This window comes from Diceros bicornis, chromosome 30, assembly GCF_020826845.1.
Source record: "Diceros bicornis minor isolate mBicDic1 chromosome 30, mDicBic1.mat.cur, whole genome shotgun sequence".
In the NCBI taxonomy this organism is placed as follows: Eukaryota; Metazoa; Chordata; class Mammalia; order Perissodactyla; family Rhinocerotidae; genus Diceros; species Diceros bicornis.
Window position 1 is genome coordinate 7,691,414 of NC_080769.1, and position 288,358 is coordinate 7,979,771.

A 288,358-nucleotide genomic window follows, 5' to 3' on the forward strand; every position below is an offset into this window, starting at 1 on the left:
TCAACAGAAAGTGTTTCCTGACCAGACACTCTAGATGACGCCTGCCAACTTCTGATCCCACACTTAAGGAACTTAGAAGTTGTCATTCTTTATCTCACAAGAAGAAAATGAACAAACTTGAAATGAATGACTCTTCTTAGATCCATGAAAGCCTTGAGGTCATAGGGCAAACCAATGTCTCCAAAATTAGGAAAAAGATAAAAATAGATGGCATTTTGAAATGTAACACAGATATTCTGTTCTTAACAAGGCCTGTACTAAAGAAAAAGTCTATTTCACCAGAGCCCAATGCAAAGACAAAAACAAAAAAAAAAACACAATACCCCCGAAGTCTAGAACAACCCTCTTTAACAGAAGGTTCAAAATACACATAATGGGAATATCTGAAGGAAAAGACAGAAAGAAAGAGAAGAAACAAGTGAAGTAATAATCACAAAAAATCCTAAAATTAATGATAGTTGGCAAACCGCACATCTAGAAATCTCAGAGAACACTAAACATGATAAAGTGCAATAGTACACACCCCCACAATATCATATTCAAACAAGAGAAAAATCAAAGACAGAGAATATGTTGCGAAATGCCAGAGAAGAAACATCTTAGGTATGAAGAAACGAAGACTTGAATTAAACTGTACTTCCTTTCAAAAACCATGCAAACAAGAACAGAGTATAAAAAGTTTTGAAAATAAAAACAAGCACTCCCCTACACATCTGTCAAAAAAAATCTCCTTCAAAAAAAGGAGAAATAAGGATTTTCTGGGAAAAAATTGAGGAAATTTATCATCAGTGCACCTACATTGAACAAAATGTTCAAAAATTTAACAGGAAGAAAGTAAATGACAAAGGTAGAGGTTTAGAAAAAGAAAAATGAAGGTAAAATAGCTTTTATATTTCTTATAAATAGTATAACAAATGACACTTTGCTTACAATAATATTAGCAACAATGCATGTGGTAATGACAAGCTTATGGACAAGTGAAATAAATGACAAAAACATGACAAAGAAACAGGAAAGGGAAATTGGGAAATGTGTCTTAAGAGGAACTTGCACAACAGTGAAGTGGTAAAGTGTTATTTGGCAGAGGAGGTAGGTTAGCTGTAAATGTATACTGAAAACTCAAGGGCAACCATTAACAAAATGCTTTTCAAAAATGTGTAAGTGATATTGTAAGAGATGAGAAGAAATGCATACTAGCTTAATTCCAGGGATATACGGAATTTTTACTCCTATATACCTCTCTTGCCTTTTGCCATTTTTGTGGTATTATTGTTGTGCACATTATATCTATTACTGATATAACTTAAGAATATATGGTTACACTTATTTCTATACCATTTGTAGTCACTTCCTTAGCCCAACACAGCTTTGCTCTCACCCAGGAACTTTGTGGTTTTTGTTTTGTTTTGTTTTGTTTTGTTTTGTTTTGTTTTGGTGAGGAAGATCAGCCCTGAGCTAACATCTGTGCCCATCTTCCTCCACATTATATGGGATGCCGACACAGCATGGCCTGCCAAGTGATGCGTCAGAGCGCACCAGGGATCTGAACCCGGGCCGCCAGCAGCAGAGCATGCGCACTTAACCGCTACGCCCGGGGCTGGGCCTGGAACTTCATGCTTTTAATGAGAAACAAATTACACATATATTACATTTCTATATGGAATAAGCACAACAGCATATTAAATATATAGTATTTTATACAATTCCTTTGATAATAGCTAAGAGAAAAAGGAGAAAAAAGGTATTTATTCTGTCTTTCATATTTACATAATTACTTACGCTTGCATTTTTCTTTCTTATTGTTGATATCAATTTCCATCCTGGGTCACTTGCTTTCAACCTGAAGAACTCCTTCAGTAATCTCATAAAACAGCTGGCTGTTAATAAATTTTCTCAGTTTTTGCTAATCTGGATAAGTCTTTATTTCAGCTTTATATTTTGCAGGGTAATTTTGGTGAATATAGGATTCTTGGTTGACAGGTTTTATTCTTTGTGCACTTTGAATATGTTATCCCTCTGCTTTCTGACCTCTTTTCTCTGCTGAGATGTCACTTGCTAATTTAATGGTGTTTCCTGTTAGAGCTGGGTAATTTTTTAATTGCTGATTTTTTTCCCAGTGTATAGTTCGTACTTTCCTGTATCTTCACATCTCAGATTTTTGATGCAAAAAAGACATTTAAGGTAATATGTTTTAGCAACTCTGGGTTCTGGTTCCCTTCCTACTTTTACTTTTTACTGTTATTAGCTTAATTGCTTGTTCAGTGACTGGGTGGATTACTTTAGTTAAGTCTGTATCCTCCACACAGAGTGAAACCTCTGATATATCTCCTAGAATCCAGCATGGCTCTGGGTACATCTACTGTCATGAGACAGTGGTACTGGTAGGGCTCTCTTCCTCCATCATGGACGCACCCCATGGTTAAACTAGATTAATCGCTGGCTTATTGTTCTACTGTTTTCACCAATGTGCTAGGGGGCATAACTTCCTCTATCAAATACTCCAGTGAAGTTCTGGCTCCTTTGTAGAAATACTTTCTGAAGTCACTGTTTGATATTTGTTCTGACCCTTGGAAGCACACTCCCAACAGTGGAATTCTCTGGTTCTTTCCAGAAACTAGTCAGCCTACAGTCTAAGCAGTATCTTCATTGAATACACAAGTCTACTCGTTGCCTTTCACCTCATTCTGCACTTTTTTGAGAGTGTCATTTCACTTGAACTTTTCATGATCTTTTGCTGGCCAAGTTAATTCCTCTGGGAAGGAATTAACAGCTTCTCCCCTGTGTTCAGGAAACATCTCAGTTCCAGGACTCTGGAGCTGTGATAGGGACAATAGCAAGACTCACTCTGGGAGACAATACCAATTTAGGGGCTGAGTCATCAGTGCAGTGGAGAGACAGCAGCCAGAGGTCCTCTTGATTGTCTCATGTTACAGCCACCTCATGAGCAGGGGAAAGAGTGACCAGTGTCCTGTATTCTCAGCAAAGAATGAGCACAGCAGAACCTCTGTACCAGGAGAAGGGCCTGGGTGCAAGAAGAGTGTCCTCAGTTCTCATGTGAACCAATGAGAGACTTAAATTCAGCAATAGGGAGCTGCGGCAGGATGGGTAATGTTGAAGTCCTGCTCTTCCTAGGAAAAAGCCCCCATTCTGGAACTTTTGGAGAAAGAAACATGTATTCTGGTTCAGGGTGCAGCACTCCGGAGAGAAGTGTTCACCTGCTGAGCTGAGAGTGGGGAGAGAGTGAACATGGTTCAAATCCCACACACTCTTCCTTTTCTCACAGAATTTCCATTGATTTTCTTCAATAGATGCTCCTCATTTGCTCTTTGCCTTTAGGACAATTTCTAAAGGCTTTAAATGGTTGTTTTAAAATAATTCCCGGGGCTGGCCCCGTGGCTTAGCGGTTAAGTGCGCACGCTCCGGTACTGGTGGCCCGGGTTCGGATCCCGGGCGCGCACCGACCCACCGCTTCTCTGGCGATGCTGAGGCCGCGTCCCACATACAGCAACTAGAAGGATGTGCAGCTATGACATACAACTATCTACTGGGGCTTTGGGGAAGAAAAAAAGGAGGAGGATTGGCAATAGATGTTAGCGCAGAGCCGGTCTTCCTCAGCAAAAAGAGGAGGATTAGCACGGATGTTAGCTCAGGGCTGATCTTCCTCACAAAAAATAAATAAATAAATAAAATAATTCCCACCTGTTTAACTGGGGAATGGGTCAGTGGAGCTCCTCATATTATTATATGACCCTAGTGCATTTAATACACAGCCCATATCAGAAAACTCTCTCCAGACTGATATACAATGGCACTGCAGGCTGTAATATCACTTGTCATTTCATAGAGAAACAGAATTGACAATACTAATTTTTTATGGTTTTAAAAATGTTGGACACTTCAAAAAATAATGGTTTAAAAATAAGTGACAAACCAGCAACATTAAGCCCTCAAATATCAATAATTACCCTAAATGTAAATGGATTGAAATCTCCAATCAAAAGATACAGAGTGGCAGGATGGATTAAAAAGCAAGACCCAACAATATGCTGCCTCCAGGAAACATATCTCAGCACTAAAGACAAGCACAGGCTCAGAGTGAAAGGATGGAAGACAATACTCCAAGCTAATGGCAAACAAAAGAAAGCAGGTGTTGCCATACTCATATCAGACAAAGTAGACTTCAAGATAAAACAGGTTAAGAAAGACAAAGAAGGGAAATATATAATGATAAAAGGGACACTCCACCAAGAAGATATATCACTTATAAATATATATGCACCCAACATAGGAGCACCAATGTACATAAAGCAACTATTAACAAACTAAAAAGAGACATTAACAACAACACAATAGTAGGGGATCTTAATACCCCACTTACATCAATGGATAGATCATCCAGACAAAAAGTCAATAAAGAAATAGTAGACTTAAATGAAAAACTGGACGAGATGGACCTAGTAGACATATACAGAGCACTCCATCCAAAAACAGCTGACTACACATTCTTCTCAAGCACGTGAGGAACATTCTCAAGGATAGACCATATGTTGAGAAACAAAGCAAGCCTCAATAAATTTAAGAAGATTGAAATCATAACAAGCATCTTTTCAGACCATAAGGCTATGAAACTGGAAATGAACCATGAAAAAAAACTGGGAAACTGACAAAAATGTGGAGATTAAACAACATGCTACTGAACAACCAATGGATTATTGATGAAATTAAAGGAGAAATCAAAAACTATCAGGAAACAAATGAAAATGAAAATATGCCATACCAAACCATATGGGATGCAGCAAAAGCAGTCCTGAGAGGGAAACTCATAGCGATACAAGCCCACCTTAACAAACAAGAAAAACCCAAATAAGCAACCTTAAATTACACCTATAGAACTAGAAAAAGAACAAACAAAGCCCAAAGTCAGCAGAAGGAGAGAAATAATAAAAATCAGAGCAGAAATAAATGAAATTGAGACCAAAAAAACAGTAGAAAGGATAATGAAACAAAGAGTTGGTTCTTTGAGAAGATAAACAAAATTGACAAACCCTTAGCCAGGCTTACTAAGAAAAAAAGAGAAAAGGCTCAAGTAAATAAAATTAGAAATGAAAGAGAAGTTACAACGGATAAGATGGAAATACAGAGGATTATAAGAGAATACTATGAGAAATTATATGCCAACAAATTGGACAATATAGAAGAAATGGATAAATTCTTAGACTCATACAACTTCCCAAAACTGAACCAAGAAGAAATGGAGAATCTGAAGAGACCAATCAGAAGTAAAGAGATTGAAATAGTAATCAAAAACCTCCCCCAAAATAAAAGTCCAGGACCAGATGGCTTCTCTGGTGAATTTTACCAAACATTCAAAGAAGATTTAATACCCATCCTTCTCAAACTATTCCAAAAAATAGAGGAAGATGGAACACTTCCTAAATCATTCTATGAGGCCAACATCACCCTGATACCAAAGCCAGACAAAGACAATACATAGAAAGAAAATTACAGGCCAATATTGCTGATGAACATAGATGCAAAAATCCTCAACAAAATATTGGCAAACCGAATACAGCAATACATTAAAAAGATCATACACCATGATCAAGTGGGATTTATACCAGGGATGCAGGGATGATTCAACATCCGCAAATCAATCAACGTGATACATCACATCAACAAAACAAAGAATAAAAACCACATGGTCATCTCAATCGACGCAGAGAAGGCATTTGACAAGATACAACATCCATTTATGATAAAAACTCTCAACAAAATGGGAATAGAAGGAAAGTACCTCAACATAATAAAGGCTATTTATGACAAACCCACAGCCAACATCATACTCAACGGGGAACAACTGAAAGCCATTCCTTTGAGAACACGAACGAGGCAGGGCTGCCCACTCTCACCACCCCCATTCAACATAGTACTGGAAGTTTGGGCCAGAGCAATTAGGCAAGAAAAAGGATTAAAAGGAATCCAAATAGGTAACGAAGAAGTGAAACTCTCACTATTTGCAGATGACATGATTTTATATAGAGAAAACCCTAAAGAATCCATTGGAAAACTATTAGAAATAATCAACAACTACAGCAAAGTTGCAGGGTACAAAATCAATCTACAAAAATTAGTTGCATTTCTGTATGCTAATAATGAACTAACAGAAAAAGAGCTCAAAAAGATAATACCATTTACAGTTGCATCAAAAAGAATAAAATACCTAGGAATAAATCTTACCAAGGAGATGAATGACCTATACAATGAGAACTACAAGACAGGGCCAGCCCCGTGGCTTAGCGGTTAAGTGCGCGCGCTCCGCTGCTGGCGACCCGGGTTCGGATCCCGGGCGTGCACCGACGCACCGCTTCTCCGGCCATGCTGAGGCCGTGTCCCACATACAGCAATTAGAAGGATGTGCAGCTATGACATACAACTATCTACTGGGGCTTTGGCGGGGGGGAAAATAAATAAATAAAATCTTAAAAAAAAAAAAAAAAGAACTACAAGACATTATTGAAAGAAATCGATGACGACATAAAGAAATGGAAAGATATCCCATGCACGTGGATTGGAAGAATAAACATAGTTTAATTGTCTATATTACCTAAAGCAATCTACAGATTCAATGCAATCCCAATCAGAATCCCAATGACATTCTTCACAGAAATAGAAAAAAGAATACTAAAATTTATATGGGGCAACAAAAGACCCCGAATAGCTAAAGCAATCCTAAGAAAAAAGAACAAAGCAGGAGGCATCACAATCCCTGACTTCAAAACATTCTACAAAGGGATAGTAATCAAAACAGCATGGTACTGGTACAAAAACAGACACACAGATCAATGGAACAGAACTGAAAGCCCAGAAACAAAACCACACATATACGGACAGCTAATTTTCAACAAAGGTGCTAAGAACATACAATGGAGAAAGGAAAGTCTCTTCAATAAGCAGTGTTGGGAAAACTGGACAGCCACATGCAAAAGAATGAATCTGCTTTTGCCATTCACAAAAATTAACTCAAAATGGATCAAAGACCTGAAGGTGAGACCTGAAACTATAAAACTCATAAAAGAAAATATAGGCAACACACTATCTGACATTGGTCATAAAGGAATCTTTTCGGATGACATGCCTACCCAGACTAGGGAAACTAAAGAAAAAATAAACAAGTCGGACTTTATCAGATTAAAGAGCTTCTATAAGACAAATGAAATCAGAATCAAGACAAACAGACAATCCACCAGCTGGGAGAGAATATTTGCAAAACATACAACTGACAAGGGGTTGATCTCGATAATACATAAAGAACTCACACAACTGAACAACAAAAAAACAAACAACCCGATCAAAAAATGGGCAGAGGAAATGAACAGACACTTCTCCAAAAAAATATACAGATGGCCAATAGGCACATGAAAAGATGTTCAACATCACTGATCATCAGGGAAATGCAAATCAAAACAACACTAAGATATCACCTCATGCCCATTAGAATGGCTATAATCACCATGGACAAACAAAAACGTACAACCCAAAATTTCACAATGTTAAAAACTATTAAAACATCAATAAAAAAGAAAAATAAAAAAAATTGTTTAGATGATTAACACATACAGATATGACTTTCCACTAAAAATGCATTAGTCATTAAATTATAAACTATTGTTAAAAGAAAACCAGAGGCACCAGAGTCACTTTTGCTACTCCCACATCACCAAACCGGGGCTTAATACCTAACCTGACTATAGCTTCAACCTTCCCCAGGGATGTAGTCTTCAATGGTCATTCTGAGATTTTTCTGGTCAACATTAATGAGGAAACCTACCACATGGGCCCTCTCCATCTTGCAAAGGAAGAAAAGGTTATCCCACTAATAAGACCTTTTTCTCCCCAAAGTGAGGTAACCTTGCCTAAAGTAATCCCTTTTTCTGTTTATGACTTCCTTGTCCTGCCTTTAAAACCCTTCCCTTTCTATAGTCCTTTGGAGCTCCTCTCTACTTGCTAGATGGGATGCTGCTTAATTGATGAATTGCTCGATAAAGCTGATTAGATCTTTAAAATCTACTCAGCTGAATCTTTGTTATGTTACAGATTTGGTGGCAGCACAGGATCCAAAACAAATTTCTGACAGCATTTGGGGACAATGAGAAACACAGGCAAGGTACCAGTGAACCCCTTTTGGGTTCTCTATCTTTCTTATCATTTCTGAGGGCCATGGATGAGTTCTGTCTTGGTTCTGAGCTCCACTGTCTTGCCAAAACCTCCCAATCTATTTGGCTTTCCAGTCAGTTCGCCATTTGTCTGGAATCACTAGTTTCATGTTGGGAACTGCTGGTAGTTCAGACCACAATTCCCCATTTAAGTGGAAGCCCCAGTTCACGGTTCTGTCCCCAGATACCATACTGAGAACTGCTGGTGACAGCTGCAGTTTCCCATCTTTTTGGCATTAGTCCCTGGTCCCTATTTGTTGAGGTCTGCTGGTTCAATCTTTACCCCACTCCCAGGTTCCATGTTGGGAATTGCAGATGGTGTGCATAGGGCCTCTTCTTGGCCAGTCCACAGTAACATCTTTTGGTTACTGCTGGCATGTTGAAGTGCACACGCTTGTTTTTCTTGCTTTATGTAAAAAAAGGAGACTGCTAAACAGGATCTCAGAGACCAAAACCTTCAAAAATTGGTAGGCACGGGTGGGGCACTTAAAGAATATTAGAGATCTTGCCACCTGACTCAAAGGCTCCCATGTTAGGATACGTTGGTCATGTATCCGGTTTGATTGACACTAGGTCATCCGCCAATCTCAAGACAATTTCCTTGCAATGAGATACACTGTGAAACATCACACAATCTCCAATCGAGTGGTACAAACATTTCAGGTATTAGTTTGGCTCTGAGAGGCACAAAGTAATAGAATCCTTAAAAGTAACAGAATCCTTAAAGTCTAAATAGTAAAGTGTGCCACTTTCCTGCACATCTACTTATTACATATCTAAGAACTATGGTCATGGAAGCTATAAATATCTACAAAAATGGCAAAATCTTACCAAGATTTTTTTGTGTCCTGAGAGGTTGGCTCGGTAACTCTCAGACTGGGGGCTGCAAAACCCCAGGCTGGATAAAAGTGTGAGTTGCACCCCATTTGCAGCTAGAAAAGGCTGGACAAAAATGTGGGTGAAGCTCCATTTACAGCTAAGGAGCCTACCAAGCTGCTGCCAGCTTTCAGGGAAATAAAAACGGCTAAAATGAGGAACACTCCTATTAGATAAGATCATTTACGAAATGCGCTAAAAAACAAAGTCTTCAAAATTTCAAAAATACCTTCATTGAAAGTTTCATTCCAAAAAGTTATGATAAATTAAAGATATGACATACCTTAAATAAGACTACATAACAATAAACAATATTTCACCAAGTTACTGGCCTCACAGTCACCCCCATAAGTACCTTCAAAGGTGGGCCCCCATATAGGTCCTTCCCAAAGTTGACAGGACTCTGAGGGCTTTTCTGGCGAACTACTACATTATCCCCTTAAACAGCCAAGAGAATTAAAATTGCTGAAAACCTTGCCAAATTCTGATAGATACTAGAGCTATACCCACTACTTCCTTTTTTTTTTCTTAGGTGAGGAAGATTAGCCCTGAGCTAACATCTGTTACCAATCCACCTCTTTTTGCTGAGGAAGATTGGCCCTGGGCTAACATCCATGCCCATCTTCCTTTACTTGATATGTGGGACGCCTGCCACAGCATGGCTTGATAGGCGGTGCATAGGTCTGCACCGGGGATCCGAACCCATGAAACCCGGGCTGCCGAAGCAGAGCGCAAGAACTTAACCACTATGCCACCAGGCTGGCCCCATACACCCACTACTTTAAAACCAACTTGGATCCTGCAGATCAAATCCTGGGAGAACTGGCAAATGCTGGCTTTGGGTAAGAATTCTTACCAGAGCCAGCTCTCCTGCATCACTATCTGTAGTGCCCAGGCAAGAGAGGGAAATAAAAATTCATGTTGTCCCTGCTTTTCCAAATCCAGACCAGTTAGTTATTGATCCTTCCTCTCCCAGGATTAGCTACTGCCTTCTTGCTTGCCTTGTTTTATGTCCTAAAACCCTGCTTGACTTTCTGCCTGCCTGGGATATGCAAGTTCTTGTTTCTCTCCTTTGGCTACCTTTGGGAGTGACTCTAGATCTTCTAAAGAAAATATCCTTTGTACCCTCCTTGGGACACCCCTTGAGTCCAGTGGTTGTTCAATATCGCCAGAAGTATTCACTGCTTGTCCTGGATTGTCCTGGTAGAAACCTGACAAGATATTCCAAAGGATTTTATAACTTTACAACCAGAAACTTCGCCAAATTGCAAGCTGATATTCAGAGCCTGATAGAAAAAAATTTTGCCTCCTCCTCTAAGCTAAATGTACCTAGAGGGAAAGAAAACCATTCCAACATAGATGGATGGGTGTGTCAGTCCTTTAGCATCTAGGCTACAACCCAATTATATTTGGAGAATTGAGAGCAACTGTCCTGATCTCACAAATGCTTGCAAAACTACAAATGCAGCTCTCAAGGCAGTAAAAGTTCCTTTCGCCAATCCCAAAACCTCCCCTGTTCTTCTCAAAAGGCTTAAGAATTATTGGCCTTAGGATTTCAAAGTCCTTCTTGGAGAAACCTGCATTGCTTCCTTATGCCTCTGAGATGCAACTGTTAAAGTATGAACTTCAGGGAGGTAATAATTACCAGAAGAAAAAGGAAAGTCATTTGAAACTTTGGCAAATAAAAACCTTTCTAGTGTTTCTCCACAGATATCAGTGAAAAGGCTTTACCCATCTGAGCAGGTAATCTTAATTTATTCCATCTTCTAGAAAAACAACTTAGATCCAACTTCTTAATAACTAGTGAGTTTTACATTACTGTACCTGTCTTATGGCTAAAATTTTAAAATGAAAAGTGTAAGGTCTCTGCATGTGTCTGTGTGTTTTGTAGATATGTGGTATTTTTTCACCTGTGGATGGTATTACTAAAATTAATTTGTGAATAGTTCTATTTAATTACCTTAAACAAACAAGCACTGAGTATTTATAAAATTCTCAAAAATATAACAGAAACTAACCCAAATGCTTTTCAGCTTCACACAATATGGGAAAATATTTGTTACAAAAGCTGGTTTAAATTTGTTTATTTAACTAAAATAGACATGTCTTTAGAGTTATCAACATTGAATATAATGCAGACATACAACACTTATTCCATCTGGAGTCATTAATCAAATGAATCCATGTTATCTCTTACAAAATTTGTCAGCAAGAAAAACTAGTTTGGGATGATGGCTGACTTTTTCTAACGTGTAATGACGTTTTTGTGGGTAATCTAAACTTAGTTGTTATGAAAAAGCAAATTACACAGATATAAGTAAGATAAAATGTTCCAACTGTACTTTTTACATAGTCTCCCCAAATATTTTTGGTAATCTGTAACCTGAAAGTTTTCCTGAGTTAACTTAAATGACGAGTTCAGTTAAATTCACTGAATATCCAGATCATTTCCAAATAAGGAAAAATAGTGAAACAATGACTTAACATAAGTTTATCCATTTCTGCTTCCTTCTACAGAGGAATTAAAAATATTTGGATCCATTAGTAAAACATGTCTTCTGCAACACTGAAAATCTTCCTCTGAGGAAGCACCTTTCTAGAAATTATAAAAAGTATTTATGTCTGCCAATCCACAGAATGCTAATGTCAAAGACAGTTCATAATTGCTTGCTTCTTAGTTTTCACTAGAAATTAAAATTTTTAGAGGGTTAAAAATTCTAATATATGTAATTAAAATTGGTAAAATTAAAAAAGAAAAAGGAATTTTATGTGTGGTTGGGGCTGGGTAAGGTTGGAATAAATTTAATCAGGTAAATGAGTTTTAATATCAAAAGTAAGCTGGTGCAAAATTATTACTTGGTTTTCTCTCTGTTAAAAGGACTAAGTTTTCTTGAACTATTGGTGGGCTCTTGAAAAATCAGAGCTTATATAAAGATTGTTTCCTTACTTTTTAAGTAATCTGCCTAGAAAATAAAAACAAAGATCTTGTGTCTTCTCAAAATCATCACCTAACTTCCATGTGGTCTTCATCAGGTCTTTGATTACTTAAACCAAGTACTCTAGATATTAAAAGAGGTAAATTTTCCTCAAAACTATGAAAGTGTTTGTATCTCCCTTTAAAATCTTCTATTGCCAGTTTAGACAAAGAGATAAGCAAGTATTGTTTCATAACAATCTGTGATCCTAATGTGGAAAGTATCTAAAACTTTTTGATATTTTTGACAAACTTTTCAAAATCAAATCCTAAATGAAGTCTTTGACTTTCAACTGACTTTGGATTTTTCCAAGCGGCCCCAGAACATCTCAAAGGATTTCTTCTCTCTCCTTATAAAAAATATGTTAAACTAATATCTTGATATGTTAAATTACATGGGAAGCATTTTCAAATAAGAAGTAATAGTAAGTATCTTTGTGTTGTGTCCATATAGGTATACGTTCCAAGTGTTCCAGAAATTGTGTGAAATTCCTGGAAATCTGATATGTTCTGGTATAAATATTAGCAGTCATAATTTCAGTTATTATCTTAAAATGTTCTGTTTGAAAAATAACCAACTTTTATTGTAAATTCCATTTTAGTGAACTCTCACAAGATCTTTAATCATGGGCATTTTTAAGTCTGTCATTTACAGACAGTTGTTTTACTCTGATGCTTTTACAAAAGTGTTCCTCCAAATGTGCTTCATCTTCAAGGAGATCCAAGGAAAGGATTTCCTGACAAGTATAAATTTCTAATGACTTTAAGATCATAAAAATGAGCTGGTAAGAATAAAGACTGCTCTTAAATCTCCTTGGAAGAAATTATACCAGGTCCTCCTCACTACCCAGATGACAGCAAAACCTCAGGGACTTGAACCTTGGATACACACCTCACAGCCGAAGAAGACTCCACCTGGCTTCTGGTCCTGACAGATGCTGGAGACCTCCAAATCAAATTGACAAGCAAGAGAAGTAGCTGACATGGATGTAGACTGCTTTCTCCTAAGATACCAGATCAAGAATTCCTACTTTGGCTAAACCTAAAACCCTTACTTCTTTTCTTTCTTTCCTTTAGCCTGGCATTGGCCTGGAAAGATAATGCCATCATCCATATCACCCAGGCCATTGGTGCACACAGATGTCACGGCAGTCAGCCCCATGGGCCGTCCTCACCAAAGCCTTGAGCACTGCCCTGCCCCGGAACGTTCACTGATGGGGGGAGGAGGCCTTGGGACCTCAGACCCCAGGTCTCCCAGACACAGAGACATCACCTTGGGGACACAGTGAATCAGAGGAAGTTGTTGCAAGAGCACACTGGGACATGGCTTGGCTCATGTCTGCTGCTTCCCTTCAAGAAACAGTGGACAGAGGAGGGGGCATCACCTGTGCCTGCACACTTCAGGAGGGGTGTAAATCCTCACCATTTCCCCCCACTTCCCTTGGTGTGGTGCCCGTTGCATTCCAGGAGCCATGTGAAGGGAGGGGCCTTGTGACTGAGAAGGGTCTGCTTGAGATCGCCATTTCCCACAGGCCTCAGGGCTGGAACTCTGCAGGGTGAGACCTGTTCCAGAGAAAGTAACCACCAGCCTTGGTGGGTGTTCCCCAAACTCTCTCTGGAGGCGGGTTCTGAGGTGAGCGAGCTGTGGTTGGTCAGCACATGAGCCACTGAAACTGCAGGGTAGAATGTGCCAGCGATCTCAGGGAGAGGGATTCAGGTACAGCTGGGCACCTGAGGGACTCCCAGAGCTGGGATAGGCAGGACCTCTCTTTTAGACATTATTAGTCATATTGACAATATTGTGAAACTGTGCTTGTTGGTGCAGAGGTGATGTTTATGTGACAGTGGCGAGTACTGTGTTGCAGGGGCCTGTGCCTCATGACAGGGGTTCTGGGTTCTGCCACTGCCTCACTTCACAGTCACCTGGGGTTGCAAATGTCAAGAGAAATACAGGAAATCTCATTAAAAATGGAGTCAGGAAGCCCTGAAGGGGAAACTCTCACCCACTGCTACTCATCATACCTTGCAGACCCCAAACAAGAGTGTCCCTCCCATTCCCCAGCAGGAAGCAGCTTACTTTACAGACCTCAGCAAGAAGGAAGAAGAATTTCTCCTTGCCCAACAGCCCAGGCAATGAGAAACCCCCACATTCAACCAATGAGAAACCCCCACACTCGGCCACTGTCAACTTAGCAGGAATCAGTTTAAGGTTGTGACCCAAATAAACTCCCAAATTTATGCAGGAAAATCAAGGACACAGAATTCGTGACTTTCACAGACTTTCTCAATGTGCACAAATTACCCTCTGTGTGCCCCTACACTGTGAAAACTCAAACATGTGGGCCGGCCCCGCGGCTTAGCGGTTAAGTGCGCGCGCTCCGCTGCTGGCGACCCGAGTTTGGATCCTGGGCGCGCACCGACGCACCGCTTCTCCAGCCACGCTGAGGCCGCGTCCCACATACAGCAACTAGAAGGATGTGCAGCTATGACATGCAACTATCTACTGGGACTTTGGGGGGGGGGAATAATAATAATAATAAAAATTATTAAAAAAAAAAACGTATATCTAGAAACAGGCCCAAGTGAAGCACTGTTACAACCTCAGAAAGAGCATCACCTCCCTCCCCCCCACCTCCTCCAACCAAACATCACATGGTGCACCCCCAGCTTTCCGGGACTCTGCAGCTTCTCTCAGTATAAAGGCTCCTTTCAAGGTGGGGGAGAGCAGGGAGGACACCTGCAGGGTGAAGCTCCCCCAGAACAACTGGACGTTCAAGTGCTTCCACTGGAGGCTCAAGGGGGTCGTATCTTGGAGTCATCAGCCTCAGACCTCTCTCCTCCACTGGAGTTGCTTTCGACCACACTGATATTTTAAATAACATGAACCCAGTGTTTGAACAATCACACAAAATCACTCAAACCCAGTGTTTATGTGGAAAGGAGGGAAGAAGATTGTAAGGCACTTTGCGAGCTCAACAAGAAAACCCAGAAGTATCTAAAGCATGCTGGAAAAAAATAATGTTACTTAATTGTTATTTCCATGGCAAGAAACTTGAGCACTTCAGGTCTGCAAGTCTGACTCCTGGAAAGTTTGAACTTTTGAACTCCCCTGTAGGGGAAGAGGGAGAATCCCCCTCTGCCCTTTCCCTTTAGGTTCTTATGTCTGGCCAAATAATTAACAAGACAGCTTAGCAGGAGAAAATAATACCAAGTCTAATAACATGTATACACGGGAGAAACCAGGGACACTGAGTTTCTCAACAAAATGGCAGAGATTCTCATCTTAAATACTATCTTCAGCTAAAGACAAAGGAGGATATTGGCGATGTGTGGTGTTTTGGGATTTCAGAGGGGAAGAAGACAATTTACATGAAGAGGGAAATGTAAATGTTTGTCAGACAATGCTTTGCAGGGCCACCTATAGAGAAAGTGGCAGGAGAGACAGGAATTATAGTAATCAAGAGGTTGTAGATTTAAGTCTTCTTCCGTCCTGATAAGAGTTTTCACAGATAAGGTCATCCCCCGCCTTCCCAGCACACAGAGGGAAATACCTTTACAAATGTAAATATTTGGTAAACGGAACTTTGAAAAGAATGGGTTTAGCGAGGACCCTGCCAGTCTGTCGAAGCCCAGAGTTAAATTCCTTGAGGCAGTTTGGGGGAGGTCAAATGTCCATCAGAGAAAATAATCAAAGTAAAGAGATATATTTCGGGGTGGCCAAAGCTTGATCTCCCACACCCCCAACATTAAAGAACAGATCTCAGAATACTACTATCCACGATGGGACAAAAAAAGAGAAAGAATGGATTACACGCAAACAAATATTAGTATAATTCACTTTTCTCTAATTCACCTTGTAGGGGAGGAAGACAAATCCTCTAGCCTCTAGGTCCTTCTGACTGGGCTACGAATTAAATGGACATGAAACAGAAAAACAGGAGAAAACCAAACAAAGCTTTATAAGATGTATACGTGGGAGAGACCCAGGAAAACTGAGCAACTCACCAAAATGGCGGAGGCTGTTACCTTAAACACTATCCTCAGCTAAAGACAAAGGAGGGTGTTGGGGCAGCCGGGGAGTCAGTTATGAGAGATAAGCAGTCAACAAATGTTAAGGTTATTATGCAGATTTAAGTCTTTGCCTTCTGCATTGACAAGAGTTTCTAGAGATAAGGTCATCCCCCCTTCTTCCTGGTACAGGGAGGGAGACATCTTTACAAATGGAGATTTCCCTACAAATGTAAATGTCCCTTACAAAGAGTAACTTCTACCTGATTTTCAGAGCTTCTTCCCTGTCTGCAGTTTCTTAAAAGTAACCAGCCCTTGGGGGTCGGCCCCGTGGCTTAGCGGTGTGTGCGCTCCGCTGCTGGCAGCCCGGGTTCGGATCCCGGGCGCGCACCGACGACGCAGTGCTTGTCTGGCCAAGCTGAGGCCGCGTCCCACATACAGCAACTAGAAGGATGTGCAACTATGACATACAACTATCTACTGGGGCTTTGGGGGAAATAAATAAATAAATAAAATAAAATAAAATAAATTAAAAAAAAAGTAACCAGCCCAAAATAATCCTCATACAGACACATTTTAGGGTGGCCAATTCTGATCCTCCACAACCTCTTTCTTGCCTTTTTGGAAATATTTTACATTGCGTTTTGTATTGATTAAATCAGTTTTCATTCATTGAAAAACTGAGACTAAAATAAAGTGAATAAATCTCTTAAAGGTGACTAACTTGGGGACACTGCTGACAGGAGAGCTTGTGGAAAAATGCTCGCAAGAGGAAACTCCATCCAAAGGACTTCCCCTAGGCTGTCTGAGCTCAGGAAAGATCCTGGAGGGAGAGGCACAAGGATTTCTCACCACGTAGTTCCAGGCGGCTATAGGCTGCTTTTCACTCATGTAAAATATCCACACACACAAAATAAATCTTTTAGACACAGCCATCCGTTGACTGTGAAAAAATGGTAAACAATTAAAATATTGGATCTGTTTCAAATCGACAAAGAAGGACAAACAGTTGATAATGCTGTGAATCAGAGATGGGAACGTGGGCTTTGGGAATTCTGGGAGGGACTGGAAATTCAGGGCTCTGGTGCCAGCCCTAGGAAGACCTAGACTGGGGGGACAATGTCGTGGATTTGAGACCATGCTGCCCAAATATATGGAAAATTCAGAATAGGTTCCCCCTGGGGAGAAAGCAGGCACTGAAGACCCCACAGACCACAGCTCCTCCCACGCAGGAGCCCCGGAGACCGAGTCACGATTGTCCCTGATGTCCCCTCCGCGGTCACCGCAGCATCTGGGGACACGCGGGGCTGCGGGCGCAGAGCTGCCCAGAGAGGCTCCGCGGCGAAATCGCCGCGCGCAGTGACCACAGGACGCCCGGGGTCCCGGCTGCCGGCCCCGCCCCCACGCTGCGGCCGGAGGGGACTGAGGTCCGAGCGGCGCCCCCGCGGACTCGGGTCCGCAGACTCGGAGGCGACCGCGGGGAGGCCGGTCCCGCTACGGCCGGTTATGACCAGACCCTCCTCCCCTGACCCCCAACGCCCGGGCCAAACTCTCACCATTTCTAAGTTCCCGGGTTCTCTGGCCTCCTTCCTACGATTTGGTAGCGATCACAGCGCAACACCATCAGCGGCAGACCTCCCTGGGGGCTTTAATGGCGGAGGACGGGATCCCGAGCGCGGATGGAGCGAGCAGCTACTTCCCGGTGGTTCGCTCCTTTGTCCCACCCACCTGCCCCAGCGCCGCCTCTGATTGGACAGCTCACAAGACCTCGCCCCCTCCTTCTTGAGTGACAGCCCCGTCAAGCTGTGTATCGGAGCCTAATGCCCGCCAGACCTTGTCCTCCACAGGGAGATTTGCATTGAAAAGTAGTGCTGGGAGCGCCCTCCTGGAACTGTGGTCTTTTTATAAACACAATTAAAAGTCACCTCGTCATCTGCAGTGATTAGTCTCTCGACATTTTGATCTTTGTTGACAACTGGAGTCTGACACAGTTTTGCCTAATAGGTACACAGGCACAGATACCGGGGATGCATTAGGTGGGCATCCTTCCAGAACTTCAGTCAGGTTCAGAAAAAGAGCATTAAAACCAAGAACAAGCCTTCATTTCAGGAGAAAATGACTTCTGGGTATTCAGAATGGTTAACTTTAAAAAATGTTTCTGATATGAAAATATGTGTATCCCATGGAGAATATAAGCAGGAACTCTTTCTCAACAATGGGTAAATCACTCTCTGTGGTCATGATCCACCCCTTACTTGTGGTTACACTATTTAGTCCATCTATAATGAGACATCATAAAACTGGATTTCATCTAAATAATCATCTCCCTGATTGGTGAGTCTATGATACTAGAGAGTAACGTTCATTCTGACGGTGCTGGAATCACTCTGTGACAGGCATCCTCTCCATATAGTCTGCACAGATACCGTTTCTGACCATTTCTTCTCCCAATTCCCTGAGGAAGTGCTCACCTTTAATATCATCTCAGACAAACAGTCCCACCAAAGTCCACCCAAACTGCAGCAATAACTCCACCAAGCCCAGAGACAGAGAAGCATCCCTAGAGGCCATCTGACAGGTGGAAACTGAGGGGCAGAGACAAAGAGCCATAACTGATCTCAATGAAGAGAGAAAAGAACAGCCCAGTTTGCAACCAGTGCTCATCATACAAGGGGCAACACTGCTAGGCAGTAACATCATCGATCGGTCACCCATCCAATGAAGGAAGAAAAGGTCCATGGATATTCAGAATCAAGCACTGAGAAATGGAGAAGATATTTCCATTTATTTATCTGTTTTTCGTCTTCCCTTTAAGAACTATCTGGAAAATAAAAGTCTAGAAGTAGGTTTACTGGAAATCACTCTGATTTCATAAGTCAGGAATGCCTCGGTTTTTTTGTTTTATCTCCTAACTCCTCATCTGTACCTCAAATAAAGGACACACCATACTAAGAATGTGCTGTGGGAGATCAAGATTTGGCCACCCTGAAATCTCTCTCTTTACCTTGATTGTTTGACGGACATTTGACCTCCCCCATTAACTGCCTAAAGAATTTGACAGAGTAACTCCTTCCTGGAACAGATCTTCTATCTGATGGCTGTAATATAACGTAAAATAGATGTTACAATAGGAAAGGCACCAACAAGCCCATCTTATCGGAAGTTCAGTCTCTCTGGCCACATTCTCTGGATGGCCCTGCGAGGAGTTGCCAAACATTTACATTTATAAGGGAAATCTCCATTTGTAAAGGTATCTCCCTCTCCGTATTGGGAAGAGAGGGGGACGACCTCATTTCTAGAAACTTATCAATGTGGAAAGTGAGGCCTTAAATCTGCATAATAACCTCACTCTTGTTTACTGTGCTTTAGTGGTAATCTCCTGTAACTGACTCCCCCCACCCCCAACATCCTCCTTTGTCGTTGGCTGAACATGGTATTTAAGACGCGAATTTCTGCTATGGTGTTGAGAAACGCAGTGTCCCTGCTTTCTCCCATGTATACATGTTATTAAACTTGGTATTATTTTCTCCTGCTAAGCTGTCTTGTTAATTATTTGGCCAGCCATAAGAACCTTAAGGGAAGGAGCAGAGGGGGATTCTCCCTCTTGCCCCAACAGTGCATTCACCTGGGAAGATGCACATGTCTGGCTCCACTCTCAGACACTGTCAGAAACATGGTGCTGAGGAAACATTTCATCACTGCCCTTCCCCACCCTATTTTCATTTGCACCTGTGAAAATTTTACAGTTCCAGTAGTGGCCCCATCTGGGCAGAAACTGGGGATGTTCTTCCTGCACTGATAAACTGATAAATTGTTCTGCTTCTCACAGGTGACATTAGGGACAGTCTGGCTCTGTCTTGAGGTCACATCATGGTGCTCTCAAAGGTCCTTTAATCACTGTGGTCAGCAAAATAGACATGATACCTTAAGGTTGTGTTTGGTAAGAACATGTGATTCCTGTTAATCTGCATCATGGCAAACACAAGGGCCAAAATATACTTAGAGTTTTGGTGCATCCACCTGCACTGAGGGAAGCCCATAAGAACGTAAGGTTCCAGAAGCCGCTCTGTTGGAGGAGGTCACTGTGAGGACATGACTACTGGTTGACTCTCCAGCTGGACTCGGGCAACCAGAGGCTTCTTAACCACACCACTGTCCTTGGAATATACATTCCACCCACTGTTCCTGAACTAAGAGCCATTTCAAGGATGCAGCCTGGAGAGAATAATGTGCTGTTGAGACCATCTGGACCGTAGACTTTACTAGACCCTGTCAAAGCTTCTATATAAGTTTTAAGATTCTGGTGGGCAGGTGTGGAGATCTACTCATCTTGCCCCACCTAAGACAAGCCGCAGATGTTAGTTCCCTTGCTTATTAAAATTGCCACCTCCCAATGTGGAGTTATCTGCCTCATTCTTCAGTCTGTCCTTACCCTCCATGGAGGAGCCAGCTGCACCCAGAGAACTCTTGAGGTTCTGAACCAACATCCTCTTAGCTCTGAATGAAAATAAGAGAGCAATTGACCTTTCTTGTGCTGGGAAGCATAGAGTACCTTTAAATGGCACAACAGCAAGATACATGTTTGCACTTTAAAAATAATCTTCTTCATGGTCTGACTGAAGACCATGACTTGGTGCTTCAGGCAGTAGTGGGAAGAAGGATCAACTAAATTGTTCTATTTACTGGGAAGGCATGAAGTACCAAAAACTAATTATCACAGCATTTATGTAGTCAAGAGTTCAAAGTATGGGAAAGTAAGCACGCAAAGAGGAAATTAAAATAGTCATCACAGGACTTTATTAAAAGCATTACTTCTCTGTAGTTTTACAGGCCAATTGCAACCTTACATGTCAAGGAACGACTGGGTCACCTGCAGTGTAAAATGTTGTAGATTCCACTGAAAGAAGGTCTGCTTTCTAAGACTTTATAAAGATCACGATGAGAACGACAGTGAGAATAGCAACAGGAATGTGGACACTTAACATTAAAAGCACTTCAGGGGGGCTTACTAAGTGTCAGGCACTGCACTCAGCACCATAGCTGGATTGGCTCACGACTTTTCATCTTCACAGACTTCTAACAGGGAAGCACTAATACAATCCCATTTGATAAGAGAGGAAACTGAGACTTAGGGGAGCTAAGTGACTTGTCTGACTTTACACAGGTGCTCCAATTCACCACCATGACGCCTGACTCACACCAAGCTTTGCCACCGAGCACACTTCACCTCTTATTATGAAATTAGGACAAATGGCTCATTGACTAGGACAGACACCTTTGTGCAAATCAGAAACAACTTTATTCTTCCCCACTAACCTTATTAAAATCTCCGCTATGAATAGATGCTCTTGCCCTTGGTTGAAATCTGAAGATGGTGCCACAGTATTTTTAGTCACCTTTTGGTCTTAAAATCCCACAGTCACTCTCTGACACAATGACTGCAAGGCCACCCTAGTGCTCAGAGAAGACGTTTGGGAGCAGAGCATGATGAGGAACTGCCGTGTGAGAGGCAGCCCATGGAAAGGAGGAACCAACCGAAACAACAACCAAAGATGTTTCTTTTCACTCTAAGTGTTTATCATTGCTTTCATCTCTAACTTCACGTCAGAAAACACAATGATCAATAGGATGAATAAGATGAAAGAAGCAAATAATGTTATTGGAGATGACAGCATTGTTTATTTGAGAAGCTGAAGATAAAATAACTGGAAAATTACTAAAACTGATGGAGTCAGTTTGCTGAACATTGTGTAAATACATACCTTATACATAACAACATATATTATTAAAATTAAAATCACATGTCCTGCAAAATATATATGAAATTTGGAGGTTTGGGGTTAATGGCACATGTGGGATCTATGTGCAGAGAAGTCTGAGTGTTTCCTGATGAGGTGACAGAGGCATCAACTACATGGAAATATAATCAACTCTGGTGCGTGGAAGACTCCTGAAGTCAAAGATGCAGATCTCTCTACACACAGCCACATTTTTAAAGACATTTCCATCAGGATCATTGTTTCTGCCACAAAGTACTGTAATTCTAAAGTATATCTCTGAAAATAACTCCAAAGGGTATTCAGGAAATTATTGCAAATAAAGAATGAAGAAGAACAAGTATTCACCAGATGCACTAATTACAAAATTAATGAGTTGTGATAATTTAATGGTCTGTTGCCACCATAAGAACTGACCAGTTGCTTATCATAGGGATGATTTTGCCTCTCAGGGCACATTTGGCAATATCTGCGGGCATGTTGGGGTGTCACGACTGTCGGAGTTGGGTAGCACTGCTACAGACATCTAGGGATCTTATGATGCACAAAATAGTCACCTTAACAAAGAGTATTATCTTGTCGAAAGTGTCAGTAGCGTCAATGTTGAGAAACTGTGGACTAGTCAGATGAACCCTTGATGGTGTATAAACAGACAGAAGGATGTAACAAAATAGGTGATGAATTGTGGCAGTCTATAACTCTCCTGTCTCCTCCATCCAAATAAATTCTCTATAAAGAGTTACACAATAAAAAACATGAAACGAAAATACTGAGAGTAAACATCAGAATGTATTTCTGTATCCTTATAAAGTAGAGGGCATGACATCCCAAGAAAAATGTAAATAAAAGTTAAATAGATTTGATAAACTAAAAAATGTGAATATATCATTGATAATAATAAAAGATATAGAAACACCACCTGGGAAATTGTTTTCAATAATAATATAGAGAAAAAGATAATATCACTAACATTTTAGATAGCTCTTAGTAACATAAACAAATAATGAATATTCCAATAGACATGTTCAAAGGCCATGAACAAACCTTACAAAATTATAAATGATAAATGCCTAACAAAGTTATGAAAATAGATTAGCTCATTAGACCTAATATATAATGAAAACAGATGTACTTATTAACGGGCAAAATACCTATGTTGGTTTCCTAACACTTTTAGTGAGGCACATTCTGGGCAGAAAGGCCATGTGAGTGCTTCTTGATCTGTTCCCCAACAAAGATAGTAACCCAGAAGGAACACCTTATCCATGGAGGAATGGCAGAGGTAAGTTCTATCATCAAAGACATGAGATATATGGGGATACTTTTTAACCATCTTCCTCTTTAATTTGCTTGTTTGTTTATTAGAAAACTATGGAGAGTGAGTTTAGAATATCGCAAAGCTAAAGAGATTAGGATGTCAATTATAGCTGTTTTCCAAATATGGAATCATTACTGGGGCATGTGATAAAGGTTTTTTGCATCTGGCATGCAACTTCTTACACATTCTTACACAACAGAACACATACTCATCTCAACAACACATGGACCTTTCTCTAGGGTTGATCAAGTCCTCAGCATAAAAAAAAATCTCATTAAATTTAAAATGCCTGGAAATCTAAAATTTAAAATTAAAATACAAAGACCTCTTACTACAATGAAATGAAATTAGAAATCAGCATATTGTGATATTTGGGGAAACTCACAAATATGAAGAAATTAAACAAGACACTCCTAAATAACCAATGGGTCAAAGAAATCAATAGGGACAATACAACGCATTTTTAATGAATGAAAATGAGGATCCAATATACCAAAGTTTATGGGCTACATCAAAAACACTATACAGATAAAATATATACCCATAAATGCCTAAACTAACAAAGAAGAAAGATCTCAAATCAATAACTTAACATGTGATCTAACACATTGGAAAGGATGAGACACCAAACCAAAAGTAAGGAGACAAGGAAATAATAAAAATTAGAGCAGAGACAAAGAAAAGAGAGAATAGGAAACCCGTAAAGAAAATCGATGAAACCAAAAGTGGGTTCTATAAAAAGATCAACAAGATTTCCAATGGAGAAGTAATAGACAATTTAGCTGGATTGACCTGAAGAAAAACAACGCCAACCGAAATTCCTGGAATCAGAATGAAAGACAGGATATTACTATTGAGATTATAGAAATACACAGGATTATAAAGGAGGTCAATGAACAATTGCATGCAAAGAAATTAGATAACTTATGTGAAATGGAAAAATTTCTAGAAACACACAAACTACCAAAGATGACTATGGAGAAGCAGAAAATCTGAACAGAATTATAAGAAGCAAAGTGGTTGAATTAGTAAACAAAAATCTACCCATAAAGCAAAGCCCAGGCCCGGAGGGTTTCACAGCAGAATTCTCCAAAACATCCAATAAGGTTTGATAGTGGTTCTTCACCAAGTCTCCCCTCAAAACAGAATTAACATAATACTTCAAACTCATTTGTGAAGCCAGTGTTATACCAAAATCAGACAAAAATATCACCAAAAAAGCTGCAGACCTCTTTCCTTTGTGAATATGGATCCAAAAATTCCTCAACTAATACCAGTAGCTAATCCAGAAACATCTTAAAAGAATTATATACCACGACCAGGTGGGACTTATTCCAGGGATGCAGGGTTGGGTTAACCTCTCAAAATCCATTAATGTAGCACATCATATTAATAAAGAGCAAAAATGACCTGATCATCTCAATAGACTCAGAGGAAATACTTGACAAATTCCAACATCCTTTCATGATAGAAAAACTCAGCAAACCAGGATTTGAAGGAAATTTCCTGAACCTGATAAGGAGCAAGCGCAAGACACCCACAACTAATATTATACTTAATGGTGAAAGGCTGAATATTTTCTCCCAGAAATGAGGAGCAAAACAAGAATGTCCGCTCTTGCCACTTCTATTTGACAATGTACTGGAGATTTCAGCCAGAACAGTTTTGCAAGTAAAGGAAACAAAAAAGAATCTGGACTGGGTAAGAAGATGTAAAACTATCTTCACTTGCATCTGACTTATCTTGTAAACAGAAAACTCTAAGGAATCCGTTAAAAAAATCTATTAGAACTGATCATCGAGTACAGCAAGTTTGTTTGATACAAGATATGAATATAAAAATAAATTGTATTTTATCCACTGCAATGAACAATCTGATAATAAGTTTAACAAAAGTAATCTATTTATAACAGCATCAACAATAAATTAGGAATAAATATAACAAAAGAAGTAGAAACTACTCTGAAAACTGCAAAACATCATTTAAAAATTAATAAACATTTACAAGTGTGTGGGCCAGCCCCATGGCTTAGCGGTTAAATGCATGTGCTCTGCTGCTCGTGGCCCAGGTTTGGATCCCAGGCGCGCACTGACGCACTGCTTCTCCGGCCATGCTGAGGCCACGTCCCACATACAGCAACTAGAAGATGTGCAGCTATGACATACAACTATCTACTGGGGCTTTGGGGGAAAAAATAAATAAATAAATAAAATTACAAGTGTGAAATAACAAATGTCAGCAAGGATGTAAAGAAAAGGGAACCCTTGTGTACTGTCGGTAGGAATGTAAATTGGTGCAGCCACTATGGAAAACAGTATGGAGTTTCATCAAAAAATTAAAATAGACCTACCATATGATTTAGCAATTCCACTTCTGGGTATTTACCCAAAGAAGCAAAACGCTAACTCAAAAAGATATATGCATCCCCATGTTCATTGCGCCATTATTTACAATAGCCAAGATACAGAAACAACCTAAGTGTCCATCAATAAATAAATGGATAAAGAAATTGTGGCATACTTGTACAATGGAATATAATTCAGCCATAAAAAATGAATGAAATCTTGCCTTTTGTGACAACATGCATGGATCTTGACGGCATTATGTTAACTGAAATAAGTCAGACAGAGAAAGACAAATATTGTATGTTCTCTCTTATATGTGGAATTTTAAAAAAGACAAAAAAAACAAACAAATTAAAACACCAAGCTTAGGGATACAGAGAACAGACTTGTAGTTGCCAGAGGCAGAGGGTGGGGAGTGGGAGAAATGGGTGAAGGGGGTCAAAAGGTAAAAATAAAAAACAAAAATGAAAGGGAGTGGACTCAAAAAATGCACATTTATGATAATCATACAGTGACAGAAAAATTATTATATACTTTCATATATTTTAAATTTACAAACTAAGCACCATTGTTATTGGATGGTCATTAATGAATGTACATACATGCAGGGGGATGTCACTTACAGAGCTGCAAGAATTCTAAGGGTATATGGAGAAAAACCCTCTTCTACCCACATTTTTCCTGAAACTAATTTGTAGTAATAACCATTAAACTTTTCTATTGCCAAAAATTTGATTTGCATTTGTGAAAATTAAAAGGAATGGGGTGAGGTTGGGAGGGTATTTGGATATTTAGACATTGTCAATCTTTACTAAAGATGAGGAAAGACTTTGGAGTGACGCCATCATCTTCCCTGCTCTTTATTACTCCCTAATCAAGAGGCAAGAAAAAGAGTGAACTCTAAAAATAAATTAAGTAAATAAACAAATAAATAAATAAAAGGGAAAATAGCCTATGTTCCTGGATCCTGAGATTTAACACTGTTGAGATGGCAATACTTCCCAGAATGATGTCGATTTTCAACAAAATCACTATCAGAATATCAGCTGAGGGCCAGCCCTGTGGCTTAGCGGTTAAGTGCAGCGGCTCCGCTGCTGGGGGCCCAGGTTCAGATCCCGAGCGCGCACCGACGCACCACTTCTCCGGCCATGCTGAGGCCGCGTCCCACATACAGCAACAAGAAGGATGTGCAACTATGACATACAACTATCTACTGGGGCTTTGCGGGGGGGGGGAAGAATATCAGCTGACTTCTTTATAATGTGAAAGTTAATAAAATAAACCTTAACTAAATTGGAGTCGGGAAGGCCTGTAGGGGGAGCTCTCATGCCCTACCACACATCCTCCATTACACCAAACGGGAAGAGGTCATGGCTTTCATCGTGGATAGGAAGTAAAACTACATCACTACTGAAGGAAGATTTCTCCTCTCACCCTGCAACAGCCCAGCCAAAGAGAAATGCTGCCGCTCGGCCATTGAGGAGACATTGCTGCCCTGAGCTGTTACTTCCCCCAGTGGATATTCATTTAGAACAGCCCTTCCGTACTTCCTCTTTTTCTCTATAGAAGCAGCTTTTCTTTCTTTGCTGGATTTGCCTATGGTTTGCGATAGCATGCACATCCCAAATTGCAATTCTTTGGGCTATTCTTTATTTTTTAAAGGGCAGATATATTTTTTTTTTTTGAAGATTCATCCTGAAGCTAACATCTGTTGCTAATCTTTCTCTTTTTTCTCTTTTTGCCAAAAGCCTCAGTGCTTGGTTGTATATGTTAGTTGTAAGTTCTTCTAGTTCTTCTATGTGAGCCACCACCACAGCATGGCTACTGACAGACGTGGTGTGGTTGCGTTCTCAGGAACCGAATCTGAGCCACCAAAGTGGAGAACACCAAACTTTAACCACTAGGCCATCACGTTACCGCACCAGGTCCGTTGTTGCCCGCAGTCCAGAAAGCCAAACACGGAGATGACGAGATTGCAGCAGAGAAAGGGTTTAATCACAAGGCAGCCAAGTGTGGAAACGGGAGAATGAATCTCAAATCCGCTTCCCTGAAAATAGGAACTCAGGGATATTTATGGGTTGGGGCAAGGTGGTCTGAAATGATTGGAGGTGAGGAGAGAGAGGTAATTGATGATCTGGGAAAGCGTAGTCAGGCTTCATGCCTCTTCGTAGGACACATGTCCACAGAATGGCAGCATTAGCATGCCCTGAGGATGGAGTTCCAACCACTTACAGTCAAAAGGTCACTTATCGGACACTTGTCTGCTTATCAGACACATGTCTGCGTGGGCCCAGTTGATGGGTTGGTGGTCTCAATCTGGCCTGAAGTGGACAAGGGGTTCGGTTCCTGAAAAAAAATAGCTCAAACACCCATTACCATGGTGATCCCAGCTCCAGGGGGATGTTACCTATAGGAACCTAGTGGGAGTCACATAGCATATTACCTAAACAGCACAGTTAACAATGGGTAAGTTTATCATGCAGATTTAAGTCCTCATCTTCCTTTCTGATAAGTTTCTAGGTAAGGCCATCCCCCGCTTCTTCCTGGTACAAGAAGATACCTGTTTACAAACGGAGATTTTCTTTACAAATGTAAATGTCTCTTATAAAGGGTAACAGGAACTCAGAATGGGGTTTAGCAGGGACCTACCCAGATACCAGAGATGTCTATGGTGATGGCCTGTTCTGGGGGCAGGCCTCCCATTCCAAACTCCTTTGGTTAGTTAGTGGGAGTGGGGGCCAATTCTGATCCCCCATAGTTACTAGCTGCTTAATCATCAATGGCTAACTGTTTGCTGGTTTCAATCAGGATTGGCTATTGGCTACTCTTGAATAAACTCATTTTGAGATAAAAATAACAGGCAAATTGGCTTTTTAAGTTGATAACAAAAATTAGCAAGTTGTTTCATAAATTATATGGAACTGCAGGAGAACCAGAACAACCAATCCAATCTTCAAAAGTAAAACAAAGTAGTAGGATTAACATCTCCTGATTTCTAATCTGACTACTCAGCATGGTAATCAAGGTATCTGGTAATGACACAGGGCCAGACACACAGATCAATGGATTTCATTGAAACTCCAGATATAAACCCATTCATCTATGGTCAATTGATTTTCAAAAAAGGTGCCAAGAACAAGGAAAGAATATTTTTTATGAAAATTAGTGCTAGGACAACTGGATAGCATCATGCAGAGGAAGGAAGTTGGACCTGATACCAGCTCAAGACAAGGTTGACATGAGGGAAGCCATATTGTAGAAAAGAAAAACTCTATTGTAACTTTGAATGACCTCTGACAAACTAACGCAGCTGGATATGCACCCTCCAGGAGATCTAACTGCTCAGTAGATTTTACAACCCCTGCTTGTGCATGTACCTCTCAGCAGCGATAAGATGATAACTTTGTTTTTTTGAGTTCTTTAGGAATGTGATGACCTCTGAACAGAGAGTCTATGCTGATGGATCATCAGTGAAAACTGAAAGATCTGGTGCAGCACTCCCAGTCTATAACACCAGAAGGCCAACATTCCTAGCCCCCTCCCCAATAACCCAATGGCCTATATAACTGCTGTTAAGATTTTGTGCCCCTTGAAGATGGTTCTTTTGGACATGAGTCGGCCATCTTCCCTCCTGCTGGCAAGCTGCAATAAAAAAGTCCTTTTTCTCCTACCACTTTGCCTCTTGACTACTGGCATGTCTTGCAGCGAGCAGAAGGCCCCATGTTGGGTGGTAACAGACCCTTACATTACACCACATACAATAATTTACCAAAATAGATTGAAGACCTAAATATGAGGTCAAACTACAATACTCTTAGGAAAAACATAGGAGAAAATATGACCTTGGATTTGGCAAAGAATTATTAAATATGACACCAAAAGCAAAACCAGTAAAAAAAAAAAACAAAAAAACATAATTTGAACTTCATTGAAATTAATCACTTTTGTGCTTCCAAGGTCTCCATCAAGAAAGTGAAAACACCCATTGGAACCCTTGTACCCTTCTGGTGAGAATGTAAAATCATGTTGCCACTGTGGAAAGCAGTATGGCACTTTTTCAAAAATTACCGAGTGTCACCATATGATCCAGCAATTCCATTTCTGAGTATTTACCCAAAAGAATAAAAAATGTGGACTCAAACAGATATTTGTATACCTGTGTTCATAGGAGCATTATTCACAGGAGACAAAAAGTGGAAACAACCCAAGTATCCATCAACAGATGAATGGCTCAACAAAACATGGTACACACATAGAACAGAATATTATTATTCTTTCTCCTGTGTTATCTTTTAGGAATGCTGCAGTTTTGCATTTTACACTAAGATCATTGATCCATTCTGAGTTAATTTTTATGAAAAGTATAAAGTCTGTGCTAAGATTTTTTTTTTTTGGCATTATTTGTTGTAAAGAATATGTTTCCCCATTACAGTGCCTCTGCTCCTTTGTCAAAGATGAGTTCACTATATTTGTGTGGATCTATAGGAAACAATTGACTTTTTAATTTTAATTAATTTTTTATTGATGTTTTAATAGTTTTTAATATTGTGAAATTTTGGGTTGTACATTTTTGTTTGTCCATCACCGTATATATGACTCCCTTCACCCCTTGTGCCCACCACCCACCCCCCCTTGCCCATGGTAACCACAATACAGTTTTCTCTGTCTATGTGTTGGTTTATATTCCACATATGAGTAAGATCATACAGTATTTGTCTTTCCTCTCCTGGCTTACTTCACTTAACATAATACCCTCCAGGCCCATCCATGTTGTTGCAAATGGGACGATTTTGTCTTTTTTTATGGCTGAGTAGTATTCCATTGTATATATACACACCAATCTTCTTAATCCAATTGTCAGTCAAGGGACACTTAGGTTGCTTCCACTTCTTGGCTATGGTGAATAATGCTGCAATGAACATAACAGTGCATAAGCCTTTTTGGATTGTTGATTTCAGGTTCGTTCGATAGATTGCCAGTAGTGGGATGGCTGGATCACAGGGCATCTCTATTTTTAATTCTTTGAGGAATCTCCATATCTTTTTCCATAGAGGCTGCCCCAGTTTGCATTCCCACCAGCTGTGTATGATGGTTCCTGTTTGTCCACATCCTCTCCAACATTTGTTGTTTTTTGTCTTGGTGATTATAGCCATTCTAACGGGCGTGAGGTGATATCTTAGTGTTGTTTTGATTTGCATTTCCCTGATGATTAATGATGTTGAACATCTTTTCACGTGCCTATTGGCCATCTGTATATCTTCTTTGGAGAAGTGTCTGTTCATTTCCTCTGCCCATTTTTTGATTGGGTTTTTTTTGTTGTTCAGTTTCATGAGTTCTTTATATATTATGGAGATCAACCCCTTTTCAGATGTATGTTTTGCAAATATTCTCTCCCAGCTGGTGGGATTGTCTGTTCATCTCAATTCTAGTTTCATTTGTCTTGTAGAAGCTCTTTAATCCGATAAAGTCCCACTTGTTTATTTTTTCTTTAGTTTCCCTAGTCTGGGTAGGCATGTCATCCGAAAATATTCCCTTATGACCAATAGGAAACAATTGACTTTTGTCTATTAACCTTTTATCCTTCAACCTTCCTCTACTCTTGTATTAGTTCAAGGGGTTTTCATTGTTATTGGAAATTCTTTCAGATTTTCTCCATAGATAACCTTGTCACATGCCACAAAGACATTTTTATCTCGTTTCCCAATCTGTATATCTCTTATTTTTGTGTGTGTCTAATTGCATTAGCTAATTCCAGTACAGGGCTGACTAGGAGTGGTGCGAGGGGACACTGTTGCCTTCCTCCTGATCTTACCAGAAGCATCTAGTTTTTTCAGTGTAGTCCATTAATATTAAACAAGAGCCCAGCTGATGTAGAGGTAGGTGTGGGCTGAGAAGCAGCGTTCTCTAACCCAGTGATTTGGTCTCAATCCTTTACTGAGCCTGTGTCCCTGGACTTAACCTCCTGTGACATAAGAAAGATACTTGATCTTTGCCCTCAGTTCCTAGCAAAAATCTCTTGAAGCCCTTGCAATTACTGGAGTGTTAAGGTGATAGTGTCTTTTGTTTGAATGAGGCAATTCTTGGCCAGTTCCTAGATGACTTCAAGATGGATGGGGTTGGACACCAGAAACACCAAGCCTCGATTAGAGGCTTGGAACTTATAGACCCAGCTCCCAGCCTGTGTGTGGAGAGGAGAGGGGCTAGAGACTGGGTTAATCACCAATGGCCAATGATTGAATAAATTGTGCCCATGTAATGAAACCTCCCTTAGAACCCCAAAGACAATTTAGAGAGTTTCTAGGTTAGTGAACACATCCATGTGCTGCAAGGGTGGAGCATCCAGAGAGGATGTGCAATCTCTGCAGCCCCCTCCACCTCCACTCCCCTCATCCATATCACTGCCCTACATTGCCCTTTGCATCTCTAACTTCTGCCTGCTCCTGAGTTGTACCCTTATGTAAACGACTAATAGTAAACAAAGTGCTTTGCTAGGTTCTCAGAATTGTCTTTACATTACGAAACCTGACAGGGTATCAATGGAATGTACTTTTGGTAGAATGCCTTGGGCAACTTATGTCCACTGTGAGTTTAGGGACTCTTGGATGCATAACGGGAGGCTGCTAAAGCCTTTATGGCAAAAGGGTGAGTGAAGGGAGATGCTAATTGAGGGGCAGCTATTTCAAAGTTTTCTAGAGCCCTTTGTTTCCCAATTCAAAGTCAGTCAATTTCTAAGTGTTGTATGAAAAAGCAAGCAAGCAGATCCGATAAATATGGGATGTTTGTGGTTGCTGTGGCTGACAGCTGACAGAATGTGCCCGTGACATGGGTTCTACCACGGCTTCTGTGCCCCTCTCAGCTCACAGGCCCCTCCTGTTGCCTCAGGGAAATGTTCCAGAGGGGGACACGTGTGGATTTCTAAAGATGTTTCCAAGTAAGCAGGCACAGGGTAGGCTTGATGTGGGAAATGAACAGCTGGAAATGGTCTATGGATGGCAGTGAAAAGAAATGATGCTGATGCACATGACTGAGGATGTCCCGGGGCAGAACCCACTTGGGATACACTTTAATGATTTAGGACCATAGTATTTCTAAAGATCTGTCCACACAACCTGATTTATAATTTTATTTATTTATTTATTTTGCCCCAAAGCCCCAGTAGATAGTTGTATGTCTCAGTTGCACGTCCTTCTAGTTGCTGTATGTGGGACGTGGTCTCAGCATGGCCGGAGAAGTGGTGCGCTGGTGTGCACCCGGGATCCGAACCTGGGCCGCCAGTACTGGAGCGCGTGCACTTAACCACTAAGCCACGGGGCCGGCCCCTGGAATTTTTTACAAATTAACTTTAGCTCCACTACGTAGTTTCTGCCTTCTAGAAAATAATGATTATGTTTACCAAAGATAAAGTGATAAACTTAATAGAATCAAGTTTACCTCTTCACAACATTCAATACAGAAAATGACCCGCTTACTTGAATAGCAGTCAAATCAACAATCACATGCCAAAATATTGTAAGAAGTGCTTCTGAGCACCCTGTCACTGTTATACCTCACAGTCCTTTATGGTCTGTGGTCAATCTTGTTAGAATTCATTACACCTCTCTCTTTGATTACAGGTGCAATCCTGCAGGTCACTGGAAAAGGCACTGAAAAAACCATGATTTTTTAGTTTTGGGTTAAGTATAAATGAGAAGTTAGATTCATGACAAAAATTGCAAGTATAAAAGAATAAAAAATAAAGTTTCCCTGAGGAAAGAATACCTGAATTTGTATGTACATGACAAAATTTACACATAATATATGATGATAAAATGAAAATTGCAAAGTATATCTGAAAATCCATAATTAAAAGGAAATTTAATATATTCTGAGGAAATAAAACCAGTTGATAAAATATATCAATGAAACAACTACAGAAGTGTTCATTTCTCAAGGAAATGTACTAGTTTAAATGATATACAATCAAACATTATTGAAAACATATTGAGGGAATATGTTCAGATACAAGTAACAGGAAACTCACACAGTCTTCATAACATGAGAAAGGTGATTGTTCTCACGTGGAAGAACTGGGTGAAGGCAGCCACTGCACAATGCAGCAGAGAAACAAACTTCCAGTTCCTTCTTCTTATTGCACATTGTAGACATCATGGTGAATCAGGAAAACACATTCACTAGCACTATTAACAGCATAAGGTGTTTCCTATGCACATCAGACCTTATACAGCTGTCACCGAGAGAATACTCCCAACCACAAGTCTGACTTAGTTTCCTGGTGGACACAGGAGGCCTTACAGAAAAATCCTAACTCTAATGGATCTTTGATGTGAAACTTGTGAAAACATCAGTGGAAAATACACCTGTAAGAAAATGTAAATCAAACAGTGGGTGGTGCTTTTCAAGATACTGTTGACTAGAAAGGCAAAGAATCCAGAAAATGGGATGGAAGATGGTTTCGCTGAAGCTCCTACGTAACTGTCTCTCTCCTTGTATGGTGGCTCCAAAATCTGACTAATGCCTTGTTTGCTTCTGTCTTTCAAATCCCATGCAAGTGAGGCTATTGGTGAATTCCACCATGGAACCATAAAGGGGATGGATTTTTAAAGATCTAGTTCTTATTATTACCCTCACTGACATAACACAATACAGGGGTGATGTGTCCAGCTCTAGATTTTCTTGCCCTATCACAGGCCTCTACTTAATTCAAAGTCTATTCACCAAATACCAGTCAGAAGGAAGGACAAAGAACAAAAGCCCAAATATAAAAATAAGAATTCACAATAAAGTATACTCTTTGATAATCTTGCCATACATAACAATTTATTCCAACTGTTTAATAGTGTGGAAAATAAAAACAGGCTCCTATACCCACCACTCCAGAACAGGAGCTTTCTCTAATAAAGGTACAAAATGCACAATGGATTAGGCATATCCGGGAACTGCAATTCAAGGCTATTAAAAAAAACCCATGGACTACAAACCATCATTTTTCAATGGGCCCCTAACACAGAACAATTAAAATATTTTAAAAGAAGTAAAGAGAAAATATTATTAACTGATTTAAGAAAAAAGCACCACCTATTAATCTTTGTGTAGTACTAATGAAGGACTCACAGAATTATCTCACCTCAGTATTCATTTCTGAAAGTTATTAATAGAAATCCACAATTCAATGTTGGACTTTGGGAAAGAGGCTTGGTAAACACAATATGTTTACAACTTTTATAACAAATCTTTCATGTTGAAAGTTTTCTACAACATTATATGCACATTAATTTCCATCAAGCTTTCTCTTATGACTTATATTTTTATTTCTTTTTCGTGGGAGTTTCACATAGAAGGATGTAGGCCAATTGAAGTCCTTTCCACACTATTTACATTCAAGAGGTTTTGATCAAGTGAGTCCTTTCATGCCTTCACAGAGAACTGGATGAGAAAAGGCTTGCCCACATTCTTTACATTTACATAGTTTTTCCTCTAGTGTGCATTTGCACATATCCTTGAAAGTTTCCACAAGAATTAAAGACTTTCCCATTTTACTGACATTCACAGGATTTCTCTCCAGTGTGACTTCTTTCATGTCCTGGAAGTGAACTGAGAAAACTAAACGCTTTACTACATTTTTACATTCAGACGGTTTCTATCTAGTATGATTTCTTTCATGTTTTTGAAGAGAAGTGGAAGAAGTGAATGTTTTACTACATTTTTTACATTCATAAGCTTTCTCTCCAGTATGAATTCTTTCATGTACTTGAATATTACTGGAAAAACGGAAGGCCTTACCACATATTTTACATTCATAAGTTTTCTCTCCAGTATGAGTTCTTTCATGTTCTTGAAGAGCACTTGTACAACTGAATGCTTTACTGCATTTTTTACATTCATACAGTTTCTCTCCAGTGTGAATTCTTTCATGTACTCGAAGAGAACTGGAAGAGGTGAATGCTTTACTGCAGTTTTTACATTCATAGGGTTTCTCTCCAGTGTGAATTCTTTCATGTACTCGAAGAGAACTGGAAGAGGTGAATGCTTTACCGCATTTTTCACATTTATGAGGTTTCTCTCCAGTGTGAGTTATTTCATGTTTTCGAAGAGAACTATTATAACTGAAGGCTCTCCCACATTCCTTACATTCATAGGGTTTCTCTCCAGTGTGAATCCTTTCATGTACATGAAGAGAACCGGCTGAAGTGAATGCTTTACTGCATTTTTTACACTGATATGGTTTCTCTCCAGTATGAATTCTTTCGTGTACTTTAACGCTATAGGATAAACTTAAGGCTTTACCACATATTTTACATTCACGAGGTTTCTCTCCAGTATGAGTTCTTTCATGGTTTTGAAGAGAACTAGAAGAAGTGAACGCCTTACCGCATTTTTTACATTCATGAGGTTTCTCTCCTCTGTGAGTTATTTCATGTTTTCGAAGAGAACTAATACAACTGAAGGCTTTCCTGCATTCTTTACATTCATAGGGTTTCTCTCCAGTGTGAGTTCTTTCATGTATTTGAAGAGAAGTAGAAGAAGTGAATGCTTTACTGCATTTTTTACATTCATGAGGTTTCTCTCCAGTATGAATTCTTTCATGTAGTTTAAAACCATGGGATAACCGGAAGGCTTTACCACATATTTTACATTCATAGGGTTTCTCTCCAGTATGAGTTCTTTCATGTTTTTGAAGAGAACCAGAAGAAATGAATGCTTTACTGCATTTTTTACATTCATATGGTTTCTCTCCAGTATGAATTCTTTCATGTAGTTTAAAACCATGGGATAAACGGAAGGCTTTACCACATATTTTACATTTATAAGGTTTCTCTCCAGTATGAGTTCTTTCATGTATTTGAAGAAAACTGGGAAAAGTGAAGGCTTTCCCACATTCCTTACATTTATATGGCTTCTCTCCATAGTTTTCATAGTCATACGGTTTGTGTTCAGTGTGACATCTAATGTGCCTAATAAGGGATGAATGATGTACTTTTCCACATTCACTGCAGTCACGTGGTTTAGCTCCTGTAGTTTTCTTGTTGAGACTGAGATTTGAAATACAGCTGTTTTCTCCACACTGACTACCCTCTTCACTTTCACAGAGTCTCCCTACCATATGACTTCTGTAAAAAATGAGAAGCACATTTTTAATGATTTCTTCATTAATGACTTTATATTTGTTATATTGATTATGATTCATAGGAAAAGTTTAGGTTTTCTGCCTTGTCTGAATGCTCAGAAATTGAATATACTGAATGTCTACAAAAGGACTTCACCTTTGTTATTATCTAAACAGTGATATTCCTATATGTGATTTCTTAATACATTTCCAAGGGAACTATTTTGCAAAAACTGAACCTATACATCACATTTCAGAAGGTATATTTTGTGAAAATTTTCTAAGAATAGCTAAATTTGAAGTAAGGATTATTTGTTTGCTTGCTTCTTTTTAAAATTTCATAAAATATCAGAATTCTCATGTGAGACACTGTTTCCTACTGTGAGTGTGACTCACCTTTGTATTCTCTCTTGGTATTTGTAGTGACCTTCAATATTATGATCTTCCCATGCTTTTCCTGAAATGCAGACCCAGAGAGTTGATTTCAAAGCATTACAAATTATAGAAAAATTTTTATTTATTTATTTTTAATAATTTTATTTATTTATTTTTTCCCCCAAAGCCCCAGTAGATAGTTGTATGTCATAGCTGCACATCCTTCTAGTTGCTATATGTGGGATGCAGCCTCAGCATGGCCGGAGAAGTGGTGCGTCGGTGCATGCCCGGGATCCGAACCCGGGCCGCCAGCAGCGGAGCGTGCACACTTAACCGCTAAGCCACGGGGCTGGCCCTAGAAAAACTTTTAGATTCTAAGTCCATGATAAGCTATGACCATTTCTAGTTTATTAATCAATATCCCCTGTTTCCACATTTTACATCTTGGAACAATGCTGATGGGCAAGACACACTTGTTTCTCTAACTGATGGAGTGAATGTCCTCATTCTTACCTATTGAGGTCAGGTTCCTGAAGGTTTCCCACATCACATCTCTGTAGAGTTTCTTCTGTGAAGGATCCAGTAAAGACCACTCCTCTGGGGTGAAGTTCACAGCCACATCCTCAATGGCCACTGAGTCCTAAAACATCATAAATATGTGTAGAGTAGGATGCATAAGTGCAAAAGCAGTGGGGACCTATTCTTCATTTGTAGGAAAGTTACATGTGATTCTCATCTCCAAACACTAATTCTATGTCATGGTCATCAAAAACTCAGCTTTTCTGTACACATACTGTCATCAATTTAAAAGCACCATGAACACGTGGAAAATACACATTTTAATGTGATCACATAGCATTGTATTTTTCTCTATTCACGGGGTCCAGAGAATCTTGGGCAATGACAGAAATTTCAAACAAATGAAACCAATATTATCCTTTAAAGGCTGATGGTTCCTTGTGAGAAAAATTCTTTCATCTTCTTCCTTATTACCCACCAGTTACAGCACTTCACGAGGCAGAGGGTCAAATCTGCAAGAGATTTCAATGGACAAAAACATAGTGAAGAACTGGAAGCTCCTTTGTCTAGTCCAGTCACCAAACAGAGAGGCCAGGAGGCCTGTAGAAATCAAACTTTTAACAAAGCCCAGCTGGCCACATTGTCCTAAAGTACTCCAGGCCACTACAAGGAATCAGAGGCAGCTGGTGAATGTAAATGTACTTGTCAGGAAGCACTGTTTTTAACTTGTGTAGTATTTATTATAGACTCAGTTCTTCCCTTCTCTTTATATATGATTTGATGGGGCTAAAAACTTATTTGGAACTTAGAGCTCAGACAAAAGTAAGAAGGCATGACAACTTAGACCATAAAGTCCCTATATTCATGTGCCCCAAAGCTAGTTCCCACCAATTTTTACAACAGACGGTGAGATAATAATGTACCATAAGAGCTCGTCTAGCTCAAACCCTAACAGTGGACCCTAGGCCTTGCTGGCCTTGAGGGGCAGGTTAAGAGCTGCAGATTGCAGGGAGTTCACAATGGTTTGATGGTAAATTTGCCCATGATTACAAAATATGTGAAGGATTTAACATTGCTTCCCTCTGAAAGAACATAAAATCCTAATTCTCTATCTTCAAGAGTAAGTGTTTCCTGACCAGACACTCTAGATGATGCCCTGCCAACTTCTGATCCCACATTTAAGGAGCTTAGAAGCTGTCATTCTTGATCTCACAAGAAGAAAATGAACAAACTTGAACAACTCTTCTTAGATCCATGATATCCTTGAGGTCATATGGCAAGCTAGTGTCTCCATAATAAGGAAAGAGAAAAAAAAAGATGGCATTCTGAAATATGCCCCAGATATTCTGTACTTATCAAGGCCTGTGCCAAACAGAAAATCTATTTCACAAGAGTCTCATACAAAGACAAAAGGAACGAGACAGAGAACACAACATTCATGAAGCCTAGGGCAACCCTCTCTAACAGAAGGTTTTAAAAGATATATTGCGAATACCTAAAGGAAAAGAAAGACACAAAGAACCAGAACAAACAAGTGAAGTAATAATCATCAAAATAACCTTAAGTTAATGATAGCCAGCAAACTCTGTATCCAGGAAGCTCAGAGAACACTAAACATGATAAATTACAAAAGTGCACACCCAATGATATCATTCAAACTAGAGAAAAATCAAAGACAGAGAATGTATTGAGACATGCCAGATAAGAAACACACCTCAGGTATAAACAAACAAAGATTTGAATTAAATTGGACTTCTCTTCAAAAACCATGCAAGAAAGAACAGAGTGAAATATTTAAAGTTTTGAAAATAAAAAAATACTCTCTTAGAATTCTCTGTCAAGCAAAATTATCCTTAATAAACAAAGGAGAAATAAGGACTTTCTGAGACAAAAACTGATGAAATTTGTCACGAGTACATGTACTTTGAATGAAGTGTTCAAAAATTTATCAGAAAGAATGTAAACAATAAAGGTAGAGGATTAGAAAAAGAAAAAAGGAACGTAAGATATATTTTATATTTCTTATAACAAATGATACTTTGTTTAAAATAATATTAGCAACAATGTATTTGGTAATGAGAAGCTTATGGACAAGTGAAATAAATGACAGCTATGTGACAAGGGACAGGGAAGGCAAAATTGGAAATAGTGTGTTAAGAGCTACAATGCACAACATGAACTGGTATAGTGTTATTCGGCAAAGGAGGTGCGTTAGTTGTAAATGTATGCTGCAAACTCAAGGGCAGCCACACAAAAAAATGTTTCTTAAAAAATGTGTAACTGATATGCTAAAAGAGGGGGAAAAATAGAATCAGAGCAAATGCTCAATTTCAGCCAGAGAAAGTGGAAAAACGGTGGAAGACAAAAAGAAAAAAAACAAAAAGGGTAAAAATGGAAAACAGTAAAAGCTTTGGAAAACATTAATCCAACTGTATGAATAACCACTTGAATCATCAATGGTCTCGATAAAATTGAAAGACACAGTACCATCAGGTTTCCAAACATACAATTATACGTTATCTACAAGAACTATCTACAAAGAAACTCACTTTAACTATACAGACATTGATAGATGAAGGGTAAAGGGATGGAGAAAAGTAGACCATGCCAACACTATTCAAAAGAAAGCTGCCAGAGGAGGATTGGCATGGATGTTAGCTCAGGGCTGATCTTCCTCACACACACACAAAAAAAAAAAAAAAAAAAAAAAAGAAAGCTGCCATAAGTATATGAATTATAGACAATGCAGATTTTAAACCAAGGAAAATTCAGGGATAGAGAGGGGCATTAGATACTGACAAAGGGGTCTATTCTCCAAGATGGCACAGCAATCCTTGATGCGTATGTGAATAACAACAGAGGGGCAAAATACATGAAGCAAGAACTGATAGAATGCAAAGAGAAATAGATGAATATAGTAGTATAGCTGCAGAATTCAACACCCTTTATTATGAACTATGAATTCCAGCGGGCAGGAAATGAGCAAGGAAAGAGGTGAACTGAACAGCACTATGAAACAACTGGACTTCATTGTAATGTATGGAATACTTCATACTTCATACTTTACAACATTTGTTGCATACGAAATGAGTGTCTCTGTGAAACATCTGAGAGAATTCATAACAACAGAAATAACTCTTGGAATTAATAAGAGAGTATAGAACAGCTGAAGGATAAGTGAGCCAATTCCTTTCCATATAGACCCAAACAAACATAGTCAACAGATCTTTGAAAAAGAAGGCAAGGCAATTCAAATGAAAAGGAAAGCCTTTTAAACAAATAGTAGAGGAAATAATGGATACACACATACCGTCACACACACAAAAAAACGAAATGTAGACACCAGCCTTACATCTTTCACAAAAATTAACTCAACACACATCACAGATCTAAACGTAAAATGCCAAAGAAATAAACTCCTAGAAGATAACATAGGAGAAACTCTAGATGACCTTCGGTTTGGAGATGAATTTTTAGATACAAAACCAAAAAGCAAGGTCCACAAAAGAAACAAACAAAATTTTACTTAATTAAAATGAAAAACTCCTGCTCTGAGAAAGACAATGTCGAGAGAATAACAACACAATTCACAGAGTAAGAGAAACAGTCGTGATTGTGAAACAGTTATCGGATAAGTGAGTGGTATCTCGAATATCTAAACTCTTAAAACTCAACAGTCAGAAGATAAACAACCCAATTGAAAAATGGCCAAAAGATCTGAACAGACAGCTCATTGAAGAAGATATATAGATGGGAAATAATCAATATGAAAACATGTTCCACATCAAATGTCATTGGAAAACTGCAAATGAAACACTGAAGTATCACTAAAAACTTTAATCAAATAGATAAAACTCAAAACACTCAGAAGACCAAACATTGGTGAAGAGGTGAAACTACAAGGCAATCCTCATTCATTGCTGGTGGAAATGGAATTTGGTACACCTAAAATGGAAGACAGGAAATTTCCTTCAAAACAAAATACACTGTTATTACATAGAGTAAGATCCAAAATCACACTCCTTCGTATTTTTCAAATGAACTGAAACCTTATGTTCACACAAAACCTAGACATGAATGATTACAGGTGCTTTATTCATAACTGGCAAGAGTTAGAGTCTTAAACGAGATGTCCTTCAAGACTCGAATAGACAAAAACAATCAGTGGTGTATCCATACAGTGAAATACTGTTCAGGGATAAAAAGAAATGAGGTATGAAACCGTGAAAACACATGGAGGAACCTTAAAACTCCATCGCTAAGGGAAAGAAGCCCATGTGACAAAGCTATGTAGTGTCTGATTCCAAGAATATGACATTCTGAAAAAGAGAAAAGTATGTGCCAATAGAAAGATCTTTAGTTGTGAAGGATTTGGGGGTTGGGGGAGGGATGAATCAACAGGTGGAGCACAGAAGATTTTTAGGGAAGTGAAACTACACTATGTGATACACAAATGATGGGTCCATGTCACTACACCTTTGCCAAAACCCATACGTTATATAACACAGAGTCAATGCTAATGTACACTGAGCACTGTGATGCATCAATACGGGTTTGGAAATTATAACAATGTACAGCAGAAATACAAAATGTGAAAAAGAGTGCAAACTGTGTGGATGGAGAGAGAAGGGTTATGTGGGCACTCTCTGTAATTCTGATCAATTTTTCTGTGAATGAAAAACTGCTCTAAAGAAAACCGAAGTCTTTCAAAAACAAGATGAAGACAGACTCATTATAATTCACCCCTGATGACTGAAACAGGACATCTCTCATCCAACTGATTTCAATAAGCCAGTATGGTGCTCTAGGAGCCTGAGACCCATAAGGGAGGTGAAACTTCCACCGAATGCCTTGTTGGAGAGCAGGGCACTGTATACTCTGAGAGGTGCCATAGTTAATCTCAGTAGTGTCAGAACTCCAAGGTGGATAATGAGTGTCCTGGTGAGTCCTTGTATTGTAGACCTAGTAACGTACAGACAAGGAATGCCTTGATTTTGGTTTTGAGTATCTCTGATTAAAGGGAATCCCACAGTTCTTTAACCAGAAAAGGGCACCTTTTAGACAATTATCCAAGAGTTTGTGAACATGTGCAGATGAGACCATTTTTTTAACTGGTGGTACAATGACTGCCTGATATTTGGTTACATCTGGTGACACTTGGGTTTAGTTCTTCATCAGGGATGTTCCAATTAAGGGATGAAGAGCAGCAACTCTCCACTGAGCTCCATCATGTACAAATGTGTATTGTCATCCTTTAAGGTCTATGCACTCCCCAGTGCTGTGCATTCAGTTAATCCCAAGGAACTATGCAGGAAAACAATATGTCTGGGAGAGGGGTGACCTCCTCTATCACCCTAACATCTATCAATGAACTGAAGGAAGAAAGGCCATGCCCCTCGTGCAGGTCACATAAGCAAGAGGACCAATGTTAAGCTCCATCATATCACAAGTAGGTATCAGTACCCAGGCTGAGCTTCTGGGAGTCTGTTTTCATGGCCAAAGGAATAATAGGCACCTTGGTAGAGGGTCACATGCTCAGTGCTTAAGAGAGCCTGTTTTTTCAAGAGATCTCAGTATCTGGTGACAATAGCAACTCTAATGGCATATAGTGTGGGGACTAGAGCAGGTTCTTGCATGAGAAGCCTATGGACAAGTAAGGTCCTCCTCCTGAGAGCCTCAAATCACTGCCATCAGGGTTAGAGGCCTCCTCCATGACAATCAGTTGCTTTATAGAGTTTAAGGAATTTTGTCTTAAGTCGGGTTTTAACTAATCCTTTTCTGAGCTAAACTCAGACTGTGGGTGTTGTCCGCTATAACCCAGAGGGTGAGGATCTTTGTTGCAATAGACACAGGGGCAGCAGCAGAGTTAACCTGGGGGCCCTGGTGAGCCCTCTGTAATTTCAACACCTACTGGCTGTGCTTCCTGTTTCTCTTTCTCTCTGAGATAACTGCTCTTTAACCAGTGACCATCTAATGGGCTCAGCTCATGCACAGGGTATAATCATCCTCATAACCCCAGATTCTCCATAATGTTGAGGCAACCCCAGCCTCAGTCTCACCTTCACTCTAAACACAGTTTCCATGAAGACATAACCCAGGACCACATTAAGGAGCGCCCCATTCCCAGACTCCAGCTCCCAAAGGAACTAAAACTGCCAAGTAGGACTCCTCCGTTATAGAACCCAGGCATGGTGGGTCAACAATGCACACAGGGCAGCACAGCTCACAGGAGGAGCTGCCCAGCAAGCAGCAGCTCACAGTGCAGGAGCCTCCAGGCTTTCTCATCAGCCTGTCCAGATAAGAAGGCCTAGGGGAAAGAGAGGGGTGAGGCTTAAGTTTTCAGAAGCCAAACACCAAATATGTGGACCCTGGCCACTGATTACAACAGACAGTGTAAGAATAATAGGCATTCACACTAGCTTGTTTTTACATACAGAAACACTAACAGGATGATGAAGCAGTGATCAAAACTGGTCATTTGAGGGGGGCTGGAGTGAGAGCAGAGGAGTGGGGCAGGACGTGCAGGCAGGGAGTCTCCTTAAGGTTCTGTCCTCTCTTAGGAATTTCTTAATCTTCCCATGCATTACTTATTCCAAATAAGGAGAGAAATTTATCTACACATATTTCTCAATGGTTGATCATTATTTTTAATTAGCTTTTGTTTTTTAAAATTAATCCCATTTTAACATTTCTACATAGGAAACCACAGCGAGATTTAATCCTTGATACACTAATGAATATAAAACTGCAGACAATAAAAATTTAAATTCTGTTACAAAATCTTTTTGTAACAGAAAGGACAAGGGGCATTATAGTTTGTCCCTCCACTATATTTCACACTGGGGATATGTTCAGGAAGGAGTCACATATTACAAGACATTAGGGGTTGGCAATTAAGCCCTGCAATAAACTAGGAATTCCAAAGATTTACATAAGCTTTGACCTGCTTCCTCATATGAATGAAAACAGGAATTCAAGTGCTTTTCCCTCACATCCATTACAATAGGAATTCATTTGCCTTAAGAAGAGTATAGCCTTTTAAATGTCAAATTTCTCTAGGGACGTTAACATACAAAAACTGATCTACATTAGGAAAATGCAACTGAGAACTTAATACACCCATCTCACATCAGGGGTTCTCTTGTTTAAATGGAACAGAATATTCTATTTCATTCCACAATTTTCTTGCCTCATATCATATCACTCAATCAACACACATTTTAGAACCCACAGTGCTAATGGAAACTACAATCAAATCAAATCATTTGATAAAGCAATCCAGGGACAGAAACACAAATATTCCAATCAGCTCACAGAAGCAGCCTGCTTGCCTACAGTTCACAATGAGAGCCTACACTCAGAAAGTTGACCATACTTCCCAATTTAGGGTCTAAAAACTCTTGATTGAAATATAACTCCTAAAGTGGACTTGTGCCTGGGAAGCAGGGAGAGAACACCTGAGCAGCCACAGGAGTGAACTCTGGGGGCTCCACACGCCCTCCCCTCTCCTGTGAGCATGGAAGCACTGCCTCCCCCAGGCCTCCCTTCTCACAAGTGAGGACACTCTCAGCTGGATTCAGTTTCAGGTTCTGACCCAAATGAACTCCCAAGTTCATTAACCCTCTGTCCACAGGGCAGAACTCCTGGTCTTCACAGACTTTCTCAATGTGCACAAATGACACTCTCAGTGCACCTACAGTGTGGGTGTACTTACTGCCATTTTTTAACTTTTTTTCTCCGTGTTTTAGTAGTCCTTCTCTGTTCCTTCCTTCTTCTACACAGAATTGATGGTCTCCTTAGTTTGACCTCTGTCTGAAAGCTCTACTCTTTAACTCCCCTCCTCGCTCCTTTTATGTTTTTGATATCATATCTAACCTCTTTTTTGTGCATTTGTATCCATTACCCTCTTATCATGGAAACAGATAATTTTTCCTATTGGTGGTCTTCTCTTTTCCACTTAAATCAGTCCCTTTAACATTTCTTGTAGCACTGGTTTCTTAGTGACAAACTCCTTTAATTTTTGCTTGTCTGAGAAATTTTTGATCTCTCCTTCCATTTTGAATGATAACCTTGCTGGGTAGAGTATTCTTGGCTGTAAGTTTTTTCCTTTTAGCACTTTACATATATCATGCTATTCTCTTCCAGGCTGTAAGGTTTCTGCTGAGAAGTCAGCTGATAGCCTTACGGGGTTTCCTTTGTATGTAACTTGACTTTCTCTTGCAGCTTTTAGGATTCTCTCTTTATCTTTAATTCTGGACATTTTGATTATGATGTGTCTTGGTGTGGGCCTCTTGGGGTTTACCTTGTTTGGGGCTCTCTGTGATTCCTGTACCTGGATGTCTGTTTCCTTCCTTAGGTTAGGGAAGTTTTCAGCTATTATTTCTTGAAATAGATTCTCTGCCCCTTTGTCTCACTCTTCTCCTTCTGGGACACCTATAACGTGGATGTTAGTGTGCTTCATGTGTCCGAGAGGTCCCTTAGACTGTCCTCACTCTTTTTAATTCTTTTCTCTTTTACCTGTTCAGCTTGGGTAATTTCTTCTAGTCTTTCGTCCAGCTCACAGATCCATTCTTCTGTATCCTCTACTCTGCTTTTGAGTCCCTCTAGTGAATTTTTCATTTCCAGTATTGTATTCTTCATTTCTGATTGGTTCTTTTTTATATCTTCCATTTCTTTGTTGACATTCTCACTGAGTTCATCTATTCTTCTCCCCACAGGAGTGAGCATCCTTAACACTCTTTGTTTGAACTCTCTGTCGGGTAGGTTGCTCATTTCTGTTTCACTTAGTTCCTTTTCTGGGGTTTTATCCTGTTCCCTTACTTGGAATGTATTCCTTTGCCTCCTCATTTTGCCTCTTTCCCTGTGCTTGTGACTACGTATTAGGTAGGTCAGCTACGTCTCCTGCTCTTGGATAGGTGACCTTATGTAAGTGATAGCTTAGGAGGCCTGCCGTGTGCTTCCCTCAGTTCTCAATGTTCCAGGGGTGACCCCTATGTGGGCTATGTGTGTCCTGTTGTGGCCTGTTTGCTCTCCCTGTAGGCGCCCAGGGAGGCTGAGTTATGCTCCTAGCCAGCTGTTGTAATGCTCAGCTGCTTGTAGTTGTTGTGGGCCCTTCAGTCTCTTTATCAGGTGTGGGGAGCCCCAGCACAGTTGGCTGCAAGTTCTAATACCACATTTGTGTTGCAGTATTTCTTTTAAGTGAGTAGGCCCCCAGCGTGGCAGGTTGTTAGGTTCAGGGCCTTACAATTGCTATAAGCCTCTAGCCTATTAGGTCTCTTGTCAGTTCTCTGAGGATTGCAGCTGGGTGGGGCTGGCCTCAGGCACGGCAGCATCCAATTGTTTCAGGCTTGGAAGGTGGGGTAAACCCCCTATGTGGGTCTTTGAGAAGCACAAGTCTTCTGCAGCTGACAAGCCCTGCCGCCCACAGGTCCACGCACATAGTCAACACAGTCCTGCCCCGTGTGCGCGCCCCAACCTCCCCAAGCGGACCCAGTCTCTCCACGGCGGGAGCCCCACACACTCCACCACTGCCCCACACTCTCCACCCGCTCCTTGTGCATGCCCTGCCCCACTGAAGTAGGCTCAGTTGCCAGGCTGCAGAGAATCCTGTCACCAATCTATGCAGGCCCACAAGTTGGCTGAGGGCTTGTTGTTGGGTGGGGCCAGTCTGTAGGGTGGGCTGCCTGCCCTGGCTGAGCTAGATTAAATCGGTGCTCTAGTGGGTGGGGCAGACCTGGGCTAGCAGGCCTCAGGGAGAACTCCAATGGGGTCTGTATCAGCATGCCCACATCAGGCCACAACAATGGCCGCCGCCACCGTCCCAGTCCCTGGAGAGGTCTCACCTCTCACCGAGATGCATACAGGGCCTATTAGGTGAGTCTCTTTTCACCAAAGCACTGTGCACCTTTCTTTCTGGTGCTTTTAGGTTGCTTTCTGAAATGGGTGAGTTTGCGCGTGGGCCCTTTAAGAGCCGATTTTAATGTCTTTGTGAACCAGCTTTTCTGGGGGTACTCCCCAATGTTTTAGTAGTAGGCAAAGTCAGATATTATGCCACTCGTCTCGATTGTGCTGGGTCCACAAAAAGCCCACAGTGGGGGTGCTCCCCGGCTCAGGGCCCCACGCCTCCAGGGAGGGCTGCATACCTTTGGGCTGCTCCCCTGCGGCCGTGAGGCGCTGCGGCTTGTGAAGGCAGCGTTTTTCCTCTCCAGAAGGGAGTTTCTGCCTCTTTTACCTCAGTTAGGATTGTCCGTTGTTGCAGAAGTTCCTCTTATCCAGTTTTCAGTTCTGTCTCAGGGGTAATTTTTCCACGAGTAGTTGTAAATTGGCTGTGTCCGTGGGAGAAGGTGAGTTCAGAGTCTGCCTACAACGCCGTCTTGACTTCTCTCTCCCAGTGTGGGTGTAAAATTCAGTGTTTAAAACATCTAGGCCTAAAGAATCATGACCACAGCCTCAGAAAGGGCATCACCTCCCCACCCCATGAGCATGTGCACCCCCAGCTTTCCAGGGCTCTGCAGCTCCTCTCAGTATAGAGGCTCCTTCCATGGGGGGTGTGAGCAGTAGGACACCTGCAGGGGGAGGCTCCCCAGGAAGAACAACTGGGCCTTCATTCCTTCCCTTTGCAGGCCCAAGGGGGCCTTAGCTTAGACCCACTGCCCTCAGGACTCTGACCCCACTATAGATGCTTTGGTACCTCACTGTTATTTTAAATGACACAAACTCAGTGTTTGAATAATTCCTGCAAAGTCACTTAAACCCAGCCTTTCCATGGAAAATAGGGGAGAAAATTATAAGGTATTTTCAGTAGTTCAACTAGAAAACTCAAAATATCTATTTCTTTCAGGAAAAAAAGCCTGTTAATTATTACTGCTACTGAGCAAGGGCTCACCACCTGATGTGCACAGAAGCTGACAAGATGGCACATCAGTCTTTGAACGAAGAAACATTTGATTGATTGGCAAGCTGACAGAAGGACAGGCTCTCAACTCTGTCTCCCCCATCCAAAGCATGGGGTGAGGTTTAAGGGAGCAGGGAGGGCTGGCTGGTGTGCAGAGGCCCTGGCAGAATGAGTTTTGATTGGCAGGTCAAAACTCTCTCTTCTGAACATGCTCCTGGATGGCTCACCTCCCTTAAAAATAGCTTTAACATCCTGTTGTTCAGATGGGGTTACTTATGGGAAGTTACCAGGAAAAGCACAGTAAACAAGCGTAAACTTGTAATGCAGATTTCACTAACTGCCATCCTCATTTCCTCATTGATAAGAGTTTCTAGAGATTAGAGTCATCTTTGCCTTCCTGGCACAGGGATGGAGGCATCCTTACAAATGGACACTTCTCTTATAAATGTAAATTTCCCTTACAAAAGGGTAATGTCTACTAGGTTTTCAGAGCTTTTCCTGTCTGCTGCTTTTTAATAATCATAAGCTCAAAATAGCCCATATTTGGGGCTGGCAAATTCTGTTCCTGGTCCTGTGGTTACATTATTTCCATGGCAAGAAGTCACACCTGAACGCTTGTGGTCTGCAAGTCTAAGCCCTGGAATTTTATTTGAAAACATCCAGAAGTGAAGAACAGACACCAGAAGCCTACTACACACGTTCAGGGGAAGAAAGAGTGAAACAAGTATTCTTAATAAACAGAATGTGACACAGGAATATATTTTTTTCCTGAAATTCACCTCTTTGTTGCCTGTTTGGAAATATTTTATATTGTCTTCCAAGCTTCATTGATAAATATATTTGATACCAGCTCAACACAAAGTTGACATAAGGGAAGCCATACTGTATAAAAGAAACCCTGTTGTAACTTTGAATGACCTCTGATTAACTAACCCAGACAGGCTCCATAGATTTTATGGCCCTTCCCAGCTGCTATAAGTTGATAAGTTTGTTCTTTTTAGTTCCTTGGAAATATGATGACCCCCTAGGCAAAGAGTCTATGCTGATAGTCATCATTAATGACAACTGAAAGATCAGGGTATAGGGTGTTGCTCTGGTCTCTGATGCATATCCAGTAAAACAAAAAACTATCAAGAACTAAGACCAGATGTCTGCCCCCACCTGGAGGTCAGATGGATGTCCCCACCTGGAGAGTAGATGTCTGCTCTCACCCAGGGATCAGATGTACGCCTACACCTGCTGACCAGCTCCATATATAACTGGCCTGTAGTCTTTGTTCTGTAAGGCGGTTCTTTTGGACATGAGACTGCCATCTTCTGTCTTGCCAGCAAGCTGTAATAAAAAGTCCTTTCTCTCCTACCTCCTTGCCTCTCAACTATGGCATGTCTTGCGGTGAGCAGACGACCCCGTCCCCCACCCCCCACCTTGGGTGGTAACATATTTACCCTTAATGAAAACTGAGACTTAGATAAGTGAATATATCTTTTCTAGGTCACAAACCCAGGTAGGGACAGTGCCGACGGGCCAGATTACACAGGTAATTTTCCCAAGAGGAACCTCCACCCAAACGACTTCCCATAGGATGTCTGTGCCCAGAAACATCCTAGGAGGAGGGGCACAAGGATTTCCTGCAATGTAGTCTCACATGGTTATTCTCTGCTTTCCTCTCATGTAAAATATCCATAGGCAAATGAAATCTTTAAAAAAGCCATGCATGGCTCTGGGGAAAAATGACGAACAGTTAAAATATTGGGTCTGTGGGAAATGCACCGTGGAGGAGGAGGAGTTGATAATGATCCTGGGAATTGGAGAGGAGAAGTTGGTTTTGGGAATGCAGGTAGGAATCTGAAAGTTTAGAGACTTATTGTCAGTCCTAAGAAGAACTAGCCTGGGGGGAACAGGGTTGTGGATTGGAGACCCTGCTCCCCAAACGTTTGGAAGACTCAGGAAAAATCAGATGGCGCCAGGGAGAAAGGAGGCACTGAGGACCCCAGAGACCACAGCACCTCGCACGCATGAACTCAGGAGACAGAGTCACCATTGTCCCTGACAACCTTCCCCATGGCACCACACAGTGTGGGGATGCAGGTGCAGAGCTGCCCAGAGAGGCTCCAGGGATGAAGTCACTGTCCTCGATGACAGGATGCCCAGGGTCCAGGCTGCTGGCCCAGCCCCCTCGTTGCCAGCCAGATGGAACAAGGGTCCAAGCAGTGCCACCAGTGGACTGAGATCCACAGACTCTACAGTTGACCAAGGGGAGGTCGGGTCCTGACACAATAATTCTGACCAGCCCCTCCTCCCCATCTCCTCACCCTAGGGCAGCACACTTAACATTTCTAGTCTCCTGGGTCCCCCTGAGTCCTTCCTAGGACTCCCATAACCAGTGCAGATCACAGTGTGACAGAGGCTGTGGCAGAGCCACCAGGGACTGTTAATGGAAGCGACAATCCATCCTGAGCAAGCAGGAGCAAGAGGGGAGGTCCAGGGAGGTGCAGTGGATCACCCCATCCACCTGCCCCAGTGGCTCCCCTGATTGGACAGTCCAAAAGGCCCCGCCCACTTACGCCTGAGTGACAGAGTGTGGGGTGGTTCCATGGCTCAGCAAAACCAGCCTAGGCTGCTGGCTGGAACCTGAATCATCTGGCACATTTGCAGGCCAGGGGCTGCCTTTTTCCAGGCCTGGGGCTGCCTCTACTCTTTTCACGCAGGTCTTTGTGAACACGTGGGCACCTGGTGTGCACTGGGAAATCCTGATTGAGTTTCAAATGGAGAAAGTACAAACCCTGAGGATGGCCAGGCCAGACCACACTGAAACAAGAGGGTCTTATGTCCTCTAGGTGTCAAGGGCATGTCATAAGGCTGGGGGGCCAATCATGGAACTGTGACTTTTTTTTTTTTTTTTTTAAAGATTTTATTTATTTTATTTTTTCCCCCCAAAGCCCCAGTAGATAGTTGTATGTCATAGCTGCACATCCTTCTAGTTGCTGTATGTGGGACTCGGCCTCAGGATGGACGGAGAAGTGGTGCCTCGATGCGCACCCGGGATCCGAACCCGGGCCACCAGCATTGCAGCGCGCGCACTTAACCACCAAGCCACAGGGCCGGCCCGGAACTGTGACTCTTGTTTAGAAATGTAGGCACTTGAATGTGACCTCCCCATCTGTAATAAAGAGTCACGCTGCATTTTAATGTGATCTGTGCTAGTGATGAGCCTTCCACTCATCCCTTCCCCACCCTACTCATTTGGTACTGAAGACAAAGAATCCCAGAGTACTTGGCTCTGGTGGAAAGTTTGAATCCCATAGCCATAGCCTGGGTTCAAGGACTCTTCTCAGTCTAACCACAGGGTGTAACATGTGCTCATTAAAGTCTCAGGTGTACATGTTACACTGGAAGGAAATTTATTTTAGATCAGCTTTTGACTATGTCCCTAGAGACCTTTCAAATGTTAACCACTATAATATCCAGATCTAGGGTAACTGATTCCTATTTTCACTGATATAAGAAAAGCCATGAATCATTACGTAAACGTGGGATAGACCTGGAAAATCTTCCTCCTCCCCCTACCTTTACTGAGGTATAACTGACTAAAAAACTTGTCTATATATATAAGATTACAATGTGATCATTTGATATATGTATACAATTTGTATACTTGGAATTTGCTAAGACAGTGGATTAAGCATTCTCACCACACACAGACAGACAGACACACACACACGCAAACACACAGAAGTAAGTACCTAGGAGTGGAATTGATCGTCATATGGTAATTTTAGCTTTTATATTGGGGGAACTCCCAGACCTTTCCCCACAGTGACTACCCCATTTTATATTCTCACCACCCATGTATGAGAGTTCAAATTTCTAAATGTATCGTCAACAAAACTTGTTCTGGGGAGTGACGTCAGCATCATGGCGGAGTGAGCTTCCCCCATTGACCTTTCCCCCTCTAAGACACAACAAAAAGGACATTCACATTCCAACAGAAGCTATTCACACAACACACGGGATGTCTGAGGCACCCAGGCAGCCGTACACCCAAGAACTGAGGTGCTGGAACCCCCAGAGTACATGGAAGGAGGTAAGAGGAGCTCCCTTCCTTCCCCAAGGACTGCAACCCAGAGACTGAGACCACACGGCTCTCAGGGGAGGGGGAGGGGCAGCTCGCCACGTGAAAACCAGCACTCTCCAAGACCCCTCACAGCCCAAGGGAATCCCCCTATGGAGGGATCAGTACTGTTGCGAGGGTAGTTTCAACAAGCTAGCCCCTCAGGAGAGCAGAGAGTGACAGCGAGGCGAGAAACCTCTGAGATAGGGGAGGCGAAAATAAGCGCCCCTCCCCCACCCGGCCCACCTGACAGGCACTTCAGCACAGCAGCACTTCAGCTCAGCCCCGTCCCCAGAGGCAACTGCCCACAGGCAGCGGCCCCCAGGGACTCGGGCCTGACCAGTGGCAGGGCGAGCCTGCACCAGAGGCAGCAGCAGCTCAGGACCCACGACACCACAGCCACAGCTGGAGCAAGCCACGGCCTCAGCTTCTCCGGCTCCACGATGCCATGGCCCCAGCTCCTTCGGCTGGACCATGCCCCGCCCCCAGCTCCTTCAGCTTGACCGCCCCGCCCCGGATCTAGCTGCTTCAGCTTGGCCTGTGCTCAGACTTCAGCTGACTTGGCACCAGAAACTTAGGCCCCACTGTACTCCAGTTCCAGCTTCTTCCGCACAGCACACTCCAGTTCCAGCTTCTTTAGCCCAGTGGCGCTCCAGCTCCTGCTTCTTGGGCCCAGCAGCACTTCAGTTGCAACTACTTCAACCCACCCGCACCCGAGCCCCAGTTGCTTCGGCCTAGCTGCGTTCCAGTCTCAGCTGTTCCCATGCTCCAGCTCCAGCTGTTCCCATGCTTCCTCCGCAGCAGCCTCCACTCAGCCACGCCTCAGATCAGCCAGGGGCAGACAAGAGGGCTCAAGGATTCAGGTGGGCCAGGATACACAGCCGGTGACCCCCACCCAGTAGCAGCAAGAGGAAATTGCGACCATATATTTTCACTATGAGGAAAAGTAAGCCAACACCGACAGGCACCATGCAAAAATATATTAAATCTCCAGACCAAAAGGAAAATGACAAGCACCCAGAAGTCAACACAGAAAGCACAGAAATGTTTAACCTTAATGACAGAGAATTCAAATTAGCCATCATAAAAAAGCTTAATGAAATACAAGAAAACACGGACAGACAATTCAATGAAATCAGGAGTTTCTTCACAAAAGAGATTGAAACTGTGAAAAAAAAACCAAGAAGAAATCTTATAGATGAAAAACACAATAGGGGAGATAAAGACAAATCTGGAAGCCTTATGCATCAAGGCTGACAATACGGAGGAAAGAACTAGCAATATTGAAGACAGAAATGCTCCAGATGGAGGAGTAAAGAGAACTAAGACTAAAAAGAAATGAAGAAACTCTCCGAGAAATATCCAACTCAATTAGGAAATCCAACCTAAGGATTATAGGTATATCAGGGGAGAAGAGAGGGAAAAAGGAGCAGAGAACTTGTTCTAAGAAATAATAGCTGAACTTCCCAAACCTGGGGAAGGAGCTGGAAATACCAGTGAATGAAATAAATAGATCTCCTAAATATATCAACACGAAAAGACCCTCTCCAAGGCATATAGTAGTAAAGCTGGCAAAAGTCAACAACAAAGAAAAAATATTAAGGGCAGCTAGACAAAAAAAAAATAATAACATACAAACGATTTCCTATCAGGCTCTCAGCCGATTTCTCGAGAGAAACTTCACAGGCTAGGAGAGAGTGGAACAATATATTCAAGATATTGGAGGAAAAAACTTTCAGGCAAGAACACTCTATCCAGCAAAATATCCTTCAGATATGATGGAGAAATAATAACCATCCTAGATAAGCAAAAACTAAGGGAGCTCATTGCCACAAGACCCCCACCACAAGAAGTGCTCAAGAAGGCCCTCATCCCTGAGGAAAAAAAAGAAAGGGGATTCAAAGTTTTGAACAAGGAGGAAAATAGGACGACATAACCAGAAAAATTGCAGTCCTCTATCAAAATAGATTAGCAAACACTTAATTATAAAACCAAAGATCAAAGGAAGGTAAGCACCAAGCATAAATATAACCTCATCATGTTAAATGCGAACTCACAACACAAGAAGGAATAAGATGTGACAACAACAACTTAGAAGGGGAAGAGGACAGGGATCGAATCAACTTAGTCTAAGGGAATAAGAGGCCATCAAAAAATGGACTATCACATCCATGAGATTTTTTTATACAAACCTCATGGTAACCACTAACCAAATAATCAGAACACAATCACACATGATAAAGAAAGAGAAAACTAAGAGAACCCCCAAACAGAACTACCAAACTAAACTGGTAGTCCAAAACACACGGGACGAGAAACAAAAGAAATGCAAAAGGACTGGAAAAAGAGTGATAAAATAACAACAACAAGCCCCCCTATATCAATAATTACCCTAAATGTAAACAGACTGAACTCTTCAATCAAAAGACACAGAGTGGTGGGATGGATTAAAAAACAAGACCCAACAATATGCTGACTCCAGGAAACACGTCTCAGCTCTAAAGACAAACATAGGCTCAGAGTGAAAGGATGGAAGACAATGCTCCAAGCTAACGGCAAACAAAAGAAAGCAGGTGTTGCCATACTTATATCAGGCAAAGTTGACTTCAAGATAAAACAGGTAATGAGACACAAAGAGGTGCAATATATAATGATAAAAGGGACACTCCACCAAGAAGAAATATCACTTTTAAATATATATGCACCCAGCACAGGAGCACCAAGGTACATAAAGCAACTATTAACAAACCTAAAATGAGATATTAACAACAACACAATAATAGTAGGTGATCTTAACACCCCACTCTCATCAATGGACAAATCATCCAAACAGTAAATAAATAAGGAAATAATGGACCTAAACAAAAAACTAGATGAGATGGACTTACTAGACATATACAGAGCACTCCATCCAAACACAGCACATTACACATTCTTTTCAAGTGTGCATGGACAATTCTCAAGAATAGACCATATGTTGGGAAACAAGGCATGCTTATATAAATTTTAAAAGATCGAAATCATAACAAGCATCTTTTCAGACCGTAATGCCATGAAGTTAGAAATCAACTACAAGGAAAAAACCGGTCAAGTGACCAAGCTGTGGAGACTTCAACAACATGCTACCGAACAACCAATGGATCATCGATGAAATTAAAGCAGAAATCAAAGCATATCTGGAGGCAAATGAAAATGAAAATACACCGTACCAACTCATATGGGATGAAGCAAAAGCAGTCCCGACAGGGAAACTCATAGCAATACAGGCCCACCTTAACAAACAAGAAAAAGCCCAAATGAGCAACCCTAAACTACATCTAACAGAATATGAAAAAGAAGAACAAACAAAGCCTAAAGTCAGCAGCAGAAGGGAAATAATAAAAATCAGAGCACAAACAAATGAAATTGAAATTAAAAAAAACAGTAGAAAGGATCAATGAAACAAAGAGCTGGTTCTTTCAGAAGATAAACAGAATTGAAAAACTCTTAGCCAGACTCACCAGGAAAACAGGAGAAAAGGCTCAAATAAATAAAATTAGAAATGAAAAAGGAGAAGTTACAAGAGATACCACAGAAATACAAAAGATTATAAGAGAATACTATGAAAAACTATATGCCAACAAATTGGACAATCTAGAAGAAATGGCTAAATTCCTAGACTCATACAACTTCCCAAAACTGAATCAAGAAGAAATAGAGAATCTGAATAGACCAATCACAAGTAAAAAGATTGAAACAGTAATCAAAAACCTCCCAAAAAATGAAAGTCCAGGACCAGAGAAAGAAGACTTAATACCTATCCTTCTCAAACTATTCCAAAAAATAGAGGAAGATGGGACAATTCCCAACACATTCTACGAGGCCAACATCACCTGATACCAAAGCCAGGCAAAGACAATACTAAGAAGGAAAACTACAGGCTAATCTCCCTGATGAAGAGATGCAAAAATCCTCAACAAAATATGGGCAAACCCAATACAGCAATACATTAAAAAGATCATACACCGTGATCAAGTGGGATTTATACCAGGGACACAGGGATAGTTTAACATCCACAAATCAATCAACGTGATAAACCACATTAACAAAACAAAGAATAAAAACCATATGATTATCTCAATAGATGCAGAGAAGGCTTTTGACAAGATCCAATATCCATTTATGACAAAAACTCTCAACAAAATGGGTATAGAAGGAAAGTACCTTAACATAATAAAGGCCATATATGACAAACCCACAGCCAACATCATACTCAAGGGGGAAAAACCGAAAGCCATCCCTCTGAAAACAGGGACAAGACAAGGGTGCCCACTCTCGCCACTCTTATTCAACACAGTACTGGAGGTTCTGGCCAGGGCAATTAGGCAAGAAAAAGGAATAAAAGGAATCCAAATAGGCAACGAAGAAGTGAAACTCTCGCTGTTTGCAGATGACGTGATCTTATATATAGAAAACCCTAAAGAATCCATTGGAAAACTATTAGAAATAATCAACAACTACAGCAAAGTTGCAGGGTACAAAATCAACTTACAGAAATCAGTTGCATTTCTATATACCAACAACGAACTAACAGAAAGAGAACTCAAGAAGACAATCCCATTTACAATTTCAACAAAAAGAATAAAATATCTAGGAGTAAATTTAACCAAGGAAGTGAAAGACCTATACAATGAAAACTATAAAACATTATTGAGTGAAATCAATGACATAACGATATGGAAAAATATTCCATGCACTTGGACGGGAAGAAGAAACATAGTTAAAATGTCCATACTACCTAAAGCAATCTACAGATTCAATGCAATCCCAATCAGAATCCCAAGGACATTCTTCACAGAAATAGAACAAAACATACTACATTCATATGGGGCAACAGAAGACCTCGTATAGCTAAAGCAATCCTGAAAAAGAAGAACAAGGCTGGAAGAATCACAATCCCTGTCTTCAAAACATACTCCAAAGTGACAGTAATTAAAACAGCATGGTACTGGTACAAAAACAGACACACAGATCAATGGAACAGAATTGAAAGTCCAGAAATAAAACCTCATATCTATGGGCAGCTAATCTTTGACAAAGGAGCTAAGAACATACAGTGGAGAAAGGAAAGTCTCTTCAATAAATGGTGCTGGGAAAACTGGGCAGCCACTTGCAAAAGAATGAAAGTAGACCATCTTCTTTCACCATACCCAAAAATTAACTCAAAAAAGGTCAGTGACCTGAAGGTGAAACTATAAAACTGCTGGAGGAAAATATAGGTACTACACTACTTGTCATCAGCCATAAAGGGATCTTTTTGAATTCCATGTCTACTCAGACACGGCAAACAAAAGAAAAAATAAGTGGGACTTCATCAGATTAAAGAGCTTCTACAAGGCAAATGAAACCAGGATCAAAATGGATAACGAACCCACCAGCTGGGAAGAAATATTTGCAAACCATATATCTGACATGGGATTAATCTCCATAATATATAAAGAACTCACACAACTGAATAACAAAAGAACAAACAACCCAATCAAAAAATGGGCAGAGGAAATGAACAGACACTTCTCCAAGGAAGATATACAGATGGCCAACAGGCACATGAAAAGATGCTCAACATCACTAATCAGCAGGCAAATGAAAATCAAAACTACACTAAGATATCATCTTGCACCCATTAGAATGGCAACCAAGACGAAAAGCAACAAATGCTGGAGAGGATGTGGAGAAATGAGAACCCTAATCCACTGCTGGTGGGAATGCAAACTGGTGCAGCTTCTATGGAAAACGGTATCGAGATTCCTCAAAAAATTAAAAATAGAAATACCTTATGATCTAGCTATCCCACTACTGGGTATCTACCCAACGAACCTGAAATCAACAATCCAAAGAGGCTTATGCACCCCTATGTTCACTGCAGCATTATTCACTATAGCCAAGACATGGAAGCAACCCAAGTGTCCCTCGACTCATGACTGGATAAAGAAGATGTGGTATATATATACCATGGAATACTACTCAGCCATAAAAAAAAGACAAAATCGTCCCATTTGCAACAACAAAGATGGACCTGGAGGGTATTGTGTTAAGCGAAATAAGCCAGAAAGAGAAAGACAAACAGTGCATGATTTCACTCATATGTGGAAGATAAACCAACACACGGACAGACAGAACTGTTTGGTGGTTACCAGGGCCTAGGGGGGTGGGGGGTGGGCACAAGGGGTGGAAGGATGCATTTATATGGTGACTGACAAACAATAATGTACAACAAAAATTTCACAAAATTAAAAAAAAAAAAAAAAAAAGAACTTGTTCTTACCTCACTTCTTGACTCTGGCCATCCCAGTGGTTGTGAGGTGGTATCTCACTGGGGTTTTGATTTGCATTTCCTTGATGACTAACAATGTTCAGCATCTTTTCATATACTCTTGACCATTTCTCTATCTTTCTTGGAAAATAGTGTATTCAGATCCTTTGCCATATTTAAATTGAGTTATTTGATTTTTTTATAACTAAGTTTTGAGAGGTCATTAGATTTCTTTGATACAATTTCCTTATTACAGTTATGATTTGCAAAACTTTCTTTCATTTTGTAGGTTGTGTTTTCACTCTCTTGCCTTAAAATTTTTATTTTGTAGTAGTCTACACCTACTATAAAATTTACACTTTCACCACTTTGCAAGTGTATATAGTTCATTCCATTGTAGCAGAGGTCAGAATTTGCTTTCTTTTTCAAGCTGAAAAACACACCCTTGTAAGTATGTGCCCAATTTTTTTAATCCATTCATCTGTTGATGGGCACTTGGGTTACTTCTACCTTTTGGTTACTGAGAATAATGCTCATATAAACACAAGTGGACATATCTAAGTGCCTACTTTCTATTCTACTTCAATTTTGAAAAATAGCATTGCTAGTTCCGATGGTAACTCAGTTTGCAATTTTTTGAAAAATTGCTATGTTGTAATTCACATCATCAACATGATTTTATATTCCCAGTGATAGTGCCCAAGGGTTCCAAAGGGTGTTTTCACTCTCTTGATAGTGTCCTTTGAAGCACAAATGTCATTAATTTGACAAAGTCCAAATTCCCTTTTCTCCATTTTTGTTCTTGGTGCATTAGCTAACAGTCTTTGCCTAATTCAAGGTTAGGGAGTTTTCCCTATGTTTTATCTAAGTGTGTTAATAGTTTACTTTTATGTTTAGGTCTTTATCCTTTCTGGTAAATTATTGTATGTGGTGTCATGTAAGGATAAAACTTCTTTCTTTTGCATATGGCTATCCACTTGGCCTGGCACCAATTTATGAAATATAAATATTCTTGGCCCATACTTGGTACTTTTTTCAAATATCATTTGACCACAAAAGTATGGGTTTAGCTCTCAAATTTCAATCTATTCTGTAGATCTGTATGTCTATCCTTGTGTTAGTACCACACTCTCTTGATTACCATTGCATATGACAAAGTTTGAAATCAGGAAATGTTAGTTCTACCATTTTCTTTTTCTTTTTCCAGGTTGCTTTGGCTATTCTGGTTCCATCGCAATTCCACATAATTTTATGAAAGAGCCTCCCCATTTGTACAAAGGAAGAAGCTGGGATCATGACAGGTACGCGCTGAATCTCACATCATTTGGGGAACAGTGCCATTTCAACCATGTTGTCTTCTGATTCACAACACTGGGATGTTTTCCCATTTATTTATACATTTTTAATTTCTTTTGACCATATTTTGCAGTTTTCTGAGTATTCATTTTGTACTTTGCTAAATTTATTCCTATTTTATTCCTTTTGATTTTATCGTCAAAGCATTTCTTTATTTCATTATCTGATTGTTCATTGCAAGTGTATAGAAATAAAATGGATTTTTATATTTCAATCTTTCATCCTAACCATGTTGCTGATCTTAATTATCAATTCTAATAATTTAGTGGATTTCTTAGAGTTTTCTAAAACAAAATATCTCAGCTGGAAGTAGACATAGCTTTCCATCTTTCTAACCAATCTTTATGCATTTTATCTCCTTTCCTTGCATAATGGCTCTGGTTAAAATCTCCAGTATATTCTAGAATAGAAGTGGCGAAAGCAGACATATTTCTTTGGCTCCTCATCTTCAGGGGAAAGCATCCAGTCTTTTACAATTAAATGTAATACTAGCTGTGAGTTTTCCCTAGATGCTCATTATGACGTTAGGAACTTTCCTTGTATTCCTGGTAATCTGAGGGCTTTACTCATGAAAGGATACTGGATTTTTTCAATTATTTTCTCTGAGTCTACTGAAATGATCTGCCATTTCTGCTTTTACTCTATTGATATCCTTTATTACATAAAAGGATTTGAGAGGTTAATCCAACATTTCCTCCCTGGAATAAATCCCACTTGGTCAGGGTGTATATTCTTTTCTACATTGCTGGATTCAGTTTGCTGGCATTTGTTGTACTGGTCTCACAATACAAGTATGAAGTGTTCTCTCCATTTTAATTTTTTAAGGAGTTTGTGAAGAATCAGTATTAAATAATCTTTGAATGTTTTGAGAATTCTGTATTGAAGCCATCTGGGCCTAGACCTACTTTGTGGGTGGTTATCATTTTAACCCCCTTCACTTGTTCTAGTTCTATTCAGATTCTCCATTTATTCTTGATTTAGATTCAGAAGTGTGTGTCTTTTCAGGAATTTGTCCATTTCATCTTAGTTACACAATTTGTTGCCATACAATTTTTCATTGAATTCTTTTATAATCTTTTTTATTTCAGCAATGTCAGTAGTAATATCCTTCTTTCTTTCTGATTGTATTAATTTGAATCTTCCCCCATTTTTTCTAGATCAATCTAGCTAAAGATTTGTCAGTTTTGTTATTCTCTCCATGGAACCCACTTCTGGTTTCATTGATTTTCTCTGTGGTTTTTCTCTTCCTCATTTCATTAATTTCTGCTCTAATTTTTATTATTTGCTTTTTTCCTTGCTTTGGGTTTGCTACCTCATCTTTTTAAGTCTGCTAAGGTGAAAGGTTAGGTTGTTGATTTGAGATTTCTCTTTTTTGTTAGTATAGCCATTACTGGCTATAAACTTATTTCTTTGTATTATTTTAGATGCAGGCCATAAACTTTGACCCTTTAGTTATATGTTTTTCATTACCTCTAATGACTATTTTTTTAAGTATATTTTGCTGGAAATTTCTATCATCTATCCAATTTTCTTGCATGTGCTATTTATGGATATATCTTTCCAGAGCTTTCATTTTCAATCTGTTTATATCTTTGAATCTACAGCGTGCTTCCTGTACACAGTATATATTTAGATCATGGTTTACTTGTTTAATCTGAGGGGACAATCTCTTCCTCCTGTTTGGATAATGTAATCCATTCACATTTAGTTTTACTGACATAGTTGCAATTACATCTGCCATCTTACTTTTCATTTTCTACACTTATGTTCTTTTTACTTTCTCCTCTCCTCCTTTATGGCTTCTATTGCATTAACTGACTATTTTCTAATGTGGCATTTTAATTTTTAAGTGACTTCACTATATTTTTGAAGTTTCTTTTTTTTTAGGAGTTGCTCAACTATTTAACATATACACCTTAATACATAAGAATAAACTTCAGATTTATACTAGCCTAATTCCAGTGACACATGTAATTTTTACTCATATATAGCTCATTCCCTTTTGCCATTCTTGTGGTATTATTGTTATGCAGATTATATCTATTGATAGAACTCATTAATATAGTTTTACAGTTATTTCTTTATTATCTGTAGTCACTTCCTTAGCCCAACACAGCTTTGCTACCACCCAGGAACTTTGTGCTTTTAATGAGAAACAAATTACACATACATTACATTTCTATATGGAATAAGCACAACAGCACATTAAATACATAGTATTTTATACAATTCTTTTAATAACAGCTAAAAGAAGAATGGAGAAAACAGGTATTTATTCTGCCTTTCATATTTACCTAATTACTTATACCAACATTTTTGTTTCTTTATGTTGATATCAACTGCCATCCTGGCCACTGGCTTTCAAGCTGAAGAACTCCTTCAGTAATCTCATAAGGCAGTTGGCTACTAACATATTTTCTCAGTTTTTGCTACTCTAGGAAAGTCTTTATTTCATCTTTATATTTTACACGGTAGTTTGGTGAATATAGGATTCTTGACTGACAGTTTTTTTCTTTGTGCACTTCCGATGTTTTCCCTTTGCCTTCTGACCTCCATTTTCTCTGCTGAGACAAGACCTATTAACTTTACTGTGGATTGCTGTACCAGTAGGGTGTTGGTGTTTTTTTCAATTGCTGGTTTTCTCCCAGTTCATAGTTCTTACTTTCTTGTATCTTTACATGTCTAATATTTTTGACAAAACCCAGACATTTCAGGCAGTATGTTATAGCAACTCTGGTCACTGGTCCACTTTCTACTGGGACTTTTACTGTTATTAGCTTATTTATTTATTCAGTGACAGGATGGATTACTGTAGTTAAGTCCATGTCCTCCACACAGAGAGAACCTCTGATGTAGCTACTAGAATCAGACATGACTTTGGGTATGTCCACTGTCATTAGACAGTAATAATGACAGCGCTGTCTTTCTCTTTCATGGACACACCCCATGGTTAAACTAGATTAATTGCTGACTGAGTGCTCTACTATTTTCACCAATGTCCTGATGAGCATAACTTGCTCTATGATATACTCCACTGAAATTCTGGCTCCTTTACAGAAAAAATACTTTCTGAAGTCACTGTTTGATATTTGTTCTGATACTTGGAAGTGTCCTACCAGTAGTCAAATTCCCTGGTTCTTTCCAGAAAACTAGTCAGCCTACAGTCTAAGCTGTATCTTCATTAAATAAACAAATCTATTATTTGCCTTTCACCTCATTCTCTACTTTCTTGAGAGAGTCCTTTGACTTGAACTTTGCATGATCTTTTGCTGGCCAAGTTAATTCCTTTGAGAAGGATTAAGAGCTTTGTGTTTTATGGTTGGCTTTTCCCCTGTGTTCAGGCAAAATCTCTGTGCCAGGACTCCAGAGCTGTGATGGGGACAACAGGAAGCCTCTCTCTGGGTGACAATCCCATTTTAGGGGCTGAGTGATCAGTGCAGTGGAGAGACAGCAGCCAGAGGTCCTCTTGATTGTCTCCTGTTACAGCCACCCCATGAGCTGGGGAAAGAGTGATCAGTGCCCAGTATTCTCAGCAAAGCATGAGCACAGCAGAGCCTCTGTACCAGGATAAGGTGTTGGGTACAAGAAGGGTGTCCCCACTGTTCATGTGAACCAATGAAGGACTTAAATTCAGCAATAGGGATCTGAGGGCAGGATGGGTAATGTTGAAGTCCTGCTCATCCTAGGAAAAAGCCCCCATTCTGGAAGCTTAGGGAGACAGAATCGTGTCTTCTGGTTCAGGGTGCAGTACTCGGGAGAGGAGTGTTGACTTCTTGAGCTGAGAGTGGGGAGGGAGTGGACATGGTTCAAATACCACACACTCTCCTCTTTCTCACAGAATTTCTATTGATCTTGAATAGATGTTCCTCATTTTCTGCTTGCCTTTAGGACAATTTCCAGAGGCTTTAAATGATTGTTTTAAAATAATTTTCACCATGGGGGGTGGGCACAAGTGGTGAACGGGCATATTTATATGGTGACTGACAAATAATAATGTACAACTGAAATTCTGCAACAGTGAATAATGTACAACTGAAATGTTATAAACTATTATGACCACAATAAAAAAAATTAAAAGGTAAAAATGATAATAATAATAGTAATTTTTACCAGTTTCACTGGGGAGTGGGAGTGGATCTCCTCATATTATGATAAACCCCTAGTGTACTTAATCCACAGACTATATCAGAAAACCCTCTCCAGATTGATATACAATGGCACTAGAGGCTGTAATATCACTTGTCATTTTATAGAGAAACAGAATTGGGAAAATTAGTATTTTATGGTTTGCAAAAATATATCGGACACTTCAAAAAATTATTGTTTAGAGAATTAACACATACAGCTGTGGCTTCCCATCGACAATACGTTAGTCATTTGATTATGAACTTTTGTTAAAAAGAAAACCACAGGCCCCAAATGAAGTCACATTTGCTAGTCCCACATCAACAAACCAGGGCTTAATACCTAACCTGACTGCAGTTTCAACCTTCCCCAAGAATGTAGTTTTAACTGGTCATTCTGGGATTTTCTGGTCAGCACCAATGAGGTAATCTGCCACATACGCCCTCTCTATCCCCCAAGGAAGATGAGTAATCCAACTAATAAGACCTTTTTGTCCCCAAAGGGCAATAACCTTGTCTGAAATAATCCCCTTTTTTGTTTACGACTTCCTTTAAAATCATTTTCCTTTCTGTAGCCCTTTGGAGCTCCTCTCTACTTGCTAGACGGGAGGCTGCCCAATTCATGAATCACTCAATAAGGCCAATTAGGTCTTTAAAATTTACTCAGTTGAATTTTTGTTATTTCACAGGTTTGATGGCAGCAACAGGATCCAAAGGAAACTTTTACAGCATTTGCGACAACGATAAACACTGGAGTGGCACCCATAAACCCGTTTCGAGTTCTCTATTTTTCTTGCCACTTCTGAGGGCCACAGATAAGTTCCCTATCAGTTCTGAGCTCCACTGTTTGCCTAAAGACTGTAATCTAATTGGCTTTCCAGAAATTTCTCCATTTTTCTGAACTCACTAGTGCCACACTGGGAACTGCTGGCAGTTCAGGCCACAATTCCCTATTTCATTGGAAGCCTTAGCTCTTGGTTCTCTCCCTAGATTCCATGTTGGGAACTGCTGGCAGTTTAGTCTGCAATTCCCATTTGTTTGGAATTCTTCCCCAGATTCCATGTTGGGAACTGCCACTAGCAGCTGAAGTTTACCATCTGTTTGGCATCAGTCTGCAGTACCTATTTGTTGAGGTCTGTTGGTGCATTCCATTCCCTAGGATCCATGTTGGAAATTGATGTTGCACATTGGGCCTTTTTCTTGCCTAGTCTGCAGTAGCATTTTTTGGTTACTCCTGGTATGTACAGGTACACATTTGTTTTTCTTGTTTTATGTATATAAAAGCTATCATTAAAGAGAATCTCAGAGAACAAAAAGCTGCAAAAATTGGTAGGCATGTGTGGGGCAGTTAAAGGCTGTTAGAGCACTGGCCATGAAACTCAAAGGCTCTCATGTCAGGATAAGTTGGTCACAGATGGGTTAGACTGACACTAAGTCACTCATCAACCTCAAGAAAATTTCTGTACAATGAGGCACACTGTGAAACATCACACAATCTCCAACCCAGTGGCACATTCTTTTCAGTAATGGTTTGTCTCTGAAAGGCCCAAAGGCTTAGCTAAAAGAAACAGAATCCTTAAAATCTAAAGAGTTAAGTGTGCCACCTTTGGGCACAACCACTTATTATATACCTAAGAACTATGGTCCCGGAAGCTATAAATGTCTACAAAAATGGTGAAATCTTACTAAGATTTTTTGTGTCCTGAGAGCTTGGCTTGGTAACCATCAGGTTGGTGGCCCCAAAACAAGGCTGGATAGGAATGTGAATTGTTCCCCACTTGCAGCTAGATAAGGCTGGACAGAAAAGTGGGTGAAACTCCATTTGCAGCTAGTGGTCCCACCTAACTGCTGTCAAACTCAGGGAAAAAAGTGTTTATTAAAGGAATGTTCCAATTAGATAAGATCATTAAGAAACGCAGGGCCAGCCCCGGTGGCCTAGTGGTTAAGTTCCATGTGCTCCACATCAGCAGCCCAGGTTCAGTTTCTGGGCACGGACCTACACCACTCATCTGTCAGTGGCCATGCTGTGGCAGCAGCTCACATAAAAAAAAAGAGGAAGATTAGCAATAGATGTTAGCTAAGGACAATCATTCTCAGCAAAAAAAAAAGAAAAAAAAGAAAAAAATGCACTTAAAAGCTTCTGCAAGGCAAAGGAAATCAGAAAGAAAACGAAAAGACAACCCACTAACTGGGATAAAATATTTGCAAATCATATATCTGACAAGGGGTTAATTTCCAAAATATATAAAGAACTCATATAACTCAACAACAAAAAAACAAACAACCCAATCAAAAAATGGGCAGAGGATATGAACAGACATTTCTCCAAAGAAGATATACAGATGGCCAATCGACACATGAAAAGATGTTCAAAATCACTAATAATTAGGGAAATGCAAATGAAAACTACAATGAGACATCATCTTACACCTGTCAGAATGGATACAATTACCAAGACAAAAAACAAATGTTGGAGAGGATGTGGAGTAAAGGGAATCCTCACACACTGCTGGTGGGAATGCAAACTGGTACAGCCTCCATGGAAAACAGTATGGAGATTTCTCAAAAACTTAAAAATAGAAATTCCATACAATCCATCTATCCCACTACTGGGTATTTATCCAGATAACTTGAAATCAACAAGTCAAAGAGACTTTTATGCACCCCTGTGTTCATTGCAGCATATTCACAATAGCCAAGATGTGAAAGCAACCCAAATGCCCATCGAATGATGAATGGATAAAGATGTCGTGTGTGTGTATATATATATAATATACAAACACACACACATACATACACACACACACAGTGGAATACTACTCAGCCATAAAAAAGGACAAAGCTGTCCTATTTGCAACAGCATGGATGGACTTAGAGGTTATTATGTTAAGTGAAATAAGCCAGACAGACGAAGAAAAACACCATGTGATTTCACACTCATATGCGAAAGATGAACAAACACATGGACAAAGAGAACAGATTAGTGGTTACCAGAGGGGATGGGGGTTACAGGGTGGGCAAAAGGGGTAACGGGGCACATATATATGGTGAGAGACAAAAATTAGACTATTGGTGGTGAGCATGATTTAGTCTATACAGAAACTGATAAATAATAATGTACACCTGAAATTTCACAATGTTATAAACAATTACGACCTCAACAAAATAATAAAAAAAGAAATGCACTTAAAAACAAAAGCTTCAAAGTTTCAAAAATAGGTTATTGAATGTTTCATTGCAAATACTGATGAAAAATTAAAAGATATAAGACATACCTAAAACTAGACTACATGACGATAAACAAAAGTTCACCAAGTTAATGGTCTTACACACACCCCCATTTCTACCTTCAAAAGGAAGGCCCTCACATAGGCCCTTCCCAAAGTTGATAAGACTCTGAGGGATTTTCTGGTAAACTATTACATTATTCTCTTAAACAGCCAAGAAAAACTACAAGTAAAATTAGTGAAAATCTTTGCCAAATCCTGGTAAGCACCAGAGCTACAGCCTCTACTTTCAATCCCACTTGGAGCCTGGAGATGGAATCCTGGGAGAACTGGCCAATGCTGGCTTTGGGTAAGAATTCTTTTTTTTTTTTTTATAATTTTATTTTTTTTTTCCCCCAAAGCCCCAGTAGATAGTTGTATGTCATAGCTGCACATCCTTCTAGTTGCTGTATGTGGGACGCAGCCTCAGCATGGCCGGAGAAGCGGTGCCTCGGTGTGCGTCTGGGGTCCGAACTCAGGCCGCCAGCAGCGGAGCGCGTGCACTTAACCCCTAAGCCACGGGGCCGGCCCTGGGTAAGAATTCTTACCAGAGCCAGCTCTCCTGGGTCACTGTCTGTAGTATCAAGAGAGGGAAATAAAATTTCATGCTGTCCCTTACTTTCCAAATCCAAACCGATTGGTTACTGATCCCTTCTCTCCCAAAGGTAGCTATTTCCTTCTTGCTTCCCTTGTTTTATGTCCTAAAAACCTGGCTTGGCTTTCTGCCCGCCTGAGACACGCAAGTTGTTGGTTCTTTCTTTTGGCTATCTTTGGGAGTGACCCTAGACCTTGTGAAGATAACATCTTTTGCACTCTTCTCGGGGACACATCTTGAGTCCAAGAGATTGTTCAATATCGCCAGAAGTATTCACTGCTTGTCCCTGCTTGTCCTGGCTGGAACCTGACAAAAAATAAAGATTTAATAACTTTATAACCAGAAACTTGGCCAAATTGCAAGCTGATATTCAGTGCCTGACAGAAAAAAATTTTTTTTGCCTCCTCCTCTAAGCTAAATGTACCCAGATGGAGAAGAAAGCATTCCAATTTAGGTGGATGGGTGTCAGTCCTTTAGCGTCTAGGCTACAACCCAATTCTTGGAGGAATCGAGAGCAACTGTCCTGGTCTCACAAATCCTTGCAAAACTAGAAATGCAGCTCTCAAGGCAGCTAAAATTTTTTTTTACCAATCCCAAAACCTCCCCTGTTCATCTCCAAATGCTTATAAATGATTGGCTTTAGGAAATCAAAGTCCTTTTTGGAGAAACTTGCATTGGTTTCCTGTGCCTCTGTGCCTCTGAGATGCAAATGTTAAAGTATGAACTTCAGAAGGAAAATGAAAGGGGGAAAGGTCATTTGAAACTTGGGCAGACAAAAATCTTTTTAGTGTTTCTCCACAGATATTAGTGAAAGGCTGTAGCCATCTGAGCAGATAACCTTTACTTATGCCATCTACCAGAAACAACTTAGATCCAACTTCTTAATAACCAGTGAGTTTTACATTACCATACTATCTCATGGCTAAAATTTTAAAACAAAAACTACAAGATCTCTGCATTTGTCTGTATGTTTTGTAGATATGTGGTATTTTTCCACTGGTGGATGGTATTACTAAAATTAATTCGTAAATAGTTCTATTTAATTGGCTTAATAACTTTATAACCAGAAACTTGGCCAAATTGCAAGCTGACATTCAGTGCCTGACAGAAAAAACAAGTGCTTAGTAGTTCATCAATTCTCAAAAATATAATGGAAACTAACCCTAATGCTTTTCAGGTTCACATGACTTGGGAAAATATTTGGTACTAATATTAGATTAAGTTTGCAGATTTAATTAAAATCGACATGTCTTTAGAGTTATCAACATTTAACATAATGCAGACATACAACTCTTATTCCAGCTGGGTTTATTAATCAAATGAATTCATGTTACCTTTTACAATTTTTTTTTTTTTTTTTGGTGAGGAAGATCGTGCCTGAGCTAACATCTGCCAATCCTCCTCTTTTTTTTTGCTGAGGAAGACTGGCCCTGGGCTAACATCCATACCCGTCTTCCTCTATTTTATATGGGACACAGCATGGCTTGCCAAGTGGTGCGTCAGTGCACGCCCGGGATCCAAACCGGCGAACCCTGGGCTGCCGCAGCGGAGCACGCACACTTAACCGCTTGCACCACCAGGCTGGCCCCAACATTTTACAAAATTTTTCAGCAAGAAAAATGAGTTTTGGATGATGGCTGACTTTGTCTGATGTCTAATGAAGTTTCTGTGGGTAATCTCAACATAGTTGTTAAAAACCAAGTGAATTAAATATATATAAGTAAGATTAAAAGTTTACATTTTTTAAATAGTCTCCCCAAATCGTTTTGGTAACCTGGAACCTTACAGTTTTGCTGAGTTAAGTTAAATAAGTTAAATTCATTGAGTATCCAAATCATTTCCAAATAAGAAAAAATACTAAAACATTAATTACTGAACACAGGTTTATCCACTTTTGTCTTCTTTCTACAGAGGAATTAAAGATATTTGGATCTATTAGTAAACATGTCTTGTGCCATGCTGAAAAATTTACTATGAAGAAGCACATGTTTCTAGATACTATAAAACGTACTCATAAGTCTGCTAATCTACAAATGCTAATGTAAAATATACTTCATAATTGCTTGCTTCTTAGTTTTTACTAGAAATTAAAATTTTCTAAGGGCTAAATTTCTAATACATGTAATTAAATCTACTAAAAACAATAAGGAAAAGGAATTTTCACTGCGGCCAGGGCTAGCTAAGATTGGAATACATTTAATTGAGTAAACGAGTTTTATATAAAAGTAAGCTGCTGTAAAATTAGTATTTGGTTTTCTCTCTGTTAAAATGACAATGTTTTCTTTAACTGTTTGTCTGCTCTTGATAATCAGATAGTATAAAAGGTTTGCTTCCCTTCCTTTTTAAGTAATCTGCCGAGAAGAAAAAGAAAAGATCTTCTGTTTTATCACAATAATCACCTATGTTCCATGCTGTCTTTGTCAGGTCTCTGATTACTTATACACAGGACTCTCAATATTAAAAGAGCCAAATTTTGCTGACAAGTATGTAAACTTCTATATTTGCCTTTTACATCTTTTATTTTCACTTTGGTCAAGTAGATAATTAAATACTGTTTCATAATGATCTGTGATCCTATTTAGGCAAGTAACTAAAACCTTTTGCTATTTTTGACAAACTTCCCCAAAATCTAATTCTAAATGAAGTCTTTTTGACTTTGAACTAATTTTGAGTTTTTCCAGAAGGCCCCTGAAACATCTGAAAGAATGTGTTCTCTCTCCTTATAAAAACGGAGATGTTACACTAATTAGGCTCATTTCATATGTTAAATTACATGGGAAGCTTTGTCAAATAAAAGGTAATACTAAGCCTTTCTATGTTGTGTCTGTATAGGTATATGTCCTAAGTGTTCCAGAAATTGTGTGAAATTCCTAGAAATCTGATATTTCCTGGTATAATCTCATCAGTAAAAATTCCACTTATTATCTTAAAATGTTGTATGTTACAAAAATAACCAATTTTCCTTGTTAATTCCATTATAATGAACTCTCATCAGATATTGAACCACGGCCATTTTTAAGTCTTTGTCACTTAGAGAAAGTTATTGTTTTACTCTGATGCTTTTACAAATGTTCCTGCAAAACTGCTTCAACATCAAGGACATTCAAAGAAAGGACTTTTCGACAAATATAACTTTCTGATAACTTTAAGATTGAAAAAATGAATTGGTAAGGATCAAGACTGCTCTCAAATCTCCTTGGAAGACACTATATCAGGTCCTGATATACCCAGATGACAGCCAAACTTCAGGGGCTTGAACCTTGGATAGACCCCTCACAGCTGAAGAAGGCGCCACCTGACATCTGGTCCTGACAGATGTTGGAGACCTCCAATCAAACTGACAAGCAAGAGAAGTAGCTGACATGGATGTAGACTGCTTCCTCCTAAGATGCCAGATCAAGACTTAATACTTTAGCTAAATATAAAACTCTCACTTCTTTTCTTTCTTTCCTTTAATCTGCTATGGGCCTGGAAAGATAACACCATCATTTGTATGTCCCAGGCCATTGCCAAGAAAGGTAACCTCTGGAATTCAGACAAACTTTTTATTTCAGGCTAGGAGAAAATCTAACTGACCCCTGGCTTGAATGGGCAAATGCAACAGTCCATGTGAATGAATCCATTAACAACGCCACCTTAGTGAGAGTGGTTTGTGCCCTCACAGGACTTAACTTTGCCTGTAGTGGTTATCATCCTCCTCAGACCTATGAATGCCTGGATGGATAGTACATAACTGCACAATGACTCTTATCTTATCTATCTGAGCCCCTAACGTTTCACAAGTGAACTAAGACATCACACTAGTTGACTCCCTCAAATTTACATTGTTTTGTTAGAACGGACCTACCAGGAGAAATTCAGGACTCAGGATTCACGTCCTTTGACAGGACCATACTTCCCTGGTTAGGGGAGTAAATGTAAATGGTTAGGAGTAAATGTAAATGAGAATATAATCAGAAAACCTCTCCTTAGCCCTTGAAGATATTGCAAATTCCATTGCTAAAACAATAGTTGCCCAACAAAGATCATCAGACAATCTGGCCAAAGTTGTTCTTGGTAACAGGATAGCCCTTGATTATCTGTTAGCTGAGCAAGGAGGAGTCTGTGCTGTGGCCAAACCTCCTGCCGCACCTGAATTAACACTTCTGGAGAAGTTGAAACTCAATTACATAAGATCACTGAGCAAACCACTTGGCTTTTTGAAAAGGTGACTCCTTGAATGGGGTCTTTCTTTGACTCATTTGATTGTGACTGGTTTGGGTCTTGGTGACCTCAGCTCCAAAGTACACTCCAGATATTCAGAACCATCCTGCTTATTGTAATCATAATAAACTCCCTGGTGCACTGTATTCTCTCAAAAGCTTTAAACGCTTGTTTGCAGCCACTAAACACCAAGCAAGTGATTTCCTATAAGACTGGAACATCAGAAAAGGAATGAAGAGGTGACTGACTTAAAGACTGTAAACCAGAAGCCTTCACCTTTGACAGTCACAGGGGTTATAGAAAAATGTCATGACCTCTGGATACCCCCCAAAAGAACAACAAAAACTGAGAGAATTTCACAGCAGCAGCTGAGAGTGGTCCTAATGCCTTAAATATTGATCACATCTCTCAGTTAAACTGAGAGTCTGATGGAAAAGGGGGAAATTGTGAAAAAGAAAACCATGAGTACCAAATGGGGTCACTTTTGGTAGGCCCATGTCACCAAACCAGAGCTTAACATATAACCTAACTGCAGCTTCAACCTTCTCCAGCAATGTAGTCTTAACGGGTCAGTCTAGGATTTTCTGGTCAGCACCAATGAGGTAATCTGCCACATGGGCCCTCTCCATCCCCCAAAGGAAGATGAGGTAGTCTACCTAAGAAGATCCTTGTGTCCCAAAAGGGAGGTAACCTGGCCTAAAATAATCCTTTTTTCCTGTTTATGACTTCCTTGTCCTGCATTTAAACCCTTTCTGTAGCTCCCTGGAGCTCCTCTCTACTTGCAAGATAGGATGCTGCTGTGGGGGAAGAGGGACAATCCCCCTCTGCCCCTTCCCTTAAGGTTCTTATGGCTGGTCAAATAATTAACAAGACAGGTTAGCAGGAGAAAATAATACCAAGTTTAATAACATGTATACATGGGAGAAACTCAGAAATGAGCAACTCATCCCTCTGACTAAGCTGCTTGGTTAAGTATTGTAGCTAAAGACGAGGAGCGTGTTGGGGGTGGGTAGTGGTCTGGGACTTCAGAGGGCAAGAAGACAATTCTTTTCGGGATCATCTATAGATAATGTGGTCAGGGAGAGATAGAGTTTTTTTGATAAAAGGGGCTTGGTGCCCCTCCCATTGTAACATCTATTTTACATTATCATTACAGCCATCATGATAGAAGATCTGTTCCAGGAAGGAGCCACCATGTCAAATTTTTTAGACAGTTAGTGGGGGAGGTCAAATGTTCCTCAGAGAAAACAATCAAGGTAAAGAGATATATTTCAGGGTGGTCAAATCTTGATCTCCCACACTGCCCAATTGAGGAATTGCTCAGTAAAGGCAATTAGATCTTTAAAACTTACTTTTTGTTATTTAACACTATTAAATATAAAATATGATGCATACACTTTTTTTTATCTTGAATTGTTTATTGTGAACATCAAGTTTCAAAACCTCAGCCTGATATTTAAAAGTGTTTCTGAAGGCTGCTCCTAGCATGAATTCCAGCATTGGTGTCTAGATTCCCCAGGCTCAGGTAGATAACAATGTAATTCATTTCTTGTCAGTCTTTTCACAGCATTTATGTACTAAGAAGAAATTTAAAGTACATATTTTTTCTTCCCTTTGATATGCAATATCAAGTGGTCTACACTGTAAAATATGCTTTGCTTTCTTGTTCATGTAAAAATAAATCCTACACCTATTTTCATATCAACGGTGGTGTGCCACCAGCACATGTGATGGGGAACACTGGAGAGCTGCTGCTGCTGTCCCTCACCAGGCCATCCCTGATCAAAGACAGGACATGATGGTCAGCAGGATGTCAAACTCCAAGCCATCATGCTAGAGGACGCCCTGGCCAGCTGTCCACCTCATCTTCACACTTTTACAGACTTCTAGCTCATTGTCAATGGTCTAGCTGCCTGACAACAAGAACAGCATCAGCTCCTTAAGGTCACCATTTTAGGAGGAAGCACTCTGAGATAATCTTGCTCATAATTACTCAAATACATAAGAAGGTCACACATGTCTCTGCATATACTAAAAATCAAACTGCAGAGCCTCACTTCAACCCTCAGGCTGATAAATTACTTAAAATTTCTGAAACACATACTGACACCTCAGTTGCACTCAGAAACAGAGAAAACAGCTGGTGTGGAAGGCAGACTTTGGAGTACCAAGATAGTGAGGTGCCCCAATGTTCCCACTGGAGGATGTGAACGGCTTATTTGAATAATTCTGTGGACAGACATGGTAATGATACACACTATGCTAATGACCAAGACTGTAATACTATTCTTTAAAAATATAACACTATACTACACACTACAAAACTAATTATACATATGTTAATTATATATAATATATTCTACTTATATATAATATATACTAATTACATATAATACTATACTATATACTACCCATACTATATATAGGTAATATACTTCATATATCATAAATATAAAAAAATATATATACTGTATTCTACATTCTCTCAATATATATACACATGTACACACAAAGATACACACTATATGCAGTATTAGATAACTTATACTGTATATTACAGTATAATTATAATTATACACAATACATTATGCAGCACACAAATACTCCTTTTTAATATAGATGAAAAAAGCCCATACAAAATACTAGTACACTGAATCGAGCAATATATAAAATGACCTAAACACCATGACCACAGTAGATTTAACCCAGGAAAGAAATGTTCGTTTCATATCTGAAAATTAATTAACATAAGAAACCATTATCAAAATTTATGTCAAAAAGTACAGGATCATCTCCATAGATACAAACAAGCATTAGACCATGTTCCAAACCCCTTCACAAGGAAAACACTCAACACACTATGATAAACTCCCTCAATAAACTACCTCAACCTGAAATACAGCATCAATGAAAAACCCACAGCTGACAAAATTCTTGATGGTGAATGAATGGAGGCTTTCTCTCTAATATCAGAGAGAAGACAGAGACGTCTGCTCTCACCACTTCTACCGAACGGGCTAAGAAAGGTGCTACCGGGGCCATTAGGCAACCATTCCAGATTTCAATGGACAGACACATATAGCTCCACAGACAGACATACAAAATCACACAGACTTTGTCATGGCACATGTAGGAGGACACAGACACACAAACTCAAAAAAACTCAGAGTTCATGACTCAGAGACACACAGATGTTCCCATAGACACACAGAGCCCAGGCCCTCTGCACTCCTCCCCACTTTACTTTACTCTTTAGGGCCAATCACCAACAGACACATCATATAATTTTATTTATATATTTTCCTTCTTCTCTCCTAAAATGTCAGCTTTGAAGCAAACAGGGATATTTGCTCTGCTTTGTTCATCAAACTACCTACCAGAGGGTGTGTCAAACACACATTCATATGGAAGCTTCACACAGAGCTCATCACAGGCCCAGATCTTCACACAGTGCATTGTTCTCACTCCCATCCCACCTGGTAGAGGGGTGTCTCCTGGCTCCCAAACCAATCCCCAAAGAGGGTGTCTCAGCTCCTCCAGATGAGGAAGGAATTTCACTGTTCCTGACACCACACAGGACAAAAAGTACATCTCAGGGGCCGGCCCAGTGGCACAAGCAGTTAAGTGAGCACGCTCTGCTTCAGCAGCCTAGGGTTCGCAGGTTCAGATCCCAGGCGCACACTGACGCACCGCTTGTCAAGCCATCCTGTGGCAGCGTCCCATATAAAGTAAAGGAGGATGGGCACAGATGTTAGCTCAGGGCCGATCTTCCTCACCAAAAGAGGAGCACTGGCAACGAACGTTAGCTCAGGACCGATCTTCCTCATAAAAAAAAAAAAAAGTACATCTCTATAAAAAACACAAAAAGGGAGACTGGATAGCAGAGTCAGGGCCCAAAATGGCTGGAGTCATGATGTTCCAGCCCCTCTCACTGCTACAAATGCATCTAGAAACTCACTCATCATGAATTGTCCCTTTGTCACCTTTTCTATTGTGAGCTCAGTGAGGGGACAAAGGTGAGCATCTCCTCCCTCAGCACCCATGTCCTCTGCTGCAGGCTCCTTGGTAAACATCACCTCTGCTGTGGACTCATATTCCCACAGACCTCACTCAGTCCTCCCACGGTGGGGCTACCATCATAACTGAACACGTTCTCCTTAGGATCTGTATCTAATTTGTACTCTTGAGATTTCAATTTATGGAAGTGACTAAATGTCAACAAGTACAGACCAATATCATTGAAAGATTTTTATTACTTACATTTCCCAAGATAAGGTGACGGGGGGGGTCACACGGGATGCATCAGGTTTGCTCAGGAGGCAGAATCAGGAGTGAGAGAAAAACCTAGGCCACAGCCTTCATTTGGGGTTCCACAGGAAATGTTAAGTCAGGGCAGAGTGACCAGCTAAGGATTGGCTACTTTGGACAATTCCAGCAGCCTTTGCGGCATAGAGATGGTCCTTAGTCATCTGGTTCCTGGCCCTGGGTTGGTTTAGGGCAGGGAAAATATCATCTTGGTGTGTGAGGTGTGTTTTTAATATATTCACTTAGTAGTTTTATAGTAGTTGTAAGTTTTTACAAATACATAGTTACACCACCATCAGGATGGAGAACACTCCATCACCCCACAGGAACACTCTCATGGTGCCCATTTGTACTAAAACTTCCCACAGTTAAGAACTGGTCTCTTTTAGGTTCCTATACCTTCGCCTTTTCTAGAATGTCAAATAAGTGGAACACCATGTCAGCTTAGGTATGAGTCCTATTTGGCAACTTTGATACTACATTTGTCAAAGGGCCTATATAGAAAGCTCACAGTGTTCTTGTGAGTTTGAAATTTTTGACATTGCCCATTAGCCTTCAAAACTAAGAAACTAAACTGTTATGAGCTATGTGAATTTGGGTGAGACCCTGTGCTTAACTTTCTTCATTTGCATCGTGAGAGGAAGGATGGAGGCAGGGGATCAAATGAAATACTAATAATTATAAAATCACATAATCAGGAGTGATGTCAGCATCATGGCTGAGCGAGCTTTCCAGTAAACTCTTCTCCCAATAAGATACAACAAAAGGGTAAAGGATAGACCAACAAGAGACACTCACACTGCACAGAGAGGCATCGGAAAGACCCACACTGCCCCACATCTGAGAGTGGACGTGCTGGGGCCTGCGGAGGAAGTGGGGAGAGGTAAGGAGAAATCCTCTCCCTCCCCATCACATCAGTGACTCGGGTCACGTGGCTCCCAGAGAGAGAGGAGTGACGGCCATCTGCAGGGAAACCATAGCTCTTCAGGCTCTCTCAGCCAGTGAGAAACTGCACACAGAGGACTCAGCACTGCGGCAGGGGTGCCATCAACATCTGAGCACCCCAGGAAAGTGGATAATGAGGGGCAAGTGAGAAACACCCCTACCCAGAGACCCAGCGGGCAAGGGAGAGAGCCCCTTGCCCCCCGCATGCGTGACACTGCAGCTCAGCCTACCAGTCTGAGCAGCCCCGGCGGAGCACAGGCAGCCCACGGCAACCCAGCAGCAGGGGCAGACTGCGGGAGGCCTGTGGTAGTGGCGGAGTAGCCAGGGCGGAGCGCAGGCAGCTTCGGCAGCGGAGTAGGCAGGGCAGAGCTGGGGTGGAGCCTGGGTGGCCTGGGGTAGCGGAACAGCCAAGGCGGAGCAGAGCCCAGGCAGCTGCGGCAGCGGAGTAGCCGGGGTGGAGCCCGGGCGGCCCGCAGCAGCAGAACAGCCGCGGCGGAGTGCAGGGGGCTCAGATTACACAGCCCTTGATCCCCACACTGTGACATCAGGTGGAAACTGCAACCAGGTATTTCTAAGATGAGGAAAAACAAATCCAATACAGCAACCACAATGTAAAAGTACATTACAGTAAACTGCCAATCCAGAAGGAAAATGACAGGCAGCCAGAAATCAACCCTGAAGGCACAGAAATCCATAACCTGAACAACAGAGAATACAAAATAGCTATCAAAAAAAAGTTCAACGAAATACAAGAAAACACAGATAAACAATTCAAAGAGATAAGGAGTTTCTTCACAAAAGAGATTGAAATCATAAAGAAAAACCAATCAGTATTGATGGATATTAAGAACACAATGGAGGAGATAAAGGAGAATATAGAATCTTTAAAGAACAGAGCTGACAATATGAAGGAAAGAATTAACATTATAGAGGATAGGAATACAGATATGCTCCAGATGGAGGAGGAGACACAACTAGACTAAAAAGAAATGAAAAAAGTCTCCAAGAAATATCTAACTCAATTAGGAAATGTAACATAAGAATTATAGGTATTCCTGAGGGAGAAGAGAGGGAAAGAGGAACAGAGAGCCGATTCAAGGAAATAATAGCTGAGAAATTCCCAAATCTGGGGAAGGAACAGGAAATAGCAGTAAGTGAAGCCAATAGGTCGCCTAAATATGTCAACCGGCAAAGGCCCACTCCAAGGCATATAGTAGTAAAACTGGCAAAGGTCAACGACAAAGAAACAATATTAAGAGCAGCTAGACAAAAACCAAGAATAAAGTACAAAGGAACTCCAATCAGGCTCTTAGTGGATTTCTCAACAGAAACTTTACAGGCTAGGAGAGACTGGAATGATATATTCAAAACACTGAAAGACAAAAACTTTCAGCCAAGAATACTCTATCCAGCGAAAATATCCTTCAAATATGACGGAGAAATAATAACTTTCCCAGATAAACAAAAACTAAGGGAGTTCATGGCCACGAGACCCCCACTACAAGGAATGTTCAAGGTGGCCCTCAGGCCTGAAAAAAAGAAGAGAAAGGGAATACAAAGTTATAGCAAGGAGAAAAATAGGTAGACAAAATCAGAAAAATAGTAAATCTTCACTGGAATAGGATAACAACCACTTAAATACCAAAAGCAAAGATCAAAGGAAGGAAATCACCAAAAATAAATATAACCTCATCACTTTAACCACACACCCACAACACAAGATAGAATAAATTGTGACAAGAATAACTTAGAAGGGGAAGAGAAAAGAGATCCAAATGACTTAGTAAAAGGGAATAAGAGGCCATCAGATAATGGACTATCTCATACATAGATTTTTTTATACAAACCTCAAGGTAACCACTAAACAAATAATCAGAACAAAATCGGGGCCAGCCCAGTGGCGCAAGCTGTTAAGTGCGCGCACTCCGCTGCGGCGGCCCGGGATTCGTGGGTTCGGATCCCGGGCGTGCACCAATGCACTGCTTGGCAAGCCATGCTGTGGCGGCATCCCATATAAAGGGGAGGAAGATGGGCGTGGATGTTAGCCCAGGGCCAGTCTTCCTCAGCAAAAAGAGGAGGACTGGCAGATGTTAGCTCAGTGCCGATCTTCCTCCCAAAAAAAAAAAAAGAACAAAATCACATAGGATAAATAAAGAGAAAACTAAAAGAGTCATAAGACAGAACAACCAAACTGAATCGGCAGTCCAAAACACATGGGACAAGAAACAAAGGAAGTGCAAAAGAACCAGAAAATAAGCGATAAAACAGCAATGTTAAGCCCTCATATATCAATAATTACACTAAATGTGGATGGATTGAACTCTCCAATCAAAAGACACAGAGTGCTGGGATGGATTAAAAAGCAAGACCCAACAATATGCTGCCTCCAGGAAACACATCTCAGCTCTAAAGACAAACGCAGGCTCAGAGTGAAAGGATGGAAGACAATACCCCAAGCTAATGGCAAACAAAAAAAGCAGGTGTTGCCATACTCATATCAGACAAAGCAGAGATCAAGATAAAACAGGTAATGAGAAACAAAGAGGGGCAATATATAATGATAAAAGGAACACTCCACCAAGAAGACATGTCAATTATAAATATATATGCACTCAACATACGAGCACCAAAGTACATAAAGCAACTATTAACAAACCTAAAATGAGATATTAACAACAACACAATAATAGTAGGGGATCTTAATACCCCACTTACATCAATGGATAGATCATCCAGACAAAAAAAATCAATAAAGAAACAGTGGACTTAAATGAAAAACTGGACGAGATGGACCTAGTAGACCTATACAGAGCACTCCATCCAAAAACAGCTGACTACACATTCTTCTCAAGCGCGCATAGAATATTCTCAAGGATAGACCATACGTTGTGAAACAAGGCAAGCTTCAATAAATTCAAGAAGATTGAAATCATATTATCATAACAAGCATTTTTTCAGAGCATAATGCTATGAAACTGGAAATCAACCACAAGAAAAAAACTGGGAAAGTGACAAAGGTGTGGAGATTAAACAACATGCTACTGAACAACCAATGGATCATTGATGAAATTAAAGGAGAAATCAAAAAATATCTGGAAACAAACAAAAATGAAAATATGCCATACCAACTCATACGGGATGCAGCAAAAGCAGTCCTGAGAGGGAAATTCATAGCAATACAGGCCCGCCTCAACAAACAAGAAAAAGCCTAAATAAGCAACCTTAAATTACACCTAACAGAACTAGAAAAAGAACAAACAAAGCCCAAAGTCAGCAAAAGGAGAGAAACAATAAAAATTAGAGCAGAAATAAATGACATTGAGACCAAAAAAACAGTAGAAAGGATTAATGAAACAAAGAGTTGGTTCTTTGAGAAGATAAACAAAATTGACAAACCCTTAACCAGACTTAGTAAGAAAAAAAGAGAAAAGGCTCAAATAAATAATATTAGAAATGAAAGAGGAGAAATTACAACAGATATCACGGAAATACAAAGGATTATAAGAGAATATTATGAGAAACTATAGGCCAACAAATTGGACAATCTAGAAGAAATGGATAAATTCTTAGACTCATACAACCTCCCAAAACTGAACCAAGAAGAAACAGAGAATCTGAATAGACCAATCACAAGTAAAAAGACTGAAATAGTAATCGAAAACCTCCCAAAAAATAAAAGTCCAGGACTCGATGGCTTCTCCAGATGGTGAATTTTACCAAACATTCAAAGAAGATCCAACACCTATCCTTCTCAAACTATTCCAAAAAATAGAGGAAGATGGAACAGTTCCTAACTCATCCTACGAGGCCAACATCACCCTGATACCAAAGCCAGACAAAGACAATACCAAAAAGGAAAATCACAGGCCAATATCACTGATGAACATAGATGCAAAAATCCTCAACAAAATATTGGCAAACCGAATACAGCAATTCATTAAAAAGATCATACACCACGATCAAATGGGATTTATACCAGGGACACAGGGATGGTTCAACATGCACAAATCAATCAACGTGATGCACCACATTAACAAAATGAGGAATAAAAACCACATGGTCATCTCAATAGATGCAGAGAAGGCATTTGACAAGATCCAAATTCCATTTATGATAAAAATCCTCAACAAAATGGGTATAGAAGAAAAGTTCCTCAACATAATAAAGGCTATTTATGACAAACCCACAGCCAACATCATACTCAACGGGAAAAGTCTGAAAGCCATTCCTCTGAGAACAGGCTGCCCACGCTCGCCACTCTTATTCAACATAGTTCTGAGGTTTTGGCCAAAGCAATTAGGCAAGAAAAAGGAATCCAAATAGCCAACAAAGACGTGAAACTCTATTTGCAGATGACATGATTTTATATATAGAAAACCCTACAGAATCCATCGGAAAACTATTAGAAATAATCAACAACTACAGCAAAGTCGCAGGGTACAAAATCAACCTACAAAAATCAGTTGCATTTCTGTATGCTAATAACAAACTAACAGAAAGAGAGCTCAAAATGATAATACCATTTACAATTCCATAAAAAAGAATAAAATGTCTAGGAATAAATCTTACCAAGGACGTGAAAGAGCTATACAATGAAAACTACAAGACATTATTGAAAGAAATCGATAATGACAGAAACGGAAAGATATCTCATGCACGTGGATTGGAAGAATAAACATAGTTAAAATGTCTATATTACCTAAAGCAATCTACAGATTCAATGCAATCCCAATCAGAATCCCAAGGACAATCTTCATGGAAATAGAAAAAAGAATACTAAAGTTCACATAGGGCAACAAAAGACCCCGAATAGCTAAAGCAATCCTAAGAAAAAAGAACAAAGCTGGAGCCACCACAATCCCTGACTTCAAAACATACTACAAAGCAATAGTAATCAAAACAGCATGGTACTGGTACAAAAACAGATACACGGATCAATGGAACAGAATTGAAAGCCCAGAAATAAAACCACACATATACAGACAGCCAATTTTCGACAAAGGAGCTAAGAACATACAATGGAGAAACGAAAGTCTCTTCGACAAATGGTGTTGGGAAAACTGGACAGCCACATGCAAAAGAATGAAAGTAGACCATCTGCTATCGCCATTCACAAAAATTAACTCAAAATGGATCCAAGACCTGAAGGTGAGACCTGAATCTACAAAACTCATAGAAGAAAATATAGGCAACACACTATTTGACATTGGTCATAAAGGAATCTTTTCAGATGCCATGCCTAGTCAGATTAGGGAAACTAAAGAAAAAATAAACAAGCGGGAGTTCACCAGATTAAAGAGCTTCTGCAAGGCAAACGAAACCAGGATCAAAATGAATAGACAACCCACAGGCTGGGAGAAAATATTTGCAAAACATTTAGCTGACAAGGGGTTAATCTCCATACTGTATAAAGAACTCACACAACTGAACAACAAAAAAACTAACAACCAGATCAAAAAATGGGCAGAGGAAATGAAGAGACATTTCTCCAAAGAAGATATACAGATGGCCAATAGGCACATGAAAAGATGTTCAACATCACTAATCATCAGGGAAATGCAAATCAAAACAACACCAAGATATCACCTCACACCCATTAGAATGGCTATAATCACCAAGACAAAAACCAACAAATGTTGGAGAGGATGTGGAGAAACAGGAACCCTCATACACAGCTGGTGGGAATGCAAACTGGTGCAGCCTCTATGGAAAACGGTATGGAGATTGCTCAAAAAATTAAAAATAGAAATACCCTATGATCCAGCTATCCCACTACTGGGAATCTATCCAACGCACCTGAAATCAACAATCCAAAGAGGCTTATGCACCCCTATGTTCATTGCAGCATTATTCACTATAGCCAAGAAGTGGAAGCAACCCAAGTGTCCCTCGACTGATGATTGGATCAAGAAAATGTGGTATATATATACCATGGAATACTACTCAGCCATAAAAAAAGACAACATTGTCCCATTTGCAACAACATGGATGGACCTGGAGGGTATTATGTTAAGTGAAATAAGCCAGAAAGAGAAAGACAAACACCACATCATCTCACTCACATGTGGAATATAAACCAACACATGGTCAGAGAGAACTGCATTGTGGTTACCAGGGGCAAAGTGGGTGGCGAGTGGGCACAAGGGGTGAAGGGAGACATGTATATGGTGACTGACAAACAAAAATGTACAATCAAAATTTCACCATGTTATAAACTATTAAGACATCAATTAATCACATAATCTCTATACTGCTAAGGAAACATAAATTACCACTGGATAAAAAGGGAAGAAGCTTGGATTTCCATTGTTGTTTAATAAAACAAAAGCTGTCAAGTTTTACCCCATCTTCCATAACATCTCCTGGAAATGTAAACATATGGAAATGACCTTTGAAAACAGTAAAAATGGGCTTTGGGGTCTTTGTGCATCATTGAAACAAAAACCTCCCAGCTACTCCTCTTATAAAAGGCATAGAAAATTTCCAGTTTGAGGATGTCAAGTTTACCTCCTTTGCCACCACACAGGGTACTACTCAAAATGACATGGCGTGTGTGTCTACAGCTCTCCTCAGTCACTGCTTGGATCATTACCCTCTAAACAGTCACAGCTCTTTTTAGTGTTTTAACCAGGAAATCACATTGAACTTGCACAGGCATGACTCTACTCATAGGAAAACCCATGATGGGCTACAACTGTGCAGACAACCAGAACCCTTCCTCAGACTGGGAGAAACTCGAAGGTTTCATCAGGTAGAAATTACAGCACTCAGTCTGAATAGCAGCAAAATGATATGCTGAACCAAAAGGCAATTTCAATTCCTTTCAACTGATGTTAAACAGAAACATAAATACCACAAATACCCATGGCCCAAAGCAAGGGAAGTCTCGAGTTCCAGACACCCGTGTATCTGGATCACGATCAAATAGCACAGGCAGTAAAACGCTGAAACATGACTAAAATGAAGATGAACTCTGTCTATGCCTGTATCTCTACGGGGAACGACTGTTCTTAATCCCAGGAATGCCGGACTTCCGGTGTTGCTGTCCATCGTTTCCATCCACACCCGAGCAGTTCCTCCAGGAGTGCTTAAGATGTATTAGATGGTGGGAAAAGAATGATTGATGATGACATCCTCACTCACTAAGGCCCCTATCTACCATAGAGAAGATACACATCCATCAATGGATGAATGGATACAGAAGTTGTGAGATATATATATATATACACACACACACATATATATACAATGGAGTATTTTTCAGCCATAAAAAACAAGAAAACCTTACTATTTGAGAAAATATGGATGAAACCTGAAGGCAGTATGCTAAGTGAAATAAGTCAGACAGAGACAGACAAATACTTTGATCTCACTTATATGTGAAATATAAAAAAAAAAACCTCATAGAAAGGGAGATCAGACTTGTGGTTACCAGAGGTGGGAGGTGGCGGGGAGAAGGAGGGTCAACTGGAGGAAGGTGGTCAGAAGGTACAAGCCTGTTATATGACAAACAATTACTAGAGATGTAACGAAAAACTGACAACTATGGCTAACACTGCTGTACGATACATAGGAAAGCTGTTAAGAGAGTAAATGTTAAAAGTTCTCATCACAAAGAAAAAATTTATTTTCTTTATTCTTTTCTTCTTTCTTTTCATTTTACCTATATCAAAAAATGGATGTTAACTGACCTATTGTGGTAATCATTTCGCAAATGTGTAAACCAAGCCACCAGCTTGTACACCTTAAATTTATACAGTCACGTATGTCAATTTTTTCTCAATAAAACTGAAATAAAAAAGGAATCAGAGACTTCTGGTGTCTGGACTGTCACGCCAGGAGCTCAGAAGCCAGATGCCAGTTCTCAAAAGAAAAAAGCCAAGAGACTTGAAATCAACAACTCAACCATCAGAGAATTGAGGTCACAGGGTAAACTACTGCCTCCACAATTAGAAAGAGAGACAAAATAGTAGCAATTTTAAAAACTACCCAAAATATTCTGTTCTTAACAAGGCATGTCCTAAAAACAATCTATTTCACAAAAGCATAAATGACTGGGATTTTCCCAAAACCTAACTGAGCAGGGGGCAATGAAATAGCCAACTGGAGCCTCTTTTAGCCTTTTGTGCTCTCAAAGGTGGGGCAATTGTGAGGATGATAGGGTTTTATTCCCCTCTAGACACCAAATTTTTTCTGTCTGTTCCAATGCCACTTCTCCACCTCTACATGACCAAAGAGCTGTCCCACAGTTCGATTCAATTCTAACACTAACTACACACAGTTCACATCAGTCTCCACAGGTTAACAGCTCAGTCCCACAACCTGCCCCTTCTTTAGATGCCAACCACAGATGGGGTGCCCAGGAGACCAACATTTCTACTCAGCCATCTACAGATTCACAGATTCTCTCAACACTTCATTACATTTGGTAATTTACTGAAATGTTTCTGAGAACTCAGCAAACCACTTTATTTACTATCATTGGTTTACTATGAAGGATACAACTTAGGAGCAGACAAAAAGCAGAGATGCACGGGCAAAGGAGGGCGGTGGTATGGGTGAGGGGAGTGGAGGTGGAGGGGGCTGCAGAGATTCCACATCCTCTCTGGACACTCGGCCCTCCCAGCACCTGGATGTGTTCACCAAACCAGAAACTCTCTCAGTTCTGTCTTTTAAGTGTTTTGATCGTGATTTTATTGTATGGGCACAATTTATTAAATCACTGGCCATTGGCCGTTGGTCAACTCAGTCTCCAGCCCTCTCCTCTCCACTGGGGCTGGGGGCTGGGGCTGGGAGCTGGGGCTGAAAGATTCAAGTCTCTAATCAAGGCTTGGTGTTGCTGGTGTCCAACCCCATCCTGAAGCCATCTAGGAGCTGGCCGAGAGTTGCCTCATTAAAACAACAGACACTCTTGCACCCTTATCACTCAAGTAATTCCAATGGCTTCTAAAGGTTTTTGCTAGGAACTGAGGACAAAGACCAAATATATTCCTTATTGTAACACAGAAAGTCAAGCCCAGGGACACAGACTTACTGAAAGATTGAGACCAACTCACCGGACTAGAGCATGCTTCCCCTCTGCCCACACCTACCTCTACATCAACTTGGCTTCTGTTTAATATTAGTGGACTACACCGAAAGAACTAGATGCTTTCCAGCAACATCAAGAAGACAACAGGGGCCAGCCCCGTGGCGTAGCAGTTAAGTGCGCGCGCTCTGCTGCTGGCAGCCCGGGGTTGGGATCCCAGGCACGCACCGATGCACCGCCTCTCCGGCCATGCTGAGGCCGCGTCCCACATAAAGTGGAGGAAGATGGGCACAGATGTTAGCTCAGGGCCGGTCTTCCTCAGCAAAAAGAGGAGGATTGGCATGGACGTTAGCTCAGGGCTGATCCTCCTCACACAAAAAAAAGAAGAAAACAAGGATGTCCCCTCCCACCACTCCTAGTCAACCTTGTAATGGATTCTGAGTAAGGCAATTAGACATGAAAAGGAAACAAAAGGTGCATCGATTTGAAAGTAGGAAATAAAACCGTCCTTGTGGCACAAGATTATCTATGGAGAAAATCTCAGAGATTCCCCAATAACAAAGAAAACCCCTTGAACTAAGATGAGAGTAGAGGAGGCTGAAAGATAAAATGTTAATACACAAAAGTCAACTGTTTCCTATAGATCCACACAGATATAGTGAACTCATCTTTTACAAAGGAAAAAAGGCAATTCAACAGGAAAAAAATCTCTTTTTAACAAATAATACCAGAAACACTGGCCATCAACATGCAAAGAAGAAAAGAATCCAGACAGACTTTACATTTTTCACAAAAATCAATTCAAAATAAATCACAGATATTAGTATAAAATGTAATACTACAACACTCACAAAAGATAACATATGAGAAAATCTCAATGACCTTGGATTTGGTGATTAATTTTTAGATACAACACCAAATGCAAGATCCAAGACAGAAAAAAATAAGTTTGATTTCATTAAAATGAAAAACTTCTGCTCAGTGAAACACAGTGTTAAGAGAATGAAAACACAGGCTACAAACTGGCAGAAAATCTTTTAAAATCACTTATCTGATAAAAGACTGGTACTCAAAACACCTAAAGAACTAAAACTCTACAAAAAGAAGACACTCAACCCAGTTAAAAATGGGCAAAAGATCTGAACACACACTTCAACAATGATATACAGATGGGAAATAAACACATGAAAAGATGTTCAAAATCATGTTACTAGGAAATTTCGAATAAAAGAAGAATGAGATATTACCAGGCACTTATTACAATGGCAGAAATTAAAAACACTGAGAACACCAAACGATGGTGCAGATGGAGAGCAACAGGAACCCTCATTCATTGCTGGTGTGAATGGAGAATGGTATGCCTACTTTGGAAGGAAGGAAGTAAGCCTACACTTACCACACAATGCAGAAATCACACTTCAAATTTACCCACCTGAGCTGAAATCTGATGTTCACAAAAATCCCTCCATGTGAATGTTTACAGGAGCTTTATGCATAATTGTCAAGACCTGGATGTAACCAAGATCATTTCAATAGGCAAACGGATAAATAATCACTGATATGTACATAGGATGAAATATTCTTCAGTGATGAATAGAAATGAGGTTATCAACACAAAAAGACATGGAGAAATTTTAGAATCATATTGCCAAGTGAAAGAAGCCAATATGACAAGGCTACACACTGTATGATTCCAAGCATGTCACATTCTGGTAAAGATCAAATACAAGACACTGAAAGATCATTGGTTGCCAGGGATTTGGGGGAGGGAGGGAGGGATGAATGAATAGGTGGAGCACAGGAGATTTTTAGGACAGTGCAAATACTCCACAGGATACAGAAATGATGGAGACATGACATTTGACATTAGCCAAAGCCCAGAGATTGTATAACACAGAATCAACACTAATGTAAACTATGAACTTTCATGCATCAAATTGGCATCAAATGTAACAAGTGTACCACAGCAATACAAGATATACAATGCAGGGCAAACTGTGTGGGGGCGGAGGGGTTATATGGGAAATCTCTGTACTTTCCGGTCAAGTTTTCTCTCAACGTGAAACTGCTCTTAAAAACAAGTCTACTAGAAAAAAAAGATAAAGACAGATGCATTAATATTCACCACTGATGACTGACTGATGACATAAGCAGACCATCTTTCAATCCACTAATTTGAACTTATTTCAAATATCCATTATGGTGTTCTATGAGGCCCGCACCCTGAGATTTGGAAGAGAGGAGACCCTTCCATTGAATGCCTTGCTAAGAGCCCAGGACTGTATATTCTGAGAAGTGAAATGAGTCCCTTTGTTACTACTAGTAGTGTCTGGAACTCCCATGTGGATAAAGAGCGTCCTGACAAGGGTTGTGTGTGGCCTCCATATGTGGAGAGACAAGTATGACTTTGATTTATATTGCAGATAACTGTAGGCAAGAGATTTCTGGAGTCATTTTACTAGAGAGGGGTAACTCTCAGGGAATCACCCATAGCCTGTAATGTCTGCAGCTGGAGCCTGTTGTTGGTGGGTGCTAAGATGACTGCTGGATGTATGGTCAGTGTGATGACCCTTGTGTCCAGTCCTTCATCAGAGATGTCCCAGTTAAGACATGAAAAACAACACTGCCTGAGCTCCATCATGGACAAATGTGGTGATCACATGCCTAAAGTCTATGAACTCCCATTGCTTTTTATTCAGGGAGTCCTAAAGACTTCAGGGGAGCCTGAGGGTCTGGGAAAGGGGTGACCTCCTTCAAAAGCATGGCACTAGCAAGAGACTGAGGACAGGGAAGACCACCGCCTCCTGCAGGTGGACATCCCAGAGGGCCCAGATTTGGCTCCATCGTGTCTCCAGTGGGTCTCAGTAGCCATGCTAGCTCCTGGGGTGCTGTTTCCAAGTCGCAAGTCAAAATGGACTGCTGGATATTTGGTCCCACAATCAGGGCCACCTACCTTCAGGATCGCCTTGTAGGAAGAGGTCATTGCAGCTCCAATGGCATACAGTGTGGGGCCTAGGGCACGTTCTTGCATCAGAAGCCTATGGACAACTTAGGACCATCATGAGTACACCAGGAGGATGACGGAAGGTCACTGAGGCCTCTATAGTGACGGAGTCTCTGAGGGCACTAATAGGAGTGTTGGTTGTATGAAATTTGAAGAGAATCTCCTCAATTTGTGATAGTGGTGCCTATTCAAGATGGCAAATTTGCCAGTAACAGTATAAGTGGGGTCAAGAAAAATTTGTAAACAAGGAATATATTGCCTCTCAAACATCAAGAGAACCCATTAGACGTTGTGGGTGCTAAGAGGAACAACTGTTATTTCTTCACGCTGTCAGAGAAGAAGCAGGTCTCAGATTATCAAATAATTTCCAGAAATTTAACAAAGTTATCAGGGCCTCATATTATACACATGGCAATGTCCCATCCACTTTTCGTGAGCTCCTTTTTCCAATATTTGTAAGTCCTGAATGTCCTCAGAGGACATGTCTTTAATGTAACCTCATACCTGTGTTCTTGGAGAAACCAGGATGCATTTCAGATCCTGCTGCAATAACTGTGTGGGAGGGCACAGCTGTTGAAGATCCATGAGGACAACCTAGTAAAGGTGCATCATGTCCCTTCAGAGGCGAAGGCCAAGTGCAGCTGAGAGGCTGGTGACATAGGCACTGGCAGAACAGACTTAGCCAAATCTGTGAGAGCAGGATATTTATCAATTGCTGATTGGTTGTAGTAATTTGCATACTGTTGGGAAGTAGAATAGAAAGATCTCTGTGCAACCATAGCCTCAAGTTGAGGTAAACCACTCTGATGTACCACTCGTTCTTTCCAGGTTTAATAACAGGACAAATTGGGCTGTTAAAAGCAGCACTGGGAATAATCAACCCTTCACTACCTAGGTTTCCCATACAGTTTTCAATCCTTCAAAGCCCTGGGTAATGGCCATTGGGCCATTTTAACTGCTTGATTTTGGAGGTAAGGTCCCTGGGGTCCCAATGTGTCAAGCCAATTTGTAAGTGGCAAATAACTCTTTTAACTTTAATTCTTGATCACTGGATCAGAGCTTCCCAGCTCACTATGGGATATTTTAGGACAATGTGTGTTATGACCATGGAGAATTTAGACCATAGTTCTGAAGGCTAAAGATGAAACATTTGTCCCATTTGTCATCTATATTATATTCATTAACACCCATAAGATCATCGAGGCACCTTCCTTAAATTTAGTGGGATCCCAGGTATAACTGTAATTTGACACCTAGTATTGATTAACTGCTTGAAGGTTTCTGAATTAGTGCATTACATCAGATGGCAAAATTAATTCAGAACCTATGTTGTACAGGCCCAAAAGCCAACCAGTGTACCTGTTTTGTTATGTAAATTTTTTCAGTATATTTTGGATTTCCAATTGGGTCAAATTGTGGACCTTTGTTTCAGTATTTTATCTATTGTTCCCTTCCTCCTGATCTTTCCTGTTGAATATTAGTTTTCTTCATCTCGGTATACACTTCAGTGGAAGGAGTACCTCTCTACACTGGTATTTATAAATTTTTTTCCATCCAAGAGCCTCAAAACAGTGCCATCAGGGTTAGGAGCCTCCCCTGTGACAACTGGTTCTTTATACGGTTTCAATTCCGGACTTAAGTCAGGTTTGAACTAATACGTTGTGCCACACGGGAGCCATGAGTGTTGTCCCCTATAACCCGAAGGTCAGGATCTTTGTGGCAGTAGAGGCAGGGGCAGCAGTAGCAGAGGTACTTAAGGGTCCAGGTGAGCCCTCTGGTGTTAGGAGTGTGGACTCAGCCCACCACCTACTGCCTGCCTTTCCCCTTCTCTTCTCTTTTTCTTTTAAATGACAGCTCTTTCAGGAGTGACCATCTGATGGACCCACCTCTTGCACAGGCTATAGTCCCTGTCTACACCTCCATCCCTGGTGAATGTCAGGCCACGACAGCCTCTGTCACAGCTTCGCTCTAACACACAGATAAATCCCAGGAAAGACATTCACCCAGGACTCATTTAAGGAGGCCCCAACCCCGCAGTCCTGCTCCCAATTGCCTAGAAATTCTTTAAACTGCCAACTCTGCTCAGCTGAACCTAGAACTGAGGCTTGGCGGGTGAACACTGCAACACGGGGCAGCACAGCTCACAGCACAGGCTCCCCAGCAAGCAGCAGCCCACAGTGCAGGCCGCCACCAGGCAGCAGAGCAGGTGAGCAAGTCAGAGCAGGAGAAGACAGACCCACGGGTGGGGGTCATGTCTGGACACGCTGCTCAGGGCACAACTGTTATGGTCACTGCAGAGGGGTGGGTCCCTTGTTGAGACTGATGCCAGTGTGGTGCGCGCGCGTGCGCACGCACACACACACGCACGCGCGCGCACACACACACACACACACACACACACACACACACACACACACAAGGTAGGAAAAGGCTTACGGCTCATATAACAGAGGTCTCAGGGGAGGGCAGGGCCAGCCTCTCAAGCAGCTCTGGAAGGGCTCAGAAAGAAGGAACGGAGCCTCGCCTTGGTGTGCACTGGGCTTGGGGATGGGGCCGGGGTAAGAGTTCTGCACACAGGCAGGGGCTTGTGTGGTGGAAATCTCCTGCCTGCTCCAGAGGAGAGAACACCCAGGCTTTCTCATCAGCTTGTCCAGGTGGGGGCACAAGAGGAAGAAGGAGGGGTGAAGCTTAGGCTGTGAGAGTCATCCAAAATGTGGAGCCTGACTGCTTATTACAGGAACCAAGTGGGTAAGAAAAATATGCATTCTTGATTGATTAATATAAAGAAACACTAACAAGAGGCTCAAGAAATGATCAAAACTGTATTTGGGGGTGGCTGGAGTAACAGTGCTGGAGGGGACCAGGATATATTGGCAGCGAGTCTTCTAGAGTGAGACTTTGCAGTCTTACAGATTTATTGCAAATAAACAAGCAATTTATGTATACTATATTTTACCATTTTACAGTCTTTTATTTAATTTTAACTACTATACATTGGAAACCATTCTAAGATTTAAATCCTTTAAACAATATTGGTAGGGCCGGCCCCGTGGCTTAGCAGTTAAGTGCGCGTGCTCCACTGCTGGTGGCCCAGGTTCAGATCCTGGGCGCGCACTGACGCACCGCTTCTCCCGCCATGCTGAGGCTGCGTCCCACATACAGCAACTAGAAGGATGTGCAGCTATGACATACAACTATCTACTGGGGCTTTGGGGGAAAAATAAATAAATAAAAATTATAAAAAAAACAAAAAACACTACTGGTTACAATAATGTAAACCACTCAAAATAAAAATTTGCAAATCTCTTTCTAACTAAAAGGACATGCGGCATCCTAGTTTGTCCTTCCCCTCTATCTCACACTGGGGGGTATTTCCAGGAATAAGCAGCATATTATAATGCGATAGGGGTTTGAGTTTATCTGCTTCAATATAGTAAGAATTTCAAAGATTTACATAAGCTTTCAGAAGTTTCCCTCACAGCAATTAAAACAGCAGTTTAATAACTGCTTTAGCTTTTTAAATTTCTGTGATCTCTAGGGACATGCACATAAGAAAACTGACCTAAAAATGAAATATGTACCTGAGAACTTCAATACATTCATTTCACATCTTGAGTTTCTCTCGCCGAAAAGGAACAAAGATTCTATTTGATTCCACAATTTTCTTGCTTTCCTCACATCTTATCTCTCAATCAACTTACAGTTTCAGGGCCCAAGTGCTAAGGGAAACTAGAGCCTAAGGGCTCCACTATTCAATCGATAAGGAATCTAAAAGAAAGAAACACAAATACTGGAATCACCACAGATGAGCAGCCTGCTTCCCACAGGACAGAAGGAAAGCCACACTCAGAAGCTTCCATATTCCTGACCCTCCTGGTTGAGACAGAACCCCTGGAGTGGGTCAGTCCCTGGTGGAGGAGGGTGGGGCACCTGAGCAGCCACAGGAGTGAACTCTGGGAGCTCCACACACCCTCCTCTCCCCAGGGAATAATGCAAATGCTCCCTCTCGCAGGCTTCCCTTCTCACACTGAGGAAAACTCAGCTGGATTCAGTTAAAGGTTCTGACCCAAATGAACTCCCAAATTAACGGGCCCTAATCCAGGACACAGAACTCCTGACTTGCACCGACTTTCTCAATGTAAACAAATCACACTCTGAGTGCACCTACTCTGTGGACTCCCACTTACCGCAAGAAAGAGGCCCAAGGAAACCAGTTACAACCTCAGAAGGAGTATCTCTCCACACCCCATGTGCAGGTGCACCCCCAGTTTTCCAGGGCTCTGCAGCTCCTCTCAGTATAGAGGCTCCTTCCATGGGGGGGTGTGAGCAGTAGGACACCTGCAGGGGGAGGCTCCCCAGGAAGAACAACTGGGCCTTCAAGTCCTTCCCTTTGCAGGCCCAAGGGGGCCTTAGCTTAGATCCACTGCCCTCAGGCCTCTGTCCCCACTGGAGTTTTTTTGCACCACTATTGATATTTTAAATACACAAACCCAGTGTTTGAACAATCCAGGTACAACACTCAAACCAGTCGTTACGTGGAAATAAGGGAATAAAGTTCTATGACACTTTGCCAACTCAACGAGAAACCCCACAAGAATGTATTGCATTCTGGGGGAAAAAAAAGATGTTAATATAGTATTATTTCCATGACAAGAAATTGTTCCATAAACTATTAATCATACTTGAACACTTCAGGACTACAAGTCTAAGCCCTGGAAATCCATTTGAACTCACCCAAAATGAAAGAAAAGACCCCAGAATATTAGTAACATGCTCTGGGAGGAAAAAATAAAAACAATTTTTTAAATCACACAATGTAAAACTGGAATGTTTTATTTTTTTTCCTGAAAATAAACTTTTTCCTCTTTGGAAAACATTTTATATTGTTTTCCAGCTGTACTGATTAAATAAATTTTTATTCATTGAAAAACTGAGACTAAACTAAAGTGAATATATTTTTTCACGGTGACAAACCCAGGAGGGGCAGTGCTGACAGGACCGATCACCCGGAAAAGTTTACCCAGAGGAACCTCCAACCCAGAGGACTTACGATTGAATGTCTGTGCCCAGCACACGTCCTGGGAGGAGAGACAGAGGATTTCACACAAGGTATTTCCAGGTGGTTATTCACTACTTTTTTCTCACGTTAAACATCCACAAACAAGAAATAAACCTTTTTAAAAGGGCCACCCATTGACTATGGAAAAACGATAAATAATTAAAATACTGGGTGTGTTTGTAGTTGATTATGATGCTGTGAATCGGAGACCAGAAGTTGGTGTTTGGGGATGCAAGGAGGAATTTGGAAATTCAGGGATTTACTGCCAGTCCTAGGGAGAGCTGCGGGGACAGGGTCGTGGATTCGAGACCCGGCTCTCTAAACATTTAGAAAACTCAGGAGAACACGAGTCCCATCTGAGGAGAAAGGAGGGACTGGGGACTCCACAGCCCACAGCTCCTCCCACGCACGAACCCCAGAGACCGAGTCACGATTGTCCCCGATGACCCTCCCTGTGGTCACCGCACCATCTGGGGACACGCGGGGCTGCGGGCGCAGAGCTGCCCAGAGAGGCTCCGGGGCCCAAGTCGCCGCGCGCAGTGAGCACAGGACGCCCGGGGTCCCGGCTGCCGGCCCCGCCCCCACGCTGCGGCCGGAGGGGACTGAGGTCCGAGCGGCGCCCCCGCGGACTCGGGTCCGCAGTCTCCGGAGGTGACCGCGGGGAGGCCGGTCCCGCCACAGCCGGTTCCAGCCACTTCCAACCAGCCCCTCCTGCCCCAAACCGAGTCTCTGAACCCCCGGGACGGAACTCTCACCATTTCTAAGCCTCCTGGGTCCCCCGCGTCCTTGCTGCGATTCGGCACAGGTCACAGCGCGACACAGTTGGCGGCAAAGCAACCAGGGACCTTTAAGGACAGCGGCCCGTGACCGGAAGGACTGCGGCGCGAGCAGGACGTCGGGAAAGGGGCGGAGTGTCGCCCCACCCACCTGCCCCGGAGCCGACCCTGATTGGACAGTTCGAAAGTCCTCGGTCCTGAGTGACAGCGGGCTGGAGATTACAGGTCTCAGCCTACCCAGAGCCGGAAATTGTCCTCTCCGGGGACTTTTCCGTTGAAATGCAATGCTACAAGGCCACTCGGGGAACGGTGACCCTTCTTTGCAAACACACTTAAGATCACCTCACCATGTGTAATAATTAGTCTCTCTCCACTTTGATCTTTGATCTTCCACCCAGCGCTTCCCCACGCCCACTCATATCATACTTTAAAAAATCCTGTGGCCTCCCAAGCCCTTAGCTATGGTGGGAAGTTGGAACCCGCAGCCATAGCTGAGCGCAAGGACTCTTCTCAGTCTAACCACTAGGTGTGAGATGTTTTCATTCAAGTCTCAGGCGCACGTTTTACACTGGAGGGAATTTTATTTTAGATCTTTTTTTTTTTTTTTTTTTTGGTGAGGAGAGTGGCCCTGAGCTAACATCTGTTGTCAATCTTCCTCTTTTTGCTTGAGGAAGATTGTCGCTGAGGTAACATCTGTCTCTGTCTTCTTCTATTTGTACGTGGGACGCAGCCACAGCATGGCTCCCTGAGGGGTGTGTAGATCTGCCCCGCGGATCTGAACCAGAGAATCCCGGGCCCCAAAAGCAGAGCGCATGAACTTGAACGCTATGCCACCAGGCCAGCCCCTAGATCATTTTTTCGAATGTATCCTGAGAGAACTTTGAAATGTAAAAGTCTGTAATATCCCTAAGGTAATGCATTTCGTGTGGACCGATATAACAAAAAAACAAGAAAAGGTTATGTAAATGTGGGATGTACCTGGAAAGTAGTCAAATACTTAAGAGATACAGTACAAAACTCTTTCGCATTGTAAAGCTGTTAATGCATTTGTCCACTTATTTGAACATTTTTTTTTTGAGAAACTATACACATACAATGCAATAGAGACATTTAACGTCTACGACTCACTGATCTTCAGTATTCACAGATATTGTGCAATTATCACTACAGTCAATTTCAGAATATTTCCATCACCAAAAAGAAACGCCTATACCCTTAAGTTATCACTGCCTTATCTTCCCACCTAGCTCCTCCAAGCACCAGCTCTAGGCAACCAGTAATCTATTTTCTGTCGCTATAAATTTCCATATTTATTTACTTTCATATGAATGGAATTGTATATTATGTGGTCTTTGTGTTTGACTTTATTCATGGTATAATTTTTTCAGGGAATTCCATGTTGTAGCATGTATCAATACTTCTTTTTTTTCGGGGAGGAAGATCGGCCCTGAGCTAACATCTGCCAATCCTCCTCTTTTTGCTGAGGAAGACTGGCCCTGGGCTAACATCCGTGCCCATCTTCCTCTACTTTATATGGGACACCGCCACAGCATGGCCTGACAAGCAGTGCATCGACACTGGGGATCAGAACCCGCGAAACCCAGGCCACCGCAGCGGAGCGCACACTCTTAGCCACTTGCGCCACCAGGCAGCCTCCATGTACTTCATTTTTTTTTAATTGAGATATAATTGACACTCAACATTATATTAATTTCAGGTTTACGACAATAAGTCTGGTTAACATCCATCACCACACAGAGTAATAAATTTTTTTCTTGTGTTGAAAACTTTTAAGATCTACTCTCTTAGCAAATTTTAAATGTACAATTCAGAACAACAAAAGACCCCGAATAGCTAAAGGAATCCTGAGAAAAAAGAACAAAGCTGGAGGTATCACATTCCCTGACTTCAAAATATACTACAAAGCTATAGTAACCAAAACAGCATGGTACTGGCACAAAAACAGACACACAGATCAATGGAATAGAATCGAAAGACCAGAAATAAACCCACACATCTATGGACAGCTATCTTTGACAAAGGAGCCAAGAACATACAATGGAGAAAAGAAAGTCTCTTCAACAAATGGTGTTGGGAAAACTGGATAGCCACATGCAAAAAAATGAAAGTAGACCCTTACCTTACACCATACACAAAAATTAACTCCAAATGGATTAAAGACTTGAATGTAAGACCTGAAACTGTGAAACTTCTAGAAGAAAACATAGGCAGTACGCTCTTCAACATCAGTCTTAGCAACATCTTCTCAAATACCACGTCTGACCGGGCAAGAGAAACAATAGAAAAAATAAACAAATGGGACTACATCAAACTAAAAAGCTTCTGCACAGCAAAGGAAACCATCAACAAAACGAAAAGACAACCTAACAATTGGGAGAAGATATTTGCAAACCATACTTCTGATAAGGGCTTAATCTCCAAAATATATAAAGAACTCATGCATCTTACCAACAAAAAAACTACCAACCCAATTAAAAAATGGGCAAAGGACCTGAACAGACATTTCTCCAAAGAAGATATACAGATGGCCAACAGACACATGAAAAGATGTTCAAAATCATTAACTATCAGGGAAATGCAAATCAAAACTACAATGAGATATCACCTCATGCCCGTCAGAATGGCTATAATTAACAAGACAGGAAACAACATGTGTTGGAGAGGATGTGGAGAGAAGGGAACTCTCATACACTGCTGGTGGGAGTGCAAACTGGTGCAGCCACTATGGAAAACAGAATGGAGATTCCTCAAAATATCAAGGCTAGAACTACCATATGACCCAGCTATTCCACTGCTGGGTATTTATCCAAAGAACTTGAAAACACAAGTGCATAAAGATACATGCACCCCTGTGTTCATTGCAGCGTTGTTCACAATAGCCAAGACTTGGAAGCAACCTAAGTGCCCATCAAGGGACGAATGGATAAAGAAGATGTGGTATATACACACAATGGAATACTACTCAGCCATAAGAAATGATGAAATCCAGCCATTTGTGACAACATGCATGGACATTGAGGGTATTATGCAAAGTGAAATAAGTCAGAGGGTAAAGGTCAATTACGGTATGATTTCCTTCATTAAGTAGTAGATAACAACAACAATAAACAAACGCATAGAGACAGAGATTGGATTGGTGGTTACCAGAGGGGAAGGGGGGAGGGAGGAGGGTGAAAGGGGTAATTCGGCACATGTGTGTGGTGACGGGTTGTAATTAGTATTTGGGTGGTGAACGTGATGTAATCTATGCAGAAATAAAAGTATAATGATGTACACCTGAGATTTTTACAATGTTATAAACCAATGTTACTGCAATAAACAAAAAATTAAAAAAAAATAAATAAATGTACAATTCAGTATTATTAACTATAGTCACCATGCTGTACATTACATCCTCATGACTTATTTATTCTATAACATTAAGTGTGTATCTTTTGATCACCTTCTATATTTATTGTGTAAAAGTTACATCTTGGGGCCAGCAGGTGGCGTAGCGGTTAAGCTGGCACGCCCTGCTTTGGTGGCCCAGGGTTCACAGGTTCCCATCCCAGGTGCGGACATACACCCGGCTTATCAAACCATGCTGTGGCAAGCGTCCCACAAACAAAGTAGAGGAAGATGGGCACAGATGTTAGCCCAGGGCCAATCTTCCTCAGCAAAAATAGGAAGTTTGGCAACAGATGTTAGCTCAGGGCTAATCTTCCTCACCAAAAAAAAAAAAAAGTTACATCTCATACATATTTAAGTGTATAGTTCAGTAGTGTGAAGTACATTGACATTGTGAAACCAATCTCCAGAACTCTTTTCATCTTGCAAAACTACAACTCTATCCATATTAAACAGCACTGCCGGCTTGCCCTTGCACCCCAGGCCCTGACAACTACTCTTCTGCTGTTTCTATAAATTTGACTACTCTAGGTACCTCATATCAGTGGACTCATACAGTTTTTGTCTTTTTTTTGACTAGCTTGTTTCACTTAGCATGATGTCCTCAAGGTTCACCCATGTTGTAGCATGGGTCAGAATTTCATTTCTTTTTTTTTTTTTTTTTTTTTTTATTTATTTTTCCCCCAAAGCCCCAGTAGATAGTTGTATGTCATAGCTGCACATCCTTCTAGTTGCTGTATGTGGGACGCGGCCTCAGCATGGCCAGAGAAGCGGTATGTCAGGGCGCGCCCGGGATCAGAACCCTGGGCTGCCAGCAGCGGAGCGCATGCACTTAACCGCTAAGCCACGGGGCCAGCCCTCATTTCTTTTTAAAGCTGAATAATATTCTGTTCTATGTGTGTACCACATTTTCTTGATCCATTCATCCATTGATGAGCACTTGGGTTGCTTACCCTTTTTGGCTACTGTGAATAATGCTCCTATGACCACAGGAGTACAAATATCTGTTTGACTCTATGTTTTGAATTCTTTTTGGTATATACTCAGAAGTGGAATTGCTGGATCATATGGTAACACTCTCTGTAATTTTTTAAAAAGTGTCATACTGTTTTCCACAGTGGCTGTATGATTTTACATTCCCACCAGAAGTGCACAGGGGTTCCCATGGGTGTCTTCACTTTTCTGATTGTGTCCTTTGAAGTACAAAAGTGATTAATTTTGATGAAGTTCAAATTATCTATTTCTTTTAGTGTTTTTACTTCAGGTTTCACATCTCGTAATTCTTTGCCAAATCTAAGGTCATATTTTCCTCTATGTTTTTTCTAAGACTATTACTGTTTTACTTCTGGTTTAGGTCTTTGATCCATTTTGGTAAATAATTGCGTGTGCTGTAACGTACAGGTCAACCATTCTTCTGCATGTTGTTATCCAGTTGTCCCAGCACCAGTTTTTGAAAATGAATATTCTTTCCTGATTTTTGGTACCTTTTTCAAAAATCAGGTGACCATGGATGAATGGGTTTGCATCTAGAATCTCAATCAAATCCATTGATCTGTGTGTCTGTCCTTGTGTCGTTACCACATACCTGGATTACTGTGTTGAGTAGTCAGACTTTAAATCAGGAAACATTAGTCTTATTACTTTGTCTTACTTTTTCAAGATTGGTTTAGTGATTCTGGTTCCCCCGCAATTCCATATAATTTATAAAAAGCTTGCCAATTTCTATAAAGAAGTCAGCTGAGATTCTGATAGGGATTGTGTTGAAAATATGAGTCATTCTAGGAAGTGTTGTCATTTCAACAGTGTTAAATCTAAGGATCCATGAACATGGGCTATTTTCCCTTTTATTGATTGATTGATTGATTGATTTTTAGGGTTCACTCTTTTTTTTTTTCTTGCCTCTATTGGTTAGGGAGTAATAAAGAACAAGGAAAAAGCATCACTCCAAGATCTTTGCTCATTTTATTAAAGATTTGCAATGTCTAAATATCCAAATCCCCTCCCAACCTCACTCTATTCCTTTTAATTTCCAAAAATGCAAATCAAATTTTTGACAATAAAAAAAGTTTAATGGTTGATATTACTAGAATTTAGTTTCAGGGAAAATGTGGCTAGAAGAGGGTCTTTCTCCACATGCCCTCAGAATGCTTGCAGCTCTGTAACTGACATCCCTCTGCGCGTATGTACACTCAGTAATGACCATCCAAGAGCAGTGGTGCACAGTTTGTAAATTTAAAATATATAAAAGTATATAATCATTTTTCTGTCATTCTGTGATTATCATAAATATGCATTTTTTGATACAGCTCCCTTTCTTTTTCATTTTACCTTTTAACCCCCTTTACCCATTTATGCCACCTGCCACCCTGTGCCTCTGGCAACCACCACTCTCTTATCTGGATCCATGAACTTGGTGTTTTTGTTTGTTTGTTTTAGATTCCACATATAAGAGAGATCATATAATTATTGTCTTTCACTGTCTGACATATTTCACGTAGAGTAATGCCATCGAGATCTATCCATGTTGTCACAAATGGCAAGATTTCATTCTTTTTTATGACTGAATAATTTCCATTGTACATGTATACCACAATTTCTTTATCCATTTATTTATTGGTGGACACTTAGGTTGTTTCTGTACCTTGGCTATTGTAAATAATGGTGCTGTGAACATGGGGGTGCATATATCTTTTTGAGTTAGCATTTTTCCTTTCTTTGGATAAATAGCCAGAAGTGGAATTGCTGAATCATATGGTGGGTCTGTTTTAATTTTTAGATGAGCCTCCATAATATTTTCCATAGTGGCTGCACCAATTTACATTCCCACTGGCAGTACACAGGGTTCCTTTTCTTCACATCCTCGCCAATATTTGTTATTTCACACTTGTAGATCTTTATTAATTTTTAATGGTGTTTTGCAGTTTGGGGAGTATTTTCTATTTCTTTTATTAAATTTATTCCTATTTTATTCTTTTTGATGCTCTTATAAGTAGATTTCTTTTGTTAATTTCATTATTAGGCTGTTCATTGCAGTGTATAAAATATCATTTATTTTTATATACTTAACTTGTATCATAAAAACTTGTTGTACTCGATTATCAGTTCTAATAAATTTTTTTAGTGGATTCCTTAGAGTTTTCTATTTACAAGATAAGTCAGATGCAAGTGGAGACAGTTTTACATCTTCCTACCCAGTCTGGATGCTTTTTATTTACTTTTCTTGCAAAACTGTTCTGGCTAAAATCGCTAGTACATTGTCAAACAGAAGTGGCAAGTGCAAACATTCTTGTTTTGTTCTTAATTTCTGGGAGAAAATATCCAGACTTTCACCTTTAAATATAACATTAGCTGTGGGTGTCCCATAGTTGCTCATTATCAGGTTCAGGAAATTTCCTTCCAATCCTGGTTTAGCTGAGTGTTTCTATCATGAAAGGATGTTGGATTTTGTCAAGCATTTCCTCTGAGTCTATTGAGATGATCAGGTCATTTTCACTTTTTACTCTATTAACATGATGTATCACATTAATGGATTTTGAGAGGTTAACCCAACCCTGCATCCCTGGAATAAATCCCACCTGGTCATATATACATCTGGTGTATATTTCTTTTAGTTTGTAGCACCCTTTTCAAATTTCAACTTCAACCAAGGGCAAAGGCAATCTATTCCATAGTGGGGATTTTAATAAGGCTAGTGAGGAAGAACGAAGTTGATTCTGATTCTTACAGAGGGTCCATCCTAGTTTATGAATCATTGTCCTAATTTCATAATAAAAGGTGAAGTGTGCTCAGTGGCAAAGCTTGGTTTGAGTCAGGCAGCGTGGTGATGAGTGTGAGCACCCTCCTGACTGCCTGTGTAAAGTCAGACAAGTCACCTAGCTCCCCTGAGTCTCAGTTTCCCCTCTTATCAAATAGTATCATACTAGTGCTTCCCTGTTAGAAGCCTGTGAAGATGGAAAGTCATGAGCCAATCCACCTGTGGTGCTGAGTGCAGTGCCTGACACTTAGTAAGCCTCGCTCAAGTGCCTCTATTGTTAGTGTCGGCATTCCTGTTACTATTCTCACTGTCATTGTCGTCATCATCTTTATAACGACTTAGAAAGCAGAACTTCTCTCAGTGGAATCCACAACATTTTACACTGTAGATGACCCAATGGTTCCTTGACATGTAAGGTTGCAACTGGCCTGTAGGACTACTGAGAAATAGTGCTTTTAATAAAGTTCTGTGATGACTGTTTTGATTTCTGCTACGTGCTTACTTTCCCATACTTTCAAATCTTCACTAAATGAATTCTGTGATAAGTAGTTTTTGGTAATTCATGCCTTCCCCACTAGATAGAATAATTTGGTTAATTCTTCCTCTCACCACTACCTCAAACACCATGTCACAGTTCAGTCAGATCATAAAGAAAAAGTAGTTTTATAGTGCAAACATATATCTTCATCTTGTGCCATTTAAAGGTACTTCATGCTTCCCAGCACAAGAAGGATCAATTGCTCTCTTATTTTCCTTCAGAACTAACAGCATGTTTGAGAACTCGAGAGTTCTCTGGTGGCATTTGAAACTGGCTCCTGTACATGGAGGCAAGGAGAGACTGAAGAAAGAGGCAGATCACTCCAGATTGGGAGGTGGCAGCATTAATAAGCAACAGAACTTATATATGAGGCTTGTCTTAGGTGGAACAAGATGAGTAGCACTCCACATCCACCCACAAGAATCTTGAAAGTTTATATAGAGCCTTTAATGGGGTTCAGTAATGTCTACAGTCCTGATGGTCTCAACAACACATTATTCTCTCCAGGCTGCATCCTTGAAATATCTCTTAGTTTGGGAAGAGTGGGTGGAATGTATATTCCCCGGACAGGGAGTGGGTAAGGAGGCTCCCATTGCCCGAGTCCTGCTGGAGGGTCAACCAGTGGTCATACCCTCTCGGTGACCTCCTCCAACAGAGCAGCTTCTTGAATTTTGGGTAACTCATTCCATTAGGGCCATTTTTCAAAGTCATGGAAAAATATCTCTCTCCATACCTACAAATAACTCCCTGTGCTTCTTAAGTGGAGCTCTTTGTTTGGCTTGGAAGACCACCTTGTAGGATATTTTTGAGTTCTCAAGGGCTTCCCTCAGTGCAGGTGGATTCACTAACTCTCTAAGTATATTCTGGCCCTCACGTTTCCCATGATGGAGATAAACAGGAACCAAATGCTTTTACCCAAGACAACCTTAAGACATCATGTCTGTTGTGCCAACCACAGTGATTAAAGGACCTTTGAGAGCACCATGATATGACTTCAAGAGAGAGCCAGACTGCCCCTAATGTTACGTGAGAAGCAGGACAATTTATCAGTTCATCAGTACAGGAAGCACATCCCCACTTTCTGCCCAGATGAGGCCACTACTGGAAATATACAATTCCCACAGGTGCAAATGAAAGCAGGGTGGGGAAGGGCAGTGATGAAATGCAGTTTCCTCAGCACCATGTTTCTGATAGTGGATGAGAGTGGAGCCAGACATGTGCATCTTCCCAAGTGAGTGCACATTCTTAGTATGGTGTGTGCTTTATTTGAGGTACAGATGAGGAGTTAGGAGGCAAAACAACAAAAAAGAGGCATTCGTGACATATGAAATCATATTGATTTCCAGTAAACCTGCTTCTAGACTATTATTTTCTAGATAGTTCTTAAAGGAAAGATGAAAAACAGATAATGAAATGGAAATATCTTCTCCATCTCTCAATGCTTGATGCTGAATATCCACAGAACTTTTCTTCCTGCATTGATGGGTGACTGATCGATGATGCTACTGCCCAGCAGTGTTCCACCCTGTATGATGAGCAGTGGTTGCAAACCGGGCTCTTATGTTCTCTCTCCGTTGGGATCACTTATGGCTCTTTGGCCCTGCCCCTCAGTTTCCATCTGTCAGATGGCCTCCAGGGATGCTTCTGTCCCTGGGTATCGTGGAGTTATTGCTGCAGTTTGGGTGGAATTTGGTGGGGCTGTTTGTCTGAGGTGATATAAAGGTAAGAATTTCCTCTGGGAATTGGGAGAGGAAATGGTCAGAAATGGTACCCGTGTGTACTATATGGAGAGGATGTCTATCACAGAGTGATTCCAACACTTTCAGAATGAGGGTTACTCTCTAGGATCATAGACTCACCAATCAGGGAGATGATTATTTAGATGAAACCAGTTTTCTAACAACTCTCATTATAGATGGACTAAATAGTGTAACCACAAGTAAGGGGTGGGTCATGACCATAGAGAGTGATTTCACCACCATGAGAAAGAGTTCCTGTTTATATTTTCAGTGAGACACAAATATTTTTATGTCAGAAACATTTTCTAAAGTTAACCATTCTGAATACCCCGAAGTCACTTTTCTACCGAAATGGTGGCTTGTTTTTGCTCCCAATGCTCTTATTGTGAATCTGACTATAGTGTTGGAAGGATGCCCACCCAGTGCAGCCCTGATATTGTAATTGAACTCAATGGGTTCGCCTCTTGGTCAATTTTGGAGCCAAAAAGCACAACCAAGGCAAAAGTCGGTGAAGTAAGGTTTATTACTCGCACAGGCAGTGGAGAACACCAGACACCTCTCCCAAGCCGCGTGTCCCATCATAAGGGTTGGGGGGTCCTTTTATTGTTAGATCATAGCACAATGCATGAATATTCAGTTAAGGAAAACGCAGAAGATCAGGTGTGTTGCCTAACAGTCACGTTCCTTTAAGGCTCACGGGTAGTCTGTACACGTGCTACTACATATATCATAAGATCTAGAAATATCTTCTTGGCCCCTCCCAGAGGAGGAGAATTTAAAATGTTAATGAGATTATAATGGGGACAGTTCGCTTAAGAGCAGTTTGGGGCGGCTAGAACTGGCTTCAGCTAGCTTTCTTGTGGGAACCCTCTGTGGTTAGGCTCTTCCTGAAACTTTCCCTCTGCAAACACTCAACACATGTTAGTTTTTATCAGATCCTTGGTACCCCTTTCTTTGCCTAGTTCCCTAGTCACAGTATCTGTGCCTGTGTACCTATTTGGCAAAACTATATCAGACTCCAGTTGTCAACAAAGATCAAAACGGAGAGAGACTAATTATTGCATATGGTGAGGGGACTTTCAATTGTGTGTGTAAAAAAGGATCACAGTTCCACCAGTCGCCTCCCCACACAACCTTTCAATGTAATTTCCCTGCAGAGGACTAGCTCTGGCTGGCATTCTACTGAGACACCTAAACTAAGTGAGCTGTCACTCAGACACAAGGGGGCGAGTCTTTTGAACTGTCCAATCAGAGGCGGCGCCGGGGCAGGTGGGTGGGGCGAAGCGCCCCAGCCACCCCGGAAGTTGTTGCTGGCTGCAGCCACGCTGGGCATCGCGTCTCCCCGCCATTAAAGGCTCTACGTGGCTCTGCCGCCTCTTCTGTCGGGTCGTGACCTGTAGCGATCGTGGGAGTCATAGGAAGGACGCCAGGAGACCCAGGAAACCTAGAAATGGTGAGATTTAGGGCCCGGAGTCAGGATTTGGGGGAGGAGTGTCTGGCCAAACGTGGACTTCCCTTCTCGCTCCTGCCGTGCTCGGGGTCGGCTGTCACCTGCCGTTAACGGTCGCTGGTGGCTCTGTCACGCTGTGATCTGCACTGGCCGTGGGAGTCATAGGAAGGACTCAGGAGGACCCGGGAGACTAGAAATGGTGAGTGTGCGGCCCCGGGTGAGGAGACGGGGAGGAGGGGCTGGTCGGAACCGGCCGTGGCGGGACCGGCCTCCCCGCGGTCGCCTCCGGAGTCTGCGGAGCCGAGTCCGCGGGGGCGCCGCTCGGACCTCAGTCCCCTCCGGCCGCAGCGTGGGGGCGGGGCCGGCAGCCGGGACCCCGGGCGTCCTGTGGTCACTGCGCGCGGCGACTGCGGCCCCGGAGCCTCTCTGGGCAGCTCTGCGCCCGCAGCCCCGCGTGTCCCCAGATGGTGCGGTGACCACGGGGAGGGTCATCAGGGACAATCGTGACTCGGTCTCCGCGGTTCGTTCGTGGGAGGAGCTGTGGCCTGTGGAGTCCCCAGTCCCTCCTTTCTCCCTGGAGGTCACCTGTTTTCTACTGATTTTTCTATATATTTGGGGAGCAGAGTCTCAGATCCATCACACTATCCTCCCAGTCTAGGTCTTCCTAGGGCTGGCCACAAATGCCTAAATTTCCAATTTCGCCCAGCATTCCCAAATGCTAACTTCCTGGCTGTGATTCACAGCATTATTATCAAATGTTTGTCCTCCTGGTGGATTTGGAACAGATCCAGTATTTTAATTGTTTATGGTTTTCACACCATCAACCGATGGCTGTTTTAAAAAGATTTATTTTGTGTATGTGGGTATTTTTCATGAGTGAAAAGCAGCCTATAACCACCTGAAACTACGTTGTGTGAAATCCTTGCGCCCCTCCCACCAGGTCTTTCCGGGGCATAGACAGCCTAGGGGAAGTCTTCTGGGTGGTGGTCCCTTTTTAGAAAAGTTTTGGATGATCTGTCCTGTCAGCACTGCCCCCACCTGAATTAGTCACCTTTAAAAGATTTCTTCACTTCATTTTAGTCTCAGTTTTTCAATGAATAAAAACTTATTTAATCAGTATGATTTGAAACGCAATATAACATATTTCTAAAGAGGCGAGAAAGAGGTGAATTTCAGGAAAAATAAAATATTCCAGTTTTACACTGCATGTAGTAAATTCTTCTTTCCCTTTTTTCCTCCCGTCCTGGGTAGTAATATTCTGAGGTCTGTTCTTTCATTTTGGGTGAATTCAAATGGATTTCCAGGGCTTAGACTTGCAGACCTGAAGTGTTCAAGTATGATTAATAGTTTATAGAACAGTTTCTTGTCATGGAAATAATACTATATTAACATCTTCTTTTTCCCCCAGATTGCAGTACATTCTTGTGGGGTTTCTTGTTGTGCCAGCAGAGTGTCATAGAATTTTCTTCCTCATTTCTATGTAACGACTGGTTTGAGTGTTGTACCTGGATTGTTCAAACAATGGGTTTGTGTATTTAAAATATCAATAGTGGTCCAAAAAAACTCCAGTGAGGGCAGAGGCGTGAGGGCAGTAGATCTAAGCTAAGGCCCCCTTGGGCCTGCAAAGGGAAGGACTTGAAGGCCCAGTTGTTCTTCATGGGGAGCCTCCCCCTGCAGGTGTCCTGCTCACACCCCCCATGGAAGGAGCCTCTATACTGAGAGGAGCTGCAGAGCCCTGGAAAGCTCATGGGGGTGGGGTGGTGATGCCCTTTCTGAGGTTGTAACTGTGGTTTCCTTGGGCCTATTTCTAGACGTAAGTGGGAGTTTTGCATCTACGGAGTAGATGCACTCAGAGTGTCATTTGTTTACATTGAGAAAGTCTGTGAAAGTCGGGAGTTCTGTGTCCTGGATTAGGGTCCGTTAATTTGGGAGTTCATTTGGGTCAGAACCTTTAACTGAATCCAGCTGAGTTTTCCTCATTGTGGGAAGGGAAGCCTGAGAGAGGGAGCATGTGCATTATTCCCTGGGGAGAGGAGGGTGTGTGGAGCTTCCAGAGTTCACTCCTGTGGCTGCTCAGGTGCCCCACCCTCCTCCACCAGGGACTGACCCACTCCAGGGGTTCTGTCTCAACCAGGAGGGTCAGGAATATGGAAGCTTCTGAGTGTGGCTTTCCTTCTGTCCTGTGGGGAGCAGGCTGCTTATCTGTGCTGATTCCACTATTTGTGTTTCTTTCCTTTGGATTCCTTTATCGCTTGAATAATCCAGCCCTTAGGCTCTAGTTTCCCTTAGCACTTGGGCCCTGACACTGTAAGTTGATTGAGAGATAGGATGTGAGGAAAGCAAGAAAATGTTTTCATTTTTAGACCAGTTTTTCTATGTACATGTCTCTAAAGAACATAGAAATTAAAAAGGCTAAAGCAATTGACATTCTGTTTTAATTGATGTGAGGAAAACATCTAAAAGCTTATGTAAATCTTTGAAAATCCAATAGATTTAAGGGGTTAAACTCAAACCCTGCATTATAATATGCCACTTATTTTTGAAAATACCCCGGTGTTAGATATAGGGGAAGGACAAACAAGGATGTCGTATATCCTTTTATTAAGAAAGAGATTTCAAAATTTTGTTTCGTATGGTGTACACTCTTGTAACTGTTAGTGTTTAAAGGAATTAAATTTTAGAATGTTTTCCTATATACAAGAGTTAAAATTAAAGAATGTAAATTTCTCTGTTTATTTGAAATAAATCTATAAGATAGCAAAGTCTCACTCAAGAAGACTCACTGCCAACACAGTCTGGTCCCCTCTACCTCTGTTACTCAAGCCACCCCGAAATACATAGTTTTGATCATTTTTGAGCCTCCTGTTAGTGTTTCTTTGTATAAGTCAATCAAGAATCCATATTTCTCTTACCCACTTTGTCTTTGTAATGAGCAGTCACACTACACATTTTCTGATGAGTGCTCACAGCTTCAGCCTCACCCCACCCTCTTCCCCTTGTGCCCCCACCTGGACAAGCTGATGAGAAAGCCTGGGTGTTCTCTCCTCTGGAGCAGGCAGGAGATGCCACCACACAAGCCCCTGCCTGTGTGCAGAACTCTTGCCCCGCCCCACCCCCAAGGCCAGTGCACACCCAGGCCAGGCTCCTTCCTTGCTTTCTGAGCCCTTCCAGAGCTGCTTGAGAGGCTGGCCCTGTCCTCCCCTTCAGACCACTGTTATATGAATCCTAAGCCTTTTCCTTCCCTGTGTGTCTGACTGTGTGCGCCACACTGGCATCAGTCTCAACAAGGAACCTCCCCTCTGCAGTGACCATAACAATTGGTGCCCTGAGCAGCATGTCTAGACATGACGCCCCCCCCACCCCACCCGTGGGTCTTCTGCTCGGACTTGCTCACCTGCTCTGCTGCCTGGTGGCGGCCTGCACTGTGGGCTGCTGCTTGCTGGGGAGCCTGTGCTGTGAGCTGTGCTGCCCACTGTTGCAGTGTTGACCCACCAAGCCTCAGTTCTAGGCTCAGCTGACCAGAGTTGGGAGTTTCAAGAATGTATAGGCATTTAGCAGCAGGACTATGGGATTGGGGCCTCCTTAAATGAGTCCTGGGTCAGGGTCTTTTTCAGGATTTATCTGTGCATTAGAGTGAAGCTGTGCCACAGGCTATGTTGGCCTGACATTCCCCAGGGATGGGGTTGTAGACAGGGACTACACCCTTTGCAAGAGGTGAGTCCATCAGTTGGTCACTCCTGAAAGAGCAGTCAATTTGAAATAAAAGAGAAGAGGGGGGGAAAGGCAGGCAGTAGGTGGTGGGCTGAGTCCACACTCCTAACACCAGAGGGCTCACCAGGACCCTTAAGTACCTGTGCTGCTGCTGCCCCTGCCTCTACTGCCACAAAGATCCTGACCTTCGGGTTATAGGGGACAACATCCATGGCTCCCATGTGGCACAAGGTATTAGTTCAAACCTAACTTAAGCCCAGGTTTTAAACCCTGTAAAGAACCAGTTGTCACAGGGGAGGCTCCTAACCCTGATGGTGCTGTTTTGAGGCTCTTGGGGGGAAACAATTTATAAATACCAGGATAGAGAGGCATTCCCTCCCCTAAAGTATATCCCGTGAGAAAGAAAACAAAACAGGGAAGATCAGGAGGAGGGAAACAATAGATAAAATACTGAAACAAAAGCTCACAATTGAACCCAACTGGAAATCCAAAATATATTGAAGAGTTTACATAACAAAACAGATAGAGGTACACTGGTTGGCTTTTGGGCCTGTACAACATAGGTTCTGAATTAATTTTGCCATCTGATGTAATATACTAATTCAGAAACTAATTCAGATATTGATTAACTTCAAGCAGTTAATCAATACTAGGGGTCAAATTATAGTTATACCTGGGATCCCACTAAATTTAAGGAAGGTACCCCTGATGATCTTAGTGGTGGTTTTTTTTGTTTGTTTGTTTTCCCCCAAAGCCCCAGTAGATAGTTGTATGTCATAGCTGCACATCCTTCTAGTTGCTGTATGTGGGACGTGGCCTCAGCATGGCCGGAGAGGCAGTGCGTCGGTGCGCGCCCGGGATCCGAACCCCGGGCCGCCAGTAGCGGAGCGCACGCACTTACCGCTAAGCCGTGGGGCCGGCCCTTAACGGTGTTAATGAGTATAATATAGAGGATGAATAGGACAAATGTTTCATCTTTAGCCATCAGGACTGTGCTCTTGCCTAAATTCTCCTTAGTCATAACACCCATTGGCCCACAGTATCCCATAGTGAGCTGGGAAGCTCTGAACCAATGATCAAGAATTAAAGTTAAATAAGTTATTTGCCACTTACAAATTGGCTTGACACATTGGGACCCCAGGGACCTTACCCCCCAAATCAATACGGCCCAATGTAAATTACCCAGGGCCTTGAAGGATTGAAAACTGTATGGGAAACCTAGTTAGTAAAAGGTTGGCTGTTCCCAGTGCTTCTTTTAACAGCCCAATTTGTCCTGTTATTAAACCTGGAAAAAATCAAGGACACTTCAGACTAGTTTACCTCAACTTGAGGCTATGGTTGCACCACACAGACCTCTATACCCAGTCCCCAGCAGTATGGAAATTACTGACTACAACCAATCAGCTATTGGTAAATATCCTGCTATCACTGATTTGGCTAGGTCTGTTCTGTTCAGTGCCTATGTCAACAGCCTCCCAGCTGCACTTGGCCTTCCCCTCTGAAGGGACATGATGCACCTTTACTGGGTTATCCTCATGGATCTCAACAGCTGTGCCCTCCCACACCGTCATTGCAGCAGGATCTGAACTGCATCCTGGTTTCTCCAAGGACACAGGTACGATGTTACATTAATGACATGTCCTCTGAGAATATTTAGGTCTTACAAATATTTTAAAAAGGAGCTCACAAAAAGTGGATGGGACATTGCCATACATATAATATGAGGTCCTGACAACTTTGCTAAATTTGTGGAAATTATTTGATAATCTGATTCCCGCTCCTTCTCTGACACATGAAGAAATAGCTATTGTTCTCTTCAGCACCCACATCTACTAGGTTCTTTTGTTGTTCCAGACGTAACATATTCCTTGTTTACAAATTTTATGTGACCCCATTTGTGCTGTTACTTGCAAATTTGCCATCTTGAATGGGCACCCCTACCACAAAATCTAGAGACTCTCCTGTAATTATCATACAATCTACAGTCCTGTTAGTGCCCTCAGAGACTCCTTCATTGTAGAGGCCTCAGTGACTTTCTGTCATGCCTCCTGGGGTACCCATGATGGCCTTAAGTTGTCAGTAGGCTTCTGACACAAGAACCTGCCCTGGGCCCTACACTGTATGCCATTAGAGCTGCAATGACCTCTGCTTATGAGGCTATCCTGTAAGTAGATGGCCCTGAGCATGAGACCATCTACCCAGCAGTCCATTTTGAGTTGGGACCTGGAAGGAGCACCTCAGGGGCTCAGTATGGTTACCAATACCCCGTGGAGACATTGTGGAGCCAAACCTGGGCCCTCTGGGATATCCTACCTGCCGGAGGAGGTGGTCTTCCCTGTCTTCTGTCTCTTGCTATTGCCATGCTGTTGAAGGAGGTCATCCATTTTCCAGAACCCCCAGGCTCGGGGGATATCTTTCAGATTCCCTGAGTGAAAAGCAATGAGAGTTCATAGACTTTAGGGATGACATCACCACATTTGTATGTGATGGAGCTCAGGCAGAGTTGTTGCTTTTCCTGTCTTAATTGGGACGTGTCTGATGAAGGACTGGACCCAAAGGTCATCACACTGACCATACATCCAGCAGTCATCTTAGCACCCACCAACAATGGGCTCCAGCTGCAGACATTACAGACTATGGGTGATTCCCTGAGAGTTGCCCCTTTGTAGTAAAAGAACTCCAAGGATCTCTTGCCTCACAGTTACCTACAATAGAAATCAAAGTAACACTTGTCTCTACACATGTGAAGGCTACACACAAGCCTTGTCAGGACACTCTATCCACATGGGAGTCCCAGACACTACTGATAATAATGAAGGCCCTCATTTCACTTCTCAGAATATACAGTGCTGGGCTCTTAACAAGGCATTCAGTGGAAGGTTCTCCTCTCTTCCAAGTCTGAGGGTGCAGGCTTCATGGAGCACCATTATGGTTTATTAAAATAAGTTCTAATTAATTGAATGAAAGATGGTCTGTTTCTGTCATCACTTGGTCATCAGAGGTGGATATTAATGCATCTCTCTTTATCTTGTTTTTGTGTGTGTGAGGAAGACTGGCCCTGGGCTAAAATCCATGCCCATCTTCCTCTACTTTATATGGGATGCCACCACAGCATGGCTTGACAAGCCGGGTGTCAGTCCACACCTGGGATCCCAACCTGCGAACCCCGGGCCGCCAAAGCAGAGCCTGCAAACTTAACCACTACGCCACTGGTCCTGCCCCTGTCTTTATCTTTTTTTCCCTAGTAAACTTTACTTTTTTTTTAAGAGCAGTTTTAGGTTTAGAGAAAACTTAATGGGAAAGTACAGAGATTTCCCACATAATCCGTCTGCCACCACACAGTTTGCCCTATATTTTATATCTTGTATTACTGTCATACATTTGTTACATTTGATGAGCCAATGTAATTCATGAAAGTTCATAGTTTACATCAGTGTTGACTCTGTTATACAATCTATGGGCTTTTGCTAATGTCAAATGACGTGTCTCCATCATTTCTGGATCGTATGGAAGACTTGCACTGTCCTAAGAATCTCCTGTGCTCCGTCTATTCATTCATCCCTCCCTCCCTCCCCCAAACCCCTGGCAACCAGTGATCTTTCAGTGTCTTATATTTGGTCTTTTCCAGAATGTCACATGCTTGGAATCACTGTGTGTAGCATTGAATTGACTTCTTTGACTTAGCAATATGATTTTAAAGTTTCTCCATGTCTTTTTGGCTTCATAACCTCATTTCTATTCGTCATTGAAGAATATTTTTTCCTATGGATGTACCAGCAATTGTTTATTTATTCACCAATTGAAATTATCTTGGTTACATCCAGGTCTTGGCAGTTATGCATAAAGCTTCTATAAACATTCACATGCAGAGTTTTTTTGTGAACATCAGTTTTCAGCTCATTTGGGTAAATTTGAAGTGTGATTGCTACATTGTGTGGTGAGAGTAGGCTTAGTTTTAAGAAACTGCCTTTCTTCCAAAGTAGGCATACCATTCTGCATTCCCACCAGCAATGAATGAGAATTCCTATTGCTCTCCATCTTTACCATTGTTCGGTGTTCTCAGTGTTTTTAATTTGCACCATTGTAATAAGTGTCTGGTAATATCTCATTCTTCTTTTATTTGCAGTTTCCTAGTGACATGATTTTGAGCATCTTTTCATGTGTTGGTAAATAATCTGTATATCATTGTTGAAGTGTGCATTCAGATCTTTTGCCTATGTTTAACTGGGTGGTGTGTGTTCTTCTTTTTGAGTTTTAGGAGTTTTTTGGATGTTTTGGGTACCAGTCCTTTATCAGATAAGTGATTTCCAAAGATTTTCTGCCAGTTTGTGGCTTGTATTTGCATTCTCTTAATACCGTGTTTCATTGAGCAGAAGTTTTTCATTTTAACGAAGTCAAATTAATCACCAAACCCAAGGTCACTTAAGATTTTCTCATATGTCATCTTTTGAGTGTTGTAGTATTACATTTTATAGTAAGATTTATGATTTATTTTGAATTGATTTTTTTTGTGTGTGAGGAAGATCAGCCCTGAGCTAACATCTGTGCTAATCCTCCTGTTTTTTTTTGCTGAGGAAGACTGGCTCTGAGCTAACATCTATTGCCAATCCTCCTCCTTTTTTTTCCCCAAAGCCCCAGTAATAGTTGTATGTCATAGTTGCACATCCTTCTAGTTGCTGTATGTGGGACATGGCCTCAGCATGGCCGGAGATGTGGTGCGTCGGTGCACACCCGGGATCCGAACCCGGGCTGCCAGTAGCAGAGCTCGCGCACTTAACCACTAAGCCACGGGGCCGGCCCTTTTGAACTGATGTTTGTGAAAAAGGTAGTCTGTGTCTAGATCCTTTTTTTTTTTTTGTATGTGGATGGCCAGTGTTTCTGATATTATTTGTTGAAAAGACTTTTTTCCCCCAATGAATTGCCTTTTGTTCCTTTATCAAAGATGAGTTCAGTGTATTTGTGTGTATCTATAGGAAATAATTGACTTTTGTATATTAACATTTTATCTTTCAGCCTCCTCTTCTCTCTTCTTAGTTCAAGGGCTTTTCTTTGTTATTGAGGATTCTTTGAGATTTTCTCCATAGACAATCTTGTGCCACACGGACAGTTTTATTTCCTGCTTCCCAATCTATGCACCTTATATTTCCTTTTCATATCTAATTGTATTAGCTAAGAATTCCGGTACAAAGTTGAGTAGGAGTGGTGGAAGGGGACATCCTGACCTTCTTCCTGAGTTACTGGAAAGCGTCTAGTTCTTTCAGTGTAGTCCACTAATATTAAACAAGAGCCAAGTTGATGTAGAGGTAGGTGTGGGCAGAGGGGAAGCATTCTCTAGTCTAGTGATTGGGTCTCAATCTTTAGTGAATCTGTGTCCCTGGGCTTGACCTTCTGTGATATAATAAGGAAGATATTTGGTCTTTGGCCTCAGTTCCTAGCAAAAGCCTCTTGAAACCCTTGGAATTACTTGAGTGATAAGGATGGTAGAGTGTCTTTTGTTTTAATGAGGCAACTCTTGGCCAGCTCCTAGATGGCTTCAGGATGGGGGTTAGATACCAGAAACACCAAGCCTTGATTATAGGCTTGAAACTTGTCAGTCCCAACTCTCAGCCTCTGTGGAGATGAGAGGGGCAGGAGATTTAGTTGGCCAATGTCTAGTGATTTAATAAATTGTGCCCATATAATGAAACCAGCATAAAAACACTTTCAGACAGAATTCAGAGAGTTTCTGGGTTGGTGAACACATCCAGGTGCAGGAAGGGTGTAGAGTCCACAGAGGATGTGGAGTCTCTGCAGCCCCCTCCATCTCCACTCCCTTGACCTGTACCACTGCCCTACTTTGCCCTGTGCATCTCTACCTTTTGTCTGCTCCTGAGTTGTATCCTTTATAGTAAACCACCAATAGTAAATAAAGTGGTTTGCTGAATTCTCAGAAACGTTTCAGTAAATTACCAGTTGTAATGAGGTGTTGAGAGAATCTAGGAATCTGTAGATGGCTGAGTAGAAATGTTGGTGGCCTGGGCACCCCATTTGTGGTTGGCATCTAAAGAAGGGGCAGTTTGTGGGACTGAGGTCTTAACCTGTGGAGTCTGACGTGAACTCTGGGTAGTTAGTGTTAGAATTGAGTGAGACTGTTGGACAGCTCTTTGGTGATGTAGAGTTAGAGAAGGGGCATTGGAACAGACACCAAATATTCAGTGTGAGGAAGGTAAAAAACCCATCATCCTCACAATTGCACCACCTTTGAGAGCAGAAAGGCTGGGAAAGTCTCAAGTTGGCTGTTTCAGTGCCCCCTGGTCAGTTAGGCTTCGGGAAAATCCCAGTCAATTATGCTCTTGTGAAATAGGTTGTTTTCATGTATTTTTTTAAATTGCTATCTTTTTGTCTCTCTTTCTAATTGTGGAGACAGTGGTTTACCCCACGACCTCAATTCTCTGATGGAAGAATTGTTGATTTCAAGTTTCTTGGCTTTTTTCTTTTGAGAGCTGGAATCTGGCTTCTGAGCTCCTGGCGTGACAGTCCAGACACTAGAAGTCTCTGACTCCTTTTTTTTTCAGTTTTTTTCAGGAAAAAAATGACATATATGAGTGTATAATTTTAAGGTGTATAACATGGTTTTATTTATACATATTGTAAAATGATTATAATAGTTCAGTTAACATCCGTCTTCTCATATAGATAAAATAAAAAGAAAAGAAAAGAAAGAAAGAGTAATGAAATAAATTTTCTCTTTGTGATGAGAACTCTTAGGATTTACTCTCTTTAACAGCTTTCCTACATATTACACATCAGTGTTTGGTATAGTTGTCATGTTGTACATTACATCCCTAGTAAATATTTATCTTACAACTGGAAGTTTGTACCTTCTAAGCATCTTCCTCCAGTTGCCCCTTCCTCCCCCTCCCCCGACTCCTCACCTCTGGTAACAAGTCTGATCTTTTTTCTATGAGTTTTTTCTTACATTCCATGTATAAGTGAAAGCATAAAGTATTTGTCTTTCTCTTTCTGACTTATTTCACTTTGCATAATGCCTTCAAGTTTCATCTGTGTTTTCACAAATGGTAAGATTTCCTTGTTTTTTATGGCTGAATAATTTATATACTACAACTTCTGTGTCCATTCATCCATTGATGCTTGTATACCTTCTTTATGGTAGGCAGGAGACTCAGTGAGTGAGGGTGTCATCATTGATCGTTGTTTTCTCACCATCTAATACATCTTAAGCACTGTTGGAGGAACTGCTCGTGTGTGGATGTAAACAATGGACAGAAAAGTAAAAGTCCTGCATTCTTGGGGTTAACAGTAATGGTTTCCCATAAAGATAAAGGTTTAGACAGAGTTCAACTTCATTTTAGCCATGGTTAAACATTTTACTTAATGTGCTATTTGATCATGGTCCAGATACTTCCATTGCTTTGGGTCATGGAGATTTGTGGTATTTACATTTCTATTTAACATCAGTTGAAAGGATTTGAAATTGCCTTTTGATTCAGCATATCATTTCACTGCTATTCAGACTGAGTGACAGAATTTGGACCCAATGAAACCTTTGAATTTCTCCTAGTCTGAGGAAGATTCTGGTCATCTGCACAGTGGTAACCCATCATGGGTTTTCCTACGAGTAGAGTGATGTCTGTGCAAGTTCAATGTGATTTCCTGGTTAAAACACTGAAAAGAGCTGTGAATGTGTAGAGCGTGATGATCTGAGCAGTAACTGAGGTGAGCTGTAGACAGACACACAGTGTCACTTTGAGTAACGTTCTGTGTGGTGGCAAAGGAGGTAAATTTGACATCCTCAAACTGGGAGATTTTCTATGCATTATTATAAGAGGAGTAGCTGGGACGTTTTTGTTTCAGTGATGCACAAAGCCCTCAAAGCCCATTTTTACTGTTTTCAGGGATCATTTCGGTATGTTTGTATTTCCAGGAGACTTTATGAAGTCAGGGTAAAACTTGACAGTTTTTGTTTCATTAAACAATGGAAATCCAAACTTGTTTCCTTTTTTCAGTGCTAATTTATGTTTTCTTAGCAATGTAGAGATTGTGTGATTTTATAATTATTAGAATTTCTTTTGATCCTCTTCCCCCATCCTACCTCCCATGATGCAAATGAAGAAAGTTAAGCACGGTCTTACTCAAATTCACATAGCTCATAACAGTGGAAAATGTTAGTTTTGAAGGCTAATGTGTGCCCCTCTCCTGGGTAATGTCAAAAATTTCAAACTCCCTTCAAACTCACAAGAACACTGCAAGATTTGTGTAATTATGCACTTTTACAAATGTGGCATCAAAGTTTCCAAACAGAACCCATAAGGCAACATGGTGTTCCACTTATATGACATTCTGGAAAAGGCAAAGGTATAGGAACTTAAAACAAATCAGTTCTTAAGGGTGTTCGGGTTCAGTATAAATGGGCACCCTGAGAGTCTACCTTTGGGGTGATGGAGTGTTCTCCCTCCTGATGGTGTGAAAGCTCAAAACTACTCAAATTAGTGTGAGTATGTACTAAAAACAATTAATAGAAAACAACAAAAATGTCTTCACATGCTAGGAGAATGTGAAACTCTCCTGAACTTGGACTGCTATGTGTGCAAAACTTCCTTCCACCCCCTTGGGTTCCTTCTTGGGAAAAGAAGAAGTACTGGGGAAGAAGGACATAGGCCACTGGTACCCAGTCTGAAGTTAGAAAACTCCCTCTAGTGTTACACGTGCCCTCATGTCATTCCCGTAACTGGTGAGAAAGTGATAGGGCTTCCAGCCTCCGTCTTGTAGTTGACACCAGGTTTCTGGGTCATGTCCTGGGAATGTTGCCATATGCAAGAGAAAGGTTTTATCCTTACATGACACCACATACAATAATTTACGAGAAATGATAAGACCTAAACATAAGAGTAAGTGATAACACAATTAGATAAAATATAGGAAAAAATTCATCACCCTGGATTTGGCAAAGAATTGTTAGATAAGAGACCAAGAGCAAAAACAGGAAAAAAATAGGTAATTTGGACTTCATCAAATTAATGACTTTTATGCTTCAAAGGACACCATCAAGAGAGTGAAAACACCCTTTGGAACCCTTGTGCACTATCGCTGGGAATATAAAATTGTATTTTTTTTTAATATAATTTAATTAATTAATTTATTTTTTCCCCCAAAGCCCCAGTAGATAGTTGTATGTCATAGCTGCACATCCTCCTAGTTGCTGTATGTGGGACGCAGCCTCAGCATGGCCAGAGAAGCGGTGCGTCGGTGCGTGCCCGGAATCCGAACCCGGGCCGCCAGCAGCAGAGTGCGCGCACTTAACCACTAAGCCATGGGGCCGGCCCCTATAAAATTGTATTGATGGTGTGAAATACAACATGGCAATTCTTCCAGAAATTACAAATGGAGTTACCATTTGAACTAGCAATTCTGAGAATTGAAGTAGAATTAAAAGGAGGGACTTAAACAGATATATGTCCACTTGTGTTTATATTAGCAGTATTCATAATAGCCAAAAGGTGGAAGTAATCCAAGTGCCCTTCAACAGATGAATGTATCAAAAAATTTGGGGACATACATACAATGGCGTATTATTCAGCTTTAAAAAGAAAGCAAATTCTGACATGAACTACATCTGAGCTATACACTTGAAAATGGTTAAAGTGTAAGTTTTATGGCATGTGTATATTACCACGATTAAAAGTAAATTTTTTTTTTTTTGTGAGGAAGATCAGGCCTTAGCTAACATCCATGCTAATCCTCCTCTTTTTGCTGAGGAAGACCGACTCTGAGCTAACATCTGTTGCCAGTCTTCTCTTTTTTTTCCCCCAAAGCCCCAGTAGATAGTTGCAAATGTCATAGTTGCACATCCTTCTAGTTGCTGTATGTGGGACACGGCCTCAGCATGGCCGGACAAGCAGTGCGTTGGTGCGCCTGGGATCCGAACCCCGGCCAGCAGCAGCGGAGCGCGCGCACTTAACCACTAAGTCATGGGGCCGGCCCCTAAAAGTAAAATTTTTAAGGCAGGAGAGTGAAAACACAAGCCACAGAATGGAAGAAAATTTTGCAAATCATATATCTGATAAGGAGCTGGTATCAAAAATAGCTAAAGACCTCTTAAACTTAATTATAAAAAGTCAAATAACTATTTAAATATGACAAAGGATCTGAGTACACCATTTTCCAAGGAAGATAGACAAATGGCCAAGAGCATATGAGAAGATGCTGAACATTGTTAGTCATCAAGGAAATGCAAATCACAACCCCAATGAGATACCACCTCACAACCACTGGGATGGCCAGAGTCAAGAAGTGATGTAAGAACAAGTTTTGTTGAGGATATGTTTAGAAATTTGAACTCTTGTACATGAGTGGTGCGAATATAAAATGGTGTAGTCACTGTGAGAAAAGGTCTGGGAGTTCCTCAAATATAAAACCTAACATTACCATATGACCATCAATTCCACTCCTAGTACTTATCTCTGTGTGTGTGTGTGTGTGTGTGTGTGTGTGTGTGTGTGTGTGAGTGTGTGTGGTGAGAATGCTTAATCCACTGTTTTAGCAATTTCAAATATACAAATTATATATGTATATCAAATCATCACGTTGTAATCTTTTTTTTTATTTATTATTTTTTTATGAGGAAGATCAGCCCTGAGCTAACATCCATGCTAATCCTTCTCTTTTTTGCTGAGGAAGACCGGCTCCGAGCTAACATCTGTTGCCAATCCTCCTCATTTTTTTTTCCCCCAAAGCCCCAGTAGATAGTTGTATGTCATAGTTGCACATCCTTCCAGTTGCTGTATGTGGGATGTGGCCTCAGCATGGCCAGAGAAGTGGTGCGTCGGTGCACGCCCGGGATCGGAACCCCGGCCGCCAGTAGCGGAGTGCGGGCACTTAGCTGCTAAGCCACGGGGCCGGCCCCCTGTAATCTTTAAATATAGGCAATTTTATTAGTCAGTTATACCTCGATAAAACTGGGGGTGGGGGAAGAGTTTCCAGGTCTATCCCACATTTACATAAGGATTTATTGTTTTTTTTATATCAGTGAAAATAGGAGTCAATTGCCTTAGATCTGGATATTATAGCGGTTAACATTTAAAATGTCTCTAGGGACATGGGCAAAAACTGATCTAAAATAAATTTCCTTCCAGTGTAAAATGTACACCTGAGACTTTAATGAGTGTATGTCACGCCCTGTGGTTAGACTGAAAGGGACCTTGCATTCAGGCTAGGGCTGTGGGGTTTAAACTTCCCACCAGAGCCAAGTGCTTTGGGATTCTTTATCTTAAGCACCAAATGAGTGGGGTGGGGTAGGGATGGGTGGAAGGCTCATCGCTAGCTAGGATCGCAGATTAAAACGGAGCCTGACTCGGTTACAGATGGTGAGGTCACATTCAAATGCGTTTCTAAAAAAGGGTCACAGTTCCATGACTGGCCTGGGAACTTTATGACAAGTCCTTGACACATAGAGCACATGAGACCCTCTTGTGTCATTGTGGCCTGGCCTGGGCCACCCTCGTTTTCTGTACTTGCTCCATTTGAAACTCAGTCAGGAGTTCCCAGTGCACACTGGTGCCCACGTGTTTTCAAAGAGCTGGGTGAAAACGATAGAGGCAACCCCAGGCCTCGAAAAAATTCTGTTTAAATTCAAATGTGCCCGATGAGTTAGGTTCCTGCTCACCAGCCTGGGCTGATTCCACTGAGACCTGCAGCCACCCGCCCACTGTCACTCAGGCACAAGGGGGCGGGGCCTTGTGGACTGTCCAATCAGGGGAGCCGCTGGGGCAAGTGGGTGGGATGATGCTCCACGCCTACGTGCCATGTCCCTTCTAGGTACTGCGGTGCTGCAGATCGGTTGTCGCCTCGTTAACAGTCCTGGGTGGCTCTGCCGCAGCCTCTGTCACGCTGTGATCTGCACTGGCCGTGGGAGTCATTGGAAGGACTCAGGGGGACCCAGGAGACCTAGAAATGGTGAGTGTGCGGTCCCGGGGTGAGGAGACGGGGAGGAGGGGGTGGTCGGAACCAGCTGTGGGCGGACCCAAGTCCGCTGGTGGCCCTTCAGACCTCAGTCACCTCCCGCTGCAGCCTGCAGCGTGGGGGCTGGGCCGGCAGCCAGGACCCTGGGCGTTCTGTTCATCACTGTGCATGGTGGCATCAGACCTGGATCTTCCCTGGACAGCTCTGTGCCCACAGCCCTGCGTTGTCCCTAGATTGTGTGGTGACCACAAGGAGGGTCATCAGGGACAATGGTGACTCGGTCTCCAGGATTCATGTATGGGAAGAGCTCTGGTCGGTGGGGTCCTCAGTGCCTCTTTTCTCCTGAGTGGACACCCGTTTTCTCCTGAGTCTTCCAGTTGTTTGGGGAGCAGGGTCTCAAATCCAGGGCCCTGTCCCTCCAACCTAGCTCTTCCTAGGACTGAGAATAAGTCTCTAAATTTTTACATTTCTCACCGCATTCCCAAAGCCAACTTCCCCTTTCCGATTCACAGCATCTTTATCAACTCTTCATTCTCCATGGTGCGTTTCAAACAGACCCAGTATTTTAACTGTTAATCCTTATTCTGCTGAGCCATGCATAGCTCTTTTCTAAAGAGTTTATATTTGTCTGTGGATGTTTTACATGAGAGGAAAGCAGAGAATAACTGCCTGGAACTACATTGTATGAAATCCTTGTGCCCCTCCCCCCAGGATCTTTCTGGGCACAGACATCCTATGGGAAGTCCTTTCGAGGTTCCTCTTGAGAAACTTTCCTGGGTGATCTTGCCCATTGGCACTGCCCCTCCCTAGGTTTGTGACCTAGAAAAATTTTATTCACTTATTTAACTCTGTTTTTCAATAAGGGTAAGTATATTTAATCAATAGAGCTTGGAAGACAATATAAAAGAGTTCCAAGCAGGCAACAAAGAGGTGAATTTTAGAAAAAATATAATGTCCCTGTGTTGCATTCCATTTGTTAAGAATAGTTGTTTCACTCTTTCTTCCCCTAAATGTGTGTAGTAAGTGTCTGAGGTCTATTCTTTACTTTGGATGTTTTCAAATGAAATTCCAGGGCTTAGACATGCAGACCACAAGTGTTCAAGTGTGATTTCTTGCCATGGAAATAATGTAACCACAGGACCAGGAACAGAATTTGCCAGCCCAAAACATACGTCTTTGGCATAAGGGCTGTTTTGAGCTGATGATTATTAAAAAACAGCAAACACAGGAAAAGCTCTGAAAATCTAGAAGAAGTTACCGTTTTGTAAGGGAAATTTACATTTATAAGAGAAATGTCCATTTTTAAGGGTGCCTCCCTCTCTGTGCCAGGAAGGGGAGGATGACTCTAAATCTCTAGAAACTCTTATCAGTGGAGAAGGCAATGACTTAAATCTGCATTACAACTTTACCCTTGTTTACTGTGCTTTTCCTGATAATCTCCCATAACTAACCCCAGCGTAACTACTGGATGTTAAAGCTATTTTTCGGGGGAGGTGAGCCAGGCAGGAGCATGTGCAGAAGAGAAAGTTTTGATCTGCCAATCAAATCTCATCCTGCCAAGGGCCTCTGCATACCAGCTGGCCCTCCCTGCTCCCTTAAACCTCACCCCATAGTTTGGGGGAGACAGAGTTGAGAGCCTGTCCTTCTGTCTCCTTGCCAATGAATGCACAATAAACTGTTTCTTCTTTCCAAGATTGGTGTGCCACAGTATCAGCTTCTGTGTGCATCGAGTGGTGAGTCCTTGCTCAGTAACAGTAATAAATTACTGACTTCTTTTTTCTGAAAGAAATAGATATTTTGGGTTTTCTAGTCGAAGTAGTAAAAGTACCTTATGATTTTCTTCTCGATTCTCCATGGAGAGACTGGATTTAAGTGATTTTTCTGGATTATTCAAACATTGGGTTTGTGTCATTTAAAATAACAATGATGTTCCAAAGCATCTCCAGTAGGAGCAGAGGTCCACAGTCAGACTAAGGCCCCCTTGGGCCTGCAAAGAGAAGGAATGAAGGCCCAGTTCTTCCTGGGGAGCCTCCCCCTGCAGGTGTCCTGCTCACACCCCCCATGGAAGGAGCCTCTATACTGAGAGGAGCTGCAGAGCCCTGGAAAGCTGGGGGTGCACGTGCTCATGGGGGTGGGGAGTGATGCCCTTTCTGAGGTTGTGGTCTTGGTTCCTTAGGCCTGGACATTTTAAACATTTGAGTTTTGCATCCACATTGTAGGTGCACTGAGAGTGCAATTTGTACACATTGAGAAAATCTGTGAAGATCAGGAGTTCTGTCCTGTGCACAGAGGGTTTATAAATTTGGGAGTTCCATTGGGTCAGAACCTTAAACTGAATCAGGCTGAGAGTCTCCTCAGTTGTGAGAATAGAAGCCTCGGGGGGGCAGTGCTTCCATGCTCACAGGAGAGGAGAGGGTGTGTGGAGCCCCCCGAGTTCACTCCTGTGGCTGCTCAGGTGCCCCACCCCCCTCCACCAGGGACTGACCCACTCTAGGGGTTACTTCTCAACCGGGAGTGTTTAGACGCTAAATTTGGAAATATGGTCAACTTTCTGAATGTGGGTTTTTCTTGTGAACTGTGGGCAAGCAGACTGCTTCTATGAGCTGATTCAAATATTAATGTTTCTGTCCCTGCATTCCTTTATCAACTGAATATTGCAGACTTTGATTCTAGTTTCCATTAGTACTTGGGGTTTTAAAATGTAAGTTGATTGAGAGAGATGATATTAGTAAAGCAAGAAAATGTAGAACCAAATAGAATTTCTGTTCCATTTAGATAAGAGAACAAGATCTGAGATGGGTGTACTAAGTTCTCACGTGCATTTTCAAATTTTAGGTCAGTTCTTGTGTCCATGTCCCTAGAGAACTTTGACATTTAAAAGGCTATACTATTCCTAAGGCAAATGAATTCCTATTTTAATGGATGTGAGGAAAAAGCACTTGAATTTCTGTTTTCATTGATATGAGGAAACAGGTCAATCCTTATGTAAATCTTTGGAATTTCTAGTTCATTGCAGGGCTTAATTGCAAACCTCTAATATATTATAATATGCTACTCTTTCCTGAAAATATCCCCAGTGTGAAATATACTGGAGGGGGTGCAAACTAAAATGCCCCTTGTCTTTTTGTTACAAAGGGATTTGTAAATTTTTTATTGTCTGCAGTTTTATATTGGTTGATATTTAAAGGATTAAGTCTTGGAGAAGTTTTGTATGTAGAAACATTAATATTAAGTTAATTTTAAAAAGCCAAAGTTAATTAAAAATAATGATCATGCATAGGAAAATATGGTGTATATAAATTTATCTCCTTATTTTAAATAAATAATGCATGAGAAGGTTAAAATATTTCTAAGAGAGGAAACTAACTTAAGGAGACTCCCTGCCTGCACGTCCTGCCCCACTCCTCTGCTCTTACTCCAGCCCCCCTCAAATGACCAGTTTTGATCACTGCTTCATCTTCCTGTTAGTGTTTCTTTATATAAAAACAAGCTAGTGTGAATGCTTATTTTCTTACCTGTTGTTCTTATAATGAGTGTCCAGGGTCCACATATTTGATGTTTAACTTCTGAACACTTAAGCCTCACCCCTCCCTTTCCCCTAGGCCTTCTTGTCTGGACAGGCTGACGAGAAAGCCTGGAGGCTCCTGCACTGTGAGCTGCTGCTTGCTGGGCAGCTCCTCCTGTGAGCTGTGCTGCCCTGTGTGCATTGTTGACTCCACCACGCCTGGTTCTCTTATGTACAGAGAACTCTGAATTGGCAGTTTCAGGTCCTTTGGGAGCTGGAGTCTGGGAATGGGGCCCTCCTTAATGAGGTCCTGGGTTTTGTCTTTGGTGGAAACTATCTGTGTGTTTAGACTGCAGGTGAGACTGAGGCCAGGGTTATCTTGACGTTACAGGGTGTCTTGCGTTATGAGGATGATTATACTCTGTGAATGAGCTGAGCTCCTCAGATTGTCGCTGGTTAAAGAGCAATAATTTCAGAGAGAAAGAGACTGGAAAATGATCCAGTAGGTAGCAAGATTCCAGAGGGATCGCCAGGACCCGTAAGTAACTCTGCTGCAGCTGCCACCCCTGTGTCTATTGCCACAAAGATCCTGACCCTCTGGGTTATAGTGGACAGCACACACAGTCTGAGTTTTGCCCAGCAAAGGGATTAGTGCAAACTCGACTTAGGCCCGGGTTCCTTAAACTCCATGAAGCAGCCAGCTGTCATGGAGGTGGCCTCTAACCCTGATGACAGTGATTTGAGGCTCACTAGAGGAGGGCCTTAAGTTGTCATTAGGCTTCTGATGCAAAAAACTGCCCCACGCCCCACACTATATGCCATTAGAGCTGCTATTGTCACCAGGTACTGAGATCTCTTGAAAATAGAGGCTCTCACAAGCACTGAGCATTTTACCTTCTACCAAGGTGCCTATTTTGCCTTTGGCCCTGGAAACAGCCTCCAATCAGCTCAGCCTGGGTGGTGACACCTACTTGTGATATGATGGAGCTGAACCTTGGCCCTGTAGCTTATGCCACCTGCAGGCAGGGCATAGACTTTCTTCAGTTCATTGAAAGATGCTAGGGTGCTGGAGGAGGTCACCCCTCTCCCAGACACCTTGGTTCTCTGAGTAGTTCCTCAGGATTAAGTGAATGCGCAGCCCTGGGGACTGTATAGACTTTAAGGATGACAATGCACATTCATACATGATGGAGCTCAGTGGAGAGTTGCTGCTCTTCATCCCTTAATTGGGACATCCCTGATGAAGAACCGAACCCAGGTGTCACCAGAGCTAAGCAAATATCAGTCAGTCATTTTACTAGTGGCCACAAAATGGCGTCATCTGCATGTGTTCACAAACTCTTGGATGATGGTCTAAGGGATGCCCCTTTCTGGTTAAAGAACTCTGGCAACCTCTTTAATCAGAGATACTCCAAATAGAAGTCAAAGTAACACTTAAGTCCGCAATACAAGGACTCATCAGGACACTCGTTATCCACCTTGGAGTTCTGACACTACTGATAGTAACCATGGCACCTCTCAGAGTATACAGTGCCCTGCTCTCCAACAAGGCATTCAGTGGAAGTTTCACCTCCCTTATGGGTCTCAGGCTCATAGAGCACCATACTGGCTTATTGAAATCAGTTGGATGAGAGATGTCCTATTTCAGTCATATGGGGTGAAGTGTAATGAGTTTGTCTTCATCTCTTTTTTTTGAAAGTCTTCAGGTTTTTTTAGAGCAGTTTTTGGTTTACAGAAAAATTAATCAGAATTTACAGAGAGTTCTTGCAAAATCCTCTTCTGCACACAGTTTGAACTCTCTTTCACATGTTTTACTACTGTGATACATTTCTTATGATTTCCAAACCCATATTGATGCATCACATGCTCAGTGTACATTATTATTGACTCTGTGTTATACAATGTATGGGTTTTGGCAAAAGTATAATGACATGGATCCATCATTTCTGTTTCACATAGTACAGTTTCACTTCCCTAGAAATACTCTGTGCTCCGTCTATTGCTTCATCCCTCCCTCCAGCCATCAGTCCTTCACAATCAATGATCTTTCTACTGACTCATGCTTTTGTCTTTTTCAGAATGCCATGTACTACATAGCTTTGTCACATTGGCTTCTTTCCCTTAGCCGTATAATTTTAAGGTTCCTCTATGTGTTTTCATGGCTTGATACCTCATTTCTTTTTATCACTGAACAGTGTTTCATTGTATGGATACACCATTGATTGTTTTTGTCTATTCCAGTCTTGAAAGACATCTCGTTTAAAACTCTTAACTCTTGCCAATTATGAATAAACCACCTATAAACATTCATGTGTAGGTTTTGTGTGAACTTAAGGTTACAGTTCATTTGGAAAAATACCAAGGAGTGTGATTGTTGGATCTTACTCTACGTAGTAACAGTGTATTTTGTTTTGAAGGAAAGTTCCTGTCTTCCGCTGTAGGTGTACCAAATTCCATGTCCATCAGCAGTGAATGAAGATTTACCTGTAGCTTCACATCTTCACCTATATCTGATCTTCTGAGTGTTTTGAGTTTTAATCATTTAATAAGTGTTTAATGATACATCACTGTTGTTTTATTTGCAATTTCCCAATGACATTTGATGTGGAGCAAGTTTTCATATTGCTTATTTCCCATCTATATATCTTCTTCAGTGAGCTGTCTGTTCAGATCTTTTGCCCATTTTTTAATTGTATTCTTTGTCTTCTGACTGGTGAGTTTTAAGAGTTCTTTGGGTATTTCGGATACCAATCGTTTACCCAATAACAGTTTTACAAAGATTTTCTCTGACTCTGGAAATTGTATTTTTATTCTCTTAGCACTGTCTTTCTCAGAGCAGGAGTTTTTTATTTTAATGAAATAAATATTTTGGTTTTTCTTTATGGGCTTTTCTTTTTGCTTTCTTATCTAAAACTTCAGTTCAAAATAAGTTTTCTAACTTTTGAGACTTCTTCTTTGATCCTTTGTATTACTTTGAAGTATCTTGTTGAATCTCCACATATTTTGGGGTTTTCCAACTCTCTGTTATTGACTTCTAGATGAATGCCTATGTGGTATCAGAGCATATTTTGTATGAGTTCTGTTCTTTCACATTTGTTAAGGTGTGCTTTATGTCCCAGAACATGGGTTGTCCTGGTGAATGTTCCCTGTGAACTTGAGAAGAGTGTATATTCTGCTGTTGTATGAAGTATTCCATAGACTACAATGAAATCCAGTTGTTTCACGGTGCTGTTCAGTTCACCTCTCTCCTCCCTCATTTCCTGCCTCCTGGAATTTATAATTCGCCATAAGGGGGTGTTGAATTCTACAGCTGTAGTACTGGATTCATCTGTTTCTCTTTGCATTCTATCAGTTCTAGCCTGATATATTTTGCCCCTCTGTTGTTATTCACATACACATGAAGGATTGCTGTGCTTTCTTGGAGAAAAGACCCCTTTGTCAATATCTAATGCCCCTCTCTATCTCTGAATTTTCATTGATTTAGAATCTGCATTTTCTATAATTCGTAGGTATGACAACTTTCTTCTGATTAGTGTTGGCGTGGTCTATATTTCTCCATCCCTTTACCCTTCATCTATCTGTGTCTTTATACTTAAAGTGAGTTTCTTGTAGACAATACATAATTGTGATTTCTGATATCCGATATTACTATGTCTTTCAATTGTATCCAGACTATTGATGATTAAAGTGGTTATTGATACAGTTGGATTAATATTTACCAAACCTCTTACTATTTTTCATTTGTACCCTTGTTATTCTTTTCTTTTTGTCTTACACTGTTTTCTGCCTTCTCTGGCTGAAATAGAGCATTTAGTCTGATTCTTGTTTTTCTCCTCTGTAAGCGTATCAGCTACACATTTTTCAAGAACAGTTTGTAGTGGTTGCCCTTGAGTTTTTAGTGTACATTTAAAACTAACCCACCACTTTTGCCAAATAACACTATATCAATTCATGTTGTGTAAGTAGCTCTTAACACACTATCCCCAATTTCCCCTTCCCTGTCCCTCATCACACTGCTGTCATTTATTTCACTTGTCTGTAAGCTTCGCATTACCAAATACATTGTTGCTGATATCATTTTAAACAAAGCATTGCCTGTTATATTAATTATAGGAAATATAAATGATATTTTACTTTCATTTTTTCTTTTTCTAATCCTCTACCATTATCATTTACATTCTTTCTGATAAATTTTTGAACATTTCATTCAAAGTAGGTGTACTCATGACATATTTTCTCAACTTTTGTCTCAGAAAGTCCTTATTTCTCCTTTATTTTTCAAAGATAATTTTCCTTTTTTTTTTTTTTAAAGATTTTATTTATTTATTTTTCACCCCGCAAAGCCCCAGTAGATAGTTGTATGTCATAGCTGCACATCCTTCCAGTTGCTGTATGTGGGACGCGGCCCCAGCATGGCCTGAGAAGCGGTGCATTGGTGCACACCCGGGATCCGAACCCTGGGCCGCCAGCAGTGGAGCGCGCACACTCAACCGCCAAGCCACGGGGCCGGCCCCTCAAAGATAATTTTCCTTGACAGAGCATTCTAGGGTAGTGTTTTTTTATTTTCAAAACTTTATATCACTCTACTCTGTTCTTGCTTGCATGGTTTTTCAAAAGAAGTCCAATTTAGTTCAAATCTTTATTTCTTTATACCTAAGGTGTGTTTCTTCTCTGGCATTTCCCAATATATTCTCTGTCTCTGATTTTTCTGTGGTTTGAACAGGATATCGTTGGGTGTGCACTTTTGTAGTTTATCATGTTTAGTGTCCTCTGAGCTTCCTAGATGGACAGTTTGCCAGCTATGATTAAATTGAATGGGTTCACGGATACTGGGTTCTGTCTTTGCATTAGATTCAGGTGAAATACATTTTCTGTTTAGTACAGGCCTTATTTTTTTTTTTTTAATAATTTTATTTATTTATTTTTCCCCCCAAAGCCCCAGTAGATAGTTGTATGTCATAGCTGCACATCCTTCTAGTTGCTGCATGTGGGACGCGGCCTCAGCATGGCCAGACAAGCGGTGCGTCAGTGCGCGCCCGGGATCTGAACCCGGGCCGCCAGCGGCAGAGCGCACGCACTCAACCGCTAAGCCACGGGGCCGGCCCATTACAGGCCTTATTAAGAATAGAATATCTGGGGCATATTTCAGAAATGCCATCTTCTTTTCTCTTTCCTAATTATAGAGACTCTGGCTTGCTCTATGACCTCAAAGATCTCACGGATCTAAGAAGAGTATTTCATTTCAAGATTGTTCATTTTCTTGTGAGATCAAGAATGACAGCTTCTAAGTTCCTTAAGTGTAGGATCAGAAATTGACAGGACGTCATCTAGAGTGTCTGGTTAGGAAACACTTCCTCTTGAAGTTGGAGAATTGAGATTTTATGTTCTTTTGGAGGAAAGCAGTGTTAAATCCTTCACATATTTTATAATCATGGGCAAATTTACTGTCAAACCATTGTGAACTCCCCGCAATCTGCAGCTCTTAACCTGCCCCTCAAGGCCAGCAAGGCCCAGGGTCCACTGTTAGTGTTTGACCAGAAAGAGCTCTTATGGCACATTATTATCTCACTGTGTGTTCTAGAAATTGGTGGGAAGTAGCTTTGAGGCACATGAGTATAGGAATTTTACGGTTTAAGTTGTCATGCCTTCTTCCTTTTGTCTGAGCTCAAAGTTCCAAATAACTTTCTAGCCCCATCAAATCATATGCATAGAGAAAGGAAGAACTAAGTCTATGATAACTATACACAAGTTAAAAGCAATGCTTCCCCAGAATATTTACATTCAGCCAGCTGCATCTCATTACTTGTAATAACCTGGAGTACTTTAGGAAAATAGGGCCAGCTGGGCTTTGTTAAATGATTGGTTTCTAGAGACCTCCTGGACTGTGTTTGATGATGGGATTAGACAAAAAAAGCCTCTACTCCTTCACTGTGTTTTTATCCACTGAAACCTCATGCAGATTTGACCCTCTGCCTCATGGAGTGCTGTAACTGGTAGGTAATAAGGAAGAAGATGAAAGAATTTTTCTCACAAGGAACCATCAGTCTTAAGAGGATAATATTTGTTTCATTTGTATATCATTTCTCTCATTTCCAAACATGCTCCACCCTGCCATTAGAGAGAAATACAACGTAATGTGATCACAGTAAAAATGTGTAAAATATTTCCATGTGTTCATCATGCTGTTAAATTGATGATGAAGTGTGTGCAGAAAAACAGTGAGTTTTTGATGATTACGACTTGGAATAAATGTTTGGAGATGAAAGAATCATATGTAACTTTCCTACAAATGGAGTATAGGTCCCCACTGCTGTTACACTTATGCATCCTACTCTACACATATATATGATGTTTTAGGACTCAGTCACCATTGAGGATGTGGCTGTGAACTTCACCGCAGAGGAGTGGGCTTTACTGGATCCTTCACAGAAGAAACTCTACAGAGATGTGATGTGGGAAACCTTCAGGAACCTGGTCTCAATAGGTAAGAATGAGGACATTTCTTCACTTCATCAGTCAGAGAACAAGTGTCTCTTGCCCATCAACATATTTCCAAGATGTAGAATGGGAAAAGGGGAGATGTTGGTAAATAAACTAGAAATGATCATAGCTCATCATGAACTTAGAATCTAAAAAGTTTTATAATTTCTAATACTTTGGGATCAACTTTGTGAGTCTGCATTTCAGGAAAAACATGGGAAGATCATGATATTGAAGATCAGTACAAAATCCAAGGGAGAAAACAGAGGTGAGTCACAGTCACAATAGAAAACAGTGTCTCATGTGAGAATCCTGGTATCTTAGGAAATTTTAAAAAGATGTAAACAAAACAAATAATCCTTGCTTCAAATTTAGCTATTGTTAGAAAATTTTCACCAAATATACTTTCTGAAATGTGATTTAGAGGTTCAGTTTTTGCAAAAGAGTTTACTTGGAAACGAATCAATAAACCCTACATTTGAATATCACTCTTTGGATAATAGTAAGGGTGATGCCCTCTTGCAGAGCATTCGGTGTATTCGATTTCTGAGCATTCAGACAAGGCAGAAAACCAACACTTTTCCTATAAATCAATAAGTATAACAAATATAAAATCATTAATGAAGAAATCATTAAGAATGTGCTTCTCATTTTTTACAGAAGTCATATGGTAGGGAGACTCGGTGAAAGTGAAGAGGGTAGTCAGTGTGGAGAAAACTTCAGCGTTATTCCAAATCTCAATCTGAACAAGAAAACTACTGGAGCTAAACCATGTGAATGCAGTGCATGTGGAAAAGTCTTCATGCATCATTCATCCCTTAATAGGCATGTTAGATGTCACACTGAACACAAACCATATGCATTTCAAAAATATGGAGAGAAGCCACATACATGTAAGGAATGTGGGAAAGCCTTCACTTTTCCCAGTTCTCTTCGAATTCATGAAAGAACTCACACTGGAGAGAAACCTTATGAATGTAAAAACTGCAGTAAAGCATTCATTTCTCTCAGTTCACTTCAAAAACATGAACGAATTCATACTGGAAAGAAACCCTTTGAATGTAAAATATGTGGTAAAGCATTCAGTTTTCCCAGTAATGTTCAAGTACATGAAAGAACTCATACTGGAGAGAAACCGTATAACTGTAAGACATGTGGGAAAGCCTTCAGTTTATCTTGTAGTGTTCAAGTACATGAAAGAATTCATACTGGAGAGAAACCCTATGAGTGTAAGGAATGTGGGAAAGCCTTTATAACTTCCTCAAGCCTTCAAGCACACATGATTTCTCACACTGGAGATGGGCCTTATAAATGTAAGGAATGCAATAAAGCATTCATTTCTCCCAGTGCATTTCGAACACATGAAAGAATTCATACTGGAGAGAAACCCTTTGAATGTAAAATATGTAGTAAAGCCTTCAGGTTTTCCTATTCTCTTCGAAAACATCAAAGAACTCACACGGGAGAGAAGCCCTATGAATGTAAAAAATGCAGTAAAGCATTCACTTCTTCCTGTTCTCTTCAAAAACATGAAAGAACTCATACCGGAGAAAAACCTTATGAATGTAAAAAATGCAATAAAGCATTCAGTTCTTGCAGTTCTCTCCGACTACATGAAAGAAATCACACTGGAGAGAAACCCTATGAATGCAAAAAATGTAGTAAAGCATTCACTTCTGCCAGTTGTCTTCGAAAACATGAAAGAACTCATACTGGATAGAAACTGTATGAATGTAAAAAATGTAGTAAAGCGTTTAGTTTTCCCAGTTCACTTCAAAGACATGAATGAAGTCACAATGGAGAGAATTCCTGAGGATGTCAATAAAATGGGAAAGCCTTTATTTTTCATGAATACTTTCGAGGATATGCAAGAATGTGCACTAGAGGAAAAACCCTGTAAATGTAAAGAATGTGGGAGAGCTTTATGTCATCCCAGTTCTTTCTGAAGGCATGAAGGACTCACTTGATAAACACCTCTTGACTGTAAACAGTGAGGGAAGGATTTCAATTGGCCTACATCCTTCTCTGTGAAACTCCCTCCAAAAAGAAATATAAATGTAAGTCAGGAAAGCTTGATGGAAATTAATTTGCATGTAATGTTCTAAAAAACTTTCAACATGAAAGAGTTGTTATAAAAGTTATAAATATATTGTTTACTAAGCTTCTTTCTTAAAGTGCAACATTGGATTGTGGATTTCTACTAATAACTTTCAGAAATGAATATTGAGGTGAGAAAATTCTGCAAGTCACTCTTTCTTAATACTACATAAAGATTAATAGGTGGTGCTTTTTTCTTAAATCAGTTAATAATATTTTCTCCTTTAATTTTTTTTATAATGTTTTAATTGTTCTGTGTTAAGGGGCCATTGAAAAATGGCAGTTTGTTGTTGTCCAAACTTTTTTACTCGCGTTGTATTGAAATTCCTGGATATGCCTAATCTGTTGTATGTATTGTACCTTTCTTACAGAAAGCTCCTTTTTTGGGGTGATAGGTGTAGGAACTTGTTTTTATTTTCTATATTATTAAACAGTTGGAATAAATTTTAATGTACGGCAAGTTTGTCAAAGAATATGCTTTCCTGTGAATTGTTATTTTCATATTTGGGCCTTTGCTCTTTGTCGTTCCTTCTAACTGGTATTTGGTGAATAGACCTTGAATTAAGTAGAGGCCAGTGATAGGGCAGCAAAATCTAGAGCTGGACATATCATCCCTGTATTGTTTTATGTAAATGAGGGTAATATGGAGAACTTCATCTTCAACAATCCATCCCTTTATGGTTCCGTGTTGGAATTCACCAATAGCCTCACTTTTATGAGATTTGGAAGGCAGAAGCAAATAAAGCGTTAGTCCGATTTTGGAGCCACCATACTGGGAGAGAGACAGTTACATAGGAGCTCTGAGGACACCGTGTTCCATCCCATTCTCTGGATTCTTTGCCCTCCTAGTCAAGAGTATCTTGAAAACCACCACCAACTGTTTGATTTACATTTTCTTAGAGGTGTATTTTCCACTGATCTTTTCACAAGTTTCACACCACAGTCCGTTAGAGTTAGGATTTTTTTGTAAGGCCTCTTGTGCCCACAAGGAAATCTAATTCAGACTTTAGTGGTTGGGAGTATTCTCTGATTCCCCTCTTCTCTAGATGATATCTGAATAAGGTCCAGTGTGTATAGGAAACACCTTATGATGTTAATAGTGCTAGTGAGCATGTTTCCTGATTCACCATGACAGCTACAGTGGGGCATAAACAGAAGGACTTGGGAGTTTGTTTCTCTGCTGCATTGTGCAGTGGCTGCCTTGACCTAGTTCTTCCACGTGAGAACAGTCACCTTTCTCATGTCAGGAAGACTGTGTGTGTTTCCTGTTACTTGCTGAACATAGTCCCTCAATAAGTTTTCAATAATGTTTGATCGTGTGCCATTAAAACTACATGAATTTCAGGGCCGCCCGGTGGCGCAGCAGTTAAGTGCATGTGCTCCACTGTGGTGACTGGGAGTTTGCAGGTTGGGATCCCAGGTGCGCACCGACGCACCACTTGTTAAGCCATGCGGTGGCGGCATCCCATATAAAGTGGAGGAAGATGGGCATGGATGTTAGCCCAGGATCAGTCTTCCTCAAGAAAAAAGGGAAAGATTGGCATTGGATGTTAGCTCAGGGCTAGTCCTCCTCACACATACACACACATAAAACTACCTGAATTTCCTTGTGAAATGAACACTTCTGTAGTTGTTTCATTGGTATATTTTATCAACTGTTTTCTAATTTATCATATGGTGATAAATATTACTGTGGTTTTCATTTCCTTAGAGAATATATTAAAACCTATTTTAATTATGGATTTTCAGATATACTTTACAATTTTCTTCATTTAATCATTTTGCATTGTGATTCAATTTATCATTTGCATTCAAATTCAAGTATTCTTTCCTTAGGCTAGCTTTATTTTTTTGTAGTTGCAATTTTTGTCATGAAACTAATTTCTTGTTCATTCTTAACCCAAGTCTTTAAAATCATGTCTTTTCAGTGCTCTCTTCCAGTGACCTGGGGGATTGCACCTGTAATCAAAGAGAGGAATGTAATGCACTCTAGTAAGAATGACTACAGACCATAAGGGACTGTGAGGTATAACAGTGACAGTGTGCTCAGAAGGACTTCTTACAAGATTTTGGCATGTGATTGTGGATTGTGGATTGATTGCTATTCAGGGAAGCAAGTTGTTTTCTGTATTGAATGTAGTGAGGAGGTAAACTTTATTCTATCTTTGGTAAACATTTTATCTTTGGTAAACCTAATCATTGTTTTCTAGAAGGCAAAAACAACGTAGTGAAACTAAAGTTAATTTATAAGAAGTTCCAGTCAGTCATGTTAGTAAGAAGAGGGGGATATTAGTCATTTTTATGATTTGGGATTTTATCTTTTACCATTTTTACTGGTATGGTTACAAAATACCTTTAGTTTTGTCTTGGTAACAGTGTACCTTTGATAAGGGAGATGAGTGGCATTTCTCTCTTCAGCAGGATGAGACTTGGCCTTGCAGTGACTGCAGGCAGCTCCTGGTCCTCTGGGGCAGCTTTTTCCTTTCCTGCTTATTATCAAAACACTGATGTATTTCCTACAGTGTATTAGACACTGTTGACCATGAAGTACCTCAGTTAAAATACATAAATTCACTTCTTTAGTATACTACATAATATTTTTAATATTAACTTTTTGACTCAACGGAGGCCTTTGAGTTTAGGTAAATTGTGAGACAATACAAACCTAGCAAGGGAGAGAGACAGGAGCACTGTGCCAATCAAGCCTTTCTTTCTCAGAGACTGTGCTCTTGATGCTAATGTTTCAACATCCCTCACATGCCATGTACTTTAGACTCTGTGTACCCAATTTAGCAGAAATGAGGCAGGATAGGATTTGGATATAGTGACATGAAACAAGTTCTTGCAGTCCTGGTGCTTATATGTTTGTGGGAAAAGAGATGGTCAACAAATGGTAACGCTTTGTCGGATAAGATGGAAATAAGGGCTTTGAAGGAAAGTACAAAATAACATTGAGCTAATAGGCAGGCTGAGGTGTGGACATATCTTTTCTACGAGGGTAGGAGTGAGTGAGGGTGTCATTGTTGTTTAGAGGTCATCATCTAAGGAATAATTCAGGGGAGCTGCAGAGATATTATTTTGAATAATATCCTAATTGAGTATAAATGGAGAATGGGAAATTTTCAACATCTTTTCATCACAGGAGTGGGTGGAAGTCTTTAGTTTCAATGCTACACAAAGCCCCACAGCACATGTAGCTGTTCACAGGTTTCATTTCCATATGCTTAGATGCCCAGGCCATTGGTGTGGAAAAGTGGGAAACAGCAGTAATAGCTTTCAGGTTTCAAACAGCAAAGGAAATGGAATGTTTTCCTTTTGTTTTTAGTGTGAATTTATGTAATGGACAGGTTTTGTTCAAGTGGGCACCACAAGAGTGTTCTTTTGGAGTGATGGTACGTTTTTCATCCTCTGATGGCAGTGTTTCTATACATTTGTGAAAACTCATTAGTGCACATATTTTATATATGTTTATATATGTGTTAAATAATTATTGGAAAATTAATAATATAATTGCTTTCATATGCTAGAAGAATGTTAAGCTTTCTTGAACCTTGATTTTTATGTGTTTAAATCTTCTTTCCATCACTGTGGGATCCTTCTTAGGAAAAATTGGAGGACTGAACAAGAAGGACTTAGTCGTCAACCGGCCTTTCTTGCAACCCTGTCTTAATTGAAAAATAACCATGCTCTAGAGCTGCACCTGCTCTCATCTTGTACTCATAACTAGGAGTGAAGTGAAAGAGCTCCCAGAATCTGTCTTTGAGTTTAAATCAGGTTCATGGACAGATCTTTAGTAATACTATGGTTCTAAAACAAAATTATGTCCCAAAAGGGATCTGCCTGGGGACATCCTCGCTCATGTGCATCAGCATCAGTTCTTTTCACTGCCATCCATAGGCCATTTCCAGCTGTTCATTTCCCACATCAAGCCTACCCTGTGCGTGCTTACTTCGAAACATCTTTAGAAATCCACACGTGTCCCCCTCTGGAATATTTCTCTGAGGCAACAGGAGGGGCCTGTGAGCTGAGAGGGTGACAGAAGCCGTGGTAGAACCCATGTCACGGGCACATTCTGTCAGCTGTCAGCCACAGTGACCACAACATCCCATATTTATCGGATCTGCTTGCTTACTTATTCATACAACACTTAGAAATGGACTGACTTTGAATTGGGAAACATGTTGCTCTAGAATTTTTTGAAATATCAATCCCTCCATTAATGCCTCCCTTAACACACCCTTTTACCATAGAGGCTTTAGCGGCCTCCCATTATGCATCCAAGAGTCTCTAAACCTCACAGTGAACATAAGTTGCCCAAGGCATTCTTGTACTGAAATTATTCTCATCCAGTGCTGCACACAATTAGAGAAGCCACTGCTGGCAACTGACAGAGTCTTTTTGTAACTAGAGGCCCTCCCAGGGCCTGAGTTGATGGTCTTCCACAGCCAGCTTCTCATTTTGCCTTAGGCCATGAATGCAGGACCCCTCATGCTTGCTAATCAGAGAGACCCCTTCATTGAAGAGATATGGGAACTTAGAGTGTAGAACGAAATACTGTGCTTCTGGCATATCCTTCTTAGAGGAGGGAGTGTGTTCCCCTCTTCTCTGATTGATATAATCCATGTGGGAGAGTACACTTCCTTTACAGGCACAGTGGCCACTTGGGGAGTCATCTGGGAGCCCATGAGTAGCTGGCGTGTTCATATACTTTATAGAGAGTGTGCTGCCATGATGCCTGATGGAGTCCAGTGCAGAGATGCTGCGTTCTTTTCCTAGATCAAACAGGCCATCTTGGATCAAAGATTGGACCCAAGCATGAGATCAGTTACTCAAACCCCAGACAGTCATGCTATCACCCAAAAATTCCCCAGCTAAGAATCAAACTCATGCACATTTTTACAGATCCCTTGGCCATTGCAAATGATCTAGCTGTCTCATCACAACACTAACAACAACTTCTTTTGTAAAGTTGCCCCTGTTGCCACACAAAGGGCTTGATCTGCTCACCACAGGACAAAAGCCAATCCGTCAAGAGGCAAGATGGTGGTAGAGAAAGGACTTTTATTAGCAAAAAGCCAGCTAATCAGAAGATGGTGGACTCGTGTCCCAAAGAACCATCTTAAAGAGAATAGAGAATCTTGAAGCAGTTATATAGGGCTAGTGGCCTATAGAGGAGGGGGTCCAGAATGTTGACTATCTGATGCTGCACACTGGGGGTCGCCACAGCATCTGTTGCTGACACCACACAAGACTTTTCAGCTGTCATTGATGATGTATACCAGTACAGAATCTCTCTCCAGGGGTTGTTGGAGGAGAAGGTCAAGAAGGTTGTCCATCTGGCACCAAAGACTGGGGGTTGCTACACTTCTAAGGAACTCAAAAGAACAAAGTTACTCTCTTATCGCAGCTGGGAGGTATAAAGCTAAGCAGGGGTCATAAGTCATAATGCTTAATGCGGTTTTCTTTATGTTTCAGTTATTTATTCTCTAGCTTACATGTAAGCCAGAGTACGTCCAGCTGGGTTAATTACTTAGAGGTTTTCCATAGTTACAACGTGGCTCCCTTTCTACAAAAATGGCTTCCCGTATGTCAAGCTCTTGTTGAGCCAGTATCAAAACCAATGACCCCCAAACAAGAGACTGGTAGAGAAAAACCACTTACCCAGAATGGAAGCCACTGGAGCCGGCAACATCTAGGAACACATAAACTGTAATATGTGAATTGCTGGAGACACAGTATAGATTATCTTGAGAGTTAAATGCTCTTGGGGGGCCAGCCTTAGGGGGCCCCCACAGTTCATGAACGTTTCCTTCAGCAGCCCAACCTGGTTCTCATAGTGAAGATGGGAATACATTGCCTCCTGCTTCATGCAGGAAATGGAGGAAAACAGTTTGATATGCACACAAAGTATTTTGTTCTTTGTAACTTGGACCTTCCCGCAAAGGAAACTAATGTGCCAGAGTCTTATCTGAAGTGCGAATAGACACCTGCAGTCACTTCAGGCTCCTCTCTGACAAAAGTGGAGGAAATATAAGTGCTGAGAACCTGTTTTGAAGTTCATAATCCAGGGATTCTTTACCACCAAATACTGCAGTTTTAATCGTAACAGAAGGGGACATTTGCCCTTTCAAATACCTGACACCACATCAGCAGGGTCCCAGTATAAAAACAGTGGATTAAAACATAGACCTGCAGGACACAGAGTCTACTTAAGAATAAGCTACTAGGGAAACCCAAACACACCAGGGAGATAAGTACAAGGAAGCTACAGACTATGAAGCCCCTGACACCTCCAGCTGCAGCAAACATAAACATAGTCTGATATCCATTCAAGAAATAACACGTCACTCTAAAGGTCTATTCATCTGAAATCCTATTTCTTCATACATCATGTCTGGGTTTCAGATCAAAAATTAGAGGGCATACGAAAAGGAAAGAAAAAAACATTTTAAAGAGACAAAGCAATCATCAACACAAGATTTGGGTACAACAGAGATTTTGAATGACCAGACTGAATTTAAAATAACTATTAATTTCACACAAAGCCGACTTCAGAAGAGGTAATATATCTGAAAAGGCACATGTATTGAAAATGTATAAAGACCTATTATAACGTAATAATAAAAAGTCAAATATCTCAATTTAAAAATTGGAAAGGATCTGCATACACGTTTTTCCAAGGAAGGTAGACAAATGGCCAAGAGCATATGAAAAACTGCTGGACATCATTAGTCATCAAGGAAATTCAAATCAAAACCCCAATGAGATACCACTTTGCAACCACTAGGATGGCTAGAATAAAAAAGTGAGATAATATCAAATCTTGTCGAGGATACATGGCGAAATTGGAACCCTCCTACGTGGGTGGTATGAATATAAAATGGTGCAGACACTCTGGAAAACAGTCTGGGAGTTCCTCAAAACTTAAACCTGTAATTCCCACATGATCCATCAGTTCCTCTCCTAGGTGTATGCCCAAGAAAAATGAAAACACATGTTCACACAAAAACTTGTACATGAATTTTTAGCACCTTTATAGAATCCAAAAGGTGAAAACAAATCCAAATATCGTTTAAAGGATGAGTAGATAAATGTGTTTTAGCCATACACTGGAATTATTCGGCCATAAAAATGAATCAAGTATTGATACATGCTACAACATGGATGTGCTTTGAAAAATTATGCTAAGGCTAAGTGAAGTCAATCACAAAGACCATATATTATATAATTCTATTCATATGTAAGACCTGAATAGGGAAAACTATAGACAGAAAGCATATGAGTGCTTGTCTGGGGCTGGGATTGGAGGAGGAAGATGGGAAGATTGGGAGCGATAGCTAAAGGGCAGAGGAGTTTCTTTTGAAGTGACAAAATGTTCAAAAAATATCGTGATGATCACACGTATCTGTGAATATACTGAAAACCGTGGAACTGTACACTTTAACGGGCCACACTGTACAGTATGTGCATTACATCTCAACAAAGCTGTTGAAGTAAATCAATAAATGCATTCAAGCTCTGCAATCCAGGCTTTTAGGCATATAAGAATTTCCAGGTTAATTAACACATCCATTACCTCACATAGTTACCTTGTGTGTGTGTGTGTGTGGTTGTGTGGTGAGAATGGTTAAGAGCCATTCTCTTAACTAATTTCAATTGTACAATACAGAATAAATATATCGAATCACTCCGTTGTAGTCTTTGAGTACAGACACATTTATTAGTCAATTATACCTCATTAAAGCTGGGGGGAACAGAGTTTCCAGTTGCATCCCATATTTACATAACAATATAGTAGTGAAAATGGGAATCAGCTGCCATAGGGATATTATACCGTTTACATTTCAAACCTCTAGGGACACACGAAAAAACTGATCCAAAATCAATCTCCTTCCAGTGTAAAACGTACACTTGAGAATTTGGTGAACACATCTCATTGCTTGTGGTTGGTGAGAAGAGACCCTGTACCCAGCTAGGGCTGTGAGGTTCCAACTTCCCACGCGAGTCAAGTGCCCCGGGATTCTTGATCTTGAGAACCAAATGAGTGGGGGTGGTGCAGGGACGGGTGGAAGGCTGAACGCTGGCAAGGAGGAAAGATCAAAATGGAGCCAGAGTCTTTGTTATAGATGGTAAGGTCACACTTAAGCGTCTGCGTTTCTAAACAAGGGTCAGTGTTCCACGAGTGGCCTCGCAGCCTTACCCCAAGCCCTTGACCCCTAGAGGACATAAGAGCCTCTTTTCCAGTCTGTCCTGGCCCGGGCACCGTCTTGTCTGCACTTGCTCCTTCTTGAAACTGAATCAGAAATTCCCAGTGCACACCTGTGACCACTCGTTTTGCAGAAGCTGCGGGAAGAGGGAGTCAGCCCCAGGCCAGGAAGGTGCGACCCAGATGGGGGCAGATTCCGGCCCTCCTGGGGAAGGTGGTTCCCTGGAGCCGAGCGTCCTCGCTCTGTGATGTCACTCAGCGGCGAGGGGGCGCGGCCTTGGGAACTGTCCAACTAGGGGCGGTGCTGGCGCTGTGGGCGGGGCGACGCAACGCACCGGCGTGGACGTCCGTATTCTGGCCTCGCTCACAGTCGCGCGTCGCCTGCGTTTCACAGTCCCTGGTGCCTCTGCTGCGGCCCCTGTCACGCTGTGATCTGCACTGGCCGTGGACTACATAGGAAGGACTCATGGGGACCCAGGAGACTAGAAATGGCGCGTGCGCGGCCCCGGGTGAGGAGACGGGGAGGAGGGCTGGGCGGGACCGGCCTCTCCGCGGTCACCTCCGAGTCTGCGGACCCGAGTCCGCGGTGGCGCCGCTCGGACCTCAGTCCCCTCCGGCCGCAGCGTGGGGGCGGGGCCGGCAGCCGGGACCCCGGGCGTCCTGTGGTCACTGCGCGCGGCGACTTGGGCCCCGGAGCCTCTCTGCGCAGCTCTGCGCCCGCAGCCCCGCGTGTCCCCAGATGGTGCGGTGACCACGGGGGGGACATCAGGGACAATCGTGACTCGGTCTCCGGGGCCCCTGCGTGGGAGGAGCTGTGGTCCGTGGGGAGGGACCCAGTCCCTCCTTTCTCCGCAGGGGGAACCTTTTTTCCCTGAATTTTCCATATATTTGGGGAGTACAGTCTCAAATCCACGACCGTGCCCACCACTCTGTCTAGGGTTAGGCCACCCTTCCTAGGGCTGACAACAAATGCCTAAATTTCCAGTCTCTCACCGCGTTCCCAAAGCTAATTTCCCGTCTCCAGTTCACAGCATCGTTATCGACTATTTGTCCTTCTTGGTGCATTTCAAACAGACACAGTATTTTGTTTATCCTTTTCCCCCAGAGCCATGGCTGGCTCTTTTGTAAAAATAATGTTTGTGGATATTTTACACGAGAGAAAAGCAGCCTATAACCACCTGGAACTACGTTGTGTGAAACCCTTGTGCCCCTCCCCCCAGGGTCTTGGCGCAGACAGCCTCTGGGAAGTCCTTTGAGTGGAGCTTCCTTTTTGAAACTTTCCTGGGTGGTCTGCGCTGTCAGCACTGCCCCTCCCTGGTTTTGTCATCTTGAAAAGATTTATTCACTTATTTAAGTCTCCGTTTTTCAATATGGGTAAAATGTATTTAATTGAGCTTGAAAGACAGTGTAAAATATTTCCAAACTGGCAAGAAAGAGGTAAATTTCAGAAAAAGTGAGATATTGCATTCCATTTGTTGAGAATTCTGCTTTCAGTGTTTCCTCCCCTGAGCATGTGTAGTTTCTGCGGTCTGTTCTTTACTTTTGAGTGTTTTAAAATGACATTTCAAGGCTTAGACTTGCAGACCACAAGTGTTCAAGTGTGATTAATTTTTACAAAACAGTCTTGCCATGTTAGTAATAATTAAAATTGACATCTTTTTTCCTTAAAGGAACAGAAATTAGGGGTTTTCTGCTTGAACTAGTGAAAGTGCCTTACAGTTTTTTTCCCTCCTTTCACATAAAAAATGGGTTTGAGAGATGTTGCTGGATTGTTGAAACTCTGGGTTTGTATCATTTAAATAACAGTGTTGTTCCACAGGGGCTCCAGTGGGGCCAGAGGCCTGAGGGCAGTGAGTCTAAGCTAAGGCCCCCTTGGGCCTGCACAGGGAAGGACTTGAAGGCCCAGTTGTTCTTCCTGGGGAGCCTCCCCCTGCAGGTGTCCTACTGCTCACACCCCCCATGGAAGGAGCCTCTATACTGAGAGGAGCTGCAGAGCCCTGGAAAGCTGGGGGTGCACGTGCACATGGGGGTGGGGGGAGATGCCCTTTCTGAGGTTGTGATTTTCTTAGGCCTGGACATTTTTTTTTCAATTATTTTATTGAAATCATAAAGGTTTATAACATTGTATAATTTCAGGTGTACATTGTTGTTTATCGATTGCTGTATAGACTGAATCCTGCTCACTATCCTTAGTCTAACTTTTATCCGTCACCATATGTGTGCACCCCTTTTTCCCTTTTGCCCACACCCCAGCCTCCTTTCCCTCTGGTAACTACTAGTCTGTTCTCTTTACCCATGTGTTTCTCTTCCACGGATGAGTGAAATCATGTGGTATTTGTCTTTCTCTGTCTGGCTTATTTTGCATACTTACCCTCAAGGTCCATCCACGTTGTCGCAAATGGGACAATTTTGTCTTTTTTTATGGCTGAGTATATATATCCATTGTATATATATGCCACATCTTCTTTATCCAGTCATCTGCAGAAGGGCACTTGGGTTGCTTACACGTCTTGGCTATTGTGAATAATGCTTCAGTGAACATAGGGGTGCATAAATATCTTTCCATTGTTGATTTCAAGATCTTTGGATGAATACCCAGTAGTGGGATAGCTGGATCATAGGGTACTTCTATTTTTAATTTTTTGAGGAATCTCCATACTGTTTTCCATAGAGGCTGCACCAGTTTGCACTCCCACCAGCAGTGTATGAGGGTTCCCTTTTCTCCACATTCTCTCCAACATTTGTTACTTTTTGTCATGGTGATTACAACCGTTCTGACAGGTGTAAGGTGGTATCTCATTGTAGTTTTGATTTACATTTCCCTAGTAATTAGTGATGTTGAACTTCTTTTCATGCACCTGTTGATCGTGTATAAATCTTCCTTGGAGAAATGTCTGTTCATATCCTCTGCCCATTTTTTGATCAAGTTGTTTTTTTTTTGTTGAGTCAAATGAGTTCTTTATATATTTTGGAAATTAACCCTTTGTTGGATATATGATTCACAAATATTTTCTCCCAGTTGGCAGGTTGTCTTTTCTTTTTGTTCACGGTTTTCCTTTGCCTTGCAGAAGCTTTTTAGTCTGATGTGGTTCCATTTGTTTATTTTTTGTTTCCCTTGCCTGACTAGACATCGTATTCAAAAAGATGCTGCTAAGACCAATGTCAAAGAATGTATTGTCCATGTTGTCTTCTAGGAGTTTTATGGTTTCAGATCTTACGTTCAAGTCTTTAATCCACCTTGAGTTAATTTTTGTGAATGGCGAAAGCAGATGGTCTACTTTCATTCTTTTGCATGTGGCTGTCCAGTTTTCCCAGCACCATTTATTGAAGAGCCTTTCCTTTCTTCCTTGTATGTTCTTGGCTCCTTTGTCAAAGATTAGCTGTCTGTAGATGTGAGGTTTTATTTCTGCTCTTTCAATTCTGTTCCATTGATCTGTGTGTCTGTTTTTGTACAAATACCATGCTGTTTGGATTACTATAGCTTTGTAGCATATTTTGAAGTCCGGAATTGTGATGCCTCCAGCTTTGTTCTTTTTTCTCAGGATTGCTTTGGCTATTTGAGGTATTTTGTTGTTCTGTATAAAGTTTCGGATTCTTTGTTCTATTTCTGTGGAGCATGTCCTTAGGATCCTGATTGGGATTGCATTGAATCTGTTGATTGCTTTAGGTAATATGGACATTTTAACTACGTTTGTTCTTCCAATCCATCAGCATGGAATATCTTTCCATTTCTTTATATTTTCTTGAATTTCTTTCAGTTAATGTCTTATAGTTTTCAGTGTACAGGTCTTTCACCTTTTTGGTTAAATTTATTCCTAGATATTTTATTCTTTTTCTTGTGATTGTAAATGGGGTTGTATTCTTGACTTCTCTTTCTGCTAGTTTGTTAGTAGTAGTATGGAAATGCTACTGATTTTCGTAAGTTGATATTGTACCCTGCAATTTTGCTGTAGTTGTTGATTATTTCTAATAGTTTTCTGATGGATTCTTTAGGGCTTACTATATATAGAATCATGTCATCTGCAAACAGAGTTTCATTTCTTCCTTTCCATATTATTTGTGACTTTCCCAGCTTTTTTCTTGTAGTTGATTTCTAGTCTCCCAGCATTGTGATTGGAAGAGATGCTTGATGTGATTTCAATCTTAAATTTGTTGAGGCTTGCCTTGTTTCCCCACATATAGTCTATCTTTGAGAATGCTTCTCGATACACATTGAGAAAAATGTGTATTCTGCTGTTTTTGGGTGGAATGCTCTCTATATATCTGTTAAGTCCATCTGATCAAGTGCTTCATTTAAATCCACTATTTCCCTGTTGATGTTCTATCTGGATGATCTGTCTATTGACAGAAGTAGGGTGTTGAGGTCTCCTACTATTGTGTTGCCATCAGTTTCTCCCTTTAGGTCTGTTAATAGTTGCTTTATATACTTTGGTGCTCCCTGTGTTAGGTGCATATATATTTGTAAGTGTATATGTCCTCTTGGTGGAAAGTCCCTTTTATTGTTATATGCTGCCCCTCTTTGTCTCTCATTGCCTTTTTTATCTTGAAGTCTACTTTGTCTGATATAAGTATGGCAACACCTGCTTTCTTTTGTTTGCCATTAGCTTGGAGTATTGTCTTCCATCCCTTCACTCTGAGCCTATGTTTGTCTTTAGAGCTGAGATGTGTTTCCTGGAGGCAGCATATTGTTGGCTCTTGTTTTCTAATCCATCCAGCTACTCTGTGTCTTTTGATTGGAGAATTCAATCCATTTACATGTAGAGTGATTATTGAGATATGAGGGTTTAATACTGCCATTTTATTTCTTGTTTTCTGGTTGTTCTATATTTCTATTGTTTCTCTTCGTTTGTATTTCTGACTGCCGTTCATTTTGGTGCTTTTCTGTGGGGATTTTCTCTCTCTGTTTTTATGAATCGTGGCTCTGCTCTGATTTTTTGTTTAGTGGTTACTGTGAGGTTTGTATAAAAGATCTTGTAGATGAGATAGTACATTTTCTCATAGCCCCTTATCTCCATTAGCCTAAGCAGGTTCCATTCCTTTCCTCTTCCCCTTCTGATTTATTGTCACAAATTATTCTGTTTTGTGTTGTGAGTTAGTGGCTAAGTTGAAGTGTTTATAGTTAACTTTTGATGCTTTCCTTCCCTTTATCTTTTAAGGAAAAATTAATTATTTGCTACCATGTTCTGTCTTCTTGCTCAAAGCTTCGTAGATCTTTTCCTTTTTTTTTTCAGGTATGAGGGTATCCTTAATAATTTCTTGTAGGGAAGGTCTAGTGGCGATGAACTCCCTCAGTTTTTGTTTATCTGGGAAAGCTTGTATTTCTCCATAATATCTGAAGGATAGTTTCACTGGATGGAGTATTCTTGACTGCAAGTTTTAGTCTTTCAGTATTTTGAATATATCATTCCATTCTCTCCTAGCCTGTAAGGTTTCTGCGGAGAAATCTGCCGAAAATCTGATAGGGGGTCCTTTGTAGGTTATTTTCTTCTGTGTTGCTGCCCTTAATATTTTTCCTGTCATTGACTTTTGCCAGTTTTACTATTATATGTCTTGGAGAAGACCTTTTGGCATTGATGTAATTAGGAGTTCTCTTGGCTTCATGAATTCATAAGTCCAGTTCCTTGCCCAGGTTTGGGAAGTTTTCATTATTTATTTGAACAAGCTCTCTGCTCGTTTCTCTTTCCCTTTTCCCTCTGGAATACCTATAATCCTTACATTGCTTTTCCTAACTGAATCGGATATTTCTCAAAGAATTCCTTCATTTTTTAAAAATCTTGGTTCTTTCCTCTCCTCCACCTGAAGCATTTCTATCCTCTGACTCACTAATTCTTTCTTCTGTAATGTCAGCTCTATTTTTTTGTGTGTGTGAGGAAAATCAGCCCTGAGCTAACATCCATGCTAATCCTCCTGTTTTTTTTGCTGAGGAAGACCGGCTCTGAGCTAACATCTATTGCCAATCCTCCTCCTTTTTTTCCCCCCAAAGCCCCAGTAGATAGTTGTATGTCATAGTTGCACATCCTTCTAACTGCTGTATGTGGGACGCGGCCTCAGCATGGCCGGAGAAGCGGTGCGTCAGTGTGTGCCCGGGATCCGAACCTGGGCTGCCAGTAGCGGAGCGCGCGCACTTAACCGCTAAGCCATGGGGCTGGCCCCTCAGCTCTATTTTTTAAGGATTCTAGATTATTTTTTATCTCCTTAATTGTGTTCTTCATATCCAGAATTTCTGCTTGGTTTTTTTTTACAGTTTCAGTCTCTTTGGTGATATATTCCTTATTAATTTTATTCCTGAGCTCATGGAACTGTCTTTCTGAGTTTTCTTGTAACTCATTGAATTTCTTTATGACAGCTATTTTGAATTCTCTGTCATTTGGATTGTAAATTTCTGTGACTTCAGAGTTGGTTTCTGGATATTGGTCATTCTCCTTTGACTCTGAATCGTTTCTGTAGTTTCTCTTGGTGTTTGATGAACTAAGCTTTTGCAGGGGCATTTGTGGTAGTGTCATGTCACAGATTCCACCTGCAACCACTAGGGGGAAGCAGGAGCTGTGTTTCTGATCCTACTCCGTCTGCTGGAAGTTGTGCAGGTATGGTGGATGGTCCCACCAGCCGCGAAGGTGTTCACACGCAGGCTCCGGGCTTCCCCCACATGGAGGTGTTCCCACTTGTGGGGCGTCAATGGTACTATGGGCACTTGTGCTGGCCAGGAACGCTTTCGTGTGTGCGTATATCTGCCGTCGCCTCTTCTTCCGGTCGCGCCAGCCACCGTGCTTGGTGAGTGGGGCTTCTTCACAGAGTCTGAGCAGTGTGGGCTCTCTCACCAACCAGGAAAGCATTCCCTCACAGGCCCCAGGCTACCACCACCCCTTCCCGTAGCTGTGCCAAGGTGTGCTCCCACTTTTGGGGCAGCAGCAGTACTGTGGTCACTCACACCACCTGGGAAAGCATTTGGGCATGTGCACAGGGCTGCTGAGGAAGGAAGGGTTGCACTCACCTCTCTCTATCACTTCCCAGGGGCCAGTCCATCCACCTTCACATGTATAGCTGCGTGGGTCTCTCAGCTGTCCTGTAGTGCTGTGTGGGTATGTATGTTCCATTGGTCAGGGAATGTCTGTTTAGTCGTAGTTTATGTTTTTTTTTATTTTTTGTGAGGAAGATCAGCCCTGAGCTAACATCTGCCAATCCTCCTATTTTTGCTGAGGAAGACTGGCTCTGGGCTAACATCCATGCCCATGTTCCTCTACTATATTTTTTTATTTTTTATTTTTTTTTAAAGATTTTATTTATTTATTTTTCCCCCCAAAGCCCCAGTAGATAGTTGTATGTCATAGCTGCACATCCTTCTAGTTGCTGTATGTGGGACGTGGCCTCAGCGTGGCCCGAGAAGCGGTGTGTTGGTGCATGCCCGGGATCCGAACCCGGGCCGCCAGCAGCGGAGCGCGCGCACTTAACCGCTAAGCCACGGGGCCGGCCCGCAAACTACATTTCAAATTATAGGTATACCTGGGGATTCCACTAAATGTAAGCAATTCCCCTCATAACCTTAAGGGGACTTACTGAATATAATATAGAGGACAAATAGGTGTAGCTCATTTTAACAGCAGAATGCTCACCTTGCCTAAATTCCTCATAGTCATAACACCCATTGTCCTAAAGTATCCTCTAGTGAGGAGGGAAGCTCTGAATCAATAATTCATAAGTTAAAATTAAAGTAAGTCTTTACTACTTCCAAATTGGCCTGACAAAATGGGACCCCATTGCCCTCAGCTTCCCAGTTAAGTTAGTTAATGTGGCCAAATGTAACTTAAAGAAGTGATTATCCCCAGTGCTTCCCCCTTTAACAGCCTTATTCAATCTGTTCTTAAACCTTTAAAGAAAGAATGACACCTTGCTTTGGATCATCACAACCCTGAGAGAGAGGTTGCACCAAAAAAGTGCTATACCCTGTCCCCAACATTATGGAAATTACTGACTCCACCCACTCAGCACCTGGTAAGCATTCTGCTCTCACAGATTCGGCTCAGTCTGTTATGTTCAGTGCTGTGTCCACGGCCTCTCGGCTGCACTTGGCCTTCCCCTCTGAAGGGACATGACACGCTTTACCTGGTTACCCTCAGGGAACCTCAGCAGCCTTGCCATCCCACAGGTTCTGCAGGTAGAACTGCAGTGAACTGCATCCACTTTGCTCCAGAAACACAGGTCTGACATTACGTTAGTGACCTGCTCCTCTGAGGACATTGACTTCACATTCGTTCAGAACATACAAATATTTTTAAAAGGAGCTTTCAAAAAGTGGATGGGCCATTGACCCACATATAATGTGAGGTTCTAAAACCTTGGTTAAGTTTCTAAAGATCCTTTGGTGATCAGACAGCTGCTCCCTCCCTGACACTGGGAAGAAATAGCCATAGCCCCCTCAGCAACACGACATCTACTAGGTTCTTTTGCTGTTGGGCAGGCAGTGTATTTCTTGGTTACAAACTTTAGTTGAGCCCATTTATGCTGTAACTTGCAAATTGGCCCACCTTGAATGGGTACCCCTACCACAGAAGGCTCTAGACCCTGTTTAAATTGCCACACAGGGGCCGGCCCCGTGGCTTAGCGGCTAAGTGCGTGCGCTCCGCTGCTGACGGCCCGGGTTCGGATCCCGGGCACGTACCAATGCACCACTTCTCTGGCCATGCTGAGGCCGCATCCCACATACAGCAACTAGAAGGATGTGCAACTATAACATACAACTGTCTACTGGGGCTTTGGGAAGAAAAAGGGAAAAGAAAGGAGGATTGGCAAAAGACTTTAGCTCATGGCCAGTCTTCCTCAGCAAAAAAGAGGAGGATTGGCATGGATGTTAGCTCAGGGCTGATCTCCCTCACAAAAAAAAAAAAAAAAAATTGCCATACAACAGGCACTCCTGTTAGTGCCCTCAGGATTTCCTTCAATATAGAGGCCTCAGTGACCTCCTTTCATGCCTCCTGGCGTACCCACGATGGCCTTAAGTTATCCATAGGCGTCTAGTGCAAGAAACTGCCTGAGGCTCCATGCTACATACCCTTAAGAGCTACAGTTACTATCATGTACTGGGCTTTCTTGAAAGTGGAGGCACGTAAGCACTGAGCATGTGACCTTCTACCAAGCTGTCCATTGTACCTTTGTCCGGGAAACCACCCCCCTCAGGTCAGTATACCCACCAACACTTCCATGTGATATGATGGAGTCAAACTTTGGCTCTCCAACTTAAGTCACATGGAGGAGGGCCTCTGTTCTATTCAGTCCCCTGAAAGACTCTAGTTTTAGAAGAGGTCACCATTCTCCCAGGTGGAGAGTTCCCTCACAAGTTCCTCAGGATTAACTGAATGCACAGCTCTGGGGAGTGCATAGACTTTAGGGACAACATCACATATTCCTACATGATGGGGCTCAGTGGAGAGCTGCTGCTCTTCATCCCTAGTTGGGACATCTCTGATAAAGGACCAAACCCAAGGGTCACACAGCTAACCGGATGTCAGGCAGTCATCTTACTGTTGGCCCCATCTACGTATGTACACAGACTTTTGTACTATTGTCTGAGAGTTGCAGCTTTGTGGTTAAAAAAAAAAAACAAAAAACTTTAGGAATCTCTTGACTCAGAGATACCCAAAATATAAATGTAGGTAACCCTCGTTGTACCTGAACTAGGACCACAGTACAAGGACTCACCAGGACACTCCTCATCCACGTTGGAGTTTTGACGCTACTGATAGTAACCATGGCACCTCTCAGGGTATACAGTGCGCTACTCTCCAACAAGGCATTCAATGAAAGTTTCACCTCCCTTATGGGTCTCAGGCTCATAGAGCACCATACTGGCTTATTGAAATCAGTTGGATGAGAGATGTCCTGTTTCAGTCATCAGTCATCAGGGATGAGTTGTTATGAGGTTGTCTTAATCTTTTTTTTTTAATACACTTCAGTTATTTCAGAGCAGTTTCATGTTTCCAGAAAAATTGATGAGAGGGTACAGAGAGTTCCCACATAATCCTTCTGCATTCACACAGTTTGCACTACTTTTTTTTTTGTCTTGTGTGACAGTGGTACATTTGTTGTAGTTACTCACCAATATTGATACATAAAAGTGCACAGTTTACCTTAGCGTTGACTCTTTATATTATAGGATCTGTGGGTTCTGGCAAATGTTTAATGACATATATCCTTCATTTTTGTATCATACAATGTGGTTTCACTTCCCTCAAAATCTCTTATGCCCCACCTATTCATTCATTCTTCCCACCAACCCTCAAATCCTTCACAGCCAGAGGTCTTTTTAATGGCTCATCATTTTTTCCTTTCCAGAATGTTAGGTACTTGGAATGGTACAGTATGTAGCCTTCTGAGATTGGCTTTTTTCACTTAGCCATATACTTTTAAGGTTCCTCCATGTGTTTTCATGGCTTGATACCTCATTTCTTTTTATCACAGAACAGCACTTCATCATATGGGATATACCAATGATTGATTATCCGTTTGATTCTTGAAGGATATCTTGCTTAACTCCAACTCTTGGCAATTAAAAAATAAGTGCCTATAAACATTCCTTTGTAGGTTTTTGTGTGAACATAAGGTTTCAATTCATGAAAGTTAATACCAAGGAGTGTGATTGCTGGATCTTACTCTGTGTAGTAAGAGTATGTTTAGTTTTGACAGAAAATTCTTGTCTTCCGGTGTAGGCATACCAATTTCCATTCCCAGCAGTAATGAATAAGGATTACCTGTAGCTTCACTTTTCACCAATATCTGGTGTTCTGAGTGTTTTGAATTTTAGCCTTTTAATAAGTGTGGAATCTTTGTTGTTTTATTTGTAATTCCCCAAAGATATAAGTTGAGCATGATTATATTGCTTATTTCCCAGCTGTATATCTTCTTTGGTGAGGTTCTATTTAGATCTTTTGTCCATTTTTAATTGGGTTGTTGTGTACCTGACTACTTCTAAAGGACTGGGGTACTTTAGAAACAGTATGGCCAGTTGGACCTTATTAATAGTTGGATTTCCACAATTCTCCTGGACACCAATGTCTGATGTTGGGAATGGAAAAAAAAGCTTCCAGTTCTTCTCTTTATTTTTATTCATTAAAACTTTATGCACATTTGATACTCTGTTTCATAGAGTGCTGTTAATGGTGGGTAGTAAGGAAAGAGATGAGTTTTTCTCACAAGGTATTGATGGTCTTAAAATTTGTTTCATTCGTGTAGAATTTCTGTCACTTCCTAGCATGCTTGGACCCTCCTATTAGAGAGTAATAAGATGTAATGTGATCCAGTAAAAGTGTGTAAATAATTTCCATGTGCTCATGATGCTGTTAAATTTATAAGGAAGTGTGGACAGAGAGTAACTTTCTGATGATCGAGTCATAGAATAAATGTTTGGAGATGACAGAATCATACATAATCTTCCTACAAATGGAGCATAGATGTTTAGTGCTCTCAGTCTCATGCATCCTACTGTACACATATTTGTGATATTTTAGGACTCAGTGGCCTTTGAGGATGTGGCTGTGAACTTCACCGCAGAGGAGTGGGCTTTATTGGATCCTTCACAGAGGAAACTCTACAGAGATGTGATGCAGGAAACTTTCAGGAACCTGGCCTCAATAGGTAAGATGATGACTTTAACCTTTACTCGTCAATTAAGAGAACAAGTGTTTCTTTCCCGTCAGCATTGTTCCAAGATGTGGAATATGGAAAGGTAGGATGTTAGTAAATAAATCGGGCATGGTCATAGCTAACAATGGACATAGAATCTAATAACTTTTCTATAATTTCTAATATTTTGGAATCTTTTTTCTCAGTCTGCATTTTACAAAAAAATGGGGAAGATCATGACATTGATGATCAGTACAAAAACCGGGGGAGAAAACTAAGGTAAGTCACTCTCAGAATAGAAAGTCGTAGCTCACGAGAATTCTGTTATGTTATGAAATTTTAAAAGAAGGAAACAAAACAACCCTGCTTCAAATGTGTTTATTCTTAGAACATTTTCACCAGAAATACTTTGTATATGTGACATAGATGTTCAGTGTTTGCAAAGTAGTTCACTTGGAAACAGTATTAATAAACCCTATATATGAATATCACTGTTTGGATAATAGCAAGGGTGAAGTCCTCTTACAGAACGTTCAGTGTATTCAATTTCAGAGAATCCAGACAAGGCAGAAAACCAACACTTTTCCTATAAGTCATAATAAACATAGCAAACATAAAATCATTAATAACGTGCTTCTCATTTTTTACAGAAATTGTATGGTAGAGAGACTCTGTGAAGGTGAAGAGGGTAGTCAGTGTGGAGAAAACTTCAGACTTATTCCAAATCTTAGTCTGAACAAGAAGACTACTGGAGTGAAACCACATGAATGCAGTGCATGTGGAAAAGTCTTCAAACATCTTTCATCCCTTTATAGGCATATCAGATGTCACACTGGACACAAACCATATGCGTATCAGAAATATGGAGAGAAGCCATATAAATGTAAGGAAGGTGGGAAAGTCTTCCGTTATGTCCAATTTTTTGAAAAACATAAAAGAAATCACAATACAGAGGAAAACAATCAATATAAGGAATGTGAGAAGACCTTTAGTTGTTCCACTTCTTTGAGAAGACATGAAAGAATTCGCACCAAGGAGAAACCCAAACAATGTAAACAATGTGGAAAAGCCTTTAGGTATCATCATGCTTTTCAAAGGCATAAAAAGACTCACATAGAAGAGAAAACCTATGAACGTAAGCAGTGTGGTAAAACTTTCATTTCTCATCAAGGTCTCCGAATACATGAAGGAGGAAATCACAATGGAGAAAAGCCCTATGCTTGTAAGGAATGTGGGAAAGCCTTCCGTTATCGTGCATCCTTTCACATACATGAAAGAATTCACACTGGAGAAAAATTCTATGAATGCGAGGAATGTGGGAAAACCTTTATGTGGTTCAAAAGCTTTCGAAGACACATGGTAATGCACAAGGGAGATGTTCCTTATATGTGTGAGGAATGTGGAAAAGCCTTTAGTTGTTCCACTTCATTGCGAAGACATGAAATAATTCACACTGGGGAGAAACCCTATCAATGTAAACAATGTGGAAGAAGCTTTAGGTATCATCAGACTTTTCGAAGACATGAAAGTACTCACACAGGACAGAAACCCTATGAATGTAAGCAATGTGGTAAAGGTTTTGTTTCTCACCAAGGTTTCCAAACACATGAAAGAAATCACACTGGAGAGAAACCCTACAAATGTAAACAGTGTAGTAAAGCATTCAGTTGTCCCTATTCTCTTCAAAAACATGAAAGAATTCACAGTGAAAAGAAACCCTATGAATGTCTGGAATGTGGCGAAGCCTTTAGTTATTCCACTTCATTGCAAACACATAAAAGAACTCACACTGGAGAGAAACCCTATCAGTGTAAAACATGCAATAAAGCATTCACTTCTTCCAGTTCTTTACGAACACATGAAAGAACTCACACTGGAGAGAAACCCTATAAATGTAAAAAATGCAGTAAAGCATTCAGTTGCTCCAGTTCTCTACGAACACATGAAAGAACCCATACTGGAGAGAAAACCCATGAATGTCAGGAATGTGGGAAAGGATTCATTACTCTCGGTTCATTGCGAATACATCAAAGGAGTCACACTGGAGAAAAACCCTATGAATGTAAACAATGTGGTAAAGCCTTCAGTTATTACCTTTCCTTAAAATTACATGGAAGAATTCATACTGGAGAGAAACCCTATGAGTGCAAGGAATGTGGGAAAGTCTTCTCCTATCACCAAACCTTAAAAATACACTTGAGACTGCACACTGGAGAAAAGCCCTATGAATGCAAGGAATGTGGGAAAGCCTTCTCTTATCACCAAGCCTTAAAAATACACCTGAGACTACACAATGGGCAGAAATCCTATCAATGTAAACAATGTGGTAAAGCCTACAAATATTATGGTTTCTTACAAATACATGAAAAAAGGCATACTGAAGAGAAACCCTATGAATATCAGGAATACAGGAAAGCCATTATTTCTTGAAGAAATTTTCCAGGACATGTAAGGATGCACACAAGAGAAAAATGTAAATGTGAAGAATGAGAAAGCCTTCTGTCATCTCAAGTCCTTACGAAGACGTGAAAGTACCCACTTGATAAAAACCTCTTGCATGTGAAGCAGCCTGGGGAATACTTCAATTGGCCTTCACCCTTATATGCAAAAACTCCCACTGAAGAGAATTGAAGAAACATGGGAAATTAATCCATATATAATTAATTATCTATATATATTATATAATTGTATATATATAAATATATATAATTATATAATTAATCCATATATAATTAATCCATATATAATGTTCTAGAAAATTTTTAACATGAAAGAGTTGTTTTAAAAGTTGTAAGTATATTGTGTTTACCAAGCCTCTTTCTTAAAATGCAACATTGGACTGGATTTCTACTAATTACTTACTTTTAGAAATGAAGCAAGAGTTCTGTGAGTTGTCTTTCAAAAACAGTACATAAGATTAATAGGTAATGCTTTTTCCTTAAATTGGTTAATATTTTCTCTTTCCGTTTTGCAGCCTGTTGGATCCATGGGTGAATTGAGGTGTATTTCTAATATGCAATTAGGCTTAATTTTTTTAATAATGTTGTATTTGTTCTGTGTTAAGGGGCTATTGAAAATTGATACTTTGGTTTTTGTTGGGATTTTCCTACTCGCCATGTGTAGAAGTGCCTAGATATCCCTAACCCATTATATATATTGTACCTTTCTTACTGAGAAAGCTTTTTTGAGGTGGTGGGTGTGGGAGCCTTTTTCTGTTTTGCATACTATTAACATTGAGAATAAATTTGTACATATGGCAATTTCATCAAAAAGTATAGTTTCATGTGAATTATTTTCATATTTTGGCCTCTGTTCATCCTTCCTTCCAACTGATATTTGGTAGACTTTGAATTAGTTAGACCTGTGAGAGGGCAGCAAAATCTAGAGCTGGCCGTATCACCTAGATTGCATTACGTCAATAAAAGTGTAATGTTAAGAACTAGATTTTTCAGTCCACCTCCTTTATGGTTCCGTGTTAGAATTCACCAGTAGCCTCACTTGCACGGGATTTGGAAGACAGAAGCAAAAGGGCGTTAGTCAGATTTTGGAGCCACTATACTGGGAGAGAGACAGATGAATAGGAGCTTCGAGGACACCATGCTCCAGCCCACTTTCCAGATTCTTTGCCTTTCCAATCAAGAGTATCCTCAAAACTAACACCAACAGTTTGATTTCTATTTTCTTAGAGATGTAGGTTTCCACTGAGGTTTTAACAAGTTTCACAGCAAAGATGTATCAGAGTTTGGGTTTTTCTTTAAGCACTGTTATGTGCACCAGGAAACTAATTCAGTCTTTTGTGCTTGGGAGTATTCTCTGATTCCCTTTTTCTCTAGATGATATTTGTATAAGGTCTAATTTGTATAGGAAACACCTTATGGTGTTACCAGTGCTAGTGAGCGTGTTGCCTGATTCACCATGACATCTACAGTGGGGCAGTAAAAAGAAGGACGTGGGAGTTTGTTTTTCTGCTATACTGTGCAGCAGCTGCCTTGACTCCTTGCATGTGAGAATAATCACTTTCCTCCTGTCAGCAAACCTGTGGGTATTTCCTAGGCAAAACTCGAAGTACTTCTCTCTGCCACGGCTAACATAGTGGCCAACCAGTGCACCTAACGTGAAAAAACGTCACTGGTAACATAATCGATGGACCTACTTTCCAAGCCTAGGAAGGTGTCCCTAGAGCTGAAAGCAAATGGACTTTAAAGAGCCCTTTACCCCCGCCACTAGTTCCTTGCTGTGCTCTGACCAGGATACTTATATAGACAAATTCCTCATCCTATCATACATGACCCTACTGAAGCCAATATGCAAGGACTGCCCAAGACACTCTAGGAATTATTGATATTATCAACTCAAGCCTAGAATACACAACATTAGGCTCTTGGAAAGGGCATTCAGTGGACCTTGTACCTCTCTTTTAACCCCCGTCTACAACCCTCTTAGGATGTCCTAATGTCTTAAAGCTTGCTTTGTTATAAATAGGTCTTCCTGCTGTTCGAGAGATTAGTTACATTCAATCCCCAGTGCTTGGGGCCTGTTACTTTGTTCTGATCATCAGGGTTACTGGCACCTTTTAAGTAGAGTATTTCTATACTAGACTTTTCTGTCAGAATGGTCACTCCTATAGGACTTTGGTTTACTGTAATAGTGCCTCCTGGCCACCATTTTTATATCCCACTCCTGGATCTTCCTCCTAACATCACCTGTAGTCTGTGTACCTTGCATGTCGGCATTTCATTTTTGACACTCTCCTTCAAAACCCCTTCAGCCCATGCAACACAGATACACTGTTTTCCTACCATTTTCTCTCATGTGCTCATTGTTGTGGGAGTCACTGGTACTGACCTAGGCACACGTGATGTTTAACACATACATAATTAATGCCAGCCCCAAAAATGTCCCAAACACTCAAAATAACATGTAGCAGGCAACTGATGTTTGAGATGTTTTCCATGAAGGAAAACTCCCTGGCAGCCATCATAGCTGATGACCACTTGCCTTGGACTATTTATTAATCAGCCAGGGAGAGTTCTATTCCCTTAAAAGGGCTGTTTGCTGCATATGGGTAGGCGATGCTAGCAATGTGACACCAATAATACAACAAATGAGACAGCAGAGTAAATAATAACATTACTAAAATAATTGGGTTTTTTTGGGGGGAGGGGGTGGAACTATACTGACACATTTTCCTGGATCTGCAACCCAGAGATGACTGGATGCATTTGTTTTTTTCAGGCTTTGTCATCTTAATTATAATATATTGCTTGTGCTTTTCACATGGCTTTTAAATTAATAATCAAATTCATTTAAAGGAGATGAGGCATCCAAACCTCAGGAGGGAACTTGAATAAAGATGCTGACCTGTTTTGATATTTGACCCTTAATCAGCTTTAGATACCTGTTCACCCTGCCTGGCCCACAATGGGTAAACAAGTGGCCATGTTGACACATGCCTCTTTTTGTGTGCATCAGTGGGTAGGAAGGTCAACCCTTGAAAACGTGCAGCTTCTAACCCTACATATCTTAAAGAGTCAAGCCATTCTTTGTAGAAGCCACCTGTACCTTGCCCTACTCTCCTTAGAAATTACCCTTGGGTCATAATCATTTTTCTATTCACTTGATGCATGTGGTGACATAGTCTTGACATTCACTCCCATTTTAGGTAAGGCGTTAATCCTGCTCCTAAGAGGGCAATGATAAAACAGAAAGTAACCAATGGAGAATGTCTTTGTGGTGAGAAACGGCTGTGCAGTGTAGAGAATTTTGAAAAGATGAGGATAAGAAATCCAAATGCAGAGATATCATTATGATAATGTTTCTAGATGCATTGGTCACCAAAGAAAAACTTTGAAACTACCCACATGGGCAGTAGTTGTAGAATCAATCATTGGAAACAGTATAGTCTCCCAATGGAAAATACAGAGCAACAGAAGTGAGTGGATGGTTCTTGTTCCAGTATATGAAGAGCTTGGAGTCATCCTCATCTTCAGTAAATAAAAAATGCTGAACAAACTGAAAATTAACACCTCTTCTTAGATCCATGAGAGATTTTAGGTTGTATGGCAAACCAGTGCCCCCAAAACAAACTGGTGAATATGGAGAATTACCACTTAACCAAAAGCAAAGCCACTAGAGCCAATGACCTCTAGGAACACATAAACTGTTAGAGATGAATTGCTGGAGACACAGTATGAACTAGCTTGAGAGTTAAAAGCTTTTAAGGGGTTCCGTCTTAGGGTTCCTCCCACAGTTAATGAATTTTTTTTGCAGGAGCCCAAACAGGTTCTCATAGTGAAGATCAAAAAAAAAAATAGCCTCATGCTTCTTGCAGGAAATGGGAAAAAAAATTTTGATTATACGCACAAGGCATTCTATTTTCTGTAACTTAGGCCATCCCTCAAAGAAAATTTGCCAAAGCCTTATCTGATTGGGCAAAAAGCAGTTGTGCCACTCCCACAGCCTACAGGTTTCCTCTCTTGTGGAAGGGGAGAAATAAATGCTAAGAACCTGTTCTGAAGTTCGTAGTGCAGGGATTGTGTTCTACAAAAATAGTACAGGTTTAGTCATAACATAATAGAACATTTTCCCACCGAAATACCCTCCCAACATAATGGCTCCAGTATAAAAACAAAGTGTTAAAACAGCTGTAAGACACAGACTTTAGTTAAGATTGAGTTTCTAGGGATGCCCAACCACACCAGAGGAGAAAAATACAAGAACACTAGAGGATATTGAAGCCCCTGCCACCTACAGCTATGGCATACATTAAATATAGTCTAATGCCTATTCAAAAAAACCAGTAAAACCCTGTTTACCTCAAATATTGTGAAAATTCACAAATATGTGGAAATTAAGTAATACACTTGGACAACCAGTGGTTCAAAGACAAAATCAAAAGGAAATTTGAAAAATTTATTGAGACAAAAATGAAAATACAACTTACAAAAATGTATGGGATGCAGCATAAGGAGTACTAAAAGGGAAATTTATAGTGATAAACACCTATGTTAAGAAAAAAGATGTCAAATTACCAACCTAAATTTACACTTCAAGGAACTAGAAAAAAATAAAAGCACAGTAAGCAAGAGTAAGGTTACTATGCAGATTTAAGGCCTTGCCTTCCACATTGACAAGTTTCTAGAGATGTCATCCTCTCTTCTTCCCAGTACAGAGAGGGAGATACTTTTACAAAGGGAGATTTCCCTTACAAATGTAAATATTTGGTAAACAGAACTTTGATAAGGATGGGCTTAGCAAGGACCCTCCCAGTGTATCGATACCCAGAGTTAACTATGGTGATTGCCTGTCCTGGGGAGAGGCCTGTTAAATTCTTTTAGGCAGTTAGTGGGGTGGGGAGGTCAAAGGGTCTTTCAGAAAATAACCAAGGTAAAGAGACGTATTTTGAGGTGGCCAATTCTGATCCCCTACAAGGTCAACACATCCCAGGAGACACAAGCCAAGAGAATATCAGGCTGCTGTTCCTCCCCACCCCCACTGAGTACTCAGGTCCTAGAAAGAGAGTATTGTTCAGACAGAAGCTTGCCATTGTCCCTACCCAAGCTCCAGAGCCCTAGCGGACAGGTCACGCCTGAAGGTGAGGGGAAAGCAAGCTGTAAAGCAGCTCATAATCTCTTGGCAAAGAATTAACTTCAGTTATTACACATCATGAGAAGTCCAAGCCAACCCCCCACTCCACTCTCAAGACAGTAGCAATAGACTTGAAAGAAAATTGGCAGAATTTAATGAAGATACAGCCTAGTCTGTAGGCCAGATAATTTGCAGGAGAAAACCAGGGAGTAAGACTGTTGGGAGGAGCCCACTGAAAGTCAGAACAAATATCAAACACTGCCTTCAGGCAGTGTTCTTATAAAGGAGCCACAATATGTTTGGGTTAGTTTGTAGGGCAAATTTGCCCCAGGACTTTGTTGAAAACTATAGAGCCATCAGCCAGCAATTAGCCCATTTTAACAACTGGGTGTGGCCCAAGAAAGAGAAGAGATTCCTACCAATACCACTGTCCCAGATGACTGTGGACACAATCAGAGCTGTATACCTCCACCTCCGAAAGAGCAACATCGGAGGCTCAACACTGTCAGGCACAAACAAGCTTCTGAAATAATCCAGGCAGTCACCAACAAAAACCAGGCAAATAACAAGAACAAGGCCTGGGGGAGTGGGACATACCCAGAGAAGGTGTAATAGATTATTGCACAGAGCATACAAAATGGAAGAACTCATGCTAAGGACTTGGCACAAGAAAATGGAGTTATGGGCATAACTGACAACACCTTAAAGGAATACCCGTGGAACACCAAAAACCACAAAAACCACAGACACACCGAGATAAGCAGATGGTAGGACTGCAGACCTGGATCAGATATGGAAGCAGCATAAAAGGAAGAGACAAAGGAACACCATCACCTGCAAGCCATACCCAGAGAGAGGACGACACACTGCTGTTTGCCTTGCTAATTCCCATGCCTCTCGCTGTCCCCATCAGCTGGACCAATTTCCCTTTCCAACTCATTGGACCATGCCAAGGACCTTCTGGATTTTGGTTCATAACCCCTTGCATGTTGAATGCTGTGTTTGGTGTTAATTAATGTGTCTTTATGATACTCGTATGATTTAATGTGTGATATTTGATTGAGTCTCTATAAAGAGATGCCAGCTTGTTACCGCTGTTCCAGGACCTCAGTCACTTGTGACAGGATCCTTTGAATTTACCCTAATAAATTCTGGCATTGTGGAAAGACACAAAAGTGAGTGGACAGTCCATTATTAACCACTCATAACAATTACCTAAAATGTCCGGTTGCAAATAAAATGATGAGAAATACAAAGAAACAGGAACATGTGACTCATACACTGATGAAAAAGACCAGGCAATAGAAACTGCCTCTGAGAGTAACAGACATCAGATTTAACAGAAAAATACTTCAAAGTAGACATTATAAAATACATTCACAACTGATAGAAAGCATGATTAAAGGAGTAAAGGAAATAACCTCACAACCATTAGGAATTCTATCAAAAAAAATGTTGGTGAGAACGTAGAGAAATTAGAATCCTTGTGCGCTATTGGTTAAAATGTAAATTGGTGCAGCTGCTATGGAAAACCATATATCAGTTTCTCACAAAATTAAAAATAGATTTACCATATGATCTGGCTGTTCCACTTCTGATTATATACTGAAAAGAATTGAAAGCAGGGTCTCAAAGAGCTATTTGCACATCCATGTTCATAGCAGTATTTTTCACATTAGTCAAAAAGTGGAAGCTATTGATTGATGAATGGATAAACAAAAAGTGGTGTATACATATTACGGAATATTGAGCTTTAAAAAGGAAGGAAATTATGACACGTGCTATAATATGTGAACCTTGGAGACATTATGCTAAGTGAAATAAGCCATTCACAAAAGGACAAATGCTGCATAATTCCACTTATATAAGGTCTGTAGAGTAATGCAATGCATAAAAACAGAATGTAGAGTGCTGGGTGCTGGGAGCTGGAGGTGAAGGATATGGGTAGTTTCTATTTAATGGGTGTAGAATTTCAGTTTTACAAGATGTGTTGTTTTGTTCATCATGGCCCCTAAGCATAAAAAATCCACTGCTAATGTTGCCTGTAAGAGGCCACATTGAGTGATTGACCTGGAAACAAAATTAAAAGTGATTAAGGACTACAAAGGTGGAAAATCAGTGATGGTTATTGTTTGCTGTCTGGCATGTCCCATTCCACCATAGCTACCATCTTGAAGAACAAGAAGAAAGTGACGGAAGCTGTTAAACCATCTGCTTCATTGAAGGTAACAAACTAACAAAAATTCAAGATGGGCCTATATCAGACATGGAGAAACTTCTAATGACCTGGATTGAAGACCAGACACAGAATCATATCCCTCTCAGCACCATGACGATCAAAGCCAAAGCAAAAAGTTTGTTTGCAATGTTGAAAGAAAAGGCTGGACTCAACTATGATGTTGAATTTACTGCTAGCTCTGGGTGGTTTAAACAATTCAAGAATTGTTATTCATTGCATAATGTGAAAGTGAGTGGCGAGTCTGCAAGTGCTGAGGTGAAGGCAGCTGAAGAATTTTTGGAAACTCTAGATGAGCTAGTTGTGGAGGAAAATTACTTGTCAGAGTAAATATTCAATATGGATAAAACCTCCCTATTCTGGAAACGGGTGCCTAAAAGGACTTTCATCCATAAGGAGGTCAAGTCAATGCCAGGTATCAAGGCTTTTAAGGACAGGATAGCAGTCTTGCTTGGGGGCGATGTTGCAGGCTACAAATTAAAACCCTTTGTGATCTGGCCCAGTGAGAACCCCAGGGCCTTCAAGCATATCAGTAAGCACACACTGCCAGTGCACTAGAGGAGCAATAAGAAGTCGTGGATGACCCAGCTCCTCCTCCAAGATGCCCTCCTGAATTGCTGTGCTGTGAAGTGGAGAAATACTGTTTGGAGAATAACATACCTTTCAAGATTTTGCTTCTTGTTGATAATGCTCCTGAACATCTTTTTATTGATGATCGTCATCCCAATATCAAAGTGGTATTTCTCCCTCCAGACACCACCACTGTGATCCAACCCATAGATCAAGGAGTTATAGCAGCTCTTAAGGCCTATCTGAGGAGGACCTTTGCCCAGGCTATTGTTGCAACCAAGGAAGACGCTGACACAATTCTGGAAAGATTACGACATCTATGACTGCATCAAGAACCTTGCTTGGGCTTGTGGTGATGTCACCAAGGAGTGTGTGAATGCCGTCTGGAAGAAGACACTCAAGAGGTTCATCCATGACTTCAAAGGATTTGCCAAGGATGAAGAGGTTGCAAAAATCAACAAGGTTGAGATGGCAAACAACTTTAACCTGGATATGAATGAGGATGACATTGAGGAGCTCCTAGTGGTGGTTCCTGAGGAACTGACTAATGAGGAGTTGTTGCATCTGGAACAGGAACACATAGCTGAAGAGGCAAGAGAAAAGGAAACTGCAAGAGAAGAAAAAGACCCCTCCCCCCAAGAAAATTCACAATGAAGGGTTTAGTGGAAGCTTTTGCAGACCTCAACAAGCTCCCTAAAAAGTTTGAAAACATGGACCCCGACACCAAACATTTTCATTAATAAAGAGGAATGTTCATGGTGCATTATCTGCTTACAAGCAAATCTATGATGAAAAAAAGAAAGAAACCAAGCAAACCACCGTGGACATACTTCTGAAAAGAGTGACAGCTCCTCAAGAAGAGTCTCAGGCAGGCCCCTCAGGAGGTGTTCCAGAAGGCATTGTTATCATAGGAGAGGACAGCTCCATGCGTGTTATTGCCCTGAAGACCTTCCAGTGGGACAGGATGTGGAGGAGGAAGACAGTGATATTGGCGATCCTGACCCTGAGTAGGCCTAGGCTAATGTGTGTGTTTATGTCTTACTTTTTAACAAAAAAGCTTAAGAAGTAAAAGAAATAAGTAAATTTTTTTAAATAGAAGAAAGCTTACAGAATAAGGACATAAAGAAAATATTTTTGTACAGCTGTATGTGTTTGTGTTTTAAGCTATGTGTTATTACAAAAGAGTCAAAAAGTTAAAAAACATTTAAAAGTTTATAAGGTGAAGTTATAGTAAGCTAAGGTTAATTCATTATCAAAGAAAGAAAAGTATTTTTTATAAATTTAGTGTAGCATAAGTGTACAGTGTTTATAAAACAGTAATGTCCTAGGCCTTCACATTCAGTCTCCACTCACTCACTGACTCACCCAGAGCAACTTTCAGTCCTGCAAGCTCCATTCGTGGTAAGTGCCCTATACAGGTGCACCATTTTTTATCTTTTATACCATAGTTTTATGGTACCTTTTCTATGTTTAGATACACAAACACCATTGTGTCATAATTGCCTACAGTATTCGGTACAGTGACACGCTGTGCAGGGTTATAGCCTAGGAGCAAAAGGCTATACCATGTAGCCTAGGTGTGTAGTAGGCTATTCCATCCAGGTTTGTGTCGGTGCACTCTATGATGTTTGCACAATGATAAAATAGCCTAACGGTGCATTTCTCAGAATCTGTCCCCCTTGTTAAGCGATGCATGACTGTACTCCAAGAAGTGCTTAATCCAGATGGCAATTTAGATCTCAGGATGGAGCAAGACAAAATGACACAATGGTGAGCAATAGATATAGTTAAGTGTAAATGGTTGATGATGTCATGACTGAGTGTACTTTTTTAAATAAATTTTTAAGTGAGAACTCTTGAAATAGAAGATTCACACTTAGAAGTAGTCCAGGACTGAAAAGTTAAATAATCTCAGCAAAATCCAGGAGCTTGGGTGGAGAGCAGAGGATGGGATGACAAAGGTTTTTAAACGTTTCATTCATCCTGCAAAAGAGAGGGTAGATAAAACATCTTATTGGATGGGATGTTGCTATTTAATTTTTGTGTATTAATAGTGAACTCAAGGTTTGATTATGGCTGTTAGAAACACCATAGCCAGTATTCTATAATATGACCAAGAAGCAAAAGAAAGAAAGAAAAAGGAAAGAACTACATTGCACAAAATAAAGGGTAAGTGTAAAATATGATGGAAGGAATAAAATTATTTGTTACAATATCCAATGTGAATTGATATCAAAAACAGATTGTTAGTTGCATTGGAGAAAATATCTAGCTGGAGGTTGTTAATTTGAAACATATGAACAACAATGTGAAAAAAAGTTACAAGTAAAGAAATGGGCAAAGAGATATAGGCAAATGCATCAAAAAGAAATCAGGAGTCACAGGATTAATATCAATGTGATGTACATGGCCAAAAGCACGAAACAGGATGAAGTAGTTATGATGTAACTTAAAAGTCTGTGGAAAAGCTACAAACCATTATGTGCTAAATAACATAGCAGGCAGGACATAAGATAAAAATTCCTTGACCTACAGATAAATGTAATAAAAAGATATAATTGGACGCTTAAATATACTTGTTTCAAAAATTGATGGATCAAGCAAGCAAATAATCATCTCATGTATAGAGAACTGAGTAATAGAATCAACAGCTCAATTTAATAGGTACATTTAGAACTTCTGACACCATAAATAAAGAATATACATCCTTTTCATGTGTCCATGGAAAGTTTACCACAATTAGTCCTCTACTTGGCCACAGTGGAAACTTCAATAAATTCTGAAAAGTAGAGATTTCAAAAGCAGCATATGTTGATGATAGAGCAAGAAAACTAGAAATCAATAAGAGAAAATCTCTCAATTATTTGAAAATTATGAAACATTTTTCTACTTGCAGACCAACAAGAAAATTGAAATTAAAAAAGCAAATTTTCTAGAGAGAGTGAAGTAAAGAATACATCTACAACCTATGAGTTACAGTAAATCTGTACTCAAAGGAAATTTTATGGCCTTAAATTCCTTTTTATTTAAAATTGGAGACTGAAAATGCATGACTTCATTCATTTTAAGAAATGAGGAAGAAAAGATTGGCCAAATATGTTCTCCCACCCCCAAAAAGGAACAGAATAATAACTTAAACCTACAAATCAAGAAATAGTATTGTTATTATGCTATTAAAGCATATAAACATAAATTGCAAACAATGACTAAAAGAATTGAAACCAGTTGCCTGTAGGGGGACAGGAATTAGAATTAGGGAGGTATTATAGGGGACCACTTTTTGTTGTTAAAAGTTCTCTGGTATTATTTGACTCAAACTATATAAATATATTACTTTGATAAAAATGTAAATTTAAAACATTTTAAAGAGTGAATGTAAAGCAGATCTGGGAGCTCTGACCCGTCCTGCTATAGGGGAAAGGGTATGGCGAGTCACAGCTGAGTTTGAATCTTGCTTCTACTGCTTGTGATTAATAGGACCTTGGGCGTCTGGGTTTCTTCCATTGTAAAATGGGGCGTTGACTTGTACACTCACTGTAGGAGAAGACAAGGACGGGCTCCACCCTCCTAGGATAGGCCAGGTGTCCACTCTCCCCGTTCCCTGGCTCAGGCAGGACCCCAGCCACAGACACTTTCAAATTAACTCAGCCCATGTGCTCCCTGGTTTCACTTCTTGGTTAAAATTGTGGTTTTGGTTTTCCATAAACCATAAGCATTTCAGGTATTTTTCATAGTCTCATGGTCCCTGGTCAGGAATTAGCCAAACTTTGGAAATTTTAAGTAGAAAACAGGTAAATGTTGGATTTGAGATCATTAAGGCTACACATCTTTACATCCACAGTTGAAGAGAAAATGTATATCTTTGTGCTTCAACACTGTAAAAAGATAAATTACAAAATTAAAACCTAGGGTAAAATTCAAAATCCTACGAATACTTAAGCTTACCTCTTGTATTGTTGTAAACAACAACAACGTGCAATTTTTTATCAAACAAAAGTTATATGGAGGTTTCTTAGAAATATCGTATTAGCTGTGTTTGCAAATGACTTGTATACAAACAAATGTTATTGCCTTTATTTTTTATTTACTGAGAGCATATATTAAAATATTCCTTTTCGGGGCTGGCCCCATGGCGTAGCGATTAAATGTGTGCACTCCACAGCTGGCGGCCCAGCTTCTGATCCCGGGCGCGCACTGATGCACCGCTTGTCAGGCCATGCTGTGGTGGCGTCCCATATAAAGTAGAGGAAGATGGGCACAGATGTTAGCCCAGGGCCAGTCTTCCTCAGCAAAAAGAGGAAGATTGGCATCGGATGTTAGCTCAGGGCTGATCTTCCTCACACACACACAAAAATGTATTCCTTTTCAATTATGGATTTTCAGATCGACTTTGTAATGTTCTCCATTTAATCATTATATGTTCTGAGTCAATATTAGCATGTGTGTTGGGGCCAGCCCAGTGGCGTAGTGGTTAAGTTCATGCGCTCTACTTTGGTGGCCCAGGGTTCACAGGTTCGAATCCCAGGCGTGGACTGATGTACTGCTCACCAAGCCATGCTGTGGAGGCGTCCCACATACAAAATAGAGGAAGGTGGGCACAGATGTTAGCTCAGAGCCAATCTTCCTCACCAAAAAAAAAAAAAATTGAAAAACAAAACAAAATGTTAGCATGTGCTTGCAAGGTCAGGAATTTTTTCTCAGGCAAATTTGTTTTATTCTTATATAGTTTAAATTTTTGTCATTAAACTAACTTCTCATTCACTCATAATACCAAAAACTTAAATCATGTTTCTATCAGTGCCCTCTTGCAAGACCAGCAGGGCATACCTTGGTCATAGAGAGTGGTGTATTGACTTATAGGAGTAAGCATAACCACAAACAATAAATGACTGTGGGTGTGTCAGTAAGAGGGTGCTCCAAAGGACTTCTTAGAGAATTTGGACTGGCATTAGGTGATTTAATGGCTATTTGATGAAGCAAGACGTGGCTCTCTCTTGGTTGCTGTGAGGAGGTAAACGTAATTCTGCGATTGGTAATCATTATTGTTTGGAATGTTTGGTCATTTTTGTGGTTTAGACTCTGTTCTCTTTTACCTTTTTTTTTTTTTTTTTTGGTGAGGAAGATTGGCACTGAGCTAACATCTGTGCCCATCTTGCTCTATTTTGTATGTAGGATGCCACCACAGCATGGATTGATGAGCGGTGTGTAGGTCCACGCCCGGGATCCAAACCTGCAAACCCCACACTGCCGAAGCAGTGTAACTGCACTTAACCACTACACCACCAGGCTGGCCCCTCTTTTACCATTTTTAGAGACATGATTACAGAGGTCCCTTGATCCTGTTGTGACCCATCACAGTCACCAAACATCATTGTCTGATGGTGGAAGTCTATGACATTTTTCCCTTCAAAGAATAAGGCTTGGCCTACTGGTGAGTGGGAGGCAGCTCCTAGTTATCCAGTGCTGTTTTTCCTTTCTTTCTTGTTATCTAAACATTTAAATATTTCTTACTGTGTAGTTAACATTGTTTTAAGTGTTTCCATGCAGTAACTTACTTATAATATATAAATTTACTTTCTTCTTAGTAAACTGTAATACTTGCATTATCTGTTTTGTTGAAATAAATTTTGAGGCCCAAGATAGAGCTGTTGCTGCCTGGAGTGCCACGTAGGCCAACCAAAACTTAGATAACTTTCCTGTTCCTGTAAATACTCTGCTTGACCACAAACATCATATATCTGGCCAGCCAGTCCTCAACTGCCCAGAATCTATAATGATTTCCTTCTTCTTAGTAAGGTCAGATATGCAACCCCAGCCAATGAACTGAAGCCAAATCCTCTCTCCTTATTCCGTGAATACCTTTCTCTACCAAAGCTTGCAGTCATGATCTTCGCTTTGCAGTTTTCTGGACTCTTGAGAGTGGAGACTGCCTGCTTCATGAAATAAAATTTGCTTAGATCAACTAAATTGTTCTCTTTGATTATTTTAACACTTTTAATGAGTCAACTGAGGCCTACATGTTTAGATAAAATGTCATCTAGCAAGGGACAAAGATAGGACCACTATTCAAATCAGGCCTTTCTTGCTGAGGGACCATGTCTTGATGTTAACTATTGAGTGTCCCTCTTCTACCAGGGACTCTAGACTCAAACATATGTAATTAAGCACAAAATTAGTCCAGGCACTCTAGGATCTGGATATAGAGGCATGAAACAAACAAGTTCTTGCATTCCTGGTGCTTTTAGGTTTGTGGAGAGAGAGACATTGTTAACAAATGACAATGCTTGGTTTATGAACCAGAAATAAGAGCTTTGAAGGAAAGTTCACAATGACATTGAGAGAACAGGACCTGGGAGTGTGTTGTATATCTCCTCTATGGAGGGTAGTGACCTCAGTGATTAAGGATGTCATCATGAATCATTTCTATTTCCATCATCTAATACATCATAAATTAACACTGTTTCAGGAGTTGCTCAGGTATGAATGTAAATAGTGGGTGCAATACAGAGAAATTCCTGCATTTGTGGGGGCAACAGTAATGTCTGCTATAAAAATAAAGGTATACTCACACACATTAGAATGAGTAATATGAGAAAAAAACAAAATAGAAAATAAGTGTTGGCAAGAATGTGGAGAAATTGGAAGTCTTATGCATTGTTGGTGGGAATGTAAAATGGTGCAACCAATATGGAAGAAGGTACAGTGGGTACTCAGAAAATAAAAAACAGAATAACCATAAATACCACAATTTCTCTTCTGGGTATACACCCCAAACAGCTGGAAGCACAGTCTCAAAGAGATACTTATAAACCTATGCTCATAGTAGGCAAATGATGGAAGTAACCCAAATGTACATGAACTGATGACTGGAGGAGCAAAATGTAGTACACACATATGATGGAATATTATTCAACCTTAAAAAAGAAGGAAATTCTGACATATGCTATAACATGGATAAAGCTTGAGGACATTATGTTAAGTGAAGCAAGCCATTCATTTGAAGACACATACTTTATGATACTACTCATATGAGATACCTAGAGAAGTCAAATGCATCGAGAGAGAGTAGAATGGTGGTTTCCCGGGGGAGGGGAGACAGAGAGGGCAATGGTGAGTAGTTGTTTAATGTGTATAGAATTTCAGTTTTGGAAGAAGAAAAGAGTTCTGGAGATGGTAGGTGGTGCTAGTTGCACAACAATATGAATGTAAATACCAATGAACTGTACACTTGAAAATGGTTAAGATGGTAAATTTTATGTTATGTGTATTTTACCACAATAATAAAACATGGTAAAAAAGCCACATGACTGCACAGACCCCATCGGACCCCAAAATGCCACAAAGCCCTAAGTTTCTTTCCTCATTTTCAGCACTAGGTTTGTCCATTCTCCTGTGGCCGTGAAGGACCTTTTCCAAAGCAGTGCCTTTGACTCTGGGGCTGTCTCTAAACTTGATCCCTGGCTTGGCTCACCTACCTCTTCAGCTCTTCTCTCCAGACCTTGGAACGCCATTCACTGGCCTAAGGCCCAGGGACTGTGTCCTGTTGTCTGTTTAGGAAAAAATTCATTTAAAAAAGTAAAATGCGGGGTGGCCCAGTGGCGTAGTGGTTAAGTTCACACACTCTGCTTTGGTGGCCCAGGGTTCACAGGTTTGGATCTCTGGCATGGACCTACGCACCACTTATCAAGCAATGCTGTGGTGGTGTCCCACAGATAAAGTAGAGGAAGATGGGCACGGATGTTAGCCCAGGGCCAATCTTCCTCAGCAAAAAAAAAAGAGGAGGATTGGCAACAGATATTAGCTCAGGGCTAATCTTCAAAAAAAAATTAAAATGCTACATTAAAGAATATTCAATTTAATAGAAATCAATAAAGAAGAAAAAGTTGGACTGAAAAAGACATGAGAACTATAGAAAATAAAAAGTAAAATGGCAGCTGTGGGGCCGACCTGGTGGCGCAAGCGGTTAAGTGCACACGCTCTGCTGCGGTGGCCAGGGGTTTGCCGGTTTGGATCCTGGGCGCGCACCGACGCACTGCTTGGCGAGCCATGCTGTGGTGGCGTCCCATATAAAGTGGAGGAGGATGGGCACGGATGTTAGCCCAGGGCCAGTCTTCCTCAGCACACAAAAAAAAGAAAAAATGGAGGATTGGCAGATGTTAGCACAGGGCTGATCTTCCTCACAAAAAAACAAAACAAAACAAAACAAAATGGCAGATGTAATTGGAATTATATCTATAATACCAAATGTGAACGAGTTGCTTAATACAACCAAGAGTCAGAGACCATCACTGTAGATTTAACAAAAAAACTCAACTATATGCTTTCTACAGAAGACGCTTTAGATTCAAAGATGCAAAAAGATTGAAAGTAAAAGGCTGGGGAAAAGATACATATGTAAATATGGAAAAATATCAGGGAAAAAATAGACTTTAAAACAAAAAATATTACTATAGATATAGAGGGCTATTTCATGAAAAAGTTCATCAGGAAGCTATAACAATTATAAACATATGCACCTAAAAGCAAAGTACCAAAATAAATGAAGCAAAAGTGACAGAAATGAAGGGAGAAACAAATAATAACAATAATTGGAGACTCCAGTATCACACTTTGAATATTGTGTACAACTAGGCAAAAGATCAACAAGGAAATAAAAGCCTTGTAAACCACTATAAACCAAGTACACCTAACATCTACTGAACACTCCACCCAACAACAACAATATATATTCTTCACAAGTATACATGGAACTTTCAAATACTAGGACATAAACTTTATTAAATTTAAAATGATAGGAATAATACAATCTATGGTCTATGACAACAATGGCATTAAATTAGAAATCAATAACTTAGGAAAAACTGGAGAAATTCAGAAATATGAGGAAATTAAACAACACGTTCCTAAATAAGCAACGTGTCAAAGAAGAAATCAATACAGAAATGAGGACATAATATACAAAAGTTTATGGGCTGCATCTGAAATAGTACTTAGAGGAACATTTGTAGCTATAACTGCGTATATTAACAAAGAAGAAAGATCTCAAATCAATAACCTAACTTTCCACTTTAACACACATGACAAGATGAGCAAACAAACCCCAAGCAAATGAGATGAAGGAAATAATAAAGATTAGAGCAGAAATAAATGAAATAGGGAATAGAAACACCATACAGAAAATCAATGCAACCAGAAGTAGGTTCTATGAAAAAGATCAATAAAATTGACAAATCTTGAGCTAGACTGGCCTAGAGAAAAAGAGGGAAGACTCAAATTCCAAAAATCAGAAAAAGAGACTATTACTACTGACCTTATAGCCATAAAAAAGGACTATAAAGGAATTCTGTGAACAACATTATGCCAGCAAATTAGATAACAGATGAAATGGACAAATCCATAGAAATGTACAAACTACTAAAATTAACTCAAGAAAAAAGAGAAAATCTGACTAGAACTATAACAAGTGTTGAATTATTAACCAAAAAACTATCCAAAAAGAAAAGCCCAGGCCCACACAGCTTCACCACAGAATTCTCCAAAACATTCAAAGATGTAATATGATTCTTTACAAACTCTCCCCTAAAATAGAATCAACATAACGCTTGAAAGCTATTCTATGAGACCAGTATTACTCTGATACCAAAACTAGACAAAAGCATCACAAAAAATCTAGAGACCAATTTCTCTTGTGAAAAAGGAGGCACAAAACCTAAACAAATGCTAGCAAACCTAAGATCCAGCAGCATCTTGAAAGAATGATACAACATAACTAAGTTGGATTTGTTCCAGGGATGCTACATTGGGTTAACATCTCAAAAGCAATTAATGCAATACAATGTATTAATAGAGTAATAAGCAAAAATGGCATAATCATATCAGTAGACTCATAGAAAGTATATGACAAAATCCAACACCCTCTCATGATAAAAAAAACTTCAGGAAACCAGGAATAGATGGAAATTTCCTTAATATGAAAATGAGTGCCGATGAAAAACCCACAGCTAATATTATATTTAATAAAGTCTAGATGATTTCCCTGATGATCAGAAAGAAAATAAAAATATCTGCTCTTGGGCCGGCCTGGTGGCATAGTGGTTAAGTTCATATGCACTGCTTTGGTGGCCCGGGGTTTGCAGGTTTGAATCCTGGGCGCAGACCTATGCACTGCTCATCCAGACATGCTGTGGCAGCATCCCATATATAAAATAGAGGAAGATGGGCACAGATGTTAGCTCATGGCCAATCTCCCTCACCAAAAAAAATAAATAAATAAAAGAATATCTGCCCTTACTACTTCCATTCAACAATGTCCTGGAGGTTTTAGCCAGCAGAATTATACAATAAAGGGAAACAAAATGAATCCAGATTGGTTAGGAAAAAGTAAAACTATCTCTACTTGCAGATGAAGTGTTTTGTGTATAGAAAACCCTAAGGACTCCACTAAAAAAAAAAAATATTAGAACCAATAATTGAGTATGGCAAGGTTGTAGGATACAAGATCAATATATAAAAATCAGTTCTATCTCTGTACACTTGCAACAAACAACCTGAAAATCAAATTAAGAAAACAAATCCATTTACAATAGCATCAAAAATAATAAAATAGGACTAAATTTAAGAAAAGAGACACCAAGTTCTCTGAAATCTATAAAATGTGGAGCAAAATTAATAAAGATCTAAATAAATGGCAGAACCTCTCATGTTCATAGATTGGAAGTACAAAAGTAGTTCCAATTTTTTGAGATGGCAGTACTCCCCCAAAATGATCTACAGTTTCAACACAATCCCTGTCAGAATCCCAGCTGACTTCTTTATAGAAATTGGCAAGCTCTTTCAAAAATTCGTCTAGAATTGCAAGGCATCCAGAATAGCCAAGCCAGTCTTGAAAAAGAAAAACCAAGTAGGAAGACTCACATTTCCTTATTTCAAAACTTCCTACTAAACAATGATAATGACGATAATGTGGTACTGACGCGAGGATAGACATATTCATTGTAATAAAATTGAGATTTCATAAATAAATTCATACATCTATGGTTAATTGATTTTTGAAAGTGATGCCAAGAATGGGAAAGAATATTCTTTTCCAAAATTGGTGCTGGGACAACTGGACAGCCGTATACAGAAGAATGAATTTGGACATTTACATCACAACACAAATAAAAATTTACCAAAATCGATCAGAGACCTAAATATAAGAGGTAAAACTGTAATACTCTTAGAAAAAAAATAAGGAAAAATATTCATGACTTTGGATTTGGCAATGAATTCTCAAATACGACACCAAAAGCAAAAAGAAAAAAAAGATATTTTTGTATTTCATCAAAATCAGTAACTTGTGTACTTCAGAGGATATCATCAAGAAAGTGAAAACACACATTGGGACCCAGGTGTACACCTGTTGTGGGAATGTAAAATGGTGCAGCCACTATAGAAAACAGTATGGTGGTTCCTCAAAAAGTTAAATACATTGTTACCATATGATCCAGCAGTAATACTTCTGGGTATATGCCCGAGAGAATTAAACACAGGGACTCAAACAGATATTTCTACACCCTTGTTGATGGAAGCATTAGTCATGAAAACCAAAAGGTGGAAGCAACTCATGTGTCCATCAATGAATGAATGGATCAATAAAATTTAATATAGACATACAATGGAATATTATTCAGATTTAGAAAGAAAGGTAATTCTGACATATGCTGCAACATATGTCAGGTGAACCTTGAGGACGTTACGCTAAGTGAAATAAGCCATTCAAAAAAGGACAACTACTGTATGAATTCACTTACATGAAGTACCTAGGATAGTGAAATTCATAGAAATAAAAAGCAGAATTGTGGTTGCCAGGAGCTGAGGGAGGGGGGATGGGGAGATGTTATTTAATGTGTATAGATTTTTAGTTTTGAAAGATGAAAACAGTTCTGAGACTGGTTTCGCAATGTCAGTGTACTTTTCATTACTGAACTGTACACTTCAAAATGGTTAAGATGTAAATTTTATAGTATGTATATATTACCACAATTAAAAGTAAAAATTTTAAAGCAAGAGAGTGAAAACACAACCCATAGAATCAAAGAAAATTTTGCAAATCATATACCTGATAAAGGATGTGAAACAGAATAAAGAAAACTTCATTTAAAAATAACGGAGTTGGGAAGCCAGAAGGCAGAGCCCTCACACTACGACTCAATGTCAATTACAGATCCCAAGAAGGAAGATATCAATTACACACCCCAACAGGAAGAATCATTAATTACTACCCCAGCAGGAAGAAGGAGGATTTCCTCCTTGCCAAGCAACTCAGCCAAAGAGAAACCATCACCACCCTAAACTCTCAGTTTCCACCGATGGACTTGCATTCAAAACCACCCCTCCCAACTTCCTCCTTTTTCTCTGTAATGTAACGTTCCTCTGCTTTGTTTGCTGGACTTGCTTATGGCTTTTGCTATAGCTTGCTTGTCCCAAATTGCAATTTCTCTGCTATTGCCAAATAAACCCATTTTGCTGGTAAGGTAACTGGCTGTTTTATTTGTTTAGGTCAACAGGGACTTGTATCAAAACATATAAAGAACTCATAATACAATAATAAAAAGTCAAATAACTCAATTTTAAAATGTCAAAACATAAATAGACATTTTTCAAAGGAAGGTGTACAAATGGCCAAGTGTATATGAAAAGATGCTGGACGTCATTAGTCATCAAGGAATACAAATCAAAACCCTACTTCACTGCAGCCACTATGGAAAACAGTACAAAGATTTCTCAAAAAATTAAAAATAGAAATACCATACGATCCAGCTATCCCACTACTGGGTATTTATCCAAAGAACATGAAATCAACAATTCAAAGAGATTTATGCACCCCTATGTTCATCGCAGCATTATTCACAATAGCCAAGACATGGAAGTAACCCAAGTGCCCGTCAATGGATGAATGGATAAAGAAGATGTGGTATATATATATACACACACACACACACACACACACACACACACACACAGTGGAATACTACTTAGCCATAAAAAAGACAAAATTGTGCTATTTGTGACTACATGATGGACCATGAGGGTATTATGCTAAGTGAAATAAGCCAAACAGAGATAGACAAACACTGTATGATTTCACTCACATGTGGAAGATAAACTAATACACACATAAGGAGAACAGATTAGTGGTTATGAGAAGGGAAGGGGGTTGGGGGTAAAAGAGCACATACGTACGGTGAAGGGTAAAAACTAGACTATTGGTGGTGAACACGATGCAGTCTATACAGAAACTGATATATAATAATGTACACCTGAAATTTACACAATGTTATAAGCCAATATGACCTCAATAAAATAATTTTTTTAAAAAACTCTACTTCACAACCACTAGGATGGCTTGAATAAAAAAGTGAGATAAGTTTTGTCAAGAATATGGAGACATTGGACTTTCATACGCTGCTGGTGGGAATATAAAATGGTGCAGCCGCTTTGGAAAATAGTCTCGCAGTTTCTCAAAAATTAAACCTAGAATTACCATAGCACCCATCAATTCATTCCTAGGCATATGCCCAAGAGAAATGAAATATATGTTCACTCAAAAACTTGTACATGAATGTTTATTGCAACGTTATTCATAATAGCCCAAAGATAGAAACAAACCAAATGTCCATTAATGGATGAATAGATAAACAAAATGTGTTTTATCCATACAATGAAATGTTATTTGGCCATAAAAATGAATGATGCATTCATATATCATTCCTGGAAAAATTATGCTAAGTGGCTGAAATCAATTATAAAAACAACATATTCTATGACCCCATTTATATGGAAATACAGCATAGGGAATTCTATAGAGACAGAAAGTAGATTAGATGTTGCCTAGGACTGTGGCTTGGAGGAGGAAGATGGAAAGACAGGGAAGTGATTGCTAAAGGGAACAGGGGTTTCTTTTCGAGGTGACAGAAATGTTCAAATATTGTGTTGATGATTGCATGCATCTGTGAATATACTGAAAACCATCGAATTGTACACATTAAAGGGATGCATTGTATGGTATGTATACTATAGCTCAATAAAAGTATTCAAATTAATACACGCATTAGGAGTTTTGAACCAATGTGTTAGGTATATTAAGAGTTTTCAGGTATATCCCATATTTACATAACTTTTTTTTCTAATATTGGTGAAAATAGAAATTCAATTGCCTTAGGAATATCATAGGCATTTACATTTCAAAATCTCTAGGCACACACTCAAAAATTATCTCAAATAAATTTCTTCCTACTGTAAAATGTATACCTGCGAGTTTTACTGAACACATCTCATAGCTCTCATAGTTGATCGGAGAAGAGGTTCTGCGCCCAGGCGAGGGCTGCAGGGTTCAAATTTCCAACCTGAGCCAGGACCTTGGGAGGCCATGGGATCCTTCAGCTGAAGTACCAAGTGTGCGGAGGTGGAGGAGGGATGGGTGGCAGCCTCAGCGCTGCCGACAGTCAAAGATCAAAATGGAGCCAGACTCTTTATTACATATGGTGAGGTCATTTTTAAGTGTGTTTGTAAACGACGTCACAGTTCCATGAGTGGCTTCGCAGCCTATGCCAACCCCCGACCCGGGGAGGACCTCAGACCCTCTGTCCCAGCCTGGCCTGGCCTGGACTCCCCTCTTTCTGCGGCCAGGGGTGTGGAAATTGACTCTGGAATTCCCTGGGCTCAGCGTTCAGAAGGAGCTGGAAGAAGTCGCCACTGTCCCTCTAGGGCCAGGAACAAGTTCTGTTGAAAAGCAAACATCCCAGGAGGAGAGGGATCCCGCCAGCAACGGAACCTGGTTCCGCTTAGCTTTCTGACCTCCCGCCCTGCCGTCACTCAGACAACAGGGGGCGGGTCCTTGCGAACTGTCCAATCAAGGGCGCAGCAGGGGTAGGTGGGCGGGGCGACGCTCCGCACACGGCGCGCACGCTCCTGGCGCTCTCGGGACCGCGTCTCACCTGCGCGTTGCAGCCCGGGTGTCGCCGCTGCGGCGTCAATCCCGCTGTGACCCGCGCCGGCCGCGGGGGAGCGGGGACGACGCTGGGGACCCAGAAGCCGGGAAGTGGTGCGTGCGCGGCCCCGGGTGAGGAGACGGGGAGGAGGGGCTGGTCGGAACCGGCCGTGGCGGGACCGGCTTCCCGGCGGTCACCTCCGAGTCTGCGGACCCGAGTCCGCGGGGGCGCCGCTCGGACCTCAGTCCCCTCCGGCCGCAGCGTGGGGGCGGGGCCGGCAGCCGGGACCCCGGGCGTCCTGTGCTCACTGCGCGCGGCGACTTCGGCCCCGGAGCCTCTCTGGGCAGCTCTGCGCCCGCAGCCCCGCGTGTCCCCAGATGGTGCGGTGACCACGGGGAGGGTCATCGGGGACAATCGTGACTCGGTCTCCGGGGTTCGTGCGTGGGAGGAGCTGTGGGCTGTGGGGTCCCCAGTCCCTCCTTTCTCTCTAGGGGACACCCGTTTTCTCCTGAGTTTTCCAAATGTTTGGGGAGCAGGGTCTCAAATCCACCACCCTGTCGCCCAGCCTAGCTCTCCCTAGCACTGGCAACAAATCCCTAAATTTCCAGAGCCCTCCCCGCATTCCCAAAGCCAACGTCCCCTCTCTGATTCACTGCATCATTATCAACTGTCTGTCGTCCATGGTGCGTTTCAGACAGACACAATATTTTAACTGTTTATCATTATTCCCTAGAGTCATGGATGGCTCTTTGTTAGAGATTATATTTGTCTGTGGATGTTTTACATGAGAGGAAAGCAGAGAAAAACTACCTGGAACTACCTGCGTGAGACCCTTGTGCCCCTCCCCCCAGGATCTTTCTGGGCACAGACATCCTATGGGAAGTCCTTTGGATGGAGGTTCCTCTTTGGAAACTTCCCTGGGTGATCTATCCTGTCGACCCTGCCCCTCCCTAGTTTGTCACCTTGAAAAGATTTATTCACTTTTTTTTAAGTCTCCGTTTTACAATAAATGTAAAATGTATTTAATCAACGGATCTTGAAAGACAGTATAAAGTAGTTCCAAAGAGGCAAGAAAGAAGTGAATTTCAAAAAGATAAAATACAACAGTATCATATTGCATGTGTTAAAATTTCTTGTTTCACTTTTTATTTCCCCTACCAGGTTTAGAATGTTCTGAGGTCTGCTCTCACTTTTGGGTGATTTCAAATGGAATTCCAGGGCTTAGACTTGCAGATGAGAAGTGTTCCAGTATCATTAATTGTTTACAAAACAATTTCTTGCCATGGAAATAATAATCAGTTAAGATTATTATTTTCTTTTTTTTTGCTGGGAAAGATTTGCCTTGAGCTGACATCTGTTGCCAGTCTTCCTCTTTTTCTTCCCTTCTCCCCAAAGCCCCAGTACATAGTTGTATATTCTAGTTGAAAGTCCTTCTAGTTTTTCTGTGTGAGCCACACACAGCATGGGTACTGACAGACTCATGGTGTGGTTCCACGCCAGGTGACCAGGCCGGGCCACCAAAGGGGAGGGTGGCAAACTTGAACCACTGGGCCATCGGGGCTGGCTCAAGATTATTATTTTCTGAAAGCAGTAGATACTCGTGGGTTTTCTTGTTGAGCTAGTGAAATGCCTTACAGTTTTCTTCCCTCCTTTCCACGTAAACACTGGCTTTGAGTGATTTTACTGGATTGTTCAAACACTGGGTTTGTGTTAATAAAATATCAATGGTGTTCCAGACCAACTCCAGTGGGGGCAGAGGCCTGAGGTCATTGTCTCCAAGCTAAGGCCCCCTTGGGCCTGCAAAGGGAAGGACTTGAAGGCCCAGTTGTTCTTCCTGGGGAGCCTCCCCCTGCAGGTGTCCTGCTGCTCACACCCTGCATGGAAGGAGCCTCTATACTGAGAGGAGCTGCAGAGCCCTGGAAAGCTGGGGGTGCACGTGCACATGGGGGTGGGGAGGTGATGCCCTTTCTGAGGTTGTAGCTGTGGTTTCCTTGGGCCTATTTCTAGACATAAGTTGGAGTTTTGCATCCACAGTGTAGGTGCACTCAGAGTGTAACTTGTTTACATTGAGAAAGTCTGTGAAATCAGTACTTTTGTGTCCTGGATTAGGGTCCATTAGTTTGGGAGTTCACTTGGTCAGAACCTTCAACTGAGTCCAGCTGAGTTTTCCTCATTGTGAGAAGGGAAGCCTGAGAGAGGGAGCATGTGCATTATTCCCTGGGGAGGGGAGGGGTTGTGGAGCTCCCAGAGTTCACTCCTGTGGCTGCTCAGGTGCCCCACCCTCCTCCACCAGGGACTGACCCACTCCAGGGGTTCTGTCTCAACCAGGAGGGTCAGGAATATGGAAGCTTCTGAGTGTGGCTTTCCTTCTGTCCTGTGGGAAGCAGGCTGCTGATCTGTGCTGATTCCAGTATTTGTGTTTCTTTCCTTTGGATTCCTTTATCGCTTGAATAATCCAGCCCTTTGGCTCTAGTTTCCCTTAGCACTTGGGCCCTGACACTGTAGGTTGATGGAGAGATAGGATGTGAGGAAAGCAAGAAAATTGTGGAACCGAATAGAATTTTTGTCCCTTTTAGACAGGAGAACCTCAATATGTGAGATATGTCTGAGAATTTCAATACATTCATTTTTCATTTTTAGATCAGTTTTTCTTTGTGCCTGTCCCTAGAGAACATTGAATTAAAAAACGCTAAAGCAATTGAATTCCTATTTTAATTGATTGGAGGGAAGCTTCTGAACGCTTATGTAAATCTTTGAAAATACAATACATTTAAGGGGTAACTCAAACCCCTATTGCATTGTAATATGCTGCTTATTACTGAAAATCCCCCCAGTGTGAGACAGAGGGGAAGGAGAAACTAGGATCCTGCGTGTCCTTTCAGTTAAAAAGAGATTTGAAAATTTTCATTTTGAATGGGGTACACTTATGTAACCAGGAGTGTTTAAAGAAATTAAATCTCAGAATGGTTTCCTATGTACAAAGTTAAAATTAAAGAAAGACTAGTACACAGTAAAATATGATGTATATAAGTTTCTGTTTATTTGAAATAAATCTGTAAGACAGCAAAGTCTAACTTAAGAAGACTCACTGCCAACATATCCTGGTCCCCTCCAGAGCTGTTACTCCAGCCACCCCCAAATACACAGTTTTGATCATTTCTTGAGCCTCCTGTTAGTGTTTCTTTATATAAAAATAAGCCATTGCAAATGCATATTTTTCTTACCCACATTTGTCCTTAGAATGAACAGTCAGAGTCCACGTTTTTTGTTGTTTGCTCACAGCTTAAGCCTCCCCCCTCCTTCTGCCCCTTGTGCCCCGACCTGGACAAGCTGATGGGAAAGTCTGGGGGCTCACTCCTCTGGGACTGGCTTCAGATTTAAACCACCAAAGCCCCTGATCTTGCCCTGTCCCCACCCCCAACCACAGTGCACACCCAGACCAGGCTTTTTTCCTTGCTCTCTGCAGCTTTTCAGAGCTGCTTGAGAGGCCAGCCCTGCCCTCCTGAAACCTCTAATTATGTGAGTCTTAAGCCTTTTCCTACCCTGTGTGTGTGTCTGACTGTGTGTGCCACCCTGGCATCAGTCTCAACAAGAACCCCCCACCCCCGTCTGCAGTGACCATAACAGCTGGCACCCTCAGCAGCGTGTCCAGACATGACCCCCCCCACCGTGGGTCTGTCTTCTCCTGCTCTGACTCGCTCACCTGCTCTGCTGCCTGGTGGCGGCCTGCACTGTGGGCTGCTGCTTGCTGGGGAGCCTGTGCTGTGAGCTGTGCTGCCCTGTGTTGCAGTGTTGACCCACCAAGCCTCAGTTCTAGGCTCAGCTGAGCAGAGTTGGTAGTTTGAAGAATGTATAGGTGTTTGGGAGCAGGACTATGGGATTGGGGCCTCCTTAAATGAGTCCTGGGTCAGTGTCCTTGCTGGGATTTGTCTGTGTATTAGAATGAAGCTGTGACAGAGGCTGGGTTGGCCTGACACACCCCAGGGATGGAGGTGTAGACAGGGACTATATCCTTTGCAAGAGGAGGGCCCATCAGATGGTCACTCCTGAAAGAGCTGTCATTTAAAAAAAAGAGAAGAGAGGGGGAAAGGCAGGCAGTGGGTGGCAGGCTGAGTCCACACTCCTAACACCAGAGGGCTCACCAGGACCCTTAAGTACCTCTGCTGCTGCTGCCTCTGCCTCTACTGCCACAAAGATCCTGACCCTCAGGGTGATAGGGGACAACAACATGGCTCCCCTGTGGCACAAAGTATTAGATCAAACCTGACTTAAGCCCAGAATTTAAACCCTATCAAGCAACTAGTTGTCATGGGGGAGGCTCCTAACCCTGATGGCACTGTTTTGAGGTTCTTGGGTGGAAAAAAAAATTATAAATAGCATGGTAGAGAGACACTCCCTCCCCTGAACTATATTGGGTGATGAAAAACAAAACAAAATAAGGGAGGAAGGGAGAGACAAAGCAAAAGAAAAAAATAGTGAAGCAAAAGTCCGCATTTTGACCAATTAGAAATCCAACATATACTGAATTTACATAACAAAACAGATAGAAGTACACTGCTTGGCTTTGGGGCCTCTGCAACATAGATTCTGAATTAACTTCACCATCTGCTGTAATGCAGTAATTCAGGAACCTTCATACAAATAATCAAAATGAGGGCTCAAGTTATAGTTACGCCTGGGGATCCCACTAAGTTTGAGCAAGATATGCCCATAGTCTTAGGGCGGTTACTGAATATAAAATAGAGGACAAATAGGTATGCTTCGTGTTAATCATCAGGAAATTGTGGTCCTGCCTGAATTCCCGGTGATTGTAACACTCAGTGTCCTAAAATATCCCACACCAAGCATGGAGGCTGTAAACTAATGAGTCTTAAATTAAGTCTTGGGCACTTTCAAATTGTCCTGACAAAGTGGGACCCCACAGACCTTTAACCTCCAGTTAAATTACCTAATATGGCCCAGTGTAAATTAAACAGGGCTTTGAAGGATTGAAAACCATTGTGCAACGCCTATTTAGGAAGAAGTGATTATTCTCTGTGCTTCTTTTCACAGCGGAATTTGTCCTGTATTAAACCTGGAAAGAACGAAGGACACCTCACAGTGGATTACTGCAACCTGGAGGCTGTGGTCGCACCAAGTAAACTCTTATTCCGAGTCCCCAGCAGTGTGGAAATTACTTACTCCACCCCATCAGCACCTGGTAAGCATTCTGCTCTCACAGATTCGGCTCAGTCTGTTCTGTCAGTGCTGTGTCCACAGCCTCTCAGCTGCACTTGGCCTTCCCCTCTGAAGGGGTATGATCCACCTTTAGCTGGTTACCCGCAGGGAACCTCAACACCATTGCCTGTGCGCACAGCCTCTGCAGGCAGGATCTGAACTGCATCCACCTTGCCCCAGGGGCACAGGTCTGACATTACGTTAAACGGCATCCTCCTGCCGGGACATTCAGTTGACATTCATTCAGGACATACAAATACTGAAGCAAGGAGCTCACAGAAAGCAGATGGGCCATTACCCACACATAATGTGAGGCCCTAACACCTCGGTTAAATTCCTAGAAATTATTTGATAAACAAGGGGCTGCTCCCTCCCTGATACTGTGAAGAAATAAATAGCCATTGTCCCTCACAGCACACACAGATCTTCGAGCTTCTCTCAATGTGTGAAAGGCGATATATTTCTTGTTGACTAATTCTACTTGAGCCCGTTTATGCTGTTATGTGGAAATTGGCCCACCTTGAATGGGCACCCTTACCACAGAAGACTGGAGACTTGCTTCAGATTGCCGTACAACCAACACCCCTGTTAGTGCCCTCAGAGCGTCCTTCATTCTAGAGGCCTCAGTGACCTCCTGTTGTGCCTCCCGGGGTGCCCACGATGGCCTTGAGTTGTCCACAGGCTTCTGATGCAGGAACCAGCCCTGGGCCCCACACTGTATGCCATTAGAGTAGCAGTTACCACTACGTACTGGGCTCTCCCCAAGCGTGTGCTTCTCCCCCCAGCTGCCCATTATGCTTTGGGTTCTGGAAACAGCACCCCATGAGTTCAGCATGGCTACTGAGACCTCCTTGAGACATGATGGAGCCACACCTGGGCCCTCTGGTTTGTATCTGTGCAGGAGGGGGTGGCCTTCCCTCCCCTCAGTTCCTTGCCAGGTGCCATTGTTCTGGAAGAGGTCACCCCTCTCCCAGACCCCTTGGCTCCCTAGGGAGCTTCTTGGGTTTAACGGAGTGAACTGCAATGTGAGTTTGCAATCTTTATGGATGACATCACCACATTCATACGTGATGGAGCTCTGTGGAGAGTTGCTGCTTTTCATCACTTAAGTGGGACATCCTTGATAAAGAATGGGACCCAAACATAACTAAAATATCCCAAACTAACCAAACATCAGGCGCTTATATTATTTTAAAACTTCTTTAAGAGATGTATCCCCTCCTCACCAGCAAATGGGCTCACCCACATCCGGGGATTGAGAGAGAGGCATGCAGGTCACGTGATGCTGAGGGTGAGGTCCGTCGGAAGCGGGTGCAGCCTAGATCAGGTGCCCATCTGACAAGGTCAAAGCTGCAGGAGGATGGACACTGGTCCAGAGAGATGGAAGGATCTTGGATTTGACTGACGATGCTTGGCGAGAATACAAGTTGCCTTACTGAGGATGTTGCAGCACCACTGAGTGAGCTTCTGGAACCTGAACAGGACAACGGATGGCACCACAGAATCTGTTCACGAACAGGAAATGAAGCGGACGGACTTCGCCTGACAGTACCTCCGTGAGAACATTCCCCCCATAGGAAACGGTCACCTGGCTCCTTTTTCATGGATGGAAGTTTTAAAAATACATAGATACGAAGTGCTTTCTTGCAGCCTCCTATCTCAAATCTTTTAGTAATAGATTAGCACTCAAAAATGCACACCCACTTAGTCTGTGGCAGCAAAGCGCAATGTGGAAATACTCACCAGAGTGAGCAACCGATTGCGAGTTCTCAGGAATGCAGACTATTTGAACCTCAGGTTCTTCAGGTACTAAGTTGTGTTTAAACGTGATTGGTTACAACATTTGCCTTCAACTCTGATGCTGCTTTGCTATCAGAGGTTAACTCATCGCAACTGCTTATCTGTGTCCTGTGACATGGGCCGCTGAATATGAGGAAAAGGCAAAGAAGAGGAAGCCAGACCTAAGGAGAATTATTAACTTCTCGTAGACGCCCATGAGAAGCATTCTGAGGGGCTGTGTGTGAAGCCTGTGGATGTAATGGGTGAATACCACATTCACTGCTTACTGGCATTCCCAAGGTTCCTCATGGTAGTTTCAAACTTTGGTTACATTTACAGATTAAAAAGTTATCCGACAGTTACCTCTGCTCGCCCTACAGCTTCCTTTGGTGCCGCTGGAAAGGATCTTTGGCTGGATGGACCACTAGTTTTATCCAGTAATGGGATTTCTTATTTGCTCAAAGCTCTTTCAGATCTAACTGAAATACCGTGGAGTCAGGATTTAGTTACACGTTTGTATAAGAACCTGTATTTCGCAGAACCCGTTCATGGACATTTATCTCCCGGAATTGTTTCCTCTGTTAAGTGGTGTCTGTCTTGTTCTCTGCCCAGATTATAAACTCTGTGGGAAGAGGCCCTGCCTTATACGTCTGTTTCCCTCACTGAAAAACTGAAAACACTAAATAATTGGAAAATAAAAAGAAATTTTAAAAAACAGTAGGAAAAATGATCAACTAATTAAACTACAACTTCCAAAATTGTTTTGTATCAGAGAAGTTCCCATCTAGGTTCTTTTCCCTTCATGATAATTGTCATGGAAACAGAATATCGCATTTCAAAAATTGCTTCCAGTTCTTATAATTGCCTTAAAAGCAGTAAAATAGTATACTTCTATTCTTTTGACAATTTCTCTTTTTTTCCAGCTTTGTCACATTATAATTGACAAATAGAATTTGCATATATTTAAAGTGTACAATGTAATGATATGCATATACATTGTGAAATGATGACTACAATCAAGCTAATTCACACATCCATCACCTCACATGGTTATTCTATCTTTTTTTGTGGTGAGAACACTTATGATCTCGCTAAGCAAATTTGATGTATGTAATACATAATGATTAACTATAATCACCAGGCTGTACCTTAGATCTCCAGAATTTATTTATCTTACGTAACTGAAGTTTGTACCCTTTGACCAATATCTCCCTTTGTGCCTCACACTCCCAGCCCCTGGTAACCGTCATTCTGCTGTTTCTCAGTTGACTTTTTTAGATCCCACATGTAAGTGAAATCATGCAGTATTGTCTTTCTGTGACTGGCTTATTTCACTTAGCATCATGTCCTCCAGGTTCCTGCATGTTCTTGCAAATGTCAGGATTTCCTTTTATCAGGCTGAATCTATTCCTTTGTGTATGTATATATACCACATTTCGTTTATCCAGTCAACAACAGACATTAGGTTATCTCCATATCTTGCCTGTGTAATGCTGCAGTGAACATGGGAGCGCAGATATCTGGTCAAGATTATTTCTTTTCCTATGGATATATACTCAGAGGTGGGATTGCTGGATCATATGGTAATTCTATTTTATATTTCTTATGGACCTTCATGCTCTTTTCCATAATTGCTGTAGCAATTTACATTCCCACCAACAGTACACAAGGGTTCCCTTTTCGCCATATCCTTGCCAAAAGTCTCTTCAGACTTTTTTATAATAGCCATTGTAACCTGTGTGAGGTGATATCTCGTTGTGATTTTGATTTGCATTTGCCTGATGGTTAGTGATGCTCAGGACCCTGTAGAGGAAAACCTACAGTTTTTTCCTCCTATGTGTCTCCTTTACTACTTACACAGAACACTTCACTTCTGACACTTCTGATCACCAAATATGTGGTGGGGGGTTCCCACAAGAAATTCTCTGTGACACTAGCTGGGTGTCCTACAATTTAACGCAATTCTAACACTATCTACTTGGTGATAACGTCAGATCCCACAGGTTAAGGGCTCAGTCCCATAAGACTGCTCCCCACTTCAGAGGCTAATCCCAAGTAGTAGGTCTCCAGGTTACCCACAACTTCTGTCCAATTTGGCTACAAATCAAAGGTTTTCATGACCTCTTCCTCATAGGATTCAATTATTTGCTAGAGCGGCTCACAGAACCTAGGGAAACGCTTATGTTTACCAGTTTATTAAGGGATATGATAAGGGAAACAGATGAATAGCTAGATGAAGAGATACATAGGGCAAGGTCTGGGGGTACGGTCACAAGTGCAGGAGCTTCTGTCCCCGTGGAGTTGGGGTATGTCACCCTCCTGGTACGTGGGTGTGTTCACCGACCTGGGAGGTCTCCAAATCCCCTCCTATGGGGATTTTTATGGAGGCTTCATTGCATAGTGATAGATCATTAATTCCATTTTCAGCCCTTCTCCCTTCTCAAGAGAATGGAGGGCAGGGCTGAAAAGTCCAAGCTCCTAATCATGGCTTGGTCTTTCTGGTGACCAGCCCCCATCGATGGGGCACCTACCCTGAGTCACTGCATTAGAACAAAAGACACTCCCATCACCCAGGAAATTACAAGGGTTTCAGGAGCCCTGTGTCAGAAGCTGGGGTCAGAGATCAAATATTAGGACAGAAGATGCCCCTAGTGCTCTTATCACTTAGGAAATTCCAAGGATTTTAGGAGATCTGTGCCAGGAACAAGGACGAAGACCAAATATATTTATTATTATAAATCACAATATCACAAGGACTTTTTCATATACTGGTTGGCCATTTGTATGTCTTCTTTAGAATAATGTCTATTCAGGTCTTTTGCCTTTTTTTTTTGGTGAGGAAGATTGTCACTGAGGTAACATCTGTGCCAGTCTCCCTCCATTTTGTATGTGGGACGCCACCACAACATGGCTTGTTGAGCGGTGTGTAGGTCCGTGCCCAGGATCCGAACCCTCAACCCCAGGCTGCCGAAGCGGAGCACATGAACTTAACCACTATGCCACCGGGCTGGCCCCCCCATTTTTTAATTTTTTTTCCTTGCTGTTGCATTGTATGAGTTCTGATGTATTTTGGATATTCACCCCTTATGAGATATATGGTTTCCAAATATTTTCTCCCATTCGTTAGGGAGAAATGTTGATTGTTTCCTTTACTGTGCAGAAACTTTTTAGTTTGAGGTAATTCCACTTGTTGATTTTTGCTTTTGTTGCCTGTGCTTTTGGTGTCAAATCCAAAAAATTGTTGCCAAGACGAATATGAAGGAGCATTCCTCCTATGTTTTCTTCTAGGAGTTTTATGGTTTCAGGTGTTATGTTTAAATCTTTAATCCATTTGGAGTTGATTTTTGTGTGTGGTGTAAGATAGGTGTCTGATTGCATTCTTTTGCATGTGGCTGTCCAGTTTCCCCAGAAAAGAGAACAATGATTGGATTAAAGGATTGAAGACTATCTTTGCACGATTGTGTATGGTGTATTTTGGCAACTTTGTTGAAGATTACTTATCTGTATATGTGTGGATTTATTCTTGGGCTCTCTTTTCTGTACTATTGGTCTATATGTCTGATTTTCTGCCAGTACTATGGTTTTTTTAAATTACTGTAGCTTTGTAATATAGTTACAGGGAAATTAGGAAGTGTGATGCCTCCAGCTTTGTTCTTTCTCAAGATTGCTGTAGCTATTCAGGGTCTTTTGTGGTTCTGTGCAATGTTAGGATTTTAAAACATATTTCTGTGAAAAATGCCATTGGAATTTTCATAAGGATTGCATTGAAGCTGTGGTTCACTTTGGGTAGTATGGCTATTTTAACAATACTAATTCTTCCAGTCCATGTACACAAGTTATCTTTCCATTTATTTGTGTTGTCTTCAATTTCTTTCATCAATTTTTTTTTTTTTTTGGTGAGGAAGATTGGCCCTGAGCTAATACACGTTGCCAATCCTCCTCTTTTTACTTGAGGAAGATTGGCCCTGCACTAACGTCTGTGCCAGTATTCCTCTGTTTTTTGTATGTGGGGTGCTGCTACAGCATGGCTTGATGAGCGGTGTGTAGATCCACGCCTGGAATCCGAACCTGTGAACCCCGGGCCGCTGAAGCAGAGTGCACGAACTTAACCACTACGCCCCTAGGCCGGCCCCTTTCATCAATGTTTTATAATTTTCAGTTCACAGATCTTTCACCTCTTTGATTAAATTTATTACTAAGTATTTTATTGTTTTTGATGCTATTCTAAGTGGACTGTTTTCTTAATTTCTTTCTTGGATATTTCGTTGTTAGTGTATAGGAATGAAACTGATTTTTCTATGTTGATTTTGTATCCTGCAACTTGACTGAATTTGTTTATTAGTTCCAACAGTTTTTTGGTGGAGTCTTGGGGTTTTCTGTATATAGGATCATGTTGTCTGTAAACAGAGACAGTTTTGCTTCTTTCTTTCCAATTTGGATGCCTTTTATTTCTTTTTCTTGTCTAATTTCTCTGGCTAGGATTGTCAGTACTATGTTGAATAGAAGTGGCAAGAGTGGGCATCCTTGCCTTGTTCTGGATTTTAGAGGAAAAGCTTTCACTTTTTAGCCATTGAGTATGATGTTAGCTCTGGGCTCTTCATATGTGGTCTTTATTGTGTTGAGGTAAGTTCCTTCAATACCTAATTTGTGGAGAATTTTTAACATGAAAGAGTGTTGAGTTTTGTCAAAGGCAATAGATGATCATTTATACTTCATTCTGTTAATGTGGTTATCACATTGATTTGTCTAGCTTTATTACCAGAGTAATGCTGGCCTAGTAAAATAAGTTTGGAAGTGTTCCCTCCTCTTCAGTTTTTTGCAAAAACTTGAGAAGGATTGGTGTTAATTCTTCTTTAAACGTTTGATTGAATTCACCAGTGAAGCCATCTGGTACTGGGCTTTTCTCTGTTGGGAGATTTTTGATTACTGATTCAATCTCCTTACTCATTATTGGTCTATTCAGATTTTCTATTTCTTCATGATTCAGTCTTGGTAGATTGTTTCTAGGAATTTATCTAATACTTTTACGTTATCTAATTTGTTTGCATATAATCATTCATAGGAATCTCCTCATCCTTTCTATTTCTGTGATATCAATTATAATTTCTCCTCTTTTATTTCTGATTTTAGTAATTTGAAGCTTCTCTCTTTTTTCTTAGTCTAGCTAAAGGTTTGTCAATTTGGTTTATCTTTTCACAAAACCAACTCTTAGCTTCTTTGACCAGTTACTTTCATATGTTTTCCTGTTACTAATTAGCATCCATTCATTTCAGCTTGAAGAAAGCTCTTTAGTATTTCCTATAAGGCAGGTCTAGCGGTGATGAAGTCCCTCAGCTTTTGTTTGCCTGAGAAAGTCTTTTATCTTTCCTTCATTTTTGAAGTACAGCTTTTCTGGATAAAGCATCTTGGTTGGCGGTTTCTGTCTTTCAGCACTTCAAATATGGCATCCAGTTCTGTCCTGGCTTGCGAGGTTTCTGCTAAGAAATCCATTGGTAGTTTGATTGGAGTCCCTTGTATGTGACGAGTCACTTTCCTCTTGATGCTTTCAGGTTCTCTCTTTGTCTTTGATTTTTATAATTTGATTATAATGTGTCCTTGTGAAGTTGTCTTTGTGTTGAACCTGTTTGGAGACGTTTAAGCTTCATTTACCTGGATGTCCTTATCTCTCCCAAGATTTGGGAAGTTTTCGGCATTATTTCTTTTTTTTTTTTTTTTTTTTGTGAGGAGATCAGCCCTGAGCTAACATCCGCCAATCCTCCTCTTTTTTTGCTGAGGAAGACGGCCCTGGGCTAACATCTGTGCCTATCTTCCTCCACTTTATATGGGACGCCGCCACAGCATGGCTTACCAAGCAGTGCGTCGGTGCGCGCCCGGGATCCGAACCAGCGAACCCCGGGCCGCCGCAGCGGAGCGCGCGCACTTAACCGCTTGCGCCACCGGGCCGGCCCGGCCATTATTTCTTTAAATTAGCTTTCTCCTGCTTTCTCTCTTCTGCTTCTGGGGCTTCCTTATTGCATATATTATTTCTTTGATGGTATTCCATAAATCCTGTGAGCTTTCTTCATTCTTTTTTCTCCTCTAATTGGATAATTTCAAATGGCCTGTCTTCAGTTTCACAGATTCTTTCTTCTGCTTGATCAAGTCAGCTCTGGAAGTTCTCTATTGCATATTTCATTTCACTCATTATATTCTTAAGCTCCAGAATTTGTTTCATTTTTGTGTGATTTCTATCTGTCTGTTGACTTTCTTGTTTTGTTCATGGATTGTTTTCCTGATTTCATTGGATTGACCATCCAGGTTCTCCTGAAGCTGATCTTCGTTGCAATTCTTTTGGATTCTTTGTCAAACAATTTGTAGATCTCCATTTCTGTGGGAACAGTTACTGGAAAATTATTGTGTTCCTTTGTGGTGTAATTTTCCCTTGATTTGTCATGTTTCTTGAAGTCTTGTGTTGCTGTCTTCACATCTGTAGAAGCGGTCATCTCCTCAGTCTTTACTGACTGGCTTTGGGAGAGAAACACCTTCACCAGTCAGTCCAGCTAGATATTTTGAGGCTCTTTCAAACCTTTCCTATGGATGCACCCACTTCATGCCTCTTGTTCCCTCTTTAGGGGGAATTCTTAAGATTGTATGCCTTCTCTCAATCCCTCAAAGCTGGGCTGGGTGCTGAAAGCCTATCATTTGTTCCTTAAGGTGGTTCCTTAAAATAGTCAAGTGTATGTGTCTTCTCCCAGTCCCACCAAGTTGAGCTGGCTGAATGTGCATGCTTGCGAGACATCTGCAGAGGCTTGTGCTCATCATCTGGGGAGTGTGTGGAGCTGGACACAGGGTGGAGGTTGAGACATGTGGGGTGTCAGGCATGCCCGTGGGCCATTTGGAAGTGTCTGTAAGCATAGCATCCCAAGTGGCTGCTGTGTGAGCCTCCTGATAGAATCCTCAAGCAGCTAGTAGGGTCTGCAGCCCTTTTTTGATTTCCGAGCCCTGGTTGGTGTGAGTCCTGTAAATTTCCCAGTACCAGCCTTCCAGCCACTCATCCGTGCTGATCCTCTTGGTATTCTTAGGGAGACGAGAAAGCAGTGAGCCTCTTGGGCAGTGTCCCACACCACTGGGGAAGCCAAGTGCTCAGCCACTATGCTGTCACCTTCCCCTGTGGGAGGAATTGCAGACCAAGCTGAAGGGGTCTCTCTTGGCTATGAGGAGTGCTGCTTTGAGGGAGGGGTAGTATGGGTGAAGTGAAACTGTTCTTGTTAGTGTCTACAGTGTGTCTATTCTCAGCTTATTTGCCCCCTGGTGGTGTGCTGGAACTTCTCCACTTGACTCCCAAAAAGGTACTCATCCTTGGGTGGTTGTCAAAATAGGTGCACTGTGGGGAAAACTCCTATTCCACAATCTTGCTGACATCACTCCCTCACTGACCGTTGCATAGTTCAGAACTGGGTTGTTTCATCTCCAAGTATTTAGAGGTTTTCCAACTATCTTTCTATTATTGATTTCTAGATTAATGCCATTGTAGTCTAGGAACATATTTTGTATGATTTCTCTTTCAAATTTTTTAAGGTGTGTTTTATGTCCCAGAATGTGGTCTATTTTGGTGACTGTTCCATGTGAACTTGAGAAGAATGTGTATTCTGCTGTGTTTGGATGAAGTGTTGCATGGATTTCAATTAAATCCACTTGTTTGATGGTGCTGTTTAATTCAACAATGTCCTTCCTGATTTACTGCCTGCTAGAACTCTTAATTACTGGTGGGGAATGTTGAAATCTCCAACTACAATAGTGGATTCATCCATTTCTCCTTGCAGTTCTATCACTTTTTTCCTTGTGTATCTTGGCCCTCTGTTGTTATGCACGTACACACTAAGTATTGCTATGTCCTTTTGGAGAATTGACCACTTTATCCTTATGTAGTAACCCTCTTCATCTCATGAGTTTACCTTGCTTTGAAGTCTGCTTTGTCTGAAATTCATATAGCTGTGTCAGCTTTCATTTAGTGTTAGCATGATGTAGCCTTCCCCATCCCTTTACCTTTAATCTGTGTCTTTATAGCTAAAGTGTGATTCTTGTAGACAGCATATAATTAGGTGTTATTTTATTATCCCCTGTGACTTCCACTATCCACAGTTTGCGTCTTCCCCTTGTTGCATTTAGACCACTGATGTTTAAAGTGATTTTGATATAGTTGGATTAAACTGACCGTATTTTTAAATTTGTTTCCTTGTTCTTTGTTTCTTTTTTGTCTGCCACTTTTCTTTTGCCTTCTCTGCCTTTTTTTGAGTGTTTTACCTGATTCCATTTTTTCTCCTCTCTTAGCTTATCATTATACGTTTTTTTCATAGTTGGGCTTGAGTTTGCAGTATGCATTTACAACCAGCACAAGCCCTCTCTGTGGTAACACCATGGCACTTCACTCATCCAGTGCCATTCCTCCCTCCTTGTCCCCTGTAACATTGCTGTCATTCATTTTACTCATCCAAAAGCTATAATTACTGAATACATTGCTGCTACTATTATTTTCAACAAAGTGTTATCTGCCAGATTGAAAATAACAAAAACAAATGATTTTATTTTACCTTGATTTATTCTTTCTCTAACACTCTACCTTTCTTTATCATTTATCTTCTTCTTGATAAATTTCTTTTAACATTTCTTGCAGAGCAGGGGTACTGATGACAGATTCCCTCAATTTTCGTCTCAGAAAGTCTTTACTTCTCCCTCACTTTTTTTTTTAATTTTTATTTATTTATTTTTTTCCCCCAAAGCCCCAGTAGATAGTTGTATGTCATAGCCACACATCTTTTTAGTTGCTGTTATGTGGGACACAGCCTCAGCATGGCCAGAGAAGCGGTGCGTCAGTGCGCGCCCGGGCTCCGAACCCAGGCCGCCAGCAGCGGAGCGCGCGCACTTAACCACTAAGCCACGGGGCAGGCCCAACTTCTCCCTCACTTTTGAAGGATAATTTTGCTTGACAAAGAATTCTAGCTAGGTGGTTTTTCTTTCAACACTATTTCATAAAACTCTTCCTGCTTGCATGGATTCTGAAAAGAAGTCTGATTTCTTTTTTTTTTTTTTGTGAGGAAGATCAGCCCTGAGCTAACATCCATGCTAATCCTCCTCTTTTTGCTGAGGAAGACCGGCTCTGAGCTAACATCTATTGCCAATCCTCCTCCTTTTTTTCCCCAAAGCCCCAGTGGATAGTTGTATGTCATAGTTGCACATCCTTCTAGTTGCTGTATGTGGGACGCGGCCTCAGCATGGCCAGAGAAGCGGTGCGTCGGTGCGTGCCCGGGATCCGAACCCGGGCCGCCAGTAGCGGAGCGCGTGCACTTAACCGCTAAGCCATGGGGCCGGCCTGAGAAGTCTGATTTCTTATCCTTGTTTCTCTATAACTAAGGGGTGTTTTACCCCTAACTTCTTGCAAGATTTTCTCTTTGTCTTTGACTTTCCTTGAGTTTGAATATCTGTTTCTAGGTGTGCATTTTTTGGTTTTTATCTTATTTGGTGATCTCTGAGCTTCCTAGATCTGTGTTTTGGTGTCTATCATTAATTTTGGGAAAGTCTCACTCATTATTTCTTATTTCTTCTGTTCATTCCTTTCTTCTCCTTCGTGTATTCCCATTATGTGTATGGTACACCTCTTGTAATTGTCCCCAAGTTCCTAGATTTCTGTTGTCTTCCTTGTTCTTTTCATCTCTTTGCATTTCAGTTTAGAAGGTTCTATTGACATCTCCTCTCCTCAAGCTCACTGATTCTTTCCTCATACATTTCCACTGTATTGATGAGCCCCTCAAAGGAATTCCTCGTTTCTGTTTTCTTGTTTGTCTTTTATTTCTTGCATTTCCCACTTGGTTCTTTCTTGGAGTTTCCATCTCTGCTCACACTGCCTATCTGTTCTTGCATGTTATCCACTATTTCCATTATAGCCCTTAACATATTAATCTTTGGTAGCTTTACATTTCTGGTCTGATAATTCTTACATATTTGCTACATCTGAATCAGGTTCTTTTGCTTATCCCATCTCTTCAAACTGTGTTTTTTAAGTCCTTTAGTATGCCTTTTAAGTTTTTTGTTGAATGCTGGGCATGTACTGTGAGAAAGGGACAGAGGTAAATAGGCCTTTAGCGTGAGGTTTTATGTTTATCTGACTGGGGTTTAGGCTGTGTTTACTATTTGTGTAGCTGTCAGAGGATAAAATATCCTCAGGTGTCCTTGCTACTGTCTCCCATGTCATCTTTTGGGGATAGAGGCTTCTTAAATAAGTTTTGAAACGTGCAGTTCTTTCAGTGTATTCTGCTGTTATTACACAGAAGGCTTCCTGATGTAGTGGTGTGTTGTGGGTGGAGAGGAAGTGTTCTATAGTCCTTTGATTTGGTCTCAGAATTTTAATGAGCCTGTGTCCCACGCTGTGACCATCTTTGGTATAATAAGAAAGATATTTGGTCTTTGTCCATGGTTCCTAGCAAAGACCTCCTAAAGCCCTTGAAATTTCTTGTGTGAGAAGGATGATAGGAACCTCTTATGTTCCAGTGAGGTGACTGTTTGTGGGCCCCTTGAGAGCTTAATGATAGGGGTTGATTGCCAGGAAGACCAAGCTTTGATTAGAGGCTTAGAACTTTCACCCAACCCCCAACCTCTGGAGAGGAGAGAGGGGTTGGAGATTGAGTTATTCACCAATGGCCAATGATTTAATCAGTCATGCCTACACGAAGAAACCTCCTTCAAAATTCCTAAACCTCGGGGTTCAGAGAGATTCTGAGTTGGTGAACACATCAATGTGCTGTGTCATGCCTGGAGAGGGCGTGGAAGCTTCCTGCTGCCCCTCCCATGCTTTGCCCTGTGCATCCTTTCCATTTGGCTGTGCCTGAGTTGTATCTTGAACACTAAACTGATAATAGTAAGTAAAGCACTTTCCTGACTTCTGATAGTCGTTCTAGTGAATTATGGAAAACCTGAGGGCGTGTCCAGGGAACCTCTGAATTTGTAGTCGGCCGTGCAGAAATGTGTGTAGCCTGGGCCCCGCATTTATGGCTGGCCTCTGACATGGGGGCACTCTTGTGGGCCTAAGCCCTTAAACTATGGAGTCTGCCATTAACTCTGGTTAGTTAGTGTTAGAATTGAATTGAACTGTAGGCCACCCAGTTGGTGTCAGAGGGTTGGAGAAGTAGTTTTGGAAAAAACACTACTTATTTGCTGTCAGGAGGGAAAAAAACTATCAATCTCACAAGTGTTTCTAAGTCCTCCCTGCCCCCGCCAAATTAGGTCGGCAGAAAGGCTAGAAGGGACTCAAGTTGCCTATTTCCCTCCCCGCATGTCAGTTAGGTGCTGGTAAAATCCTAGTCTGTTTGTCTCTAGTGAAACAGAATACTTTGAGGACAGGCCTTAAGAAAACAGAATATTGTAGGCATATTTCAAACTAGCTATTTTTCTGTCTCTCTTTCCACTTTTGGAGGCAGCGGTTTGCCCTGTGATTAATGCTTTGATAGATCAGAGTTGTTGATTTTAAGTCCGTTAACTTTTTTCTGGTGAGGATGGGAATGTCACCTTCATAGCTCCTTACGCGCCAGATGAGAAAGCAGAGGTCTCAGACTCCATTTTTTAATGTTTAACTGCTGACAGTTTTGAAAGCCCTATCCCTCCTTCATTCCCTTGTGCCCACATCTGGACAAGGTGACAAGAAAGCCTGGGTTCTTCCTCCTTTGGCGCTGACAAGAGATTCAGTCCCTGGAAGCCCTCACCTGTGTGTGTGAACGCTCAGCCTAGGCCACTCCCTCACCTCCATAAAAAACCCAGGCCAGGCTCCTTTCCTTGCTCTCTAGGCGTTTCCCACCTGCCTGAGAGGCCTGCCCTGCCCTCCCCGGACACTTCCATTGTGGAAGTAATAAACCCTTTCATGTGTTTCTGGCAAGTAAATGTTGTCAACCAAACCTTGGGAGGGGGCCCACCTGACTCTGCAGGTGACCATGACAGTTATAGAAGGGGGTAACATGGTATATATATTGCAATACGCTTTGCTTCATTGTCCTGTTGATAAATACTCCAGATCTTTACATATCAATACATGCCGCCCTTTGTTTTCAAAAGGTACATATGATGATGAGTTTATATAACCCATTCTTTCTAAATGGGCATGTGGCTTGTTACCAATTTTTGCTGCCAAAACCGTGAATGAAAACTCAGACTGCCACCTTACAGGGCAAACAAACATATACAAATTATGTTCTTTTCCAACCTTCATTACTTCTTAAAATTTTCATCAAATATATTCAGAAAAGAATGTACAAAATGTTTTGTGGTAAGATTTAGTGATAACATTGTAAACATCCTTGGAATCATCATCAAGATTCATAGTGGCCTGTGGGCAGTGAGGAGTCTCCTGACGTTCTGTCCCTTACTCGTCTCTGACCTGCCCTGTAGGTGACCACTGTCCTCTAACTCTTTCCTAATTCTTCATCCTTTTACCATCTATTATTTTCCACTAAGCAATGTTCTTTCACTTTTACCTCCTTTGAGCTTTCAACAAATGAGTATTAATGGAATTGCATTGACAAGATTTTCTAGTGGTTTCTTTGCCTCGGTGTGTTTCACACACGCTAGTGTCTGAGGCTTTGGGCCTGGTCCGGGGCTGTGAAGTTCAAAGTTCCCGCCAGAGCCAGGTGCCGCGGAGCCCCCGGGATCCTTTAAAGAACCAAATGAGGGGCGCTGTGGGGCTGGGCGGACGTCCCCCCGCTGGAAACGGTCACAGATCAAATGGAGCCAGGCTCAATGTGACGGATGGTGAGGTCACTTTTAAGTGTGTGTGTGTGTGTGTGTGTGTGTGTGTGTGTGTGTGAGGGAGGGTCAGAGTTCCGAGAGTGGCCTCGGGACCTTATGATTCACTGCAGCGACCATGGAGAGGACAGGGTCTGGCCTGCCGCCAAGGCAAGGTCGGCTCAAAGACGTGCCCCCCGGCCTGCTGTCACTCAGGCACGAGGGGGCGGGGCCTTGCGAGCTGTCCAATCAGGGGAGTCGCCAGAAACGTACGTGGGGGCGCCGCTCCGATAATGGCGTGGACGGCGTGGACCGTGGGCTCGTCGGTGGTCGCTCCAGCTGCGCAGCGGGTGGGCTGTTCCTGCCGGTAAAGGCCTGAGGTGGCTCCGCCACGGTGTCTGTCGCTGTGACCTGCCCGGGCCGCGGCAGTCGTAGCGTGACCGGCTGGGAACCCCAGAAGCCGGAGAATGGTGAGTGTGCGGGGCCGGGTGTCGGGAGTCGGGGCGGAGGGACCGGTGGGCACCGGCGGTGGTGGCCGCGGCCTCCGCGGTCACCTCGGAGTCTGCGGACCCGAGTCCGCGGTGGCGCGGCACGCAGCCGGCACCGGGCGTCCTCGCCGGCACCGCGCCGCCGCGTGTCCCCAGATGGTGCGGTGACCGCGGGGACGGTCACCAGGGCAGTCGTGACTCGGTCTCCGGGTCCGTGCGTGGGAGGAGCTGTGGGCTCTGGGGTCCCCAGTCTCTCCTTTCTCCCCGGGGGGCCTGTTTTCCCCTCACTTTTCCAAAGGTTTGGGGAGCAGCGTCTCCAATCCACGACCCTGTCCCCCCAGCCTAGCCCTTCCCAGGGCTGGCAATGAATCCCTCAATTTCCAGATCTTTCCCCGCATTCCCAAACGCCATCTTCCCCTCTCCAGTTCACAGCAGCATTGTTAACTGCTTGTCCTCCGTGGTGGTTTCAAACTACGCAGGATTTTAATTGTTATTTGTCCACAGACCCATGGCTGGCTCTTTCTAAAGATTTATTTTTGTGGATATTTTACATGAGAGGGAAGCAGAGAATAACCACCTGGAACTACGTTGCATGAAATCCTTGTGCCCCTCCCCCCAGGATCTGTCTGGGCGCAGACGTCCTGTGGGGAGTCCTTCGGGTGAGGGTTCCTCTTGGGTCACTTTCCTGGGTGATCTGGCCTGTCAGCACTGCCCCTCCTTGTGTTTGTCAGTTTGAAAAGATTTATTCACGTATTTGAGACTCAGTTTTTCAATTAATTTAAAATTTGTTTAATCGGTAGAGCTTTGTAGACAATATAGAATATTTCCAAAGAGGCAAGTAAGAGGTGGATTTCAGAAAAAATATTTCATTATTTAATTTCATTTGTTGAAATTTTTATTTCCCTTTTTTTCCCCCCTAAGTGTCAGTAGTAATGTTCTGAGGTGTATTCTCTTCTTTTGGGTGATTTTAATGGCATATGGTGGCTTAGACTTGCAATGTCCAGAAGCGTTCCATTATGATGGTTTACAAATCAATTTCTTTTCTCGAAAATAATAACTGACACCATTTTTTGATAGAAATAGGTGTTAGTGGGTTTTCTTGTTGAGCTAGTAAAACTGCCTTACAATTTTCTTTCCTCCTTTACACATCAACACTGGGTTTGAGTGATTTTGCTGGATTCTTGAAACACTGGGTTTGTGTCATTTAAATTATCAATGGTGGTCCAAAGCATTGTGACTGGGGAACAGAGACCTGAGGCCAGTGACTGCAAACTAACGCCCCCCTGAGCAGACAAGGGGGGTTTCTTAGGCCTAGATGTTGTTAAATGTTATGTTTGAGTTTTGCATCCAAGCATTCAGAGTGTCATTTGTGCCCATTGAGAAGTCTGTGAAGACCAGGAGTTCTGCCCTGTGGACAGAGGGTTTATGAATTTGGGGGTTCATTTGGGTCAGAACCTGAAACTGAATCTGGCTGAGCGTGTCCTCACTGTGAGAAGGGAAGCCTGGGGGAGGCAGTGCTTCCATGCTCACAGGAGAGGGGAGGGCGTGTGGAGCCCCCAGAGTTCACTCCTGTGACTGCTCAGGTGTCCCTACCCTCTTTCCCAGGGACTGACCCACTCTAGGGGTTCTGTCTCAACCAGGAGAGTCTAGACCCGAAGCTGGGGAATGTGTTTTAACTTTCTAAATGTGGGTTTCCTTCTGTCCTGTGGGAAGCAGGCTGCTTGTCTGTGCTGATTTGAGTATTTTCTGTCCTTTGGATACCTTTATCTGTGGAATATTTCAGACCTTTAACTCTGGTTTCTTACTTTAGCAGTTTGTAATTTTATTTCCTGTGTGAGTGTGTAAGATGTTTGATTTCTTGGGCTTTGAAAGTATAAGTTGATTGAGAAATATGTATGGAAGGCAAGAAAATCCTGGAACCAAACAGAATTATTGTTCCTTTTAGGCAACAAGAGTCTCAAACTTTAAGATGGGTGTTTTTTAAGTTCTCAGGCACATTATTAATTTTTAGATCAGTTTTTGTATGTGCATGTCCCTAGAGAACTTTGATATTTTAAAGGCTATATTATTCTTAAGGCAAGTGAATTTTTACTCAAATTGATGAGAGGAAAAAGCTATTGAATTTCTATTTTAATTGATCTGGGAAAAACTATCAAGCTTATGTAAATCTTTGAAAATCGTAGTAGGTTTCAGGGATTAAATGCAAACCCCTAATGCATTATAATATGCTATTCATTCCTGACAGTATCCCCAGTGTGAAATAAAGTGGAGGGACAAACTATGATGTCCTTTGTCCTTTTAGTTAGAAAGATTTGAAACTTTTCTTTCTTTCTTTCTGTTTTTTTTTTTTTTTGAGGAAGATTGGCCCTGAGCTAACATCTGTTGCCAATCTTCCTCCTTTTTTCCTTTTTTCTCCCCAAAGGCCCAGTAGATAGTTGTATGTCATAGTTGTACATCCTTCTGGTTGCTGTATGTGGGACACCGCCTAAGCATGGCTTGATGAGCGGTGTGTAGGTCCGCGCCCAGGATCCGAACTGGCAAACCACGGGCCGCCAAAGCAGAGCACGTGAACCTAACCGCTGCACCACCAGGCCAGCCCCTGAAACTTCATTTTTTATGGTTTGCAGATTTATACCCATTAGTGTTGAAAAAATTAATCTTAAAATGTTTTCCTATATAGAAAGATTAAAATTAAATTAATTTGAAATTAAATTTAAAGTAGCAAAAGTTAATTAAAAACAGGCTATTAAATAGTAAAATATGGTATATATATGTTTCTCTATTTTAAATAATACATTCGAAGGATAAAAAAATTCATAAGAAACTTCTAGACTTCAAAAAAAACTTGTAAGTACAGGAAAATTGATCAGAAAGCACAGAGTTCCCACTTCAACCCTCTGCACCCACAGAATTTGCAGTATTTTTTTACATCTTGTGTTACTGTGGTACATTGGTTACGATTGATGGACCAATATTGATGCATTCAAGTCCACTGTTTACATTAGCATTGACTCTTGTGTTACACGGTATATGGATTTTGGCAAATGTATAATGATGTGTGTCCATCATTTCTCTATAATAGAGTGTAGTTTCACTTTCCTAAAAATATCCTGTGCCCCACCTATTGATTCATCCCTCCCCCAACCCCCAAATCTCTCACAAGCAAAGATCTTTTTGCTGGCTTATAGTTTTGTCTTTTCCAGAATGTCATATACTTGTAATCACACAGTGTGTAGCATTGTCACATTGGCTCCTTTCCCTTAGCAATATACTTTTAAGGTTCCTCCATGTGTTTTCATGGCTTGATACTCATTTCTCTTTATCACAGAACAGTGTTTCATCCTATGGACGTACCACAGGTTGTTTATTCATTCTACTATTGAAAGCTATCTTAACTCTTTAACTCTGAGTTTTGCCGATGATGAATAAAACAGCTATAAACGTTCGTTTGCATGTTTCTGTGTGAATACAAGCTTTCAGTTCATTTGGGCAAATACCAAGGAGTATGATCACTAGATTCTATGGTAAGAGTATGTTTAGTTTCGTGAGAAACTGCCTGTCTTCCAAAGTAGGCGTACCATTTTCCATTCCCACCAGCAATGCATGAGAGTTCCTGCAGCTTTACATCTTCACCAAGATAGGGTGTTCTGAGTGTTCTGAATTTTATCCATTGTAATGTGTCTAGTGATATCCATTGTTTTATTTGCAATTCCCTAATGACATTTGATGTTGAGCTTCTTTTCATATACTTGTTTGCCGTCTGTATATCTTCTTTGGTGATGTGTGTTCAGATCTTCTGCCCATTTTTAATTGGGTTGTCATCTTCTTGTTGAGTTTTAAGAGTTCTTTGGACATTTTAGATATAGTTTTTATCAGATAAGTGTTCTGCAAAGATTTTCTCCCAATCTCTGACTGTCTTTCCATTTTCTTACCACTGTCTTTTGTAGAACTCGAGAGGTAGGGGGGAGGTTCCTTTCAATGAACTGAAGCTTACCATTTTTTTCTTTCATGGATCTTGCTTTAGGTGTTGTATCTTAAAATTTGTCAGTTAACCCAAGGTCACCTTGATTTTCTCCTGTGTTGTCTTCTAGGAGTTTTTACTTTTGCATTTTACATTTAGATGATTATGATCTATTTTCAGTTAATTTTTGTGAAAGGTGTAAGGTCTCTATCTAGATTCATTGGAGGCGGGGGGAGGTTGCATGTGAATATCTACTATTTTCACTTGAAAAGACTTTCTTTTCTCCGTTGAATTGTCTTTTCATCCTTTGTGAAAGATCAGGGGTCTATAGGAAAGGAGTTGACTTATGTATCCTTCAACCTTGTATACTCTTTTATTAATTCCCTGAGTGATCACTGTTGTTTTGGATTCTTTCAGATTTTTACATAGAAAATCATGTCATCTGCAGCAAGGACAGTTTTATTTCTTGCTTCCCATCTCTATACCTTTTATTTCCTTTTCTTGCTTTATTGCATTAGCTAGGTCTTCTAGTACAATGTGAGTAGGAGTGGTGAGAGGCGACTTCTTACTCTGTTCCTTATCTTACCAGAAAGCATCTAGCATCTCACCATTAAGTATGCTGTTAGCTACAAGTTTCATGTAGATGTTCTTCTTCAAGAACAGGAACCTCCTCTCTATTTCTAGTGTGTTATTGTAAATGGGTCTTGGATTTTATCAAGTGCTTTTTCATTTTCCCTTCATTTCATTCCTGATATTGGTAATTTCTGTCTTCCCTTGATTCTCAGTTAGCTTGACTAGACATTTATCAGTTTTCTTAATTATTTCAAGGAACCACCTTTTGGTTTCCTTGATATTCTCTTTCAAGTTCCTGCAATTTTTTTATGTCTTCTCTAATTTTTTTTTTGCCATTTTATTTTATCTTGTTTTTATTGAGATATGATTGACATGTAACATTATATTAGTTTCAGGTCTACAACGTAATGATTTGATATTTGTATATACTATGAAATATCACCACAATAAGTCTAGTTAACATCCATCATGACACAGAAATTTTTTCTTGTGTTGAGAAATTTTAATATTTATTTTCTTAGCAACTTTCAAATATACAATACAGTATTATTAACTATAGTCACCATGCTGTATGTTGCATCCATATGACTTATTTATAACTGAAAGCTTGTACCTTTTGACCCCTTCACCCATTTCCCTTACTCCCATCCTCCACCTCTGACATCACCAATCTGTTCTTTGTATCTGTAAGCTTGGTTTTTTGTTTGGGGGTTTTTCTTAGATTCCATATTATAGGTAAGATCATACAGTATTTGTTTTTCTCTGACTTATTTCACTTAGCGTAATGCTCTCAAGGTCCATCCATGTCGTCACAAATGGTAAGATTTCATTTTTTGTAATGGCTGAATCATCTTCCATTATCTGTGTACACCACATTTTCTTTATCCATTCACCTATTGATGGACACTTAGGTTGTTTCCATATCTTGGCAATTGCAAATAATACTGCAGTGAACATAGGGGTGCATATATCTTTTTGAGTTTGTGTTTTTATTTCCTTCAGATAAATACCCAGAAGTGGAGTTGCTGGATCATATAGTAGTTTTATTTTTAATTTTTTGAGGAACCTCCATACTGTTTTCCATGGTGGCTACACCAATTTACATTCCCACCAACAGTATGCGAGGGTTCCTTTTTCTGCACAACTTCTCCAGCACTTATTTCTTGTCTTTTTTAATAATAACCAGTCTAACAGGTATGAGGTGATATCTCATTGTGGTTTTGATTTGCATTTCCTTGGTGATTAGTGATGTTGAGCATCTTTTCACTTACCAGTTGGCCATCTGTATGTCTTCTTTGGAAAAATATTTATTCAGATTCTCTGCCCATTTTTTAATTTGATTTTTTTTGGTATTGAGTTGTATGAGTTCTTTATATATTTTGGATATTAACTTCTTATCAGATTTATAATTTGCAAATATTTTCTCCTGTTCAGTAGGTTTCCTTTAGATTTTGTCAATTATTTTATTTGCTGTGCAGAAGCTTTTTAGTTTGACGTAATCCCACTAGTTGATTTTTGGTTTTGATTTCAAATCCAAAAAACCACCAAGACCAATGTCAAGGAGTTTACTGCCTATGTTTTCTCCTAGGAGTTTTATGGTTTCAGGTCTTATGTTCAAGACTTTAATCCATTTTGAGTTGATTTTTGTGTATGGTGTAAGATAGTGGTCCAGTTTTGTTCTTTTGCATGTAGTTGTCTAGTTTTCCCAACATAATTTATTAAAGAGACTGCCCTTTCTCTATTGTATATTCTTGGCTCCTTTGTCATAAATCAATTGACTATATAAGCGTGGGTTTATTTCTGGACACTCCGTCCTGTTCCATTGATCCGTGTGTCTGTTTTGATGCCAATACCATACTATTTTGATTACTATAGCTTTGCAATATAGTTTGAAATCAGAAAGCATGATGCCTGCAGCTTTGTTCTTCTTTCTCAGGATTGTTTTGGCTAGTCTAGGTTTTTGTGGTTCCATACAAAGTTTAGAATTGTCTGTTCCATTTCTGTGGAAAATGCCTTTGGAATTTTGATAGGGATTGCATTGAATCTGTTGATTGCTTTGGGTAGTATGCACATTTTAACAATACTAATTCTTCCAATCCATGAACATGGAATATCTTTCCATTTATTTTATCTTCTTCAGTTTCTTTCATCAGTGTCGTGGTTTTCAACGTACTAGTCTTTTACCTCCTTGGTTAAATTTATTCCTTGGTATTTTATTCTTTTTTGATGTAGTTGTAAGTGGATTTTTGTATTATATACTTTTTCTGGTAGTTCATTACTAATGTATAAAAATATAACACATTTTTGTGTATTCATTTTGTATCCTGCAACCTTACTGACTTTATTAGTTCTAACAGTTTTTTGGTGGAGTCCTTAGGATTTTATATATAATAATATGTCATCTGCAAATAGTGACAGCTTTACTTCTTTTTTTCTGATTTGGGTGCTTTTTATTTCTTTTTCTCACATAATTGCTATGGCTGAGACTTCCAATACTATGTTGAATAAAAGTGGTGATTGTGGACATCCTTGTCTTGTTCCTGATCTTAGAGGAAAAGCTTTCAGCTTTTCACCATTGAGTATGTTGTTAACTCTGGGGCAGTCATATATGACCTTATATTGTTGAGGTACTTTCCCTCTGTAGCCACTTTGAGAGTTATCATAAATGAATGCTAAATTTTGTTAGATGCATTTTCTGAATCTATTGAAATGTTCATATGATTTTTATTCTTCATTTTGTTAATGTGATGTGTCACATTCATTGACTTGCAGATGTTGAGCTATCCTTGGATCCCTCGAATAAATCCCACTTGATCATGGTGTATGATCCTTTTAATGTGTGATTGAACTTAGTTGCTAATATTTTGTTGAGGATTTTTGTATCTATGTTCATCCAGGATATTGGCCTGTTAATTTTTTTTTCCTTGTAACTTCCTTCTCTGGTTTTGGTGTCACATTAATGCTGGCCTTGTAAAATGAGCTTGGAAGTGTTCCCACGTATTTTTTGAAGAGTTTGAGGAGTGGTATTAATTCTTCTTTAAACATTTCGTAGAATTCACCAGTGAAGCCATCTGGTCTTGGACTTTTCTTTTTTGGGAGGTCATTACTGATTGAATCTCCTTACTAGTAATTGGTCTGTTGAGATTTTCTATTTCTTCATAATTCAGTCTTGATAGATTGTTTGTTTCTAGGAATTTGTCCATTTCTTCTAGGTTGTCCAATTTGTTGGCATATAATTGTTCATAGTAGTCTTTTATGATCCTTTGTATTTCTGTGGTGTCAGTTGTAACATCTCTTTTGTTTCTGATTTTATTTGAGTTCTCTCTTAGTGAGTCTACCTAAAAGTTTGTCAATTTTGTATATCTTATCAATAAAACAGCTCTTAGTTTCCTTGATCTTTTCTATTGTCTTTTTAGTCTCTATTTCGTTTATTTCCACTATGATCTTTGTTATTTTGTTTCTTCTAAGTTGGGGCTTCATTTTTTCTAGTTCCTTGAGGTGTAAAATTAGGGTTTTGAGATGTTTTTTGTTTCTTGATGTGGTTATTTTCACTATGAAATTCCCTCTTGGAACTGCTTTTGCTGCATCCTGTAGTTTTGGTATGTTTTATTTTCATTGTCATTTTCATTTGTCTCACAGTATTTTTAAATTTTCTTTTGATTTCTACTTTGATCTATTTGTTGTTCAGTAGCATTTTGTTTACTTTCCACATACTTGTGAATTTTCCAGTTTTCTTTTTGCAATTGATTTCTAGTTTCATACCATTGTGGGTGGAAAAGATGTTTGATATGACTTGAATCTTAAATTTATTAAGACTTGTTTTGTGGCCTAACACGTGATCTATCCTGGAGAATGTTTCATGTGCACTTGAGAAGAATGTGTATTCTGTTGCCTTTGGATGCAATGTCTGGTAAGTCCATCTGGTCTAACGTGTCATTTAAAGCTAATGTTTCTTTGTTGGTTTTCTGTTTGGATGGTGTATCCATTGATGAAAGTGAGGTATTAAAGTAAGTCGTCTATTGTTGTATTGCTGCCTGTTTCTCCTCTTGGGTCTATTAATATTTGCTTTATATATTTAAGTGCTCCTATGTTGGGTGTATAAATATTCACAAATGTTATATCCTCTTGTTGGAGTCACCCCTTTATCATTATATAATGACCTTTTTTGTCTATTATTACAGCCTAGGTCTTAAAGCCTATTTTGTCTGATACAAGTATGGCTACTCCAGCTTTCTTCTGGTGTCCATTTGCATGGAATATTTTTTGCATCCCTTTACTTTCAGTTGGTGTCTGTCCTTACATTTGAAGTGAGTCTTTTGTAGGCAGCATGTAGATGGTTTTTTTTTTTTTAATCCATTCAGTTACTTTATGTTTTTTCTTTGTAAAATTTAGTCTATTTACATTTAAAGTAATTATTGATAGGTATGTACTTACTGCTATTTTGTTAATTGTTTTCTGGCTGTTTTGTAGTTTCTTTGTTCCTTTTTTCTTTTCTTGCTCTCTTCCTTTGTGATTTGATGATGATATGTAGTGGTACGCTTAGGTTCTTTTCTTTATCTTTTGTCTAACTATAGGACCTGTTTTGTGGTTACCATAGCTTACATAGAATAACTTGTAAGTGAGTTTTAAGATTCTAACAATTAAGTTTGAAAGCATTCTAAAACTTTATGTTTTTACCCCCACACGCACATTTTATGTTTTTGGTGTCACAATTTCTTTTTGTGTATCTATTAACAAATTATTATAGTTATACTGATTTTTCCTACTTTTGTTTTTTAATCTTCATACTTGTGCTACAAGTCACTAACCCACCATCTTTACGACATTAGATTATTCTGAATTTTACTATATATTTCCTTTTAATATTGATGTTTATTCTTGCATATGTTTTCCTCTTACTAATTAGCACCCTACTGTTTCAGCTTAAAGAAGTCCTTTAACATTTCTTGCAAGGCCAGTCTAGTGGTGATGAACTCCTTTAGCTTTTGCTGGAAAATTCTTTTTTCCTTCAATTCTGAATGACAGCTTTGCTGGGTAGAGTATTCTTGGTCGGCAGTTTTATTCTTTTAGCATTTTGGATGTATTATGCCACTCCCTGCTGGCCTGCAAAATTTCTGCTGAAAAATTTGCTGATAGTCTTATGGGAGTTCGCTTGTATGTAACAAGTTATTTATCTGTTGCTTCTCCTAAGATTCTCTCCTTGTTTTTAACTTTTGACACTAATGTATCTAATGTATTTAATTATAATGTATAATGTACCACACAATTGGTGTGGGTCTTGTTGGGTTCACCTTGTTTGGAACTTTCCAAGCTTCCTGGATCTGGATGTCTGTTTCCTTCCTCAGATTAGGGAATTTTTCAGCCCTTATTTTATCAAATGAGTTTTCTGCTCCTTTCTCTCTTTTCCTTTTGGGACTCCTATAATGCAAATGTTGGTCTACTTGATGTTCCATAAGTCCCTTAAACTATCTTCACTCTTTTTCATTGTTTTTTCTTTTTGCCACTCTGATTGGGCGAGTTCCACTGTCCTGTCTAAGATCAGGTTCACTGATCCTTTCTTTTGCTTCATCTAGTCTGCTGTTGAGCCCCTCTATTGGATTTTTCAGTTCAGTTATTGTATTCTTCAGCTCTGACGTCTATTTGGTACTTTATGTTTTCTGACTTTGTTGAAATTCTCACTTTGTTCATCCATTCTTCTGAGCCAGGTGAGCATCTTTATGACTGTTATTTTGAACTCTTTACGAGGTAAATTACTTATTTCCTTTTTATTAAGGTGTTTTTCTGAGATTCTGTCTTGTTCTTCATTTGGAATATATTGTTTCTTTGTTTTCCTTGACTCTCTGTGTTGGGTTCCATTCATTAGGTAAAACAGCCACCTCTCCTAGTTTTGAAGGAGTGACCATGTGTAAGAGGTGAAACTTATTCAGTCTCTTCCTAGCTCTTGGGAAATCACAAAAGCTTGAGAGACAACCAAGAAGCCTATTTCGTTTTTAGTGGCTCTCAGTAGTTGAGGGTGTGCCAAGACCTTTCAGTGCCCCAAAGGGGAGATCTCAGTCAGCTCCTAGATTCAGGATGATTGGAAGCCAGACCCTCAGGCAGCATCTTTTCAAGTATCGTCATGCGTTGCTTAACCATGGGGATACATTCTGATAAATGCATTATTAGGCAATTTTGTCATCATGTGAACATCATAGAATGTACTGATGGGGAACAAAATGTGCCACCCTAAAATGTGTGTTTTTAATGTGAGGATTATTTGATGCTGATTATTTTTTAAGAAACGAAAGACCAAGAAAGTTTTTCTTGTTACCTTCCGCTTAACTGCCTAAAAACATTCAGATAAACCTGTCTCGGGAAGCAAGTTATCACCTTAGCGTAACATGAACTAGGTGGTAGACAGGGAGGAACCTAGAAAAGCCTGTTTGTTGGGCTCTCCTTTGTGTTCTGTTTCTGTGTGGCCAAACACTTGTTTTCCAAGCATTGTGCTCCTTTTCACCTGTCTGTGACTTCCTTTTCTTTGAAGTCCCCGACTCCCTACCGCCAACAACTTTTGTGTTATCTGAGGATGGTATTTAAAGTGACGGCTTCGACCATTTTGGCAAGTTACTCGGTTTTCCTGGGTTTGTCCAATGGATATATGTTAGGAAACTTTTGTTTTTCTCCTGTTAATGTGTCTCATGTCAACTTAATTCTTAGACCAGCCAGAACAACCTAGAAGGGTAGAGGAAAATTCTTCCTCCCCTACAGTGCTTACACAAACCTAGATGGTATAGTCTATTACGCATTTAAGCTGTATGGTACTAATTTTATGAGATCACCGTTGTATATGCAGTCCATTGACTAAAATGTTATGTTGCACATGATTGTATGCAATATCCTCTTTCAGGGGAAGACTGGAAGATGGGGGAAGACTGGAAGATGGGTGTTTCTATCTGCTTCCTCTGTGCTGAGCCCTGGTGGGATAGCCAGTTAAGAACTGTTTCTTTCTTTACTGCAATCCTGTTGAACCCATGAAAACAAGCCCTGTTGGCCATCAGAGCCAGGCTATCAAGGGATGTGTTCTCTAAGTGGCAGACACAAAAGCTGGGGTGCCAGGCATGTATACAAGCTTCTTTTTTGGAGACACCAAAGATCTCAGGCTGCACAGAGGGAGAGTGTGAAGATCGCCCACTGTCCTCCCTGGTCTCTGGAGAGGATGTAGTCAGGCCCTTGATGTGTGTTTAATTAGAAGTCTAACTCTTGGACCACAGCTATGAAGATAAGCTAATAGGTAATAGGTCTCTTGCACAGGTAGTGGCGACATGGAACAAGGCAAAGGGAGGGCACAAAGATGGTGTCCTCTAGCTTTCATTTCTGGAGAGTATCTCAGTAGGCCTCTAGATGTGTGCCAAACCAGAAGCCTTCCTCTGAGGCTGAAGCTCCTGGACAAGCAAATAGGCGTCTTTCAGAGAAAGACTGGGGGTGTGTTTCAGTCTGCTATCTCTGCACTATGCCCTGGGGGTGGCAGCCAGCCAAGACCTGTCTCTCTCTTATAGTCCCATGGGACCCATGAATGAAAGCCCCACTGGTCACCAGAACTGTGTGATTTAGGGTGTACCCTGAGCAGCGGCCCCAAAAATTAGGGCACCAGATGAGTGTAGAAGCTCCTCTCCAGGAGACACTGGTGAGCTGAGCAAGGCAGAGAGAGAGCATGAAGATAGTGCCCACTGGCCTCCATCTTTGGAGAGCATTTAAGTAAGTTTCTAGATATGTGTTAAATCATTTCAGGCTGTTGCTGTAAAGAGAAGTTAATGGGCCTCTTTCACAGAAAGACTGGGTGCTTCAGTCTGTTGCCTCTCTGCTGTGCCATGAAGGTGGTAGCCAGTTAAGAACTTTTTCCATTTGTTACAGTCCTGTGGGACCTACAAGCATAAGCCCCGCTAACCACCAGAGCCAGGCAATCTAGAGGTGTTCCCTGGGCAGTACCTGCAACAATAGGGACATCAGACAAGGGCACAAGCTCCTCCTGGAAAATACTGGAGAGCTGGAGCGAGGCAGAGGGAGGATGCAAAAATTGTGCCTGTTGGTCTCTGTCTTCGGAGAGTATTTCATTAGATCCGTAAATGTGTGTTAAGTTAGATGTCTGCTCCTCAGGCCAATGCTTTAAAGTAAGTAAACCTCTTTTCACAGAAAGTCTGGGTGTTTTTCAGTCAGCTACCTCTGTGCTGGGTCCTGGAGTAGGTAAGTCTACACACGTGAACCCTTTAAGAACTGTTTCTCAGTTCGACAGGCTTGTTGGTCTGGGGGATGCAAGCCCTATTGGCTTTCAAAGCTAGATGTTTTAGGGACTTGTTTCCAGGTGCAGGTCTTAAAAGTTGTGGTGCCAGATGTGGGGTTCAGACCCTTCACTCCTGGGGGAGAAGCTGGGGGTTTTGAGTTCCCTTCCAGTTGTGGATTGCCACATCAGGGTTGGGGTTTATGGCAAGATGGTGTCTCAGCCTCTCCTGCCCACTTTGATGTATGTTTTTTCTTATTTGCCCAATGTGTGGGAGTCGCTCAGCTAGTTTTGGGGATTTTTTTCAAGCAAGTTGTTCCGCATGTAGCTGTAGATTAAGTGTATCTGTGGGAGGAGGTGAGTTTAGGATCCTCCTATGTCACCATCTTGAACTGAACTATTTCTTTTTTTTGTTATTTTGGGTTTAATTTGCTCTTCTTTTTATTGTTTTCTGAAGTAGATACTTAGATTATTGATTGCAGATCTTTCTTTTTCTCTTTATTTGTTCAGTGGTATAAATTCCCCTCCAGGTACTACTTTTGCTGCATCAGATAACCTTTGATATGTTCTGTTTTCATTTCACTTAGTTCAAAATAATCTTTAGTTTCTCGAGAGAGTTTTTTGATCCCACACATTATTTAGAAGTGTTATTTAATTTCCATGTCTTTTCTTGTGAGGTTGGGAATGACGGCTTCTATATCTTTCTCCATCCTTTTATCTTAAATTTAGTTGTGTTTTTGTATTTAAAGTGTGTTTCTTGGAGACAACATATAATTAGGTGGGATTTTTTTAATCTGCTGTTATGGTATCTGTGTTTCAATTGTAGGGTTTAGACCATTGATGTTTAAAGTGGTTATTGTTATACTTGGATTAATATCTACCATATCCCTTACTCTTTTTTGCCCTTGTTTCTTTTTGTCTTCCACCATTTTTCTGTCTTCTCTGGTTTTGATCGAGCATTTTACCTGATTCCATTTTATCTCCTCTCAGCATATCAATTATAGTTTTTTTAGTTTATTTGTTATCTTGAGGTTCCAGTATAAATTTACAACTAACCCAAGTCGTCTGTCAGGTAACACTATACCACACCACTGGTTGTGCAAGAACCTCATGACAGAGTATTCCCAATTCCTCTCTCTCTGTTCCTTATAACATTGCTGTCATTCATTTCACCTATCCATGAGCTATAATTACTGAATACATTATTACTATTACTGATTTGAACAAACTGATATGTAAGATTAAGTACAATTAAGAAAAAAGATATTTTACCTTATTTATTCTTTTTCACCAAATTTCTTTTAATGTTTCTTGCAAAGCGGGTGTACTGATGTCAAATTCTCTCAATTTTTGTCTCACAAAATCTTGCTTTATCCCTCGCTTTAGAAGGATAACTTTGCTTAACAGAGAATTCTAGAATAGTGGTTTTTTACTTTCAACACTAAATATTTTATCCACTCTCTTCTTTCTCGCATCGTTTCTGAAAAGAAGTCTGATTTACTTCTTATCCTTGTTGCAGTATAACTAAGGTTTGTTTTCCTCTCTGATTTTTTTCAGTATATTCTCATTGTCTGTTTTTTCTCCAGTTTGAATGTGATATATTTGGCTGTGCATGTTTTGGTGGGTTTTGTTTTTCATGTTTAGTGTTCTCTTAGCTTTCTGGATCTGTAGTTTGTTGTCTGTCACTAATGTTACGAAATCTGAGTGATAATTGTTTCACTCATTTCTTCTGTTCCTTTTTGCCTTTTTCTTTCAGATATTTCCATTATGTGTATTTTACACCAGCTGTCATTGTCCCAAAGTTCTTGGACAGTGTGGGAACATTCTGGGCATATTTCAAAATAGTTTCTTTTCTTTCTTTCCAATTTTGGAGACAGTGGTTTGCTCTGTGTCCTCAATTCTCTGATGGATCTAAGAAGGGTTCTTCATTTTAAGTTTCTTTGCTTTTTTCTTGTGAGGTTGGGAATGATGATTTCTAAGTTCATTATATGACACAAAAAACTGGAAGTCTCTGACTCCAGTGTTTGGTTTGACTGCTGACAGTTTTGAAGCCTTGTCCCTTCTTCTTCCTCTTGTGACCCGCATTTACCCAAGGTAATAAGAAAACCTCAGTGCTTCCTTCATTGGCAGTTGTGAGAGATTCAGTCCACGCAAGATCCTGCCTTTATATGTGAACTCTCACTTTAGTCTACCCACAGCCTCAATAAAAAAACACGTTCATACAGCGTGCTCTCTCAAGCCATTTCATGCCTGCTTTGAGAGGCCTGCCGTGCTTCCCAGAGACTTCGATTATGGAAGTAATAAACCCGTTCATACCCTGTTGGCAGAGTGTAATGTCATCAACTTAGAGATTCCTACATTCATGGGTGGGCTGTTATGCTTCTCTGCTCTGTATGGGAGCTCAGAAATAAGCGAAGTTGGGAGGGCTACCTCTAGAATAGCTGGTTAGGAAACTTTCTTCCGAAATTAGAGAACGGAGATTTTATGTTCTTTTGGAGGAATGCAGTGTTGAATCCTTTATATATTTTATAATCATGGGCAGATTCACCAACAAACCATTGTGGACTTAATGAACTCCCTTGCAATCTGCAACTCTTAACCTGTTCCTCAAGGGTACACTGTTAGGGTTTGACCAAAAGATCTCTTCTAGCACTTTATTATCTCAGTATGTGTGCCTGTGTACGCTAAAAACTAGTGAGGAGCAGCCTTGAGGTTCATGTGTATAGGGTTTTGGTGGAGGTCTAAGCTGTCATGTGTTTCTGGCATGTCATAATCATGCTAAGTTGTCTGAGCCCTATGCTTCTGAAAAACATCCTAGCTCCCTGAAATGGAACAGAGAGAGAATAGAAAAACTGAGTCTGTGGTAAATATTACACGAGTTAAAAATACTGCTTCACAAGACTATTTTCATTAGCCAGCTCATTTGACTACTTCTGATGGCTCGGAGTACTTCAGGTCAATATGACAAGCTGAACCTTGTTACAAGTTGGATTTCCACAGGCCTCCTGGACTCTCATGTTTGGTGATGGGAATAGAAGAAAAAGCTTCCAGTTCTTCACTGTGTTTTTATTCATTAAAACCTCATGCAGATTTGACCCTGTACTTCATGGAGTGCTGAGTTAAATGGTAGGTAATAAGGAAAGAGATGAGTTTTTCTCACAAGGAATTGATGTGCTTAAGAAGATATTTGTTTCATTTGTATAGCATTTCTCTCATCTCTCCATGGTGCTATAGACCCTGCCCTTAGAGAGCAATAACTCTTAAAGTGACCACAGTGAAAATGCATAAATAATTTGCATGTGTTTATGATGCTGTTAAATTTATAAGGAAGTAAGCTTGGACAGAGAGTTAGTTTCTGATGAGCAAGACATAAAATAAATGTTTGGAGACCCCAGAATCATACATAACCTTCCTATAAATTGAGTATAGATCCCCAGTGATGTCAGTCTTTGCATTCTACTATACACATATCTGTAATGTTTCAGGTCTCCGTGACCTTTGAGGATGTGGCTGTGAACTTCACCCTGGAGGAGTGGGCTTTACTGGATCCTTCACAGAAGAAACTCTACAGAGATGTGATGCGGGAAACTTTCAGGAACCTCGCCTCAATAGGTAAGATGACGACTTCACTTTGTTTTCTTGCCATGATCATTTTTCCAAGATGTAGAATGTGGAAAGGGAGGACATCAGTGAATAAACTAGGCATGGTCACAGCTAACAATGGTTATAGAATCTAATACTTTTTTTATAATTTATAATAATTTGGAATTATTTTTTTGGTCTCTGTTTTAGGGAAAAAATGGGAAGGTCATAACATTGAAGATGGCTTGAAAACCCAGGGGAGAAATCTAAGGTGAATCACACTCATGAGACAGCACTGTCACATGTGAGAATCCTAGTATGTCATGAAATTTTAAAAACAAGCAAATAAAACAATGCCAGTTTCAAATTTATTTATTCTTTAGTTTTTTTCACTGAAAATACTTGCTTAAGTATGACATAGATGTCCCATGTTAGCAAAATTATTCACTTCAAACAGTATTAAGAAACCCTGTCTATAAACCTCACTGTTTTCATAATAGCTATGGTCAAGTCCTCTTACAGATTATTCAGTATGTTCATATTCAAACACTACAGAAAGGGCAGAAAATCTACACTTCTGCTGTAAATTATAAAAATGTTATTCATTATCCTACTAATAAATAAAAAATTATCGATAAATCATTAATAACATGCTTCTCGTTTTTTACAGAAGTCAAATGGTAGAGAGACTCTGTGAAAGCAAACGAGGTCGACAATGTGGAGACACTGTCAGCCAGATTCCACATCTTAATCTGAACAAGAAAATTCCCTCTGGAGTAAAGCCATGTAAATGTAGTGTGTGTGGAAAAGTCTTTGTGTGTCATTCATCCCTTAACAGGCATGTCACATCTCACACTGGACACAAACCATATGAGTATCATGAATATGAAGAGAAGCCATATAAATGTAAGGAATGTGGGAAAGCCTTCAGTTACCGCAAATCTGTTCACAGGCACGAAAGGACTCACACTGGAGAAAAACCCTATGAATGTAAGGAATGTGGGAAAGCCTTCACCTGGCTGACAACCTATCGAAGACACATGATAACACACACTGGAGATGGACCTTATAAATGTAAAGAATGTGGGAAAGCCTTTAGTTGTTCCACTTCATTTCGAACACATGAAAGAACTCACAGTGGAGAGAAACCCTATGAATGTAAACAGTGTGGTAAATCCCTCAGGTCTCCTCTAGGTTTACAGATACATGAAAGAAATCACACTGGAGAGAAACCCTATGAATGTAAACAGTGTGGTAAAGCCCTCAGTTGTCCCAGTTCCTTTCGAAGACATGAAAGGACTCACACTGCAGAGAAACAATATGAGTGTAAACAATGTGAGAAAACCTTCAGTTCTCCTCTTGGTTTGCGAATACATGAAAGAATTCACACTGGAGAGAAACCCTATGAATGTAAGGAATGTGGGAAAGCCTTCATTTCTCTCTCGAGCATTCGAACACACATGATAACGCACACTGGAGATGGACCTTATAAGTGTAAGGAATGTGGTAAAGCATTCATCTGTCCCAGTTCATTTCGCTCACATGAAAGGACTCACACTGGAGAAAAGCCATATGAATGTAAACAGTGTGGTAAAACCTTCAGTTGGCCCAGTTCCTTTCGAATACATGAAAGAACTCATACTGGAGAGAAACCCTATGAATGTACAGAGTGTGGGAAAACCTTCATTTATCGCACAACCTTTCAAGGACACATGAGAAAGCACACTGGAGAGAAACCCTATAAATGTAAAGAATGTGGGAAAGCCTTCATTTCTCCCTCAAGTGTTCGAACACACATGATAATGCATACTGGAGATGGACCTTATAAATGTAAGGCATGTGGGAAAGCCTTCAATTTTCCCAGTTCATTTCGAATACATGAAAGAACTCACACTGGAGAGAAGCCCTATGAATGTAAACAGTGTGGTAGAGCCTTCAGTTGTTACACATCTTTTCGAACCCATGAAAAAACTCATACTGGAGAGAAACCCTATGAATGTAAGGAATGTGGAAAAGCCTTCGTTTATCGCACTACTTTCCGAGGACACATGAGAATGCACACTGGTGAGAAACCATACAAATGTAAAGAATGTGGCAAAGCCTTCAGTCGCCCCAATTCCTTTCGAAGGCATGAAAGATCTCATACTGAATAGAAACCTCTTGAATGTAAGCAGTGTGGGAAAGACGTCAGTTGGCCTTCATCCTTACATGTGAAAACTCCCATTGGAAAGAAATTCTATAAATTTAAGTATGAGAAAGCCTGATACGAATTAATTCATGTATAAAAGAATCATTATAATAGTTAAAAATATATTGTCTTTATCAGTGCCTCATTCTTAAAGTGGATTTCTGTACTGTGGATATTTACTTCTTACTTTCAAAAGTGAACATTGAGGTGAGATAATTCTGTAAGTTGTGTTTAAGCAATATTATGTAAGATTTAGAGGTATTGTTTTCTCATTGAATCAGTTAATAACATTTTTTTCTTTGCATTTGGAACCTGTTTGATCCATGGGAGAGTTGAGGTGTAATATGCAAGTATGTGTAATTTTTATATAATGCTTCACTTGTTTTGTAAGGAAGGAGCTATTGATAAATGGCATTTTGGTATTTGTTGGGATTTTCCTACTGGCCTCCTGTGCCAGGTACCAGATGTCCTTTACCCATTATATATTCATTCTTTCATTCTTATGAGAAGATTAACTCTTTTGTTATGGCCAGAAGAGCCTTATTCCATTTTCCTTGCTAATAAAAGATGGCAAAAATTTGTAAATACGTAAATATGGAGAGTTTATCATATAGTCTCATGTCAGTTATTTCCATGTGTTCCCTTTGATCTTTGTTATTCCTACTGGCTGGGATTTGAATAATAGATTTTGCCTTAAGACAGACCTGTTGGACAATAAAATGTAGAATTGGAGATGGCTCTCCTAAATTGTTTTGTTACCTGGGTAATGTGACATTTTCTAGAATCTGTGTCCTTTATGGTTCCATGTTAGAATTCACCTATAGCCTCACTTGCATGAGATTTGGAAGGCAGAAGCAAACAAAGCATTAGTCAAGTTTGGAGCCACCATACAGAGAGAGAGACGAGATGCATAGGAGCTTTGAGAACACCTGCTTCCAGCCTGTTTTCCTGATTCCTTGCCCTGCCAATCAAGCATATTCTCAAAACCACAATCAACTGCTTGACTTCCACTTGTTTAGAGGTGTAGGTTTCCGCACATATCCTCACAAGTTCCACGTCAAAGATCCATCGTAGTTTGGGTTTTCCTACAAGCTGCCACATGTCCACCAGGCAACTAATTCGAACTTTCTCTGATGCTTGGACTTCCATCTTCTTTAGATTGTATTCGTTTAAGGTCTAATTTATGTAGTAATCACCTTGTTCTGGTAATGGTGCTAGTGACCATGTGTTCATGATTTCGCTGTGACAGCTACAATGGTGTGGTCCAAAAGAACCTCCACTGCACTGCATGGCAACCGCTCTGACCCAGTCCTTCCACGTGAGAATAAGCACCTTCCTCATATCAGGCAGATTATGGATGTTCTCCATTGCTCACAGCTGTATAAAACTCCACAGTACATTTTCAGTCATGTTTGATTGATTGTGACGAAAAACAGTAGCTTTTTGTCAAAATCTTCTGTAGTTGTTTCTTAAAACTACTGTTTTTTGTTTCTTAAGCACATAATAAAATATTCTATTGTAATAATGGATTTTCAGATCAACTTAATAATCTTGTCAAGGTAATTGTTATATATTTTCACTCAATATTAGCTTGTGTGTACAAGTTCAGGTATTTCTTACTCATGTAGATTTTATTTTTTATTCTTTTATAGTTAACAGTTTTTGTCATGAAACTAATTTCTCATTTGTTTTGTCAGTGCCATCTTGCCAAAACCCACCAGGATGACACCAGCAGTGAACAAGAGTGGTTTAATGAATTGTAGTAATAAGAATGAGCACAAAGCCTGAATGACCATGGATTTATCAGTAAGAGGGCGCTCAAAAGGACTTACATGATTTGGGCTTTTGCTAGGTGGTTTGATTGCTATTGAAGGAAGCAAGACTTTTTTCTTGAATGCTGTGAGGAGGTAAACTTTATTCTGTCATTGGTAATCATGATCATTGTTCTCCAGAAAGCAAAATCAGTGTAGTGGAGCTAACCTAGAAGCTCCAGTCAGTCATGTTAGTAACAAGAGGGGAATGTTGGTCATTTATGTGATTTGGAGTTGTTTCCTTTACCATTTTTAGAGAGATGGTTACAACACACCCTTTTTTGTGTGTGTGTGAGGAAGATCAGCCCTGAGCTAACATCCATGCTAATCCTCCTCTTTTTGCTGAGGAAGACCGGCTCTGAGCTAACATCTATTGCCAGTCCTCCTCCTTTTTTTCCCCCAAAGCCCCAGTAGGTAGTTGTATGTCATAGTTGCACATTCTTCTAGTTGCTGTATGTGGGACGCAGCCTCAGCATGGCCAGAGAAGCGGTGTGTCGGTGCATGCCCAGGATCCAAACCCGGGCCGCCAGTAGCGGAGCGCGCACACTCAACCGCTAAGTCACAGGGCCGGCCCCAACAACACACCCTTATTTTTGTATTGATCCATCATGATCACTGAATAGGTTTGTCTGATGGTGGAAGTGGGTGGTATTTTCTCTTCAGCAGGATGAGACCTAGCCTTCAGCAGGCAGCTTCTGGTCCTCTGGGACAGATTTTGCCTTTCCTGCTTATTATCAGAACGCTGATGTATTTCCTACGATGTGTTAGACACTGTTTACCATAAAGTACCTGAGTTAAAATATAGAAATTCATCTCTTAATCAAGTAGGTAATACCTTTAATATCTCTTTTATGACTTAACTCAGGCCTATAAGTTTAAGTAAATTGTGAGAGACCACATACCTAGCAAGAGAGAAAGACAGGACCATTGTTCCAATCAAGACTTTCTTTCTCAAAAAGTATATCATTGATGCAAGTTTTTCAACATGCCTCATCTACCAGACACCATAGATTCAAAACATACCCAATTTAGCACAAATAGTCAAGGGTACTGTAGGATTTGGATGTAGAGGCGCGAAACAAACGAGTTCTTGTAGTCCTGGTGTTTATATTTGTGGGAAAGGAGAGGTGTTAAACGGTAAAACTTTGGTTTATAAGATGGAAATAAGTGATTTGGGGCCGGCTCCGTGGCTTAGCGGTTAAGTGCGCACGCTCTGCTGCTGGTGGCCCCGGTTCGGATCCCGGGCGCGCACCGATGCACCACTTCTCCGGCCATGCTGAGGCCGCATCCCACATACAGCAACTAGAAGGATGTGCAGCTGTGACATACAGCTATCTACTGGGGCTTTGGGGGGGGAAAATAAATAAATAAATCTTTAAAAAAAAAAGTGATTTGAAGGAAAGTAAACAATGATGTGCGATAATAGGGAGGCTGGGGTGTGTATATTCTTTTCTATGAGAGGAGGAGCCCCAGTGAGGGAGGATGTCATTATTGATCACTTGAATTTCTGTCATGTAATTCATCTTAAACACTTTCATGAACTGCTTGAGTGTGGAATAAATAGACGGTGGCAATATAGAAAGTCCTGCTTTCTTTGATTAACAAAGATTCCCCAGTAAAGTAAAGGTGTAGGGCCAGCCCCGTGGCTTAGCGGTTAAGTGCACGTGCTCCGCTACTGGCGGCCCGGGTTCGGATCCTGGGCGCGTGCTGATGAGCCGCTTCTCCGGCCATGCTGAGGCCGCATCCCACATACAGCAACTAGAAGAATGTGCAACTATGACATACAACTATCTACTGGGGCTTTGGGGGAAAAAAAAAGGAGGATTGGCAATAGATGTTAGCTCAGAGCCGGTCTTCCTCAGCAAAAAAAGAGTAGGATAAGCATGGATGTTAGCTCAGGGCTGATCTTCTTCACAAAAAAAAATAAAGGTATAGACATGATTCATCTTCATTTTCACAGTTTCCTATGTATAACGTGATCTTGAGTTTGGACATGGGTATCTGGTACTTAAGACTTCCCGTTGATTTGGGCCACAGATATCTGTGGTGTCTTTTTGTGTTTAACATCATTTAAGAGGATTTTTTTTTTTTTTTGCTGAGGAAGATTGGCCCTGGGCTAACATCCATGCCCATCTTTCTCCACTTTACGTGGGACACTGCCACAGCATGGCTTGACAAATGGTGCATTGGTGTGCGTCCAGGATCCAAACCTGTGAACCCTGGGCTGCTGAAGTGCAGCATGCGCACTTAACTGCTGCACCACTGGGCTGGCCTCTGTTTAAGAGGATTTTAATTTACTTTTCACTATTTTAAGTTTTATAGTATTTGGCATTTTCATTTTGCTGCTATACAGACTGAGTGTGCATATACCCCATTAAACCATGGAGTTCCTCCCATTTAGAGAAACAGTTGCATTCCTCTGCACTGTTCTAGCTCATCCTGAGTGTGTTCTATGGGTAGAGTGATATCTATGCAAGTCCACTGTGATCTCCCAATGGAAACACCAAAAAGAGCTATGAGTGGTTAGAGACAATCATCCAAAGAATAATTGAGGTGAGCTGCAGAGAGAGAGTATCATTTTAAGGAATATCCTAATTTAACATAAAAGGAGAAATGGGAAATTTTGGAGGCCTTTCTGTAAGAAGGGTAGTTGGAAGCTTTTTGTTTCAATGTTGCGTAAAGCTGCACAGCCCATCTTACTGTTCACAGATATCATTTCCACATGCTTGGACTTCACATGTTATGGACTAGAAGGATACAAAAGTAATAGCTTTGAGTTTTAATAAAGGGCAAAGGAAAGCCCATCTTTGTCCCATTTTTTAGTGCTAACTTACATTTTCTGCACTGCAGAGATTATGTTATTTCACAATTATTAGCCTCATTTGATGACTTACCAGTCATTCCTTCCATCTTACAGATGAGAAAGTTGAGCACAGGAGAACAAGTTATTACCCAAACTCAAAAAGCTCATAGTAGTGGAATCTCTCAGCTTTGAAGGCCTAATGTGCCACCTACTTAACTAAGTACTGTCAGAATTTTAAACTCGGAAGAACAGTGCAAGAAATTATGCACTTCTACAATTGTGGCATCAAATTTCAAAATGACTCATATGGTAATATATGGTTCTATTTATATTCTGGAAAGGGCAAACATAGGGACCTAAAACATCAGTCAATGGTGAAGAGGTTTAGTACAAAGGGGCATCACAAGAGTGTTCTTTTGGGGTGATGGAGTGTTCTCCATCTTTTGATGGTAGCATAACTATACATTTGTGAAAACTGAGAACTACACTTAAAATAGTATGTAGATATATTCAAAGTGATTAATAGAAAACAAAAGTGCTTTCCCATACTACAAGGATGTTAAACTCTCCTGAAACTTGATTTTTACATGTGCAACAATTCTTTCCACCATCTTGGGATCCTTCTTAGGAAGAACTGAAGGATCAGGGAAGAAGGACTCAGTCCCCAACAGGCCTTTGTTGAAATCTCGTCTTAATTTAGATAACACCCTCTTAGGCCTGCACTTGCCTTCATCTCATAACAGGAAAGAAGTGAGAGGCCTCCCAGAATGTGTCTTTGAGTTTAAATCAAGTTCCTTGGTGAGATCCTTAGAATACTGTGGTTCTGAAACATAAAGGCAGCTCCCACAATTCTCCCCAAGTGGGATCTTCCTGGGGACATCCTACTTCTTGGGCGTCAGCATCATGTTTCCATTGCCATCTTGAGGCCGTTTACAGCTCTTACTTTCCCATCTCAAGTCTACTCTGTGCCTGCTTACTTGGGAAGCATCTTTAGAAATCCACACCTGTCCCTTCTGGAAAATTTCTCTGTGGCAACACCGGGGGTCTGTGAGCTGAGAGAGTGGAAGAACCAGGCGTAGAAATCATATGGGCACGTGCCCCTTAGCTGCAACAATCCTGTAATTGTCATCTCTACTTGCTTACTTAGCAAATACTTAAAAATGGACCGACTTTGAATGGGGAAACAGTGGCTCTAGCATCTGACCAAATAACAGGCACTCCATTAGTGTCTCCCTCCCCAGACTCCTATACCACAGAGGCTTCAGCAGCCTCCTCTCATGCCTCCCAGAGCCTCTAAACCACCTATGATGGCCATGGCATTCTGGAGCAAGTATCTATTCTCAGCCTGGTGCTAAACACATTTAGAGCAGCCACTGCTGGCAACAAAGTCCTTCTGGAAATGGAGGCTCTCAGAGGCCCTGAGCTGATGATCCAACGCAGACAGCTTTCCGTTTTTCATTGGGTCATGAAAGAAGGGCCCGTCAGCTTTGCTTCACCACGCAGACCTCATCATTGAAAAGATATTGGTCCCTACAGGATAGAGCCAAAAATGGGCCCTCTGGCGTATCCCACCTACAGGAGGAAGTGTGTTCCCCTGTCCCCTGAGAGATGCAGTCAGTCATTTTGGAGGAGGGCACCCTTTTTCTAGACTCTGCTATTTGGAGAGTCCTTTGGAATCCCATGAATGACCAGGGTGTTCATATACTTCATGGACCCCGTGCCACCACCACACCTGATGGAGTCCACTGCCGAGATGGTGCCTCCTGTCTCCAGGTCAAACAGGCCATCCCTGATCAAAGATTGCACCCAAGCATCAGCTCAGTTAGTCAAATTCCGGCAATCATACTAGCAGTAGATGCCCTGGCCAAGAGTCAAATTCATCTTCACGTTTTCACAGGTCTTTTGGCTGATGCCAATGATCTAGCTGTCTGGTCCCACCAATAGCAACAAGAGTGTCTTATTCAAGGTTGCCCCCTTTGGGATAAAGAACTCTGGGAATATCCTGCCTCACAGTTACCCAACAAGATCACTACTAACTCTGTACATATTAAACCTCAAACTACAGAGGCTTATTTCAATGCTCAGGGCAATTAATTGACTCAAATTTCTGAGACTGATACCAACTCCTCAGACCTGATGGTATTAACTTGGCCCTGTGAACTCATGAAATATGAAACCATTGAAAGACCCCTACCCTAAAAGCTCTAGGCAGAATGCAAGGGACTTCCCTCCTCTGCAATGGCTAACTTAATGACTGACCAATGCACCTGATATGAAAAAAACGTATCACAGGTAATATAATCGATGGATGTAATTCCCAGGCTGAGGAGGGGTCCCTACAGCTGATGGAAAATAGACTGTGGAGGCCCCTCCCTCTCTGCAGGGCTACTTGGCTATGCTCTGACCACGGCATATACTTATGTAGACATATTACTCACTTACCCTATCAGGCATGCCACTGATGAAGCCAGAATAAAGCCAGAACGTAAGGACTCACCAAGACATCACACTGAGATGTGATCAACTCATTTCTCAAAAAACACAAAACACTGGGCTCTAGAAAAAGGCATTCAGTGGGACTTTTACCAATGACCCCAGGCTACAGCTGTCATAGCATTCAGAATGGCTTCATTAAAGAAACCGTGCTAACTTCTAAATGAGTCTTCTTGCTGTTCAAGGCATTAGTTAGAACCCCAGCCAGTATGGGCCCATTACTTTGTTCTGATAATCAAGTTTACTGGCACCTTATAAGTACAGGCCTTTCTTTACCAGACATTTCTGTCAAAATGGTCATTCTCACAGGCCTTTTGTTTATTGTAATAGTGTCCAGTAGAAAAACAGTCTTATATCCCCTCCCCCGAGGCCTTCCTCCTAACGTCACTTGTACTCTGTTCCCGGGGTGTCAGTATTTCATTTTGGGCCCCCTCCTTCAAAACCCCTCCAGCCCATCCAACGTAAATGTGCTGTTTTCCTACCATGTGCCCTCATGTGCTCTTTGTCATGGGAGTCACTGGCACTGCCCTGGGCACACATGATGCCATTCAACAAACTCACATCATTGATCCTAATCAAGAAATATCCCAAACACTCTAAACACATGCAGCAGACCACTAGTGTTTTAGAGGGTTTCCGTCAAGGGAAACTCTCCCTGGCAGCCATGGTAGCTGATGACCACCTGGCTTTGGACTATTGGCCAGCCAGGGAGAGTTCTGTTCCCTTAAAGGGGCTGTTTGCTGCATGTGGGTAGACAGTGCTGGCAAGGGGCCACCAATAACTGAACAAATGAGACAACACATGAAAATAACCAATAAAATTACTAAAGTAATTGAACAGCTCTGAAACCCCACTGACATTTTCATGGATGTCTCCAACACCCTGTGATGACCGGATTTGAATGCTTTTACAAAGCTTCCTCCTCTTATTTATTACATGTGGCTTGTGCTTTTTCACAAAGCTTTTTAAATTCATACTCAAAATCAAATTCATGTAAATGAGGTGTAGCGCAATTCAGTCAGCAATCATCAGGAGTGAACTTTTTAGACACTGACTCTGTTTTTGATGTTTGACTATTAATTGGCTTTAGATGCTCACTCACCCTGCGTGGCCCACAAGAGGCAATCAAAAGGATTCGCACGTGCCCCTTTTCTTTTTGTGCCAGTGGGTAGGAGGGTCAAACCTTGAAAACCCACAGCTTCAACTCCTTGACAATTAAAGGCCCAACCCACTCTCTCCCCTTTGCACCTGAACCTGCTTACACTTGCCCTGCTCTCCTAAAAAGTGCCTTTGAGTAGTAAACTGGGAGCAGAAGCCGCTTGAGCCAGTAACCTACAGGAACACACAAACCATAATAGATGAATTGCCGGAGACACAGTATACACTAGCTTGAGAATTAAAAGTTCTGGCGAACCTAGTCTTAGGGGCCCCTCAATTCCTGAATTCTTTCTGCAGGGGCTGAATTATGTTCTCACCATGAAGATCAAGAAAAGCTGCCTCCTGCTTCATGCAAGAAACAAACATCTTGATATACACACAATGTATTATGTTCTAACTTAGGCCATCCCTCACAGAAAACTAATTTGCCAAAGCCTTTTCTGATTGGGGAAAGAGCAATTAGAGAACTCCAGCCCTCTTCAGCTTTCCTCTTTGACAAAAGCAGAGGAAAAATAAAGGCTGAGGACGTTTTCTGATTTTCATAGCCAGGGATTCTGTCCCATCAAAACATTGCAGATTTAATCATAACATAATAGAACATTTTCCCTCCCAAATATCTTACCACCATATCAGCAGGGCCCCAGTATGATAACAGTGGATAAGAATAGAGAGCTGCAAGACACAGACTCTACTTAAGAATGAGTTTCTGAGGATATGCAAACATACCAGGGGAGAACAATACAATACAATACTAGAGGACATTGGAGTCCCTGACACCTCCAGCTGCAGCAAACATTAAACATAGTCTAACTCCTATTCAAGAAATCATAACACCTCACACTAAAGGCCTATTTACTTTTCAACCAAAAATTAGAAGGCATACTAAAAGGCAAGAGAAAACACATTCCGAAGACACCAGAAGAAGACTCAAGTACAGCAGATTTTTTTGAATGACCAGGCTATGAATTTAAAATAATTTCACACAAACCAGACTTCAGAAGAAGGAAGGTTATCAGGGAGAAAGAGGGACGTTACGTACTGATAAAAGTGTCAATTATCCAGGAAGACATAATAAGCCTTAATATATACGTGTCAAACAACAGATTGTCAAAATAATTGGTGCAAAAAATGTACAGAACTGCAAGGTGAGATGGACAAATCCACGATTATAATGAAGACTTCAACATCACTCTACCAGTAATGGAGAGATGTAGCAGGCAGAAAATCAGTAAACATTATTGAAGAGAACAGTATCATCAACTGGCCTTATTTGATATTTATAGAATACTTCCTCCAACAACAGCAGAATAGACATTCTTCTCAAGATAACATGGAACATTTACCAGGTAGACCACATTCTGGGCCATAAAACACACCTGAAAAAAAGTAAAGAATAGAAATCCTACAAAGTATGTTCTCAGACCACAATGGATTTAAACTAGAAATCAGTAGCAGAAAGATAGCTGGAAAACCACCAAATATTGAAGATTGAACCACCCAGTTCTAAATAAAAATTGTATCAAGAGAAAAGTCTCAAGAGAAATTTTAAAATATTTCAATTAAGAGAAAATGAAAATACATCTTATCAACGTGCGTGGGATGCAGCAATAGCAGTGCTTAGGGAGAAATTGATAGCACTGAATGCATACATTAGAAAAGGAAAATAGAAAATAAATAAGGTAACCTTCCGCTTTGGGACACTAGAAAAAGACAAGTCAGAAGAAATAAAAGGATGAGAACACAAATCAATGAAATTGAAAACAGGAAACCAATAGAGAAAAATCAATAAAACTGAAGCTGATTCTTTGAAAGGATCAGTGAAATTGATAAACCTCTAACCGGGGAAACCAAGACAAAGAGAGAAGACAAATTGTTAATATAAATTAGAGAGAGGCCATCACAACATCTCATGGGCATTAAAGGGATGACAAAGGAATATTATGAACAACTCCATGCCCACAAATTTGATAACCCAGATCAGTTGGACCAATTTCTTGAAAGACACAAGCTATCAAAACCCACAAAAAGAAAAACAATAAGACATCCAAATTGGAAAGGAAGAAGTAAAACTGTCACTATTTACAGATGACATGATATTCTATGTAGAAAACCCTCAAGACTCCACCAAAAAACTCTTAGAACTAATAAATGAATTCAGTAAAGTTGTAGGATACCAAATCAATATACAAAAATCTGTGACATTTCTATACATTAGTAATGAATTATCAGAAAAAGAAAGTAAGAAAACAATCCACTTACAGTTGCGTCAAAGAGAATAAAATACCTAAGAATAAACCAATGAGGTGAAAGACCTATACTGTGAAAACTATAAGACACTGATGAAAGAAACTGAAGAAGACACAAATAAATGGAAAGATATTCCATGCTTATGAATCAGAATTAATATTGTTAAAATGTTCATACCATCCAAAGCAATCTACAAATTCAATGCAATCCCTATCAAAATTCCAATGACATTTTCCACAGAAAATAGAAAAACAATCCTAAAATTTGTGTGGAACTACAAAAGACCCCGAATAACCAAAGCAATCTTGAGAAAGAAGAACAAAGCTGGAGGCATCATGCTCCCTGACTTCAAACTATTGCAAAGCTATAGTAATCAAAACAATATGGTATTGGCATCAAAACAGACACATAGATCAATGAAACAAAACAGAGAGCCCAGAAATAAACCAATGCATATATAGTCAATTAATTTATGACAAAGGACCAAGAACATACAATGGGGAAAGAATATTCTCTTCAATAAATGGTGTTGGGAAAACTGGACAGCCACATGCAAAAGGCTGAAATTAGACCATTTTCTTAACACCATACACAAAAATTAACTCAAGGTGGATTAAAGACTTGAATGTAAGACCTGAAACCATAAAACTCCTAGAAGAAAACATAGGCAGTAAGCTCCTTGACATCAGTCTTGGCAATGATTTTTTGGATTTGACACCAAAAGCAAAGGCAAAAAAAGCAAAAATCAACAAGTGGGACTACACCAAACTAAAAAGCTTCTGCACAGCAAAGGAAACCATCAACAAAATGAAAAGGTAACCTACTTAATGTGAAAAAATATTTGCAAATCATGTATCTGATAAGGGGTTAATATCCAAAATACATAAAGAACTCATACGACTCAATAGCAAAAAAAAACAAGTAATCCAATAAAAAATGTCTGAATCGACATTTTTCCAAAGAAGTTATACAGATGGCCAACAGGTACATGAAAAGATGCTCAACATCACTAATCATAGAAATGCAAATCAAAACCACAATGAGATATCACCTCATGCCTGCTAGAATGGCTGTTATCAAAAAGACAAGAAAGAACAAGTCTTGGCAAGGATGTGAAGAAAGGGAACACTTGTGTACTGTTGGTGGGAATGTAAATTGGTGCAGCCACTATGGAAAACAGTACAGAGGTTCTGAAAAAATTAAAAATAGAACTACCATAGGATCCAGCTATTCCACTTGTGGGTATTTATCAGAAGAAAATGAAAACACTAATTCAAAAAGATATATGCACCCCCATGTTCATTGCAGCACTATTTTCAACAGCCAAGATATGGAAACAACATAAGTGTCCATCAATGGATGAATGGATAAAGAAGATATGTTAAATATATACAATGGAATACTATTTAGCCATAAAAAAGAATGAAATCTTGCCACTTGCAACAAGGATGGACTTTGAGGGCATTATGCTAAGTGAAAGAAGTCAAACAGAAAGAGACAAATACTATGTGATCTCACTTATATGTGGGAATCAAATAACAACACAACAAATCAAGCTCATGGATACAGAGAACAGATTGGTAGTCGTAGGGTGTGTGGGGGGGGTGGGAGGAATGGGTGAAGGGAGTCAAAAGGTACACACTTCCAGTTATAAAATAATTGTCATGGGATACAATGTATAGCACAGTAACTATAGTTAATAATACTGTATTGCATATTTGAAAGTTGCTAAGAGAGTAGATCTTAAAAGTCTTCATCACACACACAAAAAAATTGTAACTATGTATGGTGATAGATGTTAACTAGACTTATTGTGATCATTTCACAGTATACAAATATTGAATCATTATGTAATATACCTGAAACTAATATGTTATATGTCAGTTATACCTCAATAAAAAAGAGAAACAGGTCATCTGAATAGACCTATGGCTATTAAAGTAATCAAATCAGTAACTAATGACCTTCTGAAAAAAGAAAGCACCAGGCTCAGATGAATTCACTGGTAAATTCTACCAAACATTTAAGTTAGAATTATATCGATTCTCTTTGTTCTTTTCCACAAAATAGAAACACAGGGAACACTCCCTACATCATTCTATGAGGCCACCATTACCTTAATACCAAAACCAGATAAAGACATTATAAGAAAGGAAAAATTCAGATTAATATCTCTCATGAGCATACACACAAAAATCCTCAACAATATATTAGCAAATTGAATCTAACAATGTATAAAAAGGAACCATACCCCATGAGAAAATGGGGTTTATTCCAGGTATGCAAGAGTAGATCAACATTTGAAAATCAATTAAAATCACCCATCGCATCACCAGGCTAAAGAGAATAATCACAGGATCATATCAATAGATGCAGAAAAGGCATTTGACAAAATCAAACATCCATTCCTGATAAAAACCTATCAGCTTCTAGGAATGGAGTGGAAATTCCTCAACTTGATAATGAACATGTAAGAAACCTTTCAGCTAATTCATTCTTTTTTGTGTGTGTGTGAGGAATATCAGCCCTGAGCTAACATCTGATGCCAATCCTCCTCTTTTTGCTGAGGAAGACTGGCCCTGGGCTAACATCCGTGCCCATCTTCCTCTACTTTATATGGGACACTGCCACAGCATGGCCTGACAAGCAGTACATCGGTGCACACCCGGGATCCAAACCCACGAACCCCAGGCCACCAAAGTGGAGGGCGTGAACTTAACTACTACACCACTGGACCAGTTAGCTAATTCATTCTTAATAATGAGAAACTAGATTCTTTCTCCCTAAAACTGGGAACAGGATAAGGATGTCCTCTCTCACCTCTCATATTCAGTATTGTACTGGAAATCCTAGCTGATGCAATAAGACAAGAAAGGGAAACATATTCCTTCTCTTTTGCTTACAGTTTCCTCTGTTTTTAAAATCTTACATTAGTGTGGTGCATTTGTTATAATTATTAACTAAAGTCTACAGATTACATTACAGCTCATTCTGTTGTACACTTCTATGAGTTTTGACAAATGCATGATGTCATATATTCTCCATTACCATATTTTCCAGATACTGTTCACTATCTAAAAAATCTGTGCTTCACCTATTTATCCCTACTCACCTACTCCTCCACTCCCATTTTTCAAATCCTTGGCATCCATTGTTATTTTATTGTCTCCATAGTTTTTCCTTTTCCAGAATATGATATACTTGAATCCTACAGAATGTAGCCTTTGGGGAATTTTTTTCACTTAGCAATCTATATTTAAGGTTCCCCATGTCTTTTCTTGATAGCTCATTTCTTTTTCACTGAATAATATTCCATTGTTCAGATGTACCACAATTTCTTTATCCACTCACCTATTGAGGGGCCTCTTGACTGTTTCTAGTTCTTGGTATATATGAATAAAGCTTCTATACACATTTGTGTGCACATTTTTGTATGGACATAGGTTTCCAACTCGTTCAACTCATTTCAACTTATTCAAATATCTAGAGGCACAATTGCTGGATCATATGGTAGGACAATGTATAGTTTTGCAAGAAAATATCAGACTGTCTTCCAAAGTGGATTTCTCAGGCCCAAGATATATAGTTGGAATAGGTGTACTAGTAAAATACCTATATTTGTTTCCTAACACATTTGTTGAGGCATATTCTGGTGGGAAAGGCCAAACTGATGCTTCTTCATCTGTTCCCCAACCAAGACAGTAACCCAGAAGTAATACCTTGTCCATGGAGGAACTACAGAGATAAGTTCTGTCATCCAAGACCTGAGAGATACAGAGGTGTTTTTTTACCACCTTCTTTTTTAACTCACACATTTGGTTGTTACAAAACTATGGAGAGTGAGTTTAGAATATCACGAACTTAAATAGTTTGGAGTATTAATCACAGCTGTTTTCCAAATGTGGTGTCCTTACTGGGGCATATGAAGAAGGCTCGTGGCATCTGGTGTGCAGCTTCTGCTCGTTGCCTGTCTCTGCCAGTGGAGCTCATCAGAATCAATTTCCTTTACTTGGCAGTCACAACAGTGTGCTTTTACTGTCTTGTCTTAGGGCTAGGTCAGCAGTGTCTGTCTTTGTCAAAATAGAGTACAGACCCGTGCGTATCAGATGTTGGGGCATCAACGCTGTGAACATGCATGGGCCATGTATGTTTGTGGATTTTCTAGGGTTTCAGTTGTCTGAGAACAGGATGCAATGCCACCTGCAGTGTGGGAGACAACACCTTGTACTGCCTTCCAACAGGTAGGCATCACGGTCAGTGGGAATGTTTAAATTATGGAGTCCACATATACGACATTTGAGCCTGCCACTCAGACTCATTTACTGGCTGGCATCTGAGTGCCAGTTTTGCGTGTGAACCGGAACAGAAAAAGTTCTGCCTCATGTCAATGTTGCAGTGCAACAATACTGTATTATTAAGTATGCACTCTCAACGTGACTTATCACTGTTCATGTTGACCTTGGTCACTGGACATAGGTTGTGTTTCTCGAGGATCTACATGATAAAGTTATTCTCGTCCCCATTTCACACTGTGCTCTCTGCAAAGTCTTCATTATGCAGAGAACACGTTTAAGGAGTGGGGAGTTACGCCTCGCCTCCGGAGAGGAGTATCTGCATATATTATTTGGAATTCTTCTGCATGGGAGATTTATTCTTCTCCTGAATTTATTTACTCAATCATTCATTTATATCAGTATGGATCATGGACACTTATTTTATACTTTGGGTTATATCCCAACACTACGTTATTTACTTTGTTGCTCAAACTGTTCCAGCTTTCGCCATTGGGAGCTCTTTTCAGTTGGCTGTGTCCCTTTGTCATACCATTTTTAAAGTACTTGCTCATATTATAAGATGCTCCAGGCTCATCTACTGTATCTCCTTCCCAGTCCTAACATCAGCAATTTCTCCAAGAAGGCTTGATTCCTTTTATTAAATAAGAGTCTTAGAAACCAAGATGTGGTACCAGGTGTGCTTTCTGCTATGAGGGTATTCCTTTTTCTAGGTATCGTAAAGTTTTACAATTATATAAATTTTGTTTTGTAAGCTGTTTCTTTATGAGACACGTAGTCTTTTCTCTTTTCGCAATGTAAGGCTTGCATTTTTGTTCTAGGTCTTTGTACTTATTCCTTTTTAATTCTGGTATTTGTTTGCTTATTTAACTGTCCACTATGCGGCTCAGTACCAGGTTTGTCTTTCTGTCCTTCAGTGTCCTCCCATTGCCTGTGCCTCAGTGAGTTTACTCCACTTCATTTCTCTGTCTCCCTCTTCTTCTCATTTACAGTTACTTCATTTCTGCCTTGTCAGGATGTGTAATGTTGGTACATTTGTCTTCCACTCTCATACCCATGTTTGCTTTAGTCTTCAATGTATATTTAGATATTTTAAGTGCTCGCCATCAGTCCTTTTGCTGGTTTCCCAATCATCACTTAGTTGGATGATGTTCATCCTCTAGTAAACTCAAGAAGCACTGATGGTAGCTGAATACGCTATGTTTCTATATAGCCTTGATATTTGAAGGAAAGCATGTAAAATCCTTGGTGCACACTTACATTCATTAAGTCTTTTTTATTTTTATTTATTATTTTTTGTGTGAGGAAGATCAGCCCTGAGCTAACATCCATGCCAATCCTCCTCCTTTTTGCTGAGGAAGACCGGCCCTGAGCTAACATCTATTGCCAATCCTCCTCCTTTTTTTCCCTTTTCCTACCCAAAGCCCCAGTAGATAGTTGTATGTCATAGTTGCACATCCTTCTAGTTGCTCTATGTGGGACGCGGCCTCAGCATGGCCAGACAAGCAGTGATCCGAACCCGGGCCGCCAGTAGCAGAGCACGCGCACTTAACCGCTAAGCCACGGGGCCGGCCCCCATTAAGTCTTTTTTAAAACACCGCTCCATTGTTGACTTTTTTGTACAAGAAGCTAATAAAATTGTTATCCAGGTATGTTCGGGTAAGGGGACAGAAGTGTGAGCTGACATGCTAGGAGCAAGTCTTCAGGTAGACTGTTAAATGTCAGGCTGATTGTCTGAAACTTGACATTCACTATTAATTCATAACAAAAATTTGGATTAATCATATGTGATGTTTAATTTTACAAGTCAAGCTGGCTGGGCCATGGTGCTTAGATATTTGGTCAAACACTACCGAGCATGTTTCTGTAAAGGTGTTTTTTTGGAAGAGATAAACATTTAAATCAGCTGACCTTTAGTAAAGCAGATTACCCTCCAGAGTGTGGACACACCTCATTCAATAAACTGAAGGCATTAATAGAACAAAGACTGACATATCCTGAGCAAGAAAGAATATTGCCAGCAGACCGCCTTTGGAACGGAACTGCAAGTCTTCCCTGGGTTGTTACCGCACAAAAGGCATGATCTACTCGCTGAGAGACAAAAGCTAATCGCCAAGAGGCAAGATGGTGGCAAAGAAATGGCAGTTTATTACAGCTTGCTAGCAAAGGGGAAGATGGCCCACTAATGTCTCAAAGAACCATCTTAAGGGGTCACAAAATCTTACAGCATATAGGCCCGTGGGTTATAGGGGAGGGAGTTAGGAATGTCGACCCTTGGGTGTTACAGAATGGGAATTGCCACACCAGATCTTTCAGTTTTCATTGATGATGGCTATCAGCATAGACTCTCTGTTCAGGGGTCATCACATTCCTAAGGAACTCAAAAGAACAAAGTTATCATCTTACCACAGCTGGGAGGTACATGCACAAGCAGAGGTCGTAAAATCTACAGAGCAGTTAGATCTCCTGGAGGGTGCATATCCAGCTGGGTTAGTTTGTCAGAGGTCATTCAAAGTTATAATAGGGCTTCTTTTCTACAATATGGCTTCCCTTATGTCAACCTTGTCTTGAGCCAGTATCAGGGTCTCCAGCCTGCCTGCCCACCTTGCAGATTTCTTACTTTTCAAGCCTTCAGAATCATGTAATCCCATTCCTTAAAATTAATAAATTAATCTCTCTCTCTTTCTCTCCATCTCCATATATACACATACCCATGCTGTTGGCTCTGTTTCTCTAGAGACAGAGACTAATACAAATTTTGGTACCAAGAGTGGTTTTGGAGGAAGAGAATCTTAAGGATGAGTTTTCTCAGTTGGCTCTGGAGTCTCTGGAATTGGCTGATATGATTAGATTTAAAGACACTAATGACTCTATTTCCAATAGTAAAGAGAGCCCTGACAGTGCATGATATGATGTGGCAATAGAGATATGCAAAGTATCACCACTGCATACTCAAGCAAGTGTAAGAAGCAAGGTTCTGTATGATCACGTACATGATATCTTCGAACATTTTCATGAAACTAATGAGCGTAATGAGAATGGCTCGTTGCTCCTAATGTGACTCGTCAAAGTGGGTGAAGAAAAGGACGAGCTCAGGGATAGGAATTCCCAGACCAAGCGCTGCATAAATGAGATGAAAGTTTCTAAATCTGCCCTGACAGAGACCCTTATCTCCTGTAGCTGCAAACCTGAGATGCTGAAAACCAAAACCCAGAATCTCATGCTGTAAACGGCTGAATTACAAGACAAACTGAATTCTCAAATTCACAGGATGTCTACTGTTAAAGCAGGGCATTGATTGGGAAGGAGTGAGATAAGCAAATAGAAAAAATTTTCAGTGGTCTGCATTGATATGGAAAGTTGGTCGAGGAGAGAGCGGGCATTGTAGAGCAGCGGCAAATAGCACCAAGACTTTAATACCCGGGGCAGGGGCAAACTGTCATCTAATTGGAAAATGCACTGTATTCCCCTCTATTCCATGGATAACAATTTACTGTAGACTTAAATGTAAAACATAAAACTAGGACACTTTCAGAAGTCACAGGCAAATATGATTTTGATGCAAGTTTAGGGATGGTTTTCTGATATAAGAAGAAGATTATGCCAAAGGAAGAGACTGACAAATTCAAATATTTTAAAATTAAGGGAATAAAAAGGAAAAGCATAAATTGGGAGAAAACATCTGCAATAATGCAATATTAAAGGTTAGTGGGCAGAGTAAAAATGAACACATGAAAAAATGGGAAAATAAGCAAAACATATTTAACAGAAGATAAAAGTTAATATATGAGAAAGGTCCATCTCCCTGGTAAAAGGGAAACAGCCAAATAAAATGTCAGGTACATCCCATCTCACGCTGATTCGAAGGACAAAAATTAGTCTATTTGATACTCCCAGGTTTTGATGACCACAGTGAACAAATAAATAGTTATGCATGAATGGAAGGTGTCAACTGACACACTCCATGGCTATTTCCTATCAATTTGAACTTGACCACTACCTATAGCCCAGGAAATTTTCTCCAACGTCTAGAAAATTTATTGTGTATTTGCTCTTGGAGACTGATTTAAAAAATGATAGGGATAGTATTTTTCACAAGAGCAAAAAATAAACTTGAAAAAGCTCAAACGCCAGAACCGTTGGAATGGATGAGTAAACTGGATGGCCTGCAGCCTCAGACACTAGTGTGTGTGAGACGTATGGAAGGAAAGAAACCATGGAAAAACCTTTTCAGTGTAATTCCATTGATACCTATTTATGGGAAGTTGAAAGGAAGCAAAATTTCAAAGAATCAGGCAGGTGGTTGTCTAGGGGCAGGATGGAGATGAGTCGAGGAGATCACATCAGGACCCTCTAACAACTGCCCAAGGCCCACTTATGAATCTTGATGATGATTCCAAGGAAGTTTATATTGTTATTAAATCTTTCCACAAAAATGTTATGCATTCTTTTCTGAATATATTTGATGATAAAAATTTAAAGAATTAATTAAGTTTGAAAAAGAACATAATCTGTATATGTTTGTTTGCCCTATAACACAGCAATCTTAGTTTTAATTCATGGTTTTGGCTGCAAAAAGTGGTAATAAGCCAAGTGTCTATTTAGAAAGAATGGGTTACATAAAGTCACTACCATATGCCCCTTCTAAAAAGGAAGGATAGGGCTGGCCCCGTGGCTTAGCGGTTAAGTGCGCACGCTCCACTACTGGCGGCCCGGGGTTCGGATCCCGGGCGCGCACCGACGCACCGCTTCTCCGGCCATGCTGAGGCCATGTCCCACATACAGCAACTAGAAGGATGTGCAACTATGACATACAACCATCTACTGGGGCTTTGGGGAGAAAAAAGGAGGAGGATTGGCAATAGATGTTAGCTCAGAGTCGGTCTTCCTCAGCAAAAAGAGAAGGATTAGCGTGGATGTTAGCTCGGGGCTGATCTTCCTCACAAAAAAAAAAAAAGAAAGACATTTCAGTATTTAATAAAGCTATTCAAAGAAAAAAAAAGGAAGGATACATGTACTGATATGAAAAGATCTGGAGGATTTTTCAATAGAATAATTTAGCAAAGTGCACTGCAATATATACACTATGTTGCCTTTTCTGTAATGGTTATGGTCACTTGCAGAGGGAGGTGGACTCTCACCTAAGGTTTGGTTCACATGTCCAAACTGATGACAACACACACATTCTTAGAGGGTACGAAAGGGTCTATTACTTCCGTAATGAAACTGCCAGGGGAGGGCAGGGCAGGCCTCTCAAGCAGGTGGGAAATGCCTTGAGAGAGCAAGGAGAGGAGGCTGGCCTGGGTTCTTTATGGAGGTGAGGGAGTGGGGTAGGCCGAGAGTTTGCACACAAGGGCAGGGACTTGTGTGACTGAATCTCATGCCAATGCCAAAGGAGGGAGCACCTAAGCTTTCTTATCATCTTGTCCAGATGTGGGGCACAAGGGGAGGCGGAGGGATGAGGCTTTAAAGCTGTCAGCAGTCAAATAATAAAAAATGGAGTCAGACACTTCTGGTTTCTGGTCTGGCACATAAGGAGCTTAGAAGCCAAGCATCCCGTCCTCACAGGAAAAAGGCAAGCAAACTGAAAATCAACAGCCCTTCTTAGATCCGTCAGAGAATTGTGGTCAGAAGGCAAACTGCTGTCTCTACAACTGGAAAGAGGGACAGAGAAGAACCATTTTGAAATATGCCCAGAATATTCTGTTCTTCTTAACAAGGCCTGTCCTCAAAAGAATCTGTTTCACCAGAGCCTAACTGACTAGGACTTTACTGGAGTCTAATGGCCCTGGGGGGCTGGAAATACCCAATATGAATCTCCCTCTAGCCTTCCTAACCCCTAACCCCTAACCCTAAGTGATATATTGATTTCAGACTCCAGAGGGAGGAAAACTCACAAAGATAAAAAGGGGAATTACGTAATGATAAAGGGGTCAAGTCTCAAGGAAGACATGGCAATCCTTTGTGTGTGTGCATAACAACAGAGCGGCAGAATATACTAGGCAAAAACTAACAGAACTGCAGAGAGAAGCAGACGAATCCACTGGAGCGTTGAATGGCCTTCTATCATAATTAGGAGAACCACCAGGCAGAAAATCAGGAAGGATATAGTTGAATTCAACAGCACCATCAATCAACTGGATTTAATTGAAATTTATGGAATACTTCATCCAACAACAGCAGAATAAACATTCTTCTCAAGTTCACTTGGAACACTCACAAAGATAGATCATGCTCTGGGACATGAAACACACCTTAACAAATTTGAAAGACTAGAAATCATACAAAATATGCCCTCAATTTATCTAGAAATCAGTAACAGAGACAGAGTTGGAAAATTCCCCAAATACTTGGAGATTAAACGACATGCTACAAAATTGTACAAGGATAAAAGAAGACTCAAGAGCAATTAGAAATTATATTGAACTCTGTGAAAATGAAAATACAACTTATCAAAATTTGAGGGATGCAGCAAAAGAGGGAAATTTATAGCATTGAACACATACTCTAGAAAAGAAGAGCTATAATCAATAAATAATCTGAACATATAGAAAACTAGTTAGGAAACTAGAAAAAGAAGAGCAGATTAAACTGAAAGTAAGCACAAGAAGAGACATAACAAAAATTAGAGATGAAATTGTGGAAAATCAATAGAGAATAATCAAGAAAATGAAACGCTGGTTCTTTCAAAAGAGGAATCAAACTGATAAATGTCTAGTCAAGCTAACTGAGAAAAAAAGAGGGAAGACAAATCATTAATTTCAGGAATAAAAGCAGGGAAAAACATCCATTTATAACAACAAACTAGGAATAGAGGGGATCTTTCTCTTCTTGAGAAACAACTGCAACAAACCTGTGACTAACGTCATACTTAATAGTGAGAAACTCAATGCTTCCCTGATGAGATCAGGAACAAGACTAGGATGTCCCCTCTCACCACAACTAGTCAACATTGTACTGGAAGTCCTAGCTAATGCAATAAGACAAGAAAAGGGAATAAAACGTATACAGATTGGGAAGGAAGACATAAAACTGTTTTTGTTGCTTATACCATCATTCTCTATGCAGAAAATATCAAAGAATCCATAATAACAAATAAAACTCCTGCAACAAACAAGAATATATAGCAGGGCCAGCCCTGGTGGTATAGTGGTTAAGTTTGCACGCTCCACTTTGGTGACCCGGGGTTCGTGGGTTTGGATCCTGGGCACGGACTTACACACTGCTCATCAAGCCATGCTGTGGCAGCATCCCACATACAAAATAGAGGAAGATGGGAACAGATGTTAGCTCAGCAACAACCTTCCTCAGCAAAAAGATGAAGACTGGCAACAGATGTTAGCTCAGGGCCAATCTTCCTCACCAAAAAAAAAAAAAAAAGAATTTGTAGCAAGGTTGAAGGATATAAGGTTAATAAACAAACATCATTTGCTTTCCTGCAGACCCACACAAACAGAGTCAACTGATCTTTGACAAAGAAATGAAAGTAATTCAATGAAGTAAACATAGTCTTTTCAACAAATAGTACTGGAAACTGGACACCCACATACAAGACAAAACAAATGTAGACATGGGCCTTACACCTTTCACAAAAATTAACTCAAAATGCATCCTAGATCTAAATGTAAAATGTAGAACTACAAAACTCTGAGAAGGTAACAGGAGAAAATCTAGATGACCTTGGGTTTGGTGATGAATTTTTAGATACAACACCAAAAGCAAGATCCATAAAACAGAAAAATGGTAAGTTTGACTTTATTAAAATTAAAAACTCCTGCTCTGTGAAAGACGGTGTTAAGAGAATGAAAAGACTGTCACAAACTGGGAGAAAATCTTTGCAAAATGCTTATCTGATAAAAGGATGGTGACTAAAATATCCAAAGAACTCTTAAAACTCAACAATAAGATGACAAACAACCCAATTTAAAAATGGGCAAAAGTTCTGAACACACACTTCACCAAAGAAGATATGCACGTGGCAAATTCTCAAATGAAAAGAGGCTCAACACCATGTCATTAGGGAACTGCAAATAAAACAACAATGCAGTAGCAGCACACACTCCTTAGAATGGCTGAAATTCAACACTGAGAACACCATATGAAGGCAAAGAAGTGGAGGAACAGGAACGTTCACTGCTCACTCCTTCATTGCTGGTGAGAACGGAAAATGGCGTGCCTACAATGGAAGACAGGCAGTCTCTTTCAAAACTAAATATACCCAGTATATGATCCAGCAATCACACTCCTTGGTATTTACCCAAATGAGTTAAAAACTTATGTTCACACAAAAACCTGTACAAGAATGCTTATGGAGCTTTATTCCCAACTGCCAAGACTTAGAGGGAACTAAGATGTCCTTCAAGAGTTGAATGGATAACCAGTGAATGGTGTATCCATATGATGAAACACTGTTCAGGGATAAAAAGAAATGAGGTATCAAGCCATGAAAACACATGGAGGAACCTTAAACCCATATTGCTAAGGAAAAGGAGCCAATGTGACAAGGCTACACACTGTATGATTCCAAGTATATGACATCCTGGAAAAGACAAAACTATGAGACCATAAAAAGATCTTTGGTTGCCAGGGATTTGGGGATGGGATGGACAAATGAAGGAAGAGGAGGAACACAGTGGATTTTTAGGGCAGTGAAAGTATTCTGTGTGATACAGAAATGATGGACATGTCATTATACATTGGCCAAGAACCACAGATTGTGTAACACAAAGAATCAACGCTAAGGTAAATGTGGACTTGAATGCATTGATATTGTCAAATCAATTATAACACATGTACACAGTAATACAAGATACAAAAAATAAGGTAAACAGCATGGAGGCAGAGGGTTGGGTGTGAACTCGCTGTACTATCTGAGGTTTTCTGTAAAACCAAAACTCCTCTTTAAAAAGCAGTCTATTAGAAAAAAGAAGGGATGAAAACAGACACATTAATATTGACTAGCGATTATTGATTACTGAAACAGGCCATCGTTCAACTGATTTGACCTTAAGCCGTCATGGTGCTCTATGAGGCCTGCAGCCCAGGACCGGGAAGGGAGGAGAACCTTCCACTGAATGCCTTAAGAGCCCCGCACTGTAGATTCTGAGAAGTGAAATGAGGGCCTTGGTTACTATCACTAGTGTCTGGAACTCCCACGAGGATAAAGAGTGTCCTGGTGAGTGAAGCTCGTATTACAGACTTAGTATATGTGAAGACAAGTGTTCCCTGGATTTCTATTTTGGGTACCCGTGAGACAAGAGATTCTCGGAGTCCTTTCACCACAAAGGAGATTGCCTAGAAAATCACCCAAGAGTCTGTAAACAGGTACAGATGGGGCCAACTGTTTGCCTGATGTTTGGTCAGTTGTACTCACCCTGGGGCCTCGTCCTTTATCAAGGATGTCCCAATTAAGGGATGAAAAGCAGCAACCCTCAACTGAGCTCCATCATGTACAAATGTGACAATGTCACCCGTAAAGTCTACAACGTCTCCATTGCTTTTCATTCGTTTAATCCCAAGGAGCTCCCCAGAGAGACAAGAGAAAGAGGCGACCTCCTTCAGCACCGTGGCATCTGGCAAGGGGGTGAAGAAAGGGGAGGATATGCAGGAGGGCCAAGTTTTGGCTTCATTATGTTGCAAAGAGTTGTCAGTAGCCATGCTGAGCTCATGGGATGCTGTTTCCAGGACCCCAGGCAAAATGGGCAGCTGGGTGGAGTGTCACATGCTCAGGACCTGTGACAGCCTCTGTTTTCAGGAGAGCCCAGTACATGGTGGTAGCTGCAGCTCTAATGACATACAGTGTGGTACCTAGGGCAGTTTCTTGCATCAGAAACCTATGGACAACTTAAAGCCATCTCTCCCATCCCCACCCCAGGGTATGTCAGGGCCAAGACAGCCTCTGTCACAGCTTCACTCTAACACACAGCTAAATCCCAGCAAAGACACTGACCCAGGACTCATTTAAGAAGAGCCTCAATCCCATAGTCCTGCTTCCAAATGTCTAGGAATTCTCAAAGCTGCCAACTCTGCTCAGCTGAGCCTAGAACCGAGGCTTGGCGGGTGAACAATGCAACACGGGGCAGCACAGCTCACAGCACAGGCTCCCCAGCAAGCAGCAGCCCACAGTGCAGGCCACCACCAGGCAGCAGAGCAGGTGAGCAAGTCCGAGCAGGAGAAGACAGACCCACGGGTGGGGTCATGTCTGGACACGCTGCTCAGGCACAACTGCTATGGTCACTGCAGAGGGGTGGGTCCCTTGTTGAGACTGATGCCAGTGTGGCGCGCGCACACACACACACACACACACACACACAGGGTAGGAAAAGGCTTAGGACTCACATAATAGAGGTCTGAGGGGGAGGGCAGGTCAGCCTCTCAAGCAGCTCTGGAAGGGCTCAGAAAGCAAGGAACCGAGCCTGGCCTGGGTGTGCACTGGGCTGGGGGGTGGGGCGGGGCAAGAGTTCTGCACACAGGCAGGGGCTTGTGTGGTGGAATCTCCTGCCTGCTCCAGAGGAGAGAACACCCAGGCTTTCTCATCAGCTTGTCCAGGTGGGGGCACAAGGGGAAGAGGGAGGAGTGAGGCTTAAGCTGTGAACAATCGTCCAAAATATGGTGTCTGAATGCTCATCACAAGGACAAATGCGGGTAAGAAACACATGCATTCTCGATTGATTTATATAAAGAAACACTAACAGGAGGCTCAGGAAATCATCAACATGGGTATCGATGGTGGTTGAAGCAAGAGCGCTGGAGGGGACCAGGCTGTGCCAGCAGGGTGTCTACTTTACTTAGACTTCCTTATCTTACAGATTTTTTTAACCTTCCCATGCAGTATTTCTTTGAAATAAACAGAGTAATTTATTACATATTTTACTATTTAATAGCCTATATTTTTAATTAATTTACTTTTCCTTTTTAAAATTCATTGAATTTTAACTTTTCTTCATAGGAAGCCATTCTAAGATTTAGCCCTTTAAACAGTAATAGTTATAAAAGTTTAAGCCATAAAAAATGAAAAATCTCAAATTTCTTCCTAACTAATATAACAAGAGGCATCATAGTCTGTCCTTAAATATCAAACTGGAGGGTATTTTGGGGAATGAGTAGCATATTATAATGCACCAGGGGTTTGGGCTGAATCCCCTAAATGTAGCAGGGTTTTCAAAGATTTACAGAAGCTTTGAGTAGTTTTCCTTACATCAGTTAAGACATGAATTTATTTGCCTTAGGAATAGTATAGCCTTTTAAATGTCAAAGTTCTCAGGGAGATGCACATAGAAGAACTGATCTAAAAATCAAAAATGCACCTGAGAATTTAAATTCACCCCTCTCACATATTGAGATTCTCTCCCCTAAAAGGAACAAATATTCTGTTGGGCTCCAGAATTTTCTTGCCTAACTCATATCCTTTCTCTCAATCTACTTACACTTTCAAAGCCAAAGAAATAAAAAATCTTACACAGTCACACAGGAAATAAAATTACAAACTGCTAAGGGAAACTAGAGTTATAGGGCCCCAGTATTCAATCAATAAAGGAATCCAAAGGAAGGAAATGCCAATATTTGAATCCACTGAGATAAGCAGCCTGCTTCCCAGGACAGAAGGAAAGCCACACTCAGAAGCTTCCATATTACTGACTCTCCTGGTTGAGACAGAACCCCTGGAGTGGGTCAGTCCCTGGCGGAGGAGGGTGGGGCACCTGAGCAGCCACAGGAGTGAACTCTGGGAGCGCCACACACCCTCCTCTCCCCGGGAATAATGCACATGCTCCCTCTCTCAGGCTTCCCTTCTCACAATGAGGAAAACTCAGCTGGACTCAGTTTAAGGTTCTGACCCAAATCAACTCCCAAATTAACGGACCCTAATCCAGGACACAGAACTCCTGACTTTCACAGACTTTCTCAATGTAACCAAATCACACTCTGAGTGCACCTACACTGTGGATGCAAAACTCCAACTTATGTCTAGAAAGAGGCCCAAGGAAACCACAGTTACAGCCTCAGAAAGGGCATCACCTCCCCACCCCCATGAGCACGTGCACCCCCAGCTTTCCAGGGCTCTGCAGCTCCTCTCAGTATAGAGGCTCCTTCCATGGGGGGTGTGAGCAGGACACCTGCAGGGGGAGGCTCCCCAGGACCAACAACTGGGCCTTCAAGTCCTTCCCTTTGCAGGCCCGAGGGGGCCTTAGCTTAGATTCACTGTCCTCAGGCCTTGTAGGCAAGTTGCTTTAGACCAACATTGATATTTTAAAAGTGACAAACCCAGTGTTTGAACAATCCAGTAAAAGCACTCAAACCCAGTGTTTACGTGCAAAGGAGGGAAGGAAATTGTAAGGCATTTTTCTAGTTCAACCAGAAAACTCAAAAATATCTATTCCTTTTAGAAAATGAAGATGTCAAGGGTCGGCCCTGTGGCTTAGTGGTTAAGTGCGCGCGCTCCGCTGCTGGCAGCCCGGGTTCGGATCCCGAGTGCACACCGCTTCTCCGGCCATGCTGAGGCCACTCCCATATACAGCAACTAGAAGGACGTGCAGCTATGACATACAACTATCTACTGGGGCTTTGGGGGGAAAAAAATAAATAAATAAAATCTTAAAAAAAAAAAAAAGAAAATGAAGATGTCAATTTATTATTTCCACAGCAAGAAATTGCCTGGAAAACAATCATTTTTTAACACTTCTAGGTGTTGCAAGCATACACCATGATATTCCATTTGAAATTACCCCAAAAGAAAAGAACGGACCTCAGAATATTAGTCCATGCTCCCAGGGGAATCAAAAAAAAGGGACACCAAAATTATTAACAAACGGAATGTTACAATACTGGAAAATGTGGTTTCATTTTTTTCTGAAATTCACTTTTTTCTTGTGTCAACTTAAAAAGCAAATTTGCCTATTTTACCCTCAAAATGAGTTTATTCAGGAAAAGTCAAAAGAATTGCAATTCCAGACCTGCGTGCTATGGGGAACCATAGGGAAATCCAATAAATAGGGAAAGGATCTGTTTTTATAGAGAAAAGGGGGGAGGAGAGAGAGGCCATTCTGAAAGCCCATTGGTGGAAAGTAACAGTTCCCGATGGCAATGGCTCATCATTGGCTGAGCTGTGGGGTTTCTCATTGGCTGAGATGCAGCATCTCTTATTGGCTGAGCTGAAGGGCGTTTCTCATTGGCTGGGCGGTTGCTGGGTGGGCAGAGAAGTCTTCAGTAGTGAAGTCGTTTTACTTCCTGTGGAAGACGCAAGCTTCCTCTCTGCCTCTTTGGTATAATGGACAATGTATGATGGGGCATGACAGCTCCCCCTACAGGTCTTTCCGACTCTAATATAGTTAAAGTTTCTTTTATTAATACCCACACTTGCCTCTTTGGAAATTTTTTATTGTCTTTCAAGTTCTATTAATTAAATATATTTTACTGTTATTGAAAAATGGAGACTTAAATAAGTGAATAAATCTTTTCAAGATGACAAACTAGGGAGGGGCAGTGCCCACAGGACAGATCACCCAGGAAGGTGTCTCAAGAGGACCCTCCACCCAAAGGACTCCCCATTGGACGTCTGTGCCCAGAAAGATCCTGGGGGGAGACGCACAGGATTTCATGCAGTGTAGTTCCAGGTGGTTATTGTCCGCTTTCCTCTCATGTAAAATATCCACAGACAAACATCATCTTTAAAAAAGAGCCAGCCATGGCTCTGGGGGAAAAGGATAAACAATTAAAATATTAGGTCTCTTTGAAATGCATCAGGAAGGACCAATACTTAATGCTGTGACTCCGATAGGGGACGTTGGCTTTGGGAACGCGGGGAGGGATCTGGAAATTTAGAGACTTATTGTCAGTCCCAGGAAGAGCCAGGCTGCAGGGACAGGGTCGTGGATGTGAGACCCTGCTCCCCAAACATTTAGAAAAGTCAGGAGAACACGAGTCCCCTCTGCGGAGAAAGGAGGGACTGGGGACCCCACAGCCCACAGCTCCTCCCACGCGGGAGCCCCGGAGACCGAGTCACGATTGTCCCCGATGCCCCTCCCCGCGGTCACCGCACCATCTGGGGACACGCGGGGCTGCGGGCGCAGAGCTGCCCAGAGAGGCTCCGGGGCCCAAGTCGCCGCGCGCAGTGACCACAGGACGCCCGGGGTCCCGGCTGCCGGCCCCGCCCCCACGCTGCGGCCGGAGGGGACTGAGGTCCGAGCGGCGCCCCCGCGGACTCGGGTCCGCAGACGCGGGAGTGACCGCGGGGAGCCGGTGCCGCCCAGCCCTCCGCCCCTCTCCTCACCCGGGGCGGCGCACGCGCCGTCTCTCGGTGTCGCCCCTGCAGCGCTCGGCCGGCGCGGGTCACAGCGTTAGGCTGCAGCAGAGACACCCGGGGCCGTAAGCGCAGGTGAGACGCTCCCCGAGCGTCCACAGGGAGCAGCCACGTCCACGCGGGTTGCAGAGCGTCGCCCCGCCGCCTCCTCTGATGGACAGTTCGTAAGGACCCGGCCCCCTCGTGCAGAGTGACCGCAGGTAGAAGTCACGTGGCTGAACAGACCCCGCTTCGGCCCGTGGGCTGGAACCTGGCCGCTTGGACCATATTTGCAAATAACCGGATCATATTCCGGGCCAGAGTGGGACATAGGTGTGCACAAGGAATTCAAGACTCGGTTTCTAGATGGAGCGACCCCTTGAGGAGCAAGTCCAGAGCAAGAGGGTGGCCTAGGCCCGGCCAGACTGGAACAGGAGGGTCTCTTGTCCCCCGGAGGTCAAGGGCTTGGCATAAGGCTGCGAGGCCGCTCTTGGAACTGTGACCCTTGTTTACAAACACACACACTTAAAAGTCACCTCACCGTGTGTAATGAAGAGTCTGGCTGCGTTTTGATCTTGACCATTGACTGCCCTGAGTCTTTCACCCATCCCTGCCCCTCCCCAAACATTTGATACTGAAAAGAATCCCGTGGCCTCCCCTGCACTGGGCTCTGGTGGGAAATTTGAACCCCACAGCCCTAGCCAAGTGCAGAGACTCTTCTCGGACCAACCAGAAGCTACCAGATGAGTTCATTCAATTCTTGTGTGTACATTTTACCCTGGAGGGAAATTTACTTTAGATCGGTTTTTGAATGTGTCCCTAGAGAACTTTGAAATGTAAACAGCTATAATATCTCTAAGGCAATTGAATTCCTATTTTCAGAGATATAAGAAAATCAATAAATCCTTATGTAAATTTGGGATGCACCTGCAAACTATTAATATGCTGAAGAGACTGGATTGCAAAACTCTTGCGTTGTGAAACTCTTAATGCATTTATCCATTTATTTGAACAGCTTTACTGAGATATAATACATGTTCTAATCAATGTACTCCTTTAAAGTACAATGCAAAGGTTTTCAGTATATTTCCGTGCAATGATCACCACAGTCAATTTTAGAGTATTTTCATCACCTCAAAAAGAAATTATCTATTTTTTTATTGTTTTTGCTTTTGATGTCATATCTAAAAATTATTTGCCAAGTACAAGGTCATGAATATTCCTCCTATTATTTTTAAGAGTACTATAGTTTTACCTCTTATGTTTAGATCTTTGTTCCATTTTTGGTAAATCATTGTATGTGATGTGAAGTGAGGGTCCAACTTCTTTCTTTTGCATGTGGCTATCCAGTTGTCCTGGCGCTGGGATTTTACACAAACCGCATCACAGGCCCACATCCATTCAAGCTTCACAGAGTAAATTGTTCTTACCCCCATCCCATGTGGCGGAGGGGAGTCTCCCGACCCTCAAACCAATGCCCAAAGGTGAGTTAACCCAAATGAGTTGAAAATTTAGGTCCACACAAAAACCTGCACATGGATGTTTATACAGTTTTGTTCATAATTGCCCATACTTGGAAGGAATTGAGATGTCTTTCAGTAGATAAAGGATAAATAAATTGTGCTACATCCAGACAATGGAATACTATGGGGTGCTAAAAAGAAGTGAGCTATCAAGCCATTAAAAGACATGGAGGAAACTTAAATGCATATTACTTTTTCTTTTTTTTTTTTTAATAATTTTTATTTATTTATTTTTTTCCCCCAAAGCCCCAGTAGATAGTTGTATGTCATAGTTGCACATTCTTCTAGTTGCTGTATGTGGGACGCAGCCTCAGCTTGGCCGGAGAAGTGGTGTGTCGGTGGGAACCCGGGATCTGAACCCCGGGCCACCAGCAGTGGAGTGCGCGCACTTAACCGCTAAGCCACAGGGCCGGCCCTTAAATGCATATTACTAAGTGGAAAAAACCAATCTGAAAAGGCTACGTACTGTATGATTCCAACTATATGACACTCTGGAAAAGGCAAATGTATGAGACAGTGAAAGATCAGGCGTTGACAGGGCGGGAGGAGGGAGGGATGAATACGCAGAGCACAGAGGATTTTTAAGGCATTGAAACTGTTCTATGTGATACATTAATGGTGGGTATGTGTCATTATACATTTGTCAAAGCCCATAGCATGTACAATACCCAGAGTGAACTCTAAAGTAAACTATAGACTTTGTGTGATAATAATGTGTCATTGCAGGTTCATTGATGGTAACAAATGTACTGCTCTGGTGCAGGGTGTCGATAGTGGGGAAGGTTGTACATGTATGGAGGCAGGGGCTTTGAGAAATCTGTACTTTCTGTTCAATTTTGCAGTGAACCTAAACCTGCTCTAAAAAATAAAGCCTCTTAAAGGCATAAAACAGACCCAAACAGCTTCACTGCTGAGTTCTACCAAACATTTAAAGAATTAATACCAATTCTTCACGAACTCTCCCAAAAGACAGAAGAGGAGTGAACACTTCCCAACTCATTCTACAAGGCTGGTATTACAGTGATAACCAAATCAGACTAACACATCACCCACACACATAAAAACACACTACGCACCAATTTCTCATAAATATGGGTGCAAAAATTCTCAATAAACTACTAGCAAACTGAATTCAGAGACATATAAAAGAATTATACAACATGACCAGGTAGGTGTTATTCCAGGTATACAAGGTTGGTTTAACAGCCTAAAATCAATTATTGTAATACATCACATCAATAAATAACAAATAGAAATCACATGATCATCTCCATAGACATGGAAAAGCATGTGATAAAATCCAACAGAGTTTGATGATGAAAACACGCTGTAAACTGTTAATAGAAGGGAAGTTCCTCAAGCTGACAAAGGGCATCTACGAAAAACCCACAGCTAAGATTAGACCTAGTGGTGATTGACAGGATGCTTTTCCCTCATAAGAACAGAACCAGGACAAGAATGTCCACTCTTGCTACTTTTATTCCACATGGTATCAGATGTTCTAGCCAGTTCAATGAGGCTAGAAAAAAATTAAAGGCATCCAGATTGGAAAGGAAGAAGTAAAACTCTCTATACACAGATGACTTGATATCGTACACAGAATATCCCAAGAAATCCTCCAAAAAGCTATTAGTCATGCATCACTTCACAATGGGGATTTGTTCTGAGAAATGTATCATTACATGATTTCATCATTGTGCGAACATCATAGAGTGTACTTACACAAATCTGGATGGTATAGCGTACTACACACCTAGGCTGGATGGTACTAATCTTATGGGACCACTGTCATATGTGCAGCTCATCGTTTGCCAAAACATCATTATGTAGCACATGACTGTAGAACTAATAAATGAATTTAGCAAGGTTGGAGATATAAAATTAATATACAAAAATCAATTGTATTTCTATACACTTGCAATGAAATAATTGAAAATAAAATTTTAAAAAATCTATTTACAATAGCACCCAAAGAATAAAATACACAGAAATAAATTTAACAAAAGAAAATTTAACAAAACTTATAGTCTAGAAAGCCTTGTTAAAAGAAGCTGAAGAAGATCTAAATAAATGGAAAAATATCCCATGTTCACGGATCGGAAGACTTAATATTGTTAAGATGTCAATTCTCCCCAATTTGAACTGCAGATTCAACACAGTCCCAGTCAAAAGCCTAGCGTGTTATTTTGTGGATAATGACAACTGATTCTAAAGTGTATATGGAGAGACAAAAGACCCGGAATGGACGACACAACACTGAGGAAGAACAAATTCACATGATTGATACGACCCGACTTCAAGACTTACTACAAAGCTACAGTAATCAAGACAGTGTGGTTTTGTGAAAGAATAGACAAATAAATGAATGGAACAGAACAGAGAACCCAGAAATAAACTCTCACATGTATAGTCAACTGATCCCTGACAAAGAAGCAAGGGCAACTCAAAGGAGAAAGACCTTTCAACAAATGCTCTTTTCAACAAGCAGTGATGGAAGACCTGGACATCTGTATGCAAAGAAGTTAATTAGACACAGACTTTACAACTTTCACAAAAATTAACTCAAAATGTAACTCATAAACCTAATTGTAAAATGTGAAATTTAAAACTTCTGGAAGATAACATAAGAAAATCTAGACGACCTCGGGCTTAGCAATGAGGTTTTAAATACAACACCAAAAGCATGATTCATGAATGAGAAAAATAGTAAATTGAACTTCACTAAAATGAAAGTTTTCTATTTTTCAAAAGACACCATTGAGAGAATGAAAAGACAACTCACAGACAAAACATTGGACAAAACATTTGCAAAACACATATCTGATAGAGGATTGGTATCAAAAATTTACAAAGAACTCTTAAAACTAAGATAACAAACCATTTAAAAACGGTAGAAGATCTGAAAAGAAGCTCACCCAAGAAGATATACAGATAGCAAATAAACATATGACAAGATGCTCAACGTCATGTGTCACTAGAGAATTGCAAATTAAAACAACGGTGAGGTACCACTGTACCCTAGAATAGTGACTAAAATCCAAAACACTGACAAAATCAAATGCTGGTGAAAATGTGGAACTCTCATTTATTGCTGGTATAAATGGAAAATAGTACAGCCACTTTGGAAGACAGTCTGGCATGCTCTTACAAAACTGAACACAGTCTTATCACACAACTCAGCAATCACAGCCCTAGGTATTTAACCAAATGAGTAGAAAACTTATATCCACACAAAAGTCTTCATCAAAGACTAGAAGTGCCTTTCAATAGATGGATAGATAAACAAACTGTGGTACATCCATACAATGGAATATTATTCAATGATAAAAATAAATGAGCTATTAAGCCAGAAAAAGACATGGAAAGACCTTAAATGCATATTAATAAGTGAAAGAAGCCAGTATGAACTGGCTAGACACTGTACGATTCCACTTATATAACATTCTGGAAAAGGCAAAACTAGAGAGACAGTAAAAAGATCAGTGGTTTCAAGGGATTTGGCAGAGAGAGGTGGACGAGGAGAAGAGTGATGAATAAGTGAAACACAAGGGATTTTTAGGGTGGTGAAACTATTCTGTATGATACTGTGGTGGTGCATCCATGATATCATGCATTTGTCAAAACATATAGAACTGTAAAACACAAAGAGTGAACCCTGTTGTAAACCATGGGCTTTAGTTAATAAAAATGTATTAGTTCATCAATTGTAATCATCATCAAATGTAATATATTTGTTCACCAATTGTAACAAGTGCACTACACTAATGCAAGACATTAAAAACAGGGGAAACTGTGAGCTAGGAAGAAGGGGTACATGAGAATTCTGTGTAATATTTGCTCAATTTTTCTGTAAACCTAAAACTGTCCTTAAAAATAAAGTCTATTAACTAAAAGAAATGAATAGATTACCATTCTATGGAAGATTCATAACTGTATAAAAATGAAACCTGACATACAATAGTACATACATTATGATGCCATTTGCATAAAAAACATGCAAAAATAAAATATATTGACATATGAATGCATACACAGGTTATAAAACTATAAAGAAAAGCAAGGAAATTACTTCACAATTCACGATACTGCTCCATCTGAAGAGAGACGGAATGATTCTTCCTTTAGGCACCATTTCAAGTGGGATGGGTGGTATGAAGGCATCTTCCAAGTCTTGGCCAAGTTGTCATTACACAGATTCCTTTATAATATTTTGGTTGACTGTGCAATTGTTTTATGTATTTTCTGCATATGTAATATTTTTAGTAAGTTTCCAGAATGCAAACTCAATATAAAAATAAATCTCAATGCATTTCAAATTATTAGCAACAAGCCACTGAAAGCAAATTTTTAGAAGATAACATAGCCTATAAAACTAATTCTCTTGAAGTCCTAAAATATGTCTAATGAAGGATATTAAATGGTTATAATAGAAAAAGTATACATTGAGTGACATCAAAGTATCATGAAATAAATGTTAAGATGGCATATGTCCTTAGAAAGGAGACTGAATATCACTGTGATGTAATCATTCCCAACCAGATCTAGTGATTTACTAAATTCCATTATATTCACAACCAGGTTTTTGTTTTGTTTTTGAACTTAAGAAAAACTCCTTCTAAAAACTGAAATAGAAGACAAATGTCTATGAATAGCTGAGATTTTGTACAGAACACTGTTAGGGAGAGTAATGGACTGAATGTGTCCCTCAAAATTCATATGTTGGGGGCCAGCCCAGTGGTGCAAGTGGTTAAGTGCACGCTCCACTGCAGTGGCCCCGGGTTCGCCAGTTTAGATCCTGGGCGCGCACCAACGCACCGCTTGTCAAGCCATGCTGTGGTGGCATCCCATATAAAGTGGAGGAATATGGGCACGGATGTTAGCTCGGGGCCAGTCTTCCTCAGAAAAAAGAGGAGGATTGGCATCAGATGTTAGCTCAGGGCTAATCTTCCTCACACACAAAAAAATAGTTAAAAAAAAAATTTCATATGTTGAAATCCTAACCCCCAATGTGATAGGATTAGGAGGTGGGGTCCTTGGGAGGTAATTAGGTCGTGAGGGTGAAGCCCTCATGAATGAGATTAGTGCCCTTATAAGAAGAGACACTAGAGATCTTGCTTCCTGTCTCTGCTCTCCACCACATGAAGACACAATGAGGACACGGCCATCTGCAAACCAGGAATCAGGTCCTTACCAGACACCAGATCTTCCAGTACCTTGAACTTGGACTTCCCAGCCTCCAGAACTGTGAGATATAACTGTTTGTTATTTAAGCCACACAGTCTATGGTAATTTGTTATAGCAGCCCGAACTGACCAAGGTAGGGAGACACGTTCCCTGGCACATATCAAGACCTTTAAATCCACAGTAATCAGGATAATATGGTATTAGCAGAGGTATGGACAAATAGACAAATGGAAAATAGGAATTTCTCAAAGAAGAGCATCTATTTAAGGTACAAGAGCCTATGACAGGGCAGATAGTGATAGAAATAATGGACATTTTAACATTTGGAGCAGTGACAAGTGGTTATCTATAGTAGACTAATGAATCATCTATCATCTCCATATACAATAATCAATTATTGTAGAGTTACCTGTCAAAGACAAGAGTAGAACCCTTTCAGAAGTTACAGGCAAATGTTTTTTATGACTTCACAGTAGGGAGAGTTTTCTTACATGATAAATTAGGCCCTTTCTCCACCATCGTGGTATGTGTGGTTGACTCTGTTCTTCATCATGTCTTCTCACAAGACTTTTAGAATCAAGAGATTCCTGGCCAAGAAACAAAAACAGAATTGTCTCGTTCCCCAATGGATTCAGATGAAAACAAGTAATAAAATCAGGTGCAACTCCAAGAGGAACATTGGAAATGAACCAAGTTGGGTCTATAAGGAATTGTACATGGGATGGCATATTTACACCATATCAAGATCACTAACATCTTACCATATCACGCTGAAAACATCACCACTATCCCTGGATGGTTGGAAGTGTTTTATTGGAAAAATGATTTTTCTCTTTGTTCCTATGTTTCTGCACTTGTAGCTTGGTTCAGTAATAAATATGTGAGACCTTGTGTTTGAAAAAAAAAAAAGGAAGAAAAGAAAGTAAGCCCAAAGGAAGAGATTGACAAATTCAACTCTATTAAAATTAACAAGAGTCCATTAAAATGTAGAATTGAGTGAAAAGATAAACCAGAATCTGGGAGAAAATATTTGTAATACCTATAAATGACAAAGGATTCGTGTGTAGAATAGTAAAAAAGAAAAAAAAAGAGTAAGAAAGCAATAAACATACAAATAAATTAAACATGAGAAAATGAGGGAAAACTATTTCACAGATGAAAGACCACATAGGAAAAATGTTCAACATCAATGGTAATCAATAAAAAGCAATATATAATCACAGAGAGATTCTGTTTAACACTGGATAGGCAAAAATAAATAAGTTAAATAATTCCAAGTGTTGACAAATCACAAGGAATTAATAAATGGAAGGGCATGAATGGTCAGATAGTTAATCCACACACTCCATCAGCATTTCCTAGTAAATTTGAATTTATCCATAATCTACAACCCAGTAATTTTTTTCCAATGTGTATAAAATTTAATGATGCATTAGCTCTTGGAAACAAAGACAAGAATGACATTGTTAATAAGATCAAAAAATAAACTTCAAACAACCCTGTCTATAAGCAGTGAAATGGGTGAGTAAATTGCGGTGACCCACAGCCTCACACAGCAGCATGCATGAAAGAGACTGAGGCAAAGAAACCACCAAAAAAGCCTTTTCGGCATTCATTAATATGAATGGCATATTAATGGTAATGTTAACTATTTAAAATTCAAAAGAGGCAACACTTTACTTCATGATAAATAGATGGTCATTATATAAGGTTGAAAGGGTCAATTCAATAGGAACATATAACAAGTTTAAATATTTATGCACCTGACATCAGAGCACCTAAATACATATAGCAAAAATTAACACCTGAAAAGAGAAATTGACAGCAATATAACAATAGTAGGAGACTTCAATACCCCAGTTTCATTAATGAATAGAACATCCAAACAGAATATCAATAAAGAAACAGTGACTTGAAAAACACTATAAATCAAATGGAACTAACAGACATATATATGCAAAGAACCTCCCACCCAACAGCAGAAGAATACACATTCTTCTCAAGTGCACAAAGAATGTTCTCCAGGAGAGATCACAGGTTAGGTCACAAATGAGACTTAACAAATTTAAGAAGATCAAAATCAATCCAAGTATCTTTTCACATGGTATGAGATGGTATGAAACTAGAAATCAATAACAGCAAGAAAAATGGGGAAAATCACAAATACTTGGAAACTAAACAACATATCTTGAACACCATTGGGTCAAAGAGGAAATCAAAAGGGAATTTTAAAAATATCTCAAGACAAGTGAAAATGAAAATACAACATACCAAAAACATATAGAACGTAGCAGAAGCAGTATTAGGAGGAACGTTTATAGTAATAAACACCTACACTAAAAAAAGAAGAAAGATCTCAAATAAACAACCTAACTTTACACCGTGAGGAATAGAAAAAGAACAAACTAAGGCCAAAGTTAGCAAAAGGAAGGAAACAATAAAGATTAGAGCAGAAATAAATGAAATAGAGAAACAATTTTTAAAAAATCAACAAGTCTAAGAGTTGGATTTTTTAAAAAATAAACAAAGTTGAGAAACCCTTAGCTAGACTAACTAGGAAAAAAAGAGAGAAGACAGAAACAAAATCAGAAAGGAAAGAGGAGACATTATAATGACATCTCAGAAATAAAAAGGATCATAAGAGACTATTATGCACAATTATATGCTAATAAATTGGATAACCTAGAAGAAATGGATAAATTCCTAGAAACATACACTCTTAAAACTGAATCAAGAAGAAATAGAAAGCCTGAATGGACCAGTAATAAGTAAGGTGATTGAATTAGTAATCAAAAACCTTCCAACAAAATGCAAATCAAAACAACACTAAGATATCACCTCACGCCCATTAGAATGGCTATAATCACCAAGACAAAAAACAATAAATGTTGGAGAGGATGTGGAGAAACAGGAACCCTCATACACAGCTGGTGGGAATGCAAACTGGCGCAGCCTCTCTGGAAAACGGTATGGAGATTCCCCAAAGAATTAAAAATAGAAATACCCTATGATCCAGCTATCCCACTACTGGGAATCTATCCAATGAACCTGAAATCAACAATCCAAAGAGGCTTATGCACACCTATGTTCATTGCAGCATTATTCGCTATAGCCAAGAAGTGGAAGCAACCTAAGTGTCCCTCGACTGATGATTGGATCAAGAAGATGTGGTATATATATACCATGGAATACTACTCAGCCATAAAAAAGACAAAATCGTCCCATTTGCAACAACATGGATGGGCCTGGTGGGTATTATGTTAAATGAAATAAGCCAGAAAGAGAAAGAAAAACACTGTATGATCTCACTCATACCTGGAATATAAACCAACACATGGACAGAGAAAACTGTATTGTGGTTACCAGGAGCAATGGGGGTGGGGGGTGGGCACAAGGGGTGAAGGGAGACATATATATGGTGATGGACAAACAAAAATGTACAACCCAAAATTTCACAATGTTATAAACTATTAAAACATCAAAAAAAAAAAAAAAGGATGAAAAAAAAACCTTCCAACAAAGAAAATCCCAGGAGCAGACAGCTTGACAGGCGAACTCTATCAAACATTCAAAGAATTTACACCAATCCTTCTTAAACTCTTCCAAAAAAATAGAAGAGGAAACACTTCCAAACTCATTTTACAAGGCCAGCATCACCCTGATACCAAAGCCAGACAAAGATACTACAAGCAAAGAAAACTTCAGGTCAATATCCCTGGTGAACATAGATGCAAAAATCCTCAATAAAATACTAGCAAAACAAATTCAACAGTACATGAAAATGATTATACACGATGACCAATGGGTTTCATACCTGAGATGCAAGGTTAGCTCAGCATACACAAATTAATTAACAATATACACCACATGAACAGAAGATCATCCCAATAGATAAAGAAAAATCTTTTGACAAAGTTCGACATTCATCCATGATTTTAAAAACTCTCAACAAAATAGGTATAGAAGGAACTCACCTCAACACCATAAAGACCCTCAATGAAAAACTCACAGCTAACGTGATAACCAACTGAAAGCTTTTTCTCTAAGATCCAGTACAAGGCACGGATGCCCACTCTGGCCACTTCTATTCAACATAGTACTGGAAGTCCTAGCCAGAGCAATTAGACAAGAAAACTATAATATATTGATGAAGGAAATTACATATGACATAGATAAATGGAAAGACATCCTGTGTTCATGGATTGGAAGAATTAACATTGTTAAAATATCCATAATACCCAAAGTAATCTACAGATTCAATGCAATCCCTATCAAAATCTCAATGTCATTCTTTACAGAAGTTGAAAAAACAATTCTAAAATTCATGTGGAAACACAAAAGACCTAGAATAGCCGAAGCAACCTTAAACAAGAAAAACAAAGCTGGAGGAATCACATTGCCTAATTTCAAGATATACTACAAAGCTATAATAATCAAAACAGTATGGTACTGGCATAAAAACAGTCATATAGACCGATAGAACAGAATAGATAGCCCAGAAATAAATCCACAAAATTTATGGCCAACTGATCTTCTACAAGGATGCGAAGAACACGCATGGGGAAAGGGTAGTCTCTTCAATAAATGGTGTCAGGAAAACTGGATGTTCACATGCAGAAGAATGAAATTGGACCGTTGTCTCACACCATATACAAAAATAAACTCAAAACAAGTTAAAGACTTAAACATAACACCTGAAACTATAAAACTACTAGAAGAAAACAGAGGAAAAGATTCTTGATGTTGGTCTGGGAAATTATTTTTTTGGATATGACCCCAAAAGCACAGGCAACAAAAGCAAAAACGGACAAGTGGAATTGCATCAAATTAAAAATTTTCTGCACAACAAATAAAATTATTAACAGAGTGAGGTGACAAACTAAAGAATGGGAGAAAATATTTGCAAACCATACATCTAATAACGAGTAATATCTGGGCTGGCCCCGTGGCTTAGAGGTTAAGTGCGTGCGCTCCGCTGCTGGCGGCCCAGGTTCCGATCCCGGGCGCGCACCAACGCACTGCTTCTCCAGCCATGCTGAGGCCACATCCCACATACAGCAACTAGAAGGATGTGCAGCGATGACATACAACTATCTACTGGGGCTTTGGGGGAAAAAAAAAAAGGAGGAGGATTGGCAATAGATGTTAGCTCAGAGCTGGTCTTCCTCAGCAAAAAGAGGAGGATTAGCATGGATGTTAGCTCAGAGCTGATCTTCCTCACAAAAAAAAAAAAGAGTTAATATCCGAAATAAATAAGGAACTCAAAGAACCCAAATGCAAAAAAACAAAAAAATTTAAAAATGGGCAAAGGACCTAAATAGACATTTCTCAAAAAAAAGGCATACAGGGCCTGGCCCAGTGGCGTAGCAGTTAAGTTTGCATGCTCCGCTTCGGCAGCCCAGGGTTCGCAGGTTCGGATCCCGGGCTCAGACCAACAAACCACTTGTCAAGCCATGCTGTGGCAGTATCCCATATAAAGTGGAGGAAGATGGGCACGGATGTTAGCCCAGGGCCAGTCTTCCTCAGCAAAAAGAGGAGGATTGGCAACAGATGTTAGCTCAGGGCTGATCTTCCTCACACACACACACAAAAGGCATACAAATGGCCAACAGAAGTATGAAAAGATGCTCAACATCACTAATTATCAGAGAAATGCAAATCAAAACCACAATCAGATATCACCTCACATCTGTTAGAATGACTATTCTCAAAAAGACAAAAGAGGACCAGCCCCATGGTGTAGTGGTTGTTTGGCATGCTCTGCTTCAGTGGCCCGGGTTCAGAGGTTCAGATCCCAGGTGTGGGATCCAGTCATCAGCCATGCTGTGGTGGCATCCCACATATAAAATAGAGGAAGATTGGCAGCAGATCTTAGCTCAGGGCAAATCTTCCTCAGCAAAAACAGATAAATAAGTAAATAAGGAAACTTCCCCTTTAAAAAAAAATTAAAAATGGAATTACCGCATGATCCAGTAATCCCATTTCTGGGTATGTATTCAAAGAAAATAAAATCAGTATCTTAAAGAGATATCTGTACTCCCATGTTCATTGCAGCATTATTCACAATAGCCAAAATATGGAAACAACCTGTCAACACATGAATGGATAAAGAAGATATTATGTAGAGATATAGAAATAAATACAGATACACACACAATGAAATATAATTCAGCCTTTAAAAAGAAGGAAATCCTGCCGTTTGTGACAACATGGATGAACCCAGAGGACGTAAACCAAATGAAATACCCAGACGTAGAAAGACAAACACTGCATGATCTCACTTATATGTGGCATCTAAAAATGTCAAACTCATAGAGGCAGAGAGTAGAATGGTGGTTGCCAGTCGTTGAGGGATGGGGAAATGGGGAGATATTGGTCAAAGTGTGGTAACAAGTTTCAGTTATACAGAATGAATAAGTTCTAGAGACATAATGTACAGCATTGTGACTATAGTTAATAATATTGAATTGTATACTTGAAATTTGCTAAGAGATTAGATTTTAAGGGTTCTCATCACACACACAAAAAAGGTAACTATGTGAGGTGATGGGTATGTTAATTAGCTTGCTCGTGGTAATCATTTCACAATGTATATATATATCAAAACGTCATGATGTACACCTTAAATATGTGCAGTTTTATTTGTCAATTATACCTCAATAAAGCTGGGGGAAGAAGGAGTCTCTGTCAACAGCAATATTCTATAAAGGAATCAAAAGGGGAGAAAAGCAAAGACTTGAACTAGCTCAGATAAGCACCCTGCTCCACCCACAGTGCACAACGGAAACCCACATTCAGAAGGTTAAACATGTTCCCCAGCTTGGGAGTGAGACTCTGCTGAAATGTAGTTCCAGAGTGGATCAAAGTTTTGTGTCGGTCTCAGCGTATTCATCGCGATGCTGTGGCGAACCCCCACAGACGTTTCCCAGACTGCAGCCAATGCTGCGGCTGGACCAGCCCCTGTGGCTCTTATTATGATTGCAAGATGCAACCATCAGGGAACTTTGGAAAACAAGGTTTATTACTCACAGGTCCTAGAGGGTACACAGCACACCGAGGGCCACACAGCAAGGTCGCAGGGAGAGAGAAAGCACAGACCTGGCGTTCTGCTTTTATTGGAGTCAAGGATGGGGTTGAAACCCAGGGCCAATGTGCTTTAACTAAGTTAGTTGTCTGTTTGCAAAAGTAGTTAGATAACGTATTACTAAAGCCCACCAGGTACATAACATCTCTGATGCTTGGGTCACCATGGTAATGGGTGGGGTGCTTAAGTTTTTCAGGAACTGGGAGTTGACTCCTTGTCCAGTTCCCGCCCATTGAGACCACCAGCTCATCAATGGTGCCGCATGGATGACTGATAAATGACCCTTTGACGTCAAGAAGCTGAAAACTCCACCCTCAGATGATGCTAACGCCGCCATTTTGTGAACATGCGTCCCATGAAGAGCCATGAAGTTTGACTATGCTTGCGCAGATCATCATTACCTCACTTCTCCTCTCTGCCAGTCATCTATTCCCACTTCAGACTGCCCCGCCCTTCACCCCGTAAATCTCTCTAATCCCCATTTTCAGAGAGGCAGATGTGAGATTGGTTCTCCTGCTTCCTTGCTTGGCTGCCTTGTGATTAAATCCTTTCTGTTTGCAAACTCATCATCTTGGTGATTGGCATAATCGTGCAGTGGGCAAAACAAACCTGCTTCAGTAACAGGGTGCCTAGAGTTTCCCATGTTCACTCTTTATTGGAAAATTCAAAACATAAAAGCAGAAATTAGGGCTTGGGAAGGGAAAAGCAGAGTCACTCAAACAGTCAGCTATCTAGGTCACCCAGGGATTTCTAAAAGAGGAACTTCATGAGGGGATGGCCTGGTTTCTTATTCAGTTGTTTTACTAGAAGCTATGTCATACGACTGGCAATATGTTTATTAGAGATGGATGTCTTTGAAATGGATGCCTTGGCAATCAAAAGCTTAATCTTGAGCCAGCCCTCATGGCGTGGTGGTTAAAGTCTGGTGTGCTCCACTTTGGCAGCCCAGGTTCAATTCCCTGGCACGGACCTACGCCACTCATCGGCAGCCATGCTGTGGTGGTGACCCACATACAAAATAGAGGAAGACGACCACAGATGTTAGTTCAGGGCGAATCTTCCTCAGCAAAAAAAAAAAAAAAAAAAGGAAGCCAACAGAGTCACGGCTTTCCTCCTGTGTTTATGTATATGGTAGAGGAAGAAAATTCTAAGATACTGTTTATGGATAAAAATACTGGCAAATATTTCTTTGAGACAACAAAGGTGCCAGTAAACTACTGTTTTCGCGTTAACAAATTGCTATATAAAACAACTAATCAGACCATCCCTGGTGGCCTAGTGGTTAAGTTTGGCGTGCTCCACTTCAGCGGCCCAGGTTCAGTTCCCAGGTGCGGACCTACACCTCTTGTCTGTCAGTGGCCGTGCTGTGGCAGCGGCTTACATACAAAAAGAGGAAGATTGGCAGTGGATGTTAGCTCAGGGTCAATCTTCCTCGGAAAAATAAATAAATAAATAAATAATCAAATTTGAACTCTCCCCTTTTTCCTCTGCTTCGATGTCACCAGGTGCTCCGTGCCTGGGGATTACCTGTCCTGTTTATCCATTTGAAACTCTCTCTTAACCCCACTCTCACCCCCATGGACCCATGCAATCATTTCTGTAGCTAAATCCAAAGCATTGCATAAATAGCTTTCTCTTTCAAGCAATGTAGCTGGCCCCAGGTTGAATCCACCTACGAGTTTCTAGTTTCCCTCAATTTCAATTATTAATTTGAGGGCCAGCCCCGGTGGCCTAGTGGTTAAGTTCAGCGTGCTCCACTTCAGTGGCCTGGGTTCCGTTTCTGAGCGTGGACCTACACCACTCGTCCCTCAGTGGCCATGCTGTGGCGGTGGCTCACATACAAAAAAAAAAAAGAGGAAGATCGGTAGTGGATGTTAGCTCAGGGCCAATCTTCCCCCCAAAAATAAATGAATAAATAACTATCTTGGATAAACACCACATCCATTTTATTTGCTTCTGTTCCCCCTACCCTCAACCTCCACCTGCTCACTGAGGGCACGCACGGAATATTTTAAACTGACAGCCTCTGCTGTACATGGAGGCGTGGGTGTTAATGCGGCCCTCACCACAAGAGGGAGCTTCACTCTTTCCCTTTCAGGAAAATAGCTCAAGCAGTTTTTCGGATGACTTTTATGTAAGGGTATACAGTTGATAGAAGTAAAAGTAGCACTGTTCAATTTAGTTTCATTTACATGATTTAATTTTGCATAGGTTGTTAAGGAAGCAATAAACCCTGTGAAGTTTGATTGGATTTTCTTATTTCTGAAAAGTACAGTGAAACAAACCTATAGCTACAAAGAAGTAGACATAAAGGAGGTGGGAGGAGGGACACTCTCTGGGGAGGTGACATGAGGGATGAGACCTGAAGTAATTGATCAGTACAGTAACAGAGTACAAAAAGTCAGAGCAGAGCATTCTGGGAAGATGGCAGAGGAATCTGTCCCCCCCCCACCTAGACAACAGTTTGCACTGGCAGAGTCTGTCTGATGTAACTATTTTGGAACTCTGGGGTCTACTGAAGGTTTGCAACGTCTAGCGGATGGTTTGGAAGATAAATTGAGGTAAACTGCAGTTAATTTCAGTAAATTTCAGCTCTTGGCACAGTAGCAGCTACCCATTCTTCACCCCCTCGCCCGGTGGCAATAATCTGTGTACCTGTTCCTGGAGTACCTTGCACACAGCTTACAGGAGAAAGAGTGGACAAAAGGGAGCCTGTCCTCCAAATATTGGGCATCTGTGCCCTGAAGGCTGATTGCTGCTTCTGGTCACAGAGGTGCAGATAACAATACTGAATTATATACACAAAAACCTTTTAAGAGGGTAGATCTCATGTTAATTGTTCTTACCACAATAAAATAAGATTTTTAAAATAATAATAATAGAATGAGACTACAGCAAATGTTGAGAAGGTAATTCTAAAAACAACAACAACAAAAAACCTAAAGTTTGAGAAATGCTGCCCTAAACAAAGAAAATGCAATAGTTGACCATCCTTTATCAAAGACGTGTCTTTCTCCACTCATCAATAATTAAAGAGAATTAAATACATTTTTCAAAATTAAAAGGGACTAATACATTAAAAAAATATCAGTCTAAAAGCTAGTAGTATTGTAGCTCTGGTTTGTAACTCTACATTTTGTGTGTGTGTGTTTCATTTAAGAGACTAATGCATTAAAAATTATTTGTTTATATTTTTGACACCAATGTATAAAGACGTAATTTTGTGACATCAAAAACTGAAAGGGGTGGGGATGGGGCTGTAAAAAAGCAGTTTTTGGATTTATTAAAATTAAGCTGGTATAAATTCAAATTAGAGTGTTATAACTTTAGGATGTTAAATGTAATCCCCATGGCAACCAAAAAGAAAATAGCTATAGAATATACACAAAAGGAAATAAGAAAGAAATTTAAACATTTCACTACAAAAAAAAAATAAAAAAATCAAGAAGACAGTAATGCAAGAAATGAGGGACAAAAAAGCTATAAGGCATATAGAAAACAATAGCACAATGACAATATTAAGTTCCTCCTTTATCAGTGCTTACTCTAAATGTAAATGTATTAAATGCTCCAAACTAAAGACAGAGTTTGGACTTTGACTTTGAAAATATTAGGGTTTCCCCATTGTTTTATGAATTAGAAGTACTAGACATAAAAGCATTATATCTGGAAAACATCAGATGATCAGCAAAATATCAGATGATGATTAATTAAAACATCTTTAATCCGCTTGTAAAAGCTGTCACATTTTCTGCCAGGGCAAATGGGCATGTTTGGAAAATGAGACAAGATGACTGAGTATAAGGAATGAATAGATGATCCTGTTTCCTTAGAAGACTAGACACAGAGAGAAAGAGAGAGAGAGAGAGAGAGAGAGAGAGAGAGAGAGAGAGAGAGAGAGAGAGAGAGAGAGAGAGAGAGAGAATCTAATATTGGAGGGCACAGTGCCATTCCTGAAGGATAAAATACCACACTGGAAGATGTTCCTTTCTTCACCCTTCATGTTAACTGCCCCAGGAATAATGTTGTGTTTATTTGTTCCCAGAGAGCTGTTTAGAGAAGGGGCAGTGTATTCAACTAATGGAGGGGGGATGTTTATTTATGGCTTCTGTGTATTTTTACAGATTGCAGCAATTAAACAGTTAATTGTGTTGACTTAAATATTTATGAAAACTTTCAGATAAACTTTCACGTTTCCAAGATGCAAAAAAAAAAAGAAGAAAAATTCAGGAATGATTATTCCTGTGAGAAATTATAAAATAAATCCAGGGAAAAGCTTAGAAACCTGTAGGTAGAGGGCTGGAGATGAGCTCTGAGAGGTTACATTTTGGTGGGGAATTTTGGGACTGGACAACAGACAGGCACCAAAATTTGCGTGTAGCGGTTTGAACAATGGAGAGAACATCTGGGTTAGGTTCTTCACAGTCGACTCTGTGGCAGCAGCATGTGTTTTTGCCTTAAGGTGTGTCATTTTGATGTTCTTTAAAAAACAGAAAAATCTGTCCCCACCCCCTCAGTCACAAAGACATTCTCCAACATCCACTGCTAACTTTATATTTTTACTTTTCACCGTTTCATTGTGAGTTAATTGTAATGTATGGTGTGAGGTAGGGGTCTCAGTGCATCTTTCTGCAGGTCAACACACAATTGTCCCGGCACCATGTTGAAAAGACTTTCACCATTGAGTTGTCTTGGCCCATTTGTCAAAAATCAATGGACCGTGGGCCGGCCCCGTGGCTTAGCGGTTAAGTGCGCGCGCTCCGCTGCTGGCAGCCCGGGTTCGGATCCCGGGCGCGCACGGATGCACCACTTCTCTGGCCATGCTGAGGCCGTGTCCCACATACAGCAACTAGAAGGATGTGCAGCTATGACATACAACTGTCTACTGGGGCTTTGGGGGGAAATAAATAAATAAATAAAATCTTTAAAAAAAAAAATCAATGGACCATAAGGTAGGGGATTATTTCTAGACTCACTTCTATCCCATTGATCCATACATCTAACTTTATGCCAGTACCACACTGTCTTGGTTATTGTAGCTTTGTGATACGTTTTGAAACACACTACAGTTCACTTCCTCCTGCTCTAGACCCTATTCTTCTCCTCTGAAAGCCAGTGACTCTCCTCTTCCCTACTACTCCACCCGGCTGAGATCCTGCCCTTCCATCCTACATAACTCCTCCCACTCTGCTCTTCTACCCACTCATACTACAGGATTCAGCTGTTCCTCCCTCTGGAGCCCTAGTCTTCCTTTCTCTGGAAATCCACTCTTTGCTTCAACATTCTATCTCTTCACTCTCATTCCCAGGACCTCCTCTCCCCCCTCAGGCTACCCGGTCTCCTCTTCCTGAGATGGTTCCCCTTCCTTGGGCAGAACTCTGCTCTCAGTCTCTCTGTCTGGGTCTGTGTACAGTGTTCCTGTCTTCACAGAGCCTCCCCCTGGGATGGGCACGGCAAGAACTGGCCCCAGGGGTGCACGGCTCACAAACATCTCTGGGGCCGTTGCCTCAACCCCTCCTTCCTTCTCCTGTCCATCACCTGGTATCCTGGGGCTAACTTGGGGATGGCCCCGAGAGTCTAGGAGAGGGGACCTTTTACCAGGGAAAGGAAAGGAGCTGGAAAGATCAGATGGATGCTCTTCGTAGAAAAGACAGTACACATGTGAGCTTTGACTAAATCACACAGTTCATTTGTAACACAAACTTTCACCAGCATCTAATCTGTGCCTCGTCGGATTGTAGCCTTCAAGCAGAATGGGACACATATCACTTATTAAACTACCATCTCTCAGCTTCAATGCCATCGCTATATCTTTTTGTGTGTGTTGCTGGAACTGGGCCTCAGCAAACCTTGCTTCTGCTTTCCAGCTGGCTCCATGTTAGTCACCACCAGTAAAGGGTGACAGAGAGAGACCAGAGGCTGTAGGTGGGAGAGGGGATTTGCTTCCTCCTGTTTCTTGTCACACCAGCTTATTCAGCTCGGCAGAGGCAGTTTCTCCCAGCATCAACTGCGGACCCCAGTTTGTAGTTTTCCCATCACTTACAAAACCAGCCTCACTGAGAGTCCTTAGAGAAACCAGCACCAGTCAAGCTGCACCCCCTTCCGAAGACTCTGAGTTCTGTATCCCCCCTCTTCCAAGTTTCTAAGATCTAATATTTCATCTTCTTCTATTTGATCCCCCAGTCCTAGAGAGAAGAAAATGCTTCCTTTCTAAGGATGTTACCTCCTTCATACCTTTGAGTTTTCTGCTTTTCACTTCTTCAATAACTGGTCGATAATTTTTATATTAAATTCTCCTTATTAGTGTAACTCACGTGGTTTCTTTCTTCTCACTGGACTGTGGATGAGATAAAGACCATCCTCCAACTCCCTCAAGTCTACACATTCCTCACCAGCCCCAGGTGCCAAGGGAGTTGGAGCTCAGAGGCAGACTCTGCCTCCACCAGGCCAGTCTCATGATGGGGCCTTTGATTCCGTGTGTTGGCTCTCAGAAGTTTCTTCTTCCTCTATTGTGGCCTCTGCCTCTCCTTGATCTTACACAGGATGTTCCAAATTTGGGACCCTGGCCCTTGAACTGAAGAGCGGACCTCATTCACCAATCATTGTGTAGGTCTGTTCTAACCTGTGTGGGGGATACCTGCAGGGCTGATGCAAGATGCCTGTCTCTCTTTAGCTTGACTCAGATCTCAAGCGGGAAACGCAGCAGACACTGCTCATAAAAGCTGCACGGCAGACTATAGACCCACAAATGCCCGGGGCAAGAGATTATCGGGTTAAGACATAGAATAGACTGCCTGAATCCTGGAGAAGTGGAGTGAGATTCTTTGGGAAACTGGGACATTCAAAAGCAGCTGTGTGGGAAGTGATATCAGGGAAGAAAGCAGAGGAGGACAACCAGGTGCCTGTCTGTCGCCGAGACAACTGCATGGCCATGAACTGCTTGAAGTTAACTATTTTGAAATGATAAAGTCTATTTGAATTTATGGCTTCCAGGAGAAAGCTTGGCTGCTAAATTGTGGTAATTTCAGTCCATTTCAGCCTTCAGAGCAGGAAGGACTACCCCGCCCCCATCATCTACCCCACGGCAGACAGCACTGGAGACAGCAGCCCGTATTCCAGGAGCTGCTTGCTGGAACCAAGGTGGGACAAAGAGACCCGGTCCTCCAATTATCTGGGTTCATGTTCCAAGTGCTGATTACTGCTTTGATCACTGAGGTGCAGACACCAAGGCTGGCTGCCACTGTTTCCACCCCCACCAGCTGAAGTGGCTTCCAGGAGATTTTAAGGAACTGCATCTGTTTTTATTTTTTGTGGTTGTTGTTTTTCCTTTCTTTCTTTTTTCCCTTTTGGGAGGATTACAATACTCACCAGCAACAAGCTATATGGGGGAATTTGGCAAGCCACTGCACACGCCCAGGAAAAGACACAGAATCAGAAATCTTGCAAAGCTCTCAAGCTTCCACCTCAGGCTGATCCACAGAGAGACACCTTGCAACAATTTAGATAAAATTGTAGGCCGGACCCGTGGCTTAGCGGTTAGGTGCACGCACTCCGCTGCTGGCGGCCCGGGTTCGGATCCCGGGCGCGCACCCACTCACTGCTTGTCTGGCCATGCTGAGGCCGCGTCCCACATACAGCAACTAGGAGGATGTGCAACTATGACATACAACTATCTACTGGGGCTTTGGGGGAAAAAATAAATAAATAAAATTAAAAATAAATAAATAAAATTGTAAAACAGCCAACCCTGGGGGAAGGGTGAGAATCTGATTTCCAGAGTTACCACATTATAAGGTTCAAATTTCTAGTTTCCAACAAAATATTACAAGTTAGACAAAAAAAAAAAAACAGGAAAGTATGGTCCATTCAAAGAAACAAAATTAATAAGCAAAAACAATTCCTGAGGAAGCCCAGATGTCGAAATCACTAGACAAAAAACTATAAAAGAACTATCTCAAATATGCTCAAAGAACTAAGGGGAAACATAGACAAAGATAGGACACAATGTGGGCCGTCCCCGTGGCTTAGCGGTTAAGCGCACGAGCTCCGCTGCTGGCGGCCCGGGTTCGGATCCCAGGCGCGCACTGACGCACCACTTCTCCGGCCATGCTGAGGCTGCGTCCCACATACAGCAACTAGAAGAATGTGCAGCTATGACATACAACTATCTACTGGGGCTTTTGGGGGAAAAAAATTAAAAAAAAAATTAAACAAAAAAGAAGAGGAAACTCGGTGCCTAGACTAGTCTGAGCCTCTTGGGGGAAAACAAAAAGATAGGACACAATGTATGAAAAAAAATGAGAATACCAATATAGACAGAAATTATGAAAAAGAACAAACGGAAAGTGATGTCAGCATCATGGTGGCATAAGATGTCCCTCGTTATTGTCCCCCCCCCAAAAAAACCCAAAAATTTGGCATCCATCCACAGACAAAAGTGCCTTTGAGGGTCCCGTGGGATCTGGCACCATACGCCAAGGCACCTGGGAGGAGTCTTGCCCACTCATGCATCGAGCATCAGGTAATAGGCAGATGGACCTCAATCCCAGCTGTGGACCCTGCAGTGGCTGTAAACTGGCCCCAGCCCCTCTCAGCCATGGTCTGGGAGCCCCCGGAGAACAGTGATCCAGACAATCACCGATGGACGAGAGAGCCTTGTGGAACTCCAGGTTTCCAGAGAAGTTCCAGAAACTTCTCTATTGGAGAAAAAGAAAATAAGAGTTTGGATGCATTGAAGAAGGTCAGAGGAACTGTTCAATTTTACCCAAATCACCCTCCCTCAAGGCAGCACAGCTTAGGGCCAAGAGAGATCTTCTTGGCCTTTGATTTGTCCCGAGGGGGAAAGGAAGAGCATGAGAGTGAATATCTGGCTTCTCTAGCTGTGCAAGACACTACCAAAGGGGCTCATTTCTCTCTTGCCCCACCCAGAGCACTGAATTGTGAGCTACATGACTGGGGGTGGGAAGAGGTGGGGTGAGGGGGAGACAGGACTCTTGGAGGACATTAAAGGGACATGGATCCTACTATCTGCCTCACAGGTTCCATCAAGAAGCCTGACCATGAGCTGCTGGGAATTCCTCACCCGTGGATCCTCCCAACCGGCCCACAGGCACCCCCAGGGCTCTGCATACCTCGCCCACACGCCCCCACCTTGTGGCCGGCTCTCCATGTGTGCTGTTGGCAGCAGCAAGAGAGGGCTTCAGCAGACGGCTAGTGAACACGTGCAAAAGTCAGCAGAATCTGTGAGCCAGGGAGAGACCACAAACTTGAGCATTAGTGTCACCCTTGGGAAAACAAAAGAGCACTTAACCTAGTGTGTCACAGGATCCAGAGAAGGCTTACAAGCTCAAGAATTCTGCCACAAGTTGCAGCAAGAAGCATGGAGCAGATGTACTCACAGAAGGTCTGAGATGCCTCAGAGTCTCTAGCAGGGCTGACAGAAGGTCTCTGTCTCCTGATGGCAGTTAATAGAGAGGAGGAGGTGACCGCTACTTCAAATGCAGACAGCAATGAACACCTCAAAGAACACGAAAAATCAAGGCAACATGACACCCCCAAAGGATCACAACAATCTTCCAGTAACCAAACCCAAAGACAAGGAGAGCTGCAGTTTACCAGATAAAGAATTCAAAATAGCCTTTCTAAGGAAACTCGATGAGCTACAAGAAAACACAGAAAGACAATTCAATGAAATCAGGAAAAGAACACACAAACAAAACAAGATGTTTTACAAAGAGATAGGAATCATTAAAAAGAATGAAACAGAACTTCTGGAGCTGAAGAATACAATGGATAAAATGCAAAAATGCAATAGAGGGCATCAACAGCAGACTTGATCGAGCAGAAGAAAAAAATCTGTGAGATTGAAGACAGGAAGTTTGAAACTATCCAGGCAGAGGAGAATGAAGGAAAACAATGAAGAAGAGTGAACAAAGCCCACATGATCTATGGGAAACCATCAAAAGACCCAATTTGCAAATTCTTAGAGTTGCAGAAGGAGAAGGGGACAGAGAGCTGATTTAAAGAAATAACAGCCGAGAACTTCCCCACACACAACAGGAAGGTGGGCTTCTGCAAGCCAGGAAGAGAGCCCTCACCAGGAGCTGAAGTGGCCAGCCTCCAGAACTGCAAGAAATAAATGTCTGTTGTTCAAGCCACCCAGTCTATGGTATTCTGTTATAGCAGCCTGAGCTGACTAAGACAGAGGAACAGCAAAGAAATTAAGGCCATCACACCAGAAATTTGTCACAGAGGGGACAGATAGTCGGGGTTAAGCCTAAGCTTTGGAGTTGGCAAGAACTGAGTTCACCTGTAGGCTGGTGGTCTTGGATAAGCCCCTTGAGTTCTCTGAGCCTCAGCATGTCCTTCTGTAAAATGGGGATGATAGGCTGTTGTGAAGACACCTTCAAACTGCATGTAGGCCCTCAACAAATAAGGGTAGGTGCTGTTATTGTTATCATTATTGCTTGTGTAGTTGTTCATGCTAATGATTTGATGGGGCAAGCAGGCTGGGTCTTTCATGGCTTCAGGTGCCAGGCTGGAGGACTTGGACTTGCTCTCCAGAGCACTGGGGAGCCCTGGGAGGTGTGTGAGCAAGAGAGAGATTCCTTTGGGATTGGGGTGAGTGACTAGGAATTGAAGGCTGGGACAGGCGCCCAGGTGATGGGTGTCTGGCCCTGGAGCGTGGCCATGGTGTGGTAGGAGGGAGAGGAAGAGAGGCGTTCAGGATGAGTACTGAGCATGGGGCTCAAACGGTGATCCCATGACCCAGGTTGGGAGGAGCAGTTAAGGGGGGTGAGGGATGTACCCGGAGTTCAGTTTTGACCTTGCTTTGCACATGCCCTTCCCTCTGCCTAGGCCCTTTTCTTATTGCGCCTTCCTGAAAAACTCCTACTGGTGCTTGAAGACGCCGCCCAAAGACGAGGACTCTGAGAATCTCTCTGGAGCAGATGCGGTTTGCAATTTCCTGAGAAGCCGGCTGCAAATGCCTGAATCCCTGCGCAGTTCACTCATCCATCCTCTGGGCGTTTCTCTGGGGCCGTCCTTCGCTCGATCCGTTCCTGGACCCTCCACGCCCCGCGCAAGGCGGCTGGAAGAAGCCTTTGCTTACCAAGAAGGAAACACGGTCTGCAGGATGTTGCTGCAGTTCAGGCTGTGGCCACGCGGGGGCAGCAGTAGACAGGCCAAGGATCTGAGACAGGCACCCAGGCGTTCTGGTCCCTGCTGGCGTCCCCGCAGCTTCCCAAGCTAAGCCCTGGGCCTTTTTTTTTTTTTTTTTTAATAAGTAGGGGGGAAACCCCCAAGACTCGGTTTTTCCCACCTGCCTTACCTACCCAGGGGCCGTGTCCGGCAGCCCAACACCTGGTGGAAATTATGCAAAATCTAAGCTACAGTCCCTCCACTGCTGAGAATTCTCCATAGCACTCACCTCGCTGGGGATAAAGACCCCTTCCCCTCAGCCCCCGCAGTCTCCCCCCCTCGCCCAGTCTGCCCCACACACCCCCTCCTCACCTCCCTGCCTCCGTCTCCATCGCTCCCTCTGCTCCAGCCCCGCCAGCCTTTCAATTCCTCCAGCTCACCACAATGTCTGGGTTTGGGGCAGCTTTGGTGCCTAAAAAAAATCCGTCACTGTGGTTACTTTGTAAATGTGTAGTCAATTTAAATTATACCTTTAGAAACACAGTTTCCCTTAAGCCTTTAGTTTCAGCTATAGCTGTTGTGTAGCTACTATGTTACCTGGCAAAGTGGACTGTCGCTTACAAAGATGCCATTAGATACATATTTGGGTCCATTTAGAAATGTAGTGGGTTGAAATCACATAAACATTGTAGACGGCATTTATTAAAGTGATATATGTTATTCCTTAATTTTAAATGCTTCCACCAAGCAAACTCTTCTGAAGGCCTTAGCAGTTATTACAAATTGGAAAATTAAACATATAAAGAGGGGGAAATTATGTTCTCTTAAATATTTTGATACTGCTTCTAAACTCAGCCAAATTATGGTAAACTTTTCAACTTCAAATTGCCAGCCTGAAATCAACTCTTCGTGTGGCGGTACGGGTATTTTAGGGATTATTTTCTGTGCTTTTCTGGGGTTTTTTTTGTTTTGTTTTGTTAGTAAAATACATAACATACAATTTAGCATCTTTACCATTTTTAAGTGTGCAGTTCAGTGGCATTAAGCACATTCACATGGTTTTGCAGCCATCACCCCCATCCATCCCCCAAATTTTTTCACCCCCCCAACTGAAACTCTGTGCCCATTAAACTGTAACTCCCCACCCCCCTCCCCCAGCCCCTGGCACCCGCCATCCTACTTCCTGTTTCTATGAATGTGACTCCTCTAGGGACCTCCTATGAGTGGAATCAGACCTTTTGTGACTGGCCTATTTCACTCAGCCTAATGTCCTCGAAGTTCATCCATGTTGTAGCATGGGTCAGAGCGTGTCTGCATTTTTCAAATTAAACTTAAATTAAAAATACAAAAGTATGTGCGCATGATTAAAATAACTGGGACCTCTTGCAGGGCGTGTAATGAACAGCAAACACCTGTAGGGTCTCAGCTTTCTCTCTGGTTATTCTCATGGTTCTGAATGAGTTTCTCACCTGCTGTTCCCCCGCAGGTGAATGGAGCCCTCATCTGCTGATTTTCTGTGACGCTGGGTCAGATTTAGCTCACAGCCTCCCTGCCCCTCAGCTGCCTCCCCACACCCCGTGTAGATCTAGGCTTAAGTTGCTGGGATGGCCGTCTTTGAAATTTTTCAGCTACTTTCCCCTTTATGTCCTCTTCTACCAACTGTAATTTCTTTGTCTGTTCCAACTGGCTAATATTAAAAGTGAGTGGTTTTAAGACACTTCCTAGGTGCCAGGGGCTCCTGGGTATTTCTACATGGATTAGTTTAATACCCACAACAACCACATCAGATCTCAGGTAGGTATCCTTCCTATTCCCATTTCAGAGATGGGATGCTGAGACCCAGATAGCTTAAGTCACTTGCTCCAGGTCACAGAGCTTGACAAGTGGCAGAGCCAGAGCTGCGTCCTGTGACTTTTATTTTTTGTTTTGAATCTCACCGGGAAAGAATAAGTCAATTCTTTAATGGCTCTAGCCGAGGTTTATCAGAACTCAGCCAGTGTACACTTAAGTCTTGTGCACATGATTGTATGTAAATTTGACATCAAAGAAAAGAACTGTAAACACACACTGAACTCCAGTTAATGGTATGAGCTCTGAAGTATGGGGAGGCAAGCCTGCAGAAGTCAGTGACATGTTAAAATGGGTAAAAAGCAAAATAGACGCATGGATTGATCAATATTAAAGCAAATATATTCAAATATGAATTGCAGGATCTGGGAGTGAGGATGTGGGTGTTCACATACTTTCAACTTTGCTGGACAATTCTTTCAACTTGGCTGGATGCTTGAAATATTTCAGAATAAAATGCTGGGCCCCTGTCCTGAGCTCCCCACAGGAAAAGCCGTCTTCTCCCACCCGCCCAGGCAAGACCCCCGCACACTCAATGCATAACTCTCAGATTTGCCCACTTCCCCAAAAATGGTTCCTCTCCTTGGGTTTCTTCCTTGGGGGTGGGTTCTCAGTCACCAGACCAGAAAGATGGGAGTTGCCAGATTCTTCTGTCTCACCATTGGGTCTCAAGATTTATCTTAGGGTGAGTAGTTATCTTCCCAGTTTACCCAAGACTGAGAGGGTTCCTGGGGTGCGGGACTTCCTATGTTAAAATCAGGAGGGTCCTGGGGTGAGCTGGTCCCCCAACCTATCATTTCTGCCTCTTCAACATGTTCAGTTTCTCCAAATTGCTGCTTCCCTAGTCTGTAGTAATAATATACATATTGGTGTTGATAATAATAATAAACAGTGGCAGCTGGCTTATGGAAAAGGTACTGTTCTGCATGTTTCATCTGCGGCAGGTCTTTTGATCCACCCAACACCCTGCACTGAACAACTGTAACCTCATCCGTGTTGAAGATGAAGAAATAAAGCACAGAGAGGTACAGTCCCCAGCCCACAGTCACACAGCTAAACAATAGCAGAGGAGCTGGAATCTGAACCCAGCAGATGACTGCAGAGCCCCCAAGCTCAACTACATTTGAAGAGCCATCCTGGACTGCTGACTAGACCCTACAAGCCCCCTGGGGTCCCCCTCACTGTGGGCTCACCCTCGATCAACAGTCATCTGTGCTTTCATCAGAATGATTATTTAGGTAAATATTGCTTCTCTGATGACAAAAATATTACCAGCTTATAATTCTTAAAGATGAATTCAATAAAGAAATCAATCAAAAGTAATAATTTCCCATAGCAACCCTCCCCAGAGGACACCACTCTTAATTTCGTTCCTATTGGCAACAGAATATCTTCTTGGTGTGTAGCAACTGGGCACTTATGGTTTTGTGTCAAGATATAGTGTGATTGAGAGAGAGATAGGGAGATAGAGGTAGAGAGATAGAGATCAGTAGATAGATAGATAGATAGATAGATAGATAGATAGATATAGGCAGATAGAGATAGATAAAGAAAGAGAGAGAAATGATAGATGATGGATGGATGGGTGGGTGGATGGATGGTTGGATGGATAGTTATATAGATGGATAGGTAGACAGACAGACAGGTAGATAGATAGATAGATAGATAGATAGATAGATAGATAGATAGATAGATATAGATATAGATATATAGATATAGATATAGATATAGATATAGATACAGATCTGTCTTTGACTTGTTTTTTTCCAGACTGATCTTGTGAGAACACAGCTTGGACCACATCCTCCAAACCTGTCACCCTCCAGATCGAGTCCACACTCCGTAGCTGCAGGCCATTGTTTCTGTGGCCCCTTTAACCCCTTGACCCGCCTCCTGATACTGTGGAGCCTCGCACCTCAGGCTCTCCTCACCACAGGTACCAGTCTGGAGCACACCTCCCCCCACTGACTTGTGCTTGTCAGAAGCAATGTTAACCTCATGCTCCCAACTGCCCCCATTGAGTACATGTTGGTTGTCCACTCAGACTCACTTTTATGGGAATTCCTGGTGGGAGGGATGGGGGGATTGACAATAATAGAGACTGGGGAGTGGGTGAGAGGGATGGGGTGCTAATTGAGTCAAGGTGTCAGGGTAGTCTGAGGAGGTGGCTTTAAGCCAAGTACTCAGTGGCAAGAAGGCGGGGGAGAGTGGGCCAGTGATGGGAACAGCATGTGCAAAGGCCCTGAGGTAGGAAGGAGCTGTCCTTAGTGTGACTTGAGCACTGTGACCCAGATGGGAGACAGATGCAGAATGGAATCAGGAGTCATCAAAATAACTCCAAGAGTTGTGTCCTGGGCAGATTATCAAAACAACAACAACAACGTTAGAATTGAAGCAAGCCATAAAGGAGTTGGTGGAATCCACTCAAGGGGTGAAGCCAGGAGAGTGGGGGGAGGCTGCACATTCAGACCAGAGGGAAGAGTGTATCCTGAAAGGGCATCCCTTCATTCCATCATTCCCCAAATAATTCCTGAGCAACCGCCTTTGTGTGCTCTGGATTCCAAATGCCAGAGACACCACAGGGAAAGGATGGAGAAAGTTCTGGTCCCCTTGGAGTTCATTCTGGTGGGGAGACAGACCAAAAACAAGATAAGCAGGTGTGTGGTTTGTCAGGCGGTGATAGGGCTACAGAGAAAACTATAGCAGGAGGCGAGGGAGTCAGGGATGGTGCATTTCAGATAAGTTAAAGGAACTTGAATACAATGAGGGGGGTGAGCCACAGGGGTATCTGGAGTAGGAAGGGCCTTCTAGGAAGGTAGGACAGCAAGTGCCAAGGCCCTGAGGTCAGAGCATGCTCCTATTCCAGGAAGGGTGAGAAAACCAGGGGAGTGGTGAGAGCTGGGAGAGCGGGAGGGCAGGGCCCCACCACGCTGCAAGGGGAACTCAACCATGAGATTGACGTTGGTGTTGGGAAGCAAGGCAGGAGCGGAGGGAGAGGGAGGCTCTGAGCCAAATCCTGATCCACCAACACAGAAAACCAGCGGCACAGGGCTCCCCTGGGCAAACGGAGGGAGGAGAGCTTATTCAGAACCCCAGAGGTGGCGAGAGAGAGAGAGCCAAGAATCCACAGGTCTCATCACACACTCTGCACGGTCTGATTTATTTTAATCATGTGCTTTTGTACTTTTTCATTAAAAAAATAGAGAAAGTGTCAATGTCTTCAAAAGTTATAGAATGGTATCACAAGCTTCCCATTTTTCTGAAGACAAACACAAGCATAGGAAAATTGCTGGAAACAAATTCATGGATAGTGACTCTCCGGGCGGGGGTATTACTGGTGAGTAGAATCCGTTTCTTTGTGCTTTCCAGTATCTTCCAACTGTTCCATAAAGACTAGGTATGACAATAGGACAATAAATGTTATAATTTTTTGTGATCTCAAAACAATACAGAAAGCAGAAAAAAATTCCTGAAACACCCCTGTACTTGCCACACGAAGAAGCCAATGCAGACATTTAGTCCTAATTGCTTCAGATAAATTTTCGTTTCCTTTTTTGTGAAAGAAGGCAGGAAGGATCAAGTTGAAGCCCCTTTCGAGACTCTCCTTGTCCCCAGTCCCAATCCCATCCCCCTCCCGTCTCCCCAGAAAACAACCACAGCCCTGAATCTGGAATGAGATCTTTTGTTTTTGTGTTTACATGTGGACTGAAGATATGTTAAGAGAAGAATTAATTCTGCTGACGAAATAACTAACAGGGCAAATATCCAAAGAGCACATAAATTATAAAATGGAAAGAGAATGCCACGCCCCCAAAGGAAAGTAATTAACAAGCTAGAATATAAATTTCTCTAGCGTGTGAGCAGCAGCAGAGCAAGTTTTCCTGTCTAGTCTGTTCACTGCTGGGTCAGCCAGTACTCAGCATACAGTGGGTGCTCAATACATGTGGAGCAAATGTTTAAGTTTCTTGGATCATGCCCATCTCCCAAGTAAACTTTTTTATTTTGGAATCACTTTAGATTTATACAAAAGTTGCAAAAAACTGCAAGGCATTCCAGTACACGCCTCATTCAGTTCCCTCTATGGCCAACACCTTCTGGACCGTGACACACCTGTAACTACAGAGAAATTACGTTACTTCGTTGTGTTGCAATTCACGAACTGCCATTTATCTGGCTGTCACCCCGTTTTCCACAAATGCCCCTTTTCTGGTCCAGGGTCCCACATTTCATTTGTCCTCATGTCTCCTGGGTCTCCTCCAGGTAGTAACAGCTCCTCAAATTTTTCTTTTTCGTGACGGGGACATTTTTGCAGAGTACTGGTTGGGTATTCTGTAGCATATCCCTCAATTTGGGGTGTATCTGGTATTTTTCTCATCTTTAGCCTGCCTTACAGGTTGTTGGGAAGAAACCCACAGAGGTAAGGGGCCCTTCTCATGAGATTATGTGGAGGCACCTGATGTTAATGAGACATCGTTAGGATGTCAGCCTGGATCATTTGGTTAAGGCGATGTCTGCCAGGTGTCTCCCCGGTCAAGTTCTTATCTTTTGCTTTTCCATACTTGATTCTCTGGATGAGAGTCACTAACTCAAATTTTGAGTCTGGCCCACACTCAAAAGGAGTGGGGGAGGGGTTGAGCCTGAGCTCCTGGAGGGACGTTTCAATTTATATTATTTAGAATTCTTTCTAAGGAAGATTTGACTCTTCTGCCTTCACATCCATTTCAAAGAGCAGGAAACTGAGGTTGAACACAAGACTTCCTCTCTAGATGGTGGCCCGGCCCAGGGGGAGGCTGCACCCAGAGCTGCGATCTGGGGCTGTGGGCGCCCCAGGTGTGCAGGCAGGTGGCGTGGGGAGAAAGGGGGAGGAGATCGGGACCCCAAGCCGCCCTCTGGGGTGCGTCACCCCATTTCACAGATGCGCTGCCTGCGCCCCGGAGGCGTGGCGTCCGGTGGCCGGGCAAGGTTCCGGGGCGCAGCCGGCAGGGCCAGGTAGGAAGTGCGGGGGCCGGGAGGCCGAGGCGCCCGCCCTCCCCACCGGGCATCACCTGGGCCGGCCCCGGGACCACGGGCAGGGGGGCCGGGCTGCGCCTCCTTAAAGCCGGGGCGGCCTGACGGTGAGCGCCCCGCGCCTCTGCGGCTCGGCTCCCGGGACCCCCGCCTCGCTGACGGCAGGTGAGACCAGTGTCCCCGGGGGGAGGGGTCTCCGCCCGCCCTCGTGACCCACTTCCTGTTTGTCCCAGCTGCGGGGACGGGAGGGACAAACAGCCAGCCCGCGCTGGGTGGCCCGGGGCAGGTCACTGCACCTCGCTGAGCCTGTGACCTTGGCGTTGAATGAAGGGACCCCCTGCATTCTCCCAAGGGACTGTAGGGACCTGTCGTGAGTGTGCAGGGTGGGAGGAGGGACGCAGGGAGGTGAGGGGCAGGTCACACAGGCAACAAGCGCAGGGGCCCCACTGCCCCAGTGCCTGCACGCCCCATCGGGGGCTGCGGTGACTTGGGGGGCCTGTGGGGAGCTGCTGAGGGTGTGAGAGTCCAAAGTCGATGGTCACATGGCGTGTCACCAGCTGCCTCCTGCCCAGTTCCTCCTGCAGGGATGGGGGTGGGGAGGAGGGGAAGGTGTGGGTAGCACTTCCCGGAAAAGGGAGACCCTGCTGTCTGGGGGAGGGGGGTGAGCCCAGGACACGCACTCCAATGTTGTCAAACACACCTCACGTTCGTTGGAAACACAACACAGACACACAGTTCGGCTCAGGCACAACACAGGGCCGCACACATCGTGGCCCCGCGCAGTTCCACTTGAGATCTCAGGCCCACGTCACAGGCCCGCCACCCAGGCCCGGCTGCCAGCTCAGTGTACACATCACAGGGACACAGGACTCCAGGCCCACAGGAGACAGTGACCCAGGCAGGCACGCTCGGCTACACACAGGAAACAGCTCAGACACACCCAGACACAGGCAGAGAAACATGGACACACACGGCGCGTGGGCTGGGGCGCCCAGATGTGGCCACACAGCCAGCACTCAGATAATGGGGCGCCTTGGGCCCATGACACAAACAAGCTGAATCAGGCAGACACAGAGGCTGCGCTCATGGGCCAGACCCCCACCCCGAATCTCGTGTCCAGCGCTGGGGAACTCCAAGCTCACATGACCCAAGGGGAGGGCTTCTGGAACAGTCTGCGGAGAAACTGCATCATCCTCACTAATGATCCATTTCCGCCCCAGGGAATAAAGGCTGGGTGACCGGCCAGTCGTGCCTGAGCTCACCTGTCTCTCTGAGCCCCCTGTGAACTGGCTGGTGCCTCTCCCAGGGTGAGTGCTGGGCCGCCATGAGGGAGGATGGAATGGGAGACTGTGGCCACTCTTCCGGGCCCCTGGCTGGACCCCGCCCACCCACTGACCCTGCCAGCCCTTGCCCTGAAGTCCTGGGAACTGGGGCACCACCAAGGGGTTCCCGCGGGGCCAGCTCTGCAGGGAGTGGCTCCTCCTCTCTCAGAGCAAGTCAAGTGGGGGTCTCCAGGGCCTGCTGCCCGCGTCTCAGCCCTGGGCCCCCAGATGCTCATCTCTCCCCTCCCAGATGGACACATGCACGGTGCTGCTCATCCTCCAAGCCTCGCTGGTGCTCTCCCTGGCTGACGGGGCCGCCCCCGTCCTGCGCTTTGTGGCCGTGGGGGACTGGGGCGGAGTTCCCAACCCCCCATTCTACACAGCCCGGGAAACGGCCACTGCCAAGGAGATTGCCAGGACCGTGCAGGTCCTGGGCACAGACTTCATCCTGTCTCTGGGGGACAATTTCTACTACGAAGGCGTGAAGAGTGCTGATGACAAGAGGTTCCAGGTGTGCGCCCCTGGAGTAGGGGGGCATGTGGAGGTCAGACGACCTCTTGACTCTGGAGAGGGCAGAGGGAAGTTGACACTGTGGGCACCTAGAGCATTCAGTGTCTCCCTAGTCCCCTGACTTGGTGGGAGAGTCCCAGGGGAGCTGCTTGACGCTGGGGTGGGGGTGCCCTTGCTGTCTGCTGCAGGAGACCTTCGAGGATGTCTTCTCGGCCGCGTCCCTCCGGAACGTGCCCTGGTACGTGCTGGCTGGCAACCACGACCACCTGGGGAACGTCTCAGCGCAGATCGCCTACTCCAGCATCTCCAAGCGCTGGTAAGCCTGCCCCCCGCCCCTTCCCATCCCCCAAGCCTCGCCCAAGTGGACACAGAGGCCCAAGCCGTGCGCCCACCGCCCTCTCCCCCCACAGGAACTTCCCCAGCCCTTTCTACCGCCTGCGTTTCAAGGTCCCGCGGTCCAACGCGTCCGTGGCTATCTTCATGCTGGACACAGTGACGCTGTGCGGCAACTCGGACGACTTCAGCAGCCAGCAGCCCGAGAGGCCCCGGGACGCGGCGGTGGCCCGCACGCAGCTGTCCTGGCTCAAGAAGCAGCTGGCGGCCGCCAAGGAGGACTACGTGCTGGTGGCTGGCCACTACCCCATATGGTCCATCGCCGAGCACGGGCCCACCCGCTGCCTCGTCAAGCAGCTACTGCCGCTGCTGGCGCAGCACAAGGTCACCGCCTACCTGTGCGGCCACGACCACAACCTGCAGGTGAGCGGCCCGTGGGTGCTGCGGGGAGCCAGGTCAGGCTGCCCCGCCCCGCCAGAGTGCCACACGGCACATGGGGTTCCCCTGCTGTTTGCGGGTCTCCTGGACGGCACTCTCCCTCAAGCTCGATGCTCTAACTGGGAAAAATTTCCCCCAAAGCCATCATAATAGCTACCCATTGCCCATGGCTTCCCCAGGGCTCGCCTGTGAAGTAGGATCAACCCATTCCTCCAGGTGAGGAAACTGAGGCCCCGGGCAGGTGATGTTGCTTGCCCAGGGTGACTCTGGGGTTGGGGACAGACCTGACCCGGGACTCGAGACAGGGGGGCGCCACGCCCGTGGTCCACCGCACTGAGGGGCCGGGGTCCACTGACCCTGCTGCTTCCGCCCACAGTACCTTCAGGACGAGAACGGCATAGGCTTCGTGCTAAGCGGGGCTGGGAACTTCATGGACCCCTCGAAGAAACACATGCACAAGGTCCCCAACGGCTACCTGCGCTTCCACCACGGGGACAGTAACTCAATGGGCGGCTTTGCCTACGTAGAGATCAGCCCCAAAGAGATGAGCATCACTTACATCCAAGCCTCGGGCAAGTCCCTCTTCAAGACCAGGCTGCCAAGGAGAGCCAGGCATGCGCGCCCGCGAGGGCTCCACCCTCGGGCCTGAGGTGGACGGGCCTCCCTGCCAGCGGGTGGGCAGGCTTTCTCAGGGGCCGCGTGGCCCTTGTGGCAAGGATGCCCACGGATGTGAAAGAAGCATGGACACCGGCCAGAGTGCCATGCCCTGTGGTGCGGCTCGCCCAGCCTGACTTCTGGGCAACGGGGGGTAGGAAGGGAAAACTTGCTCCTGGATCAAGCATCTTTCTGTCGTGGCCGAATATTCAATAAAAGAATAGTTGCAAAGGCTGCACGTGTGTCATCATGTCCCTTCCCTCACCTCACTGGCCAGTTGTATCACCTGGGTTTGAGGGTGTCGGGGCCCCCCCACCCTGTGCCTCCATTTCTTAGCCGCATCCACAATCAACTGGCCTCATACGTGGATGAGATTTTAAGTGCAAACCACGCAGAAGGAAGGTACTGCATTAAGCAAGCGTTCCTCCCCCAGGCCTGCCTCCCTAGGGGCATCCACCATCATCCTTGTCTTTCCTTCCCCAAACCATGCCTCCATAATAAGAACATCCCCCTTTTTGTACACAAAGCAACATGATACACACACAGTTCTGCACATGTCCTTTCTACTCAACCACAATGCTTTCTACTTCACCACAACTGGACTGTTCATAACAGAACATTCATTTTTGTTCATTTCAACATGGCATCGGGGATGTATTCATAGGGCTTGAAAATCTAAAGTTTATAGAAAGCGGAACTCTCTCATCCCCCTCCGTGTCCTGCCCTCCCCCTCTCTGAAAAAAAAGAACATCTTCTAAATGCTTCGTGTTTCCTTCCAGCATTTCTCTACACAAGTGAAATTTTTGTTTTTTTCCAAGCAACTTGATTGAGGTGGAGTTGACACATTTTCAGGGTGCAGGGCGGTAAATTCTGACACAGGCACACGGCCACAAACACATAACCACAACCAAGATATAAGCATTTCCCACACCCAGAAAGGTTCTCTGTGCACTCTGCTGTTTCTGCCTGTTAAACCTGGAGATCTGCCCATCAACTCTCGGGGGAGCTTCTCGCTCTTTCTGAGGCCACAGAGGCCCCACTGCGTGCCAGACCTGCTGTCTATCTAACCAGCCAACTACCGAGGGAAGCCTGGATTGCTTTCCATAATTTTGCTCTCCTCAAACACTACTGCCATAAATGACCCTGGACATTCGTTTCCTACGTGTGCAGATATGTATGTAGGATAAATAAGATACATTCCCAAGAAAGGGTTGCCCTTCTTTTTGACAGCCACGAAGCTTCCGCCTATGTCACTGGCTCCTTGATGGGGCCCGTGGAAATCCTTTCCAATCTTTCCCTCTTATCAGCATAGCTGCCGTGGACACCCCCGGAGCCAGGCTTCTGTATATCTGTGCAAGTATGTATGTAGGAAAACTTCCAGAGGCCTGGAAGTTTCAGGGCCTGTTTCTTATGATGGATGCTGAAAGCAGAACGCTCATCGTGAGCTGAAAGCTGCAGAGATGCCTAGTTCCTCTCTCCGGGGAGAGTTGAGTAACACCCCCCCACCCACAGCCTAAGCCACCCAGTGCAAAGCAAGTCACAGAAACTGATCCCTTGGCCTACCCTCAACTGTCACTTCAGCTGCCACAGGGCAGGACCCAACTGTCTGGCTGCAGCTGCCAGCCCAGCTGAGTGACACAAAATAACAACTTGGACAAAACGTAACACATTACCTCTGGGGAGAGGAACTTTTGCTGCTTTATAAATGTCAATACTGTTGAATTTGGTACAAGGCGCATGTGTTACTGTTAACATTAAGCAAAGCTATCTTACCAAAAGGCCAGCCCTGAGTTCCTGCCAGCTGCTGTTTACCTGGCTGGCATTACAATCAGTCAAGCTCTATGCCTAAAAAACACCGTCTCCCCTAATCCTGGCCCACCAGGCAACAGTCAGAATCATCCTCGCTTCTCAGAGGACATTATGGAAATTCGACAGATTAAGTGTCCCAGGTCATGCTGAGGAAGTGGTAGACCTCCAATCTTAACCACGACCGTCCAGGCAGCTCACAGCCACCTTCCCACTTCCCAGTGACTCAGAGGCTCCGGGCAGGCAGGGGTCTGAATCAGCGGTCAGCCCAATGTCCCCGTTCTCAGGACCTGGAGTGTGGAATTAGCCCAAAGTCCCCGTTCACAGGCCCCAGAGCATGGAAAAGAGAAGTGACACATTCAAGTGGACACAGGGAATGAATGGCAGGGAGGGGAATTGGTCCCCTATGCCACAACGACCAAGCACTGCTACCAAGCACCAAGGACTAAGTCCTGTCCCAGGCAGCTGGGGACCGAAGGAACACCCAAAGGAATAAGGCAGGGTAGACATCGCCCTCAGAGGGCTCCCATCCAGCTCAGGGACAACGCCAGCCAGCACACAGCAATTGTTAGAAAGATGCCACCAAATGCAAAGAACAAGATGGCAGAATTCCTCAAGACCAGTCACAAGTCCCATCTCTTCTCACTCTTCCCGAGCAACTAACTGCATCTGATTCAACCAGCACGGATAATATCATCTCCCCTCCCTCACACCAGGTGCTCGGACAGGCCCCAGCATCCTCACGCAGCAAGCAGACTGTCACCAGAGAGTCAGGCCACACCCACCTCCTCAACAACCTCCAAGGCTGAGAATCATAAATAAGAAGGTGAGAGGCCTGCCTCATGAAAAAGCAAAATGCGCAGTCATCAAAACAGACGACACTGGCTCTGGGGAATTCCGGAAAGAAACTCAAGAACACACAAGAACGTGATGTAGGTTGAAGGTTGTGTTGCAACTTCCCGGGGAAAGGTGTTATTTGCCTTGTCAATTTGCCCAGAAGAAGAGAAAGCCTGAATCTTACTTCAGGTCACATACAAAAATGAATTCCAGAAGAGTTATATATTTTAATGTAGAAAGCAAACGCAGTAGAAGATGAAAATGAACAATCACACAAAGATCTGAATGAGATGGTTCATAGTTGCTTTTTTCATAATTGTCCCAAACTGGAAACAACCCCAATGTCCATCAGTAGGTGAATGGATAGACAAACTGTGGTCCATCCATACAGTGGAATACAAATCGATGATTAAAAAAGAACAAATGACCGATAGACACAACATGGATGAATCTCGAACATAGTAAACAGAGTAAAGGAAGACACACTCAAACGGCTACATATTGGATGATTTTTTTTACGTGACCTCCTGAAAAATACAAAACTATAGGGACTGAAAACAAATCAATTGGTGTCAGGGGCTGGGAAGGGGGGAAGGAATTGATGACAAAGAGAGACAAGGCAACTTCTTGGGGAGATGGACACATTGACTAGCTTGATTGTGGTGATGGTTTCAAGGGTGAACACATAAGTCAAGACATGGAATTTCATAGTTTAAGTATGTGCAGTTTATTGTCTGTTAATTATATCTCAATAAAGCTCGGAAGGAAGGGAGGGAGGGAAAGAGAGAGAAAGAAGGGAAGGAAGGAGGGAAGGAAGGAAGGAAGGGAGGGAGGGAGGAAGGAAGGGGGGAACCTAGCAACCAGGGGCAAATATGGGACTGTCCACATATACTATGACAGTCACACTACGAATTTTGCAGCTACTAAAAACAAGAATTTCCTGTATGCGTGTTGACATCAAGTGGAAATAGCAGGTTGCGAGGTAACGTGTATAGTAAGACCCCCTCTGTATGTGTCCATTTCGTACAGCACTGAGCAGGGTCCTCCAGAGAGGCACTGCCAACTTGGCAGTTCCAAGGATAACACTGCCCCCTCCTGGACATCTTGAAGACAGGTCTATTTCAAATACATCTCATTCCAAGTTATTTTCCCGAACACTCTTAAGGAAAACAGCTCTTATCAAGGTCACCAGTGACCAAACGCTTGTCAAAGTCAACAGTCAATTCTCTTTCCTCATCTGACTCAAACTCTCAGCCACATGTGACACAGCTGGCTGCTCTCCCCGTCTTGAAATACCTTCTTCTGGGGCCTCTGGGAGACGGCATCCATTTCCTTCTCCTCCTCCCTCACCGGCCTGCCCAGTCTCTTGCTGGCTCCTCGTCCTCCTGACCGCTAAGGTTGGGGAGCCCCTGGTCGCCTTCTTAGCCCTCTTCTTTTACTCTACTTTGCTCCTCACCCCTGAAACCAGGTGACCTCCCCTTGCCCCAAGGCTTCAAATAACCTCCATATGTGATGGCTCTCAAAATCACATCCAGATCTTTTTCCTGAGCTCCAGACTCCACTTCCAACGGCCTGTTGCATAGCTCCACTTGCTTGTCTCAATCTTATTATGGCCAAAACACGACCTTTGACTTCTCCTCCAAATCATCTCGCCTGAGCCTTCCCCAGCTGAGTAAGAGGCAGCACCCAGGGGCTGCGGACAGTAGGAGTCATCCTGGACCATCTTCTCTCCTTCACTCCATCATAAGTTCTGTAGGAGCTGCTTCTGTGTAACTCCTACTCACGCTTCGGATTTCAACCCGAGGATCAGCCTTCCCTAACTTCTCAGACTGGTTTGGCAACCACCTCCACCCTCGTATGCTCTCAGAGATCCACACACAGTCCCCTGCTGCACTGAAGAGTGTGGTCATGGATCCTTTATGTCCAGCCTTTTCACTCAATTGTGGGAATTGTGGAGCCTTGTTTCCCCTCCCCCAGCTCCAAAACGGGGCTTGGAGTCATATCTAGACTTCTAGAGGTGTAAATTTCTGTCATCACTACCCTAGTCCAGGCCACCACCATCTTCCATCCAACTACTGCTCCAGCTTTCAAGCTGGTCTTCCAGCTCCCCTCTATTTTCCAACGGCAGCTAGTGTAGGCTTCTTAATTTGCAGACCAAACATCACTTTCATAAATAAATGACAAGCAATAGGATATACTGGAGTATATGAGGAAGCCATTTGAGTTAACACTAATTCGGCCTGACCTTGTTGTTCCAAAAGGGCCTGACGGGGCCTGTTGAGCATGCATTGTACATCTGCTTTAAACATTTACAATGTCCCAAAGCCAAGAATGATGCCCCTAAAGATAGGGCTGTAACTTCCCCCCATATCTGCATTTCTTTAAGGATAAGCATCTCTCCCTAAAGTAAGGATTAATTGCTGACCTGCTGCACTAAGCTTGTGACCACCGACCCACTGTGTTCACCGAATTGCTGTGCTGGCAAAGCAATCTGGTGACTATTGTAAAAAGGACATTGCTTTCATTTATGATGTATGCTCTTTGTTCCAAGAAGGTATGTAACCACTCTGTATACCCCACTTTTTTGGTGCCCTTCCTTCCTTGGGGAAGTAAGGCCCCAAGCTAGTCCTCAGATCTGGCTCATAATAAACTCACCTCAATTTTGAGTTATAGATTGATTATGGGTTATTTGCATCGAGAACTTCTAGGCTCAAAATCCATTAAAAGGCCTTAACACGGCCCACAAGACCCCAAGTGACCCGGCCCCTGCCTGCCTATCCAACCTCGTCTATCGTAATCTCACCACTCAAAGTGTGATCCGCGGACCAACAGCATGTTAAAGCTTCAGAAGAGCCTCTTACTAGCTTCCCCCTCACCCTGATTCAGCCAGCCTGGTATTTGCAATTCCTTAGCACTGGGATATTTGAATGTGTCCGAAGTTGGGGAGACGCTGGTGGGCTGCGAGGGTCTGGGTCTTGAACTGGGAGAGAAGGTAAGCGAAGGTGCTGCGGCCGAGAGCGAGGCTGCCTTTCCAGCGCTGGTATGGCCCGGCCCACGGGTCCTGAAACGCGGGAACGCCCACCCCTGGAAACTCACCAGAAGTACAGGCCGGCAGTGTGCGCTGCAATAGACAAACGCGAGCAGGTCCTCGCGCAGGCGCACTGCGACCCCGCCGCCGGCCGCCCCCCCCCCCGCCAAGGCGAGTACGCGTGCGCACTGGAGGAGGCGGGGCCTGCTCGCGGGGCGGTCCCGGCCATGGGTGGGCGGGGCGTGAGGGGAGGAGAGGCTTTCCGCTTCCGCCGAGAGCCGGAAGTCACTGTCTCCCGGGTGAACGAGGCTGTGGCAACGAGGGGCGGCGAGTGCAGGTGATGGTTCGCGCGGGCGGGCGTTGGGGCTGGGCGGGCCTGGGCGCTGCTCCACCCCGGGGCGCTCACGGGGTCCTGGGGAGGCGCCGAAGACCCCGGGCTTGGGGGGCAGCCCATCGGGGAGCTTCTCTTCCCGGGCCCCAGCCCGGTGA

The 288,358-nt window shown here is 41.6% G+C and overlaps 8 protein-coding genes and 1 long non-coding RNA gene across 15 annotated transcripts in view; 7 read left to right on the forward strand and 2 right to left on the reverse strand.

Moving 5' to 3' along the window:
* LOC131394556 (zinc finger protein 709-like) overlaps window positions 1-17,743 on the reverse strand; it is a 22,510-nt gene extending 4,767 nt beyond the window's left edge. Inside the window, exon 1 of the mRNA XM_058525950.1 lies at window positions 17,628-17,743. Within this exon, the coding sequence (XP_058381933.1) occupies window positions 17,628-17,630 (3 nt within the window). The 5' untranslated portion in view covers window positions 17,631-17,743. The remainder of the gene's footprint in view (window positions 1-17,627) is intronic.
* A 16,566-nt stretch (window positions 17,744-34,309) lies between these two features.
* LOC131394540 (zinc finger protein 709-like) lies at window positions 34,310-91,986 on the reverse strand. Its single transcript, XM_058525924.1, has 4 exons — window positions 90,137-91,986; window positions 37,504-37,630; window positions 37,012-37,072; window positions 34,310-36,619 (listed from the first exon to the last, which is right to left on the reverse strand). Exons 1-4 carry the CDS (start codon window positions 90,215-90,217, stop codon window positions 35,149-35,151), a joined length of 1,740 nt encoding a protein of 579 aa, XP_058381907.1. The 5' UTR covers window positions 90,218-91,986; the 3' UTR covers window positions 34,310-35,148.
* A 14,315-nt stretch (window positions 91,987-106,301) lies between these two features.
* Window positions 106,302-156,576, forward strand: LOC131394530 (zinc finger protein 791-like). Of its 4 annotated transcripts, none has more exons than XM_058525901.1 (4): window positions 106,302-106,359; window positions 153,812-153,938; window positions 154,133-154,205; window positions 154,577-156,576. In XM_058525901.1, exons 1-4 carry the CDS (start codon window positions 106,357-106,359, stop codon window positions 156,354-156,356), a joined length of 1,983 nt encoding a protein of 660 aa, XP_058381884.1. In that variant the 5' UTR covers window positions 106,302-106,356; the 3' UTR covers window positions 156,357-156,576. The 4 variants fall into 4 exon arrangements, with proteins under 4 accessions (XP_058381884.1, XP_058381882.1, XP_058381885.1 ...); XM_058525899.1 differs by lacking the exon at window positions 106,302-106,359 and adding an exon at window positions 121,968-122,019; XM_058525902.1 differs by lacking the exon at window positions 106,302-106,359 and adding an exon at window positions 131,945-132,014.
* LOC131394554 (zinc finger protein 14-like) lies at window positions 121,942-134,584 on the forward strand. Its single transcript, XM_058525947.1, has 4 exons — window positions 121,942-122,019; window positions 131,888-132,014; window positions 132,218-132,278; window positions 132,671-134,584. Exons 1-4 carry the CDS (start codon window positions 122,017-122,019, stop codon window positions 133,728-133,730), a joined length of 1,251 nt encoding a protein of 416 aa, XP_058381930.1. The 5' UTR covers window positions 121,942-122,016; the 3' UTR covers window positions 133,731-134,584.
* Window positions 156,577-179,329: 22,753 nt separating the features above from the next.
* On the forward strand, window positions 179,330-187,359 carry LOC131394574 (uncharacterized). The gene is made up of 3 exons (XR_009216197.1): window positions 179,330-179,422; window positions 184,344-184,491; window positions 185,294-187,359. It is a non-coding gene; the product is annotated as an uncharacterized LOC131394574 (long non-coding RNA).
* A 20,423-nt stretch (window positions 187,360-207,782) lies between these two features.
* Window positions 207,783-219,627, forward strand: LOC131394541 (zinc finger protein 709-like). Its single transcript, XM_058525925.1, has 4 exons — window positions 207,783-207,963; window positions 215,793-215,919; window positions 216,100-216,160; window positions 216,560-219,627. The coding sequence occupies exons 1-4, from the start codon at window positions 207,952-207,954 to the stop codon at window positions 218,040-218,042; spliced, it is 1,683 nt and encodes a 560-aa protein (XP_058381908.1). The 5' UTR covers window positions 207,783-207,951; the 3' UTR covers window positions 218,043-219,627.
* A 34,787-nt stretch (window positions 219,628-254,414) lies between these two features.
* LOC131394566 (large ribosomal subunit protein eL39-like) lies at window positions 254,415-254,569 on the forward strand. Its single transcript, XM_058525969.1, is given in 2 exon segments — window positions 254,415-254,535; window positions 254,538-254,569. Coding segments are annotated over 2 exon segments (153 nt in total).
* Window positions 254,570-278,691: 24,122 nt separating this feature from the next.
* ACP5 (acid phosphatase 5, tartrate resistant) lies at window positions 278,692-282,433 on the forward strand. 4 transcript variants are annotated; one of them, XM_058525951.1, is made up of 6 exons: window positions 278,692-279,106; window positions 280,162-280,248; window positions 280,514-280,774; window positions 280,962-281,089; window positions 281,184-281,529; window positions 281,921-282,433. In XM_058525951.1, the coding sequence occupies exons 3-6, from the start codon at window positions 280,514-280,516 to the stop codon at window positions 282,191-282,193; spliced, it is 1,008 nt and encodes a 335-aa protein (XP_058381934.1). In that variant the 5' UTR covers window positions 278,692-279,106; window positions 280,162-280,248; the 3' UTR covers window positions 282,194-282,433. The 4 variants fall into 4 exon arrangements, with proteins under 4 accessions (XP_058381934.1, XP_058381935.1, XP_058381937.1 ...); XM_058525952.1 differs by having other exon boundaries at window positions 278,692-278,923; XM_058525954.1 differs by having other exon boundaries at window positions 278,722-278,764.
* Window positions 282,434-288,152: 5,719 nt separating this feature from the next.
* The window catches only part of ELOF1 (elongation factor 1), a 5,283-nt gene continuing 5,077 nt past the window's right edge, over window positions 288,153-288,358 (forward strand). Inside the window, exon 1 of the mRNA XM_058525968.1 lies at window positions 288,153-288,206. The gene's annotated coding sequence lies outside the window, so the exon portion shown is untranslated. The remainder of the gene's footprint in view (window positions 288,207-288,358) is intronic.

What these genes read in the sequence shown, in the direction of transcription:
- LOC131394541 (XM_058525925.1), top strand. An exon ending in CAGGAACCTCGCCTCAATAG is followed by an intron (nt 215,920 to 216,099) that starts GTAAGATGACGA and finishes TCTCTGTTTTAG; the next exon opens with GGAAAAAATGGGAAGGTCAT. An exon ending in ACCCAGGGGAGAAATCTAAG is followed by an intron (nt 216,161 to 216,559) that starts GTGAATCACACT and finishes CGTTTTTTACAG; the next exon opens with AAGTCAAATGGTAGAGAGAC.
- LOC131394554 (XM_058525947.1), top strand. An exon ending in CAGGAACCTGGTCTCAATAG is followed by an intron (nt 132,015 to 132,217) that starts GTAAGAATGAGG and finishes TCTGCATTTCAG; the next exon opens with GAAAAACATGGGAAGATCAT. An exon ending in ATCCAAGGGAGAAAACAGAG is followed by an intron (nt 132,279 to 132,670) that starts GTGAGTCACAGT and finishes CATTTTTTACAG; the next exon opens with AAGTCATATGGTAGGGAGAC.
- LOC131394530 (XM_058525898.1), top strand. Translation starts at nt 142,802, where the DNA reads ATGGCGCGTGCGCGGCCCCGG. An exon ending in TGGCGCGTGCGCGGCCCCGG is followed by an intron (nt 142,823 to 153,811) that starts GTGAGGAGACGG and finishes GTGATATTTTAG; the next exon opens with GACTCAGTGGCCTTTGAGGA. An exon ending in AACCGGGGGAGAAAACTAAG is followed by an intron (nt 154,206 to 154,576) that starts GTAAGTCACTCT and finishes CATTTTTTACAG; the next exon opens with AAATTGTATGGTAGAGAGAC.
- LOC131394540 (XM_058525924.1), bottom strand. Translation starts at nt 90,217, where the DNA reads ATGGATCTTCAACAGCTGTGCCCTCCCACACAGTTATTGCAGCAGGAT. An exon ending in CAGGAACCTGACCTCAATAG is followed by an intron (nt 37,073 to 37,503) that starts GTAAGAATGAGG and finishes TCTGCATTTCAG; the next exon opens with GAAAAGCATGGGAAGATCAT. An exon ending in TACCAAGAGAGAATACAAAG is followed by an intron (nt 36,620 to 37,011) that starts GTGAGTCACACT and finishes CATTTTTTACAG; the next exon opens with AAGTCATATGGTAGGGAGAC.
- ACP5 (XM_058525951.1), top strand. Translation starts at nt 280,514, where the DNA reads ATGGACACATGCACGGTGCTGCTCATCCTCCAAGCCTCGCTGGTGCTC. An exon ending in TCCAGCATCTCCAAGCGCTG is followed by an intron (nt 281,090 to 281,183) that starts GTAAGCCTGCCC and finishes CTCCCCCCACAG; the next exon opens with GAACTTCCCCAGCCCTTTCT. An exon ending in GCCACGACCACAACCTGCAG is followed by an intron (nt 281,530 to 281,920) that starts GTGAGCGGCCCG and finishes TTCCGCCCACAG; the next exon opens with TACCTTCAGGACGAGAACGG.